The 247,500-nt window shown below is 37.4% G+C and overlaps 47 protein-coding genes, 4 long non-coding RNA genes and 1 other non-coding gene across 79 annotated transcripts in view; 20 read left to right on the top strand and 32 right to left on the bottom strand.

The window, feature by feature from the left end:
- The window catches only part of LOC131026537 (metalloendoproteinase 3-MMP-like), a 1,154-nt gene extending 599 nt beyond the window's left edge, over nucleotides 1-555 (bottom strand). Inside the window, exon 1 of the mRNA XM_057956424.1 lies at nucleotides 1-555. This exon is cut by the window's left edge and continues 599 nt beyond it. Coding sequence (XP_057812407.1) covers nucleotides 1-515 — 515 coding nt within the window. The 5' untranslated portion in view covers nucleotides 516-555.
- A 7,100-nt stretch (nucleotides 556-7,655) lies between these two features.
- LOC131024715 (uncharacterized) lies at nucleotides 7,656-9,935 on the bottom strand. Its single transcript, XM_057954254.1, has 3 exons — nucleotides 9,756-9,935; nucleotides 8,831-9,464; nucleotides 7,656-8,479 (listed from the first exon to the last, which is right to left on the bottom strand). Exons 1-3 carry the CDS (start codon nucleotides 9,933-9,935, stop codon nucleotides 7,656-7,658), a joined length of 1,638 nt encoding a protein of 545 aa, XP_057810237.1.
- A 3,261-nt stretch (nucleotides 9,936-13,196) lies between these two features.
- LOC131026536 (metalloendoproteinase 3-MMP-like) lies at nucleotides 13,197-14,315 on the bottom strand. The gene has a single exon (XM_057956423.1). The coding sequence runs from the start codon at nucleotides 14,258-14,260 to the stop codon at nucleotides 13,337-13,339; it is 924 nt and encodes a 307-aa protein (XP_057812406.1). The 5' UTR covers nucleotides 14,261-14,315; the 3' UTR covers nucleotides 13,197-13,336.
- A 2,482-nt stretch (nucleotides 14,316-16,797) lies between these two features.
- LOC131026535 (metalloendoproteinase 5-MMP-like) lies at nucleotides 16,798-17,945 on the bottom strand. 2 transcript variants are annotated; one of them, XM_057956422.1, is made up of 2 exons: nucleotides 17,493-17,945; nucleotides 16,798-17,420 (listed from the first exon to the last, which is right to left on the bottom strand). In XM_057956422.1, exons 1-2 carry the CDS (start codon nucleotides 17,879-17,881, stop codon nucleotides 16,937-16,939), a joined length of 873 nt encoding a protein of 290 aa, XP_057812405.1. In that variant the 5' UTR covers nucleotides 17,882-17,945; the 3' UTR covers nucleotides 16,798-16,936. The 2 variants fall into 2 exon arrangements, with proteins under 2 accessions (XP_057812405.1, XP_057812404.1); XM_057956421.1 differs by having other exon boundaries at nucleotides 16,798-17,943.
- A 1,140-nt stretch (nucleotides 17,946-19,085) lies between these two features.
- On the top strand, nucleotides 19,086-21,494 carry LOC131026534 (putative late blight resistance protein homolog R1B-23). Of its 2 annotated transcripts, none has more exons than XM_057956418.1 (2): nucleotides 19,086-19,263; nucleotides 19,518-21,494. In XM_057956418.1, the coding sequence occupies exon 2, from the start codon at nucleotides 19,561-19,563 to the stop codon at nucleotides 21,382-21,384; it is 1,824 nt and encodes a 607-aa protein (XP_057812401.1). In that variant the 5' UTR covers nucleotides 19,086-19,263; nucleotides 19,518-19,560; the 3' UTR covers nucleotides 21,385-21,494. The 2 variants fall into 2 exon arrangements, with proteins under 2 accessions (XP_057812401.1, XP_057812403.1); XM_057956420.1 differs by having other exon boundaries at nucleotides 19,105-19,241.
- An 839-nt stretch (nucleotides 21,495-22,333) lies between these two features.
- LOC131024712 (putative late blight resistance protein homolog R1B-16) lies at nucleotides 22,334-24,970 on the bottom strand. The gene has a single exon (XM_057954252.1). It carries the CDS (start codon nucleotides 24,968-24,970, stop codon nucleotides 22,334-22,336), a length of 2,637 nt encoding a protein of 878 aa, XP_057810235.1.
- A 1,146-nt stretch (nucleotides 24,971-26,116) lies between these two features.
- Nucleotides 26,117-27,331, top strand: LOC131024711 (uncharacterized). Its single transcript, XM_057954251.1, has 2 exons — nucleotides 26,117-27,029; nucleotides 27,207-27,331. Exons 1-2 carry the CDS (start codon nucleotides 26,117-26,119, stop codon nucleotides 27,329-27,331), a joined length of 1,038 nt encoding a protein of 345 aa, XP_057810234.1.
- A 1,178-nt stretch (nucleotides 27,332-28,509) lies between these two features.
- LOC131026533 (metalloendoproteinase 3-MMP-like) lies at nucleotides 28,510-29,657 on the bottom strand. Its single transcript, XM_057956417.1, has one exon. The coding sequence runs from the start codon at nucleotides 29,611-29,613 to the stop codon at nucleotides 28,681-28,683; it is 933 nt and encodes a 310-aa protein (XP_057812400.1). The 5' UTR covers nucleotides 29,614-29,657; the 3' UTR covers nucleotides 28,510-28,680.
- Nucleotides 29,658-30,684: 1,027 nt separating this feature from the next.
- Nucleotides 30,685-34,193, top strand: LOC131026532 (putative late blight resistance protein homolog R1C-3). 3 transcript variants are annotated; one of them, XM_057956414.1, is made up of 3 exons: nucleotides 30,685-30,816; nucleotides 31,289-33,956; nucleotides 34,049-34,193. In XM_057956414.1, exon 2 carries the CDS (start codon nucleotides 31,332-31,334, stop codon nucleotides 33,027-33,029), a length of 1,698 nt encoding a protein of 565 aa, XP_057812397.1. In that variant the 5' UTR covers nucleotides 30,685-30,816; nucleotides 31,289-31,331; the 3' UTR covers nucleotides 33,030-33,956; nucleotides 34,049-34,193. The 3 variants fall into 3 exon arrangements, with proteins under 3 accessions (XP_057812397.1, XP_057812399.1, XP_057812398.1); XM_057956416.1 differs by having other exon boundaries at nucleotides 30,691-30,793; XM_057956415.1 differs by lacking the exon at nucleotides 30,685-30,816 and having other exon boundaries at nucleotides 31,120-33,956.
- Nucleotides 34,194-35,087: 894 nt separating this feature from the next.
- Nucleotides 35,088-42,353, top strand: LOC131026530 (uncharacterized). Of its 2 annotated transcripts, none has more exons than XM_057956412.1 (8): nucleotides 35,088-35,396; nucleotides 35,840-37,102; nucleotides 37,901-39,146; nucleotides 39,716-39,995; nucleotides 40,541-40,648; nucleotides 40,726-41,004; nucleotides 41,135-41,278; nucleotides 41,688-42,353. In XM_057956412.1, exons 2-8 carry the CDS (start codon nucleotides 35,893-35,895, stop codon nucleotides 41,874-41,876), a joined length of 3,456 nt encoding a protein of 1,151 aa, XP_057812395.1. In that variant the 5' UTR covers nucleotides 35,088-35,396; nucleotides 35,840-35,892; the 3' UTR covers nucleotides 41,877-42,353. The 2 variants fall into 2 exon arrangements, with proteins under 2 accessions (XP_057812395.1, XP_057812394.1); XM_057956411.1 differs by having other exon boundaries at nucleotides 37,811-39,146.
- A 135-nt stretch (nucleotides 42,354-42,488) lies between these two features.
- On the bottom strand, nucleotides 42,489-44,693 carry LOC131026531 (transcription factor MYB54-like). The gene is made up of 3 exons (XM_057956413.1): nucleotides 44,137-44,693; nucleotides 43,298-43,615; nucleotides 42,489-42,857 (listed from the first exon to the last, which is right to left on the bottom strand). Exons 1-3 carry the CDS (start codon nucleotides 44,255-44,257, stop codon nucleotides 42,634-42,636), a joined length of 663 nt encoding a protein of 220 aa, XP_057812396.1. The 5' UTR covers nucleotides 44,258-44,693; the 3' UTR covers nucleotides 42,489-42,633.
- A 1,703-nt stretch (nucleotides 44,694-46,396) lies between these two features.
- On the bottom strand, nucleotides 46,397-50,193 carry LOC131026529 (glutamate decarboxylase-like). The gene is made up of 5 exons (XM_057956409.1): nucleotides 49,879-50,193; nucleotides 49,000-49,200; nucleotides 47,920-48,388; nucleotides 47,785-47,837; nucleotides 46,397-46,989 (listed from the first exon to the last, which is right to left on the bottom strand). Exons 1-5 carry the CDS (start codon nucleotides 50,167-50,169, stop codon nucleotides 46,552-46,554), a joined length of 1,452 nt encoding a protein of 483 aa, XP_057812392.1. The 5' UTR covers nucleotides 50,170-50,193; the 3' UTR covers nucleotides 46,397-46,551.
- Nucleotides 50,194-51,710: 1,517 nt separating this feature from the next.
- On the top strand, nucleotides 51,711-58,728 carry LOC131026528 (probable cyclic nucleotide-gated ion channel 20, chloroplastic). Of its 2 annotated transcripts, none has more exons than XM_057956407.1 (14): nucleotides 51,711-51,955; nucleotides 52,167-52,265; nucleotides 53,129-53,627; nucleotides 54,109-54,300; nucleotides 54,592-54,690; nucleotides 55,139-55,276; nucleotides 55,448-55,696; nucleotides 55,785-56,054; nucleotides 56,198-56,343; nucleotides 56,497-56,574; nucleotides 57,102-57,231; nucleotides 57,315-57,561; nucleotides 57,633-57,795; nucleotides 58,220-58,728. In XM_057956407.1, the coding sequence occupies exons 3-14, from the start codon at nucleotides 53,142-53,144 to the stop codon at nucleotides 58,329-58,331; spliced, it is 2,310 nt and encodes a 769-aa protein (XP_057812390.1). In that variant the 5' UTR covers nucleotides 51,711-51,955; nucleotides 52,167-52,265; nucleotides 53,129-53,141; the 3' UTR covers nucleotides 58,332-58,728. The 2 variants fall into 2 exon arrangements, with proteins under 2 accessions (XP_057812390.1, XP_057812391.1); XM_057956408.1 differs by having other exon boundaries at nucleotides 51,772-51,975.
- Nucleotides 58,729-65,378: 6,650 nt separating this feature from the next.
- Nucleotides 65,379-69,383, top strand: LOC131026526 (homeobox-leucine zipper protein HDG11-like). 2 transcript variants are annotated; one of them, XM_057956405.1, is made up of 11 exons: nucleotides 65,379-65,606; nucleotides 65,800-65,952; nucleotides 66,039-66,156; nucleotides 66,237-66,425; nucleotides 66,522-66,986; nucleotides 67,069-67,170; nucleotides 67,269-67,481; nucleotides 67,569-67,749; nucleotides 67,831-68,099; nucleotides 68,187-68,276; nucleotides 68,367-69,383. In XM_057956405.1, exons 1-11 carry the CDS (start codon nucleotides 65,539-65,541, stop codon nucleotides 68,742-68,744), a joined length of 2,226 nt encoding a protein of 741 aa, XP_057812388.1. In that variant the 5' UTR covers nucleotides 65,379-65,538; the 3' UTR covers nucleotides 68,745-69,383. The 2 variants fall into 2 exon arrangements, with proteins under 2 accessions (XP_057812388.1, XP_057812389.1); XM_057956406.1 differs by having other exon boundaries at nucleotides 65,450-65,606; nucleotides 65,784-65,952.
- A 3,181-nt stretch (nucleotides 69,384-72,564) lies between these two features.
- On the bottom strand, nucleotides 72,565-75,776 carry LOC131026525 (organelle RRM domain-containing protein 6, chloroplastic). 2 transcript variants are annotated; one of them, XR_009102332.1, is made up of 5 exons: nucleotides 75,451-75,767; nucleotides 74,548-74,616; nucleotides 74,333-74,439; nucleotides 73,515-73,826; nucleotides 72,565-72,667 (listed from the first exon to the last, which is right to left on the bottom strand). XR_009102332.1 is itself a non-coding variant. In XM_057956404.1 (4 exons), exons 1-4 carry the CDS (start codon nucleotides 75,710-75,712, stop codon nucleotides 73,731-73,733), a joined length of 534 nt encoding a protein of 177 aa, XP_057812387.1. In that variant the 5' UTR covers nucleotides 75,713-75,776; the 3' UTR covers nucleotides 73,357-73,730. The 2 variants fall into 2 exon arrangements, 1 of the variants encoding a protein (XP_057812387.1); XM_057956404.1 differs by lacking the exon at nucleotides 72,565-72,667 and having other exon boundaries at nucleotides 73,357-73,826; nucleotides 75,451-75,776.
- A 1,369-nt stretch (nucleotides 75,777-77,145) lies between these two features.
- Nucleotides 77,146-81,019, bottom strand: LOC131026523 (sucrose synthase 7-like). Of its 2 annotated transcripts, XM_057956403.1 has the most exons (13): nucleotides 80,883-81,019; nucleotides 80,670-80,802; nucleotides 80,422-80,576; nucleotides 80,159-80,351; nucleotides 79,958-80,076; nucleotides 79,648-79,864; nucleotides 79,303-79,572; nucleotides 79,101-79,217; nucleotides 78,850-79,016; nucleotides 78,549-78,773; nucleotides 77,911-78,477; nucleotides 77,684-77,822; nucleotides 77,146-77,547 (listed from the first exon to the last, which is right to left on the bottom strand). In XM_057956403.1, exons 1-13 carry the CDS (start codon nucleotides 80,960-80,962, stop codon nucleotides 77,284-77,286), a joined length of 2,646 nt encoding a protein of 881 aa, XP_057812386.1. In that variant the 5' UTR covers nucleotides 80,963-81,019; the 3' UTR covers nucleotides 77,146-77,283. The 2 variants fall into 2 exon arrangements, with proteins under 2 accessions (XP_057812386.1, XP_057812385.1); XM_057956402.1 differs by having other exon boundaries at nucleotides 79,303-79,864.
- LOC131026524 (uncharacterized) lies at nucleotides 78,669-81,450 on the top strand. Its single transcript, XR_009102331.1, has 4 exons — nucleotides 78,669-78,809; nucleotides 78,896-79,772; nucleotides 79,935-80,413; nucleotides 80,486-81,450. It is a non-coding gene; the product is annotated as an uncharacterized LOC131026524 (long non-coding RNA).
- Nucleotides 81,451-82,578: 1,128 nt separating this feature from the next.
- On the top strand, nucleotides 82,579-84,483 carry LOC131026521 (succinate dehydrogenase subunit 4, mitochondrial). The gene is made up of 3 exons (XM_057956401.1): nucleotides 82,579-82,713; nucleotides 82,804-83,063; nucleotides 84,015-84,483. Exons 2-3 carry the CDS (start codon nucleotides 82,812-82,814, stop codon nucleotides 84,186-84,188), a joined length of 426 nt encoding a protein of 141 aa, XP_057812384.1. The 5' UTR covers nucleotides 82,579-82,713; nucleotides 82,804-82,811; the 3' UTR covers nucleotides 84,189-84,483.
- Nucleotides 84,484-84,650: 167 nt separating this feature from the next.
- On the bottom strand, nucleotides 84,651-87,729 carry LOC131026518 (TITAN-like protein). 2 transcript variants are annotated; one of them, XM_057956394.1, is made up of 7 exons: nucleotides 87,211-87,729; nucleotides 86,994-87,120; nucleotides 85,943-86,234; nucleotides 85,788-85,864; nucleotides 85,611-85,653; nucleotides 85,101-85,519; nucleotides 84,651-84,891 (listed from the first exon to the last, which is right to left on the bottom strand). In XM_057956394.1, exons 1-7 carry the CDS (start codon nucleotides 87,492-87,494, stop codon nucleotides 84,853-84,855), a joined length of 1,281 nt encoding a protein of 426 aa, XP_057812377.1. In that variant the 5' UTR covers nucleotides 87,495-87,729; the 3' UTR covers nucleotides 84,651-84,852. The 2 variants fall into 2 exon arrangements, with proteins under 2 accessions (XP_057812377.1, XP_057812378.1); XM_057956395.1 differs by having other exon boundaries at nucleotides 86,994-87,117.
- An 805-nt stretch (nucleotides 87,730-88,534) lies between these two features.
- On the top strand, nucleotides 88,535-91,304 carry LOC131026520 (ALA-interacting subunit 1-like). The gene is made up of 8 exons (XM_057956399.1): nucleotides 88,535-88,806; nucleotides 88,918-88,976; nucleotides 89,120-89,194; nucleotides 89,480-89,590; nucleotides 89,690-89,760; nucleotides 89,845-90,145; nucleotides 90,446-90,735; nucleotides 90,979-91,304. Exons 1-8 carry the CDS (start codon nucleotides 88,749-88,751, stop codon nucleotides 91,025-91,027), a joined length of 1,014 nt encoding a protein of 337 aa, XP_057812382.1. The 5' UTR covers nucleotides 88,535-88,748; the 3' UTR covers nucleotides 91,028-91,304.
- A 78-nt stretch (nucleotides 91,305-91,382) lies between these two features.
- Nucleotides 91,383-94,945, bottom strand: LOC131026519 (kinase-interacting family protein-like). Of its 3 annotated transcripts, none has more exons than XM_057956397.1 (3): nucleotides 94,582-94,945; nucleotides 93,622-93,763; nucleotides 91,383-92,544 (listed from the first exon to the last, which is right to left on the bottom strand). In XM_057956397.1, exons 2-3 carry the CDS (start codon nucleotides 93,737-93,739, stop codon nucleotides 91,541-91,543), a joined length of 1,122 nt encoding a protein of 373 aa, XP_057812380.1. In that variant the 5' UTR covers nucleotides 93,740-93,763; nucleotides 94,582-94,945; the 3' UTR covers nucleotides 91,383-91,540. The 3 variants fall into 3 exon arrangements, with proteins under 3 accessions (XP_057812380.1, XP_057812379.1, XP_057812381.1); XM_057956396.1 differs by having other exon boundaries at nucleotides 93,622-93,784; nucleotides 94,753-94,926; XM_057956398.1 differs by lacking the exon at nucleotides 94,582-94,945 and adding an exon at nucleotides 94,400-94,504.
- On the top strand, nucleotides 92,495-93,420 carry LOC131026522 (uncharacterized). Its single transcript, XR_009102330.1, has 2 exons — nucleotides 92,495-92,629; nucleotides 92,748-93,420. It is a non-coding gene; the product is annotated as an uncharacterized LOC131026522 (long non-coding RNA).
- A 775-nt stretch (nucleotides 94,946-95,720) lies between the features above and the next one.
- Nucleotides 95,721-99,235, bottom strand: LOC131026517 (dehydrogenase/reductase SDR family member FEY-like). The gene is made up of 8 exons (XM_057956393.1): nucleotides 98,799-99,235; nucleotides 98,276-98,396; nucleotides 97,882-97,999; nucleotides 97,536-97,672; nucleotides 96,916-97,017; nucleotides 96,488-96,580; nucleotides 96,264-96,336; nucleotides 95,721-96,158 (listed from the first exon to the last, which is right to left on the bottom strand). Exons 1-8 carry the CDS (start codon nucleotides 99,110-99,112, stop codon nucleotides 95,899-95,901), a joined length of 1,218 nt encoding a protein of 405 aa, XP_057812376.1. The 5' UTR covers nucleotides 99,113-99,235; the 3' UTR covers nucleotides 95,721-95,898.
- Nucleotides 99,236-100,438: 1,203 nt separating this feature from the next.
- LOC131024710 (uncharacterized) lies at nucleotides 100,439-101,284 on the bottom strand. The gene has a single exon (XM_057954250.1). The coding sequence runs from the start codon at nucleotides 101,282-101,284 to the stop codon at nucleotides 100,439-100,441; it is 846 nt and encodes a 281-aa protein (XP_057810233.1).
- Nucleotides 101,285-105,663: 4,379 nt separating this feature from the next.
- LOC131026516 (uncharacterized) lies at nucleotides 105,664-106,359 on the bottom strand. The gene is made up of 2 exons (XR_009102329.1): nucleotides 106,021-106,359; nucleotides 105,664-105,804 (listed from the first exon to the last, which is right to left on the bottom strand). It is a non-coding gene; the product is annotated as an uncharacterized LOC131026516 (long non-coding RNA).
- Nucleotides 106,360-106,433: 74 nt separating this feature from the next.
- Nucleotides 106,434-109,800, bottom strand: LOC131026515 (putative late blight resistance protein homolog R1A-10). 2 transcript variants are annotated; one of them, XM_057956391.1, is made up of 4 exons: nucleotides 109,636-109,800; nucleotides 108,265-109,539; nucleotides 106,783-106,947; nucleotides 106,434-106,654 (listed from the first exon to the last, which is right to left on the bottom strand). In XM_057956391.1, the coding sequence occupies exons 2-3, from the start codon at nucleotides 109,447-109,449 to the stop codon at nucleotides 106,813-106,815; spliced, it is 1,320 nt and encodes a 439-aa protein (XP_057812374.1). In that variant the 5' UTR covers nucleotides 109,450-109,539; nucleotides 109,636-109,800; the 3' UTR covers nucleotides 106,434-106,654; nucleotides 106,783-106,812. The 2 variants fall into 2 exon arrangements, with proteins under 2 accessions (XP_057812374.1, XP_057812373.1); XM_057956390.1 differs by lacking the exons at nucleotides 108,265-109,539; nucleotides 109,636-109,800 and having other exon boundaries at nucleotides 106,783-108,258.
- Nucleotides 109,801-110,814: 1,014 nt separating this feature from the next.
- Nucleotides 110,815-114,207, bottom strand: LOC131026514 (disease resistance protein RPP8-like). The gene is made up of 2 exons (XM_057956389.1): nucleotides 111,298-114,207; nucleotides 110,815-111,089 (listed from the first exon to the last, which is right to left on the bottom strand). The coding sequence occupies exon 1, from the start codon at nucleotides 114,079-114,081 to the stop codon at nucleotides 111,328-111,330; it is 2,754 nt and encodes a 917-aa protein (XP_057812372.1). The 5' UTR covers nucleotides 114,082-114,207; the 3' UTR covers nucleotides 110,815-111,089; nucleotides 111,298-111,327.
- A 648-nt stretch (nucleotides 114,208-114,855) lies between these two features.
- On the bottom strand, nucleotides 114,856-118,100 carry LOC131026513 (putative late blight resistance protein homolog R1A-4). Its single transcript, XM_057956388.1, has 2 exons — nucleotides 115,277-118,100; nucleotides 114,856-115,137 (listed from the first exon to the last, which is right to left on the bottom strand). The coding sequence occupies exon 1, from the start codon at nucleotides 117,911-117,913 to the stop codon at nucleotides 115,307-115,309; it is 2,607 nt and encodes an 868-aa protein (XP_057812371.1). The 5' UTR covers nucleotides 117,914-118,100; the 3' UTR covers nucleotides 114,856-115,137; nucleotides 115,277-115,306.
- An 8,336-nt stretch (nucleotides 118,101-126,436) lies between these two features.
- Nucleotides 126,437-129,901, bottom strand: LOC131026510 (putative late blight resistance protein homolog R1C-3). 3 transcript variants are annotated; one of them, XR_009102325.1, is made up of 3 exons: nucleotides 129,631-129,901; nucleotides 126,733-129,531; nucleotides 126,437-126,592 (listed from the first exon to the last, which is right to left on the bottom strand). XR_009102325.1 is itself a non-coding variant. In XM_057956386.1 (2 exons), the coding sequence occupies exon 2, from the start codon at nucleotides 129,454-129,456 to the stop codon at nucleotides 127,246-127,248; it is 2,211 nt and encodes a 736-aa protein (XP_057812369.1). In that variant the 5' UTR covers nucleotides 129,457-129,549; nucleotides 129,631-129,899; the 3' UTR covers nucleotides 126,437-127,245. The 3 variants fall into 3 exon arrangements, 1 of the variants encoding a protein (XP_057812369.1); XR_009102324.1 differs by having other exon boundaries at nucleotides 126,733-129,549; nucleotides 129,631-129,899; XM_057956386.1 differs by having other exon boundaries at nucleotides 126,437-129,549; nucleotides 129,631-129,899.
- Nucleotides 129,902-130,964: 1,063 nt separating this feature from the next.
- Nucleotides 130,965-142,505, bottom strand: LOC131026509 (putative late blight resistance protein homolog R1B-23). Of its 2 annotated transcripts, none has more exons than XM_057956384.1 (3): nucleotides 142,195-142,505; nucleotides 139,278-142,033; nucleotides 130,965-131,184 (listed from the first exon to the last, which is right to left on the bottom strand). In XM_057956384.1, exon 2 carries the CDS (start codon nucleotides 142,020-142,022, stop codon nucleotides 139,308-139,310), a length of 2,715 nt encoding a protein of 904 aa, XP_057812367.1. In that variant the 5' UTR covers nucleotides 142,023-142,033; nucleotides 142,195-142,505; the 3' UTR covers nucleotides 130,965-131,184; nucleotides 139,278-139,307. The 2 variants fall into 2 exon arrangements, with proteins under 2 accessions (XP_057812367.1, XP_057812368.1); XM_057956385.1 differs by lacking the exons at nucleotides 139,278-142,033; nucleotides 142,195-142,505 and adding exons at nucleotides 131,324-132,849; nucleotides 132,894-134,398.
- Nucleotides 142,506-150,361: 7,856 nt separating this feature from the next.
- On the bottom strand, nucleotides 150,362-154,034 carry LOC131026511 (putative late blight resistance protein homolog R1C-3). Of its 4 annotated transcripts, none has more exons than XR_009102327.1 (3): nucleotides 153,662-154,034; nucleotides 150,808-153,569; nucleotides 150,362-150,671 (listed from the first exon to the last, which is right to left on the bottom strand). XR_009102327.1 is itself a non-coding variant. In XM_057956387.1 (2 exons), exon 2 carries the CDS (start codon nucleotides 153,441-153,443, stop codon nucleotides 151,704-151,706), a length of 1,740 nt encoding a protein of 579 aa, XP_057812370.1. In that variant the 5' UTR covers nucleotides 153,444-153,529; nucleotides 153,662-153,909; the 3' UTR covers nucleotides 150,362-151,703. The 4 variants fall into 4 exon arrangements, 1 of the variants encoding a protein (XP_057812370.1); XR_009102328.1 differs by having other exon boundaries at nucleotides 150,808-153,529; nucleotides 153,662-153,935; XR_009102326.1 differs by having other exon boundaries at nucleotides 150,808-153,909.
- Nucleotides 154,035-158,474: 4,440 nt separating this feature from the next.
- Nucleotides 158,475-161,668, bottom strand: LOC131026508 (putative late blight resistance protein homolog R1A-10). The gene is made up of 2 exons (XM_057956383.1): nucleotides 158,799-161,668; nucleotides 158,475-158,689 (listed from the first exon to the last, which is right to left on the bottom strand). Exon 1 carries the CDS (start codon nucleotides 161,664-161,666, stop codon nucleotides 158,829-158,831), a length of 2,838 nt encoding a protein of 945 aa, XP_057812366.1. The 5' UTR covers nucleotides 161,667-161,668; the 3' UTR covers nucleotides 158,475-158,689; nucleotides 158,799-158,828.
- Nucleotides 161,669-162,695: 1,027 nt separating this feature from the next.
- On the bottom strand, nucleotides 162,696-163,338 carry LOC131026507 (sufE-like protein 1, chloroplastic/mitochondrial). Its single transcript, XM_057956381.1, has one exon. The coding sequence runs from the start codon at nucleotides 163,244-163,246 to the stop codon at nucleotides 162,929-162,931; it is 318 nt and encodes a 105-aa protein (XP_057812364.1). The 5' UTR covers nucleotides 163,247-163,338; the 3' UTR covers nucleotides 162,696-162,928.
- A 1,039-nt stretch (nucleotides 163,339-164,377) lies between these two features.
- LOC131026505 (E3 ubiquitin-protein ligase RING1) lies at nucleotides 164,378-167,520 on the top strand. The gene is made up of 2 exons (XM_057956379.1): nucleotides 164,378-165,651; nucleotides 167,207-167,520. Exon 1 carries the CDS (start codon nucleotides 164,544-164,546, stop codon nucleotides 165,648-165,650), a length of 1,107 nt encoding a protein of 368 aa, XP_057812362.1. The 5' UTR covers nucleotides 164,378-164,543; the 3' UTR covers nucleotide 165,651; nucleotides 167,207-167,520.
- Nucleotides 167,521-167,773: 253 nt separating this feature from the next.
- Nucleotides 167,774-172,407, bottom strand: LOC131026504 (dolichyl-diphosphooligosaccharide--protein glycosyltransferase subunit STT3B). The gene is made up of 7 exons (XM_057956378.1): nucleotides 171,723-172,407; nucleotides 170,645-171,158; nucleotides 169,904-170,440; nucleotides 169,142-169,596; nucleotides 168,780-168,902; nucleotides 168,300-168,359; nucleotides 167,774-168,173 (listed from the first exon to the last, which is right to left on the bottom strand). Exons 1-7 carry the CDS (start codon nucleotides 172,097-172,099, stop codon nucleotides 168,044-168,046), a joined length of 2,196 nt encoding a protein of 731 aa, XP_057812361.1. The 5' UTR covers nucleotides 172,100-172,407; the 3' UTR covers nucleotides 167,774-168,043.
- Nucleotides 172,408-172,638: 231 nt separating this feature from the next.
- LOC131026506 (18S rRNA (guanine-N(7))-methyltransferase RID2) lies at nucleotides 172,639-176,125 on the bottom strand. Its single transcript, XM_057956380.1, has 9 exons — nucleotides 175,777-176,125; nucleotides 175,589-175,664; nucleotides 175,194-175,277; nucleotides 175,040-175,095; nucleotides 174,401-174,457; nucleotides 173,785-173,834; nucleotides 173,494-173,646; nucleotides 173,101-173,239; nucleotides 172,639-173,024 (listed from the first exon to the last, which is right to left on the bottom strand). The coding sequence occupies exons 1-9, from the start codon at nucleotides 175,873-175,875 to the stop codon at nucleotides 172,860-172,862; spliced, it is 879 nt and encodes a 292-aa protein (XP_057812363.1). The 5' UTR covers nucleotides 175,876-176,125; the 3' UTR covers nucleotides 172,639-172,859.
- Nucleotides 176,126-176,551: 426 nt separating this feature from the next.
- Nucleotides 176,552-178,663, top strand: LOC131026503 (light-harvesting complex-like protein 3 isotype 1, chloroplastic). Its single transcript, XM_057956377.1, has 3 exons — nucleotides 176,552-177,057; nucleotides 178,061-178,198; nucleotides 178,282-178,663. Exons 1-3 carry the CDS (start codon nucleotides 176,718-176,720, stop codon nucleotides 178,521-178,523), a joined length of 720 nt encoding a protein of 239 aa, XP_057812360.1. The 5' UTR covers nucleotides 176,552-176,717; the 3' UTR covers nucleotides 178,524-178,663.
- A 975-nt stretch (nucleotides 178,664-179,638) lies between these two features.
- LOC131026502 (protein sym-1-like) lies at nucleotides 179,639-183,058 on the top strand. The gene is made up of 8 exons (XM_057956375.1): nucleotides 179,639-180,058; nucleotides 180,428-180,515; nucleotides 181,008-181,102; nucleotides 181,744-181,816; nucleotides 181,909-182,001; nucleotides 182,076-182,162; nucleotides 182,358-182,438; nucleotides 182,499-183,058. Exons 1-7 carry the CDS (start codon nucleotides 179,724-179,726, stop codon nucleotides 182,436-182,438), a joined length of 852 nt encoding a protein of 283 aa, XP_057812358.1. The 5' UTR covers nucleotides 179,639-179,723; the 3' UTR covers nucleotides 182,499-183,058.
- A 1,328-nt stretch (nucleotides 183,059-184,386) lies between these two features.
- Nucleotides 184,387-187,256, top strand: LOC131026500 (GEM-like protein 6). Its single transcript, XM_057956374.1, has 4 exons — nucleotides 184,387-184,679; nucleotides 184,758-184,838; nucleotides 184,927-185,225; nucleotides 186,931-187,256. The coding sequence occupies exons 1-4, from the start codon at nucleotides 184,535-184,537 to the stop codon at nucleotides 187,105-187,107; spliced, it is 702 nt and encodes a 233-aa protein (XP_057812357.1). The 5' UTR covers nucleotides 184,387-184,534; the 3' UTR covers nucleotides 187,108-187,256.
- On the bottom strand, nucleotides 185,495-186,486 carry LOC131026501 (uncharacterized). Its single transcript, XR_009102323.1, has 2 exons — nucleotides 186,085-186,486; nucleotides 185,495-185,782 (listed from the first exon to the last, which is right to left on the bottom strand). It is a non-coding gene; the product is annotated as an uncharacterized LOC131026501 (long non-coding RNA).
- A 557-nt stretch (nucleotides 187,257-187,813) lies between the features above and the next one.
- Nucleotides 187,814-194,184, top strand: LOC131026496 (uncharacterized). 6 transcript variants are annotated; one of them, XM_057956366.1, is made up of 13 exons: nucleotides 187,814-187,942; nucleotides 188,056-188,223; nucleotides 188,331-188,441; nucleotides 189,353-189,517; nucleotides 189,831-189,989; nucleotides 190,253-190,330; nucleotides 190,496-190,800; nucleotides 190,881-190,991; nucleotides 191,085-191,569; nucleotides 192,353-192,518; nucleotides 193,116-193,355; nucleotides 193,446-193,580; nucleotides 193,896-194,184. In XM_057956366.1, the coding sequence occupies exons 3-13, from the start codon at nucleotides 188,342-188,344 to the stop codon at nucleotides 194,025-194,027; spliced, it is 2,076 nt and encodes a 691-aa protein (XP_057812349.1). In that variant the 5' UTR covers nucleotides 187,814-187,942; nucleotides 188,056-188,223; nucleotides 188,331-188,341; the 3' UTR covers nucleotides 194,028-194,184. The 6 variants fall into 6 exon arrangements, with proteins under 6 accessions (XP_057812349.1, XP_057812347.1, XP_057812351.1 ...); XM_057956364.1 differs by having other exon boundaries at nucleotides 189,831-190,049; XM_057956368.1 differs by lacking the exon at nucleotides 189,831-189,989.
- A 522-nt stretch (nucleotides 194,185-194,706) lies between these two features.
- LOC131026497 (uncharacterized) lies at nucleotides 194,707-198,511 on the top strand. 4 transcript variants are annotated; one of them, XM_057956369.1, is made up of 13 exons: nucleotides 194,707-194,966; nucleotides 195,578-195,860; nucleotides 195,934-196,008; nucleotides 196,087-196,145; nucleotides 196,230-196,365; nucleotides 196,613-196,709; nucleotides 196,785-196,851; nucleotides 197,170-197,268; nucleotides 197,374-197,463; nucleotides 197,572-197,726; nucleotides 197,797-197,898; nucleotides 197,968-198,099; nucleotides 198,175-198,511. In XM_057956369.1, the coding sequence occupies exons 2-12, from the start codon at nucleotides 195,608-195,610 to the stop codon at nucleotides 198,095-198,097; spliced, it is 1,263 nt and encodes a 420-aa protein (XP_057812352.1). In that variant the 5' UTR covers nucleotides 194,707-194,966; nucleotides 195,578-195,607; the 3' UTR covers nucleotides 198,098-198,099; nucleotides 198,175-198,511. The 4 variants fall into 4 exon arrangements, with proteins under 4 accessions (XP_057812352.1, XP_057812354.1, XP_057812353.1 ...); XM_057956371.1 differs by having other exon boundaries at nucleotides 194,812-194,966; nucleotides 195,586-195,860; XM_057956370.1 differs by lacking the exon at nucleotides 194,707-194,966 and adding an exon at nucleotides 194,989-195,143.
- On the bottom strand, nucleotides 198,245-200,360 carry LOC131026498 (uncharacterized). The gene is made up of 4 exons (XM_057956373.1): nucleotides 200,074-200,360; nucleotides 199,475-199,607; nucleotides 199,275-199,389; nucleotides 198,245-198,416 (listed from the first exon to the last, which is right to left on the bottom strand). The coding sequence occupies exons 1-4, from the start codon at nucleotides 200,217-200,219 to the stop codon at nucleotides 198,361-198,363; spliced, it is 450 nt and encodes a 149-aa protein (XP_057812356.1). The 5' UTR covers nucleotides 200,220-200,360; the 3' UTR covers nucleotides 198,245-198,360.
- Nucleotides 200,361-200,784: 424 nt separating this feature from the next.
- Nucleotides 200,785-205,009, bottom strand: LOC131026495 (uncharacterized). Its single transcript, XM_057956361.1, has 3 exons — nucleotides 204,899-205,009; nucleotides 203,445-203,800; nucleotides 200,785-203,180 (listed from the first exon to the last, which is right to left on the bottom strand). The coding sequence occupies exons 2-3, from the start codon at nucleotides 203,789-203,791 to the stop codon at nucleotides 200,936-200,938; spliced, it is 2,592 nt and encodes an 863-aa protein (XP_057812344.1). The 5' UTR covers nucleotides 203,792-203,800; nucleotides 204,899-205,009; the 3' UTR covers nucleotides 200,785-200,935.
- A 456-nt stretch (nucleotides 205,010-205,465) lies between these two features.
- Nucleotides 205,466-209,675, bottom strand: LOC131026492 (phytochrome-associated serine/threonine-protein phosphatase). The gene is made up of 10 exons (XM_057956359.1): nucleotides 209,261-209,675; nucleotides 208,694-208,840; nucleotides 208,488-208,555; nucleotides 208,284-208,341; nucleotides 206,903-207,013; nucleotides 206,624-206,674; nucleotides 206,126-206,269; nucleotides 205,938-206,033; nucleotides 205,789-205,860; nucleotides 205,466-205,711 (listed from the first exon to the last, which is right to left on the bottom strand). Exons 1-10 carry the CDS (start codon nucleotides 209,339-209,341, stop codon nucleotides 205,628-205,630), a joined length of 912 nt encoding a protein of 303 aa, XP_057812342.1. The 5' UTR covers nucleotides 209,342-209,675; the 3' UTR covers nucleotides 205,466-205,627.
- A 197-nt stretch (nucleotides 209,676-209,872) lies between these two features.
- Nucleotides 209,873-219,354, top strand: LOC131026491 (protein CASP). Its single transcript, XM_057956358.1, has 19 exons — nucleotides 209,873-210,229; nucleotides 210,786-210,896; nucleotides 211,056-211,234; nucleotides 211,653-211,802; nucleotides 212,563-212,651; nucleotides 212,816-212,925; nucleotides 213,071-213,165; nucleotides 214,158-214,213; nucleotides 214,670-214,835; nucleotides 215,526-215,618; nucleotides 216,094-216,222; nucleotides 216,701-216,820; nucleotides 217,052-217,132; nucleotides 217,520-217,627; nucleotides 217,738-217,881; nucleotides 217,965-218,066; nucleotides 218,528-218,607; nucleotides 218,843-218,935; nucleotides 219,028-219,354. Exons 1-19 carry the CDS (start codon nucleotides 210,127-210,129, stop codon nucleotides 219,086-219,088), a joined length of 2,070 nt encoding a protein of 689 aa, XP_057812341.1. The 5' UTR covers nucleotides 209,873-210,126; the 3' UTR covers nucleotides 219,089-219,354.
- Nucleotides 219,355-219,397: 43 nt separating this feature from the next.
- LOC131026494 (uncharacterized) lies at nucleotides 219,398-222,829 on the bottom strand. Its single transcript, XM_057956360.1, has 5 exons — nucleotides 222,383-222,829; nucleotides 221,729-221,925; nucleotides 220,786-220,884; nucleotides 220,512-220,563; nucleotides 219,398-219,978 (listed from the first exon to the last, which is right to left on the bottom strand). The coding sequence occupies exons 1-5, from the start codon at nucleotides 222,720-222,722 to the stop codon at nucleotides 219,839-219,841; spliced, it is 828 nt and encodes a 275-aa protein (XP_057812343.1). The 5' UTR covers nucleotides 222,723-222,829; the 3' UTR covers nucleotides 219,398-219,838.
- Nucleotides 222,830-226,030: 3,201 nt separating this feature from the next.
- LOC131026490 (uncharacterized) lies at nucleotides 226,031-228,092 on the bottom strand. The gene is made up of 5 exons (XM_057956357.1): nucleotides 227,588-228,092; nucleotides 227,313-227,503; nucleotides 227,082-227,171; nucleotides 226,938-226,989; nucleotides 226,031-226,395 (listed from the first exon to the last, which is right to left on the bottom strand). The coding sequence occupies exons 1-5, from the start codon at nucleotides 227,898-227,900 to the stop codon at nucleotides 226,265-226,267; spliced, it is 777 nt and encodes a 258-aa protein (XP_057812340.1). The 5' UTR covers nucleotides 227,901-228,092; the 3' UTR covers nucleotides 226,031-226,264.
- Nucleotides 228,093-228,673: 581 nt separating this feature from the next.
- Nucleotides 228,674-238,129, bottom strand: LOC131026489 (ATP-dependent DNA helicase Q-like 4A). Its single transcript, XM_057956356.1, has 26 exons — nucleotides 237,965-238,129; nucleotides 237,690-237,757; nucleotides 237,446-237,604; nucleotides 237,101-237,155; nucleotides 236,287-236,715; nucleotides 235,868-236,032; nucleotides 235,664-235,794; nucleotides 234,982-235,351; nucleotides 234,771-234,902; nucleotides 234,448-234,534; nucleotides 234,204-234,331; nucleotides 233,613-233,733; nucleotides 233,103-233,254; nucleotides 232,904-233,039; nucleotides 232,217-232,340; nucleotides 232,072-232,142; nucleotides 231,887-231,955; nucleotides 231,605-231,733; nucleotides 231,368-231,526; nucleotides 231,085-231,165; nucleotides 230,845-231,006; nucleotides 230,591-230,646; nucleotides 229,801-229,933; nucleotides 229,628-229,722; nucleotides 229,451-229,528; nucleotides 228,674-229,203 (listed from the first exon to the last, which is right to left on the bottom strand). The coding sequence occupies exons 2-26, from the start codon at nucleotides 237,707-237,709 to the stop codon at nucleotides 228,819-228,821; spliced, it is 3,627 nt and encodes a 1,208-aa protein (XP_057812339.1). The 5' UTR covers nucleotides 237,710-237,757; nucleotides 237,965-238,129; the 3' UTR covers nucleotides 228,674-228,818.
- Nucleotides 238,130-238,482: 353 nt separating this feature from the next.
- On the top strand, nucleotides 238,483-244,079 carry LOC131025448 (thiamine biosynthetic bifunctional enzyme TH1, chloroplastic). Its single transcript, XM_057955237.1, has 9 exons — nucleotides 238,483-238,984; nucleotides 239,643-239,717; nucleotides 239,808-239,883; nucleotides 239,987-240,062; nucleotides 240,745-240,879; nucleotides 241,375-241,439; nucleotides 241,529-241,656; nucleotides 242,524-242,780; nucleotides 243,411-244,079. The coding sequence occupies exons 1-9, from the start codon at nucleotides 238,676-238,678 to the stop codon at nucleotides 243,934-243,936; spliced, it is 1,647 nt and encodes a 548-aa protein (XP_057811220.1). The 5' UTR covers nucleotides 238,483-238,675; the 3' UTR covers nucleotides 243,937-244,079.
- Nucleotides 244,080-244,195: 116 nt separating this feature from the next.
- TRNAR-UCG (transfer RNA arginine (anticodon UCG)) lies at nucleotides 244,196-244,269 on the top strand. Its single transcript has one exon. It is a non-coding gene; the product is annotated as a tRNA-Arg (tRNA).
- Nucleotides 244,270-244,389: 120 nt separating this feature from the next.
- LOC131026481 (cleavage and polyadenylation specificity factor subunit 3-I) lies at nucleotides 244,390-247,421 on the top strand (the record flags this gene model as incomplete). Its single annotated transcript, XM_057956352.1, is given in 6 exon segments — nucleotides 244,390-244,596; nucleotides 244,687-244,870; nucleotides 244,979-245,076; nucleotides 245,603-245,648; nucleotides 245,734-245,884; nucleotides 247,286-247,421. Coding segments are annotated over 5 exon segments (517 nt in total), but the record flags the coding sequence as incomplete, so codon positions are not given.
- Nucleotides 247,422-247,500: the final 79 nt, after the last annotated feature.

The following is a 247,500-nucleotide window of genomic DNA, read 5'->3' as shown; positions in this document are numbered from 1 at the left end:
GGCAAGAACCTGTAGGTCAAATGGGATTTGGAAGGCGGCCATTTAGGCTCTCCTTCAAAGAAACTGTAGTGGGACACGGCGTGGATGCCGCTCGAGCCAGACTCGTGGTTTCTGTTTCGAGGTTGCATGTAGTTAGTGCCGTTGACGATATCAGGCACCCCGCATCGTGGGGTTGTCATTCTTGATATCGTCTCGTCGTCCATGACCCCTGAGGGTTTGATGTGGTAGTTTTCTTGATAGGTTTTGATGGATGATTCGAGGACATCATCGAAATCATCATTAGTGGCTTGTGTTTTGTTTGAATATCTGAGATAACCGAATTTCTCGAGGTAGACTTTGAGCTCATGGATCTCTTTAGTATTGTTGCCCTTGTGACAACCTTTTAATTTCTTGATGAAATCAAAAGGTGAGGATTTTTTGCCACTTGGGGTGTTCCTCTTGGCATGGCCACTAGGAGCAAGTAGTATGAAAATGAGGAAGATGAAGGAGATGAGCTGAAAAATCTTAAAAGCCATGAATGACTACTTGAAAAACTCTTTAAGAATATTTAATTTGTTATGTGGTGCATGCATGTTAATGCTATATATTACAGGTATTGGTGGACGTCGTATCCCACCAAAATAATTCCTGCAGAATTATCAAAATATATTAGTATCGTGATAAGCAGGGTCGATCCCACAGAGAGCAGATAAAATCATTCAATTCCCTAAATCTAGAAAATCGGTGATGCCACCACGCCTTAATTTTAAGAGGAATTAATTAACTAAAAACGCAGAATTAAATCAAATAAATAAGCTTGAAGTAAATCAATTAAAGAGGTAATTCGGCTCAAATAAATCCACTCTAATTCAACTCTGATCCTCGACGCAATAATTAATCAATCCCTATCAACCAACCAGTTATAGGATACCGTGAAACGCAACGGACGTACCCCAATCCCTACTTACTGTGTCGATAAACAGCTGGAGACGCCAGACCTGCTTATTCCCCTTATTAAAATATAACCTAGCTGGAGACGCCAGACCTAGATTTAATATTCTAATAGCATTAAGATGAAGGAACCCAATTTATACCAATTATTCTAGATACGCTAGTAATAATTAATATACCAATTAATTCCCCCTACGAACACGGTAGTTGTATCACTAATTAGTCCAATTCCAACAATTACGGATTGGCAGGAACTAATTGACTGTAATCCAATTAAACCTAAGTTGGCCAGACTTAAATAAAATCAGAATTATCTTGGAACCTAGGAATTAATCGGAATCAATAGGAATCAATTTTAAACCAATTAGGTCTCACAGATAATTAAATTAGAGTTTCATTATTATCGCCGAATTAAAAGATTAGCTACTCATGCTTAAATTAAAAACAATCAAATAAATAAAAATAAAATATAATAAAATATGCGAATAAAGCTAAGAAAAGAAATTGCACGAATTGAAATAACCCTTGAATCAACCCAAAAACTCGTTGCCTTCGATCCAATTCCAGTCCAGCCGCAAGCAATAATTAAAGGAACAAGACTAAAGCTAAAGAAAACTTATGGAATCAAAATACTAAAACGTAAAGAGAAATTGCATGAAATTCAATTGCATGGAATGAAAAAAAGTCAAACTCTAAAACTAATCAAAAGTTGCGGCTGTAGGAATCATAAAAAAAACAAAACCTAAAACTATCTCTAATAAACTAGCGGCTGAATGTAAAAAATGTATCAAAGCATTAAAACCTAACTAATATCCCCCGCATGCATGCGGCTGCTTCTAATATATTAAGAATTCTCTTCCTAATCAAACTCAAAGTGGCCGAATACCCTAATGCTTATGGGTTTCGGCCCTTCCCAAAAAGCTAAAGCCCAAAAGTTTAATTAAAAGAGTATTTGACTTAATTAAATTACAAGATAAATGTTTCCAAAGCCCAAATCTCTAAATCTTCAATTTCCACGCCAATTTTCCTCAAAAGCTTTCTTTTCTCTAATTCCTTCCATCTTCAAGCTCCATCTCCAATTCCTCGAATTCCTGCGCCAAAGCATTGCAAAACATGTAATATCACATGAAACCACGGCAAAACGCACACTAAACTAGGTAGCTAAAATACACACATCAAATCCCCTCACACTTAGATCATACTTGTCCTCAAGTATGAAATAAGAGAAGAATTAATGGTGAAATTCAGCCCCTAGAAGCAACTCCTTTCCTTGACACGAAGACTCTAGAAACGAAAGAACGGAAAACAGACACAACGACACACGCAAAGAAAGGGAAAGTAAAAAGAAACGAGACAAAACACGACAAACCAAACAACTAAACACACTAGCCAAGCAATATCAAAGCAATAGAAATCGCAACAAACTGTCAGACCGTATCGTGCAATTCAAAATCACTTCTCAACTCTTGAATTAAGAACATGAATTTCCACAATGTGTTGTCATTATCAATCAAGTCCAAATCGGGCAACAGTGATAGTAACTCTCATAGCTCACTCACTCCATAAATGAGGTACTTCACACACAAAAAACATTCCCAATCAGTCATGATATTGAGTGGTCACAACATAGCTCAAAAAGGTCTTTCTCATTTGGTTATAATGGGGCTTAAGGACTTTTCATAAATGTGGCAAGATCCTAGGGGTCCTAAGCTCAACAATTTATATCACATCACGCATGCTCTAATCAAATCACAACCAAGAATTCTAAGCATATGAGATCCAACGGCAAACTCCACATCTGGCAGGCAACAATCTCAAAGCATAATCAAATCACAACCAAGAATTCTAAGCATATGAGATCCAACGGCAAACTCCACATCTGGCAGGCAACAATCTCAAAGCACATTGCATGCGTATTAATTCACAACTGGTGCAACTCTCTTCTCTTTTTCTGATTTTTCCTTCTTTTTTTTTTTTTTTTTTTTTTTTTTTGCTGAAAATGCGTATTCGTGCACCACTTCCTTAAAACATTACAATCATGCAAAGATTCTTCAAAAGTTTCAACCAATCTGCCTATCTACCCCATTTGTTTGGCCAAACAGACCATCCATCGTATAGTTCAGAATCCTATTCAGTTCAGGATCCGTTTGGGCAAACAAACATCTTTATGCCAACTCCATTAAACGTTTCTAGGATGTGACTCAAGTTCAAGCATGCATAATAGGGCCAAAGAGAAAGTTAAAAACGGCCTTGGCTAATTATATAGTGACTAGAATGAACAAGAATGGTCAAGGCTCAAAAGTGGCTAACTAGGGTTAATGTAGGGTAGGAAATCAAGAGCAAGCCAAGTGGTTACCCTAGTGCCTCTTATCATTCGCCATAAATGACACACACAATATCACAACGTCATGGGCATCAAGATCTCTCAAAACAAAATTTAGTAGAAAGTGTTCTACTCTATTCAGCTCAAATTCTCACTTATGTGTGGTTTGTGTTCACTTATTGCCCTTCAATTCGTCATTCCCAATATCTTTTAACAACAACACACTATTTTGATTACAAATTCTCAATTTTCAAGTTTCAAACTTCAATTTTATCACACTCAATCAATCGTGACAGCATGCTTGACAACTAACTTCTCAATGTCTTGGCTAGAAAACTTACAAAACTCAACATAAACTGACTTGACAAGCAAAGACTCAACAATGCCCCCTCACACTTAAATTTTGCTTGCCCTCAAGCAAAACAAAATAAAGCATAAGTAAAGGGCAACGAAAAACACAGAACAACACTCAAAACATAAAAACTAACACAATAACAAACAAAACGAAAAGGAAAAAGGAAGGGAATCACCGTGTGCGCTGCCGCCGCAGCTCCTGTCTGATGGTAGTGCTCAGATTGGCTATGCTCTCCTGCAAAGCTGCGACGTGCCCGTCCATCCTCGCCAACTGCTGAAATAGAAGAAAGCTTTCAACACTTAGCCAAATTTTTACCACTCAACCTCAAAAATTCGAGCCTCTCTCATTCTTTTTTTTTTTTTTTTTTTTTATAAAAGAAAATTGAAATAAAACGAAGCTTTAAAACTAATTAAGGAAGACTAAGAACTGAAAATAAAACTAAACTAAAACGAGAATTAAAGAAAGGAAAGAACAAAACGGAAAATTAAAAGGGAAAGAAAGTCGGGTTGCCTCCCGATAAGCGCCATCTTTTAACGTCGTCGGCTCGACTTCCAACTTTGCTCACGAAACCTTCAGAGGTAGGAGTGAAATTTCTTCCACGTCTGCCACGGGTGATGTATCATAATACGGCTTCAATCGATGTCCATTAACGGTAAACGTCTTCGCCGTATCCAAACTGCGAATCTCAAATGCTCCGTTTGGGCAAACAGACTGTATAACGAAGGGGCCAATCCACTTCGTCTTCAATTTCCCGGGCATCAATCGCAGCTTTGATTGGAACAACAGCACTCTTTGGCCGACTTCAAATGTCTTTCCTCGCAGATTCTTGTCGTGCCACATCTTGGTGCGATCCTTGTACCACGCCGCTGCGTCATAAGCTTCAAGACGAAGCTCTTCCAACTCTTGAAGTTGAAATCTCCTCTCCTCCTCACACTTGGGCGATTGCATGTTCACCTTCTTGATTGCCCAATATGCTCTATGCTCCAATCCAACAGGTAGGTGACACATCTTCCCAAAAATCAAGCGATACGGTGACATGCCAATAGGAGTTTTGTAGGCCGTTCGATAAGCCCACAATGCATCGTCTAGCCTTGAACTCCAATCCTTCCTTGATGGATTCACCGTCTTCTCTAAGATTTGCTTTATCTCCCGATTAGAAACTTCGGCTTGCCCGTTTGTTTGAGGATGGTAGGGAGTAGCCAATCTATGTTGAACTCCATACTTCCGCATCAAAGCTTCAATCGTGCGGTTGCAAAAATGAGTCCCTTGATCGCTTATCACTGCTCGCGGCACTCCATACCTTGTGAAAATATGAGACTTCAAGAACGCAGCGACCACTTTGGAGTCATTCGTTCTGGTGGCTTTCGCTTCTACCCATTTCGAGACATAGTCGACGGCGAGCAATATGTAGAGATTCCCGAATGAACTCGGAAACGGCCCCATAAAATCCATCCCCCACACATCGAATACCTCACAAAAAATCAGCGGAACTTGAGGCATCTCATCTCGTTTGGAAATACTCCCGGTCAGTTGACATCTCCCACAGCTTTTGCAAAACAAGTAAGCACTTCTATTCAATGTGGGCCAGAAGAATCCTGAATCGAGCACCTTCCGAGCTGTCCTCTTGGGGCCAAAGTGTCCTCCACAAGCGAGAGAATGGCAGTGCAAGAGAATTTCCTGTTGTTCCGCCTCGGGAATGCATCGGCGTATAACTTGATCTGCTCCAACCTTCCACAAGTAAGGCTCATCCCAGAAATAATACTTACACTCACTCCTTAGTTTCATCCGCTGCGCCTTTGTGAACAGAGGTGGAAATATTCCAGATGTCAAGTAATTGACGATGTCGGCAAACCAAGGTTCGGGATCACCCTTGACAACGGCTGAATGTGCTGCTGGCTCGGACAGAGGGCTCTGTTTGGGCAAACAGACAGCCGAATAGGTCTGGATAGCATAAAGATGCTCTTCTGGGAAAGCTTCGTTGATAGGGCTCTCATCTTCCTCTTGCTGGACTAAACGACTTAAATGGTCAGCCACATGATTCTCCGCTCCCTTCTTATCCCGAATCTCCCAATCAAACTCCTGCAACAAAAGAATCCATCTAATCAAACGTGGTTTAGACTCCTTCTTTGATAGTAGAAACTTCAATGCGGCATGGTCCGTGTAGACAATTATTTTCGCCCCCAAAAGATATGAACGGAATTTTTCAAAGGCAAAAATAATCGCCAACATCTCCTTTTCTGTTGTTGCATAGTTGCATTGGGCGGGATTCAACGTCTTTGAAGCATAATAAATTACGTGGCTCTCTTTCTCCATCTTTTGTCCAAGCACCGCACCCACAGCATGGTCACTAGCGTCGCACATGAGCTCAAAAGGAAGGTTCCAGTCAGGTGGTTGCATAATCGGAGCCGTGGTCAACTTGGTTTTCAACAAGTCAAACGCCTGCTTGCAGTCGTCTGTTAGGGCAAACGGAACATCATTCTGCAGCAGATGTGTCAATGGTTGCGCGATCTTTGCGAAATCCTTGATGAATCTCCTGTAGAATCCAGCGTGACCAAGAAAACCTCGAATCTCCTTCACATTTGTAGGGTATGGCAGCTTCGCTATCAAATCCACCTTTGCCTTGTCCACTTGAATCCCCTTTTCTGAAACAACATGGCCCAAAACAATGCCCTCCTTGACCATAAAATGACACTTTTCGAAATTCAAGATCAGATTCTTCTCTACACAACGTGTCAAAACCTTCTCCAAGTTGTCAAGGCAGCCCTCAAACGATGCTCCATAAACTGTAAAATCGTCCATAAAGATCTCGATGCTCTTCTCGATCAAATCAGAAAAAATGCTCATCATACATCTTTGGAAAGTGCCAGGTGCATTGCACAATCCAAACGGCATCCTCTTGCAAGCATATGTTCCAAACGGGCAGGTGAAGGTAGTCTTCTCTTGATCTTCTTGGTTGACATGAATTTGAAAATAGCCACTATATCCATCCAAGAAGCAAAAGAATGATTGTCCAGCCAGGCGCTCCAACATCTGATCAATGAATGGTAGAGGAAAATGGTCCTTGCGAGTGGCTGCATTTAACTTCCGGTAATCGATGCACATCCGCCATCCAGTCACAAGACGCATCGGCACCAACTCATTCTTCTCGTTCTCAACCACTTGCAACCCCGACTTCTTTGGAACCATATGAATCGGGCTCACCCACTTGCTGTCAGAGATAGGATAGATGATTCCCAAAGTGAGAAGCTTTAGAATCTCCTTAAGCACGATCTCCCTCATGTTCGGATTCAACTTCCTCTGCGGATCTCTAACAGGCTTAGCATCCGGCTCCATCAAGATGTAGTGTTGGCACACGTCAGGACTTATACCAGTGATGTCCGCTAGTGTCCACCCAATCGCCTTCTTGTGCCTCTTAAGCACTGTGATCAACTGTTGCTCCTGGCTTGCGGTCAGATCGCTGCTAATGATGACTGGAAGAGTATCGGCATCCCCCAAGTAGACATACTTCAAATTCTGAGGTAGAGGCTTGAGCTCCAGTTCAGGTGGCTTCTCATCGGATCTTAGTGGTCTGTCGTATGGTGTCTGTTTGGGCAAACAGACCTGGCTTCCCGAACTGACCACCTCCGGTTGTGCATAAAGAGACATAATGGCCTCCTTGACCTCTGCATCGTTCATCCCTTGAGCATCAAAATCTGTCCAGCTCTTGATCATGGTGAGCTCCAACTTATCCTGCATGAATTCGGTCTCAAGAAATTCTTGGACGAGAGGGTCAATCACATCAATAGAATAAGCATTTTCAGCATCATTAGGAGTTTTCATGGCATCATCCATACTAAAGGTGTATTTCTCCCCATGATAATCCAAACAAATCGTGCCATTACTAACATCTATGATCGACTTTGCAGTTCTTAGGAACGGACGACCTAAAAGGACTCCCGTTGAACCCTTAGATTGCACTCCACTCATCCTCACCACATAGAAATCGGCAGGATAAACAAAATTATTCACACTCACCAAAACATTCTCAAGCAAACCCTCGGGATAAACTCAAGATCTATCGGCTAACTGAATGACTACTCTAGTATCTACCAATTCTACACCCGACAATCTATTATAAACAGTGAGAGGCATAACATTGATAGACGCTCCTAAGTCACACATAGCATGCTCGATCCTAGTATCACCAATGTAAATGGGAAGAGAAAACATACCAGGATCTTTGCATTTGGCGGGCAACTCCTTCTTGAGTGCAGCTGAAACGTTCTCGCCCATCACAATCTTTCCAGTTGCCTTGGACTTTCCAGCTATGAAGTCCTTCACAAATTTCCCAAAAGGAGGAATTTTCAGTGCTTGCAAGAATGGAAGATTCACTTCAAGTTTGCCGAAGATCTTCACAAAATCGATGAGCTCCTCTTCCGGCTTCTTCCTCGCCAACCTTCCTGGAAAGGGGACTGATATTGCAGCCTTGGGATCATGTAAGCTCAACGGTTTAGAGACCTCGGTCTGCTCCTCTTCGTTGGATTCAAGTGCTGCTCCTTTCCCTTTCTGCTCAGCTGTCGGCCCCTTGCTCTGTTTGGCCAAACGGGGCTGTTCTGCCTGCTGAATGATCGAATCCTTTACGCCAACAGAACGCTCGAATTCCTCCACACGAAATTCGACTCCAGAATCTTCCTGCGGTCCATCTTGAGAGTTCTGGGTTGTCGGTCCGTCCAACTCTGTACCGCTCCTCAAGGTGATCTTGTTGACATTCTCCTTGGGATTCACATGAACTTGAGATGGCAAAGCTCCATTATTTCCCTTAAGCTGATTCATGGATGTGGCGAGCTGAGACATCTGACGAGATAGTCCCTCAATTTGCACCTTCTGCTCGGCTTGAGATTGTTGAAGTTGTTGCACATTATTTTGCAGAAATTGCTGGTTGCCAATCAAATCCGCCATCATCTCCTCAAGTGACTTGCCTTGCTTCTCGGGAGGATGTTGCTGAGCTTGTGGAGCTTGATACCCCGTCCTTTGATGTGGAGGACGGTAGTTTTGCTGCTGTGGCTGCTGCATCGTTGGTGGTTGCTTCGGCTCGGGATCTCTCCATCGGAAATTGGGATGGTTTCTCCATGGAGCATTGTGATTGTTCGCGTACTGGTCCCGTTTGGGCAAATGGGGCAGTGGCGCGTCACAGCTGTAAAAATTATGGGAAGAATTGGCATGGGCTTGATACTCTTCCTCACCCCCTGTGCACTGCAAGCTCGTATGGCCAAAGTTTCCACACGCTCCACATGGTTTTTCTGTCGGTTGTCCAGCGCTCGCCACTTTCTCCACCACAGTGCTTAGCATTCTCTCCATCCTTCCCAATCTCTCTTCTAACTTGTCATCCAAATTTGAGGAGCTTGCTTGCGCAGCTTTCTTGAGCATTTGAATGCGTGGCTCATCATATTCCCTCGTAGCTTCCACCAAGTGTTGAATTAATTTTTTGGCTTCACTCACCGTGTTTTGGGAAAACCCTCTTCCACTTGATGAATTCACAAGGTTTTTAGTATCCACGGTCATCCCCTGATAGAAGTACTGCAGCAAATCCCCATCCGAAAACTTATGGTTGGGGCAACTGTCCACCAATCTCCTGAATCGAGTCCAGTATATGCTCAATGACTCGTCGTACTCCTGCTTCACTCCACTAATTTCTTTCTTCAGCGCATTCGTCTTGGTGGGCGGAAAAAAATGTTCCAAGAATAGCTTTTTCATCTCTGCCCACGTAGTGATAGAATTGGGAGGAAGACTCGCGAACCAAGAGTTCGCCTCTGCTGTCATGGTGAAGGGGAATGCCGCCAATCTAAAGTGCTCCTCCGTAATCCCCGTGGGGCGTTTCTGGACTTTGCAAATCTTGATGAATTCGCTCAAAAAATTGTACGGATCTTCTCCCTTCTTGCCATAGTATTTCGGGAGAACATTAAGCAGTCCAAGCTTGATCTCAATACCGGTAGCAGCTGTCGGCATCTGAATGGGGGTGGGTGGGTCATCGGCCTCGTGGCTGGAGAGATCGCACAGTCTCGGATCGTCAGCCATGTCACTCTCAGTACTTGCAACCGAAATTGAGTCGGTTTCTTCTTCAAAGTCTGATTCTGTCTCTGAGTCGTGGTCTGTTTGGGCAAACGGAACCTCTTCAGCAGCGACAGAACCGGGTTTCTCCTCGACAAACTGCTCCGGTCGAACGGGAAAGTCAGCCTGCGAATCCAGCAGATCCAGTAGCTTCCTCGCCCTTGCCTCCTTCCTTAGCTTCTTCGCGGTCTTCTCAATTTCACTATCGAAGAGGAGGTTTGGCTTGGACGATCTGCTCATAAACAAAGAAAATAAAAAACAGAAAAATAGACAAAGGAAAAAGAATTAATTAACACCGCTCCCCGGCAACGGCGCCAATTTGGTGGACGTCGTATCCCACCAAAATAATTCCTGCAGAATTATCAAAATATATTAGTATCGTGATAAGCAGGGTCGATCCCACAGAGAGCAGATAAAATCATTCAATTCCCTAAATCTAGAAAATCGGTGATGCCACCACGCCTTAATTTTAAGAGGAATTAATTAACTAAAAACGCAGAATTAAATCAAATAAATAAGCTTGAAGTAAATCAATTAAAGAGGTAATTCGGCTCAAATAAATCCACTCTAATTCAACTCTGATCCTCGACGCAATAATTAATCAATCCCTATCAACCAACCAGTTATAGGATACCGTGAAACGCAACGGACGTACCCCAATCCCTACTTACTGTGTCGATAAACAGCTGGAGACGCCAGACCTGCTTATTCCCCTTATTAAAATATAACCTAGCTGGAGACGCCAGACCTAGATTTAATATTCTAATAGCATTAAGATGAAGGAACCCAATTTATACCAATTATTCTAGATACGCTAGTAATAATTAATATACCAATTAATTCCCCCTACGAACACGGTAGTTGTATCACTAATTAGTCCAATTCCAACAATTACGGATTGGCAGGAACTAATTGACTGTAATCCAATTAAACCTAAGTTGGCCAGACTTAAATAAAATCAGAATTATCTTGGAACCTAGGAATTAATCGGAATCAATAGGAATCAATTTTAAACCAATTAGGTCTCACAGATAATTAAATTAGAGTTTCATTATTATCGCCGAATTAAAAGATTAGCTACTCATGCTTAAATTAAAAACAATCAAATAAATAAAAATAAAATATAATAAAATATGCGAATAAAGCTAAGAAAAGAAATTGCACGAATTGAAATAACCCTTGAATCAACCCAAAAACTCGTTGCCTTCGATCCAATTCCAGTCCAGCCGCAAGCAATAATTAAAGGAACAAGACTAAAGCTAAAGAAAACTTATGGAATCAAAATACTAAAACGTAAAGAGAAATTGCATGAAATTCAATTGCATGGAATGAAAAAAAGTCAAACTCTAAAACTAATCAAAAGTTGCGGCTGTAGGAATCATAAAAAAAACAAAACCTAAAACTATCTCTAATAAACTAGCGGCTGAATGTAAAAAATGTATCAAAGCATTAAAACCTAACTAATATCCCCCGCATGCATGCGGCTGCTTCTAATATATTAAGAATTCTCTTCCTAATCAAACTCAAAGTGGCCGAATACCCTAATGCTTATGGGTTTCGGCCCTTCCCAAAAAGCTAAAGCCCAAAAGTTTAATTAAAAGAGTATTTGACTTAATTAAATTACAAGATAAATGTTTCCAAAGCCCAAATCTCTAAATCTTCAATTTCCACGCCAATTTTCCTCAAAAGCTTTCTTTTCTCTAATTCCTTCCATCTTCAAGCTCCATCTCCAATTCCTCGAATTCCTGCGCCAAAGCATTGCAAAACATGTAATATCACATGAAACCACGGCAAAACGCACACTAAACTAGGTAGCTAAAATACACACATCAGGTATTTATAGACTTTATGTTTGGCAGAAAAAAAAAAGAAAAAAAAAAGAATTTTGTGGGTTCCTTTTTCGTTTACTTGAATGACTTTGACTTTGACTTGGAATTGGTTGTCGAAAATATTAAACGTAAAGACCAGCTAGGTCATCTACCACAAATTAATTATTCCCATATCGTACGTAAAGACCATTAATTTTGCAGATGGAATCTTCTGTCCCAGAATATTGTGTGTACCACGTGTACCACTCTTTATTTCTTTGTTTTATAAATTATTTTTTATAAAAATAAAAATTATTATTATATTATAAACTCTAATTAGTATTTATCATTGAAAAATTAAAATTTTAAAAATTATATACCCTAACTTTGAATTAATGAACCCAAATAATCTATTATTAATTCAAATAAATATAAAAAAATAATTATAAACTCTAAATGGATGAGTGAACCCTTGTTAATTATCTTTATGTTATATAAAAGCATAATAAATTAAAATTGAATAAAAAATAATTTAAAAATATAAAGAAATAAATAGTGGTACACGTGGTACACACAATATTCTGGGACAGAGGATCTCATCTGTTAATTTTGTGGGTCCTTTTTCCTTTACTTGAATGACTTTGGCTTGGATTTTTTTTTCCCATGTGAAAAATAACTATTATAGGTTTGAAATTGGGAATTGTGAAAAATAACTAACTTCAAATAATTAATGAATTGATTATTGATTATAATTAAGTAAAGCAAAATAAAGGATGATTGTTTTAAAATGATGATGTCGTGATGGGTTTACAAATTAACAACACTGATTTTTATTAAAAATAATTGTAACGGTATATTATCATTAATTAACTAATAAATTTCTTTAATTAGATTACATCGATCGGACTAAATTTGTTTCTGCTTGGTAATTATACCATTACAATTGTTGTAGTTGCATCGCATCGACAAACAAAAGCAAACGAAGACTATTTCTGATGAAGATCAGCCACAATATTTGATGAAGTCTTTATATATTGAAAATTATTACACCAAGGGTCTTTCAGAATTAAAAGTTTTAATTTTATTTTGCCTAATTCAACTACCAAGTCGTTGGAATATTCCAAATTCCAATAAAGTTAATTTTATTGAGTGTGGAACATAGATCAAGAAACGTGTTTATGTTTAATTTGTCTTTTTACCTTAGACTTCCTATGATGTAGGAAGAAATTATAGAAACTCAAACATTAGAAATTGCACATGATTAATTATCCAAAAATAAAATGAGTAGTTTGTTTTGAGTGATAAGACATGATTAAAAAAATAATTAAACTTAATCAAGTGTTTCATTCGTATGATTCGACGTGTGATGGATAACTCTGCTTGCAATCATCCAATTAAGTGATTATTAATTTATCACCGCAAAGTTGAATGAATTATTTAATTACCCAACAATTCAATCCATTTTATATATCACATCCACCAAACTAAATGCTCATTGGGCTAATCCAATTTCGAGTCAACTTTATATCTTTCGATCTATTTTTCAATTCGAGTCGCAGTATCAAGATCATCTTCTAACAAAAACTGATTACATTATTGGACATGTATATATTATATGAATACATTACACATGAATAACAAGAAAAATTATTTAATTAACTCGTTCAATGAGAAGCTAGGCGCATGCAAAAACTTAGAAGAAAACAAAAAGACTTTATTTCATATTCCATATAATTAACCTTACAACTCACGACATGCAACATAAAAGCCAACGACGAACCTTAGATACTATTACAAAAATCCCAACATAACATGCAAATAAACACACACATTTTAGATATTGTATAAATCCCTTATTCCTTGAATATCATCTGCATTCAAATTTTTAATCCCTCCGGCTCCGATCCTTGCATACATGATTGCCGCCTCATCCATGCTATGTCCGAGCCCTAAAAGGTGCCCGATTTCGTGAAGCGCGACGGTTTCCAAGTCGAAAGCACCGTCAACCGCCCCAATCGACCACGTCTCGTCGGCGTCGTAATGGAACCTTCCATCAGGTGGTGCAAATGCATGAGCTATGGTATCGCCGACGGCGCCATCAAAAGGGGCTCCATCGCCATGGTCCCCGCGGTAGAACCCTACAACCAAATCCGCGTTGGTTTGGGCACGTGCGAAGGTGAAGTGTGTGGAGGATTGCCACTTCTGAAAGGCACGTGCCACGGGGGCCACGGCGTTGGCGGGAACATTGGGCAAGAACCTGTAGGTCAGATGGGTTTTGGACCATTTAGGCTCTCCATCAAAGAAACTGTAGTGGGCCACCACGTGGATGCCACTCGAGCCAGACTTGTGGTTTCTGTTTCGAGGTTGCATGTAGTTAGTGCCGTTGATGATGTCAGGCACCCCGCATCGTGGGGTTGTCATTTTTGATATCGTCTCATCGTCCACGATCCCTGAGGGTTTGATGTGGTAGTTTTCTTGGTAGGTTTTGATGGCTGATTCAAGGATATCATCGAAATCATCATCAGTGGCTTGTGTTTTGTTTGGATATCTGAGATAACCGAATTTCTCGAGGTAGGCTTTGAGCTCATGGATCCCTTTAGTAGTGTTTCCCTTGTGACAACCTTTTAATTTCTTGATGAAATCAAAAGCTGAGGTTTTTTTGCCACTTGGGATGCTCCTCTTGGCATGGCCACTAGGAGCAAGTAGTATGAAAATGAGGAAGAGAAAGGAGATGAGAGGAAAAATCTTAAAAGCCATGAATAAGTACTTGAAAAAATCTTTAAGAATATTTAATTTGTTTTGTGATGCATGTTAATGCAATATATTGCAGGTATTTATAGAGTTTATGTGTGGCAGGAACAAAGAAAAGTAAGAAGAATTTTGTGGGTTCCTTTTGTCTTTAGTCGAATGACTTAATTAATAGTCTTTAATTGACTTGGAATTGAGTGTGGAAAATATTAAACAATTAATACATATATTAAAGACCAGCTAGCTAGGTCATCTACCACAAATAATCGTTCTAAACAATTATATATTATAGGTTTCAAAATGAGAATTGTGAAAAATAATAATCATCAAATCATTAATGAATTAAATATAATATACCATTAAGCAAAATAAAGGTTGATTGTTTAAAAATGATGACGTCGTGTTGGGTTACAAACAACACTGATTTTTATTAAAAGTTTTAATTTTACTTACAAATTAATAACTTGCCTAATTCAACTACCAAGTCGTTGGAGGATACAGCGTTAAATATTCCAAATTCCAATTAAAATTAATTTTGTTGAGCGTGGAAAATGGATCAAGAAACGTATGTATGTTTGCCTTTTTAATTTCCTTAGACTTCCTAGACGACACTGGGAAAATATACATTCGAAGAAATTTGATGGAAAATGATGTAGGAATGTTCTATTTAATAGTTTATTTTAATTACTTATTATTTAAATTAGTATATGTCTTTCATTTATTTATTTCCCTTGCTTCAGTTTACAGACTTGATTTATTTAGTTAAGAAACAATCACCTATCCACCGTTGGCAAGTATAATGTGTTTACCACTGATGTGACAATTTTAATTAGAGTAAAATAATTTTAATTAGAGTAAGATATATTAATTATCTTACCTAATTAAAATTGTCACATAAGTGGTGAGCACGTTATACTTGCCCATGGTGGGTATTTAATAAGAAATTTTCTTTATGTATATTTTGCAGTTGAATTTAGATAAATAATATGTACGTATATTTCCCTTTTCATGTGTTCTTCAAATTTCATTATCACCTATATTTTTAATTTTTTGTCGTAAAGCTAAAATTAAATTTTCTATCTATTTATTAAATTTTATTTTTTGTCGTAAAGCTAAAATTAAAATTAAATCATATGTTACTACAGATTTTTCTGTCGTTAGAATTTTAATTAATTTAAAACATTTAATTAAAATTGTACGACGGAATATTCTGTCGTTAAAAATTAGAGATGGAAATTCTGTCTCAAAATCCGTCTCAAATTCTCAAGCATGACAATATGAAAATTCTGTAGTAAAATCCGTCGTAAAGCACGACCCATTTATAATTCCGTCTCTAAATCTGTCGCTAATACGCTACGTATTAATGTTCATGTTAGAGAGAACGCGAAACTCCTGCAATTCTTACGATCACGAAACACATTTTTTTGTAGTGTGTAAAAAATGGATCAAGAAACGTGTGTATGTTTGTCTTTATTCCTTAGATTTCATATAATGACATTGTCTTTATTCCTTAGATTTCATATAATGACACTGGAAAAATATAGAAGTCATCTGCTGCTGATTTCGAAGAAATTTGATGGAGAATGATGTAGGAATATTTTATTTAATAGTTTATTTTAATTGCTTATTATTTAAATTATTATGTCTTTTATTTATTTATGTCTCTTGTTTTAGTTGACGAACTTGACCTATTTAGTTATATATAAGAGATTATTTTATGTATATTTTGCAGTTGAATTTTTTGATAATAAAATAGCTAAGATATGTTACTCTTCTCACGTGTCCTTCAAATTTCATTATTATTTGTATTTTTTTGGATATTTTGTGAATTTTAATCAACACAATCCAACCCAACGCAAACGTTACAATCCTTGAATAAGGGATTAATGTTTTCACACAAATCTAGCTCACAACAATTTTGATTGCAAACATAATTCAACACTCGGGTTTCGTAATCCTAGCTCAACAAAATCTGAGATAGAAAAAAAGAGAGGGAGAAGGTGCATATAAGTCCTCCTAGGTGTAGCCCTTATAGCGTATACCTCATCATTCTCACTGTGCGTGCAACTAAATCCCCCAACTCACAGTGAGGATTTTTTAGGACATTAACTTATATTGATTTGGAAATTAGGACAAAAACTTTCGGATTTGTAAAAATACGACACTAATTTTTTTTCAGAGTGAAATAGGACATTAATTAATAAGCGTCGTAAAAATAGAACATTTCTCGGCCGATAATTGGCTAAGAATTGGCCCGGAAATGTCCTGCGGGTGCAACATTTATTAATTAGTATCCTATTTTACTCTAAAAAAATTAGTGTCCTATTTTTACAAGTCCGAAAATTTTTGTCCTAATTTTCAAATCAACCTAAGTTACTGTCCTAAAAAACCTTCGAACTCGTACATTTTTCAACAGGAAAGCCGAAGTAAAATTTTTGGAGTTAAGCTTAATTAATTTCATAGTTCTTATATATGAATACATTACACATGAATAACAAGAAAAATTATTTAATTAACTCGTTCAATGAGAAGGCGCATGCAGAAAGTTAAAGAAAACAAAAAGACTTTATTTCATATTTCATAGAATTAACCTAACAACTTACGACAACATGCATAAAAGCCAACGACGAACCTTAGATACTATTACAAAAATCCCAACATAACATGCAAATAAACACACACATTTTAGATATTGTATAAATCCCTTATTCCTTGAATATCATCTGCATTCAAATTTTTAATCCCTCCGGCTCCGATCATTGCATACATGATTGCCGCCTCATCCATGCTATGTCCGAGCCCTAAAAGGTGCCCGATTTCGTGAAGCGCGACGGTTTCCAAGTCGAAAGCACCGGCAACCGCCCCAATCGACCACGTCTCGTCCGCGTCGTAATGGAACCTTCCATCAGGTGGTGCAAATGCATGAGCTATGGAATCGCCGAGGGGGCCATCAAAAGGGGCTCCATCGCCGTGGTCCCCGCGGTAGAACCCTATAACCAAATCCGCGTTGGTTTGGGCACGTGCGAAGGTGAAGTGTGTGGAGGATTGCCACTTCTGAAAGGCACGTGCCACGGGGGCCACGGCGTTGGCGGGAAAGTTGGGCAAGAACCCGTAGGTCAGATGGGTTTTGGAAGGCGGCCATTTAGGCTCTCCATCAAAGAAACTGTAGTTGGACACCACGTGGACGCCGCTCGAGCCAGACGACTTGTGGTTTCTGTGTCGAGGATGCATGTAGTTAGTGCCGTTGATGATGTCAGGCACCCCGCATCGTGGGGTTGTCATTTTTGATATCGTCTCATCGTCCACGATCCCTGAGGGTTTGATGTGGTAGTTTTCTTGGTAGGTTTTGACGGCTGATTCGAGGATATCATCGAAATCATCATCAGTGGCTTGTGTTTTGTTTGGATATCTGAGATAACCGAATTTCTCGAGGTAGGCTTTGAGCTCATGGATCCCTTTAGTAGTGTTTCCCTTGTGACAACCTTTTAATTTCTTGATGAAATATTCAAAAGCTGAGGCAAAAAAGGTTTTTTTGCCACTTGGGATGCTCCTCTTGGCATGGCCACTAGGAGCAAGTAGTATGAAAATGAGGAAGAGAAAGGAGATGAGAGGAAAAATCTTAAAAGCCATGAATGAATACTTGAAAAACTCTTAAGAATATTTAATTTGTTTTGTGATGCATGTTAATGCAATATATTGCAGGTATTTATAGAGTTTATGTGTGGCAGGAACAAAGAAAAGTAAGAAGAATTTTGTGGGTTCCTTTTGTCTCTTTAGTCGAATGGCTTTAGTCTTTAATTGACTTGGAATTGAGTGTGAAAAATATTAATTAAACAATTAATACATATATTAAATACCACAAATAATCGTTCTAAACAATTATATATTATAGGTTTCAAAATGAGAATTGTGAAAAATAATCACCAAATCATTAATGAATTAAATATAACATACCATTAAGCAAAATAAAGGTTGATTGTTTTAAAATGATGACGTCGTGTTGGGTTTACAAACACTGATTTTTATTAAAAGTTTAAATTTTACTTACAAATTAATAACTTGCCTAATTCAACTACCAAGTCGTTGGAGGATACAGCGTTAAATATTCCAAATTCCAATTAAAATTAATTTTATTGAGCGTGGAAAATGGATCAAGAAACGTATGTATGTTTGCCTTTTTAATTTCCTTAGACTTCCTACACGACACTGGAAAAATGTACATTCGAAGAAATTTGATGGAAAATGATGTAGGAATGTTCTATTTAAGTAGTTTATTTTAATTACTTATTATTTAAATTATTATATGTCTTTCATTTATTTATTTCCCTTGCTTCAGTTTACGGACTTGGTCTATTTAGTTAAGAAACGATCACCTACCCACCGTGGGCAAATATAATGTGTTTATCACTAATGTGACAATTTTAATTAGAGTAAAATAATTTTAATTAGAGTATATATTAATTCTCTTTCCTAATTAATTAGACAATCAATTATTAATCAAATTCAGAACCGATCACCTACCCACCGTGGGCAAGCATAATGTGCCCACCATTGATGTGACAATTTTAATTAGGAAAGATAACTAATAAATCTTACTCTAATTAAAATTATCTTACTATAATTACAATTGCCACATCATGGTGGGCACGTTATGCATGCCCACGGTGGGTAGGTGATCGGTTCTGTAATCAAATTATAAGCTTAAATTTTGCTCTTTTGAGTAGTAAATTATAGATTAGGCAGCTTAGTTCTTTAACCCAAGTTCTTCTAAGTAGAATATTTAGTTGGAAGCCCAATAATTAAGTATAATAAGCCCAACTCAGTTAAAAGTAATGAGGCCCAACCCACTTAGTTCTTTCTCTCTAGTTTTCACCCGCAGCCGCAGCGCCGCATATTCCCTTCTTCATTCATCTTATTCCGACAACCTCGTCACCACCGAACAAAACCCAGCTGCTGCCGCGCCGACTCGCTCCAATCTCCTCTCATAGAGGTACAGTTGAGATCTAAATTTGGTAATTAAAATTCCTGCTGCTTCTCCGTTTCTTTATTAGGCGATTTCTGGCACCGAATTTTTTTCATTTTAATCTTCATATTGCAGCTGATTTTTTTAGTTCATTTTAAGATTCATATTGCAGCTGATTTTAGTTCAATTTAGAGTTCATTTTAAGCTTCATATTGCAGCTGATTTTAGTTCATTTTAAGATTCATATTGGAGGAAAATTGCAGAGCTAATTTGTGGAAACAATTTCATTTTCAACAATTGCAGCCCATAATCGTATTCTCAGATAATCGACCTTGAGAATTTCGCTATGGCGGCTTATGGTGCAGCGACTTCTCTGAAGATTACGATTCAGCGTATTCTGCAATCGTCTCGCATTTCCCTTGTTTCCCCCTCTCTGCAAATCTTACTAACCGCCTACGAAGAGATGGATCAATTGCAGAAAGTTCTGCTAAAATTGGATGACACAAGCTGCAGCAAGATCAGGACGAAGGTGAATGCTGCGGATGAACGAATCAAAGAGGCAGTTTGGGAATTTGAAGATTTACTCGAATCCCACGTCTTACATCACATTCTTCCACAACTCGAAAGTGAGAGAGATCACTTGTCTTTCTCTGTAGATCTGCAGAGTCTGCAACACCGTGTTGATTCTTTCATTGAGAAGATGAAGATGATGGAGGAGGAGTACACTAATGAAATGGATAATCTGCCTGAAGAAGAAGGCGAGCCTGTTTTCTCAAGAATTGATTTTGGTGGAATCAAGTCAAAGATGGTTGGATTATCTGATGAATTTGAAAAGGCGAGAGATTTTCTTCTTGAAGAAAATAACAATAACAACTATTCAATTATTGGGATGGCTGGCATTGGAAAGACAACTCTTGCTAAGCATATTTTTGAAGATCCATCAATTCGGAGCCATTTTAAGTTTCGAGCATGGGTCAAAGTGGGCAGAAAATGCGAATATGATGAACTATTGCGATGCATTCTAGCTCAAGTGGATCCCAATGCTTACCAAATGCTTACCCAAGGAGATGATGATGAGGAATTAGTTGGACTCTTGAAAGAAAGATTGAAAGATAAGAAATGTCTCATCGTGTTGGATGATGTTTGGGAGATACAAGTAACAAATCGCTTAACAAGTTGCTTGCAAGAAAAGAATATTGCTGGAAGGATTCGATTCTTACTCACAAGTAGACAAGAAATAGTATATGAGAGGGATGGGTACGAAAGAGTTCGCTTGTTGAACGAGGAAGAAAGTAAGGAATTACTTGGTGAGAAGGTGTTTGGTGAAGAGGGTTTCCCTCCTCAACTTGAGGAGCTGGGAGAGAAGATTGCGAAGAAATGTGAAGGTCTTCCTCTTATGATAGTCACGATTGCAGAGCTCCTATCAAAAGCCGACAAGACCCAAGAATCCTGGACTGAGGCACTCAAACAACAGAGTTCGGTTTTCATGGATGCATATAATCAAATATCAGAGGTACTCTTCCCAAGCTATGACTATTTACCCCAACATTTAAAAATGTTCTTCCTCTACATGGGAGCTTTCCCTCCATATATTGATATACGTCCAATCCTGATCAATAATTTGTTGAGTGCTGAGGGGTTTCTTGAACCGATTGAAGAAGAAAGTTTTGAAGATTTTTCCGAGACATGCTCGGAAAATCTTTCTTTGTGGTATCATCTTGTTCTTGACGGATCAGATTCTTGGTTATCAGCTAAAAGGTATCGTGTGCATTCCTGCTGGCAGCATTTGTGTAAGGTAGAAGCGAGTAAGATCAAGTTTCAGCATGTGTTACAAAGTTGTGATGAAGTTACAGAAGACCAACGTCGGTTGTGTGCCCATTGCCACACTTTGTTTGCCTTCAAAGAAGTGTATGATTCAATAAAAAGTGATTGTGCATCCACTGCCCGTGCTCTCCTTTGTTTTGGTCCTTATCACCAATATCCAATCCCAATACATGTCATGGGTTTCAAGTTGCTAAGAGTATTAGATGTTGGTAAAGTCCGATTTTACCATATCCCAACTGAGATTTCGAAACTAGTTTATCTACAATACCTTGCCCTAACTTGCACCGGGGATCTCCTTCCTTCCATATCCAACCTTTGTTTTGATATATGTGTAATCAGTTTATGATTTTTTTTTAATAGCTTAAAATTTTCAGATTCTGGCAATGTACTAATTAATTTATGACTTCATATTTCAAATTTACGAGATCCCTTAGTGGAAGTGAATCTTGTTAAAGATGTCGTTGGTTTAGCTATGAAGTAAATCTGACTAAGAGCTCTTGTTGTCAAAGAAGAAAAGAATTGATTAATTGTCATTAATAAAATATTTGAAGCATTTATCAACCAACATACTCCTATGATTAACATAGACCAATTGGGCTTCTTCATAAAATTTGGCCCAATACAAAAGTAAGGCCCAGCTCCATCATTTATTTTTTCTTTTCCTTGATTAGGAAATTATATTGGCCTGCTTGTGTGTATCCTGTTCATTTTTCATATCTCTAAGAGTATTCAAAAAAAAAAAGCATCTACAATGAGTGGTGCGTTGGCCGCATCAAGGCGGCGCGCTGGCGCACCCCCCTGTGGCGTGAACGGCCGTGTCGGGTGCGAAGGCGTGAATAGTGAGGCGCGTGCACTGAATAGAATTACCCACATACACTTCACCTTCTGCCCCATAAGGCCAAGCACTTTAACCATTAGTAAGGCCGTGCACCCATTAGAGATCACAATAAGAGCTTTAATTTGATATATTTAATGTAAATATTTGATTTAAAATGTAAAAATTATATTTATTTAAAGATTAAAATTAAAAAAATTATCCCTCCTCTCTTGTGCCTTTTTAATTCTTTTTTTCATTTTCATAATATTAATTTTTATTATTGTGATGTTTTTTCAATATGCAACTCAAATATATTCAATTAAAATTAATTATTTTATTATATTTATAAATATAATAATTGAGTTGGTATCAATTTTATACAAATGTAAAAAAATTAAAATATTTTATGTGCATTGAACGGGATAAAAATGCTAATTTAATATAGTCTTCAATTTGAGCTTTCTACAATTTTGATACCTCAATGATGGGTAATTCTATTTGGAAGAGTGAAACAAGAGGTGCAGGCTGTGTGCATGGCCATCTCTCTTTTATGTACCTTAGTAGTAGTATTCTCATTAACTTTCAACACAAAGCTCTCCAGCAGTCCTTCTTCGTCATCATTGAGGTAAACGAGAACTTGAAGGGCTCCTTCCCCGTAATAGTCCTCGTGTTCCTCTGATATTCTTTTTGCAGAAACCACTGCAGAATCGGTGCAACCGCTCACAGCAATTTCTCTAAGTGTGGGTATTTCTGCGAAATCTAAAGGGATTTCCTGCAAGTTATATAGTCCATCAAGATGAAGGCGCTCAAGGCATGGAAAGTGGGAGCTTTCAATTTTCCAGATTTCTAGATTATCACAATACTTAAGAGACAAGAATTTGAGGCTGCGAAATTGGCCTTCAGTTGTTTCCCACTTCCCTTCGTTGAATCTGATCCCCAACCCGAGTGTGAGCTTCTGAAGATGGGGCAACACACCTACCTTATCCAATATGTCTTCCCAACAATAACTCAATGAGTCGGTGCGAAGAACCAATCTCTTGAGCGAATGGGGAAAGTTGATTGCACTTCTTGGAGAAATGATGCATTCCAAGGACTCAAGTTTAGTTAGACAATCGAGATTGCTCATCTCATCATCATCATCATGCTCTCCTGTATTACAAAAAACCAATTTTTTTATATTGGGAATTTTTTTGACCACTTGTTTGCTCCACTTGAAATCGAATACTGTCCCCAGCCTTTGCAGATTTCCCAAAACAATGTCATCTTGGTCGTTAGGAGGATCTGGGAGACGAAGGCCGTTGTTGAAATTAACATGCCTGATGTGAGGCATGTACCAAAAATCAGTTGGCGCAGTAACTTCTCTGATGTTGTGAACAATTAGTGTTTGTAGATTCCAAAATCGCCATATGGAACGAGGAATATTCCCCTCTCTTAGTCTACTTGGAGGACCTACTACAAGGAACCGTGAGTTAACTAATTGATCCATGTGTCCAAATAAATCTCTCTGGAGCACATAGTGGAATCTAGTTGATTTCACTATCCTTAACAAGCTCATATTGAGAGGTGATGGTTTTCTTCGAACATTCCACGTCAAAGAACGACCTTGTGACATTGGCGACAAGGCGCTTATGCCTACAATACCCGATGTCGAATTATAAAACCTTTCTTTTTCAGCTTCTCTCAAGCACAAGTCTCTCAACAAGTCATGAATTTTGCAACACTTCTTTCCTCTAGTTACAGTACTCCTTAAAACAAGATTTCTACTAATAAGGTCTTTTAAATACTCTTTTGCTATCTCTTCCAAGCTTTTCTCACTTACTGCTTTCACAAATCCTTCCGCAATCCAATATCTAGTGAGCTCATCTGACGTACTAATCTCCTTATCTTCGGGAAAAACTCCCATATAGAGAAAACACGGTTTCAAATGTATTGGCAATTGCTTGTAACTCATGTATAGTATTTTCAAGCAACGTTCATCATCCTCTAAATTAACACTTGCATTCAAGTTTTCCCCTATCTCTTCCCAACACTCTCTTTCATGTTTGGACTTGGCCAAAAGACCTCCAATCACAACAATTGACAATGGAAGTCCTTTGCAGCTTTTTCCAATCTCTTTTCCAATTTCCTCCAATTCAAGAGGCCAACCTTCTTTCCCAAACACAGTTTTGGAGAGAAGCACCCAACTATCAGCCTCATCCAAAAGTTTCATCCCAATGATATCAGAGTTAGGTAATGTAGAAGCCAAATCTGATAGCCTAGTTGTTACCACTATTCTGCTACCATTTTTTTCATTTGGAAAATAATTTCTAACTCTATCCCATGCATCAATGCTCCACATATCATCCATTATAATTAGGTATCTTCTATGATAAAGATGTTGATACAATTTTTCTCCTAATTCACACTCACTCAAATTGTCATCAACTCCTATATTTAGCTGACGAAGAACAGCTGCAAAAATTTCTCTAATGGTATATTCTTGAGAGATGGTAGCCCAAGCACGAATATGAAAATGCTTCTTGAGAAATGGTAGCTCAAATTCCTCATAAATATTTCTAGCAAGAGTGGTCTTACCCGAGCCGCCCATCCCTACAATGGGAATGATTTGTAGATCATGGCAATGAGAAGTGAGCTTATCCATCATTTGACGCTTGAGATCATCAGCACCCACCATGCTACTCTGCTGCGGAATCGAAGAAGATCTCGAGGAATCAGGAGGCAGCTGATGTTGATGTTGGACTCCAACTCTCCCTTGAATTTGCTTGGCCTCCTCTTCGACAGAAGCCATGCCTTTTATCACCTTCTCCAGAGCTTCATAAAGGCCATCATAACTCATCATATTTTCTCCATTATTTGTGAACTGATCCAAAATATGAGATTCGATGGCGTATTCGGCTGCATAAGCTGCATCTGCAATGATAGACTCCAATGGATCCGCTTCTTTGGAGTAGGCACGATGGGGGTTATAGCCTTGGAGAAATTCAAGCAGGAAATGAATCTTTTGAGTGAGAGACTCAACTTGTTTAATGTGGAGAGAAATAGGAGGGCGAGGATGATGGTGAAGGTTGTTTATGATATGCATAGCAGAAACAAGAGCTGCATAAGCTGCTGCCATGGGTTGTATTATTGCTTCGGAGTTGCAGAGGAAAGCAGAATATGAGAGGAAGAAGAGACTGTGATTCTTTATTCTCAAAAAAATAGGGGGTTTGATTTCACAAAGCCATGAATGACTACTTGAAAAACTCTTTAAGAATATTTAATTTGTTTTGTGGTGCATGCATGTTAATGCTATATATTACAGGTATTTATAGACTTTATATTTGGCAAAAAAAAAAAATTGTGGGTTCCTTTTTCCTTTACTTGAATGACTTTGACTTGGAATTGGTTGTCTAAAATATTAAACGTAAAGACCAGCTAGGTCATCTACCACAAATTAATTATTCCCATATCGTAAAGGCCATTAATTTTGTGGGTTCCTTTTTCCTTTACTTGAATGACTTTGACTTGGATTTTTTTTTTCCCATGTATTATAGGTTTGAAATTGGGAATTGTGAAAAATAACTAACTTCAAATAATTAATGAATTGATTATTGATTATAAGTAAAGGAAAATAAAGGATGATTGTTTTAAAAATGATGATGTCGTGATGGCTTTACAAATTAACAACACTGATTTTTATTAAAAATAATTGTAACAGTATTTACCATTAATTAACTAATAAATTTCTCTAATTAGATTACATCGATCGGACTTAAATTTGGTAATTAAACCATTACAATTGTTGTAGTTAGAGCATCAGCATCGCTGGGTGCGATGGCCGGATCGAACCCGGCCTATCGCACCCAGCGCCGTTGCCGCACCCGGGAGCGAAGGGAGGGGGGCGTTCGAATGCACTCGACAATAGTGGGAGCGAAGGAGGGGCGTGTTTTACACGCGCCCCATTTCCGAAATAAAAAATAAATAAAAAATTTAAACTTTGAAGCCAACGGTCTTCTCGGCCATATTTTTGTTTTTTTTTTTTTTTTTTTTCCCTTTTTCACCTATATATATTCTCTTCCCCAATCACAAACACTACATCAACTACTCATTTTCTCTTCAATTCTTAAAAAAAATGTCTTCATCCACCAATTCTTCCAACAATAATTCTTCCTCAAATTCTTCATCCGACGAAGAAGTTCATGTTGATCCCGCATAACTTCCTCCTCTTCCCGATCCTACTCAAGCCCCCGATTTATTTTTTATGAGATGTGCTGTGAATTTTATGACAGTGGCAAGTTCATATCGTTTCGATCCACCTCCACCACGCCCGAGGAAGAAGCGGGCAGTGGTTCGTCGTGACCGTGAAGGTGGAGCCGAGCGCCTCCATCGCGATTATTTCGCCGTCGAGCCTGTTTATGGGCCACAATTCTTTCGCCGTCGATTTCACATGAGCCGGGAGTTGTTTCTACGCATTGTCAATACGCTAGAAGTCGATCCTTACTTCCAACAACGTCCGGATGCTGTTGGCCGCTTAAGCTTCTCCCCGATTCAGAAGTGCACTGCCGCTGTTCGACAATTGGCATATGGAACTTCTGCTGATTGTTGTGACGAATATCTCTATATAGGAGAGTTGACGGTGTTGGAATGCTTGAAGAAATTCTGCAAGGCCGTCGTTCGTATCTTTGGCGGCACGTATTTGGGGCGGCCAACAACTGCCGATGTGCAACGCATCACTGCAATGCACGAAGCCCGTCATGGGTTCCCGGGAATGTTGGGGAGCCTAGACTGCATGCATTGGGGATGGAAGAATTGCCCTGTGGCTTGGCACGGCGCCTACACTCGAGGGGATCAAGGCGAGCCAACAATTATATTAGAGGCCGTTGCTTCACAAGATTTGTGGATCTGGCATGCATTCTTTGGAGTTGCTGGGTCCAACAACGACATCAACGTGCTTCACCAGTCCACGCTATTCAACGATGTTTTAGCGGGGCATGAAGTGGTTGTGCACTTCCTCGCCAACAATTCTCACCACACTCGAGGATACTACTTAACAGACGGCATCTATCCGGACTGGCCGGTGTACGTGAAGAGCTTCCAGTTTCCGAACGATGAGAAGAAGCGGAGGTTCAAGGTGATGCAAGAAGCTGCAAGGAAGGATGTGGAACGAGCTTTCGGTGTTCTTCAGGCTCGGTGGGGTATAATTAAAGGACCGTCGCATTTGTGGAAGGCGGAGCAAATGAGTTCGATCATGTTTGCATGCATCATATTGCACAACATGATCATTGAGGAAGAAGGCGGAAATGCAAGTAATTTTGACGGTGACGACGGCGAGGGACCAAGTTCTACTCCTCAAACATAATTCAATTCCGGAGCACCACCGGAGTTCGCCGCCTATTTGGCACGGAATGCAAGCTTGAAGGATGCACGATTGCATGCTCGCCTCCGCGACGATTTGGTTGAGCATATATGGGCACGCTTTGGTCCGGTTGACCCGTAGTTCGACGGCTTTAAATTTTTCGAAAATTGGATGTTTTAAATATTTGTTGTTTTTTTATTTTTATTTGTAATGTTTGGATTTTTAGTTGAATGAATTTTATGTTGTTAAAATTGAAGTTGTTTAATTTAAATTGAAAAAAGAATAAAAGTAAAGAGAAAATGAAATTAAAATCTATTGCACCCGGGCGGGTGCAATTCCATTGTTGGAGTGGGTGCAATAGAAATGGGACCATGTCTATTGCACCCACTCCGGGTGCAAGCATTATGGATGCTCTTATATCGCATCGAGAAACAAAAGCAAACGAAGACTATTTCTGATGAAGATCAGCCACAATTGATGAAGTCTTTATATATTGAAAATTATTACACCAAGGGTCTTTCAGAATTAAAAGTTTTAATTTTATTTTGCCTAATTCAACTACCAAGTCGTTGGAATATTCCAAATTCCAATTAAGTTAATTTTATTGAGTGTGGAAAATGGACTTCCTACGGTCATCACACTGGAAAAATATAAGTCACTCGTCGAAGAAATTTGATGGAGAATGATGTAGGAAGAAATTTATATATAGAAACTCAAACATTTACAAATTAAGAAAGTCACTGTTTATATGTCCCCCAAAGAAACTATTAATTATAGAAATTGAACATGATTAATTATCCAAAAAATAAATGCAGACGTCTGTTTTGAGTAATAAGACATGATTGAAAAAATAATTCAACTTAATCAAGTGTTTGGTTTGTATGATTCGACGCGTGGCTTGCACTCTAATCATTCAATTAAGTGACTATTTATCACCGCAAAGTTGAGTGAATTATTTAATTGCCCTACAATTCTAGCTACCAATGTTATCAATCTTATATATCACATCCACCAAACCAAATGCTCGATTAGGCTAATCCATTCCATTTCGAGTCAACTTTTGTTCTATCTATTTTTCAATTCGGGTCGCAGTAAGAACTATATATCAAGATCTTCTAATAAAAACTGATTACATTATTGGACATATATATATATATAGTACATTTTTAATTAACAGGAAATTAAACCGAAGTAAAAAATTTGGAGTTAAGTTTAATTTCATAGTTCTTATATATACATAAATTACATTACACATGAACAACAATGTGATGGGCTGGTCAATTAATTAAAGGCTTTATTTCATGCAAAAATTATACGTATTTAAAGAAAACAAAAAGACTTCATTTCATCTTGTGGACTTCAATGTCCAAATAAATCCATACACCTTACAAATTACGACAAAACATAAAAACCAACGACGAACCTTAGATAGTCGAAATTATTTTCACATGCAAATAAACACACACCTTTAAATCTAATTAATATTAATTTTAGAGATTGTATAAATCTCTTATTCCTGCAATATCATCTTCATGCAAATTTTTAGTCTGTCCGGCTGAGATCTCAGAATACATGATTGCCGCCTCAACCGAGCTATGTCGGAGCCCTAAAAGGTGCCCGATTTCGTGAAGCGCGACGGTTTCATAATCGAAAGCATCCGCGACCGACCCAATGGACCATTGCTCGTCGGCGTCATAATGGAACCTTCCATTAGTTGGTGCGAATGCGTGAGCTAGGGTTCCGCCGGGGCCATCAAAAGGGTCTATATCACCATGGTCCCCGCGGTAGAACCCTATAACCAAATCCGAATTTTGGTCGGTTTGGGCACGTGCGAAGGTGAAGTGTGTGGAGGATTGCCACTTCTGAAAGGCACGTGCCACGGGGTCCATGGCGACGGCGGGAACATTGGGCAAGAACCTGTAGGTCAAATGGGTTTTGGAAGGCGGCCATTTAGGCTCTCCTTCAAAGAAACTGTAGTGGGACACCACGTGGACGCCGCTCGAGCCAGACTTATGGTTTCTGTTTCGAGGTTGCATGTAGTTAGTGCCGTTGACGATGTCAGGCACCCCGCATCGTGGGGTCGTCATTTTTGATATCGTCTCATCGTCCATGACCCCTGAGGGTTTGATGTGGTAGTTTTCTTGGTAGGTTTTGATGGCTGATTCGAGGATATCATCGAAATCATCATCAGTGGCTTGTGTTTTGTTTGGATATCTGAGATAACCGAATTTCTCGAGGTAGGCTTTGAGCTCATGGATCCCTTTAGTAGTGTTTCCCTTGTGACAACCTTTTAATTTCTTGATGAAATCAAAAGCTGAGGTTTTTTTGCCACTTGGGATGCTCCTCTTGGCATGGCCACTAGGAGCAAGTAGTATGAAAATGAGGAAGAGAAAGGAGATGAGAGGAAAAATCTTAAAAGCCATGAATGAATACTTGAAAAACTCTTAAGAATATTTAATTTGTTTTGTGATGCATGTTAATGCAATATATTGCAGGTATTTATAGAGTTTATGTGTGGCAGGAACTAAGAAAAGTAAGAAGAATTTTGTGGGTTCCTTTTGTCTCTTTAGTCGAATGGCTTTAGTCTTTAATTGACTTGGAATTGAGTGTGAAAAATATTAATTAAACAATTAATACATATATTAAATACCACAAATAATCGTTCTAAACAATTATATATTATAGGTTTCAAAATGAGAATTGTGAAAAATAATAATCATCAAATCATTAATGAATTAAATATAATATACCATTAAGCAAAATAAAGGTTGATTGTTTAAAAATGATGACGTCGTGTTGGGTTACAAACAACACTGATTTTTATTAAAAGTTTTAATTTTACTTACAAATTAATAACTTGCCTAATTCAACTACCAAGTCGTTGGAGGATAGAGCGTTAAATATTCCAAATTCCAATTAAAATTAATTTTATTGAGCGTGGAAAATGGATCAAGAAACGTATGTATGTTTGCCTTTTTAATTTCCTTTCCTAGACGACACTGGAAAAATGTACATTCGAAGAAATTTGAAGGAAAATGATGTAGGAATGTTCTATTTAATAGTTTATTTTAATTACTTATTATTTAAATTATTATATGTCTTTCATTTATTTATTTCCCTTGCTTCAGTTTACGGACTTGGTCTAATTAGTTAAGAAACGATCACCTACCCACCGTGGGCAAGTATAATGTGTTTATCACTGATGTGACAATTTTAATTAGAGTAAAATAATTTTAATTCGAGTATATATTAATTATCTTTCCTAATTAATTAGACAATCAATTATTAATCAAACTATAAGCTTAAATTTTGCTCTTTTAATGTAGTATAGAATAGATTATGAGTAGTAAATTATAGATTAGGTAGCTTAGTTCTTTAACCCAAGTTCTTCTAAGTAGCATATTTAGTTGGAAGCCCAATAATTAAGTATATTAAGCCCAACTCAATTAAAAATAATGAGGCCCAACCCACTTATTCTTCTCTAGTTTTCACCCGCAGCGCCGCCTATTCCCTTTCTTCATTCATCTTATTCCGACAACCTCGTCACCACCGAACAAAACCAAGCTGCTGCCGCGCAGACTCGCTCCAATCTCCTCTCATAGAGTTACAGTTGAGATCTAAATTTGGTAATTAAAATTCCAGCTCCTTCTCCGTTTCTTTATTAGGCGATTTCTGACACCGAATTTTTTTCATTTTAATCTTCATATTGCAGCTGATTTTTTAGTTCATTTTAGGCTTCAGATTGCAGCTGATTTTAGTTATTTTCTGAGTTCATTTAAGGCTTCATATTGCAGCTTATTTTAGTTATTGTCAGAGTTCATTTAAAGCTTCAGATTGCAGCTGATTGTAGTTCATTTTAATCTTCATATTGCAGCTGGTTTTTTAGTTCATTTTAAGCTTCATATTGCAGCTGATTTTAGTTATTTCAGAGTTTATTTTAAGCTTCATATTGCAGCTTATTTTAGTTATTGTCAGAGTTCATTTGAAGCTTCATATTGCAGCTGATTTTAGTTCATTTTTTAGTTCACTTTAAGCTTCATATTGGAGGAAAACTGCAGAGCTAATTTATGCAAACAATTTCATTTTCAAAAATTGCAGCCCACAATCGTATTCTCAGCTACTCTGGCTTGAAAATTTCGCTATGGCGGCTTATGGTGCGGCGGCTTCTCTCAGGAATACGATTGAGCGTATTCTACAATCGTCTCGCATTTCTCTCGTTTCCCACTCTCCACAAATCTTACAACCTGCCTACGATGAGATGGATCGATTGCAGAAAGTTCTGCTAAAATTGGATGACACCAGCTGCAGCAAGATCAGGACGAAGGTGAATGCTGTGGATGAACGAATCAAAGAGGCAGTTTGGGAATTTGAAGATTTACTCGAATCCCATGTCTTACATCAGATTCTTCCACAACTCGAAAGCTCGATAGGCCCCTTGTCATTCTTTATAGATCTGCAGAGTCTGCAACACCATGTTGATTGCTTCGCCATGACGGTGAAGATGATGAAGGTGGAGTACACTAAAGAAATGAAGAATATGGCTGAAGAAGAAGGCCTGCCTATTTCCTCAAGAATTGATTTTGGTGGAATCAAGTCAAAGATGGTTGGATTTTCTCGCTATTTTGAAAAGGCCAGAGATTATCTTCTTCAAGAAAATAACTACGAACCCTATTCGATTATTGGCATGGCTGGCGTTGGAAAGACAACTCTTGCTAAACATATTTTTGAAGATCCATCAATTCGGAGCCATTTTGAGCTTCGAGCATGGGTCAAAGTGGGCAGAAAATGCGAATCTGATGAACTATTGCGATGCATTCTAGCTCAAGTGGATCCCAATGCTTACCAAATGCTTACCCAAGGAGATGATGAGGAATTAGTTGGACTCTTGACAGACAGATTAAAGGATAAGAAATGCCTCATCGTGTTGGATGATGTTTGGGAGATACAAGTAACAAATCGCTTGACAAGTTGCTTGCAAGAAAAGAATATTGTTGGAACTATTCGATTCTTACTTACAAGTAGACAACACATAGTATACACGGAGGATGCGTACGAAAGAGTACGCTTGTTGAATGAGGAAGAAAGTAAGGAGCTACTTGGTGAGAAGGTATTTGGTGAAGAGGGTTTCCCTTCTCAACTTGAGAAACTGGGAGAGAAGATTGCCAAGAAATGTGAAGGCCTTCCCCTTATGATAGTCACGGTTGCAGAGCTCCTATCAAAAGCCGACAAGACCCCAGAATACTGGACAGTGGTAGCCTACAAACAACACAACTCACTTTTCGAGGATGCATATAATCAAATATCAGAGGTACTTTTCCCAAGCTATGACTACTTACCCCAACATTTAAAAATGTTTTTCCTATATATGGGAGCTTTCCCTCCATATGTTGGTATCATTCGAATCCTGATCAATAGTCTGTTGAGTGCTGAGGGGTTTCTTGAACCAACTGGAGAAGACAGTTTTGTGGCTTTTTCCAGTACATACTTGGAAAATCTTTGTATGTGGTACCATCTTGTTCTCAACACACCAGATTCTTGGTTATCAGCTAACAGGCATCGCGTGCATTCTTGCTGGCAGCACTTATGTAAGGAAGAAGCTAGTAGGATCAAATTTTTGCATGTCTTACAAAGTTGTGATGATGTTATAAAAGACCAGCGTCGGTTGTGTGCCCATTGGAACAGTTTATTATGCTTCAACCAAGTGTGTGATTCAATAAAAAGTGATTGTGCATCCACTGTCCGTTCTCTCCTTCTTTATGGCCCTTATCATCCATATCCAATCCCAATACATGCCATGGGTTTCAAGTTGCTCAGGGTACTGTATGCTAGAAATGTCTGATTATATCATTTCCCAATTGAAATTTTGGAACTTGTTTGTCTACAGTACCTTCACCTAACTTGCAATAGGGACCTCCCTCCTTCCATATCCAACCTTTTTTACCTTCAAGTCTTAGTTAAGGGTAGACATATGAACATTAGAAAGCGTGGAGTTCAGTCATATATGCCTGTGCAAATTTGGGACATGCGAGAACTACAACATTTAGAGCTACCGGGTAGCGACCTAGCAACCCCTAATTCTGATGCTACCTTGAACAAACTCACTAGACTTGTTGCTGTGAGTGTAAATAGCTGTACAAGAGAAGTTCTCAAAAGAATTCCTAATTTGACGCATTTAGGAATTGATGTGGAGTTGAAGCCTTATGATGATGATGAAAGCAACCCATTGAGTTGCTTAAGTTATGTATCACAACTCCAGAATTTGGTCTCACTTAGATACAGCATCACGAATCCCGAGATAAAGTATGAGTGTAATACTATTCCTCTTTCAATGTTTCCATCAAGTCTCAAAGAGTTATATTTGGGTGGGTTGGGGTATCCTTGGAAGTACATGAATGACATTGGTTCGTTGCTGCCAAATCTCGAGCTTCTCGAATTAGAATGCTATGCCTTCCGAGGCCCAGAGTGGGAAATAAAATCAGGGAGTTTTTTGAAACTTCTTAAACTTCAAATTGAGGACACTGATTTGGTGCAATGGAAACCCCAACGTGGAAGCCTCCCGATGCTTTGCACACTAAGCATGAAGCATTGCTACAAATTACAACAACTCGATTTACCGTATGATCATTCTTGGATCATAGAAATTGAATTAGTCGAGTGTAATCCCTCGGTTGTCGCTTGTGCCAATCAATTAAAAGACAAGTTTTCCTTTAAACTCATCGTCGATTCTTCTTTTTGAGCTTAAGTCACTCGGCAACTTGCCTTCCAGGTTAGTCTTCCTATTTAAACTTGACGTGTTTTTGTTATATTTGAATATTAAAATATCTTTTTCTTTAATAGTCACATTTTATCAATTTTCAGGCAAATGGGAGAGCCAAATGGGCCAGACGCCGTGTTATCCCATAATTTTAATTGTTGTATTACTACATTGCCTTATGAATTTAAAGATTGTTGAATTGACTATTTGGATGAGCTTATTTTCAATACTTTTGTCATCTTGATCTTATTTTTGACTTCTTTATGTTGTTTTTATTTCTTTGAGGTCTAGTTTACATTTTCTTTCAAATTTAAGGAAGAAAAGAATTGATTAATTGTAATTAATTAATAAAATATGTGAAGCATTTACCAACTAACATACTACATAGACCAACTGGGCTTCTTCGTAAAATTACAGCCCAATACAAAAATAAGGCCCAGCTCCATTATTTATCTTTTTTATTATTATTATTATTATTATTATTATTATTATTATTATTATTATTATTATTATTATTATTATTATTATTATTATTATTATTATTACGAAATTATTGGATTGCTTGTGTGTAATTTGACTATTTTCCCAGTCCATTTATCATATGTCTAATTCAACAAATTTATGATGCATTTTTATTTAGTTATGACAAGAGGAAAAATAACGAGATGATATTGATATTTACTATGCTCCTTTACTACACAAATACATATTGGGGTATTGTCGTATTGAATGATGAGGAGAGCTAGTATTTCCTAATTTTTGGTAATATTTCCTGATGGATTTTGCATTGAAGAAGATTATTTTTTTAAATTGTGATGTAATTATAAAAATATTAATAATTTTAAATTTTAATTTTCCAAAATAAAACCTATCCATATGAGCCACCTAAAAGTAGTAGATGAATATTTATTATGATCATAAATAAATAAACCATGAGCCCACACAATAAATCGAATGCCAAAATAACTAGCTAAAACCATAAATATCCATCCTTATTATATAAAAAAAAGTCATTATTTGAACTTTTTTATTATTTCTCACAATTGCCCTTCATATTCGAATATTCTCCTCCACTCTCAGTCCACAACACCACGAGGGCAAATTAGTAAATTAGCTACAATCCAAAGCCCTCGACCATGTGGATATACAGATAATCCTTACACAAAAAATTATAGAATTAATCAAACATTTGCCATTAATATTTGTTGTCTGTTTGCTCATTTTCTGTATCTAATCACAAGCCTACATACCTGAAATATGCATACAAAATACATACATTATTATCATACTATCATATATGAAGATTGATTTTCCGGCGGAAAGAGGCACAATGCCAGAAATCTAGCAACAATGTTCTATAATTGTTGCAAAAACCAGAAGTGAAAGTGTTTAATGTTCATTTGCATTCGAGAGCGCCGTGTTTGGCTCCTCAATCACCATTTTCTTCGATCTGTAAGCTTCCTTTTCCCACTCATTTTAGCTCCATTTGATGATTCTGGTTTTTCCTGTTGTGTTGAATGGGTTTCGCTGTCGCAATGATTTGGGGCGTATTGTTTAATTCCTTGAATAAGTATTCTTGCGTTTTTAGGGTTTCGGTTAAAGCGCAGATCTTTGATAAATTTCGTGGGGGGTTTTGTATGTGAAGAGAGAAATTGTTTTCTTTTATGATGTGAACGTGTGTATTGTTTCATGGAGGGATTCTTGTAAATGCCATTTGTAGCTCCGCATTCAATGATGAATTAATTTTTTCACCCCTTTTTTTGTTGTATTCGGTTTTGGGGCTTTTGAGATGCAAGGAATGAATAAATATTTGTCTTGTATTTACAAAAGTGGTGCGTGATAGCTGAAATGTGATGTAAAAACTAATTGTTTCTTCGGTTTCGGTTGTTTGTTAGGTTTACTCGTGTTACTTTTAGTACATGGTTGCTTAGCGGCAGATTGTATGTAAATGGCTGATTCGACTCCCGTAGACGATATTCTGGAGTTCCTGAGGAGGAACAACTTTACAAATGCAGAGGCTGCTTTGAAATGTGAATTGGGTAGCAGGCCCGACTTGAATGGGGTAATGGACAAGCTTAAGCTTGATAGTAAGGAGTCGAGTGGTAGTAGGCTGAGGGAAGAAGTTAATGGAGCGAAATTATTGGGAGAAGATCAACAAATGAGGGATAGCGGGCGAGCTCTTAGTGAGTCAAGTAGTGCTGAGGCTTCTAAGGAGCTTATTGTCAAAGAGGTAGAGTGTGAAGCTGGGAGATATGAGTCGGAGCGGAAGTGGAAAAGCTGTGGCACTATTGGGGAGCAGAGCATGGTCAATGCGAGTGTGGGAACAAGTGATAAAAGCTTCACCGTCTCTAAGACTTCAGATACTGTTCTTGATTTGTATCCATGGAAATACAGTACGAGCAATGGGCCTGTGACTTCTAATGAGCATGATGACGGCAGTGCTGGTCCCAACGACTTTTTGGGTTTTGAGGTTTCTAGAAAGGCGTTGTTTTCAGCTGAGGACCTTGATCATGGTAAGGATTCTTCAAAATATGGGGAAGATGTTAGTTTTCCTTGTGAAAGGAGAATGTCTTGGCCAGTTGGTACTAGCAAGGCTGGTGATGAACCAAAGAATGAGAAGAACGAGCTTAAGGAAGTCGGTCCACGGAGAAAGATAAGTGGTGCGTCTTCTAAAGATGAGCTTGCTGATTCCATAAGTAATGCATCTGTACGCCCGTCTTTAGATCTCTGGAAAGACTGCTCACTAAAAAATGTTTTTCCCCCCTTCTCGGGGGAAGACACTTCGACCAGTCATGGGAGTGCTTCTTCCAATACTAATAAAACACAGGGCAAAAAGAAAAGAGATCCCTATGATATTAGGGTAAGTGTAAAAGAGCAAGTGGATGAGGTGGGAAGAGCTCTATACTTGCAGAAGGCTCATGGAGTTGAGCCAAAGGTTTTTGGTGATTTAGATTTTCCTCTTGCAACGGAGAATCAAAAGGAAGAGTTACCAAGGTTGCCACCTGTTAGGCTTAAGTCTGAAGACAAGTCTTTCAATACTCACTGGGAGGAAAAGTATGAACGCGACGGACTTGGTCCAAAGGTTTTGGATACTGACGATACATATCTCATTGGGGCATTTTTGGATGTACCTATTGGTCGAGATATTAATAATTCAGGTCTTCTCCTCTGAACTTAATTGTTGACTTGCAACACCCCCCCCCCCCCCCCACCACACACACACATCTACGAATTTATACATTAGTGACGAGGCTGCAAATGATATTTTGTATTTCTGGTAGTATCTGTATTTACCTTTCTAATGTATTATAAAATGTAACAGAATCTAGGCATTCAGAAAATTATATGCATGTGGTTCATGAGTATATTGAAGAACTATTAAACCCTCATTTCATTAAGTTGGTAACATTTACCAAATGGACCACTCATATACTCACAGATAACATGGAAACCCACCAACTTTGCCTAAAACTTGCAGTATGTGAAATACTAAAGATTCTGATACTATTGAAGCAATATGTTCCTATCAAAGCTCACTCCATTGCATTCATAAAATACGTTTCTTCTTTTTTCTGTATTAACCTTGTCATATTTGTTGCTGAAGGAATAATAGGCCAAAAAAAGCAAGTGTCCTTTTCTGGTTATATTTTACATTAGTCTGGGAGATCAATTGAGAGCAAATCGTTGAATGCTATAAGCCTCATTACCTACTTACTTTCCTTCTCACTTGTTTTTGGCTCTTTTCAAGTTTGCACTGAACTCACATAAAACAACTGATGAGTGGTTTATGGCTTTGATTTTTTGTTTTTATACCTGGGCTCTCACATTTTCAATGAATTATTAACTTTTATGGTAATGATACATAGGAAAAAGGTCGACAGGAGGCAGTTGGCTCTCTGTGAGTCAGGGTATTGCTGAGGGTACCACTGATCTTGTTTCTGGTTTTGCAACTATAGGTGATGGATTGAGTGAATCCATTGACTACCCTAATGAGTACTGGGATTCTGATGAATATGAAGATGATGATGATGTTGGTTATATGAGACAACCTATCGAAGATGAAACCTGGTTTCTGGCGCATGAAGTCGACTACCCTAGTGACAATGAGAAGGGGACTGGGCATGGGAGCATCCAAGACCCACTAGAAACGGAACAGAACAAAGATGATGAAGATGAACAGTCGTTTGCCGATGAGGATTCTTACCTTTCCAGGGAACAATATTTCCAGTCAAAAAACGTTGATTCAGTTGTATCTTCAGAGAACCCTGTAGGCGTATCTGGCTCAAAAGTTTACAGGAGAAATCAAAATAAGGTGACCAGCCAATATGATGGACAGTTGATGGATGAAGAGGAGCTGAATTTGATGCGTGCAGAGCCTGTCTGGAAGGGCTTGGTCTCTCAGCCCAATGACCTCTTAGGGAACGGGAAGGTGATGAGGGACCGTGGGAGACTGCTTCCTGATGATATCTGCATGGATGATGATCCACATGGTTCAGTTAGATCTATTGGTGTTGGAATCAACAGTGATGCTGCTGATATAGGCAGTGAGGTAAGAGAAAGTTTAATTGGAGGTAGTAGTGAAGGGGACTTAGAGTATGACGAAGCTAGTGCTAGTGGTGCAGGATACCCACAGCATGAGTTAGATAGTAATACTTGTGAGGGATCCAAGTACAACAAAAATAGAATAAGGAGACATAATTCTGATAATTATACGTTGAATCACGATAGAGGTGCATATACACAGGCCAAGAATTACAAGGATGGGGGTTTCTTATTTCCTCCTCCTAGAGATAGGCAGTTGGCCCAAACAAGCCCAAACAAGTCTTTGTGGTCAAACAAGGCCAACACCATCGTCAGTGATGGAGCCAGTGATTTGGTATTGGCTAATGATGACATGATTGCATCATGGAGGCGCAAAAGCAACGACTCATCACCGGTGGGTAGTTCAAGGGACGAAAAATATGCCAATGCTGGGGAATCGGCAAATTCCAGTCCATCGTCTTTTTCAAATTATGGCTATATCGAGAGGGAATGTGCAAAGAAAGAAGCGGATCTAAAAGCAGCAGGTGAAAGAGCAGAAGATCCCGGGGCATCAATAGAAGACGAAGAAGCTGCTGCTGTACAAGAGCAAGTGAAACAGATCAAAGCCCAAGAGGATGAATTTGAAACCTTCAACTTGAAGATTGTCCACAGGAAAAACAGGTATGCACTTCTTCAATATGTGATATCATAATATTATGTAGATAAGTTTTAACCTGAATTTGATTGCTAGATTTTATCATAAAGCTTTTATCTGAAGATAATACTCGTAGCACAAACCTTAAGTTAACACTATTCCCTTGGCTAGCTTAATTCTGGTCTCAGTTTAACTAGTTTGGTTTGAAATGGAGACTGTCTTTATGATGCTAAGATTAGTGGATGAAGCTACAATATCTTACATACACAGTATCTGTATCACAATACGTGTACCTTTTCCAATAAAGGTAGCTTTTGTTCACTTTCATTGTAAATTCTTTGTACCTTTTTGTCATTTATTATCTGAAACAAATTTCTGAGTCATCAATTAGCTTGTACAATTTGATTAGACCAAAAATTGGGCAGAAAAAGTGTTCTATTGGGAGTCCAGTATGTTGGTTGTATGGGGACAAAGAAAATCGGTGTTCCATTTTTTCACATTTCTAAATGAAGATACACCACGTGCTAACCTTTTAGCTTTGCTACATCCAACTTCTGGATGTGTTTCCTTAATCTTGCAAATGTTTATCGTTCAGGACTGGTTTTGAAGAGGACAAAAATTTCCATGTCGTTCTGAATTCAGTCATTGCTGGTCGCTATCATGTCACCGAGTATCTTGGATCAGCTGCATTCAGCAAAGCTGTTCAGGCCCATGATCTGCACTCTGGCATGGATGTTTGTGTGAAGATAATAAAGAACAATAAAGATTTTTTCGATCAGAGCCTTGATGAAATAAAGCTGCTCAAGTATGTGAACAAACATGATCCTGGCGACAAGTACCATCTTCTCCGGTTGTACGATTATTTCTATTATCGGGTAAGTGGGCATTTCGTCAGTCACTTTAGCCAGTATGAAATATCCTTTCACCTTGATTGACTAAGAAATGTGCCTTTCACTGCATATTTACTAAAAGCCAATGGGATGAAAAGTCTGCTAGATTCCGCCCTCATTTAGTTTACTTTCTGTCCTTGGAAATTGTGACAAATTGACCATTCTCTTTAACAGTAGGCTTCTGATGTGAATTTCCAGATTACACCATGTTGATAAGGGGAAATTTAGCTCGTGAAACAAAATTTAATTTTCTGAAATTCAGCTCATGTTTATCTAACAAAATGAGTTTGCATGGTAGATACGATCCTTCCAAATTAGCACCAACCCGACAGTGGTTATATTCACCTCCTGAAGACATGCATCTTTGCATGTCGAAACAAACCTCTGATTCATAGATGTCCAGCTCCGATACCCTACATTCACATTCTATGGTTCTTATTTTGCAAGGCTTTATATCTGTACATTTGAAATCAGTGCATTTGATGTTTGGGTGACATTCTGCTTAAATTAGCCTGTTTTCTCATTTGCAGGAGCATTTGTTGATTGTTTGTGAATTGCTCAAAGCAAACTTGTACGAGTTCCATAAATATAATAGAGAATCTGGTGGAGAAGTCTACTTTACGATGCCAAGACTTCAGGTTCATGTTGCAAATGTCTTTAATGCCGATACATTATCACAACATCGACTTCTGACCTTACTCTTTTGATTTGCCAGTCTATCACTATTCAGGTCCTGGAAGCACTTCAATTTTTACACAGTCTCGGCCTCATACATTGTGACCTCAAGCCCGAGAATATATTGGTGAAAAGTTACAGTAGGTGTGAGGTGAAGGTCATTGATCTAGGAAGTAGTTGCTTTGAAACGGATCATCTCTGTTCTTATGTTCAATCTAGGTCATACCGTGCACCTGAGGTTATTTTGGGACTTCCATATGACAAAAAGATCGATATATGGTCACTTGGTTGCATCTTGGCTGAACTTTGCACGGGCAATGTAAGTTTCTTCTAGTACATAGTTCTCTGAGTTCATCGATAGATCCCAGCATTCTTTTCCCCTACTATTTTATATCCTTTTTAGTTTCTGTCTATTCCTTGTTGCACTTTTGAAGCTCGTATGAATACAGGTGCTCTTTCAAAATGATTCTCCTGCCACTTTACTTGCTCGAGTAATTGGAATCATAGGCCCAATTGAGCAAGGGATGCTTGCTAAAGGACGAGATTCGTACAAATATTTCACCAAAAATCACATGCTTTATGAAAGAAATCAGGTATAAGTTTCATATCTACGCAATCTGCATACCATTATTATCACCCCAGAATGAATATTAAGTAACATTACAAGTTTTTGACATATAGAACATTTATTTGTCTTACCACTTGCTGAATTCCGACATTCTTTCTTTGGTTCTAATGTTGTTACATGCTCTGCATCTCTTTCCTCATTCTATATATAGTCGGGGTGGGTGGGTGGGTGGGTTTAATTAGTCTAGCTTCTGCTTTCTCAATCAATATGCCTTGAGATGATTCTTGATTTGCACGATGGAAATACACGAGTCTGCTCTCTTCACTCGGATAGGCGGCTGAAATCGTCTTCTTTTCCAACGATTTACACTTTAAACATCAGTGTCTCGGTCCTCTTCCACCCATCTTACGTATAGTCTCTCTTATCTTGCTCAGGAGACGAACAGGCTCGAATATCTGATACCCAAGAAGTCATCTTTGAGACATCGCTTACCAATGGGGGACCAAGGCTTCATCGACTTTGTTTCTCATCTGCTAGAAGCCAACCCAACGAAGCGGCCTTCTGCAGCTGAGGCCTTAAAAGATCCATGGTTACAATATCCATATGAACCGATATCATCGTGAAGAATACACTACTTGATAAACCATTGATTCTGAAGGTTTCTGGTGGCACATGCACGAGCTCGACCATGGAATCACTAGAACAGTGCCAACCAGACTCTTGACTCGCCCTCCGACTAGATTGTGATTCCCACGTCGCTGCCTAACTGGAAGGACAAACGGATCTTCCCGTACCTATGGTGAAGCTGTATTTAGGTCCACAGCGACTTTGCGTTTATGCATCAGTAGGGTTTTCTTTATTTTTCGCGTTTTCGTTAAGCTAGTGGGGGTGGAGAGGAAGTTTTTTCAGTCTTGTACATGATGTGTGTGATAATTTTTTTTCTAGGTTGTCTGAGTTCTAACAGCTTGTGAAAATGGCTGCTTATTCCAATTTTGATTGTCTTGTATAAGTTGTATTTTTCAAAAACCAAATCTGATGATAGAACGATCGATGTTTTAGTGAATTTGTTCGATCTGATTAATGTATCTTTACTATGAAAATCTGGTGCAAGAGGCTTAATCTTTTCTCTTTTTGCCCTACTTAAATGTTCATCTTGATTTTCTTCATTAGTTTAAAGTGCATTTAGTTTCACGGCGAATGCAATGGCTCTATACGTTTAGTGCAATGTTCTCGCGTTCCAACGAAAAAAATAGAGATTCTGATCATTTGAACCTCCTATTATATATATATATACACACACACACATTAACACAACTAAGTCTACAACAAACTTATAATATCATTTAATTTTCCTTTTCTTCATTGATCAAAAGGAATTAATTAAGTAGGGTTATTTCCCAACGATAAGAAATCTATAAAGGGTAGAGATGATGGAGAATTGTTGTTTGTTTGATTAATAGAATGATAAACAGATTGTTGATCCACTTCTTCTTCTTCATTATCTCTTCTCCTAATTGCATCATCATCTATCACTTCACTACTTCTGTTTGAATCTGTATTCACTTGGAGAAAATCGTAGAATTCCACTGATTTCCCACTTCTCTCTGCATTAATAAATTAATTAATTAATCATCAGTTTTTTGAAATTTCATAAAATAGCCAAAACCTCTAATGATGAATAAAATACTTAATTAGACAGAGCTAGAAAATTTAATACTATATATCAATATTTCTTAAGGAGAGTGAAAATTAAGAATAAGGTAAAAAATTCAAGACTACATAATTTAATTTAATTAACTTGTACGAAACAATAGTATCAAGAACCTAACAATTAAATTATGATTTTTTACCAACTTTATTTCTTGGTAAAAAAAAATACACGAACTTCTAATTTTTTGAAATTTGCCCCGAATTAAAATTTGGGGAACATAAGACTCTACGTGCATGGCAGCTGAAAATTTGGGGAAAAAAATAATTAGATTTACTTTGTGTTATAGCTATAGTCAAATAAACCCATTAAATAATGATAAATTAATTAAATTACCTTGATGATGAAGCAGTTTATGATGAGATTGATGAAGCTCCATTACAAGAGGGCTAAACCTCGGATTATTTCCTAGGAAAACACTTTGATTTTTGGCGTAGAATTTTGATTTCTCTCTGCATTTTCTGGCCATGATAACGTGCCAGTGGTTCTTCACGGCGTTATCAGTCCGCCCGGGGAAGTGTCGGGCGATTATCGCCCACCGGTTCCCGTGAATCCGGTGGCAGCCGAGGAGGCGCTCCTCCTCCTCCTCCGTGAACGGCCGCCGGTTTATTCTTGGATCCAGCTGATTGAACCATCTCAGCCTGCAACTTTTTCCTGCATGAAAAAAAATATAAAAAAATTGTTTAGTACTGTTTTCTTAATTTTTTTGGTAATTTATTTGTGAATTTGTGTTTTGATTAATTAGTTTTTATTTACATGGATCCTAGTGAATATATAGCATATATGCATGCATGCATGGTAAATTGAACAATATAATATAAGTGACTCGAAATAAATAATAATGACTCGAAACTCAGGTTATGTCTTAAAATAAGTGAGACCCTTCAACTTTATACATGTAAATAACACTTTTTTAATATACGTGCGTGCGTGTTCAACACACTTGAGTCATACTAATTAGTGGGACGGAGGGAGTATCGATCATTCTATCTATGAGAAAATATTAGAATGGAATTATATAATTTAAGGGAGAAAACTTTGGGAAATGTGTTAATGCCATGAATTATAGCTAATGCCATGAAAAGTAAAGGATGCATGAGAAAAAATTGTACCATTTTTGTAGCTATATATAACAAATTAACATATATATGTATACGAGAGAGAGAGAGGTGGACCTGATCTAGGTGCAGGAAGATGTTGAGCAATAGCATTCCAGTTATGAGGTCCATATCTTTCAACTAATTCTCTTAGCTTCTCATCTTCTGCAGGCCTCCAATGCCCTCTACTACACATCATCTCTCTCTCTCTCCCTCTCTCTCTATATATATATGTGTGTGTGTGTGTGAGCTAATTAAGCTTCAGCTCAACAAACCCTAATGATCACTGTGATGATCTGAAATCATATCGATCACCACACTTCTCGATCGAAAGGGTTATATAATTTCTCCAAAAACCTTCAAGAATATTGCAGATTCATTGATGATCGAAGTGAGAGGCGCTATATATATATATATGTGTGTGTGTGCATGCATGTGTATATCTAAAGAAAGAGAGTGAGAGAAGTTGGGAAGAAGATGAGGTATGAGAGAGTAATATTGAAGAAGTTGAAATAATTAATTAGATAAACAAGAGTTTTGTTTTCCGTTAGGAAGTGGGAGGATTTGGACAGACCAGCACCACCCATTGATGCAACATCTAGGCTAACAAACTACTTACTAATCTCTTAATTTACACACACACAACCTATATATACCTATCTACTGTACATGTGTATTTGTGTGCATGTGTACAAACATATATCTAGGTTGAGTTATTATACAAATCAATTTATTACTCTCACCGTCCCAATAAAAAATATGGGCACACAAATTAAGAAAATGTAGATAAAGTCGATGAGGAGAAAGATAGAGAGAATAATGTAAAAGTAAGAGAAATTTAAGATATATAGATAGCATAGATAAAGTATATTGTTTTCTTTTTTGGGTCAGAACATTATAAATGCATGAGACGCCGAAAAAGAAAATTGGAATATTATTATTGGGATGGAGGGAGTATATAATTAATAGTACATATTTGAAAAATTCATTAATGTGAAAACATGACATGCAATTCTAAAAAATGAAGTTTTACCATCAATAAAATTCAAACTCTCGACCACAAATTCATTCGGCAAAATAAAGAATTGACCGTAAATCTTCACAATTTAAGGGTTGATTTTTTTATTTTTTTTTACTTGGCTAAGGATTGAAAATTATTTCTAGAGAGAGAGAGTACATGGGTAGTTCTGCTATAATTAAACTTTCAATTTTCACAAGATTCTAACCTAATTTACCCACCTCGATCGAAGTGGTACTTGTCTCCACTACATGGTACTACTATACGATCGATTCAATATAATTAATTCAACATATATACTACTTAATTAGTTGTCCAATTAATCATCATCACATGCTTACTCTTTGCCTTCATATTTCTAACCTAAATGGGAACTAACTAGTAAACCCCCATTTAGATCAACTGCAAGTGTAATTTATATTTAATCAATTATTAATTAATTTTTCGGTCAATTTCATTCTCATGAAGCTGAGGACATCACATCCACGTACAAATGATTAATTCTTAGAAATCACATATACAATTAATAAAAACCTATATATACAAATCAATCATGCACCTTGAGATCTATTTAAAAAATTAAAAATTAAAAAGGTATTAATATATCGTTAATTTTATTAGGGATGAATATATCTATCAATTGAGTGATTGAGTGTCAAATATATTAATTTCCCCTCAAAAACAAAAGCGGTAAACATATTTTACTAGAAGTATATATAGTCAAAGGAAGAAACTAAGAGTCATGATAATTAATGAGAAAATATTCTTAAATGTTTACTTATATAGTTATATTCCATACCTACATATATTGTTATAACTATGTGGAGAGGGAAACTAAACATATTATATTTCTCACCTTCCAAAATCTACCTAAGACTTGTTTTTGACTGTTGGCCTAACCATTTCCTTTTTTTTCTTAATTTTTAAATTTGTATTTTTTTCTTCTTCTTCTTAATTTGAATCCAAAATTAGATTAGGATAATTTAATTCGAGATTGATAACGAAAGATCCATATATACATATATTAATATATTTCATATCTAAATATTTAAAAACTTAATATCACGTACAATTAATTAATTAAGCATATGTTACATTATATTATAATGTTTTCCACATAATAAATATAATTAAAATGATAAACTTAACACGAATGTGCATAGCGATCGAGCTGTGGACATATATATAGAAATAGAATCCTCATAGTTCTCACAATTAGATAATTTTTATTTGAACCTCGAAATGAATTAAACAACGACGAATCTCATTTTCAACCCTTCGACCGTAAAGATCTACAGTGAGATTCGAATTCTACGAGCAGCGAAAATTCCATTTTCTTTAGTGCAGTCAATTTCACAACAAACGCAGTAATTTTATACGTTCAGTGCAATGCACGCATGCATCCAACACAACAACATTCAACCTTAACATAAGCAAATTTAATTATCACTCAGAATCTTTGCTGTGAAATATTTCTAGCACACTCCGCTGCTCTTCTTGTCCGAAATCCTCCTCCAGTAGCTGCACACACCTCTCTCAACCTCGACGACGCTCCTCTTCCCGTCTCTCACAGCTGCACGAGGCGGCAGCGCATCAAATTCCTCGACAACTCTCTCCATGTCGGAGACGAGCCTCTCGGCCAGCGTGTGGCTGAAGTCTTCCCGGACCACAATGCGGAGCACTGCAACGTGCTCCGCATTGGGAGGCATGGTGTACGCCGGGACAATCCATCCGAACCTCCTCAGAGATTCGGATATCTGGAAAACCGTGTAGCCGGTGCTGTCCTTGAGCGAGAACGCCACCACGGGCACCCCGACGTCTTTGGAGACGACGTCGAAGCGCCCCGTCTTCGCGATCCCTTCTTTCAGGAGCTTTGCATTTTGCATGCAGTTCTCCATTATGTTTTTGTAGCCCTAATTAACCACAAAAAAAAAAGTTGGATGTTCTTAAATTATAGCTCGAACTTTAACCTTATAGTACTCCCTTCGTCCCATGTAACAAGACCAAGTTTCCTCTTTGGTCTGTCCCACGAAGCAAGATCAGTTTCTAAAAATAGCAAAAAAAATTACTCTTTATTCACTTTTTCACTTTTTCACCTACCACACTTAACACACAAAATAACAATTTCTTAATTCCCGTGCCGAAAAGAACTAGGTCTTGCTTCATGGGACGGAGGGAGTAATTTTGTATGCCGAATTTAAAGAATTTACAAATATATAGCATGTACTTATCTACGTTGTTGACTTAATAGCATGTGTCGAATTATCACAATTTTTTTAATCCATATCAGCTTTAGTTGCCAAATTTTTTGACACAGGCTATTAAGTGAACAACCTAGCTAGATAAATACTGAATATATATATTTGTAATTTTTTTAAATTCCGGTCAAAGAGTTACTACAAGATCAAAGTTCTAACTATAATTTAAGAATATTAATTTTAAAAAATATAAATATGTGCCAAGGTTTAGGCCATAAGTTAATGAGAATCATATAAGATGCATGTTTGAGTGATTGAATATATATATAGATGGTCAAACAAATTCAAAATTAATCAATCCATCAAAGTAATTAAACGATAGATTAACTTGAGTTATGTTTATCTATATATCTATCTATTATATATATCACTCGAAGTAAACACCTGTAAATGAGTTCAAGTTATAACAGAGTAGAGAAAATATGTAATGATTCTTATAAGGAAAACTACCTCAAAGCCAAGTCTTATGAATTGATAGTATTGGGCAATGATCTGGCTAGAACCTGCAGAAAATTCGATAGTAAACGAGTCAAGCTGCAGTAATAATAGGACTTAACACAAGGAGAGTTGATCATGAAAGGTGACCTTTGGAGAAGTTCAAGGTGAAAGTAGGTTGATCGGATCCGAGGTAGTTAATGTGGAAGACAAGGTCGTCGGGCAGGTCGTCGTGGCTCCTCCAGACGACCCACCCGACACCTGCATAGACAAGGCCGTATTTGTGGCCACTCACATTGATGCTCTTCACCAGTGGTAGGCGGAAGTCCCATTCGAGCTCCGGGTGGAGGAATGGGGCAACGAAGCCTCCACTGGCGGCATCAACATGGATCGGGGTGTCCCACCCCGTCTCCATGTTCTTCCTCGTGAGGAGGTCGTTTAGGAGTTTGACATCATCGAATTCTCCGGTGAGAGTGGATCCGAGAATGGCTGCGACGCAGATGGTGTTCTCGTCTACGAGCTCCACGGCCTCGGCCGGATCCATGATGTAATAACCTTCTCTAAGCTTCACCTCCTTCAATTCTACCTCAAAATACCTTGCAAACTTTTCCCAGCAAACCTAAGACCAAATACAACAACAACAAAATGTAGCTAGTCATAGGCAAAACATTGGATTGTTTAATTTGTTTCTTACTAATAAATGCACTTCCCTCACTATCCTAGCTATATATATATGTACTTTTTTTTTCGATTGTAAATTTATCATAAGAAAATGAGAGATCAGAAAGATGGAAATTTTTTATCAAATTTTAACGATCCCCGCCTTCTTATCCCCAAATTAAAAAAAAAACACCATAATGCTTGGGGGGATTATCCACCCTACAACAAACACGTGAAAATTAAGGGTGGAAAAAAGATGAAAATATATGTTTTCTCATCGAAGAGAACGCACCCAAAGAATGTATTGAAAAAATGTAGGATCATCCAAGCCAATATTGTAGCTTACTATATATCTATCTATACCTATTATAAAGGAGCCTTATATATCTATCCCTATTTTTTAATTTATTTTAAGAACAATAGTGTCATACAAGAATCTCTAGCTATGCTCTAACATCACAGAATCTTTATTAATGCAGCAGCAAGATATTGAAATTCTCTTAAAGATCAACACACATTAATTATGATGCAAGTATTAATAGATCATATATATATGAAAACAATATTAACCTGCACATTAGCTCCGGTGACAATGTTGGGATTATGATAGGGTTTGGAGTTTGCTTTCCTCTTTGCTTGCCACTTTCTCTTGAAAGCAAGACCAGCAAGCATTATAGCTTCTGATGATCCCACTGTGCTTACTCCAATGGCTGCTTCTTCGTCGCCGACGGGGGCGTGGAACAGACGTGCTATCATATTCACACATCGATTCTGCATTTTTCAAAATTTGTAGCTCAACAAATTATGCATTATATTCATGATCATACACACCCCAATTCTTCCAAACATAGCCTATCTCTCTCTTTCTTAGTATCTAGAAAGAGATGTTAGATTAGGAAGGCGTTTGACTGAGCTTATAAGCTCCTTAATTAAAATAACTATGAGGCCCCAAAAGAATAAGTTCATCAATAACATAGGTCTCCAACTTCCACGTTTTCCAAAAAATGCTCCACTTCAATTATTAATTTCTCCAAAAACCCTCAAATAATTTTCAAATTTTGATTTATGTCCTCGCTTTACAGAATCTGACGACAGAATAATTAGTGATCAACTCAGACTCACTATTCTCTATCTAAATTATCAACTTTTTTTAAAAAGAATGTTTAGAACTTCGGAATATTCCAATGTCCTTGATTATTTCTATCATTTAATCTAGTTTTGCTTAAAATTCTTATCGCATTAAAATAGTGAGATTAAAGAAATCTTACTCTTAAAAGATAAAATACCAATCATGCATTTTATCAATATGCAGAGTAAACGCACCCTAAAAATGCTAATTATTCCATCGTCGGATTCTATAAAAACACTGAAAGTTGGAGAAACAAATTATGATCGATCCTAATAAAATTGAGAAAAGTAGAGGAAGAATATATGTATATATATATATGCCTGGAGCTCGGTGGTGACAGGATACTCATCCATGTCGACATAGTTCTTGTTAAGGGAGGCCATGATGAGCTGGTCGCACTCGGGCTCCATCCACGTCGTCACGAACGACGCCAGGTTGAGGCGCGGGTTGCCGTCGAGCATCAGCTCATCCTTCACTATCTGATGCGCCGCCTCCTTCGCCATCGCCCCCCTCGGGATCTTGAACCGAGGGAGGGACGCGCAGGCGTATCGAGAGGCGAAGGTGCACCGGAGATTCTCGCCGGAGTCGGCGGCGGCGCTGCTCAACACCATGATCGATGGATGAATGTAAGTTAGCAGTTCAAGGAGCTATCTATCGAGTAGTAATTAATGAGTGAGGAATTAATGCGTTATTATATTATATAGATATAGATATAGATAAAAAAAAAATAGATATTAGTGTGTGTAAGAAGTTGTTGGGATTCCAAAGTTGTGAGAGAATGCCATGTAGCAATTGCATGCACCTCTGAAACGTGCCGGATAAACTCGCCACTATCATTATTAATATTATTTAATTTGGTGACGGATCTAGAATTTTAAATGTGGAGAAGCAATGTTAAAAGTAGTTTATTTTGTAAAATTGTTTGAATAGGTTGTGTACTATATTGGGTCTAGTTTAAACTAAGAAACTATAGTAATACCTTAAAATGGAATGATATAGTTCGATTATCTAGTGTCTCATAATTTTATGTGTGTCACTGTGTCACATGCTTATATCTAAGGATGCGATGAAATTGATAACAAAAAGAGTATTTTGTTTCCTAACTCAAGAATCCAAGACTCAAGCTAAGAGCTTGAGAAGCTATCGCCATTTTTCTCCATTTTTTCGAATAGATACTCGTCTTTTTTAATTTGGGTTGAGATAAGGAAAAGCCCAAATTAAGCCCAACAAAAAGTAAGGGCTAAGGGAAGGGCCCTCTCTCGGTCCACTAGTGCAATTTTCATTTTATTTTAATATCTTTGTATAATTATCAATTTTCGAGAAATTAATATTATCGTGACTATGATGAAGTGACAAATTAAATATCATTATAACTAGTCGAAGTAGACATCCAAATACATTATTTAGTACATCGACCGCTCACATTAACGTTAACATTAAGATAATTAATAATTATGTGAAAAATTAAAACAATTGAAAATTCGTATATTCAAAGCGCAATTTACCCCAATTATGGCTCAGCAACCGCTCCTCCCTAAGAAAGATAATTTCAGATGGATTTCCTCCGCGCTGGCGTTCTTAGACTGAACGTGAATGTTTCTCTCCATGATGAAGTGGTTGTTGTTAGTGTTGGCTTTCGAGTTAGGGGTCGGGTGGTGGCAATGGCTACTCGCCGTGTTGGGAGAACTGAGACCACCCTTATGGGAGAACTACACGCCATGCTATTTGGAATTGGGTATTGCATGGAGCACGATCTTGGTCCGATTGAAGTACATTATGATTCTGTCCTAGCAGCGTATGTGGTTTAAGAGGAGCATAAAGGAATGAACTTGCTACGTGACGAGATCTTCGAGGTTTTTCTGCACGTTAAAGAATACACAATCTTAAATTTTATCATATATGTAAAGAGACTAATTGAGCTACTCATTATTCGAAGAAGTTCACTACTTAATCGAATGGTATAATGATTTGGATGACAGATTTCTTCGATCTAACTCACAAATATTGTTTACCCTGATTTAATATACAACAATCTATTTTCCCTCCCAAAAACAATCTCATTTACTTTCTTGAAAAATGAAAATAGCATAATTCTCATTTACAATAATTACAACAATAAATAAGTAAAATCACATCTCAACTCAAGTGGGATATGAGAGAGAGAAGACGACAAGAGAAGCAACATGGTAGACTACGCCAATCAGCGGCACTTCGTTAGCAGTCGGCACTGCGCTACGAATTTCTCAAAGGAGGCTGCCGCCAATCTTCCGCATCGCAACAACCAAAAATGGGCTTCCATTTTGGCCTCCATCGCCACCGCCAACACAAACACACACACGCACGGCTGTGTGCGTTTCTTGCTCTGTCCCTACGAGTACGACTTGGCCAACTTGGTTGGTACGTCTCTTGCTTTACGGGTCAGCGCCTCAAGTCTTTCTTTACCCAATTCATATTTTTTTTATCTACACACTGAAATTCTTGACCACCATTGCAAAATCAACGCCTTTCACTCTCTGCTCTCACGGTCTCACCTCTTCAAGTCTTGGCTTTTCCACTGCTCTGCATTTAAAAAAAAAAAAATTATTTTCCACCTTGATTTTCTTGACAGTCGTTGCTTTTCTGGGAGTGCTTAAAGATTGGTTTTTTATTTATATGGTGAGCTGAATTTTGAGTTTTGATTGCATCGTTGGTCAACTTACTGCAGCAGGTAATTGATTTTTTTTCCCCTTTGCCTTTTCTGGGTTCGTTTTTGTTGTGATGAATGTGCAGTGGGCTGGTCTTTTTTAGTGGGAATTAGACGTTTCTTTTTTTTTTTTTTTTTGGTTGCATGATTTTTTTTCTTGAATCTACTTGTGAATTTGGTCAACATAGCCTATGTTATGTGAAAAGGCAAGTGATGTTTGCATTTTGTTTAATTGTGTGTATGGTTCATGCTGCTACTGTGAGTTACAGTTGCTTGTTTCATGCTTTTCTTTTCTTTTTCTTTTTTTAATCTTTTTTTTTTGGTGGTTAGAGTAAATTGTGAAATAATGGATGTTGGAATATAATAGAAAGCAGAAATTGTAAAAGGCCACTTGCAGAATTTCATGTAAAATTTCGAATTTGAGATTTTTAGAAGACAAGTTTTCTATGATTCGGTTTGATGATAGGGTGCTTTTGCACAAAAAACCGATAATTTGATGATTTTATAAGAAAGAAAAAGATATTTTTTTTGCTTGGTTGGGGGGGGGGGGGGCTTAAGCACCCCCTCTTACTGTGTTCACCATTGGCTTTAACATGGAAGCTGCCTGCAATTGATTATGGAATAGGAATAAGTGGAGGAAGAGAGAAATGGTATGATAAGAATTTATAAAAAATTTAAAGGGGGGATCAGTGTACATATGTGTTGCTGGTTTATAGATGAGTTCATGTGAAGAGGGTGATTATTGTAACTCCAGGAATCGAAATGTTGAATTGTGACTTAACATCCTTAGCTCTCAAGAATTCATGTTTTTATTGTGATGTTTGATGGCAGCTCTTCCCATAGTTATTTCTATCTTTTAACCAACGAAAAACTAATTGGTTTTTTAGGTATATTTGAGAAATGAGTGCTTCTGAAAGAGATGAGATACCTATGCTACCAATTGCAAGCTTAAAGTCGGATGCTGGGGATGACTCCGGAAGTAGAGGCTTGTCAACCAGAACGAGGAGTGCATCGATGTCCATCCCTTCAAACTCCATGGATTCTACAGAATACGAGCCAAGTCTTGTGGGTTTCACCGGTCCTTTGAGAAATGCAAGACGAGGTCCTGACACGCAGATGAGCGGCCCTTTATATGCAAACCGCAACCAGGAGTTTGTCTTTCAGCCTCCTAAAGGTGCGCTACGCCAAAAAGCAACCGAGCCCAAAGTAGATCGGACTGAAAAAATTGGTTGGCCAGCAGAGGATTATATGGGTAAAAACGAGCATCTTTTGAGGTCAGGGCAGCTGGGGATGTGCAACGATCCATACTGCACGACCTGCCCGATGTATTACAATGTTAAGGGGCGACCCAAGCCTTCAAGAACAACGGAGATATTTGATGCAAAGGTACTAAAAGTTATGACACGAGATCCAGGAGCGTTACGATGTGAAAAAACTTTTTTTGTATTTCTAGGGGTGGAGCTGTGTTTGAATCTAAGATCTTTTTTTGTTGAAATTACAGATGCTTTTTTCATGAGGTTGGTAGGTTGGAAATGGTTTTACAATGACAAAACAGACGTCTACATCTTTTTCGTTTAGTAGCACTGGAATCTCGGCCTCATGCATTTCGTCTGTCAACCATTACATGTTGTTGGATAAGTCTGAATCATGCAATTCCCAGTCAACTAAGGCTGTTCGATTGTGTTCCTTAGGATAGATAGCCCGTTACTATATATTCATCATTTTAATACTTGGTAATTGCATGAATCATTTTCTTCTCAGTTCTCTTGATAACCAAACTTCTGAGTTGTGCACACTATCGAGCTGTGCTAATGTTCAACGAGTCTCATTTATTAGTTTTGGTGTTAATATGATAAATTTGTCACAGTTCCACAATATGTTACATGGAGATGGAAAAGGTTGGGCTAAGAGAATGTGGTCCTTTCTGTTTCCGTATATTCCCGGAGTCATGAACCCCCACACGCTATTTGTTCAGCGGTGGAACCAGTTCTTCGTCATTGCTTGCTCATTTGCAGTTTTTTTGGACCCAATGTTCTTCTTCCTGTTAACCGTGCAGAAGGTAAGCTTTTTAAAGCAAGTTGCTCTTGTTTTTGTTACTCCATTCTCATCTTCTCATCATTAAATTCATTGGGATGCTATTAAATAAACAGTTTCTACCATAAGTACATAAGAATTCTCATATGTACTACTTCAAAGTGTGGTAAACACAACTTTCCCTCTCCAAACCTTTTATATTCTTGTAAATTTCATTGCGTTGGTCTTCATTTCCAAAATTGTCGTAACCTTGTATGTATATAATTTCAGAAAGCGACAAACTCGTATAAATCTGAACATCACTATTTTTACCCAGGAGAGCAAGTGCATAATACTAAATGGGCCGATGACAACAGCATTGGTCGTCTTGAGGAGCATGACTGACTTCATTTACTTGCTCCATATCCTCCTTCAGGTACATGCTTTCCCTTACCACTCCATCGAATCCTTTGGTCGCTCCTTTGTTTCCCTAGCCTGTATGGTTGGGTACTCAATCATTTTTGACAGTAATAACATTACCTTATTCTCTTAGTTCTCTTGCAGTACTCAGATAATACACGTGAAGGAAGATAATATTATGATAACTTTCAATTTGCCTATCCCAATCTGGAAACGGGATATGTTAACTAAACTTTCGAACAATTACAGTAGTGGTTAGTGAAAATGGGTGTTTCAGTCCTACCTTAAGCAAGTTGTCCAAATTTTTCTCTCTTTTTTTCTTGGAGAAACTTCGAAATCCAAATACTTACAGACCAAAAAAACTATCTTTGGGGGAAAGACAAAGTAGTAATGAATAATGATGCTTCTTTTCTTCTTTTTTTAAACATCTTTTACAAGTGAAGATGCCTCATTGTTTTTTGCAGTTCAGGCTAGCTTATGTTGCTCCTGAGTCCAGAAGTGCTGGATCTGGTGATTTAGTCGATGACCCTAAAAAGATTGCCCGTAATTATCTCCGTGGATACTTTGTTGTCGATTTCTTCGTTGTACTGCCTCTGCCACAGGTAACTAGTCTGTCCTGTTTCTGCCGGTCTGCTGCTTGAGTATATGACTATATTCTAATCTCTGCAAAAGAATATATGTATATAATATATTCTCGTGTTTATAGCAATATCTTGGACCAGCATGATATTGATAACGATTTGTTTTTTTTGGGGTCTTTTTTTGGTCTGTAGATTATCATATTATTGCTCGTACCTGGCTCAATTGGATCATCTGGCGCTAATTATGCAAAAAATCTTCTTCGAGCAGCAATCCTCATACAGTATATTCCGAGGCTGTGGAGATTCTTACCTTTGGTTGCCGGTCCATCTCCAACGGGCTTCATCTTTGAATCACCCTGGGCAAATTTTGTCATCAATCTTCTTACCTTTGTTTTGGCAAGCCATGTAGTCGGCTCGTGCTGGTATCTCTTTGGCCTACAGGTTCGACTGCTATGTTACGAGCATCATTCTTTGCCTTCTTTCAAGTTTCAAGCGTTGCCTGACTTTCTCTAGATGTACTTCAATGTAGAGGGTTAATCAATGTTTCCGAGACGCTTGTGGTAACAGCAACATGACAAAATCGGACTGTATGATGTTCATCGACTGCGGACACGGAAATGTTGCCGAGCGGTTCAAGAATTATAATGATTCATGGACGATTTGGAAGAACAATGAGAATGCAACTGCATGTTTCGGGAAAGATGGTTTTGACTACGGGATTTATGAGAATGCTGTCAATCTAACCACTTACAGAAGCTTAGTTAAAAGATACGTGTACTCGTTGTTTTGGGGGTTCCAGGTATCTTTACGCAACGCCATCATGTTATTTCTATGTAGATTCCCTGCTTTCCTCACTTTTTGAGAAACGAACACGAGCCCTTAACCTAATCCGAGGATGATTTTTCGACTGACACATATCCATTCTTGTGAATCTTTACGAAGCAAATTAGTACCCTGGCGGGGAACCAAGTTCCGAGCTACTTCGAGTGGGAAGTTGTCTTCACCATGTCGATCATAGGGATCGGTCTCCTGCTTTTCGCTTGGCTTATTGGAAATATGCAGAATTTTCTGCAGGCTCTTGGACGCAGGTACAACACGAACCTCGAGACACGAAACTTGAATTTTGTATCTTCAATCAATCTAGCTTCAAGTATAGTTGATGAATTCTCCTATCAGCTACTTTTCCCATTTGCTTTCAGTTTAGTGAAAAAATTTCGTTTTTTTTTTTCTTTTTCCGTCAGGAGGTTAGAAATGTCTCTCAGGCGCCGTGATGTCGAGCAGTGGATGAGTCATCGTCGATTTCCTGAAAAACTACGGAGGTTCCGTATTATTTTGCTGAAGGATGATTATGGCTCTTATTCCATTTATCTATAAAGGATTCTTTCTTTTCAAACCTCTCTCAAACTGCCTAATTTTATACTGATTGTGCCTATATTCACGAACTTTCACCCAATACTAATTTTGCACATGAACTAAAGATTCTGTCTTCAAGTACACGAACGTTTAGTTCTGAATTTTCACATGGTTATCAATTTCTGACGAATTAATGCTGTTGTGGCTAGTTGAAGTGGCGTAGACGTGTAGTACATCAGCCGTTTTTAAGCCATGTGGGCATTTTAGGCGTGCCTCAGCATTAACTTGGAGGGAATTGTCAGCCGAGTGAAAATTCAGAACAATTGAAAGTTTGTGTAATTGGAGGCAGAAATTTTAGTTCACGTGCAAAACCAGAATTTGGTGAAAGTTCGTTTATTTAGGCGCAATTACGCCTTTTATATAATATAAGAGCTCATAGCAGTGAGAAAATTGTAGCCTTGCCTCATGCTGTATTGGATGCATGTCAATGCAGCCTAGTTCGAGATTCGGAGCGCTTCACTTGGGCTGCAACGAGGGGCGTAAACGAAGAAACGCTGATGGAAAACTTGCCGGAAGATCTTCAACAAGATATAAGGCGCCATCTCTTCAAGTTTGCCAATAACGTAAGTTTCATTACATAGCGTATTTGTTTAAGATCATATTTAGTCAAACATCGTTTAATTTTGTGTATCTGCCGTTGTTGCAGGTCCGAATCTTCCAACTACTGGACGAACCTATCATAGATGCCATACGCGAGAAGCTGAAGACGAAAACATATATCAAAGGCAGTAACATCATGGTTCGTGGTGGCCTCATTAACAAAATGGTTTTCATAATTCGGGGAAAGATGGTGAGCGAGGGAGAAGACGGGATTCAATCTTCCTTGTCCAAAGGGGATGTCTGCGGAGAAGAACTTCTTACCTGGTGCCTCGAGCATTCTTCGATTATTAAAGGTATAATCGTGCAATTGCTGCCTCCCTTCTAGCTGTTGCTCACGAAATCGAGTTTCTCTCTGATTTTTCAGATGGGAAACGAGGTAGGATCCCGGGACATAGATTGTTGAGCAACAGGAAGGTAACGTGCTTGACAAACGTCGAAGCCTTCGTTCTGCGCGGTGCTGATCTTGAAGAAGTGACGAGCCACTTCGCGAGATTCTTGAGAAGTCCACGCGTCGAGGGTGCCATTAGGTAATCTACTACACTCATCGAATTCATTCGATAAATATCTGAAAGTTGCATAGTTTGCAAGTTGTTCTCCCTGGTTGATGCGTGTTATTAACTCGCGTCATAACTAGGCTTACCAACGAGCCAAACAATAGCTGGCTCAGGCTCGAGCTCAGCTCGTCTAACTTTTATTTAGGATGGAGCTTGATTCGAGCTTTTTTTAGTTTAAATCTAGCTCACGTTGGATCAAGCTAACGTCGAGCTCGGCTCATTAATCAAACAATCAAATTGCATCTTTTTCAAATCAAGATCTATATATTTTCATCTTTTTTCGAGTGCAGTTAATTTCATGGATAATGCAATGACTTTATACGTTCAGTGCAGTGATCTCGTGCTCATTTATAGTCGTAGATGTATTTGTTTCAACTCAATACACCTTGCGCTGCAGGTACGAGTCGCCCTACTGGCGCGGGCTTGCAGCCCGACGAATCCAAGTGGCGTGGAGGTACCGAAAGAAGCGAATAAATCGCGCAGACTCCTCAAGCCCACCGCATAACTAGGCACCACATCCACGTTATCAACGCTCCGCCCCTCTCCTCTCCTCTACGCATCACGGCTGCGCTGCTGCACGAGCCGCTGCTCGGTCGACATCGCGTGTACAGATGATGATCCACACACAATGGAGGTGTGTTGGTGGAGCAGATGGTGAAGTAATATTGCTGGTAGAATATTAGTTTTGAGTTTTATTGTTTGCATTTAGTAGGCAGAGAAATGTTTGCCATTATTTTGAGTAGTGAATAAATGTGTGATCTGTTTTGGAGCCAAAAGGTGTTGGACCAAAGTTAGAGATTGCATTATTGTAATTAAAGATGTGTTACAGAATAGGTGAGAATTGTATTACTTGGACAGCTTGTCCTCAAATTTAAGGTTGCATGCTCTCTTTCATCACCTGTCAAATTATTATTTTTTTTTCCCTCAATTATTCACTTCATTTTATTTTATTTTATTTTCTAATAAAAACCCGCAACAACGGGATAAACACACTTGAGATTCAGTGTACCAAATTAACTTGGGTTTTCTTTCAAATAGAATCTTCGATTATAATTTTGTATGCTTTAGTTCAATTTTATTATTATTATTAATTAGGATTTATTTCATTTAATTAGAGCATACAATTATTTTTTATCATTTAATTTTACTTTTATTATTTAGTATCATTATTAGGGTTGATAATTAAAGTAAGGGTATGTAAATGTTTAGAATACAAATTAAGTATAGTTCATAATATTAAAGTACACTCTCTCCGTCCCACACTAATAGGTCTCATTTCCTTATTTGAACGTCCTGTTTTAATAGGTCACTTTTTAAAATAAAAAGTCAATACATAATAAATATATATCTTCATAACTTATTATTTATATCTTATGCATTGTGACTCACACATAATCATCTCTCTTTTCATTTTTCTCTCTTACTCTCTCACGTATTTTATTATAAATTATTTGTTTCATAACATCTGTGCTCAGCTCTTGTGGCCTATTAGTATGGGACGGAAGGAATAATATTTTATTTTTATAAAAAATATTATTAAAATAATAGATATAATAACAAACATAGTAATACATACACATAAAATTGTGGGATACTACAGGTTCAACAATGTTTGGTTTCTTGGATTATCTCGGATATTAATTAATTATTCGAATAATCCCACATCCTATTATAATGCTGCATTTGACTTCGTGTTTTAGTATAATAATAAAATGGTCTAGTTAATACATGATAAATTGATAATATTATCGATATCATATATTACAATAGTTATGATATTAATTTTAAAATATGAGAGAGATCTAAAGAAAGTGAAACAACAATATAAAATCGAAGAATTAGATTGTTCCACGGGTGCATTCACGCATGTTTATGGCCTATGAAATAATTAGTAGTTATGACTAAATCTATAGGAAGATTAATAGGTTGTTAAACAATGTAAATTTAATTTGATAATGATTGTATGTATTTGAAGCTTGAGATCATTATGAAGGCATATATTTTTCTATGTGCTTTTAATTACATTTATAAACAATTAATCTTTTTCTAACTATTAATATCCAATTATTCAAATGGATACTATCACTAAATTTATGATCCCCATTGATATCTAACACAATTTATTACAAATATTCTTACATATATCGATCATAGGAAGATTAATAATTACAAATTTATTACAAATTTATGAAATAATTAGTTGTTATGACTAAATCTATAGGAAGATTAATAGGTTGTTAAAAAATGTAAATTTAATTTGATAATGATTGTATGTATTTGAAGCTTGAGATCATTATGAAGGCATATATTTTTCTATGTGCTTTTAATTACATTTATAAACAATTATAGTTAATATTTTTCTAACTATTAATATCCAATTATTCAAATGGATATAGGCACTACTATCACTAAATTTATGATCCCCATTGATATCTAACACAATTTATTACAAATATTCTTACATATATCGATCATAAGATCATAAATCACAGAATACTTCAATAAATTACTCAACCCTATTTATAAATCTATATGCATTAGGTTTATGTATAGTTATTATTAGGGGCCAAATAACGAAAAAGATGGAGAGAAATGAGCAGAAAAAAATTAATCCTATAGGTAGGGCCGGGGATGTACCATCTTAGACTTTTATTTAATTCAATTTGAAATATTTGTACTATACGCAATGTATTTTAATTGGAAGAGACATATATAATTAATGGGATAATTGCGTTTAAATACATGAACTTTCATCGAATTATAGTTTTGTACATAAATGAAAATTTGTGTTTCCAAATATATATATGAATCTTCAAATATATTGTTTTGATCTTTCACACTATTGTAAAGTTTCGACGAATTATTATCGTGGATAGATGAAGTGGTAAATTAATGTTATCGTGACATGTTGAAATGGCGTAAGCACTCAACTACATTGTTTAATATATCGACCATTTAAGTAATGTAAATATTTTAGTTGTCCACCTCAACATTAATTTGGAGATGATTGATAATAATATGAACACATACTTTTGTGCAACTTGTTGCACCTAATATCATTCAGAAATCAGTTGCACGGGAGAGTGCCTCTAATATGAAAAATCAGAATGATCGAAAATTCGTGTATTTAGAAACATAAATTTTAATTAATATACAAACCAAAAGTTGGTTATATATATTTTTATCAACAAACCTTTAAATTCCTACAAATAAGTAGCTTAAAGGCTCTAGATCACAAAAATCTATGTAGTAATTAATTTAATCTTTGAACACAGTCGCGATTAATTAGAAAAATTATACGTTACTCCTACTATTGTTATTTTTTATGTTACTATTAATTTTTATTTTTTGAATGAGTTTTTTATATGATGGAGGCTCCACTGTGGTGACATTTATGACAGTATTACACTTATTATCACGATAAATGTAACGCGTAATTGGAAATAAATAATTTAATGTGTTACAACAATATATCGCTCGGAATTATCTCAACTTTATGTCATATTAATTATTGTAATAAATTCTGCAAGTTCTTACAACATACAAGTGAAATCACATACTCCATCATATATAGTATTTAATTAACATTTTAGTATTATATAATGCCTAAAAAACCAACACTTTAGTATATTAATTATTTTAAAAAAATCAAATTTGATTCATGAAAAAACATTTAATATAAGTTCGTGGCAAGATCTTTAATATGATATAAAAATTATTAAAAATAAATTAAAAATGAATAGGTTATGATCATTTTAAATTTTAAAATGTTTTATTTTTTCTATCTTCAATTAAATTTTACAAGTTTTTTTATTTATATTTGTCTATAAAAATATTTTTATTAATTATTATTCCGCATAATATTCTATAATAATAATGGGTAATGCTAATTTTTATTATCAAATAATTTAAAATTATTTAATAACAATAATCATCATTGCACTTTATACAAAGTTGAAAATTTACGTTTTCAAACCGAGATTTTATAAAGAAATTAATGTTAATTATTTTATTTTAAAAACATATTTTGTACTCCATTTGTTTATATTTTGATTTTTCTTAATATTTATATATATTTCTGTATTTAAATATATCGTTTAATTATGATATATATACGTTCACCATGCATCGCACAGAGCGTACTAGTATTGTTTGAAGATGCACAAGGGGCAAATGGGGTATATTAGTAATTTCACATGTCGTGGCCGCAAAAATTACTCCGGCAGGTGGCGCGCCACCAGCAATTAAGTTGTTTCCGGCGGGTTTTACCATCCCTAAATTTAAAGCTTTAAAACTGTATGCAAAACATGGCCATCAATTATTAATTTGTATCCACCAATAACTACTACCATTTCTCCATTTTAATAGTATATCTCTATTTATTTTCATTTCCAATTACTAATATTCTCTAACAGGAAATAAATGAGTTAGCTCAAAAGAGGTATAGAATTTTTCATGTAGCTGTGATTATTAACCAAAAAAGGAAGCAATAGTGTTTTTTGTTTAATTTTTCAAGAGTTTGTTGAATGTTTCTTTTAATGTTTTGGAGCGATGTAAAATTTTTCAATTTATTAACTAGTAATTAAATGGCTCGGAAAAACAAGCAAAATTGAGTTAATAAAAGTACGTAGATCCAAATCAAAACCTGATATGAATGAGTATTTTTTTTTCAATAAATGGATAAATTTGAACCGGATCAAATTAAATAGGGCCATTTTAGAAATATTAATAAAATGAAAATGTGTGATCATAAATTTAAGTTTCAATTTTTTTTTCTCTTTCTAAAAGAATTACTAATTTTTTATGTTTCCAAAATTCTTTCAAATCCCAATTAATGTGCAAGTGACGATCAATTAATATAGTCTCGTTTGTCACTAGCTAGTAATAATGGTATATAAAATACTTACGACACTAATATATATTTGGTATAAAACATATATTCTATCATTCATAATTATAATATGATCAATAATATATAATTTTAATATTTCATACCAAATAATGATCAATTATAAATATTTTAATACATTCTATCAAACATTATATCAATATATTATATAATAAAATAAACATCTCATATATATTATATAGAGTAAAATTTTGAAGTAGCCAAAATGAAGCATAAAACACAATTTATGGCCACACATTGAAAAAACACAAATTTTGGCCATTTTTATTGATTTGGACGTTTTTGCCCTTAATGAGGCGGACTGGGTAGGATCAGGCACGCGGGTCGCGTGCCGGGTCGGGTTAGGCACTTATGGCACTATTAGTGCCATAAGTGCCATAAGTGCCAAGATGGCACTATTAGTGCCATCTTGGCACTTATGGCACTAATAGTGCCATAAGTGTCATCGGAAATCCAAAATAAAACCAAGTAAAATAGTCATTTTGGCACTTATGGCACTAATAGTGCCATAAGTGCCAACGAAAATTCAAAATAAAACTAAGTAAAATGGTCATTTGGGCACTTATGGCACTAATAGTGCCATACGTGCAGCACAAATACAGAAACAACAACATCATTTAAACCCTAAATGGAACATCTAAACCCTAAATGGAACATCTAAACCCTAGGGGAAAGTGTGCACTTATGGCACTTATGGCACTAATAGTGCCATACGTGCAGCACAGATCAGATCAGCACAGATCAGATCAGATCTGATCTGATCTGCCGCCGCCGCCGCCTCATCATCCGCCACCTGACCAATCCCTCCTCCACGCGTTTCAGAGGATCGGATCTCCTCCACCGCCGCCGCCTCATCCTCTACTCCGACGAATTCTGCCGCTGACTTCTGCTCGGCGCCGCTGCGATCAGATCAGCTCCGCCGCTGCGATCAGATCAGCTGCGATCAGATCTGCTCCGGTGACTTCTGCTCGGCGCCGCTGCCGCGTAGCCGCTGGAGAAAGAGAGAGGGAGATGAGAAGGAGAGAGGAGATAGCGCAGCCGCTGGAGAGAGAGAGAGGGAGATGAGAAAGAGAGAGGAAAGAGAGAGAAGGGTAGAATAGTCATGACATACAAAAAATGGCTAAAATTTATGTTTTTTCAAATGGTGGACAAAATTTGATGTTGTATGTTGAATAGGGCCATTTGGCCCTATTGTTTCTATTATATATTGCGTGGAAAACGAGCCCATATATTATATATTATATGATCAAAATTGTTGTTAATAAGACTAAGTAAAATTCACAAAAACTTTGAAATTATTTGATGCCACTTTAGATGGATGTATCTAAATTAATTACATCCACACGAAAAAACCATTAGTCCATTAAGCTACGTACGACCTTTCATCACACTCCCTCTAATCTAATCTAACCCTAATTTCTGTAGAAAACTAGACTTTACAACAAGTCAAAACCCTCTATCTCTCTCTCTCTCTCACACACACACACACACAGTTCACAAGCTCATAAATCCGTCGACTACAGTAACCATACACACATATATATATATATATATATATATATATATATATATATACACACACTTATATACGTAGATGCATTATGCATATATGGAAAAGAGAGAGTTCATATGGAAATTAACCCTTAATTATTGTGGGAACAAACAACTATTTTGAGTTATTTGATCGCTAAAATTTACGATGCATGCATTTTCTTGATGGACGAATGTAACACAGGGTTCGAATTTTGCGAAAAGTAAAAAAATTATTTTTTCGAATGAACTTAATTTTATGTCGAATACAGTATATTTTTATACATTTAATAATATTATTCTCGCATTTTCACAAAAAAATATACTCCCTCCGTCCACGAAAGAACTTCCTATTTTTCTATTTCGGGACGTCCACGAAAGAACTTCCTACTTTTTCCTATTTTGGGACAATACCCCACCACTTAAAAAATACTCCCCTTTTAAGACAATTCCCACCACTCAAATAATATTAATTAAAACAACACAATAAATTATTAATACTTTTTCACAATTCCCAATACACTTTACAACTTTTTCTCCACTCTCAATACACTATACAACATTTTATTAAAACCCGTGCCACTCCCTCCTAGGAAGTTCTTTCATGGACGGAGGGAGTATATAATTCTCACAATGACCAGCAAGTTAATAAACACGCGCGCACACACGCACAATATAATGATATGTACGTAGATGCTTACATATATATGTGGTTGAGTTGAAAAAAAAATACTTTTTATCGTAAAAACTGTGAAAGTTGTACTGGGCGTGTGTGTGTGTGTGTATGATGAACCTTATTTAAAGTGAGAATGTGAGAACTATTTTAATCATTCGATCATCAAAATTTACGGTAAAATGCATGATCTTGATGAAAGAATGAAACACTTGAATTCGAATCTCAGGAGGAGTTAAAAAAAATCATATTTTTATGTTAAACACATATAAACCATATACATACATACATAGAGATATAGAGAGGGGGGGGGGGGGGGGGTAGGGGTGTAGTAGTTGGAAGAAATATTAGTGCAGCAGTAAGTAGTGTGTGTACTTAGGTAAGTGTAAAGTGTAAAGTTTGTAATGGTTTTTGCCTCTCTTATTTTTCCCTCTTAATTGCTCCACACCTTCCTCTCCCACCCTCCCAATATCTCTCTTCACTCTCATTTCCTTCTCTCCACCAACATCAACAACCTCTCTCTCTCATCTCATATATATATATACTCACACACACACACACTCATACAGATGTGGTGTATCTGTACAGTGGCAAAAAGGAAAGCATGGTTGACCAACGCTTCTCATACTTGACATGCTCCAATTCCACTCCCCAAATTCCATCTCATTTCCCGTATTTAAATCCTCCATTTCCCCACTATTTCTTTTCCGTTGTGATTAATTTTCAGTTTCTCATCTTCATTATCGTAATCGCAGTTATTACAGTTGTTGTATTATGGGAATAGCTCCTAATCTGCCACGCTTTCTTCCATACAACACTATTTATATAAGTTCTCCTCATAATTCACAGACCCTTCTTTTGCTAGTGACGCCGCCGGCAAACCACCACCACCACCCATGGAGTTCAGCGGCGGCGGCGGCGGCTCCAGCGGCGGCGACGACCACGACCACCCCGACTCCCACCGCGGCAAGAAGCGCTACCACCGCCACACGGCCCACCAAATCCAGAGACTTGAATCGTAAACTCGGATTAAACTCCATGCACATTAATTAGATGATGAAATTCTTCCAAGAAACGATTTTTATCTTCTTCTTTTTTGTGTAGGATGTTCAAAGAGTGTCCTCATCCAGATGAGAAGACGAGGAATCAGTTGAGCAGGGAGTTGAATTTGCATCCTCGGCAGATCAAATTCTGGTTCCAAAACAGAAGAACTCAGATGAAGGTTTGATTTTTTTTGTTTTTCTCTTACATGAATTCTGGGATTGATTCTGATCTTGATTGATGTGAAAAAAAATTGTTTAGGCACAACACGAGAGAGCGGATAACTCTGCGTTGAGAGCAGAAAACGATAAGATTAGATGTGAAAACATAGCAATCAGAGAGGCCCTCAAGAATGTGATCTGCCCTAGCTGTGGGAGCTCCCCTGCTTCCGAGGATCCGTATTTCGACGAGCAGAAACTGCGAATCGAAAACGCACATTTGAAAGAGGAGGTCTCTTGAATTCTTGAATGCTCAAATCTATGTATCTATCTATAGATATGTGTGTGTGTGTGTGTGTGAATTTTGAATTTTGAACTGATTTTGCAGTTAGACAGAGTTTCTAGTGTTGCTGCAAAGTACATAGGCAGGCCTATTTCGCAGCTGCCACCGGTGCAACCGATTCATATCTCTTCACTAGATTTATCCATGGCTAGTTTTGGGGGTCATGGGAATATTGCAGGCCCTTCTCTTGATCTTGATCTTGATCTTCTCCGTGGGAGTTCGTCGTCTCTGCCCTTCCCACAGCTGACCATTTCTGACATGGATAAGTCCCTGATGGCTGACATTGCAGCCAATGCCATGGATGAGCTGATTAGGCTCTTGCAGAGCAACGAGCCGTTGTGGATCAAGGGTGGTGATGGGAGGGAGACTCTCAACCTCGAGAGCTACGAGAAGGTCTTCCAGAGCCCTTACAGCCACATGAAGAATCCCAATATTCGGATTGAGGCCTCGAGGGATTCTGGTGTCGTGATCATGAACAGTTTGGCATTAGTCGACATGTTTATGGACGCGGTTAGTTTTGATTTCCTGTAAATGGTTTTGTTTTCACACTGTGTTTAGATTTAGTAGTAATGATATTTGCTAAAAATGGCAGAAAAAATGGGTGGAATTGTTTCCTACAATTGTGTCAAGAGCTAAAACTATTGAGGTGATATCATCTGGAATGCTTGGGAGTCAGAGTGGCACATTGCAACTGGTAATTAAGGACTTTTTATTTTTGTTTTTTGTTTTTTTTACTATTTTTAGGCCTTATGCATTCTTGATATAGCTGACTGCATGAGTAATATATGACAGATGTATGAAGAAGTGCAAGTTCTTTCAGCCTTGGTTCCAACAAGGCAGCTGTACTTGCTCAGATTCTGTCAGCAGATTGAGCAAGGCTCCTGGGCAGTAGTCGATGTATCCTATGACGTTCCTCATCAAGACGGCCAGTTCTCGTCCCCCTGCAAAGCGCAGAGGCTCCCCTCTGGTTGCTTGATCCAAGAGATGCCTAATGGCTACTCCGAGGTGTGTGTGTGTGTGTGTGTGTGTAATCCCTACATATATATCATTTCATGAAATTAGGGTGTAATTTACTAGCATTGATTAAAATAGGTAACTTGGGTTGAGCATTGGGAGGTGGAAGAGAAGGCACCAATTCACAGGCTTTACAGAGACCTAATCCACAGTGGATTAGCCTTTGGTGCAGAGAGATGGCTGTCGACTCTTCAAAGGGCGTGCGAGAGATTCGCTTGCTTGATGGTGTCTGGGAACTCGGCTCGTGATCTTGGAGGAGGTAAGCCACCCACACAGTCACACTCTAGTATTGAGCCCTAAAATTTTGGGTGTTCTGATCATATTTTTGCTTGTGTGACAGTGATACCGTCGCCCGAGGGGAAAAGAAGCATGATGAAGCTTGCACAAAGAATGGTTAATAACTTTTGTGCAAGCATCAACCCTGCCAATGGCCAGCAATGGACCACACTTTCTGGCCTCAACGAGTTTGAGGTCCGAGCAACGCTGCACAAGAGCTCCGATCCTGGCCAGCCGAGTGGTGTTGTGCTCAGTGCAGCCGCCACCATCTGGCTTCCCCTGCCTCCTACTAGTGTCTTCAACTTCTTCAGGGATGAGAGAACTAGGCCTCAGGTTTTGAAAATTCAAAATTTCTAGTAATATTTAATGTTTCTTGTGAGTTTGATTTGAATGTGAATGAATCTTGCAAAATCTTTGTAGTGGGATGTGCTTTCAAATCAGAATCCAGTTCAAGAAGTTGCCCACATTGTGAATGGCTCTCATCCAGGAAACTGCATATCTGTGCTAAGGGTAAGAAAATCGAGTGATTTCTAAGCCCGTTGCCACGCTCTCGTGCTCCTCGTTCCATCTAATTATGTACGATCTTGTCCCGTGCAACAGGCTTTCAACACGAGCCAGAACAACATGCTGATCCTCCAAGAGAGCTGCGTGGATTCATCGGGCTCACTCGTGGTGTACTGCCCGGTGGATCTACCGGCCATCAACATGGCCATGAGCGGGGAGGACCCGTCCTACTTCCCCTTGCTGCCATCCGGGTTCACTATCTCCCCGGATGGCAGGGCCCAGGACGGGGGCGGTGGCGCGTCCACCAGCATTGGTGGCTCGTCCGGGTCGCTCATCACGGTCGTGTTTCAAATCCTAGTCAGCAACTTGCCCTCGGCACGCCTCAGCCCGGAGTCGGTCACCACAGTCAACAACCTCATTGGCAACACCATCCACCAAATCAAGGCTGCCTTGAATTGCTCCACTACTTGCTGATTGGTGCCACGTCATAGCCCCTGCCCCCGCCACGCTGGCAGCAATGTGCCCACGTCAGCATTGGCGGGGTGGGGGCTGGCATTGAATGGGGGGAGGGGGGGGCTATCTATCTGTGGTTAGTTGGGGGGTGTTAATGCACTGAACATGGCCCGTTGCTGCAATGTACGCTCCCCGTTGCTGTTGTTGCTGTTGTTGTTGTTTGCTGCTGTCGAGCGTCTCCCAACAGGGGGCTCGGCTACACGTCCCCCCTTCTCGTGGGGCGCTGTCTCGTATTCAACCATGATTAGTTTGGTCGGAAAGGGGTAGTCAAGAACGCACCATCGCGCGTTTTTCTTGCTGAGCTGGCTGAAAAAGGCGACCGCGAGGGTGCCCTCGCGGTCGCCTTTTTTAGGCAAAGACAGAGCAAGAAACACTGTATGGTTCGGGTATTGACTTTCTGTTGATTTGATGAACTGAATTTCGTTATATGGGAATTGTTGTCTAAGGATGGATGGATTGAATTTGTTTGTTTGTCTGAATTTTGCATTCATTCATGATTCATCCATCTCTTTGATGCTAGTTAATGTTGTTTCAATACATCATGTGTGGTCCAATGTGGAAATAAATACTTCATCAGAGCTTAGCCTTTAATTCAAAGTCATGGCAGTGGTGGTGGGGGGGGGGGGGCATGCAATAAAATTTGACAGAGTGGACATGCAGAATTACCTTTTTACCCCTAGGGTTCAAGATAGATTTTGGAGGGGAAGGAGAAAAGAATTTCATCTTGGGCTTTGGTAGGGGGCCAGGAGATGTGTATTTTGAAGTTGATTTTGCGCATTTATGTCTTTTTCGTTATCTCTATCTCCATGTGCGCTGCCGCGGATTGACCATTTTACCCCTATTCAAGACGTGCGAATAGCAAGGGTATTTTGGTAATTATACGAATAGAGAGATGGTGCATGCTAATATCCAATCTCTCACTATGTCCAAAATGTTGTTGTTCATGCATTAGTGAGATTGGTTTTAAATGTTGAATCATAACATGTTTTGAATGATATTGGTAAGACGTTTTAGTAAATTGTCGGTTACAACGAAACATAACTTAATCATTAAGATGTTTTTATCTCTAATCAATAAATCGGAGTTCGAGTCATTACATAGAAAAAATGAGAAACCACTATTGATGTTGTCGAAAAAATATTGCCCCATCTCTCCATATGTGAAAAAGAAGCACTCAAATTTGAGAAATAAGGGTAACTAGTAGTCTAGTACTATATATTTGTCTTGTTGTTTTCAATATTTTTGCAATAGCGTAATCATGGTTAGAATTTGGTAAATTTATATATAATGTGTGAATGTTTTTACAGTAATGTCACAACGTTCAATATTTGACAAATTTATACATAATATTTCAACATTTTTGCAATATTCTATCAAATAATTAATAAAGTAAACACTACAATAATCTCAGCCTCCGACCATGAATTAATTGATTAAATTATCAAAATTTTATTCTCCTTCCATAATTTATTTTTGTAGCAAATGATTTAGTATATATAACCAGTCGTAATATTGATACTTTACACATAAAAGACATTTCAATCAAACATATAAAGTCTTATCTCATACTGCGTATCAAACGAAACATGTATAAACTGTAGTACTGAGTTTTGTTGTACGCTTTAAAATAAGGTTTAGTAGTATTATTTTTGTTATCCCTTAATTACACGACAAGAATTGGTACCCCTTTTTTTTCTTTTAAACTGTAGAAATATTATTAAGACGAACAGTGACATCTAAGGATCGAAGATGTCCTTCTTTTAGGCTAGGGTTTTTTTTTTTTTACTTGAGGCTAGGGAATTAAATTAAGTGTGGAATTAGAGGTAGTCCTTTTCAATTAAGCCAAATTAAATGTGCAGTGTAACGACATTAAATTGAATTAAAGCTGTTATAGGATTTTTCTTCTTTTGTGGAAAGCATTTTCATGGTGAAATTCACACCAAAAGGAGTGTTACCAAATGAGTACACTATTTGGAGAAAATTAACATACCATTTTATACTTAATTGCCACTTGCAATCTCTCTTTGGTTTTTTCCTTATGAAGAAAATTTATCGAAATTATTGATCTCATTTTTTTTCTTTATAATCAATCAATGCATAATTATATGGCATAATGATTATATGTAAAGTAGATACACATATTTTTGCCATCTTAACTTTTAAAGATTTGATAATTTGATTTGTGCTGCAAATCATGCAATTTATAATCAACACTAATGAACTCGAAAATTATCATTATGCAAACGGTTTGTATATATATAAATATGAAAGGGTACGAATGAGAATGCTCAATTACTGTGAGATGTGAAAAAATATTTTCAGTCATTCGATCATTAATATCTACGGTGAATATATCTTAAATGATAGATGAATATAACATCAATTTCACGACAAATACATCCATTTTATACGTTCAATGTAATATTCTCACGTTTTTACAAAAAAAAAAAAAAAAACATATATTTTTCACTATATTCATGTCACATGTAATTAATTAGTCAAGGGGCGTGGACCAAAAGAGTAATTAAGGATGAGGCACATTCCCTTTATATTATGTGCAGCTTCGAATTAATTGCAAGTTAGTTAATTGCTTTTAGGTGTTCTGACAAAATTAAATATTATTGAAACATCCTTAACCTAAGTCTGAGCCTAGGGTAGGGGTCCATGCAATTTTGCAGATATCATTTTCTTATGTTCAACAATTCTCCCTCTCTCACTATCTTTAATTTTAAATGTACCAGCTGCACCTCTTAGTACAAATTAATATTCTCAGATAAAAAAAAAAAAAAAACACCAAGATTTTTGATGTATACAATAATTTGATACATTTCTTTTTCATTTCACTACAAATTCACACCATCTAAATTTCACAACTAAAATAAAAGCAAATTAAAGACATCAATGGAACGACCCCGTTTTGTGGGAACTTCTTGTAGATTCGAGAACTCGCAAAGGGCATTGATGGTCCACAATTTTGAGGGCTAAGTTTCAATTTGAATAAATTCAAGAAAAAGTAAATACGTCATTATCTAATTAATTAAACACATCCAACTAAAATCAAGTCTATCTATAACTTAAAGTAGGGATAGTAATTATGCAGACAACGTACATTGCACAAGTTGTGAAACTCATGCAATCACATAGACAACTAGTCGCATAGAGATGAATATAAGTATAGGAATATATTGATACATTAATTACACCAGATATTATCGTGAGAATTATATTTTTTTTATGAGACCGTTGCATTTAACGTATAAAGTCATTGCATTCGTCATGACATTAACTGCACTCGTAAAAAAAAAAGGATCGTTGCCCCTCATGCGATTTGAACCAATTTCTGCATCTATTCATCAAAGCGATGCTTTCGCCTTACGTTCTCAATTTAAATAAGGGTTCTGATCTGGACCTCATTTGTAATATATATATGCTATAAGCATACATATACTAATTAATATATGTCGATTGATGAATATGAGATTGGAGCTGGTAAATGTGAATAAATCATATAAATAAATATACACTGATCATTTAATAACATATGCCAAAGTCAATAAATGAGTGAATTTAAAGCTTGTTAGTAGTTGCACATGTACAAAGATTGATCTTGATGTTGCATGCACATGAACTTTTAGATTGTATAGATGTGTTTTTGCCCACTAATTTGGAGTTAGGTAGGGCGTTCTATTTATGAGATTTTGCTCATTTAATAATCGTGTCTCACTATGTGTTCTAATATATACATAAATAAATAAATAATTGTAATTCTACAAACGGTCACTTATGTAATGATGAGCCATTATTATTATAATTATTACCCCACCCGATAATAAGCGGAGCTCTCATTTAACCGATCACGTACCTATAATTCATTTTTTTTTCATCTATGAATACATATTAGTAAAAAATTTCAAATTGCATGTGACATGACCACTCAACATTTTGTTTCTTCTACCAAACAAAATGTTAAAACTTCGTAGTTTTGATAATATAAGAATAGGGAGTGAGACCTCAAGAGTGAACTATATTCGAATTTCTTGGGTTGTAATTTATGGATTAAATTAGGGGTGAGCGAAACAATCAAAATCGAATAATTGAACCGATTCAAATCGAAATATTAAAATATGACTCGATTTGATTTGCTTTAATTTTTCAAAAGAATTTAGTTTTGTAAAAACCGAAAAAAAATCAAAAATTGAATTACATTTATATAATAGTACAATATATATATATATACACACACACACACACATATATATATAATTTATATAAATAAATATTGTACATATTGATATATAATTTCGATATTAAATATAATCTAATTTAATTTTTTTTCTTAATTTTCAATTATCTTCGATTTTTTGGTTTTTTTTTTCAATTTTTTCAGGTTTTTTTTTCTTCAGATTATTTTGTTTTTACGGTTTGGTTTGATTTTAATTCTAAAATTTTTGGTTAATTTTGATTTGATTTATTGGTTTAATTCGGTTCAGTTTGATTTTTTTTTAAATCAAATATAAAATTGATTTGGTTTGATTTTAGCAAAAAATCGAACCGAAAACCGAATGCACGCCCCTAGAGTTAATGATCTCGAATGTCATTTCATTATTATATAATAACATGTACAATTTTTAAATTATTTTGTATTTCAAGAGTGTGATACCTATTGTGGCCCAATACACTCATACTAGCCTATACTATACTAGTTTTGAATACATTGGTTAGTTAAGTAACATTTGAATACAATCCAATAATGAAATTAAAGAAGGTTGTGAAGAACATGAAGAAGGCAGAGATATAACATGGAACCTCATCATTGTAGGGCTCGATCACAAGCAGCACAGTAGCAGGGTTCCGATTAGGTTACCGTATGTGGAGAGTGCCGTATTCTGCTGAGGCGCTACGACATTCTGATTAGAGCCGCGGCCCCAGCACCGGGGATCAGATAATTCACCTCTGCCTGGGGTTCTGCTGCTTCGTCGTCTCTTGCCCAAGCTCAGCCCTAGACTTTGCAGTCTCAACAAAGATCACACGCCCATCCAAAAACTGCAACCGGGTTCAAAATTAGAGAGAGTCGAGTGGTGGCTTCGTGTTTACTAGCTACATTTCAACTCAAACTGCATTACTTTTGAGAGGCCAAAGATTTCAAATCATTAAACTACATAAAATCTCTCTATTAGCTTAAGCTTTTAGGTGAGATGGCCATTCAACAAGAGAGTTCCCTACATTAGGAAAATATTAATCACAATCAATCTTATCCAAAGGAATGGAATATGTACAATCTTTCTAGTTAGAAGATCTCATTCCTATGATCATGCATTTGTTCCAAACTTTCTAATTAGCCCATCTCTTTCATTTTATCATGCTATTCTGAAATTTTCAATAATATTCACCATCCACTTATTGTCATGAAGAATTTAATCGTATGCTCTACTGCAGGAAGACGGTCTGCAGCTCAAGAAAGCACGGCTCGTTTGTATCTAAATCTAATGTTTTCAGGCACTATGAAGAAGAGGAGTTGATGATTAATAAGATTGAGAAGTGATATTGACCTTCCCATGCATTCCTTCAATAGCTTTCTTGGATTCCTCCTCCGTCTTGTATTTTATGAATGCAAAGCCCCGAGGCCGATTGGCTATCCTATCCATCACCAACTTCACTACAATAACCAACACACATCCTCCTTTATCAGAATTGACAAAACAAACATCATTGATTTTGATAAAGAATCCAAACACTAAATGAAGTTTAAGAGCAGTCTTCTCACCTTCAACGAGCTCGCCAAAGTTTTTGAACGCGTTTCTTAGACCCTCCTCTGTTGTCCGGAATGAGAGACCTATAGAGCAAGGCAAACAATCAAACATCTGAGATGGTCATATTTAGACCTGGACTCACACTCAACATTGTGTGTGTTTCTTCTAAATTTATCAAAATATGCTCTTTCAAGAACACTCTTTTAAGTGTAGTTTATAACAATCTCATGCTTACAAGATCTCTCTCTCTCTCTCTCTCTCTCATTATCAACAATATGGAGAGCTGATTTTCTAAAAGAGGTTTTATGGTCTAGCAATATTGAGCAGGTACTAATTACACAATTAAACAGAATATACAGAAGAAAGGAGAAAAAAGAAATGGTGATTTCGCCTAAATACACAAATTTTCGTTCAATTCTGATTTTACACATGAACTAAAAATTCTGCCTTCAAATATACGAACTTTCAATTGTTTTATTTTTTCACACAATTGTCGATTTTCGAAGAATTAATGCTACCATGGCTAGCTGAAGTAGCAAAGTAATGACATTGTGACTAGCTGAAGTGGCGGAGACATCCAATTACCTCGTTTAGTACATTGATCGTTTAAGTTATATAGATATTTCAAGCATCCACCTCAGCATTAATTCGAAGGCAATTGACAACCATATTAAAAATCAGAACAATAAAAAGTTCGAGTATTTGGAAACAAAATTATTAGTTCTTGCCGTGAAAGTTCGTGTATTCAACCGCAAATATCTCAAAAAAGAAATTGGATTCTAATTGATAATATAGATACTCAAATCATTACTAACTGTAAGATTGAAGCACTCAAATTCTAAATTATCCAAGAAATCAGCTGCACAGATAATGAAATTGCAACAAAAACTAGAGCAAGAGAGTGAGTAACATCTCACCACTGACGAATAGCCTTGTAGATGGATTCAATCTAGTTCTTGGTGTAGACGAAGAAGATGAAGAAGAATCAAGGCATGAAGCTACGCTGAAATTAAATTTTGGGGGAAAGTTGTTGTGGATGGATAACAGAGAGGGGAGTGGGGGATGAAACCGTCTTTTCGATTCAAACACTACCGTTGTAACTGAAGCTACCGGCGGATTCGTCGGTGGTGTGAGAAACCGGCGCGGCGGAATGCGGTGGTTGAGGGCGGGAGCTGCCATCTTCTCCAGCTAATCTTCTCTTTGTGCGACTGTAAAATTGAGTCAATTTTTTTTGAAGTAGTTTAATTTAGAGCTCCTTCAAGTTTGAGTAAATATCAATTTGGCCCTGTGAGGGGTGAAACTGCAAATACTTTTCCTGAACATATTCACCAAATTTGCCATATTTTAAAGATATTGTAATTATAAATTGGATTAATCTATAAACATAAAACTAAATTAATTGTTCCAAAATTTGACGTCAAAACTTGGTTCATATTATTCTCAACAATGATTATTTTTTTATTAATTACATTAGTATATTACTAACTTCAGGGAGAGGTTCAAATAAGTACCACTAATAGAATAAGAACGGAGAACCATTTTAAGTCATTCGATCATCAAGATCTACTGTGGATGCATCATCTTGGTGGATGGATGCAGGTGCTGGGTTCGAATCCTGAAGGGAGTATTTTATTCGGATGCATTAAATTTAATAGCGAATGCATTAATTTGTATAACAGATGGAGTAATTTTATTGGTTCTTATGTTCTCACGATAATTGTGGTTCTCACTATAACCGCACCCTACTAACTTCATGTATATGTAATTAATTCGTTTTTTATTTGAAAATAATAATTAAAAAAAATCAATTTAAATATAAAACTAAATACAGTTACTTCCCTCCATTTTATAAAAGTAATTGCTTTAGGAGATTCACTGCTAGCGGAGAACTGGGTCTGATCGTCTTGTTTGGTCTTCTCGCTGTGATGTCCCTTGCTTTTGTTCTTCCCTTCATCTGTGATGGTTGGATCTTTTGCTCCTGGGTTTGGTTGGTGCTTGTTTTGAGGTTGTGCCCCTCTGGAGTTCAACCTGTACTGAAGTTTGTTTGGTGGCCAGTTTGTCTTGTTTGGTTGGGTCTTCCCTCGATGGGCTGGGGCTCGTTTTGTGGTGTTGTCCCCTATTTTTCCTTTTCTGTGTTTGTTTGCTCTTTTTTGCTGTTTCGGTTTCCTCTTCCGTCGGTTGTTGGTTTTTGGCAGATCTGCGCTATTTCCCGTTTGCGCTGATGCGGCGTCTCCAGTGGTTCCGGAGGTGACCAGAGCAGGGAAGATTCATGATGCGTTCGGTGGGCATCCTGTGCTGCCCGCTCGGCTTGGTCCGGCCACTGCAGATTTCTCTGGATGGCCAGTGCTGCCCCCTCGGGTTTTGTTGTTGACTCTTTTGTGCTTGAGCTGTGTTTCTTCCGGCTTAGGGGGACGACTCGCCGATGGGTTTTGGTTTGGCCGTAATCTGTGGCGGCGAATTTCCCGTCACCCTGAACTGCGGTTTTGTTTTTTGGTTTTTCGTTAGGTCGTGTTGCGCCTTACATTGGTCCCTTGCTGTACTGCTTTTCGTTACACCGGTTTTGTAACAACTTTTCTTTCTTTCTTTTCAATAAAATTTTTATTTCAGCAGCCCTCCATTTTATTCAACGAACAAAATCACATAAGCATTACAAATTGATTTCGTCGACATGAAGTGGAAGAAGAAAGAAGAGAGAGAAGCTGAGATCCATTATTTATCCCTCGATTTGGATGGTTAGCAGCTGAGCTCAATCATTTGAACATCCAATACATCTTGAGCAAAGCATACATAACAATGGCGGAAGAGATGCACAGGCAAAACCAGTGGCAAGCGCACGGCGATGCTCTCGATTTTTCCAACTTCTCGATCGCCGTCGAATTCTCGCCTTCATCCGACGACGTCGCTGGAGCTGAAGCTCGCGGCTCCAGTTCTTGTTTCGGTGCCGCCGGTTTCGGCGATTGAGTCTTCGATGATGCCGCCGGTTTGATTTCTTCGCTGATCGGCAAATTTTTTGCCTAGGATTATGGAATTAACGAACTATATTTAAAATCACACTAATATTTGTAGCCATGCAATGAAAACACATTTATATTTCTTTTTATATAAAAGATTAATAGTAAAGAATATTTGGTTTGAATTTGGTAAACTCACCAATTTCCTGAATTGGAGATTATAAAAAATGTCAATGTATCTTTGCTTCGCCTGTTTTTGGTCTTTGATGAGCTGTTTCCAGAATCCATAGGCTGATCCCATGTTGAGAACTTTGTTTGCGTAGATCTTCCATGTATAGCTGCGTAGCAAAAAAAGAGAGGATTTTTTTAGACATATGCTCACAAAGTGTTTGTCAAATGTGCGAGTGAGAGGTCTGCTTGGATTACCATTCATATATTCGTTTGAGGCCACCTTGAGACATTCTGTTCCAGTATCTGCTATCCGTTTTGCATTTCTCGAAGAAATCAGCTATCTTGTTGCTTGATTCGTCGCCGTTGTTGGGATCAATGTGGAAGCCTGAGACCCCATCAACTATGATCTCTGCTGGCCCTCCTTGATTGGTTGCAAATGTGGGCAGTCCACAGTTCATGGCTTCGATCACTGTGAGGCCGAATGCTTCGTACAATGCAGGCTGCACGAAAGCCCCCTTCGTGTCTGCAATGCAACGGTATAGCTCACCATTGCGGTATCTGTCAGTTTGAGCTGCTATCCATCTCAGCTGCCCCTTGAGTTGGTATTTCTCAATGAGGGTATGCATCTTCTTGATTTCCGCCGTTTCTTCCCTGTCCTTGGACTTGGATGGATCGAAGAATCCTCCTACAATGACAAGGTTTACTAAGCTCCGGAGCCTCTTGTTCTTGCCATACCACTCAGTTAGCCCTGCAATGTTCTTGACAATGTCTAGCCTTGCCATTGAGAAGATGATTGGTTTCTTTCTGTCTGTGATATATCCTCTGTTCAATAATTACAAAGGTTTTTCAGTTGGATATGTGTTTATTTCTGTTAATCAAGTTTATGGACTTACATGTGCTCGTCGTTTTCCACCTTGCTGTAGATCAGTTCCTCAAGGGCAGGTTGGAATTTGGTGAATCGCTTCTGTTTATCCGTGGCCGGGAAGTAGACGGATTGATCAGCTCCGGGGGAGGCAATGTTGAACTTGGGATCATATACATCAATGCCTGAAACTGCCCTATAAAGCCCTGGCATCGTGAACGAGACATGGCTTTCGTATTGCCCTGCCCGGTTCTTGCTGAAAGGTTGGAAGATCAGTACTTTCTACTTGCTGGTAATCTAGGATTCTGAAAACTTTTAAGCTTTATGATTACCTTCCTGCAATTTCTTGATATGTGCTTGTGATTATGAAATCTGCAGCATTCATTGCTATGAGATCAGCACTGAATTGGCAGGAGAAGTGATATTTTGAGTCCAAGTCCCTCCAGTTCACATCTGAATCTTCATATTTAGTCTTCTCTAAAGCATGAGCAATCGTTCCCTAGGATCGAGGACACGTTCGTATATAGATGTTATTTTCTCATAAAAACAACACATTGCAATAGAAGTTGGTTCAAATGCTTACCTGAGTCACTCCAAGCTTGCTAGCAACTAAAGAAGCAACTAAGTTTCCATCTGTGTAGTTTCCAATTATGAGGTCAGGCTTTCCTTCCATTAGCTCAACAATCTTTGCTGATGCATCCTAGTGGAGTGAAAAAGCACACAAATTTGATTAGGTCATAGTAAGAAACTCGTTTCTGTGTAGCTCGTGTAGAGAGCGTGCTTGCCTGAGCATATCTCTCCAAGTAAGGATAGATGTCGAATCTAGAGACCCACGGTCCAAGAACTCCTTTCTCGGTGATGAATGGAACCCTGAGGATGTGGGAGTGCGTTGTGCCCTCGACAAGCTCCATTTCTTGATTGCATTTGTTTCCTTTGGCATCCGGGATTAGACGAGTCACCACTAGAATCTGGGGCTTCACATTCAAACCTTGCTGCTTTATTCTCAACAACATTTCTTCTTCCATAGCTCTCACTTGATCAAGGATGTAAACCACCTGTTCAACATATTTCTTGGTCAAAACATGGCTCACCCTGAAAAGTACTGATAAAAAAACAAACGACACGTTCACCTGGCCGCCAGTGTCGGGTAAGCCTAAGACATCTGCTTGTCCAAAGTAGCCATGAACGGAGAAGACAACGACATTGTATATGACCGGAAGCCTACTGAAAAATGCTTCCATGTTTGCAGGATCAGGTGCTTGCATTATCTCAGAAAGTATCCTCATCGTTTCCCGAGTTCTTTCTGCGTTATCTCCCCACCCTTTCTCAAATCCCCATTCTTTAAGCCTGTAGAATGTGTAAGTTAAAGAACAAAGTTAAATTTCAATTTATTTACTTTTTTCCCTTCTCATTACAGGATAAAGAAGATGAGGTCATTACTTCTGCTCAAAATTCTGGTATGGAGTTTCCTTTGGCATAGCAGAGACGAAAACTTCTGCGATTACCAATGCTTCTTGAAGCTTCATAACAGTATCAATATTCTCATTGATCATAAGTTTCTGCAAAAGGGATTTCCAAAAAAGTTATGGATCTAATAAGCAACTTTTCAATCTGCAGGTGGTGACCTTCAAACTCCCCTACCTCTCCGTTTCGTTCAAGAGTTAACAGGTAATCAACCAAAGGCTTCGCGCTCTCAGGCTTCCCACCAAGCACCGAGGTCATGAATTTAGAGACGTACCCGAGCCCATTCCCAATCGAAGACGACAGAGTCAGTTTTGGAGTGCCAATATCAAACACTCCAAAATCTATCTCTAGAGAATTTTCATCACTTGCCCTGCATAAAAAAAAAGAACATTATTTGTCCAAAATCTGAGAAAAATCCTCTACAAATATCAGGTACTCACCACTTCTCATCATAGATCATTTCTTTGAACTTCAAATAATCTGTTGATGTGATTATTTCCACAGAAAGGCTGTCACCTTCCACCTTCACATAGTCCCAAATACCAGGATTATGCCTTACTGCAAACGCAACGTATGGTGGCACGACTGCTGCTTCCTGCATATCATTATCGAAGGCTGAATACCAAGTAGTTGCTAGCAGAGTTCGTTATGCTAAAGCTCGAGTATATGTGGGCCCGGGGGGCCCTACCTGCGTCGAGTTCAAGATATCACCAAGTGTACCCTCCATGACCTGGGATCTTTCAACCTTATCCTCAATGGTCTGCTCAATCTCCTCCTGCAAATGCTGGAGCTTCATCAGCCTTCTTCCCTTTTCGGTAAACCTTCAAATATTTTCAAAGAAAGCCATGTGAGAAAACAAGGTCACAAATCCTAGCAACACAAGAAGACAACCAACCAGTACCTAGTAAAACATCTCTTCATATGGTACCGGCTCTGCCTCAACGCCTCGGGCATAGTATCCACCACAGCAGCTGAAGCCATCGCACTCGATCAAAGGCTGGAAAGCTGTCTTTGCAAGAAGGGGATTTTGTGGGGCTGTCTGTTTTTTGGACAAAGATTGTGGGATTGTTTATATAGGAGAAGAAAATGGCATGTGTTTGGAGATGCATGTGGGAATAATTTACAAGGCTGCTGCATAGCTAATGGAAGCAAGAGAAAAGAACATTCTTTGAGCTGATTGTGGGGAAGACAAACTTGTCTTCAAGAAAAGAATTCACTTTTTCAAACAGGTGAATTTTTTTTTTTTCACAGGAGCTTGCCTTTTTTAATTGTTCTACCAATTTAAAAAGTGGAGGGAAAGTATTTTTCTTTTAGTGTGATGGAAACATATTCTTTTCTTTAAGAAGTTCACAGCTCACTTGCTCAAAACATGTAAGGCTAAGTAGTGATTTGGTGGAGTGGCCACCTCATGATTGAAACGTTTATGAGTTTGAATCATATATAAAAATTCGGAAAAAATCAATTTTTTTTATATTTTAAATGCGATTTGTTTTATTAAAAGAGATAGAATCATGTTTATATTCCTTTAGAGACACTTACGTGATACAAGTTACAAACCCACTTATTTATTGCTAATAGAGCAATTTTTACTTGATCAATTATTCTCAAATGTACTCCTCCGTCCCATGAAGCATGACACACTTCTTTTTGGCACGGGAATTAAGAAATTAATATTTTGTGTGTTAAGTGTGGTAGGTGAAAAAGTGAAAATGTGAATAAAGGCTAAATTTTTTGTTATTTTTAGAAACGTGTCATTCTTCGTGGGATAGACCAAAAAGGAAATTGTATCATGCTTCGTGGGACGGAGAGAGTAATATCTAATATGTATAGATCTGTATGATATTATAGTAGAAAAACAATCATGTGTGAGTTAGTGAGAGCTTTTCAACTATACTTTTAATTTTTAAATTGTTATCGGACAATAAAAAATTGATTTTTAGCCAACAAAATGAATCTATGTAGAATTTTAAAACTTATAAAGTTCATATATATTTTTTAATAGAACATACTCCCTCCGTCCCATAATAAGTGGCCACATTTCCTTTTTCGTCTGTCCCACTATAAGTGGCTGCTTTCTAAAAATGGTAAAAGTTTACTTTAATTAAGTCAACAATTACTCACTAATTTGGTCAACAATTGTAGGCCACTTTCTAAAAATGCCAAAATTACTTTAATTAAGTCAACAAATACTCACTAATTTGGTCAACAATTGTAGGCCACCCTCTATTAAAACATATAACACTCAATTTCTTAATCTCCGTGCCGAAAAGAATGTGACCACTTATTATGGGACGGAGGGAGTATTTACTAGATTAAGGGGGGTGTATTCGTTCCGGATTTTTATAGATTTTAAAAGTCCGTGGATTTTAAAAGTCTATAGAATTCTGACAGATTCTTAATGATTTGGAATGAATTCTTGATGAGATTTTTAATGAATTGGCGAGAATTTGACGTGATATTTTCGGATTTGAATTCCACAAATGCAGCGAGCGCTGGGCACCCACGGGCGATAGAAACTATTGGGCTGGGCTTTGTGAACTTAAAGAAGAGATATTGGGCTGATAAAATAACCTCCCAGCTCGGCCCACATATTATTTGATTATTATTGTTTTTATCAAACACATATTTTTTTATTAGGAATTTTTTTTTGTAATTAATATGGAGTAATTATCTGGCTTCATTGAAGAACGAACCCTAATCAGGTGGATCTACTCCGATTTAAGATTTTTGAGGTAAATTCCCTCATCGAGTGAAGTTCCTTAATTGAGTATTTGTGTTGTTTGCGCGCATCTTTTAATTTCTGTTTTTTGTTTCAATTGAAGCGACGAAGATGGCAACTTCTAGAAGCGCATCAGCGGCGGTTCGGCTGAGCAGATCGGCTGCATCAGCTTTCCGGGCGTCCGGCGCCGGCCACACTCCATCCGCCGCCCGCCAATTGATCCGCTCCGATCTCGCCGCTCCTATCGCGCGACCCCGTGCCCTAATGTCCCCCGGTGGCAGCAACATCTCTTCTTCAACTCTCTTCTCTGCGTCGTGCCTCAACCGCGTAGCATCCCGCCCCTACTCTAACTCTTCTTCGCAGGTGCGCCGATTTTTACTCGTTATGGATTTCATTTTCCTCTGACTTAGGAATGTATTGTCGATTTAGTCGGAGTTTCAAAATGCTTTTCGCGATTATAATGCTCAGCTGCGAATTGTGCTATAAAAAGTAGAGAGAGAGAGATCTGGTTGAGTGATGGTGAGTTTGCTGGAAATGGCGTTGACATGTATTCTTTTTGCGGTTCTGTTGCAAGTGTTTGAGCACTTTGCTTCGGTTAAAAATCGAGCTGACATTGTGATCTTCTATGTAAAGTTATCTGCTTTCTTACTAAGATGGTGTTTTGCTAAGCTTCTTTTAGATGTTTGAAGAGCTTATGAGTCGTCAAAATGTTTGGAAAATTGAGCTTTTAAGCTAGAGATAGAGAGTGCTAGTGAGGAGAGCAAATTGGATTGAGATTAAATGGTAATGATATACTCCTATAATGGAAACAACAAACCATAGTAGCTTTACTTTTGTAAATGATTGTTGATTATAAGATTATGAAAAAATTAAGTTGGGTTTGAGGAACTTATGTTTTGGGGAGTTTATAAGTTGTTGGAGCTTATTTTTACAGCTTATAAGCTATTTAGAAGCTTATTTTTGCCAAACACCCTCCAAAGATTATTGGATTTGAATTTGCTCGAGCTTGTGTTGAATGGTCGTCGGATTAGTAGCTCGAGTTTACTGAGGTGGCACGGGTAGAATTATATCCATTGAGCGTGATTCTGTCATTGTCACATCAACGCCCCATAATAATATCGTGAATTGGAGTGAAAAGGATCCTGCCTGAGAATAGTTATCCACGCTATAGAACATGTGAAAAGAGTGGAATAATAGTGAAAATACATGTTTTCCACCATAAGCATGCATGGCGCGTTCAGTTTTCTGTGGATTTTTAAGACTATATATCGTTCATCTTAACTGTTCTAATAGGAATTATCAACTTTTTTCCAGATCCCAGGAACCAGAGCTATCCGGTCCGTACTCTGGCATATAAATGGAGGGATGGAAGAGGTTCTGGCAGATTACGTTCACCATGAAATGACTCGAACTTGGATCTCAATCTGTTTGAGACTGTTCGTTATAATCATGACCAAGGATGTTGTCGTGGCTGTCGCAGATCTCTAAAGATCAAGATGGCTACATATGTGCTCATTTGGAACTTAACTCTGAGGCTGCAAGGAATGAATAAACCGAACCGATCCTCGCAGATGATTGATCTTGTTTCAAAATGTATGAATTCTGCTTTAGATTGTTACTGAGATGCAGATTAGCTTCTGCTAGGAAATAAAATTGATCTTGCAACGCATGTATGAAGTTATAGTGTGTTTTGCTGCTTTTGGCTTACAATGTCTTGCAATTCTGTGAGTTGGTTGAAAATGTTACTTAAGCAGTGTTGGATTGATTTTTGTCTACTTTACAATCATTGGGCTTTTAAGGTTGATGTGTATAATTCATTTAATCATTCCATTGTAGTTTGTTTCTTAGATTGGTAAAATCAAATTTTGTCAACATTGAAAACAGACAGCAAACAATCCAAAGTTGCTTAATCATGCCATGATGCATCTTCAGTGAAACACACCACAGTGATTGGTAAAATCAAATTTTCGAACTCATTTCATTGGCTATCATAGGGCTAACAAAACACCAAACAATGCTTGATTGAGTAATGGCATTCAACATCAGCTGTTATGCCATTAAACTTTTGATTTCTCATCTGCCTATTAATACTATACAGACAAAATTTAACTAGAGCCGGGGATCGAGAAGCAGGTCGTCGTGGCAGTGTGCTTCACTGTGAGACATGCTTGTCATTTGCTGCATCCTTCCGCTGCAGTTTAAAGAATGGGTCAGTAGGCTGAAGGAGCTAACAGATGATAGCATTACATAAGAGTCGCGCACAATTTCATAATGTAGTTAGGCACGTTAATGAGAGAACGAGAGAAAGCACGTAGAAATAGAACATGATCTCATAAGGGATGTAAATACTAAGAAAATTTGGCAAGAAAAATAAGCAGAAAGATCCACTTCATAGTTTACCATTCGTTTGCTGATGTAAGGCTGTACTAGCACTGGTGCCTCCGATTGATCATCAGCCTCCGGGGCTGCTTTATTCTCCGTTTGGAATTCTTTTCTAGAATCTTTTCTTGTGCCAGACTGCCACACTCTACCAAAATTGGGGAGCCAATTAGCATCAAAGTTGCTATTAACATGTTCCCCTCTCCTCTCCATCTCCAACTCAAGTTTCCTTCTCTCTGCCCACGCAGCTCCAACACGTTTTGGGTTCAGCTTCGACTTCCCTGCTCTGGAAGAAACAGGGTCCCTTGATTCTGGTTTCCATGCAGGATTGAGTTTATCTCCTTTTGTTGCATCAAGCCACGGTGGAGGTGCTCCAGTGTGGACATTTCCTTCCAAAGCCACTTTAGATGTAGAAGAAACTTGCGTCAAATGCACCAAGCCTATACAAGAAAAGAATGAAAAAGGTTCATACATGAAAGACATATAATCCCAGTAGCCCTAGCAAAACAACGTGGTGTGGTACCATGTTACCTGGTGATATCTCTCCATTACCTACTCCTACTCCTGAATATACCTGCTTGAGAAACACTTACGGTAACAAATGAAAATTCTGTGCTAATTCAAAGGAAAACTGAAGGGTAACAACCAGGAATCTGTCGAACGAAAGGAACAAAGGTATGTCTTAGGTTATGCTAATAGTAAACTTACAGATCCATTGCTGGAATAATCATAAGATGAGCCTTCCCTAGTAAGAGAATTGGAGAAGTGCTGATTATCAACATAACCTAGTAAACAAAAAGAAAATATCAGAAACACTATCACCAACTCTACAGTAAACTTTTGATAAATTCATGCGTGAGTACCTGTTGAATTCTTCAAGTATTGGGCATCTTTGTCTCCAGATATATTATATAATGAAGGGCCAGTATTTGAGACAGAAGAAGATAACACCGAACTGGACAATGGAGTTCTCTCATCCGTATAGCTATGTAAAGGTACAACATAATTTGGAATGCAAGAATTAAGAGCATCGAAGTTATTGTTGCATGAACTATTAACAAATTCAGCATTATGTTTATTGTGGATATCATTCAATGTTCCGACCGATTGTGTTTTAGCAGCTTCCATCTTCAATGTCTTGCACTTCTTCTCCCACTACAATCAAAAACCATAAAAACAAACGCTTATACATCACAGTCACAACAAGTCATCTAAAGTGACAACAAAAGTAAAATTTAGCTGAATAACAGCCAAAATATATTAATGGAGATAGCCAAATAACTAAAAACAAACTCTAAACAATATCAAAAGCAAACCAATAGTAATAGACCCTTGAGCTACAACATCCAAGAGAATAATACTAGCACATAAAAAAGTCATAATTACAACCTGATAGTCCCACAAATTCAAACTGCATTCTTAGATAGAGTGAACTAATAAAATATCCATTTTGCTGTTGTAAAAATATAAAAAAACAGGCATTAAGGTTAAAAAAAATATTAAAAAAAATGCCTTCTTTGTCGTGAATTGACTCTATTTTACCTACAATTCACAACCACTAAGCTTCTTAGTCATGAATTGACCTCATTTTGCCTGCAATTCACACCATTGAAGCTTTTTAGCAATGAATTGACCCTATTTTTGCCTATAATTCACAACCACGAAGCTTTTTAGACGTGAATTAAGAGAAAAACAATACTTTAAGCCAAAAATGGCTATTTGTGGATATTTTTATCTTTACAATAGAAAAATGCATATTTTGATATATTAACTCTTCTTAGATATCATAGGATGCATCATGCTCTGAAACCATAGTGTTAAACATCATGCATTCTTCAAGTAAATCAGACTTTGTAACTAGCCATAGCATAGCAGAAAGCCTAAGCCATAATCTTCAAAAATAATCAAAAGTACCTTGGCGTAATCAGCCTCAGAAATGCGAAACAAATCAACACGGTCCATTCCACCTCCATATTTCCACATAAACCCCTTCACTCTCTTCCAGTGTTCCTCACCAGCCAAATGCTCGACCGCATTGCTACTGATAACCTCAAACACATTACAGAACCAAAACAATTAACATCTAGAAAATCAAAGCAACGAATTGATGCAAAATTCTCGAGTTACCGACCAAGCGAATTGGCTATCGAGCTCAACAATGTCGCAATTGCAGAACACGCACCAGAGGCGATTCTGGTGCGCGAGCTCCGGAAGGATCGGCATCGGAGTTTTGAGGAAGAATTTGACGTCGGAGAGCTTCGATTGGAAGCGCGCGAGGAGGCTGGAGAGTGAATTTTTGTGGCTTGGCAAATAATTGTGGCGGCGGCCGTGGTTGTGGTTCAATTTACAGACCTCGCAGAACTCGAATTCATGCGGTTCGTTTCTGCTCTTCTTCTTCTTGTTGCTGTGATTCATCTCAGCTAGGGCTCGTGATTGTGAAACTTTGAAGCGAATTGATGTTTACACCTTTTCCGAAAGAGTATCCCGGTAAAACCGCGCGCACCACCACGGGCCGTCGTCGGCGCCGGAGCTCCGCCGTGGAAGGATTTAAGCGTTTTTGGGATTTTGCTTCTAAATTTAAATTTTACGCCTCGAGTTAAGCTATTTATTCTGCATTGGGAATTTGGTTTTTTTCTTTTCGAAGTTGTATATATATTGGTAAAAGATTAGGCTAAATATCATTTTACAACTCAATTTTATAAAAAAAAAATTAAAAAAATCACTAACATTTAATTGAAGAATAATAATATGTAAATTGTTAAACCTTGACCAATTTCTAACTTTACACACCACCTTAAAATTTTGTCTAGTAATTACTAAATATTTAAACTCGTCTGATTTGTTAATGAGTTGGATTTTGATTAAATTTAAAGAGTTAAATGATGATGTGATCATTTGAAATTTTGCACTCATATGTAAATCGATTTCAATTAATTATGTATAATTATAATTGAACACAATGATGTTTAGGTAAGTATATTGAACCAGAATCTAAGCCTCGTTAGCAAAATCATATGAAATTAAAATTTCAATAATTGTTAAACTGTTTTTTAAGTTAATATGCAAAACAAGAACATGATCAAATTTACTATATATCTAAATTGTTTTTCACTATAAATGCTTATGTTAGGAGTTTTTTTTTTTTTTTTTAAAGAATGTTTTTATAATTTAGCCCTTCTAATTTCAAACTTATGCATAACAGCAAATATTTGTATAATGTAAAAATGGTTCTAATTTATTGTCTCGTCGTACTTGCATTTTATTTTATTTTATTTTATTTGTTCGATGGTACCTATGGAAATGTAAGTTAAAGCATTGTTGTTAAATGGATGTGTTTGATAATAATAATAATAATAATAATAATAATAATAATAATAATAATAATAATAATAATAATAATAATAATAATAATAATAATATGGATTATGACTCCGCTAAGCGCCTCATTCGCCAATAATCTCGATTTAAATTTAATTTGCAATCTCCCTAAACACAAAGAAAGAAAAAGAATAGGGAGATTCCAAGCACATCATTACACGACTTGATTTCCTTCCTTTCAAAGAAAAGCACAAAATTTAAGGATTTCAGATTATGTTTCTTGTCTGAAAGGGACATCCTTCGGCCTAAAATAATTTTCATTTTTTTTTTAAATTTTTATTCTTTTTTCAAATGAGTTCCGATGATGTATCCTCTCTACCTTCCAAAAAGGTTTCCAGGAAGCCCATATGTAAAATTTCCTAATTTTCCCTGCATTTTTTATTGAATTTATTTGTGGCATGCATGTTAAATTTCTTGATATCTTTCAATTTTGATTTGTTATTTTTTTGTTTTTTTGAAGATTCAAGATTTACTCAGCAAGAACTCCCCGCCTGCAAACCGATTCTTACTCCTGCATTGGTATGTTTTCTCAATCTTGATCACATGAAACACACACACACCCACGTTGGTGCGTGGAAATCAATGCAATAAATTGTCTATATGATCATAGCTGTTGATTTTTATATATATTTTTTGTTTCTTTTGCATAATTTCTTGTTTAGGTCATTGGAATTCTCATCTGCCTCGCCATAATCTTCATTCCAATCGGTCTGCTCGCTCTTTCCGCATCAGAGAATGTAATGATCTTCTCCCTCTCTCTTTAGGGGAGGTGGGCTTCAGCCCCCCCAAACATTTTTTAAAAATCCTTCTTTTAAAATCGTTAAATTATTGATTTTTTTTTCTGCATTGTCTTAGTTTGCTGGTTTTCATCTTCTTTTGCATATATACATCTCCCTTTCAGACAGCTAGAGATGATTCAATACTATTGCTGTGAGAAATGATAGCTAGTTGTTGTATAAAATGTGGATCAAATGATGAACTGCACAATTTATATATATGTATGTATATATATATGTGTGTAGGTGGTTGAAGTGGTGGACCGTTATGACGACGCGTGCATTCCATCGACGAACCAGAAGGTTGGCTTCATCAAAGATCCTGCAACAAACAAGACCTGCATCAGGAGCTTAACTGTAATTAGCCTAATCTCATTTTGTCACCATTGATGATGATTTGATCAATCTTGAATCTCTTGTTTCATGGCCTAGCTATTATTTTTCTCATCCCTATAGGTTCCGAAGAAGATGAGGAAGCCAATCTATGTGTATTACCAGCTTGATAACTTCTATCAAAACCATAGGAGGTTAGTGAAATTATCCCGTTTCTACTAGATCAATGTGGATGGAGATGGAACAGAACAAAAAGGCTAATGTGTTGCTCGGTGCAGATATGTGAAAAGTAGAAGTGATCGTCAGCTGTGGAGCCCGAAATCCGAGTCTAGCACCAATTTGTGTGATCCAGAGGGGCAGACGGGTGATGGTAAGCCCATCGTCCCGTGTGGGCTCATTGCTTGGAGTTTGTTCAACGACACCTACGCGTTGTCCAAGAATGACGCAGCTCTACAGATTAACAAGAAGGACATCGCTTGGAGAAGCGATAGAACTCATAAATTCGGACCCAATGTCTACCCCAAGAACTTCCAAAATGGCCCCTTGATTGGGGGTGGAAAACTTGATGAGAATATACCTGTTAGTATACATGCCTAATTATTAGTATTATTTTGCTCATTTTCTTGTAAATATTGATTTTGTTTGTGATATCTTATGTTGTCTGAATATTAAGCAAATGGGATCATAACTATTTGCCTCTTCTTGCAAGAATCATCAATTTGCCTATACATCTTCCAAAACAGCACCTAACTAAATCTTTTTGTTCTTATTTTTCTTGAACAAATGGGATCACATTGTGTTCTTTTTTTGCTGCCATATGTTTGTGCAATAACTAATGATGAATCTTTCTTGGTTATATATGTGTGTGTGTGAAAACAGCTGAGCCAGCAAGAGGATCTGATGGTATGGATGAGGACTGCAGCGCTGCCCACGTTCAGGAAACTATACGGGAAGATCGAGACGGACCTCGAGGCAAACGAGAGGATCACAGTGACAATACAGAACAACTACAATACATACTCCTTCAATGGCAAGAAGAAGCTGGTGATCTCAACCGCGACGTGGATTGGTGGCAAGAACGACTTCATCGGCAGAATGTACATGGCCATCGGAGGCACCAGCCTTGTTCTTGCTGTCATTTTCTCACTTCTCTATGTTTTCAAGCCAAGGTATCTAACTCTTTATGTTATGCTAAACAACTTATAAGCCGTAAAAATGAGTTTCAAGAGCTTATAAGCTACTAAAAATATAAGTTCTTCAACCCCAATATATTTTTATAATCTTATACGCAACAATCATTATACAAACACGTTAGCAACTTATAATCTCTCTAAAATAAGCTTACTCAAACACCTCCTTAATCTCAACGAACGAGGTTCTTATTGTTGTTGTTGTTGTTAATCTTTGTGCAGGCCTTTGGGAGATCCCTCCTATCTATCATGGAACAAGAATCCACAATGAAGTTACTATGATTCTCTCTCTTGTTTAGAGAGAGGAGGGGTAAAGCAGTTCTTGTAACATTTTTTCTTCATGGGATTGCTGTATTTTTTTTTTCTTTATTTTTTACAGACTTATATCAGCACCAAGGAATTCATGACTAGCTGAGAAATTTCTCTTCGAGAATTTCTGTTACTGAGAATTTTGCTTCTTCAATTGATCATATTTATGCTTCATTGTATTTAGCAAGTGGGATTTATTGTAATGAGCTGTTTTGAATGAAAGTGATTTATTGATTTCATCTACTAATGTCTTTATAAATCCCTTCTTATATCAAGACTAATTTTTGGAAACACAGATTCTCAAATTCTAGATAATATAACTAAAGAAGTGGCTTCATTTCTTGCATATATGTATTAATATCATATTAATTAGAGCAGAAATGCTAATACTACATACATATATTATATATATGACATTAATTAGCAAGTGCTATACTATTGTTTGGATAGGATTGTTGCTCTTTTGATGCCTCAGTTAGTAGGTAGCAGCATCAAAATGAGAGCCACATTGGAACAAATCCAACTTCTTCACCTTATCCCACAGCTTAGAACCCTTTCTGCTGTCTAGATCACCACCTGCATTCTGATCTACTTTCTTGATGTTGAAGCTAAAGCATTTACTGAGTTTGATAGCACCAACGCCGCCGCCGCCACCGCCTACTCGGAAGCAGTCTTCCAAGTTCACCTCCTCTCCGCCTTTACTACTCTTGCTCGTCCCTTTAGAGACGAGGACGCCCTTCTCCTCTTGCTTCACGAGTTGCTCGTAATACTCCTTGTTCCTCTTCTCGAGCCCGTGGATCTGCCCCTGGAGATCCTCAATCTTCCGGCTCAGCAAGCACACCCGGTGATCCTCCCTCGTCTTCAGCATGCACCTGGCTAGCTCGGCCGCCTTCCTCTTCAAGAACATCGACTCGGAGGCCAGCCCCTTGTTCTCATCCGCCAACGCAGACACTCTGTAGCCCAGCGTTGCGTTGTCATTCAGCAGGATCAGCCTCTCCGACTCCAGCACATCCAGCAGGTTCTTCTGCAGCTCCATCTTCCTCGATGACTCGCTCCACCTCTTCTCCACCGCAGCTAGCTCGTTCTCAACGATGTCATACTCCACCGTCTTCATCACCAAGTCTGCAACGAGCATGTCAGCATCAACGGGCGCCACGGCTGGAGGCTGGAAAGACAGCGAGCTCTCAGCATCAGAGTCAATCACTTCTCCGCTGTCCCCTTCATCCACGTCCTCACATTTCACACGTGGATTAGGGGAAGTGCACCGGCTCTGAGGCTTCTGCTGCTGCTGCTGCTGGCTCTTGGCGAGTACCTGGCAGTAACGGTCTGCCAACGAGAGGTACCCGTTGTACAAGTCATCGAGCAACGCCAGAAGCTGGGGCCGCTCGTGGTAGTAAGAGTTAGCCCTCTCAGAGAAGCTATCAGGACTCTTTCCTTTAGGTGTTTTCCTTGTCAGCATCTTCATCCTCTCATCCAAATCTGCTCAAAATCCGGAATTCGATTAGCATTCAATGCAAGATGTTGGCCTTTTTTGGAAGGAAGCAATTCAAGGCTGGTCCCAAAGGTGAGGAGGAAACTACATCATTTCAAATTCAAGAAGTCTTGGCATAAATCTTCTGTGGGCCTATAGTTGTTGTGATGTGGTATTTAAATTTCCTAACCATGTGTTTAAATCTTTGCAGGTCCATTTAAAGCAAATATGTAGTCCTATGCTCAAATATGCAGTGTGTAACAAGGCATTTCTTGATGGAGACAATGTATGCTCCAGCTTGAAATATTAATGGATGAAAAGGAATGATGAGCAACCTTAATATTAAAGGATGAAAAGGAATGATGAGCAACCTTGCCGGATTCTGAGGTGAAACGACGTTGTTTTATTGGGTGATGTTGAAAAAATGGTTCCACCTAAGAATCCGACAAGGTGACTCATCATTTTGTCGCGGGATTAACCCAATAGAGGGATTAGAGGAAAGATAAATGCCCTTGTGAAGAAGTTATACACATGTCCAAATGAGAGGCAAAACCAAATCAGAATCAAATCACATTCCATCTGCAACAAGGCAGCAATAAAAGCTACTTGGCCAAAAGGGTTCAAATTTTGAAAAGAGGGTAACTTGGAACATTGCAGCAGATGAGGAAAAGATGGTAAAGTTTGTATCTTTGTGAATAGAAACTTTGTGGTTCTAATAATCTAATGTATTTTTGTATGGGTTGAAAGTGACATGTCAAGATTGTATTTTTTTTCTTATTCAATGACAAAGAGGGTACATAAGCAGAAAAAGCAAATGCCTAGAAGCCATCATGGCCCCACCTTCATGTAATTGAAAATTGAAAATTCAAAAATCTCATCTTTTTTTACACTAGCTTACAATCAAGAATATTTCTCATTTCCCTTTCATTCAAGAATCTTATATGATGCTTTTCAGTTTCCACACTGTTTTCAAATTTGAATGTACAGTTAAAAAAAGTGTCTTTGGAAGTATTTCAAATCTTACTCACAAAATAAAAATAAATAAATAAATAAATAAATAAAAGTGGTGGCATGGTTTTGTTTACCAGCAATGGCGCAGAGAAGCCAAGATGGTTTGTTGAAGCCTCTTCTCCGGCGTGACTGGTGATTCGACGGCGCGGCGGCGGCGTCTCCGGCGGCGGATTTCTCAGCCTTGGCCACCATTTTTGCAGCAGACAAGCAAGGTCCCTACAGCATTGAAAAATTGAGCTATGAGAAATTAATTCTCCACATATATGTATGCAGAAATCCATGTTATAAATAATGATCCCAAAAATACAGTAACATTGATTGTCGCATTATAAATATGCCCATAAGGCAGAAGACATGTGACCCCACAAGAGATGAAATTAGGATTTTAAAAACAAGCAAAATTACAATTTTATACAAGGCAAGGCAGATAATGTCATAATTTATACATATCTTATTATGTTATAAAAATATAAACACGCAGCAGTGTGTGTGACTGAGAAATCAGCAGAAATATTTAATACAGAGCGTAGCTAACAACATTGAATGATATTAACCAAAAATCAAACACAGTAAACCACTTTTTCAACCTCCATTTCTGGGCTTCTTTGTGATTTTAGTCGGAAAAGAAATCTAGAGATATACATGTCTCTCTCTCTCTCTCTCTAAATGACTGAAAAACTGAAAATTTAATGGGTAAAGACTGAAGCTTTACATGATTTTTCTTGAGAAAAATGAGGAAGAAAACACACACACACACACTAACACAGAGAAGAGAGATTGTTTAATGCGATCACGGAAAGAAAAATAAAATAAAAAAGGAAATGATGAAGACTACATATATCCAAAACGTACCTTAAGAAATTTTTGGGTAAAGACTGAAGCTTTGCATGATTTTTCTTGAGAAAAATGAGGAAGAAAACACACACACACACACTAACACAGAGGAGAGAGATTGCTTAATGCGATCATGGAAAGAAAAAGAAATAAAAAAATAAAAAAGGAAATGGTAAAGACTACATATATCCAAAGCATACCTTAAGAAATTTTTGGGAGATGAAAGCCTCTTTTCCAGCTGCAAAAACAACACACAGAGGCACACACAGTGTGAGTGAAGCAGGACTTTGGAGTAGAGAGAGAGAGAGAGTGAGAAGGTGAGAGGGGAGCTTTTATGAGAGAGAGAGAGGGGAGGAGAAGAAGAAGAAAACCCGCTAAGAATGATTTGAGTGTTGGCCAATGGGAGTTGGACACGTGGCGAAATGGCAGTACTAGCATTTAATGCATCAGACCTAAAGCCTAACGTTCGCTGCGAATTGGAGAAATGGAAGCTAGCTATGAAAAAGTAGGACAACCTTTCTTCCTCTGCTCTGATTATATACTATTCATCACATCATCTCTCTCTCTCTCTATATATATATATATATATAAAGAAAAATAATGCAGTTTTGCTGTTACAGTATTCAAACTCCAAGTGCATTGGCATGACATCCAATTAGTGCACATTTCCACTTGTCTAAACAATTTAATGTTCATCCCAACATAATTAAATGTCCAAACCATCATTTTCACCTTCTTCAACTGAGATACTACTTGCCTAGATTATTTGGCAACATCAATTATGTGTGATAGCCTCTATAAAGCAAGATAGATAAATAATCAAGTTTTATCTAAGCGTCTGATAGCAATATTGATTAATAAGAAGTCCCGCATTAAGCAAGAGACTCGCTCTTATATCACTGTTCCACTGAAAAATTTAATATCTCCTCCATCCTGATATTATTTATCTAGGTTTTATTTATCTAAATTTTATTTATCACCCTTTATCTTAATTTATATATCAAACACACGTGTTGGGATGCATAATGCATTATCTCACTTTCAATTTTTTCATTTTTTTCCCCACAATTTCAGTTTTCTACGGTTGATATTTTAAGGTGTATGATTATTTTTTATCAATTAATTCCACTTTTTTTAGTTATTTCAGTTATAGATCTCTGTTTATTGAGAATGAGACATTCAATTTATTTAAAAAGCTCCTAAAAAGTTCATTCAAACTCAAATATTTTAAATAATTTAAGCTTGAGCTCGATTTGACAATAAACAATAAACAACTCAAGCTTGAACTAGACAAAATCCAACTCGCCTCAGCTCAGTTGAAAAAAACAAAATCTGCAAATTCTACAAGAAGTAATTCAACACTCTGCTAAATTGTTAACTTACACATACATCCAAGATTGAAGCCCAGAAGATACAGCAAAAAGATAAATCCCTTCTTTTAATTCAGCATCAGTTAACGTGTGAAAAATATTAAGGCAAAAGTTGAATCTTGATCATTAAAAATGATGATTACTTCTCTACTCAGAGGGCCAGTATCTGCATTTAACTTCTTCTCCTTCTATAAGCCTCTCCACTGCATCTGATGGTAGCCCAATCAGCTCCAGTGTCTTCTCCCACACTCTAGATGCTGTTTCGACGTTGTGTGCCTCCTCCGACGGGTTTGCAGGCCGGCAGTCGTGGTTGATGAAGGCGCACACGGGCCAATCTTCTGATTTCAGCGACTCGGTATAGTCCACAAGTTGGGGATCGGTGGCTGCAAAAAGAGTGCTTCTAGAGCCTGTAATAATCCATACAAACTACCTTAGCTTAGCTGCCTTCGACTAAAATGCTTCGTGTAGCAGATCAATGAAGACATCTGCAATTAAACTGTCGGAACGTTTACCTTCTTCAGGGCTGAAGATGAAATATGGAATTAATTGGTAACCGGCTTGAACAATCTTCGGAAGATCCCTAGCCTGCGTTCATAGTCTAAAGATATGATTGTGAACTACTATGATACGTTAAAAGAAAGTAACCAACCAGTTATATGTTTGAAACATGATAGATTGAGTTTTAAGTTGACAAGATCCTCAGTAGCCCGGTTTGTGTAGAATGTAACAAACTTACGACATTTGTGTGGACTATTCCTGGCGAAACACATGCTATATTAATGCCTGCTTCACTTGGCAGTCTCTTGTTAAGGACACTGCTGAACATGATCTGCATTAACAAATCTAGAGGGTGTTGGTGAAGAAGCGAAACAGAAAATCGTGGAGCAATGCAAGTGTTAAAGGAAAGATGTTACTGAGTCACTGACTAAAACACTGAACTTGCAACCAAAAAAGCAGCCACGAGAAAGAGTTGCCTCCCCTATTAGGAGCATTGATCTAAAAAGACTTGCACGATGAGGTCCATGATCCAGGACCACCACTGAAATCAACTTACCAGCTGCAGAGTTGCTTAAAGGTGCGACCCAAGAGAAAAGAAGAAAAAACAATTACACTTGAAAGTTCAGTAGATAACTGCTAAAATCTAAAGCAAGCATTTGAAAGTACCTGTGCTAGCTTACTGCTCGAATACCCAACCATACTTGTAAATTTTCTTTTACCAGATGTAACATTCATGTCTTCTGGATCAACAAATCCTAAGTTATGCATCTGCACAAATACAAGATGAAATTATGATGAGTTAATTATCATGTCGTCTTTACTACAGTTCTCATCAGTTAATTCTAAATATAATACTAAACGAAAAACTAAAAGTTCTCATTAGTTACTTCCAATACAGATTTTCCTGTCCAGTGCTTTGCTTATGTAGCAAGCAGAAACAGCAAATCTGTGAAGGCTTCTTTTTGCAGGAAATGAGGATACTTTCCCTTATAGTAGTCCGTCCTCACTATTAAATAAAGTTCCAAAACAGGGTACACAAGATGCATTCTTTCTATGTTAGGTTCAGGTGTTGTTTAGCTTCGTATAAAATATTGAGGAATTTCTAAATGAATTAATGATGGAGGTCTTAAAAGTGCTAAATTTTTATCAAAGCAGAATTACCCGTGTTCTACCGGGGGAAGGGGTATCATAACAACAATACAAAGAATACATACTTTTGACATTTTTTTCTTGGAACAGTTATATATGCTGAAATGTATAATGTAAAGAATCCTCATGAAACTTACAACAGAATTCACATTGACAATGCGGCTGGGCGAGCTTCTAATAAGAGAGGGCAAAAGCAAAACTGATAGCAGTGCTGGGGCTAGATGGTTCACTTGCATATGTTCTTCATAGCCGTCCCTTGAAAATTTTTGTGGTTCTGAATTGAGCAATAATGGAGTGAGTTCAACTAAGGTTCAACATGTTACCTTATACTAAGAGAGCCAACTAATAGCAGTCGCTCAATACATAGGTAAACCAAAAATGGCTTCATTACAGTCAAACTACATAATCAAAAGATAGTGTGCCTCTGTGTGTGTGTGTTTGTGTCTGTTTCCATACATGGGAGTAGACCCTTCATATACAAACCTCCAATGGAAAATATCCCAGCATTGTTGATGAGAGCATGTAGAGGTCCTGAACGTGCATTCCAAGCTTCAGCAAATCTCGCAACAGACTCTAGAGAGAGAAGATCGAGTTCCATAACCTTAAAATGCATAGCAGTTAAAAATTTCGTCTACTCACTGATACTAAAAATAAGAGCACCAGAGCCAACACAAACTTGACACATCCTTATTCCGGAAACAGATAAAATAGAAAGGCGGAAACAGAAAGAATTTGCATATCTCCATACGCATCCAATGTTAATTAGATTCCACAAGCAAGACTTCACACCATAAAAATGGAAATCCCGGTATTTCCTAATAAGTTTTCGGATTCACCATGACTTTAATTTCCACCATGAATTCAACTCATTAAGTACCTCGATATTAAGAGGAAGACCCTTCCCGGACCAATTCTCCTGCCACCTCTTTATCAATTCATTAGCAGCCTTTGTATTTCTTACTGCCATCACAACATGCCCCCCTGCTTCCGCCAATTGCCTGTGCAATAACGAAACAACGAAAAACCATCAAATCTCATTCATACAAAACCAACTCCCAAAATGCTTGCTGATCAATCTCAACTACAACAATAGTAAATCAATCACTAAAACAGCAAATGCCAGAAGAAATCACAACTGCAACAATAGTAAATCAATCACTAATCAGAAGAATCCTCAACCAACAACCACATTCCTGCGAGATTTCCAACTCCATCACACACATTCAACTTCATTTCCCCAAAATCACTTCCGATTCCAATCATAAGGTGGCAAAAGAAGCATACGTACTCAACATTCCACCCACACGAACCCTAATCCACTCAATAACATCCGGAAAAAAAAGGATTTTAACCACTAAAATCGTAGATAGAAACAACAATAGCAACAACTGAAGAAAAACCTGGCGATTTCCTTGCCGATGCCGGAGGTGGAGCCGGTGACGATGAAAGTGAGATCATTAATCGGCGGCAGGGGCATTGGATTCGGAACGTTGCTGGCGACGATTCTCTGAAACAGCATCTCGTAGGCGAGGTAGAACCACCCCATCAGCCACTCAATCCACCCCAATCCCTCCTTCTTCACCTTCTGCGCCGCTGGTTTTCCGTTCTCAGCTCCCTTCTCCGATGGAGATGAAAGCGACGCCATTTTCACACACTCACTCGAGCTCTGCGCTATGCAATTGAAGTTTGTATGTATATAGTTTGGAGATTCCATAGAAACAGCTCAAAGAGTACTGTATCTGTGAGTGTGTTTGGGCCGTCCGATTAGTTTTCATGATGAAATCGTGACCGTTGATTTGTTTAGGCTGATAGATTCGGTTGATTTTTGTTGTATTACCTTTTCGAGAGAATCGTGTTCCTCATTCATTCCTTTATCATGATAAGAAACGATTTCAAATTTGAAAAAATAATTATTAAATACTCGACTTTTGTTTAATTTTCAAAATTTATTATTGTGATAATTTTTAATGTAAAATTGATGATCTTCATATTCCAAAACTCTCAATTGGTAACTAATCTATTTTCGGAAATTAAATAGAAAAAAATTATGAATTCTTTCTTTGATTTTATTTAAAATTTGGCTTCCACAAATCCAACTCATGGAAAATTCATTTACACCGATTTTTAGGTAGGGCTCAAGAGGGTGATTTTTATTTTTAGGTTCCTATATTATTTAATTAAACTCATAAAAATTAATTCTTTTATCATAAAGTGTTCATAAATTAGGTTATTTACAAATTTATTTTTTTCCTTTCTTTCTATCTGAGAAACGGGCCATCGCGGAGTGGGTTGGGCAACAAAATATCTTGGCCCAACAATTCCAACATAAATTATTTACAAAATTATTTTTTTTTCCTTAAAAAAATACGAACAAAACAAAAGCAAGTGTCTAAGTCCAAAAATTATTGAATTTGGACCTTAAATTTTCACCTCAAAATGCACTATATCTTCAACAGTGAAAATAGTGTTTGATAACACTAATTTAGTACGGACCTGTCCCACAAAATAGATTGACTCAATTTAGCAAATTCAATAATTAAATAAAATTTCAAAAAAAAAGGTTGGGAAAAATCATTTCACGTGTTTGGTAGGACACATATATATAGGCTTGGCGTGACATAGTTATTAGTATGTCTACAACTTAATTATGTTGAACTTATCCTTATAATTAGTACCTCGAGTCACAAAAATCTCACATGAAATCTCATGGCCCATTTATTAATTATCATGTCTCAAATAAAAATTCGATATTGAAAATGGGTTTTAAATAATAATGTCAATTAATTAAACTAACTAATTATATTCATACCAAAGAATCAATTCCCTTGTGTTGGAATGTCACTATCTCAAGATGCCACCATCTTCTATATATCTTATTTTAAAGAAAGAGAGAGAGCAACTACATACCTAATGAAAAGATTAAACATTGCAACCTATAAAATTCAAAAAAAAAGACCATGTTCATCAACGTTAAGATTCACAATATTTCAAAACACAATCCTAATAAAAGCAAAATAAACCCACAAACGCCACATATTAATTAGAGTCCTCGCTTGATCATATCTAAAAACCTTTGATCCGACTCTTGTCTTTGCAGCCTCATGTCCCGATTGAACTTGTTGATGAAGGCTTCAACTTGCCGGTTGAACTCGTCGACGTCGAGCGACGGGTCCCGCCTGAGGCCGCCTAGCCGCCTTATCGACGCCCCGTCGTTGAACGTCTCGAGCTTCCGGAGCTCCTTCCGATGCTGGTGCTCTTCTACCCTACTTCTCGGTGGCACGGACTCGCTCTTGGTCAACTTCTTTGACCGGCCCTCGACTATCGTCTGCCACGTGGAGTCCATCGTGTCATCCCCCTCAGCTTCTCTCTCGTGATCACCCCTAGAGAGAGATGGTTCTGAGTTCGAGTCCACCGTGTCACGTTTCTCAATATCTCTCTCATGATCATAATCAGAGATATGATCAGAGAGAGACTCTGGTGCCTCGATCTCGACGACATCATCAACGACATCATCATTAACGTCACTAGTAGCTAGTGGTGCACAATCATCACCAATAACACTACCATGGTACAAAGTTTGCTCATCACTGCATAATGTCGTTGCCTCCGGCGGCGGCGGAGGGTCGTCGTCGTGGCGGTGGGAGCTCGAGGTGGCGGCGATGAGCAGCACCACGGAGTTGATGATGATGCAGATGTAGAGAGGGGAAGACAAGAAACACCTAAATGAATTCCAAAACGCTACGAGATTGGGGAAAAAAATCTCACACAAAAAGGGCACAAATGCCTCTTTCACCATCACCGCAGTGGAAAGCAAACCTGCTGAAAAAAATAGCAGCTTCAACGCCTTCACTGCCATGCTTATGTTGGAATCTGACAAATAAGCCATGTAATAAAACTGCGATGATAGACGGAGACAAACTTGTTTAGCTACCTACGAGGAAAACTCTGAGCATCTGCAATGGAGTTTTAAAGAGATGGGGGGGAGGGGGGGGGGGGGGGGCTTGACTACTATGTTGCAACTCAAAAATTATGCACACAAGTAATAAGCCAAAACCATCATAAATTTTTGGCATTTAAATAGATATAGAGAGAGAGAGAGAGGAGAGAAGAAGGGATTTGAATAATCACGAGATTATTATTATAACTAATTATATTTATTCCATGATTGATTTAAAGTCTTAACCATCTCCTATGTCTTGTCCTTTTTAAACTTTGTTTGATGCATAAGATGTGGTTTTGAATAAGTATTCGAAATCAAGGACAAGTTCAACTAATTTGTACATATCAAATCGTGTGATTAAAAGTTTCAAATCGATATGTAATTTCTTATATATGATGTGAGAGATATGATATGGTTTTCGGTACAAACGTGTTGACACAATAGTAAAATATAAAAGACAAACAATCTTATTGTTATTGATTATACTCAATACCTCTTGTAATTTCAAAGAGAAACACTCTTTAATTTGTTTGGAAGAAAATATATAATTTTATTTTTGAAAAATTAGAAATATATAATTTTATCAGTTACTTGTGTATATCGAGGGAATGAGATTCAATGTACCACACTTTATGTCCCACTTTGTGTCCCACTTTGTGTCACACTTTCAATTTTATTTATTTTCTTATATATTTTTTCTTCAATTTTAACTTTATATGCTTTAGCCCGTATATGGAGGAGGCATGCAAAATTAGAAAAAGAATAAGAAAAATAGGGTATGGATAAATGTTCAAATTTGAGAGAGCACAAAATAGAGGAGGGTTATAGGCTGTCTGCAGATAAAGAAGAAGGAAAAAAATATATTTATCACTAAGTGTTGTTGACAACTTGTCAAAAGGGTCCATCAAACTTTAGCAAGACTAATTATTGGGAACACCTACTATATAAAAATGTGTTTAAAAAATTATTATCTACATATATATAATGCATAATGACAACAATTTGGGGGTGTGTGCACAATAATGAGGAGTGTGTTTCCTTTCCTGTTCATTATAAATATTTCACTGCTTCAATATTGATTTGTTAATTTTTTGTTTTCTACATTAAGTTTAATTTATTAGTATAAATTTCGCTTTAAGTATATACAGATATTAATTAGACGTGTGATTCGCACTTTTAGATATATTCAAATGAAAAAAAGAATCTACATAAATTGCTCTACGCTCTACCAACTACGACAATTTGGAATAAATTATTGTTTTTATTTAATTTAAAAGAAAAGGAGGGAATAAATATGAAGAGTAAAGAATAAGGTTATTAATATAAATTGAACAAAAATCGAGATACATAAAATTGAGCGCTACTTGCACTTAAAATGGATTATGGTAAGTGCTAACTTCAATGATAACATAATTATTATTATTAATTATAAAAATGAATAATTAATAATAATTTTATAATTATATTATACTCTCTCCGTCCCACTGAAAGTGAATTGTATTTTATTTTGAGCTGTCCCACAATAAGTGACTTATTTCCATAAATGAAAGAATTTAAGCCTTAAAAAGGTGTAGGCCCTACCATTTTTAACTAATTTACACATTCTCCTTAGTTTTCGTGTCGAAAAATTTTGAGTCTTATAAATTTATGATGAGACGAATGGAGTAATAGTAATAGTAATCCTAATAATATAAAAATTAGGTATGAAATAGTGTTTCTATTATGTGATGCATTCCAAATAGTGTATGAAGAAATTTATATATATATATATATATATATATATATATATATATATACACTAATTAACACGCATAGTGGAGTGTGGCTGGTAGCGGTGGCGGGCCACCACCGAGCGGCCGCGCGCGGCCGTGGCCTTTGAATTGTTTTTACGTGTTGAATTAAGGAAAAGCAATGTTGAAATGAAAGAGATTTTAATTTATAGGGTAGGGGTAGGGTTTAGGGTAGAGTGGCTTAATGTTTTTCCTATGCATGGGTCCATTACCAATTAATTGCCTCATACTATTTGAATAGGAGAATAAATACAAATTTTACCCAATTTTGATTTTGTATGCTAACTAAAAATCATACCTTCAAATACATGAACTTTCAATTGTTTTGATTTTTCGTAGTATTATCAATTTTCGGTGAGAAGCGACATGCATATACACCCAACTATGATTGTCCTCTAGTACATTGGCAGTTTAGACATTTCAGATGCCTCGTTATTAATTTGTGGGCAATTGACAACCGTGTAAAAAAAATCAGATGAATTAAAAGTTCGTGTTTTCAAAAGCGCATAACTTTTAGTTCATACGCAAATCCAGAATTTGATTAAAGTTCGCGTACTTAAGCGCAGCTGCTCCATAATATTACAGTTATTAATTACTCCATAACTTAAATATAAGTGCAATGTAGTGATGTATGCTAAAAAGATTAGCATTAATTAAAATCTAACTTAACTATATGATGACCGCTAATCGTTTTCATGTCACAATAAATTGTAATGTATTTTATAGTGATAACCTATAAACGAGTCAAGTCACAACAGCACAAGCTTTGCAACTTAGAAAATGCATCATGATATTTAAATCGACTAAACTAATTAAAGGGAACAATATATTATCCAATCTAGAATGATCGGGTATTCCCTTGGAATCCATAACTTTTTTCACATTTTTTTGTTTTCCTAATTTCATTTCATATATGAATTCATGTCATATAGTTTAATATGATGTAAATGAGTTCATCAAGTTACCCTCGAAAAATTTGGATTTCAATTCGAAAATAGTTCATTTAAAAATTAAAAATGTGATATGCCAACTATTTTGAGCTAGAAAAACTCAAATGTGCCCAATATAACTAATTTATTCAGCTCGTTAGCTTGCGCACTTGCTTGTAAGCTTACTAGAGAGAGTTCGAGCTCGATCATGAGCTCAATTTGTTTATCATATTCTACATCTATAACCTAATAAGTCTATTTCCATCTTATTACACCGTAGTAAACTCGGGTTGGTGAACATATTATTACGAGTCAAACTTGTTCTAACCGATTGACACATGAATTGAGCTCAAACCTAAGTAAACATCGATCGAACTAACTAAATTCAGACTTACTAGCTATCGTTTAACTTAACTCAACTCGTTTACAACCCTAGTCGTTTTCGATTGCATGTCTTCTCCTCCAATTTTGACTGCAATATGCAGACCCCTTTCCCTTTAATTAGACTTTTGAAATTGCAAGGTAGGTTCTCAACCACCTCAAGAAATAAGAATACAACTATTCCATAGTAATAAAATATATGTCAATAATTGGTAATGCTCTTTATACTTTATGCACTCCAAAACCAAAATAATAATGGAAGGAGACAAAGGGAAAAGGGCCGCTCATGTCTTGTTGTTAAAGATTATATTAATCATCATTATGTCCTTTTCTAACGATATGTATGTCTATATTATATACACATGCTTCACAAATTTAATTCAATGGGGAATTTACAAGTGTATGTGAAACCAAATTTGGTGGGGAAAAGATAAGGGTAGGCCCAAAATATCATTTCAAAAATTTGAATGGACCTCCTAAAATTATTGAAAGGGAGAAATTTATTAAAGCGAGATTGATTCTTAAATATCTCCACAATTTAGTGAATTACAGTATATGCAAGTGTGCAATTTTAGCCGATGAGGTCTTGCTCTAGTGGCAAAGTTGAGACACGCAAAGACTCTCATTTATGAGAGGTCTTGGGTTGCGGATTGCATAATTGATTGTATTCAGATACTTCTACGTGCGGTGATGTTTTTCCACTGTTGAGTGGTGTTGAGGTTCCGCCTGCGTGCAGATTGCATAATTGATTGTATTAAGATATCTTTAGTAACTTCAAAAAACAAAGTGCAAGTTTACAAATAGTCCATTAAATCTCTAATTAACATTGTTTATTAAAAGAAACAAATGAATAAGTAAATATATCACTCCATCGTTTTTTAGAATGAAAATTTATTTTTAGAAGAAAATGACGGATGTTAAATTTCAATCTATATTTAGAAAATTCATTTAAGGAATTTTTTCATGATAACAAAAATATTTCTCTTTAAATTTCTTTTTTTTTCCTCTTATTTTCTACATTCCTTTCCTTTCTCATCCTTCATTTCCACTTCAAAAAGAGAGTGAAATTTTATCCATACGGCCCGTTTCTCTGTCTTTTGAGTCTAACCAACTAATTCCATGTTGATTTTGAAATTTGAAGCCATAAATTAATTACTATTATACTGCCAGAATTTGAGATTTTTAAGCTATGTAAAAAACACATCAACTAATTACACACAACATCAAAACAAAGTGAAATCATGTATCACACAAATCCAACTTACAAGAATTTTGGTTACAAACTACATACACAATTCAGCACTCAATTTTCATAATCCTCAACAAAATCCAAAGCAAGTTACAATCCTTAAGCTCTGTCATTTGCCTGAAAGTTGATGGATGAACAACCTCAAACACTATAACTATAGCATTTCAAAATTAAAATATAACATAAACACATCAAAATTTAAATTAATCATGCCTATTATGACATGAATTGATTTGGTTAGTCTGTGAAAAAAGAGAGTGAGCAGAGAAGAAACATTATGACATGATATATATATATATATATATATATATATTGCGAAGTAGTAAGACTAACCTTAGGGAAGTTGCACAGCCACTTGAGCTCAAAAAGAAGAATCGACGATGAGTTCAAAGGAAAACTAGCCTTTTAATTGATTGGTACAAACGTCAGCTAAAGGATTGCAGTCGACTAATTCAATGGTCTTGATCCAAGACAGATCATCTGACAAATTGAGTTGTTGCAATTTGTAGCAGTGCTTCATGATAAGTATACGAAGCCTCGGGAGGCTTCCATGTTGAGGCCTCCATTGCATCAAATCGGTGTCCTCAATTTCAAGTTTAATAAGTTACAAAAAACTCCCATGTTTTATTTCCCATTCTGAGCCTCGAAATGCATAGCATTTTAATTGGAGAAATTAATTAATTATATTGCCAGAATTTGAAAATGTTAAGCTATTGAAAACACACATCAACTTATAACACACAATATCAAAACAAAGTGAAATCATGCATAACAAGTAATGCTTTCACACAAATCCAACTTACAACAATTTCTATTACAAACAACATACATAAGTCACAACTCATGTTTCATAACACTCGAAAAAATCCAAAGCAAGTTACAATCCTTAAATTCAGACGACAATGTCGTAACACAATCTAAATTATGGGATAACGCGGCGTCTGAGCCCTTTAGCTCTCTCATTTGCCTGAAAATTGACAGAACTGTGATTATAACGAAGATATGACATGAATTGATTTGGTTTGTATGTGACAAAAGAGAAGTAGGGAAGAAACATTAAAGACTTGATATGTATTGCAAAGTAGTAAGACTAACCTGTCACGCGAGTTGCAAAGTCCCTTGAGCTCAGAAAGATGAACGAGTGGTAAGTTTAAAGGAAAACTTATGCTTTAATTGATTGGCACAAGCCACACCTAAAGGATTGCACTCCACTAATTCAATGGTCTTGATACAAGACTGATCATCCGGTAAATCGAGTTGCTGCAATTTATAGCAGTGCTTCATGATTAGTTTAAGAAGCCTCGGAAGGCTTCCACGTTGAGGTCTCCATTGCACCAAATCGGTGTCCCTAATTTCAAGTTTAGTAAGTTTCAAAAAACTCCCCAGTTTTATTTCCCATTCTGGGCCTCGAAATGCATAGCACTTTAATTGGAGAATCGAGAGATTTGGAAGCAGCGAACCAATGTCATTCATGTACTTCCAAGGACATCCCACCCCCCTCAAATATAACTCTGTGAGACTTGATGGGAACATTGAAAGAGGAAGAATAGTACGATACTTACGAAACTTACGCTTTATCTTGGGATTCTGGATTTGATATCGAAGTACATCCAAATTCTGGAGTTTGGATATATAACTCAAGGAACTCAATGGGTTGGTTTCATCATCATCATAAGGCTTCAACTCCACAACAATACCTAATTCCTTTAAATTAGGAATTCTTTTGAGAACTTCCATTGTACAACTGTTTGCACTTACACCAATAAGTGCGTCAAGTTTATTTAAGGTAGCCTCATCAGTATTAGGGGTTGGTAGGTCCCTTCCCTGAATCACAAGACACTGTAGTTCTTGCATGTTCCAAATTTGCACAGGCAAATATGACTGAAATCCACGCTTTTTAATGGTCATATATCTTGTAATATGCAAGAATTGAAGGTGAAAAAGGTTGGATATGGAAGCAGGGAGGTCACCATTGCAAGATAAGCCAAGCCACTGTAGACAAACTAGTTTTGAAATTTCAATTGGGAAATGGTAAAATCGAACATCTCTAGCAAATAGTACTCTGAGCAACTTGAAATCCATGGCATGTATTGGGAGTGGATATGGGTGATAAGGACCAAAACAAAGGAGAGAACGGGCAGTGGATGCACAATCACTTTTTATCGAATCACACACTTGGTTGATGCAGAATAAACTGTTCCAATGGGCACACAAGCGGCGCTGGTCTTTTATAACATCATCACAACTTTGTAAGACATGCATAAACTTGATCCTACTAGCTTCTTTCTTACAAAAGTGCTGCCAGCAAGAATGCACGCGATACGTTCCCGCCCAATACCAATATTCATCCTCATGTGATGTGTCGAGAACAAGATGATGATACAAAGAAAGATTGTCCAAGCATGATATGAATAAAGGTTCGAAACTTCCTTCTGCAATCGCTTGAAGAAACCCCTCAGCACTCAACATATCCTTGAGCGCGTCTATATTCCAATTTTCATATGGAGGGAAAGCTCCCATATAGAGAAAAAACATTTTTAAATGTTGGGGTAAGTAGTCATAGCTTGGAAAAAGTACCTCGGATATTTGATTATATGCATCCACGAAGACTGAACTATGTTGTTTGACGAGTACCTCAGTCCAGTATTCTGGGGTCTTGTCGGCTTTTGATAGAAGCTCGGCAACCGTGACTATCATAAGAGGAAGACCGTCACATTTCTTGGCAATCTTCTCTCCCAACTCCTCAAGTTGAGGAGGGAAACCCTCTTCACCAAATACCATCTCACCAAGTAATTGCTTACTTTCTCTCACATTCAACAAGCGCATTCTTTCAACAAGCGCATTCTTTGTGAGTATAATTTGTTTTCTACTTGTAAGTAAGAATCGAATCCTTCCAACAATATTCTCTTCTTCCAAGCAATTTCTCAAGTGATTTGCTGCTTGTATCTCCCAAACATCATCCAACACGATGAGACATTTCTTACCCTTCAAACTTTCTTTCAAGATTCCAACTAACTCTGCCTCATCATCATCATCTTGGGTAAGGTGATGGTAAGTGTTGGGATCCACTTGAGCTAGAACGCATCGTAACAATTCATTGGATTCGCATTTTCTGCCCACTTCGACCCATGCTCGAAACTCAAAATGGCTTCGAATTGATGAATCTTGAAAAATATGCACAGCAAGAGATGTCTTTCCAACGCCCGCCATCCCAATAATGGAATAGGTTTCATAGTTATTTTCTTCAAGAAGACACTTTCTCACTTTTTCAAAATGATGATATGTTCCAACCCTAAGCAGATTTGAATTGACCACTCCAACAATATCAATTCTTGAGGAAATAGGCTCCCCTTCTTCTTCAGCCATATTTTTTATTTCAATGATGTACTCTTTCTCCATCATCTTCATCTTCTCGACGAAGCAATCAACATGGTGTTGCAGACTCTGCAGATCTACCGAGAATGACAAGTTGTCTCTCTCGCTTTCGAGTTGTGGAAGAATCTGATGTAAGACATGGGATTCGAGTAAATCTTCAAATTCCCAAACTGCCTCTTTGATTCGTTCATCCACACCATTCACCTCCGTCCTGATCTTGCTGCAGCTGGTGATGTCAATTAACAGCAAAGCAGTCCTCAAGCGATCCATCTCGTGGTAGGCAGGTTGTAGGATTTGTGGAGAGTGGGAAACCAGAGAAATGCCAGACGATTGTAGAATACGCTCAATCGTATTCTTGAGAGACATCGCTGCACCAAAAGCCGCCATACTCAAATTATCAGCTGAGAATACGATTGATTGTTGCAATGAAATTTGCTTAGCTCTGCAATTTTCCTCCAAAACGAAGCTTAAAAGCAACTGCAGCACGACAATCCCACACAATTAGATCAGAATAAAATCCGGTGATAGAAATCAACTGCACGAGATGAAAGAGATGATAGCTCTCAGCTGTACCTCTGATAGAGTAGAGACGGCGGCGCCAGCAGCTGGGTTTGTACGGTCGTCGCCGGAATAAGATGGATGAAGGAAGTAACTGGCGGCGCTGCGGATTAGGGCTGCTGTTACAGATTAGATTTGTCACTTAATAACTAAATAATACTACTAATTAAGAACAAAAACAAAATTACACAACAAGAGCTCTTAATCACAGCCCTCTCTGCAGATTTACTTAATTAGGTTGGGCTTATAATTAACTAAATGATTTTATTGTCTATTTTCTTCTTTTTTGGGCTTGGAATTTTGAGTTCGGCCCATGTTTTCCTTTTTCTTTATAATTCTTTTTGGGCTTTTGTTATTTGGATCCTTTCTCGGCCCTTTTAGTTTATTAGGTGTTTTTGACAGGAGCTCCTATTGTGTTTGCATGTTCTTTTAAGGGCTTTAGGTTTTTTTTTTCCTGTTTAATACTCTCTCCGTCCCTGAAATAACTTCATATTTTGTCTTTTTGGGACGTCCCCAAATAACTTACTCTTTCTTTCTTTCCATTTTTGGACAACTACTCCACTACTAATAATATTTATTTATGCCTACTTTTCATTTTTCACCACTCCCAATACTAATTATAACACATTTTCACAACTTCCAATAATAATTATAACTTTCTCCACTATCAATACACTTTACAACTTTTTTTTTTAAAATTCATGTTGTCCCCAAAGAGAAAGCTATTTCACGGACGGAGGGAGTAAAATATTACTATTTCAATTAATATTTAATTTAATTTATTAATATCCTTTTTTAAGGGATTTAACTAAACCGGTACACTTACTTTTAATAAGTAACAGAATACAAATTTGATCGTGAGTTCAATTAGACATTAGAGGTGATGATCTGATCTTCATGTAGCATTCAAAGCATCTTACTATGAGACATCTTTTATGAAAAATAAAAAAATAAATAAAGCCAACTACTCAACCAGCTCTCTGCATTTTGACACTCCATAAAGAAAATGAGACAAAAAAGGAAAACATGGCATCACAGCCACAGGTAAATAAAGCTTGATATATATGAGATGGAAGTATCATATATTCATTCATTCAGATTAATTGCAGCAAATGCATCTTATAGGTTACTAACTATGAGACATATCTTTAATGAAAAATCAATAAATAAAGCTTGATACATATGAGATGGAAGTATCATATATTCATGCAGATTAATTGCAGCAAACGCATCTCTTCAACAATCTGTAATCAACATGCACTAAACACAGATAGAGAGCAGTAAAGAATAATTCTTGCTTGCACACTAAACTGAACTAACACACAGACAATTTTAGTTAAAAACACAATTCAGCACTGAGGTTTCATAATCCTTAACAAAATCCAAAATAAGGTCACAATGTAGTGATATTACAACAATTGAAATTATGGGATAACGCGGCGTCTGACACCTTCGGCTCTCTCACTTGCCTGAAAATTGATAGACGGACAACCTCAAACACTGTGACTATAACAAAAGATGTATGTTTTTTCAAAATTTATAGTATAGCATAAACACAAAATTTAAATTAATCAAGCCTATTATGACATGAATAGATTTGGTTTGTCCGTGAAAAAAGAGAAGAAGCAGGGAAGAAACATTAAGGCATGATATATATTGCAAAGTAATAAGACTAACCTGTCAGGCAAGTTGCAGAGTCACTTGAGCTCAAAAAGAAGAATCGACAATAAGTTTAAAGGAAAACTTATCCTTTAGTTGATCGGCACAAGCGACAGCTGAAGGATTGCAGTCGACTAATTCAATGGTCGTTATACAAGAGTGGTCATCCGGCAAATCGAGTTGTTGCAATTTGTAGCAATGCATCATGACTAGTGTACGAAGCCTTGAGAGGCTTCCACGTTGAGGTCTCCATTTCACCAAATCGGTGTCCTCAATTCGAAGATCAACAAGTTTCAAAAAACTCCCTGGTTTTATTTCCCACTCTGGGCCTCGAAAGGCGTAGCATTCTAATGAGAGAACCTTGAGATTTGGCAGCAGGAAACCAATGATATTTATGTACTTCCAAGGATACCCCAACCCACTCAAATTTAACTCTACGAGACTTGATGGTAACATTGAAAGAGAAAAAATTGTATGAAACTCACACGTTATCTCGGGATTCTTGATGCTATATGAAAATATTAGCAAATTCTGGAGTTGTGATATATAATTCAAGGAACTCAATGGGTTGGTTTCATCATCATCGTAAGGATTTAAAATCACATCAATTCCTATTTCACATAAATTAGGAATCCTTCTAAGAACTTCCATGGTACAACTATTTGCACTCACACCAAGAAGTGTTTTGAGTTTGTTCAAGGTAGCATCAGAATTAGGGGTTGGTAGATCCCTTCCCCTTATGTCAAGATACTCTAGTTCTTGCATGTCCCAAATTTGCACAGGCATATATGACTGAACTCCACGCTTTTTAATGAATTCATGTTTGTTAACAATAAAGAATTGAAGTTGAAAAAGGTTGGATATGGAAGGAGGGAGGTCCCCATTGCAAGTTAGGGAAAGGCACTGCAGAAAAACTAGTTTGAAAATTTCAATTGGGATATGGTAAAATCGGACTACAACAGCAGAAAGTACCCTAAGCAACTTTAACCCCATGGCATGTATTGGGACTGGGTAAGGGTGATAAGGACCAAAACAAAGGAGAGAACGAACAGTGGATGCACAATCACTTTTTATAGAATCGTACACTTGTTTGAAGCTGAATAAACTGGTCGAATGCACACACAACCGACGCTGGTCTTTTATAACATCATCACAACTTTGTAAGACATGCAAAAACTTGATTCTACTAGCTTCTTCCTTACACACGTGTTGCCAGCAAGAATGCACGCGATATGATCTCTTCCAAAACCAATATTCATCCCCAGTTATGTTGAGAACAAGATGATACACCAAAGAAAGCTTTTCCAAGCATGTCACCCAAAAAACATAAAAAATTTCTTCTCCAATCGGTTGAAAAAACCCGTCAGCACGCAACACAAAGTCGAGGATGAGTAGATTGATTCTCGTATATGGAGGGAAAGCTCCCATATAGAGAAACAACATTTTTAAATATTGGGGTAAATATTCATAGCTTGGGAAAAGTACCTCCGATATTTGATTATATGCATCCACGAAGACTGAACTACGTTGCTTGATGAGTACCTCAGTCCAGTGTTCTGGGGTCTTGTCGGCTTTTGATAGGAGCTCTGCAACCGTGACTATCATAAGAGGAAGACCTTCACATTTCTTTGCAATCTTCTCTCCAAGTTTCTCAAGTTGAGGAGGGAAACCCTCTTCACCAAAAACCTTCTCACCAAGTAGTTCCTTACTTTGGTCTCTATTCAACAAACCTACTCTTTGGAACCCATCCTCTGCTATGCCTGGTATATCTTGTCTACTTGTAATTAAGAATCGAATCCTTCCAACAATATTCATTTTTGTCAAGTGATTTGCTGCTTGTATCTCCCAAATATCATCCAACACGATGAGACATTTCTTATCCTTCAATGTTTCTTCCAATAGTCCAACTAATACCTCCTCCTCAACTCCTTGGGTAAACATTTTGTACGTGTTGGGATCCACTTGAGCTAGAACGCATCGTAATAGTTCATTGGATTCACATTTTCTGCCCACTCTGACCCATGCTCGAAACTCAAAATGGCTTCGAATTGATGGATCTTCAAAAATATGCTTAGCAAGAGTTGTCTTTCCAACACCCGCCATCCCAATGATCAAGTAGGTTTCATGATCATTTTCCTGAAGAAGATAATCTTTGGCCTTTTCAAACTGATGAGATAATCCAACCATCTTTGACTTGATCGTTCCACCAGAATCAATTCTTGAGGAAATAGGCCCGCCTTCTTCTTCAGCCATATTCTCCATTTCATCAGTATACTCCTCCTCCATCATCTTCATCTTCTCAACGAAGCAATCAACACTGTGTTGCAGCCACTGCAGATCTACAGAGAAAGACAAGTGATCTCTCTCGCTTTCGAGCTGTGGAAGAATCTGAGGTAAGATATGGGATTCAAGTAAATCTTCGAATTCCCAAACTACCTCTTTGATTCGTTCATCCACAGCATTCACCTTCGTCCTGATCTTGCTGCAGCTGGTGTCGTCCAATTTGAGTAGAACTTTCTGCAATCGATCCATCTCATCGTAGGCAGGTTGTAAGATTTGTGGAGAGTGGGAAACGAGGGAAATGCGAGACGAGTGTAGAATACGGTGAATCGTAGTCTTGAGAGAATTGGCTGCACCATAAGCCGCCATCACTTGATTGAAATATGAGTTATCAACGGCAAAATAGATGGGCAGAGTTTTTGGTGTGAAGCGGGAGGAAATGGCAACGGCAGTAGGTGGTGGGAGGAAGGATAAGGATTTTGAAGGTGCAATTGTTAGAAAATGAGAGTGGTTACTACACATGCATTCATTGATGAAACCACCATCAACGCCATATACTCCGCTGCTATATTATTTTTAAATTCTACTGATCCAGTAGTCACATGCCTCCACATTGAGGCCATGTGCACATCATTGATTACAGATATTTGTGGATAATCAAGTTTTCGAGATTAATCGAAAAGATTAGATTTTTAAAAATATTGAATGTGAATAAACTTTAATATATGAAAAAGTAATTGCCAAAAAATAATTACATTTTTTGTGAAATATGAATCTGTCACTACTATATCACTTTAGTTTGCAAATAATTTTTAACAGTCCAAAAAAATTAATATCTCGAACACATAGCCATTTTAATATAGGAAGATGCTAATGGCAACTCGTGGCATTGAATCTTTGAATCCAAATTCACTAAATTTCAATGTTCAACACCTGCTATAATACATCATATATAATCATCTTAAATGAAACAGAGGTAAAACGACTCCAGCTGTTTAATTTCTATAAATCCAGCTACTCAACAAGAAATCTTCACGTGTTTATCGTGTGTCTATCTACACAACAACCTCAACCATATTCATAAACAAACTAGGCATTTATGCTAATCTGAATTGTCAATCTCTGAGAAATTGAGACATAAATAAGTTAATTCAACTGCTCTGCTCTGATTCTAACACCTTGTTGATCCTCATATGAAAATTTATCTATACAGCCAGTTTCTCTGTCTTTTAATTTGAGTCTAACGAACTAATTCCAAATTAATTTTGAAATATGAAGCCAGAAATTAAATGTTATATACTGTCAGAATCTCAGATTAATTTTAATCTATTAAAGAAAACACACCAACTGATTACACATAATACCAAAACAAAGTGAAAATCATGCATGACAAGTAATGCTTTCACACAAATCCAACTTACAACAATTTCGGTTCAAACTACATACACAATTCACCACTCAGGTTTCATAGTCCTCAACAAAATCCAAAGCAAGTTACAATCCTTAAATTAAGACAAGTACAATCAAATTAAATTATGAGATAACGCGGCGCTTGACCACTTCAGCGCTCTCATTTGCCTGAAAATTGATAGAGCAATGACTATAACGAAGATATATATTTGTGACATGAATTGATTTGGTTTGTCTGTGAAAAAAGAGAAGAAGACGCAGGGAAGAAACATTAAGACGTGATATATATCAAAGTAGTGAGACTAACCTGTCGGGCAAGTTGCAGAGTCACTTGAGCTCAAAAAGAAGAACGAGTGGTAAGTTTGATGGAGACCTTGCCTTTTAATTGATTGGTACAAACGACAGCTAAAGGATTGCACTCCTCTAATTCAATGGTCTTCATCGAAGACTGATCATCCGACAAATTGAGTTGTTGCAATTTGTAGCAGTGATTCATCCTTAGTATACGGAGGCTCGGGAGGCTTCCACGTTGAGGTCTCCATTGCACCAAATCGGTGTCCTCAATTTGAAGTTCAATAAGATTCAAGAAACTCCCCGTTTTTATTTCCCACTCTGGGCCTAGAAAGGCATAGCATCTTAATATGAGAAGCTCGAGTTTTGGAAGCACAGAACCAATGTCATTTAAAGACGCCCAAGGATATCCAACGCCACTCAATTCTAATTTAGAGAGACTTGATGGGAACATTGAAAGATGAATAATAGTAGGAAGCTCACGCTTTATATCGGGATTCGTGATTCTATATATAAGTGCTTCCAAATTCTGGAGTTTTGATATATAACTCAAAGAACTCAATGGGTTGGTTTCATCATCATCATCATAAGGCTTCAACTCCACATCAATTGATAATCTCTTTAAATTAGGAATTCTTTTGAGAACTTCCCTTGTACAACTGTTTGCACTCACACCAAAAAGTGTGTGGAGTTGATTCAAGGTAGCATCACAGTTAGGGGTTGGTAGGTCCCTTCCCCATATCTCAAGAAACTCTAGTTCTTGCATGTCCCAAATTTGTACAGGCACAAAAGAATGAACTCCACACTTTTTAATGATCATATGTCTATTAATAATCAAGAATTGAAGGTGAAGAAGGTTGGATATGGAAGGAGGGAGCTCGCCGTTGTAAGTTATGGCAAGAAGTCGTAGACAAACTAGTTTGAAAATTTCAGTTGAGATATGGTAAAATCGGACATTAAGAGCATCTAGTACCCTGAGCAACTTGAAACCCATGGCATGTATTGAGATTGGATATGGGTGATAAGGACCAATACAAAGGAGAGAACGGACAATGGATGCACAATCACTTTTTATCGAATCACACACTTCTTTGAAGCATAATAAACTGTTCCAATGGACACACAAGCGGCGCTGGTCTTTTATAACATCATCACAACTTTGTAAGACATGCAGAAACTTGATCCTACTAGCTTCTTTCCTACACACGTGCTGCCAACAAGAATGCACATGATACTTTCTATCCCGAAACGAAAGTTCATCCTCCTGTGATGTGTCGAGAACAAGATGATACCCCATCAAAAGCGTGTTCAACCATGTCGGCCAAAAATATTCAAAACTTTCTTCTCCACTCGGTTGAAGAAACACATCAGCCCTCAACATAGCGTTGAGCGCGATTAGCTGGATATCGAAATATGGACGGAATGATCCCATGTAGAGGAAAATCATTTTTAAATATTGGGGTAAGTAATCATAGCTTGGGAAAAGTACCTCTGATATTTGATTATATGCATCCACAAAGACTGAACTATGTTGTTTGATGAGTACCTCAGTCCAGCATTCTGGGGTCTTGTCAGCTTCTGATAGGAGCTCTGCAACTGTGACTATCATAAGAGGAAGGCCTTCACATTTCTTGGCAATCTTCTCTCCCAGTTTCTCAAGTTGAAAAGGAAAACCCTCTTCACCAAACACTTTCTCACCAAGTAATTCCTTACTTTCTTCTTCATTCAACAAGCGCACTCTTTCACACCCACCTGTCTTGAATTCAAAATTTCTTCTACTTGTAAGTAAGTATTGGATCCTTCCAGTAATATTCTTCTCTGGTAAGCAATTAGTCAAGCGATTTGTTGCTTGTTCCTCCCAAATATCATCCAACACGATGAGACATTTCTTATTTTTCAATCTTTCATTCAGAATTCGGACTAATTCTGCCTCATCATCATCTCCTTGGGCAAGCATTTGGTAAGCGTTGGGATCCGCTTGAGCTAGAACGCAACGTAATAGTTCATTGGGTTCGCATTTTCTGCCCACTTTGACCCATGCTTGAAACTCGAAATGGCTCCGAATTGATGGATCTTCAAAAATATGTTTAGCAAGAGTTGTCTTTCCAATGCCCGCCATCCCAATAATCGAATAGTGTTTATTTTCAAGAAGATAATCTCTGGCTTTTTGAAATTCATGAGATAATCCAACCATCTTTGACTCGATTCCACCAAAATCAATTCTTGAGGAAATAGGCTCGCCTTCTTCTTCAGCCATATTCTCCATTTCAATGATGAACTCCATCTCCATCATCTTCACCATCTCGATGAAGCAATCAACACGGTGTTGTAGACTCTGCAGCTCTACAGGGAATGACAAGCTGCCTCTCTCGCTATCGAGTTGTGGAAGAATCTGATGTAAGACATGAGATTCGAGTAAATCTTCAAACTCCCAAACTGCCTCTTTGATTCGTTCATCCACAGCATTCACCTTCGTCCTGATCTTGCTGCAGCTGGTGTTGTCCAATCTTAGCAGAACTATCTGCAAGTGATCCATCTGGTCGTAGGCAGGTTGCAAGATTTGTGGAGAGTGGGAATCGAGAGAAATGTGAGATGATTGTGGAATACGCTGAATGGTATTCTTGAGAGAAGCTGCCGCACCATAAGCCGCCATATCCAAATAATCTGCTGCTCGTTGAAATAAAATTACTTCCGGAAACTTAGCTCAGAAATTTTCCTCCAAAACTCTGTGGTAGAAATCGCCTAAGAAAGAAACGGAGAAGAAGAAGAAGAAGAATTATACTAATAAGCAAATGGAGATGAAACAAATTAATGATACATCTTTAGCTCTCTGCTGCTATACCTGATCTCGTGGCGCAAGTCAACGGCGGCGGCAGCTGGTTTTGATACAATTTCAGAAGCATTCAAGAATTTGAGTAAATGATTTGAAGAGATGTGTATAATGCAAATGGTAAAATGGATGTATTGATGATTTTGAAGGCAAATTAAGGTGTGGAAGAATAGTTAAGGATCGAGAAACAAATTAAGCAATGGAAGATTAATTATGAAGATTGAGCAGTTGATCAAGCCGAGCACGTTGAAAATTATAACAGCTGCAAGCAATCTAACTCATAAATAATGACAACTTGACATTTTTACATAATTTAAAATTTTAAAATAAATAAATATATTGTGGCTAGTAGTGTACATTAAATAAAAATACTGATAAATTGCAAACATTAATTTTCTACATTGTTAGATGTGAAACTCTGTTTAATTTATTTGAATTATCGAGTTTGACATGAATTTTTTACGTAGATTAGCTTATCTTTTGAAAAGTTTGATCATTTATACTTATAAATTATATGTCAACAAAATTGGATTTTGGGTGGTTGTATATATAGTCCCATTTAAACTAATAATAATAATAAATAATAATAAAAAAAAATAGATAAATTTAACCTTATAACTCCCTAGTGTGTTGTATGTTGTTTCAAGGATTTTAGGTTTTATTTGTCCTGTTTAATAAAATATTTGTATTTCGATTAATATTTAATTTATCAATATCCCTTTTTAAGGAATTTATTTATATTTTGATTCTATTTAATATTTATATTTATTTATTTAAAGAAATAAAGCATGATATAGGTAAATATATCAAGCTTGACATATATATGAGATGGAAGTGGGATACATTTCATTCAGATTAATTGCAGCAAACGCATCTCTTTTCCACAATCTGTTATTAACATGCACTAAACACAGATAGAGAGCAGTAAAGAAGAATTCTTGCTTGCAAACTAAATTCATGCACAAAGCAAAAATCATGCATAACACACAAAATTTGCAGTCCTTAAATAAGAGACTAATGTTTTCACACAACTTCAACTTACAACAATTTTAGTTACAAACACCACTCAGCACTGAGGTTTCATAATCCTCAACAAAATCCAAAACAAGTCACAATCCTTAAATTCATACAACAATGTGGTAATACAACAATTGGAATTCAAATCATGGGATGACGCGGCGTGATCCTTTCGCCTCTCTCTCATTTGCCTGAAAATTTAATGTAATAGATCTAGATGATATCACTATTTTTGTGATTTTTAAAGTGAAATTGTATTATAAAAATGTAATATATATAATCTTGGAGATTAGAAAGAAGAGCTGTTGTGACAGAATAGGATTATAGAACACAAACAAGAATAAAACGTAAAGAAGACACAAATTTACGTGGTTCACCAAAATGGCTACGTCCACGGGCAGAAAAGAGAACGGATATATATATGTGGGGATATACAGATACTGATTTATGGAGAAGAAACAGATTTACAGATAAGCTATGAAGCAATGTCTTGCTTAAGCTTGTGTTGGGATTGTTCTGGTGGTTTTTATTTCCCTCGGCACTAATGCCTTATATAGGCAGAAAAACTAATTAAACAAATCCACAATTGCATGCCACCAACCATTTCAACAATTTCATGCCACCGAAAGCAATTGTGGATCACCAACCATTTTCTTTTTCCACAAAGGCTGCCAAGGAATAAATCAAGACAAATCAACAAATCTCCACCTTGACTTGAAGTTTCCTTGCAGCTGCATCATTACATTGCCAGATTAACAAATTCCCCCCTTTTCTGCCTCAGAATTGCCCTCCTTGGGCAACTAACATCTAGTGATGTTTAGCAAGTCCAAACAATGTCGAAACTTGCTATGTGGGACCGGCTTGGTGAACATGTCAGCAGGATTATCAGCGGTACCTACTTTCATCACCTTAATTCTCTGCTCATTTCTCAGAAAATGAAACCTCACATCAATATGCTTGGTTCTCTCATGATGGACTTGATCCTTGGTCAAACATATTGCACTCTGACTGTCACAAAACACAGTAACGTGATCATGATGTAGACCAAGGTCACCCATAAGTCCTTTCAACCAGATTCCCTCTTTAGTAGCTTCTGTCAACGCCATGTACTCTGCTTCAGTTGTAGAGAGAGTAACTGTAGCCTGCAAAGTTGCCTTCCAACTAATAACAGAACCACCAAGAGTGAAAACATAACCAGTCATAGATCTCCGACTATCAACATCTCCAGCATAGTCAGAATCAGAATAACCAGTTACATAACAGTTAGCATCACCTCCATAAGTGAGACCAACGTCAGACGTACCTTTGAGATACCGGAAAATCCTCTTCACAGCTTGCCAGTGTTCCTTTCCAGGTTTTCCCATGAACCTGCTGACAACACTAACAGCATGTGCAAGATCTGGTCTAGTGCAGACCATAGCGTACATCAGACTCCCTACTGCATTAGCATATGGAACTCGGGACATGTACTCCTGCTCAGCTTCAGATTTCGGTGCATGATTAGCGGATAAATGAATATTTGCAGCACTTGGAGTATCAATGGGCTTTGCGGTAGACATGCCAAATCTTGACAAGATCTTCTGAATGTAGCTCTTCTGTGACAAGAAAAGCTTATTCTTTTCCCTTTCCCTTTGTATCTCCATGCCCAGAATTTTCTTGGCAGCACCCAAATCCTTCATATCGAACTCAGCACTGAGTAGATCTTTCAACTTCTGAATATCAGATTTGGACTTCGCAGCTATAAGCATATCGTCCACATACAGGACGAGGTAGATCATGGAACCGTCATCAGCTTTGTTGTTATACACACAACAGTCATATGGACTCCTGTTGTATCCCAACTGGATCATGTAGCTATCAAACCTCTTATACCATTGCCTTGGAGATTGTTTTAGCCCATATAAGGACTTCTTCAACTTGCAAACAAAATCTTCCTTCCCCGGAACATGAAACCCCTCTGGCTGAGTCATGTAGATATCATCTTCGAGTATTCCATGTAGGAAAGCTGTCTTCACGTCCAGTTGCTCAAGTTCAAGATCCTGATGTGCTACTATTTCTAGTAACACTTTGATGGAAGTGTGTCTGACTACTGGTGAGAATATCTCATTATAGTCAACCCCCTCCTTTTGTGTGAACCCTCTTGCAACTAGCCGAGCTTTGTATCTCACACCCTCACCAGGTGTAGTCTCGTCCTTCCTCTTGAATATCCATTTGCAAGTAACTATTTTCCTCCCCTTAGGCCGTTTGACCAGCTCCCAAGTCAGATTCTTGGCAAGTGATTCCATTTCTTCTTTCATTGCAGCAAGCCATTGAGCCGACTCGCTGTCTGAAACAGCTTCTTTGTATGTCGATGGTTCACCTGCGTCTGGATTTTCCTCTTCAACCTCGTCAGCGACTTGTAATGCATAAGCCACCATATCCTCAAAACCGTACCTCTCAGGAGGTTTCACGCCTGTTCTCCTAGCTCTATCAAGAGCTATGCTTGTCTGGCGAGCTTCTGGATGAACATCTGAATTTGAGGTTTCAGATATTTCAGACGTAGTATGTTGATCTTCTCCACCTTGTAGTTGTGATTTACTCTTATCGAGAAAATCTTGCAGCTCCACCTGTTTATCAACACTACTACAATTTTCTACACCAATGGATTTTACAGTGGGGTTAAGCATAGAATTCTCAACAAAGACCACGTTCCTGCTTAAAATAACTCTATTTTCTACAGGTGACCAGATTCTATATCCCTTAACTCCATCCCCGAAACCAACAAATATACCCTTCTTAGCTCTTGGCTCTAATTTACCCTCACTAACATGATAGTAAACATTACAACCAAAAACTTTTAACAGCGAATAATCTGCAGGTTTATTAGACCATACCTCATAAGGTGTCTTGCAATCAATGCCAGTGTGAGGACCACGATTGATCAGATAGCATGCCGTGTTTACGGCTTCTGCCCAGAATCTTCTAGGCAAACCAGCATTCGAGAGCATGCATCTCGCTCTCTCCAGCAATGTCTGATTCATGCGTTCTGCCACACCATTCTGCTGCGGTGTATGTCGAATAGTGTGGTGTCGAGCAATCCCTGCATCTTTGCAGAACTCATTGTATTCAGACGAACAGAATTCCATACCATTATCAGTTCGCAACCGCTTTATCTTCTTCCCAGTCTGATTTTCCACCAACGCCTTCCACTGCTTGAACCTCTTGAAGGCTTCACTTTTGTGTTTCATGATAATTACCCAAGTCATTCTTGAGTAGTCATCAATCATAGACATAAAATATCTGTGGCCTCCAATAGACTCTACACGTGACGGACCCCAACAATCCAAATGAATGTAGTCGAGAGTCCCCTTGGTTTGATGAACGGCCTTCTTTGGAAACTTGCTGCGATGAAGCTTTCCAAACACACAATGTTCGCAGAATTCAAGATTCTGCACTTTGTGCCCAGAAAGAAGATCCCGTTTGGACAAAATTTGCATCCCTCTTTCTCCCATATGACCGAGCCTCATATGCCACAGCCTGGTCATGTCCTTGGTCTGAACTTCGGATGATGCAACATCAGCAGAACCTGTCACAGTGGAACCTTGTAGATAATACAAGGTACCACGTTTCAAGCCTTTCAGAACCACCTTTGAACCTTTACAAACATGCAAAACTCCACCTCGACCTTCGAAACTGAAACCCTTTTCGGCAAGGAGACTTAATGATATCAGTTTCTTCGTCATCTGTGGAACATGCCTGACTTCCTTCAAGGTGCAGAATTCCCCATCATTTGTCCGTATCCTGACTGAGCCCATTCCAACCACCTTGCAGACAGCACTGTTGGCCATGGAAACATTGCCTCCATCTATTTGCTCATAGGTCGAGAAGAGCTCCCTCGTAGGACAAATATGGTATGATGCCCCAGTATCAAGAACCCACACATCATTACGATGTGAGTGTTCTGCTGCAACTAAGGCCAGATCTTCTTCAGAATTTGTGTCATTTTCTGCTACAGCTGCAGAACCGCCGGCACCGTCTTGTTTCGTCTGCTTCCTCTTCTTAGGACAAGTATTTTTCCAGTGCCCTGGTTCTTTACAGTAGTTGCATAAGTCTTCAGGTTTAGGACCTTTTGAACCTTTATGGTTCGGCATCCCAGATTTCTTCCCAAATTTCTTCTGTCCTTTACCCTTGACAAACAGTCCGGATGCCTGGTTTTCTGTGATCGAGCCAGTTGCCTGGTGACGGTCCTCTCTGCTGTGGAGTGCAGATCGAACATCTTCCAGAGACAGACTATCTTTCCCAGTAATAAAAGATTCAACAAAATTCTCATACGACTCGGGTAAAGATACTAACAGTATTAAAGCAGCGTCCTCATCTTCTACTTTAACATCAATATTACGCAAATCTAGCAAAATTTTGTTTAATTTGTCTAGATGATCCCGAAGGGGTGTACCTTCCTGCATGCGTAATCGGAACAGGCGTTGCTTCAGGAGCAACTTGTTGGTTAGAGATTTCGTCATGTAGAGACTCTCTAACTTCATCCAGAGACCAGCGGCAGTTTCTTCATCAGCAACCTCGATGATAACATCGTCAGACAGACATAGCATGATCGTCGAGTGGGCCTTTTCTTCTCGGGTGTTCCACTCTTCTTTGTCATCAGAATTTGATTTATCTGATTTTGATTTTTCTGATAGAGGCGCCCACAATCCCTGTTGCTTTAGCAGAGATCGCATCTTGATCTGCCATAAGCCAAAACTATTTCTCCCGTCGAATTTGTCAACTTTTACGTTGAAAGCAGACATTCTTGATTTGCTCAAAAAAAAAAATCCTAACAGAGCGGAAATGAACCTTGGTTCAAAAAACAAGGCTCCGATAAATTTTCACTATTCACGTGAATAGTAACAGCGAAAAATATCAGAAAAATATCTGCCACCAACGTGGCTCTGATACCAGTTTGTTGTGACAGAATAGGATTATAGAACACAAACAAGAATAAAACGTAAAGAAGACACAAATTTACGTGGTTCACCAAAATGGCTACGTCCACGGGCAGAAAAGAGAACGGATATATATATGTGGGGATATACAGATACTGATTTATGGAGAAGAAACAGATTTACAGATAAGCTATGAAGCAATGTCTTGCTTAAGCTTGTGTTGGGATTGTTCTGGTGGTTTTTATTTCCCTCGGCACTAATGCCTTATATAGGCAGAAAAACTAATTAAACAAATCCACAATTGCATGCCACCAACCATTTCAACAATTTCATGCCACCGAAAGCAATTGTGGATCACCAACCATTTCCTTTTTCCACAAAGGCTGCCAAGGAATAAATCAAGACAAATCAACAAGAGCAGTGGTTGAAGATAGAAATAGAGAGAAGGAGGCGAGATTGAGAGAAAGATAATTCCATAATACTTAGGGTTACTACCATGCAGCTTACAATATAAATACCAAAGGTGGTGGGGACCAATGATAGGACTACTTAATTGAAATAACATACGCAAAGGCATAAAACAAATAAACACAGCAGAACACGTGTCAGACATCCCCGCATCCCATGTCCGTGACAGCTTCAGAGCAGAGCTGCGCTGGGCAGCGCATAGGGGCAGAGCAGAGCTGCGCTTTCGGTTATAGCTAAATTCTCACCTTCCCCAACCATGTTCGTGACAATACCCCCGGATTTTCAGATCCTTGTCCGCAAGGGTCAGTAATAGCAAACTTTTTGCGAAGGATTTTTACATCCACCCATTCTGACGAATCCACACCTGTTGCAGTCCACTGCAACAGGTGTGGTGTCGTTCATCCAAAGCATTCGCCTTCGTCCTGATCTTGCTGCAGCTGGTGTCGTCTAATTTTAGCAGAACACTCTGCAATCGATCCATCTCTTCGTAGGCAGGTAGTAAGATTTGTGGAGTGGGAAATGAGAGAAATGCGAGACGATTGTAGAATACGGTGAATCGTATTCTTGAGAGAAGTCGCTGCAGCATAAGCCGCCATGACTTGATTGAAATATGATTGTGGTGGTGGTGGTGGAAGGTGTGAAGCCGGAGGAGTACTTGGCGACGGCGGAAATACTACGCTGCTATGCTTTGAAATTGAGGCCATATACACATCATTGATTAAAGATGATCAATAGTCATATGTGGATAATCATGATTTGGAGATTAATCGAAAAGATTGAATAAGTAATTAGTGTGGTTTGAGGGGAACGATATTTAATAAATGATTTAACATGATTAAATTTTTATAAATATTGAATATGAATACGATTTAAAATATAAAAAGTAATATTAGAAAAAAAAAATAGTAGTAATGTTTTTGGACGGACGACGATAGTAACAAAATACTACTAATATTTTCGCAATAGATTGGTAGGTGAGAATCTTGGTTTGTCACCATGATCATATTTCTGTGCTGCTGAAATGCTTCTTGCAATAGATTGGTAGCTGAGAAATTAATTCACAACTAATATATAAATATGTAATCGCAATTGGTAACCAACAAATCAAGAGAGCCAATTTTATGAATTCATCTAAGACAGCTACAAGAATTTTGCTCATAGACAACAGAGACAATAAACTCAACTGCTCTGCTCTGATTCTAACACCTTGTTTGATCCTCATATGAAAATTTAATGAACTAATTCCAAGTTAATTTTGAAATATGAACCCAGAAATTAATTAGTACTAGCATTTGCACTCGTGTAACGCACGAAAAATATTTATATATTTTATTATATATAAAATTGATATTAATTTGATTATTATATAAAAATTCTAAATATAATTAAAAATACTATAATTTAAGATAAATATATTTTAGTTTAATATAAAAATAATAAAGAATAATTCATATTAATAAAAATTGATATTGTAAAAAAAGAAAACAATATAAGTTAAAAGATAATTGAAAAAAAATATATATTTATTCAAAAAAGGAGGAGACAGGAGAGAGAATTTTCTTAAGTTTTAATTTTTAAATAAATATAATTTTTATATTTTAAATTCAATATTTACATGACATATATCAAATTAAAGCACTTGGCATGATCTTTAATTTGATATGCATATCAAATATTTTATAATTAGTCGAACTTCATAATTTTAAAAAAGAAATAAAATAGAAAAATAAGAAGTTAAAGAAAAAGGGAAAAAAAAATGTATAGCTTATAAATAAACCTTCAATTTTGTTCTAACTACAAAATTGTCACTCAATTTTGAAATTGATTTGAAATCAATTTGAAATCAGTTTGAAATTGATAACTCTCTTTTTAATAGATATTGACCGAAATCTGAAAATGTTAAGCTATTAAAAAACACATATATCAACTTATTACACACAAGATCAAAACAAAGTGAAATCATGCATAACAAGTAATGCTTTCACACAAATCCAACTTACAACAATTTCAGCATTCAAGTTTCATAATCCTCAACAAAATCCAAATCAAGTTACAATCCTTAAATTCACACGAGTCTGACCCCTTCAGCTCTCCCATTTGCCTGAAAATTTATAGAAATGTGACTATAACGAAGATATATATTTTTGACATGAACTGATTTGAGTTGTCTGTGAAAAAAGAGAAGGAGCAGGGAAGAAACATTAAGACGTGCTATATATTGCAAAGTAGTATAAGACTAACCTGTCGGGCAAGTTGCTGAGTCACTTGAGCTCAAAAAGAAGAACGAGTGATAAGTTTGATGTAAAACGAGCCTTTTAATTGATTGGTACAAAAGACAACTAAAGGATTGCACTCCTCTAATTCAATGGACGTCATCGAAGACTGATCATTCGACAAATCGAGTTGTTGCAATTTGTAGCAGTGCTCCATCCTTAGTGCACGAAGCCTCGGGAGGCTTCCACGTTGAGGTCTCCATTGCACCAAATCGGTGTCTACAATTCGAAGTTCAATAAGATTCAAGAAACTCCCCGGTTTTATTTCCCACTCTGGGCCTCGAAAGGCATAGCACTGTAATGTGAGAAGCTCGAGTTTTGGCAGCAGCAAACCAATGTCATTTAGAGACTCCCAAGGATATCCCAACCCACTCAAAGATAACACTATGAGACTTGATGGGAACATTGAAAGATGAAGAATAGTAGGAAACTCACTCTTTATCTCCGGATTCGTGATATCATATGCAAGTGCTTCCAAATTCTAGAGTTTTGATATATAACTTAAAGAACTCAATGGGTTGGTTTCTTCATCATCATCATAAGGCTTCAACTCCACTTCAATCCCTAATGACTTTAAATTAGGAATTCTTTTGAGAACTTCCCTTGTACAACTGTTTGCACTCACACCAAAAAGTGTGGTGAGTTTGTTCAATGTAGCATCATTAGAATTAGGGGTTGGTAGGTCCCTTCCTAGTAGATTTAAATGTTGTAGTTCTTGCATGTTCCAAATTTGCACAGGCACAAAAGACTGAACTCCACGTTTTTTAATGTTCATATGTCTACCAATAATCAAAAATTGAAGGTGAAAAAGGTTGGATATGGAAGCAGGGAGGTCACCGTTGTAAGTTATGGCAAGATATCGTAGACAAACTAGTTTGAAAATTTCAGTTGGGATATGGTAAAATCGGACATTAATAGCATGTAGTACCTTGAGCAACTTGAAACCCATGGCATGTATTGGCAGTGGATATGGGTGATAAGGACCATAGCAAAGGAGAGAACGGACAATGGATGCACAATCACTTTTTATCGAATCACACACTTGTTTGAAGCAGAATAAACTGTTCCAATGGGCACACAAGCGGCGTTGGTCTTTTATAACATCGTCACAACTTTGTAAGACATGCAGAAACTTGACCCTACTAGCTTCTTCCCTACACACGTGCTGCCAGCAAGAATGCACACGATACTTAAGCTTGCTCCAATAGTAATCATCATGTGATGTGTCGAGAACAAGATGATACCACATATAAAGCTTGCTCAAGCATGTCTGCCAAAAATATTCAAAACTTTCTTCTCCACTAGGTTGAAGAAACATATCAGCACTCAACGTAGCGTTGAGCGTGGTTAGATCAATATCCATATATGGACAGTAAGCTCCCATGTAGAGAAATAACATTTTTAAATATTGGGGTAAGTAATCATAGCTTGGGTAAAGTACCTCTGATATTTGATTATATGCATCTAGGAAGACTGGACTATGTTGTTTGACGAGTACCTCAGTCCAGTATTCTGGGGTCTTGTCGGCTTTTGATAGGAGCTCTGCAACCGTGATTATCATAAGAGGAAGACCTTCACATTTCTTGGCAATCTTCTCTCCGAGTTTCTCAAGTTGAGGAGGGAAACCCTCTTCACCAAAAACCTTCTCACCAAGTAGTTCCTTACTTTCTTCTTCATTCAACAAGCGTACTCTTTCGTACCCATGCTGCGAGAATTTTATATTATCTCTACTTGTAAGTAAGAATCGAATCCTTCTACCAATTTTCTTTTCTCGTAAGCAACTTGTCAAGCAATGAGTTGCTTTCCAAACATCATCCAACACGATGAGACATTTCTTATGCTTCAATGTTTCTTTCAATCGTCCAACTAATTCCTCCTCATCATCATCTCCTTGAATAAGCATTTGGTAAGCGTTGGGATCCACTTGAGCTAGAACACATCGTAATAGTTCATTGGATTCACATTTTCTGCCCACTCTGACCCATGCTCGAAACTCAAAATGGCTCCGAATTGATGGATCTTCAAAAATATGCTTAGCAAGAGTTGTCTTCCCAACGCCCGCCATCCCAATAATCGAATAGTTTTTATCTTCAAGAAGATCATCTCTGGCTTTTCGAAATTCATGAGATAATCCAACCATCTTTGAGTTGATTCCACCAAAATCGATTCTTGAGGAAATAGGCTCACCTTCTTCTTCAGGCATATTCTCCATTTCATAAGTGTATTCCTCCTCCATCTTCTTCATCTTCTCGACGAAGCAATCAACATGGAGTTGCAGACTCTGCAGCTCTACAGAGAATGACAAGTTGTCTCTCTCGCTGTCGAGTTGTGGAAGAATCTGAGGTAAGACATGGGATTCGAGTAAATCTTCAAATTCCCAAATTGCTTCTTTTATAAGTTCATCCGCAGCATTCACCTTCGTCCTGATCTTGCTGCAGCTGGTGTCGTCCAATTTGAGCAGAACATTCTGCAAGCGATCCACCTCGTCGTAGGCAGGTAGTAAGATCTGTGGAGAGGGGGAAATGCAAAACAATTGTAGAATACAGTGAATCGTATTCTTGAGAAAAGTCACTGCACCATAATCAGCTGAGGGTAGTATTTGTGGAGAGTGGGAAACGAGAGAAATGCGAGACGATTGTAGAATACGCTCAATCGTATTCTTCAGAGAATCCGCCGCACCATAAGCCGCCATGTCCAAATAAATAATCTGCTGATCGTTGAAATAAAATTGCTTCCACAAACTTAGCTCAGAAATTTTCTTCCAAAACTGTGTGGTAGAAATCGCCTAAGAAAGAAACGTAGAAGAATTATAATAAGCAAACTGAGATGAAACAAATTAATGATAGATGATAGCTCTGTGCTGTACCTCTCGTGGAGGAGTTGGCACAAGTCAACGGCGGCGGCGGCGGCGGCAGCTGGTTTTGATACAATCTCAGAAACATTCAAGAATTTTAGTAAATGATTTTGATACGATGGTAAAATGGATGTATTGATGATTTTGAAGGCAAATTAAGGTGTGGAAGAATAATTATAGGGAAGATTAATTATGAAGATTGAGCAGTTGATCAAGCGCGTTGAAAATTATAACAGCTGCAAGCAATCTAACTCATAAATAATGACAATTTGACATTTTTACATAATTTAAAATTTTGAAATAAATAAATATATTGTGTCTAGTAGTGTACATTAAATAAAAATACTGATAAATTTCAAACATTAATTTTCTACATTGTTAGAGGTGTAACTCTGTTTAATTTATTTGGATTATCGAGTTTGACATGAATTTTTACTTAGATTAGCTTATCTTTTGAAAAGTTTGATCATTTATATTTACATGCAATTCATCCAATTTTTTACTTATAAATTATATGTCAAACAAAATTGGATTTTGGGTGGTTGTATATATAGTCCCTAATAATAATAATAATAATAATAATAATTTTAACCTTATAACTCCCTATTGAAAAATTATACTATTATAAACAAATTCTGCTTATACTAAATTATCCATGATGCTAACAAATTTAGGAATTTGAAAGTTCCTTGTGTTTTGGATTGCTGGAGTTTGCATCGAGGTGATTAGGCACTTTCGTTCGTTTTGGGCTTACGATTTTGAGTTCGGCCCATGTTTTCCTATTTCTTTAGAATTCTGTTTGGGCTTTGGATCCTTTATCGGCCCTTTTAGTTTATTAGGTGGTGTTTTTTTTTTTTTTTTGAGGCGGTGTTGCATGTTGTTTCAAGGGCTTTATGTTTTATTTTTCGATTAATATTTAATTTAAGTAATTAATATCCTTTTTTAAGGGATTTAACTAAACCGGTAAACTTAATTTTAATAAGTAACAGAATATAAATTTTAGCGTGAGTTCGATTAGACATGAGAGGTGATGTAGGATCAATCTCAATATATCATTTGCAAAAGAGATGGTAAACAAACACAATAAACAAGCAATCAATCTCAGAGAAATTGAAACAGAAATAAGTTAATCGTGGATTTAATTCAATCTGCTCTGGTCTGATTCTAACACCTTGTTTGATCCTCACATGAAAATCTATCTGTAAAGCCGGTTTCTCTGTCTTTGAGTCTAACCAACTAATTCCAAGTTCATTTTGAAATATGAAGCCAGAAATTAACTATTATACTGCCAGAATCTGAGATTTTTAAGCTATTAAACAAACAAATCAACTGATTACACACAAATGTCAAAACAAAGTGAAAATCATGCATCACAACTAATGCTTTCACACAAATCCAACTTACAACAATTTCGGTAACAAACTGCATACACAATTCAGCATTCAGGTTTCATAATCCCCAACAAAATCCAAATCAAGTTACAAATCCTTAAATTCAGACGACAAGGTGATACAATCTACATTATGGGATAACGCAACGTCTGACCCCTTCAGCTCTCCCATTTGCCTGAAAAGTGACAGAACTATGACTATAACAGAAGATATATATTTATGACATGAATTGATTTGGTTTGTATGTGAAAAAAGAGAAGAAGTAGGGAAGAAACATTAAGACGTGATATATATTGCAAAGTAGTGAGACTAACCTGTCAGACAAGTTGCTAATTCACTTGAGCTCAAAAGAAGATTCGACGATAAGTTTGAAGGAAAACTTATCTTTCAACTGATTGGCACAAGCCACAGCTAAAGGATTGCAATCCACTAATTTAATGGTCGTGATCGAAGACTGATCATCCGACAAATCGAGTTGTTGCAATTTGTAGCAGTGCTTCATCCTTAGTATACGAAGCCTCGGGAGACTTCCACGTTGAGCTCTCCATTGCACCAAATCGGTGTCTTCAATTCGAAGATCAATAAGATTCAAGAAACTCCCCGGTTTTATTTCCCACTCTGGGCCTCGAAAGGCATAGCATTCTAATCGGAGAAACTCGAGATTTGGAAGCAGCGAACCAATGTCATTTAGAGACCCCCAAGGATATCCAACGCCAATCAATTCTAAACAACCGAGACTTGATGGGAACATTGAAGGATGAAAAATAGTAGGAAACTCACGCCTTATCTCGGGATTCCTGATTCTATAGCAAAGTGTTCCCAAATTCCGGAGTTCTGATATATAACTCAAAGAACTCAATGGGTTGACTTCATCATCATCATCATAAGGCTTCAACTCCACTACAATTTCTAGTTCCTTTAAATTAGGAATTCTTTTGAGAACTTCCCTTGTACAACTGTTTGCACTCACACCATAAAGTCTGATGAGTTTATTCAAGGTAGCATCATCAGTACTTGGGGTTGGTAGGTCCTTTCCCGGGATCTCAATATGCTCTAATTCTTGCATGTCCCAAATTTGCACAGGCATATATGACTGAACTCCAAGCTTTTTAATGATCATATGTCTGTAAATAATCAGGAATTGAAGTTGAAAAAGGTTGGATATGGAAGCAGGGAGGTCACCGTTGTAAGTTATGGCAAGAAGTCGTAGACAAACTAGTTTGAAAATTTCAGTTGAGATATGGTAAAATCGGACTTGACCAACATGTAGTACCCTGAGCAACTTGAAACCCATGGCTTGTATTGGAATTGGATATGGGTGACCAAAACAAAGGAGAGAACGGACAGTCGATGCACAATCATTTTTTATCGAATCAGACACTTGTTTGAAGCATAATAAACTGTTCCAATGGGAACACAAACGGCGCTGGTCTTTTATAACATCATCACAACTTTGTATGACATGTAGAAACTTGATCCTACTAGCTTCTACCCTACACATGTGCTGCCAACAAGAATGCACACGATACTTTCTATACCAAAACCAAGGTTCATCCTCCCGTGATTTGTCGAGAACAACATGATACCACATCGAAAGCTTTCCCAAGCATGTCTTCTTAAAAAGATAAAAACTTTCTTCTCCACTCTGATAAAGAAACACATCAGCACTCAAAGTATAGAAGAGCAACTTTACCGTGATATCCCAATATGGAGGGAAAGCTCCCATGTAGAGAAGAAACATTTTTAAATATTGGGGAAAGTAATTATAGCTTGGGAAAAGTACCTCTGATATTTGATTATACGCATTCACAAAGACTGAACTATGTTTTTTGATGATTACCTCAGTCCAATATTCTGGACTGAACTATGTTTTTTGATGATTACCTCAGTCCAATATTCTGGGGTCTTGTCAGCTTCTGATAAGAGCTTTGCAACCGTGACTATCATAAGAGGAAGCCCTTCACATTTCAACGCAATCTTCTCTCCAAGTTTCTCAAGTTGAAATGGAAAACCCTCTTCACCAAACACTATTTCACCAAGTAATTCCTTACTTTCTTCTTGATTCAACAAGCGTAATCTTTCAAATTCACACCCACCCTCCGTGCATACTATTGCTTGTCTGCTTGTAAGTAAGAATTGAATCCTTCCATCAATATTCTCATGTCGCAAGAAATTTCTAAAGATATTTACTGCTTGCATCTCCCAAACATCATCGAACACGATGAGACATTTCTCATCCTTCAATTTTTCTTTCAATAGGTCAACTAAATTCTCCCCATTTTCAAGCAGTTCGTCAACGTTAAACACTTGAGCTAGAACGCATGCTAATAGGTCATAAGATTCACATTTTCTGCCCACTTTCACCCATGCTCGAAACTCAAAATGGCTCCGAATTGATGGATCTTCAAAAATATGCTTAGCAAGAGTTGTCTTTCCAACGCCCGCCATCCCAATAATCGAATAGCTTTTATCTTCAAGAAGATTATCTCTAGCTTTTTGAAATTCATGAGATAATCCAACCATCTTTGACTCGATTCCACCAAAATCAATTCTTGAGGAAATAGGCTCGCCTTCTTCTTCAGCCATATTCTCCATTTCAATGATATACTCTTCCTCCATCATCTTCACCATCTCGACGAAGCAATCAACATGGTGTTGCAGACTCTGCAGATCTACAGAGAATGACAAGTTGTGTCTCTCGCTTTCGAGGTGTGGAAGAATCTGATGTAAGACATGGGATTCAAGTAAATCTTCAAATTCCCAAACTGCCTCTTTGATGAGTTCATCCACAGCATTCACCTTCGTCCTGATCTTGCTGCAGCTGGTGTTGTCCAATCTTAGCAGAACTATCTGCAAGTGATCCATCTGGTCGTAGGCAGGTTGCAAGATTTGTGTAGAGTGGTAATCGAGAGAAATGCGACATGATTGTGGAATATGCTGAATGGTATTCTTGAGAGAAGCCGCCGCACCATAAGCCGCCATATCCAAATAATCTGCTGCTCGTTGAAATAAAATTACTTCCTCAAACTTAGCTCAGAAATTTTCCTCCAAAACTGTGTGGTAGAAATCGCCTAAGAAAGAAACGGAGAAGAAGAAGAAGAAGAATTATACTAATAAGCAAATGGAGATGAAACAAATTAATGATACATCTTTAGCTCTCTGCTGCTATACCTGATCTCGTGGCGCAAGTCAACGGCGGCGGCAGCTGGTTTTGATACAATTTCAGAAGCATTCAAGAATTTGAGTAAATGATTTGAAGAGATGTGTATAATGAAAATGGTAAAATGGATGTATTGATGATTTTGAAGGCAAATTAACGTGTGGAAGAATAATTATAGGAGCGACAAACAAAGCAACGAAAGATTAATTATGAAGATTGAGCAGTTGATCAAGCCGAGCACGTTGAAAATTATAACAGCTGCAAGCAATCTAACTCATAAATAATGACAATTTGACATTTTTACATAATTTAAAATTTTAAAATAAATAAATATATTGTGGCTAGTAGTGTACATTAAATAAAAATACTGATAAATTGCAAACATTAATTTTCTACATTGTTAGATGTGTAACTCTGTTTAATTTATTTGAATTATCGAGTTTGACATGAATTTTTTACGTAGATTAGCTTATCTTTTGAAAAGTTTGATCATTTATAGTTACATGCAATTCATCCAATTTTTTACTTATAAATTATATGTCAACAAAATTGGATTTTGGGTGGTTGTATATAGTCCCATTTAAGCTAATAATAATAAATAATAATAATAAAAAATAGATAAATTTAACCTTATAACTCCCTATTGAAAAATTCTACTATTATAAACAAATTCTGCTTATACTAAATTATCAATGACGCAAACAAAGTTCCTTGTGTTTTGGATTGCTGGAGTTCGCATCTTTCTTTGTTTTTGGGCTTAAGATTTAGAGTTCGGCCCATACTTTTCTTTTTTCTTTAGAATTCTTTTTGGGCTTTTGGTCCTTCAACCTTTTGTTGTTTGGGCCCTTCCTTGGCCCTAGTGTGTTGTCTGTTGTTTCAAGGATTTTAGGTTTTATTTGTCCTGTTTAATAAAATATTAGTATTTCGATTAATATTTAATTTATCAATATCCCTTTTTAAGGAATTTATTTATATTTTGATTCTATTTAATATTTATATTTATTTATTTAAAGAAATAAAGCTTGATATAGGTAAATATATCAAGCTTGACATATATATGAGATGGAAGTGTCATACAATTCATTCAGATTAATTGCAGCAAACGCATCTCTTTTCCACAATCTGTTATTAACATGCAATAAACACAGATAGAGAGCAGTAAAGAAGAATTCTTGCTTGCAAACTAAATTCATGCACAAAGCAAAAATCATGCATAACACACAAAATTTGCAGTCCTTAGATAAGAGACTAATGTTTTCACACAACTTCAACTTACAACAATTTTAGTTACAAACACAACTCAGCACTGAGGTTTCATAATGGACCAAAAAGAAGAATGGACCAAAAGAAGAATGGACCATAAGTTTGATGGAAAACTCGCCTTTTAATTGATTGGTACAAAGGACAGCTAAAGGATTGCACTCCTCTAATTCAATGGACCTGATCGAAGACTGATCATCCGACAAATCGAGTTGTTGCAATTTGTAGCAGTGCTTCATCCTTAGTCTACGAAGCCTCGGGAGGCTTCCACGTTGAGGTCTCCATTGCACCAAATCGGTGTCTTCAATTCGAAGTTCAATAAGTTCCAAGAAGCTCCCCGATTTTATTTCCCACTCTGGGCCTCGAAAGGCATAGCAACTTAATTCGAGACGCTCGAGTTTTGGCAGCAGCGAACCGATGTCATTTAAAGACCCCCAAGGATATCCAACGCCGCTCAATTCTAAACTAGAAAGACTTGATGGGAACATTGAAAGATGAATAATAGTAGGAAATTCACGCTTTATCTCGGGATTTGTGATTCTATATATAAGTGTTTGCAAATTCTGGTGTTCTAATATATAACTCAAAGAACTCAATGGGTTGGTTTCATCAACATCATAAGGCTTCAACTCCACTTCAATCAATAATTCCTTTAAATTAGGAATTCTTTTGAGAACATCCCTTGTACAACTGTTCGCACTCACACCAGCAAGTAAGGTGACTTTGTTCAAGGTAGCATCATCAGTATTTGGGGTTGATAGGTCCCTTCCCCATATCTCAAGATGCTCTAATTCTTCAAGATCCCAAATTTGCACAGGCACGAAAGACTGAACTCCACGCTTTTTAATGATCATATGTCTATGAATAAGCAAGAATTGAAGCCGAAAAAGGTTGGATATGGAAGCAGGGAGGTCACCGTTGTAAGTTATGGCAAGAAATTGTAGACAAACTAGTTTGAAAATTTCAGTTGAGATATGGTAAAATCGAACACGATCAGCATGCAGTACCCTGAGCAACTTGAATCCGATGGCATGTATTGGGATTGGATATGGGTGATAAGGACCATAACAAAGGAGAGAACGGACAGTTGATGCACAATCAATTTTTATCGAATCACACACTTGTTTGATGCATAATAAACTGTTCCAATGGGCACACAAGCGGCGCTGGTCTTCTATAACATCATCACAACTTCGTAAGACATGCAGAAACTTGATCCTACTAGCTTCTACCCTACACACGTGCTGCCAACAAGAATGCACTCGATACTTGCAATCCCAAAACGAATATACATCCTCCTGTGATGTGTCGAGAACAACATGATACAGCATCGAAAGCTTTTCCAAGCATGACTTCAAAAGTAGATAAAAACTTTCTTCTCCACTCAGTTGAAGAAACATATCAGCACTCAAAGTATCATTGAGCGTGTTTAGATGGATATCCAAATATGGACAGAATGATCCCACGTAGAGAAAAAACATTTTTAAATATTGGGGTAAGTAGTCATAGCTTGGAAAAAGTACCTCTGATATTTGATTATATGCATCCACAAAAACTGAACTATGTTGTTTGAGTACCTCAGTCCAGTATGCTGGGGTCTTGTCCGCTTCTGATAGGAGCTCTGCAACTGTGACAATCATAAGAGGAAGACCTTCACATTTCTTGGCAATCTTCTCTCCAAGTTTCTCAAGTTGAAAAGGAAAACCCTCTTCACCAAACACTTTCTCACCAAGTAATTTCTTACTTTCTTCTTCATTCAACAAGCGCACACTTTCACACCCACCCGTCTTGGATCCTATATTTCTTCTACTTGTAAGTAAGACTCGAATCTTTCCACCAATATTCTCTTCTCGCAACCAATTTCTCAAGCGATTTGCTGATTGTGTCTCCCAAACATCATCCAACACGATGAGACATTTCTTATCCTTCAATTTTTCTTTCAATAGTTCAACTAATTTCTCCTCATCATCATCTCCCTGGGTAAGCAGTTCGTAAGCATTGGGATCCACTTGAGCTAGAACGCATCGTAATAGTTCATTAGATTCATATTTTCTGCCCACTTTGACCCATGCTCGAAACTCAAAATGGCTCCGAATTGATGGATCTTCAAAAATATGCTTAGCAAGAGTTGTCTTTCCAACGCCCGCCATCCCAACAATCGAATAGGGTTCATTGTTATTTTCTTCAAGAAGATAATCTCTGGCTTTTTGAAATTCATGAGATAATCCAACCATCTTTGACTTGATTCCACCAGAATCAACTCTTGAGGAAATAGACTCGGCCTCTTCTTCAGGCATATTGTCCATTTCATAAGTGTATTCCTCCTCCATCATCTTTATCTTCTCGACGAAGCAATCAACATGGTGTTGCAGACTCTGCAGCTCTACAGGGAATGACAAGCTGTCGAGTTGTGGAAGAATCTGATGTAAGACATGGGATTCGAGTAAATCTTCAAAATCCCAAACTGCCTCTTTGATTCGTTCATCCACAGCATTCACCTTCGTCCTGATCTTGCTGCAGCTGGTGTCGTCCAATTTTAGCAGAACATTCTGCAAGTGATCCATCTCGTCATAGGCAGGTTGCAAGATTAGTGGAGAGTGGGAATCGAGAGAAATGCGAGACGATTGTAGAATACGCTAGAATCGTATTCCTGAGAGAAGTCGCTGCACCATAAGCAGCCATAGTGAAATTTTCAAGGCAGAATAGCTGAGAATAGATTTATCATTTTAAGAACTAAAGTGTAATTAAGATGAAAATAAAATTATTTATACAAAAAAAGATGGAAATAAAATGGTTTAAAAAGGTAAGTGAGAGAAATAAGTGGGTTGGGCCGTTCATTATTTTTAATTGAGTTGGGCTTAATTAACTAAGTGATTGGGTTTGCCAACTAAATATACATGGTTCTTATAATAATCAAGAAATTGGGCTACAGGTCTAAGCTGCCTAATTAACTAAATTAAATAAGCAATTAAGCTACTTGTTTAATATATTTGTTTGTCTAATTAATTCATTAATTAAAATAAAGGTTGCTTTTGTTTTATAATTGATGATTTCGTATATATGTTGGGTTTACAACCAACGCACATGTAATTGAAATATTGTTAAACTTTTTATAATTAAAATATCGATTAGATGTTGTTTCGGCTTGATTATAACTTAGTATCTTAAATTTATTAAATATCAATATCAATAATATCCTCTGGTTAACTTTCCACTCGTCACAACTAAATAAAAGTTCATCATAAATTTATTATATGCAAAATCGACTGGAAAATTAGTCAAAATACATACAAGCAGATCAACAATTTTCTAATAAAAAGAATAAAAATAAAAATAAAAAGAAGCACTCTGCAAAACAAGAATCTTGATTTGTCACCATGATCATAATTCTGTGCTGCTGGAATGCTTCTCGCAATATGAAGCCAGAAATTAATTAGTATATTGCCAGAATCTGAAAATGTTAAGCTATTAAAAAAACACATCAACTGATTACACACAAGATCAAAATAAAGTGAAATCATGCATAACAAGTAATGCTTTCACACAAATCCAACTTTACAACAATTTCGATTAGAAACTACATGCATAATTCAGCATTCAGGTTTCATAATCCTCGACGAAATCCAAATCAAGTTACAATCCTTAAATTAAGACGACAACGTGATACAATCTACATTATGGGATAACGCTGCGTCTGACCCCTTCAGCTCTCCCATTTGCCTGAAAAGTGACAGAACTGTGACTATAACAGAAGATATATATTTATGACATGAATTGATTTGGTTTGTCTGTGAAAAAAGAGAAGAAACATTAAGACGTGATATATATTGCAAAGTAGTGAGACTAACCTGTCGGGCAAGTTGCAAAGTCACTTGAGCTCAAAAAGAAGAACGGACCTTAACTTTGAAGGAAAACTCTCCTTTTAAATGATTGGTACAAACGACAGCTAAAGGATTGCACTCCACTAATTCAATGGACCTGATCGAAGACTGATCATCCGACAAATCGAGTTGTTGCAATTTGTAGCAGTGCTTCATCCTTAGTATACGAAGCCTCGGGAGGCTTCCATGTTGAGGTCTCCATTGCACCAAATCGGTGTCTTCAATTCGAAGATCAATAAGATTCAAGAAACTCCCCGATTTTATTTCCCACTCTGGGCCCCGAAAGGCATAGCATTTTAATGTGAGAAGCTCGAGTTTTGGCAGCAACGAACCAATGTCATTTAGAGACTCCCAAGGATATCCCAACCCTTCCAAAGTTAACATTATGAGACTTGATGGGAACATTGAAAGATGAAGAATGGTAGGAAACTGACGCTTTATCTCCGGATTCCTGATTTCATACATAAGCGCTTTCAAATTCTGGAGTTTTGATATATAACTCAAGGAACTCAATGGGCTGGTTTCTTCATCATCATCATAAGGCTTCAACACAACTTCAATCATTAAATCCCTTAAATTAGGAATTCTTTTGAGAACTTCCATTGTACAACTGTTTGCACTCACACCAATAAGTGTGGTGAGTTTATTCAAGGCAGCATCATTAGTATTAGGGGTGGGCAGGTCCCTTCCCAATATCTCAAGATACCGTAGTTCTTGCATGTCCCAAATTTGCAAAGGCATATATGACTGAACCCCACGCTTGTTAATGATCATATATCTATAAATAATCAAGAATTGAAGTTGAAAAAGGTTGGATACGGAAGCAGGGAGGTCACCGTTGTAAGTTATGGCAAGATATCGTAGACAAACTAGTTTGAAAATTTCAGTTGAGATATGGTAAAACCGGACACGAACAACATGTAGTACCCTGAGCAACTTCAAACCCATGGCATGCATTGGCAGTGGGTATGGGTGATAAGGACCATAACAAAGGAGAGAACGCACAGTGGATGCACAATCACTTTTTATCGAATCACACACTTGTTTGAAGCAGAATAAACTGTTCCAATGGGCACACAAGCGGCGCTGGTCTTTTATAACATCATCACAACTTTGTAAGACATGCAGAAACTTGATTCTACTAGCTTCTACCCTACACACATGTTGCCAACAAGAATGCACACGATACTTTCTATCCCCAAATAAATATTCATCCTCGTGTGATGTGTCAAGAACAAGATTATGCCACCTCGAAAGCTTGTCCAAGCATGTCGGCCAAAAAAGTTCAAAACTTCCTTCTCCACTTGGTTGAAGAAACACTTCAGCACTCAACGTAGTGTTGAGCATGGGTAGCCAGAGATCCAAATATGGAGGGAAAGCCCCAATGTAGAGAAAAAACATTTTTAAATATTGAGGTAAGTAATCATAGCTTGGTAAAAGTACCTCTGATATTTGATTATATGCATCCACAAAGACTGAACTACGTTGTTTGATGAGTACCTCAGTCCAGTATTCTGGGGTCTTGTCAGCTTTTGATAGGAGCTCTGCAACCGTGACTATTATAAGAGGAAGACCTTCACATTTCCACGCAATCTTCTCTCCCAGTTCCTCAAGTTGAAGAGGGAAACCCTCTTCACCAAACACCTTCTCACCGAGTAATTCCTTACTTTCTTCATTATTCAACAAGCGCACTCTTTGGAACCCACCCTCCTCGAATGCCATTTGTATCCTACTTGTAAGTAAGAATTGAACACTTCCACCAATATTCTTTTCTCCTAAGCAACTTGTCAAGCGATTTGATGCTTGTCCCTCCCAAACATCATCCAACACGATGAGACATTTCTTATGCTTCAATTTTTCTTTCAATAGTCCATCTAATTCCTCCTCCTCATCATCTCCTTGGGTGAGCATTTGGTAAGCGTTGGGATCCAATTGAGCTAGAATGCATCGTAATAGTTCATTGGGTTCGCATTTTCTGCCCACTCTGACCCATGCTCGAAACTCAAAATGGCTCCGAATTGATGGATCTTCAAAAATATGCTTAGCAAGAGTTGTCTTTCCGACGCCCGCCATCCCAATAATCGAATAGTGTTTATCTTCAAGAAGATTATCTCTTACTTTTTGAAATTCATCAGATAATCCAACCATCTTTGATTTGATCATTCCACCAAAATCGATTCTTGAGGAAATAGGGTCGCCTTCTTCTTCAGGCATATTCTCCATTTCATAAGTGTATTCCTCCTCCATCATCTTTATCTTCTCGACGAAGCAATCAACATGGTGTTCCAGACTCTGCAGCTCAACAGGGAATGACAAGCTGTCTCTCTCGCTTTCGAGTTGTGGAAGACTCTGATGGAAGACATGGGATTCAAGTAAATCTTCAAATTCCCAAACTACCTCTTTGATTCGTTCATCCAAAGCATTCACCTTGGTCCTGATCTTGCTGCAGCTGGTCTTGTCCAATTCTAGCAGAACTCTCTGCAATCGACCCATCTCGTCGTAGGCAGGTAGTAAAATTTGTGGAGAGGGGGAAACGAGAGAACTGCTAAACAATTGTAGAATACGCTGAAGCTCATTCCTGAGAGAAGTGGCTGCACCATAATCAGCTGAGAATATGATTTGTGGAGAGGGGGAAAGGAGAGAAATGCGAGACGATTGTAGAATATGCTGAATCGTATTCTTCAGAGAAGCCGCTGCACCATATGCAGCCATATTGAAATAATCTGCTGAGAATACGATCGTTGAATTAAAATTGCTTCCACAAACTTAGCTCAGAAATTCAATTTCCTCCAAAACTGTGTGGTAGAAATCGCCTAAGAAAGAATTATAATAAGCAAATTGAGATGAAACAAATTAATGACAGATCTTTAGCTCTGTGCTATACCTGATCTCGTGGAGGAGTCGGCGGCGGCAGCTGGTTTTGATACAATTTCAGAAACATCCACATTCAAGAATGAATATTTTGAAAAGATGTGTATAATGCAAATGGTAAAATGGATGTATTGATGATTTTGAAGGCAAATTAACGTGTGGAAGAATAATTATAGAGCGAGAAACAAATTAAGCAACGGAAGATTAATGTTTTCAACCAGTTGATCAAGCGCGTTGAAAATATGATTGTGGTGTTGGCGGTGGTTGAAGGATTTTGAAGATGCAATTGTTACTCTGCACAAAGTCAGCTCTACACATGTATTCATTGATGATACTACCACCATCAACGCCATATATTCAGCTGCTATATCTATATGGGGAGAGTTCAATGGAGACCACTCTCCTATATAGAGAATGAAGACCAAATCTTGTGCGTTGATTCTAAAATATCCAACGGTCTTGATTTGGCTGATTTTTTTTATAATTTTCGTTTATTTTATTGCTAGAAGGTTAAGTTGGTCATTTTAATTTCTCTCTCTATCCATACGTTTTTAAATGTTCATCTCTCTCTCTATCTAACCAAATACGTCTGATTCATTTCTCTCTCTCTCTATCTCTCTCTCTCTCTCATATACTTGACAATGGAGGTCTCTTTTCCGGCGAAGCCGCGCCAGACCAGCAGCGCCGCTCCCCCATGTCTGTCCGTCTCTCCTCAAAATCATCGTCCCTTCCTTCCTTGGTAATGGCCGCCGTCGCAGGTGGAGCCACGAACACCGCCGCTCGCCCTCAACTCTAGATCCCTAAATCTGCACTATTTTCTTTCGATCTCCGGCGACCACCGGGTGCCATGGCCACCGCCCTCGCTCTCCTCTCTTGACCGATCAATATCAGCCGCCGCCACCCGAAACCCTAAGTCGTAAATCTTGACACCCCCTTCGATCTCTCTTCAATCCCCAGGCGGAGGGATTCTCGAGGCTGTGCTGCCCCGGCGTCGTCAGGGTGAAGCCGATGAAGACGGCGATGGTGAACGCTCGTGGTGGCGGCCGTCGCGCCGTGCCGCCGCCGGATCTGCAGATCTGCATATCGTCAAGGAAGTGTTCGTAGAAAATAATCAATGAACATATTGATGTTCGTCAATATGATCGTAGAAACACCGATGAACATATTGATGTTCGTTGTATATGTTCGTAGAAAAATCAATGAACATACTGATATTCGTAAATATGTTCGTAGAAAAACCAATGAACATACTGATGTTCGTCAAAATGTTCGTAGGAAAACAATGAACATACTAATGTTCACCTATTATGTTCATTGACCGATTAGGTCCCAAAATTGGAAAAGATGAATTTTCGGGATTTGTTCAACCAGATGCCATAATTCGTGGATTTGAGTGGACGTTTTTGCCCTTTTTGGATTAAATAAATGCAATTAACCATTATTTAATTACATGAAAAATCAAATCAGGAAATAATCTGGATCATTGATTGGATTGAGATGAATGGCCTTGATTTGGTCTTCATTCTCTATATAAGAAGTGGTCTCCATAGAATGCGACCCTCTATCTATATATATATATTAAAGCAAGGTTTTTGGTTGCAAAAATTTCCCTCCAAAATTATCATTGATTTATTCAATGGATATTAGATTTAAGTTTTTAACTATTACTTAATGACTAATGATTGCTACCCATCAAATACTTCATTATTTTTAAATTCTACAGATCCAGACAGATGCGTCGACATTGAGGCCATGTGCACATCATTGATTACACATAGTCAATGATCATATATTTGTGGATAACCAAGTTTTCGATATTAATCGAAAAGATTAGATTTTTAAAAATATTGAATGTGAATAAAGTTTAAAATATAAAAAAGTAGTTTCCAAAAAAAAATTACATTTTTTGTGAAATATGAATCTGACACTACTATGTCATTTTAGTTTGCAAATAAACTCATTAGAAGGAAATAATGAAAGTTTAAATTTCAATATACTTAAAAAAATTCATTTCAAGAGTAAGCTAGTATGGGTGAATTAATCAAGCTTGAGCTGAATAATATTCAGTGAATATTACTTCGCTCATCTCTCAGTTGCATCTCTAAATCGGATTAATAATTTCAATATTACCTGAAACACTATTTAATTATATTTTTAACAGCCAAAAAAAATTATGATCTCGAACACATGTAATTCGAGACATTTCTTTCAATCTTAATTATTAAACACCGAAATTGATTCAATTTTACAAGTAATTTTAGTGTCAGATTAATTGCATGCAGTAAACATCTCTTCCACAATATGTAATAAAATGATAAACAGAGTTGCTGCAGTAACAATCACACACACGCACAAAGCGTGAAGACACATCAGCAAAATAAAAAGGAAGGAAAAAGAAAATAGCAGCAAACTAAAGTGCATGCATATATACCAGCATGTACAATTATTTCTTTTTATTCTCAATAAAATGCAACAATCTTAAAACAGATTCACAATAGAGCAATGGCCAGTTGGCCACTAGCTATTGTTAACACATGGTATTTATCATAATGCAGAGAAAAGAGAAGATTGATAATTGTTGTTGTATTGCTTGTTGTATTTTTTTTCTACTGATACACTTCTCCCATTTATAGTGTTTGATGGGAGATGATATTTAATATTGCTGATACAAAGTCATATAAGGATCCCTTGATTAAGGGATCCTTGTTTTCCTGCTGCTTTAAGGGATCCTTGTTTTCCTGCTGCTTTTACGGACTTTGGTGTCTTATTCTCAACACTCCCCCTCAAGTTGAGTGACAGGATTTCCGATGCTCAACTTGGAAAGAACTTCTGAAAAACTTTTGAAGTCCACAGCCTTGGTTAAGATATCAGCGAGCTGATCTTCGGATCTCACAAACGGGAGCTCCACAATCTTTTCTTCAATCTTCTCCTTGATAAAGTGCCTATCCACTTCGACATGTTTAGTTCTATCATGTTGAACTGGGTTCTCGGATATGCTGATGGCAGCCTTGTTGTCGCAGTACAATTTGCACGTCTTTGTTGGGTGAAGGCCTAATTCCATCAACAATCTTCTTAGCCAAAGGACTTCAGTTAACCCACTCTTGATCCCTCTGAATTCTGATTCTGCACTTGAGAGAGCAACCACCTTTTGTTTCTTGCTTCTCCATGAGACAAGATTTCCTCCCACAGATGCAAAGTATCCAGCTGTTGACTTTCTGTCATTCGGGTTTCCTGCCCAGTCAGCATCAGTGTAAGCTTGTATCTCAAGGTGTCCAGCCTTTTTGAACAGCACTCCATAGTCAAAAGTCTTCTTCAAATATCTCACAATTCTGAGCGCAGCTTCCATGTGGTCAGCCTGTGGTTGGTGCATGAATTGACTAACAACACCAACAGCATAAGCAATGTCAGGTCGAGTATGGGAAAGGTAGATTAGTTTCCCTACCAGACGCTGATATTGTCCTCGATCGGCTAACTGAGCTCCTTCCACAATTTGTAGCCCATGATTTACGATAATAGGAGTTTCTGCTGGCTTGCAATCTAGCATCCCAGTTTCTGCAAGAAGGTCAAGAGTATACTTCTTCTGATTGATAAAAATCCCTTTTCTCGATCTGAGTACTTCGATCCCGAGGAAGTACTTTAGTCTCCCAAGGTCCTTCATTTCGAACTCCTTGAAAAGATTTGCTTTCAACTTCTGGATTTCTTCTAAGTCATCCCCTGTTATGATCATGTCATCAACGTAAATGACTAAGCAAGAAATAAGATCACCTCGTTTCTTCAAGAATAAGGTGTGGTCTGAATTGCTTTGCTGGTACCCGAATTTCTTCATAGCTGCTGTGAATCTCCCAAACCAGGCTCTGGGAGACTGTTTGAGTCCATATAAGGTTTTCTTCAACTTGCAGACTTCACCCTCTCCAAAATCTCCTGAAAAACCTTGAGGCACCTCCATGTAGACTTCTCTCTCTTCTTCAAGCTCTCCATGAAGAAAAGCATTTGTAACATCGAACTGATGAAGATCCCAGTCCTTATTAGCAGCAATTGAGAGGAGCACTCTGACAGTGTTCATCTTTGCAACAGGTGAGAAGGTCTCCTCGTAGTCGATCCCATACATCTGTGTGTATCCTTTTGCGACCAATCGAGCTTTGTAACGCTCAATAGATCCATCCGGTCTCCTTTTGATTGTGAAGACCCATTTGCATCCTACAGTTTTCTTCCCCTTTGGTAGTCTATATTTCTCCCATGTATGGTTTCGATTCAGTGCACTTATTTCTTTCTTCATGGCATCTCTCCAATGTGGAATCTTTATGGCCTGTTCCGCATTCTTTGGGATCTCTTCGTCATACAAAGCTACTTCGTAGGCAGCGGCAGTTTTGGAAAGGTTCCCTTTGGCGATACCCCCAATAGAATACCGAGTGTTCTTCCCAAACTTTTCTGGTGAAAAACGTTTAGGAGGAATCCCTCGAGTACTTCTAGGGGGTAACACATATTTCTCCTTTTCTGCACTGATGGTATGTTCCTCTTGTACTTCCTGTTCTTCTTCTTCAACCATTTGAGAAAATGGATCAGTAGAACCCGAAATCATAGTAATAGGTTCAGAATTTCTCACCTCAGATATCAGTGGCAAAGAAGATATTTGGGGCGGCGGTGGATTGGATTGATCAGATGTGGATGAAGTAAGCTCGGTGGCTAGGTTAACTTTTTCTGTTGGATCTGCTTCCGGGACTGGCATTGGTAACCATCTTAACAAGTCTATCCTACTCTCATTCTCACTTTCACTCTCCCCCTGACTGTTATGGTGGTTACTGTAATAATACTCAGTTTCGAGAAAGTTACAGTTCATGGTGGTCACAATTTGACAGTTTTTGGGGTTGTAACATCTATACCCTTTTTGATTGACCCCATAGCCCACAAACACACACTTAATGGCACAAGGAGAGAGTTTTGTCCGTTCATGCTTGGGAACATGAACGAATACGGAACAACCAAAGATTCGTGGTTGTAGTGTAAGGGCAGCGGGTATATTAGCTAAGGTGGACAATTTCTGTAAAGGAGTTTTCATCTGAAGAGTTCTGGTTGGGAGACGGTTTATAAGATAAACAGAAGTTGCAACAGCCTCAGGCCAGAAGGATATGGGGACATGAGACTCGATCATCATAGCACGAGTCATTTCGAGTAAAATACGATTTTTTCTTTCGGCAACACCATTTTGTTCCGGGGTGTGGGGGCAGGTTGTTTGATGAATCATTCCTTTTTGTTGAAAAAATTCTTTCATAGAATTGTTAACAAATTCGCCCCCATTGTCAGTCCTAAGCGTTTGGATATTTTTCTGAAATTGAGTTTGGATCATAGTATAAAAATGAGTAAATTTTTCAAAAACCTGAGACTTATGTTTAAGAAAATAAACCCAAGTCATCCGAGTGCAATCATCAATAAAAAGCAGAAAATATCTCAAACCCTGACCCCCCATAACAGGTGATGGTCCCCAAATATCAGAATGTACGAGTGAAAAAATAGAATTCACTTGAGTGTTATTAGGTTTAAAGGATTGTCTGTGGCTTTTAGCCAGAACACAGACTTCACAAGATAAAATTTCATTTTTCACTAATTTAGGAAATAAAAGCTTAAGATAACCCGTGGAAGGATGCCCTAAACGACGATGCCAAAGCCAGGCTTCCCGGTCTGCAGTTCCGTGAGCCAGCATCACCGTGCCGTGTTGAGCTATGTCATCCACATAGTACAATCCATCTCGCTCAGTGCCACGCCCAAGTATCTTCCCTGTCCGGATATCCTGGAGAAAACAAAAGTGGGGATGCATAAGCATGGTACAATTGAGTTCTTTTGTAACATGGCTGACCGACATTAATTTGTGAGAGAGAGACGGGACATATAGACAATTTGAAAGTCGTAAAGTCGGAGAGATTTGTATAGTTCCAGTCCCCTCAACCGGTGTCAAATTCCCATTGGCAGTTTGGACATGTGTTCTAGATGACTTAGATGACTCGAGAAAGTCAGTTTTGTCAAAAGTCATTGTATCCGTGGCCCCACAATCAAATATCCACCCTCTATCTCTTTCAATTTTATTTTTCAATGTTTGACACGCAATAGAATAATTTCTAAAGTGTTTAGGGTCATTTTCACAATTTTCAGAAAATTGTGGGGAGTTTTTCGAATTTTCGAAAATTGGTGGGGAGTTTTGAATGGAATGGGGTTCTTTCTGTAATAAACTAGAACTTGAGGGATTTAAAATAGGATTATCAAAGTTAGAGGGATTTAGTGGAAATATTCCACCAAACCCTATACCTTCTCCCCAAATTTCCGCCGCTCCCTCCCATTTCTCCATTCTCCCCTTCTCTTCGCCGTTCATCGGAGGAACCGTGGTTCCGGCTCCCTCCCATTTCTCGGTTCTCCCCTTCTCTTCTCCCTTGACGCCGCTCACCGCCACTGCCCCAATTCCGGCCGCCACCTCCACGCCGACTGCCGCCTTTCCTTTGGCTTGAGGAGCTTTGTGGTTGTCCTCCCACCACTCGGGATAGCCCACAAGTTTGAAGCACATTTCTTTGGTATGTTTGTTCATACCACAATGGGTGCAAAAAAGTCGTGTTTTGTCAATCTTTTTCCGATAAGACGGGTTGCCGGAGTGGTTCGGCGGTCCTCTGGTGGCTGGTGGTTCGAGCTTTGGTGCAGGGAGTCGAGAGGCAGCCAGGCCGGTTCCAATTCCCGATGATGAAGAGTTACCGGTGTCGATGGAGTTAGTTGCCGGTTGTAGAATATATAGCCGGGCGGCTTCCCTTCGTACCCTTGAAAACGCCGACTCGGCTGAGGGAACAGGGGATTCTTTGAGGATATCTCTTCTAATTGCATCATATTTGGTATCCAATCCGGAGAGGAACTGGTACAATCGGCGATTGGCGATTAGTTCCCTATATTTGTTGATTCCTTTCTCGCAGCAGCCGAGAGGATTCGGTTCCCTCCGATCGATGGTGAGCCAAATTCTTTGAAGCTCATTCCAGTAATCCTCCAAAGTAAGTTGTCCCTGGTTTACTTTGTTGGCTTTTACTTCTAAGTCGTAGAGCTGAAACGGATCGGCTCCACTCCCGTAAGTTACCGCTAGGCTGTCCCATACAGCCTTCGCTGTTTGGTGTTGTGCGAAATTGGTAACCAATTTTCCTTCCATGTTTTGTATAAGCCATGAGAAAACTGACAAATCTGATTCTTCCCACTTGTAGTAGTCAGAATCGGATTCCTTTGGTGGTGGTGGTTTCCAAGTGATATGGCTGGATTTTCCCTTGCTCCCGATGGCTACTTTCATAAGGCGAGACCATAAGGGATAATTGTTCCCATCTAGTTTGAATCCCAGAATGACGTTGTCTGAATTCCGAACTAGATTTGCAATTTGAAGAGTTAACTCTTCTGAAGGATTTTTGGTTTCTGTAATTTGGGTTTCACCTGACATTTTGTTTGATTTTTTTCTGTTTCAGGAAAAGGAAAAAAAGATAGGATATGGCTACTGTTTTGGTGAAAAAAAGGTTAGAGCAAGGGTTGGAACAATGATGATATATTTCTGAGTTCCTAAGATCGAAATCTGCTCTGATACCATGTTAACACATGGTATTTGTCATAATGCAGAGAAAAGAGAAGATTGATAATTGTTGTTGTATTGCTTGTTGTATTTTTTTTCTACTGATACACTTCTCCCATTTATAGTGTTTGATGGGAGATGATATTTAATATTGCTGATACAAAGTCATATAAGGATCCCTTGATTAAGGGATCCTTGTTTTCCTGCTGCTTTAAGGGATCCTTGTTTTCCTGCTGCTTTTACGGACTTTGGTGTCTTATTCTCAACAGCTATAAACTGATACATCACTAAATCGCAACTCGTGGCATTGAATCTTTGAATCCAAATGATAAACAGATATCATAAACTGATACATTCACTAAATTTCAATGTTCAACACCTGCTATAATACATCATATATATCATCTTAAATGAAACGAAGGAGTAAAACGACTCAAGCAGTTTAATTTCTATAAATCCAGCAATTCAACAAGAAATCTTCACGTGTTTATCGTGTGTCTATCTACACAACAACCTCAATCATATTCATAGGCAAACGGGGAGGAAAAATCGCAATAAACAAGCTAGACATTTCTGCTAATCTGAATTATCAATCTCTGAGAAATTGAGTCATAAATAAGTTACATCTTATATACTGTCAGAATCTGAGATTAATTTTAATCTATTAAAGAAAACACACCAACTGATTACACACAATACCAAAACAAAGTGAAAATCATGCATGACAAGTAATGCTTTCGCACAAATCCAACTTACAACAATTTCGGTTACAAACTACATACACAATTAACCACTCAGGTTTCATAGTCCTCAACAAAATCCAAAGCAAGTTACAATCCTTAAATTAAGACAAGTACAATCTAATTAAATTATGAGATAACGCGGCGCTTCACCACTTCAGCGCTCTCATTTGCCTGAAAATTGATAGAACAATGACTATAACGAAGTTATATATTTGTGACATGAATTGATTTGGTTTGTCTGTGAAAAAAGAGAAGCAGCAGGGAAGAAACATTAAGATGTGATATATATCAAAGTAGTGAGACTAACCTGTCGGGCAAGTTGCAGAGTCACTTGAGCTCAAAAAAAAGAACGAGTGGTAAGTTTGATGGAGACCTTGCCTTTTAATTGATCGGTACAAACGACAGCTAAAGGATTGCACTCCTCTAATTCAATGGTCGTGATCGAAGACTGATCATCCGACAAATAGAGTTGTTGCAATTTGTAGCAGTGATTCATCCTTAGTATACGGAGGCTCGGGAGGCTTCCACGTTGAGGTCTCCATTGCACCAAATCGGTGTCTTCAATTCGAAGTTCAATAAGATTCAAGAAACTCCCCGTTTTTATTTCCCACTCTGGGCCTAGAAAGGCATAGCATCTTAATATGAGAAGCTCGAGTTTTGGAAGCAGAGAACCAATGTCATTTAGAGACCCCCAAGGATATCCAACGCCACTCAATTCTAATTTAATGAGACTTGATGGGAACATTGAAAGATGAATAATAGTAGGAAGCTCACGCTTTATCTCGGGATTCGTGATTCTATATATAAGTGTGACCAAATTCTCGAGTTTTGATATATAACTCAAAGAACTCAATGGGTTGGTTTCATCATCATCATAAGGCTTCAACTCCACATCAATTGATAAACTCTTTAAATTAGGAATTCTTTTGAGAACTTCCCTTGTACAACTGTTTGCACTCACACCAAAAAGTGTGTGGAGTTTATTCAAGGTAGCATCACAGTTAGGGGTTGGTAGGTCCCTTCCCCATATCTCAAGAAACTCTAGTTCTTGCATGTCCCAAATTTGTACAGGCACAAAAGAATGAACTCCACACTTTTTAATGATCTCATGTCTACTAATAATCAAGAATTGAAGGTGAAGAAGGTTGGATATGGAAGCAGGGAGGTCACCATTGTAAGTTATGGCAAGAAATCGTAGACAAACTAGTTTGAAAATTCCAGTTGAGATATGGTAAAATCGGACATCATCAGCATATAATACCCTGAGCAACTTGAAACCCATGGCATGTATTGGGATTGGATATGGGTGATAAGGACCATAAAAAAGGAGAGAACGGACGGTGGATGCACAATCACTTTTATCGAATCACATACTTGTTTGAAGCATAATAAACTGTTCCAATGGGTACACAACCGACGCTGGTCTTTTATAACATCATCACAACTTTGTAAGACATGCAGAAACTTGATCCTACTAGCTTCTACCCTACACACGTGCTGCCAACAAGAATGCACGCGATACTTTCTATGCCAAAACCAATATTCATCCTCTTGTGATGTGTCGAGAACAAGATGATAACAGAGCGAAAGTTTGTACAAGCATGTCTTCCAAAAACTATCAAAACTTTCTTCTCCACTCGGTTGAAGAAACACATCAGCACTCATCATAGTGTTGAGCGAGTTTATGTTGATATCCAAATATGGACGGAAAGCTCCCATGTAGAGGAAACACATTTTTAAATATTGGGGTAAGTAGTCATAGCTTGGGAAAAGTACCTCTGATATTTGATTATATGCAACCACGAAGACTGAACTACGTTGTTTGACGAGTACCTCGGTCCAGTATTCCGGGGTCTTGTCGGCTTTTGATAGGAGCTCTGCAACCGTGACAATCATAAGAGGAAGACCTTCACATTTCTTGGCAATCTTCTCTCCCAGTTCCTCAAGTTGAGGAGGGAAACCCTCTTCACCAAACACCTTCTCACCTAGTAATTCCTTACTTTCTTTCTCATTCAACAAGCGCACTCTTCCGTACCCATGCTGTGTGACTATTATATCTTTTCTACTTGTAAGTAAGACTCGAATATTTCCATCAATATTCTTTTCTAGTAACAAATTTGTGATCAAGTGATCTGTTGCTTGTCCCTCCCAAACATCATCCAACACGATGAGACATTTCTTATGCTTTAATTTTTCTTTCAATAGTCCATCTAATACCTCATCATCATCATCTCCTTGGGTAAGTGTTTGGTAAGCGTTGGGATCCACTTGAGCTAGAACACATCGTAATAGTTCATTAGATTCACATTTTCTGCCCACTTTCACCCATGCTCGAAACTCAAAATGGCTCCGAATTGATGGATCTTCAAAAATATGTTTAGCAAGAGTTGTCTTTCCAACGCCCGCCATCCCAATAATCGAATAGTGTTTATCTTCAAGAAGATCATCTCTGGCTTTTTGAAATTCATCAGATAATCCAAACATCTTTGACTTGATTCCACCAAAATCACTTCTTGAGGAAATAGGCTCGCCTTCTTCTTCAGCCATATTCTCCATTTCATAAGTGTATTCCTCCTCCATCGTCTTCACCATCTCGACGAAGCAATCAACATGGTGTTGCAGACTCTGCAGCTCTACAGAGAATGACAAGTTGTCTCTCTCGCTTTCGAGTTGTGGAAGAATCTGATGTAAGACATGGGATTCGAGTAAATCTTCAAACTCCCAAACTGCCTCTTTGATTCGTTCATCCACAGCGTTCACCTTCGTCCTGATCTTGCTGCAGTCGGTATCATCCAATTTTAGCAGAACTTTCTGCAATCGATCCATCTCGTCGTAGGCAGGCTGCAACATTTGCGGAGAGTGGGAAACGAGAGAAATGCGAGACGATTGTAGAAGACGCTGAATCGTATTCTTGAGAGAAGCCGCCGCACCATAAGCCGCCATACCCAAATTATAAGCTGAGAATGCGATTGTTGAAATGAAATTTGCTTAGCTCTGCAAATTTCCTCCAAAATGAAGCTTAATATCAACTGCAATTAGCCCAGAACAAAATCGTGTTGTAGAAATTTCCTAAGAAAGAAACGGAGAAGAAGAAGGAATTATAATAAGCAAATGGAGATGAAACAAATTAATGATAGATCTTTAGCTCTCTGCTGCTGTACCTGATCTCGCGGAGGAGTTGGCGCAAGTCGGCGGCGGCGGCAGCTGGTTTAGTGGTTTTGATACAATTTTAGAAACATTCAATACCACATGCACCCTTCCTCTCTATGCACGAAGACGGCAATGTTGATTGAAGGGCAAGAATTTTAGTAAATGATTCGAAGATCTCTTGATGATTTTTTAGGCAAACGTGTGGAAGAAAGAACAGTGGCGCTGAGGATAAGCTGAACCTTATCCGAAAATTCACAACCTTTCACTTATATTAGTAGGATTTTTCTTTTTCTTTTTCTTTTTCTTTTTTTCTTTTATTTATTTATTTATTTATTATAGTGCAGGTAAACACGCACCTTGAATAATGACGGATGAGCTTGACTCAATAGAACAAGTCGAGCCTCGAGTCAATAAGGTCTGCATCGGTTGACTCAAGGCATTAATTAACTCGAGTCAAGACATCGAGTAAGTCGATGTGTGTGTTCTTATTTTGCATCAATTACAACGTCTTCATTTTCTCTTAGTCAATCTTTTCAATATACTACTAAAATGACGGCTACTTTAGAAAATAGAAGTCATTCTTTTTCTCTTTGTTTCTTTTAATTATTGATAAAATAATTTTAAGATCGTATAATTTATGAATTTATGAATTTAAATTTGAAATATTTAACTTCAATGATTAATTATTCTATTTGACCCAATTCCTTGGTGGCCCAAACACACATACTGGCAGGCCCATCCACGTTATAACAATAGCATAGATGTTACGAACAATTATAGGTTTCATTTAATAATATACTCCCTCCGTCCACCAATTCAAGGCCTACTTGCCTTTTTGGGACGTCCACAAAAACAAGGCCTACCTATTTTTGGTAAGTTTTTATTCATTATTTAATCAAAAAAGTCAAAGATTCTTTACAAAAAAGTGGAACCATTTCTCCACTCAACTAATAAAAATACATTTTTTCTTAAAAAGTGGACCTTTTCTCCACTCAACTAATAAAAATACACTTTTTCTTAAAACCCGTGTTTTTTTCCCTAGGCCTTTAATTGGTGGACGGAGAGAGTAAAAAATAGAAAATAAACATTATGAGGTGATCATGTTTTTGTTTCTAACACAATTTCAATGTTCTTCACTTGTCTATTGAATAGAATAAACCAAATCCATAATTGATTCAACATCTGCTATTACACATAATATCATCTAAAATGAAACAAAAAAGGAGTAAAACTCCACCAATTTAATTTCTACATATCAATCTCAATCATATGCAAAAGGGAGGGGGGGAAACACAATAAACAAGCCAGACATTTCTGCTAATCTGAATTATCAATCTCTAAGAAATTGAAACAGAAATAAGTTACATATACAAACTACATACACAATTCAGCATTCAAGTTTCAATATAGATGGACAACCTAAACACTGTGACTATAACATAAGATATATATTTCAATTATTAAATAAAATAAAAACACATCAAAATTTAAAATGAAGCCTATTGTGACATGAATTGACTTGGTTTGTCTGTGGAAAAAGAGAAGAAGCCTATTGTGACATCAAAATTTAAGACTTGATAAATATTGGTAGTAAGATTAAGAAGTCCGACAAGTTGCAGAGTCACTTGAGCTCAAAAAGAAGAATGGATGATAAGTTTAAAGAAAAACTTAACCTTTAATTGTTTGGCGCAAGCCACAGCTAAAGGATTACACTCCACTAATTCAATGGTCTTGATGAAAGAGTGATCATCCGGCAAATCGAGTTGTTGCAATTTGTAGCAGTGCATCATGATCAGTGTACGGAGCCTCGGGAGGCTTCCACGTTGAGGTCTCCATTGCACCAAATCAGTGTCTTCAATTCGAAGTTCAACAAGTTTCAAAAAACTCCCCTGTGTTATTTCCCATTCTGGGCCTCGAAATGCATAACATCGTAAACTGAGAATCTCAAGATTTGGCAGCAGCGAACCAATGTCATTCATATACTTCCAAGGATACCCCATCCCACTCAAAACTAACATTGAGAGACTTGGTGGGAACATTGAAAGAGGAACAATAGTAAGAAACTCACGATTTATCTCGGGATTCGTGATTCTATATGTAAGTATTTGCAAATTCTGGAGCTGTGATATATAACTCAAGGAGCTCAATGGGTTGGTTTCATCATCATCATAAGGATTCAAATCCACAACAATTTCTAATTCCTTTAAATTAGGAATTCTTTTGAGAGCTTCCCTTGTACAACTGTTTGCACTCACACCTAGAAGTGTGATGAGTTTGTTCAAGGTAGCATCAGAATTAGGGGTTGGTAGGTCGCTTCCCATGATTTCAATATGCTCTAATTCTAGCATATCCCAAATTTGCATAGGCATATATGACTGAACTCCACGCTTTTTAATGGTCATATGTTTAAAAATAATCAAGAATTGAAGGTGAAAAAGGTTGGATATGGAAGGTGGGAGGTCCCCGTTGCAAGTTAGGGCAAGGTACCGCAGACAAACAAGTTTCAAAATTTCAATTGGGATATGGTAAAATCGGACTTGAAAAGCATCAAGTACCTTGAGCAACTTGAAACCCATGGCATGTATTGGGACTGGATATTGGTGATAAGGACCGAAACAAAGGAGAGAACGAACAGTGGATGCACAATCACTTCTTATCGAATCACACACTTGTTTGAAGCAAAATAAACTATTCCAATGGGCACACAAGCGGCGCTGGTTTTTTATAACATCGTCACAACTTTGTAAGACATGCAAAAACTTGATCCTACTAGCTTCTTCCTCACACACGTGCTGCCAACAAGAATGCACGCGATAGCTTCTATCCCAAAACCAATATTCATCCTCCTGTGATGTGTCGAGAACAAGATGATACCAAGAAGAAAGATTTTCCAAACAGGTCCTGAATAAACTTTCTTCTCCAATCGGTTCAAGAAACCCATCAGCGCTCAACATAATGTTGAGTGTGGATATATTGAAATCATTATATGGAGGGAAAGCTCCAATATAGAGAAAAAATATTTTTAAATATTGGGGTAGGTAGTCATAGCTTGGGAAAAATACATCAGATATTTGATTAAATGCATTCAAGAAGACTGAACTACGTTGTTTAACGAGTACCTCAGTCCAGTATTCTGGGGTCTTGTCGGCTTCTGATAGGAGCTTTGCAACCGTGACTATCATAAGAGGAAGACCTTCACATTTCTTGGCAATCTTCTCTCCCAGTTCCTCAAGTTGTGGAGGGAAACCCTCTTCGCCAAACACTTTCTCACCAAGTAATTCCTTACTTTCTTCTTCATTCAAGAAGCGCACTCTTTCGAACCCACTCGTCGGGTCTCCTATACTTTGTCTACTTGTAAGTAAGAATCGAATCCTTCCAACAATATTCTTATCTTGGAAGCAATTTGTCAAGCCATATGCTACTTCTGCGTCCCAAACATCATCCAACACAATGAGACATTTCTTATCCTTCAAACTTTCTTTCAAGATTCTAACTAATTCTGCCTCATCATCATCTCCTTGAGTAAGGTTTTGGTAAGCATTGGAATCCACTTGAGCTAGAACGCATCGTAATAGTTCGTTGGATTCACATTTTCTACCCACTCTGACCCATGCTCGAAACTCGAAATGGCTCTGAATTGATGGATCCTCAAAAATATGCCTAGCAAGAGTTGTCTTTCCCACGCCCGCCATCCCCATAATCGAATAATTTTTATCTTCAAGAAGATCATCTCTGGCTTTTTGAAATTCATCAGATAATCCAACCATCTTTGGCTTGATTCCACCAAAATCGATTCTTGAGGAAATAGGCTCGCCTTCTTCTTCAGCCATATTCTCCATTTCAATGATGTACTCTTCCTCCATCATCTTCACCATCTCGACGAAGCAATCAACGCGGTGTTGCAGACTCTGCAGATCTACAGAGAATGACAAGTTGTGTCTCTTGCTTTCGAGCTGTGGAAGAATCTGATGTAAGACATGGGATTCGAGTAAATCTTCGAATTCCCAAACTGCGTCTTTGATTCGTTCATCCGCAGCATTCACCTTCGTCCTGATCTTGCTGCAGCTGGTGTCGTCTAATTTTAGCAGAACACTCTGCAATCGATCCATCTCTTCGTAGGCAGGTAGTAAGATTTGTGGAGAGTGGGAAATGAGAGAAATGCGAGACGATTGTAGAATTCGCAGAATCGTATTCTTGAGAGAAGTGGCTGCAGCATAAGCCGCCATGACTTGATTGAAATATGATTGTGGTGGTGGTGGAAGGTGTGAAGGGGGAGGAGTTGGCGACGGCGGTAGGTGGTGGAAGGTGTGAAGGGCGAGGAGTTGGCGACGGCGGTAGGTGGTGGTGATGGAAGGATAAGGATTTTGAAGGTGGAATTGTGAAAATGAGAGCCTCTCCACAAAGTCAGCTCTTCACAACACGGAAATACTATTTGAAATTGAGGCCATATACACACCATTGATTAAAGATAATCAAGATTTGGATTATTAGACTATTCCATGCCCCCAATGTCAAAGTAAGCCAAACATTATCTCAAGTGCAACAATTTCAAAAAGATATTATTGATATTAAATATCAATATCAATAATATCCACTCGTTAATTAACTTTCCTCTTGTCACAACTAAAAATAGAAGTTCATCATAAATTTATTAAATTAGAGATATGCAAAATCGACTGGAAAATCCGTGGAAAAATAGCCAAACACACACAAGCAGACCAACAATTTTCTAATCAAGAAAAAAGAAGAATAAAAAGGAGCACTCTGCAAACAAGAATCTTGCTTTGTCACCATGATCATATTTCTGTGCTGCTAGAATGCTTCTTGCAATAACAAGTAATGCTTTCACACAAATCATATCCAACTTACAACAATTTCGATTACAAACTTCATACATAATTCAACATTCATGTTTCATAATCCTCAACAAAATCCAAAGCAAATCACAATCCTTAAATTCATACAATTATGTGGTAATATAACAATTGAAATTATGGGATAACACAATGTCTGAACCCTTATTCAGCTCTCTCATTTACCTGAAAATTGATAGATGGACAACCTCAAACACTGACTATAACAGATGGAAAACAGAAGCAGGGAAGAAACATTAAGACATGATATATATTGCAAAGTAGTAAGACTAACCCGTCACGCAAGTTGCAAAGTCACTTGAGCTCAAAAAGAAGATTTGACGATAAGTTCAAAGGCAAACTTGTCTTTTAATTGATTAGCACAAGCGACGGCTAAAGGATTGCACTCGACTAATTCAATAGTCGTGATCCAAGAGTGATCATAGGGCCAATCGAGTTGTTGTAATTTGTAGCAATGATTCATGCTTAGGTTGTTAAGCTCTGGGAAGCTTCCACGTTGAGGTCTCCATTGCACCAAATCAGTGTCTTCAATGTAAAGATCTGTAAGTTTCAAGAAACACCCTGATTCTATTTCCCACTCAGGGCCTCGAAAGGCATAGCATCCTAATATGAGAGCCCTGAGATTTGGCAGCAACGAACCAATGTCATTCATGTACTTCCAAGGATACCCACCAAAACCATTCAAATGTAACATTCTGAGACTTGATGGAAACATTGAAAGAGGAATAGTATTAAAGTCATACTTTATCTCGGGATTCCAGATCCTATAGTTTAATGCGACCAAATACTGGAGTTGTGATATATAACTTAAGCAACTTAATGGGTTGTTTTCATCATCATCATCATTATCATCATAAGGCTTCAAATCCACATCAATTCCTAAATTCGTTAAATTAGGAATTCTTTCGAGAACTTCCCTTGTACAACTGTTTGCACTCACACCAAAAAGTTTGATGAGTTTGTTCAAGGTAGCATCAGAGTTAGGGGTTGGTAGGTCCCTTCCCAAGATCTCAAGATATTGTAGTTCTTGCATATCCCAAATTTGCACGGGCATATATGACTGGACTCCACGCTTTTTAATGTTCATATGTCTACCAATAATCAAGAATTGAAGGTGAAAAAGGTTGGATATTGAGGCGGGGAGCTCCCCATTGCAAGTTATGGCAAGGTATTGGAGACAAACTAGTTTCAAAATTTCAATTGAGATATGGTAAAATCGGACCTCAAGAGCATATAGTACCCTGAGCAACTTGAAACCCATGGCATGTATTGGCACTGGATATGGGTGATAAGGACCATAACAAAGGAGAGAACGGACATTGGATGCACAATCACTTTTTATCGAATCACAAACTTGTTTGAAGCAGAATAAACTGCTCCAATGGGCACACAAGCGGCGCTGGTCTTCTATAACATCATCACAACTTTGTAAGACATGCAGAAACTTGATCCTACTAGCTTCTTCCTTACACAAGTGCTGCCAGCAAGAATGCACGCGATACTTTTTAACTGATAACAAAATATCTGATGAGTAGAGAATAAGATGATGCCACATAGAAAGATTTTCCAACCATGTCTCGGAAAAATCTTCAAAACTTTCTTCTCCAATCGGTTCAAGAAACTCCTCAGCACTCAACAGATTATTGATCATGATTGGACGAATATCAACATATGGACGGAAAGCTCCCATATAGAGAAAAAACATTTTTAACTGTTGAGGTAAGTAATCATAACTTGGGAAAAGTACCTCTGATATTTGATTATATGCTTCCACGAAGACTGAACTACGTCGTTTGAGTACCTCAGTCCAGTATTCTGGGGTCTTGTCGGCTTCCGATAGGAGCTCTGCAACCGTGACTATCATAAGAGGAAGACCTTCACATTTCTTGGCAATCTTTTCTCCCAATTCCTTAAGTCGAAGAGGAACACCCTCTTCACCAAACACTTTTTCACCAAGTAGTTTCTTACTTTCTTCCTCATTCAATAAGCGTACTCTTCCATATCCATCCTCCGTGTATACAATTTCTTGTCGACTTGTAAGTAAGAATCGAATCCTTCCACCAATATTATTTTCTTGCAAGCAACTTGTCAAGCGATTTGTTACTTCTATCTCCCAAACATCATCCAACACGACGAGACATTTCTTATCCTTCAATCTCTCTTTCAAAATTCCAACTAATTTCTCATCATCATCTCCTTGGTTAAGCATTTCGTACGCGTTGGGATCCGCTTGAGCTAGAATGCATCTCAATAGCTCATCAGATTCGCACTTCCTGCCCACTCTGACCCATGCTTGAAACTCAAAATGGCTCTGAATTGATGGATCTCCGAAAATATGCATAGCAAGAGTTGTCTTTCCAACGCCCGCCATCCCAATAAGCGAATAGCAATTCTCGCTATTTTCATCAAGAAGATAATCTCTCGCTTTCTCAAATTCATCAGATAATCCAACCATCTTTGACTTGATTACACCAAAATCAATTCTTGAGGAAATAGGCTCGCCTTCTTCTTCAGCCATATTCTCCATTTCAATGAGGTACTCCACCGTTATCATCCTCACTGTCAAGACGAAGCAATAAACATGGTGTAGCAGACTCTGCAGATCTACAGAGAAAGACAAGCGATCTCTCTCGCTTTCGAGGTGTGGAAGAATCTGATGTAAGACATGGGATTCGAGTAAATCTTCAAACTCCCAAACTGCCTCTTTGATTCGTTCATCCACATCATTCACCTTCGTCCTGATCTTGCTGCAGCTGGTGTCGTCCAATTTGAGCAGAACTTTCTGCAATCGATCCATCTCTTCGTAGGCAGGTAGTAAGATATGCAGAGAGGGGGAAACAAGGAAAAGGCGAGAGGATTGTAGAATACGGTGAATCGTAATCTTGAGAGAAGTTGCTGCACCATAAGCTGCCATGACTTGGTTGAAATATGATTGTGGTGGTGGTGGTGGTGGTGGAAGGTCTGAAACGGCGGTAGGTGGTGGAAGGATAAGGATTTGGAAGGTGCAATTGATAAAATGAGAGTGGTTGAGCCTCTGCACAAAGTCAGCTCTACACATGTATTGGTTAATGATACCACCATAAACACCATTATTATTTTTAAATCGTATTGATCCACACAGTTTCGTTGAAATTGAGGCCATATACACATCATTGACTAAAGATAATCATGATCATATGTGGATAATCAAGATTTGGAGATTAATCGAAATGTTTGGATTTAGTAGTAGGGAGTTTTCCATCTAATTACTGTCTCCGTCTACGAAAATTATAGCGTGGTTTGAAAGTTCTAATAAATGATTGAAAGATGAATATAAAATGAGGGAAAAGACCCATCAAAATTGATTAGAGACAAAATTAATGTGTTAAATTGTTCGACTTCTTATAAATGTTTAAGCGTAAATAAGGGAAATTTTTTAAATCCTAATTGGAATACTACAATTTTATGAACAGATGAAAGTAATAATAAGACTGTGATTTTTTGTAGAGGGAAGCATGGAGTGTAATTTAATTAAATCCTAATTGGAATATTAGACTATTCCATTCCCCTAATAGTAATGGCAAAGGAAGCCAAAAGTTGTCACAAATGCAACAATTTCAAAAAGATACACAATGAGAAATGAGCAATAGCTTGATTACTCACTCACTTATTAGCTATGATACATATAATAGTGGGATGCAATGACACATATAAAATTATGGGACACTGAATTTCATCCGCAAGTCTCGATAACGTAGTAAGTTCCATCCTCAATTGCAAATGAATCATGAATCGAGAAAGAAGGATGAAAGCCGATCACACAGTAATCGAACAAATGATAACCATTTTAATATAGGAAGATGCTAATCGCAACGAATGGCGTTGCATCTTTGAATCCAAATGATAAACAGAGCTCATAAACGGATACACTTACTAAATTTCAATGTTCTTCAGTTGTGTATTGAATAGAGGAAGATGCTAGTCGCAACTCGTGGCATTGAATCTTTGAATCCGAATACTCTTCAAATGGCCCAAAACTATAGGATTGAAGTGGAACGGAGGGAGTAATAAACAGAGTTCATAAACTAATACATTCACTAAATTTCAATGTTGTTTAGTTGTTTATTGAATTTAATGAACCAAATCCAGAAACCATTCAACATCTACTACATCTAAAAAATGAAACAAGAAAAGAGTAAAACTCCAACAATTTAATTTCTATAAATCCAGCTACTCAAACACACAAATTCATCTAAAAGCAGAGATTTTGAGGGCTGATACATCAATTGAATCATTAGGCATTTCTACACAACAATCGCAATCGTATGCAAAAGGGGAGGAAAAATTGCAATAAACAACCCAAACATTTCTGCTAATCTGAATTATCAATCTCTGAGATGTAGAAATAGAATTTGAAACAGATTATTACGCTTCATCGTCGACGCCGGCTTCTTTAGGGGTCTTGGCGGTGATGGAAAGCGCGTGCAAACCGGATTGGAGCTCGTCGGAGAGGAGTTCGTAGACCATACGGTGTCGTTTGACTAGGTTTTGGCCCTGGAATTGGGCGGAGACGATTCGCACATTAAAATGAGTCTCCTGCGCGCCGCCTCCCATTTCTCTGACGGCGGCGTGGCCGGCGTGCTGGTGGGAGACGTCCTCCACCTCCAAAACGGCGGCTTGCAGCGCCGTTTCGAGCTTCGTCTTGATCCGACTCGCCCTCGATATCGCCACTCGCGACGCCATTTCACTGTCTAAGGCACTTGTGATTTACTTCACGCTATTATATTTAGGGGTAATTGTGCTTTAAATAAATATTTTTTTTTCTTCTAAATTTTAATTTAATTTTATATATAAACTAGGTATTATCACCAAATACACTAAGCTTCGATTGTTTCAATTTTTCAACTATGATTGTCAGTTTCTTTCAAAATAAAGTTTGATGTGAACCTGTGAAATGTCTATATAATTAAATAGTCTATGTGTTAAAGATGATATTGATTTGTTATTTTAGATGGCACAATGACTTTAATTCACTGAAAATTGACAATAGTAAAATAAATAGATTAATTGAATCGGAGTATTAATTCAGTAAAAATTAATTTTTTTTATTCATTATTTTGTTTTATTAGATTTGGTCTAAACATTCATTTATTCCGAATTAATACCCATAACTACATACGGCTTAAGCCGAACAAAATGATTAAGGCAACCTAATCCTTTCTAAACATTTTGTAGCTTAGTCAACAAATTGTTTAGAAATCATAATTATTATTTTATTTATGATAGTATTTTCATTTTTTGCATACTATATACATTCGTTCACTAATAGTACATGTTTACCTGTATTTATTTATTTTTTAAAAGAAAGAAATGTACTATTTTTTTAGAGTAAATAATTGTATTGTCAAATCTTGGGTAAGTGGCATATATACGTCTCCCCTCTTCTACTCGAAGCAATCAACTCACCAACACTCTATGCATTGTATTATACATTATTGAAATTAAGATCGCATAATTATATTTTTTCAGTTGGGCCAGCAGGATTAAACATATTTGTTGGGGTTAATTACTTATAAAATATTTATCTTTTATCAAATTCTTATTTTACGCATCAATTTTAACATTTCTCGTGATAATTATTTGAATTATTGACCAAATAATTGACGTGCATGGTATAATTGTTGTTGCATAATAATCAATTGACAATAGCAATGTTATTTCTTATGAAATGGAGTCAATTATTTGGTTAGTCATGTCAGCACTAAATCTAACTAAAATTTAAATTAATAATAATATTAGATTAAAATATGTAGGAAAATTTTGACTTTTAAGAACCGTGATAGGATTATAGCAACGTTTTAGAAATGATAATTTGGGGCATAAATAGTTTAAAACACGACTTTATTTGGCAGTTTAATTAAAATTTAGCAAAGCGGAGAATCATTTCATTTCCCCATCGCCTATTATCCACACGTTTTCTCAAACCGTATTTCTTTGCACATTTCTCTACTGAATATTCTCTCTCTCTCTCTCTAAGATCATGTCTACGGCGGGAAATTTGGGCGGCGGGCATGGCGGCGGCGCAGCCGCACACCAGTACTTCTGCTACCAATGCGACCGCCACGTCACCATCACTCCTCCATCCTCCCCCACCGATGAACTCGCTTGCCCCATTTGTCACGGCAGTTTTCTAGAAGAATCCGACACCGCCCCTCCCTCAAACCCTACCCTAGAATCCGATCCCTTCTTCAACGCCGCCTTCCCCGGCTTCGGAGGCCTCCCCCTCATCTTCTCGTCTTCCTCCGCCGCTCCAACCTCCTTCACGATCTCCTCCGGCGGCGCCGGCGGCGCCGCGGGCGGTGGACTTGATGATCTCTCCTCGCTCTTCGGCACGCGATCCCCTAACGATTTCAACCCCTTCGCTTTCCTCAATAATTACGTCAATAATCTGCAGGCGAGGGGGGCGAATATCCAGCTTGTTTTTGAGTCCCCCGGCGGCGGCGGAATTGGCGGCGGGGGGGGCAATTTGGGGGATTACTTCATCGGCCCCGGTTTGGAGCAATTGATTCAGCAGCTTTCCGAGAATGATCCGAATCGTTATGGAACGCCGCCTGCTTCGAAGAATGCGGTGGAGGGTTTGCCCGATATAAATATCACGGAGGAGATGTTATCGTCGGATTCGTCGCAATGTGCAGTGTGTAAAGATAGCTTTGAGTTGAATGAGGAGGCGAAGCAGATGCCTTGCAAGCATATTTACCATAGAGATTGTATACTGCCTTGGCTTGAGTTGCATAATTCTTGCCCTGTTTGTAGATATGAGCTGCCCACTGATGATCAGGATTACGAGAATCGGAAGAAGGATAATAGTGATGGGAATAACAATAGCAGTAGTTTGGGATTGGGGGCAGCTGGTGGAAGCCAAGAGAATAGGGATGATAGTAACAATCAACAGACTCCGAGAACTTTGGAAAGGAGGTTTAGGATATCGTTGCCCTCGCTTTTCAGAGGCTTTAGCACATCAGCGGAGACGAGCAGTAGTGGGGGTGATGGAGGAGGGAATAACAGCGCCAACAACAATGCCACTGGATCATCCAATAGGGGCTCAGGAGCAGGAGCGGATCAGGCTAGAGAGGAGGACCTCGACTGAAGTATGATTCGTGCTACTTTGTTATCTTCCTTTTGTTGTGTTGATTGATTTACATTTACTACCTTTATTATGCTTTCCTGTTTCAATGTAGTAGTGAAGGAGGCATTTTTTTAAAATATGAACAATGTAGTTGATTAAAAGAGTATGAAGTTGAAATGGTTATCTTCAATTCTGATGTACATGTCGAATATTATGTTGTGGCTGCCATGTATTTCTTAACTTGGTCATTCCAACTTGCTAAACTATGATTTCATAATGATTGCATACTTTCTTTACTTTTTTGCTTGACCTTATTATGTTTCCGGTTTGGTCTGTCAAGAGCTGATGTGATAAATTACTTTTTAAGACCAAAGAAAGGAAGAAAAGCTACTGTCTTGTATTTTTCACATACATTTGAATCCATCATAGCCTTTCAGCACGGCTAATTTAGTGAAAAACCACCTCTTTGTATTTTCGTCCACAAGTTTTGCAATTATTGATATAAATCTGGAGGTTATAGTGGAGATCCTTTTGGTATGTTGAAGATTCCTGTTGACAAGCTTAACCTTAGCAAATATCTTTATTTGGTGTGCTGCAAATATTACTTAAACCTTTTGAAATTTTGTATTGGAAGAACACATTACTCATGTTCTTGTGAATGCTTGCATATTATGTATGTGTGTATGCTAGCACTTCCTTCTTTTGGTATCCACACACATATGTGCCTGTATCATCTGGCAAAAAGTCAATGAATCGAACGTTAATGAATAATGAGATAGCAATAGTTCTGAACCTGGGTGCTCAAGTATGGGTACTTCTGTCAGTACTCTCTAAGGCATATGCCAATCAAAGTCGCAGCTTTGAGCACTATTTTTCCACTCATGCCATCACTTTAGTAGACAATTAACCACTCTCAGGGAATGTAATAACAACATTCAGTTATATCCCACCAACATGTGTACGTATATCTTCTTTAAAAAAATTATTTTTCAGTATTGGCTTTAACAGTCTTTAACAGTTAAACTTTAGATTCCTCATGCTATCACTCGCACCTCTTGAGTACAGTGCCATGGTCTAATTCTCACCCTCACTTCATCTAATGCTGCTCATTCTGTCTCAATCTACAGTCTCCACCACTCATTTACTTGAGACTTATGTTACAATGGGTGTAACTGGTGTGCTGAATATTAATTCGGGATATATGATGTTTGAATCTTGGTGAATTGCATGTGGAGTTTTGTGTGTGTGTGTGTGTGTGGGGTGGGGTGGGGTGGGGGGAATGTAGGACTTATGGCTTTTCTGTATTGCGACGATTTCTCTCTAGTTAACACATGATGTGAGAATTTGGATTCTGATGCATTGGGTGTTGGTCTATATATTTATTCCAATTTCGCTGCTTTCCGATAAATTTAAGAACTCAGTTTTCAGCTGTAGTTCTCTCTGGTTTGTTTCTTTGATGCAAATTTCCTTTCATCATGGTATTTATGTTTATATAACAGGTTTACCAAAGGATGTTTATGATTGGGATTTTGTAATGCTTTAAGTTGACTGGATTTCATTATTCTCTTATATTTCAGGGATGCAACTGAGATATGAAGCAAGTTGAGCAGAAACGATCTTTGTATACACAGAAATGCACTGATGAAGCTTTCTTACTGGTTCTCATCAATAAAACTAGGCACAGCTACCTTTTTCCTTCTCTCTACCCCTCTTTTTTTTGTAATTTTTATTATTTACAGTCCTAAATCCATGGTTGTGTGTGAAGTGCGTTGAGCCATTCTATTTTCTCATTGGGTGCATTTTAATGGATAGACTATCTGCAGAAATTTTACTGTAAAAAAATTCCTCCATTGTGTAGCAGATTCCAAATATACACGAATCCTTCTCTCTCTCTCTCTGATTTGAAAGCATGTAAAGTATTTGATGTGATGATTCAATCTGTAGTTGGAAGTTGTGATTTTGCTTCAAAGTGGCATTTTATTTTGCTTCTCTCAATCGAATTAGGCTGCTTCTATTTATAGGGGATGTTTATTTAAGTAATAGGATAAGATTGATTTACAAAGAATTGAGTATTTTAACCCAAATTAATCAATCAGTCAAAATAAATTATAGATGAACTTGAATTATTTTTGTACATGGCAAGATTTCTGCAAAGTATAACAACTATTATAACTTCCACCTTAATATTTTTCTCCTAAATATTTTACCTCAACAAAAGTAGGTCGTAAAGACAAAGGAACTAGTTAATAGGTAGCTTCCGTTTATAGTAAGTGTAAGTAAATATAACATCTAAGAAAAAAATTCTGGATCATTAAACATTACAAAAAGAGAAGAAAAAATCCAATCCAAAATGGTCCTATGCATAAGCTCATCACTGCGCTAACATTTGTAGTCCCGCGAGAGAAGAGAAGTGATCACCACCTATTGTTGGGCGGTTTCACCTTGTATATTCTAACTATCCAGTTCGACGTTGTGAACGCCTCTTCCAAGTGTTCGAGCTTTATGTCTTTGTTCCCAATTTCAACACCACGTGCCCTGTCGTACCTGTCACCAACGATACCATTGCAGCTGTCAGTGCATAGCTACGATGATCGAATGATCACACTTTCGCAATTCCTTGACTCACACACCAAGGGCAAATACAAATATGAATACAAATACTTGACTCACCCGGGAGGCTTCCCATATTCTGTTGTCAGCTCACCAAATCGATAATAACAAAGCTTGTACCTAAGCAACAAGGCGAGACAATTAATAAATAATGTCGTGGCTGAGACATGAGAAGCGAAGAACAGTTCTACAGTTCCGAGTAGGTAGATATATTATTTACCGCGGTATAGAAAATCAATAAAGCTCGAAACTTAAGCCAAAGGATGCATGTCCATGATAACAAGCAGGCTCATTTATAGGATTGAAATATTAGGATCCAGATCACAAATCATAGAGAGTAATTACCATCATGAGATGTAGAATATGAAACGAACCACTAATACTCCACTGAATGATCCTATACTTGTATTTCAGTCGATTTCCTATCATGATTTTAATACATATAGCAACACCAAGACAATCACAAGCAAGACAGACAATGTCACTGGCAGAAAATATGGTAACACTTCATTATACACTTAGACGGGAAAAACAACTTACATTAGACAGTTCAACATCTTCGGAGCTGCACCTTTGTCAACACGATACTCTCCGTTAACAAGGTAATCGGGCTCCTTAATTACAGGAAACACTCCACCACCAATTCTCACCATCCACAAAAACCTGAGATAAATAAGGTTATATAAGTTTGACAGAAAATCTGAAACTATCAGAAGTAGCAATCACCAAAAGAAAATGGACTTGAAAGCAAATTCTACACATCTCCTATCATACTTGAAGAAATTAGACTGAAGAATTGTCCAATGAAGGACAGAAATGAAAACATGTTTGTAAGCATTAGAAAAAAAAACTAGAGGACTTTGAAGATGCAAATCTTTAGTTCTAGATAATAGAGTTCTTACTTGTTAATATCATCGGAAGAATAACCAGTAACACCTCCGAAAACAACTAAGACATAATCAACATCAAGTGATCTCATAATTTCGTATGCTTCATCTTCATAAGATGACATAGCACGTCCAACAGTAGCAATGTGTGTGTTATTCCAAGTATTGTTATCAACAATCACAGTTCTGTTTCCCATGGCTGTGATCTGGTAACCATAATCCCACCAAGACATAACCTTGGCATCTGGAGGAGTATTCTGTCGAAGCCAAAAGTATGCTTCACGGTAGTCATCAAATATCACCCTATTACCATGGGCACCTCTGGCGGCCAATACAATTGATGGAGAAGAGTATGCCTCTGATGTAACCCACGTACAATGGATAACATATCTGCTTAGCAAGTACAATGCTCCAACAAGCAACACAGTAGCACCATTTCTTCCGAAAGGCATAGATTGATCTAGGGAACCCTGTTTGAAAAAAGAAAAAGACAAGATAAGCATAGCTGTAAACTTTTAACCATCTCAAGGATTTATTATTTGCTCCCGTTTAATCCAGAAAATGGGTAGGCTGACTTCAAAAGTGAAAAACCAACCAAACATTATTCAATACAACAACACATTCACCAATAAAAAAATACTAATTATTAGGTGAATATTTGGAGGACTTCACAGTGAACAGCTACAACAATCATAAGTACTCTACACAATGGAACACAGATAGCAAATTCAAAATGTACTGAAACATGATACTTGAAAGCAAGTATCAGATACCCACCTTAGATGAAGCTTTAGGGTTATTGGTTCCCTTACTAGAGCCCGCAGGAGCAGGCTTGCTCTTTGCCCTCACCAGCTGAGTTAAATTTTTTACAGTAGCTGAGACCGCAATAGCACTAATAAGGCATACTGCAGGTGTTGCTACAAGTATCAACCGCACCATGACTCCAGCAAAGTACATACTAGTTAGTCCGTACATCACTATGAATATCGTGGCATCTGACAAACGTTTGAAGCAGAAATACAGACCAGCTGGGAAGAGAAACAACAATATATGAAAATCAAACATGAATGAGGACCAGGCTGTTGGCTGATGCTCAGAGACAGACGCAATTATTGGAATGTGATCCTTTGCATAAGTTGGATCTAGGAGAGAATAAAATCGACCAGTCCATGGAGATATATATCCAGAAGCAGTGCCAACTCCTAGAGCTACTGCACCCAAACCTACTGTACTAGTCACTGTGAACCTCAGGAATGTGTGGAATTTCTTTGGGTCATCTAGCAGGTATTTGATCCAATCCAGGAAATTAAACACCTGCACAAGTTAGCTGGAAGTTAGTGTAGCATTAATGATAACCACATAAACCTTGAAATGACTGCTCTGCAATACTGATGAAAAGGAAGAAATCACAACAGAACATGTTACAATTTCCACCAGCTTAAACATGCTTTCACACATATGTAGGGATCAGCCAATCTCCAATTTGCATAGTTGCTATTAAAAGCTAAAAAGACATGCCTGAATCAAGAAAAATACGCCCATTGCTGCCATGTGTTCTCCAGACTGAACATGCTGAAAGCCCACAAAACGAATCTGCATAGCTAGTAACATTCCCAGCACGTACATGCAATTATAAGCTACATATAGTCTCATTGAGTATCTTCCGGTAATCAATAGAACCAACACGTAAAGTGGGATCAGATTAATAATGAACACATAACCACCCCACGCTGAAACCATGTAGAAGTACCCAAAAGCTGAGGCCAGGGCCCAAGCAAGTGAGCCTGTATTCACTGCCTTCACAAACAGATAGAAAGTAAGCAGCAAGGCGAATATAGCAACACCCTCGTTGTCATACGATCCTGCCACCGACCTCGAGATGTAACCAGGGCAAATGGCAATTAACACAGCTGCTACAAGTCCTGCTCCAGAATCCCATAATTCTTTCCCAAAGAAGTAAGCTACAATAGTGGTGTTGGCAGCGAAAAACGGTGCAGTGAGCACACAAACTTCACGAATGTGAACAGCAAACCTGCAAGTGATGGAGAAAATCTTCAGATCTCCACATCAATAGGTGCTGGACAGTATGAACTTCTGAATAAAGCCTTCACGCAGTGGCAGATCAATAAGCCTAGATGTTCCTATTAAGTATGAGCAATAGTACCTTCCCACAAACCATAAAGTACAAAACCTCAATAATACATTCCGAATTGGAAGAACAAAAGTTAGCATTAACTCAAGGTAAACACGTAGCATTTCCTTCACCACAAAAATTTATAAGCAAACATTCTTACCTTTCCTAAAAAGTCTTGATTCTGAAACTCAATACATAAAGTCAAGACAAAATGTGGACTTGTTCGGAACAAGGGAAGAATTTTGTTAAGAAAAGGAGACTCGTCCACATCAATAAGAAATGGAGCACATTTTGCACAAAGTTAAAAAAGAAAAACCTTTAACAGATTCCCAACATCCCCTCATCAAGTGGTCAGCAGCTAACAAACCACAACCACATCTCTACAAACCGAACATCATGCAAAAAAGAGACAATGCAACAATGCTTGTGACCTTCCTAGAACAATTAGCCAAGAAAAGTTACCGGAAAAACCGAAGGGTCCAGTAAATGAAGGCAGCGGTGACCATGAGTCCGGGATAGAGAGTCCCGCCCACAATCCTCCCCAGCGGATACCAGCTCTCGTAGTCGAACCAGTTCCAGAACTCATAGAAGCCGTTCCGAGTCAGGAACTGAGTGACTCGGTAATTGAAATAGGGGTCAAACTCGTGGATCATGCTCTCGTAGCGCAGGATGCTGAAGAGGCGAGTGATGAACGCCAACACGTAGACCAAGAAGAGCACCGAGACGCGGATCAGGAGCTCCTGCTGCTTCGTCTTGAGCTTGAGGGATTTCAGCAGCGAGCTCACCCCCGGCGATGCCAGCAGATCCGCAGCGGATTTCTCCATTTTCGCTGCGACCATTGAAGGAATTTGGTGGATCGGATCAAAATTGGGGATTTAACAGTGGGAGATTTGGGGTTTTGGGGAGAATTGATTTAGTTGAGGAGATCCATGTTGATTTTGAGGAAATGAGATTCAGTTATTAAACCCTACTCCATTTTCAAGCTCTTTAGACATTTGGGCAAGGACTTGTTTGTCCAACCATATTACTTTCCAATCTTTAAAAAAAAAAAAAATGATTATCATTAGTAACAAATTTTGTCTCTATTATTTGGAAATAGTTGGAGACTTGGAGTATATTTTGTCTGTTCTGTAGAAAAAAGAAGAAATATTCATTCTTGCTTTGATATTTTTCACATTTATTAAAAAGATCCATTTTTTGGATAACTCACTAGTCACAAGTAGTACAAAAAAGATCCATTTTTTGGATAACCCATGGTGCACAGTCTCTAATTATCTTGTTTTACTTCCTAAATTGACTACATGGATATATCTAATTTATTAAAACAAAAATTAAGCTACTGAAAAAAATATTGGTAACATTATAAATGAAAGTTGGCTTAAAAGAAAATGGCATCACCAACTTTTGCATTCACTCACAAATAACTTTAACTTAAATCATCCTTGAAATAATCCAAACAAAATTTGAAATCAATACCAACAACTAATTTGCCTCTGCTAACCAAAATCTTTGTGCCTCAGACAACAACAGTCATCCTTCTCTCTCTCTTTTTCTTTTTCTTTTTTTTTTTTTTTTTTTTTCAGAAATCGATAAATTTTATCAAAATCGAGTTTTTCTTTTACGAGCAGTGTACTTCGAATCAGCTGGAACCACATTTCCCTTCCTGCGCAGTTTCTCCTTCTTTTGCATAATCCACTCTTTTCCCTTTACCTTCTTGTTTAGTTTATGCTTCTTCCTCGGCCTGTGCCTGTCCGATACAGAAACCTGCAGTGCAAGAAACAACTAGGTGAGACGCTACGTTATGCAAGCTGAAACAAGTTTGCTCGCTAGAAGCACTTACCGACTGATTTTCTTCATCTCCACTGCTATCTTCATCATCAGAACAACTCTCTCCGTCTTCACCTTTTGCCTGTGGAGTGGCACTGCTCAGCGATGCTGGACCACAGGTGAGCACGAGGAATTCTTTCCTTGTCTTGGTGCTGTAACAGTGACAAGTCGATTTGAATCAGAAACATTCAGCAAGAGTTGGTACATGGTTTAGGGAAATTCACAGGAACAAATCTAGGAAGAAGACTGAATTGCAAAAGGTTTGATATATCTATTATTTAGAGGAAAACAATTCTGCTCTAAAGCAACATTTAGGAAATTTATTTCATTTGAGGAAAAAAAAGTATGAATATGATCATTAATTCAACAAAGAAAAGAAAAGGCAGTTCGACTATCTTTCACATACCTATGTGGGAAATCAACAACTACACCCCCAGAGAACCCAGCTCGCATAGCAGATCCCAGGATCAGCTCCCGTTGTGCCAAATTTTCAGGGTATACTTGTAAGACTGCCCTAGCTCCCCGTGCCAAACATCGGTATAATGACCCAAAGAAGGCCCTAAAATGATACAATTATATATCAGTGATACTACTACAATAAAGGAGATAATAAGCAAATCGTTTTTTCACAGAGGAATGCATGACTTAGTCATGACAGTCGTGGAAATTAAGAACCAGGAGGTAAGAAATCACATACTTCAGTCTCAGACGCGGTTCATGAGAAGATCTGTCAGCATTGCATAACCACTATTTGACAAAACAAAAGGTAAAATCAAGTTAGCAGTTAACAGTTACAAAAGCAAATATGCAATTCATCTAGGCCAACTACTGAATTATTATAATTAAATGGATATACAGCTAATAAATTGTCAAATAAAATTTATGATGCTCAATTTGCTTCCTTGATTTGCATTTGATTAAAGATACAGAAAATCGACTAAAACAATTAAATACAGAAAATACTCAGCAACTTCCGGGCACCAACAACAGGTTTACATAATCCAGAAACTGACTGTACATGCATGTAACTTGCAAGGTATATGCAATTATAGTATTGGCACCACCCTCCACAAGGACTTGCACATTTCATGGTTCTTGAAATTGGATATGTTTGCAAGTGCATGATAATAGTAACTAAGCTAGCAAGCTGTTATTAATATGAAAAGACATCCTCGACTAGCCTTATTCCTCTCATACACTAAATGGTCACTATTTTTTATTTTATTTTTGTTTAACCACTAAATGGTCACTATTGATTGCATATATTACCTTCATGAAGAGTAGAAAGATATGAAAAGGAGTAAAAAATGAACCTGAACAGCTGAGATACTTATTGCACCATCAATAACTCCAGGGCGAACCGCTAAGCCCTACATAGTTCATCATAAAGTTGTTATTACCCACTAATACCCCTTAAAAAGTGAAATGTTATAAACAGGATGACGCACATCAAAGTTTAGATTCTAGAAAGATTGTGTAAATGACCAATTTGCCAGTTTAAATAGCCAAAATCATGTTATCAGACACACATGCAAACACTGAAACACATGTGTGTAGGCAGGTGGGATTGAACGCGTGGTGTGTGTGTGTGTGTGTGAGAGAGAGAGAGAGAGAGAGGGAACTGTCCAATGCTGCTAGGTTGTTTCATCACCCACCATGTATAAGCATGACATTCAAACTTATATAAACAAACCCGTCCAAAGATTCTAGCTTAAGTGTATAGTAGTTGATCTTCTTGGTAATGTTGCCATACAGGACTATAGAAATTCCAACAACCATTCCCTCAGAGGCAACAATATAAAAGCGGAATCTTGTTTAATAAGAGCAATACATGAACCTGTAAAAATATGAAGGGCAATACATGCGGTTTTGGCAGAGAAATACAAATTATCGCAATAGCCAGACTTCATCCTAGAAGTGTACGCATAAACAATTTGGGAATCTTGACTTACCTGACCCATGTCACCAAGTATAAGGTCACCCTCAGCTTCACGCTCCAATGCAACATCTGGATTTGTAAGAACAAATTAGTTAATAAGCACGGAGCTAAGATTAACGAGCAGAACTTTAGCATCAACTAAAATATAAGGGTTACTTGTAGCATACTTAGCATTGACCCGGATATATCTAGACCAATCCAGTGGTGGCCGTTCTCAGTCAATGTCTCCCCGCTAAGTCCCGATCCACAACCTGAACAAACCGAATATTGATATTCTTAGCAAAGTCATAGAGATAGCAGGAAGAGACACATAAATGTCGCACAATGAATCACAACCAAGTCTAGTGGCTAGGTATATACATCTGAAAAACTCTGTATCAGTCAAAGGAGACAGCTTTGTTGAGTTGTAGTTCTATAACTCATAAATAAATATATAAACTTTCGTTCCCAAACACCTTTTGTGATTTAAAACGATGTAAACAAAATCTCAGCAGATACAGTAATTGATAATGCACAAATAAACGCAAGGAGGAAAGGTCACGTGAAGAATTAAATAAATTACCAATATCAAGCAGCAGTCTTGGAACATCATCATCAGGCAGAGCAAGAAGCTCCAAAGCTCTCTCAGAAAGTTTCGCCTTTCCACATATAACAAAGCAGCAACACAATCAATTGACGGGAACTCTGCATTCTGCTCCCTCTAATGCGAGAAAAGAACAAAAAGAATAAATAAAATATTTAAATTCAAACCTGAATATCGATGATGCGAGAAGATGATGTGTATTTACGAGCTTCGTCGTCGTTATAGAATATCTCCGGCGGCGCTTGCAGCTCCGGTCGCGACGCCATCTTTTCCTCCCAAAAACTACTCCTAACTGTAACTGACGCTTATGAAATCAGCGCAATTTTTTGTGGGAGATAAACCCTAGCCCCCATTATAATAGGAGTATAATTTATATATTTATTTATTTATTTTGCAAAGAGGAGTATAATTTATATTGGTTCCTCGAATTTTAACCTCTTTTTTTCCTTACCTAAATCTTTGTATTTAAAAGATAATTTATTCTAATTCATGATATATTAAGAAGATTTAAATACAATCGCAATAGAATAACTAAGAATTATAGTGGTTAAAAAGGTCTCAAATTCGAAGGTTTAAACCACATACATGTTTAATTCATCATTACATGATTAATTGAATTTGAAATTTCAAGTTTTAAGCCATCATTCTTAGATAAAACATAATTAATTGATAATATTGAAAAGATACTTGTATGTATCGATAAAAAAAAATAGCTCCAAGCCTACAACACACAATTGACATGGCAATCAAATTACATAACTAAAAGATATGGAGTAAGAAAGTGTTTCATTTCAATGATAATAATTGATAAAAATAATTTAATTTAATTATATATCTAAGTTGCACGATTTAAAATTTTGAAAATTATTACATTATTCTAAAATTAAATTAATAATTTAATGATTTTCAAGTATTCATGAGGTGGGTGGGTAATTACCGGTTATAACGAGACAAGTCCAAAGGCTCCAATAAATAAAGCCACAAAAAGCTCCACTTTTTCTACGGCCCAAATTCGCCTAACAAAATCATCACTCCAAAACTCTCCCATTTTCGCTTTCGCTTTCTCTCTCTCTCTCAGCTCACTCCAGTGAATCCCAATTTCTCAGAAATGTCGATGGCCATTTTCTCCCCAAAGCTTCCATCTTTGGCGCCGCAGTCTCACGCCAAAACCCATTTAGGTTTGAGGCCTAATTACCTCCCTCTCAGGCCCATCCAGAAGCTTCACGCCGATAGCGCCTCTGGTGTGGCCGTCACTGCGCCGGCGGAGACTGCTGTCGCTTCTGCTGAGGAGTCTCTTGGCTCCAATGGCTCCGCGATGGCGGCGGCGGCGGTTACGGCGGTGGAGGCTGTGGACGGTTTTCAGGATGCTAGGTGGGTTGGGGGAACTTGGGACTTGAAGCAGTTTGAGAAAGATGGCAAGACTGATTGGGATGCTGTCATTGATGCTGGTCTCTCTCTCTCTCTCTCTCTTAATTATGTTTGCTCATGCTATATTATTATTATTAGTTGGGTTAATTGAGTGAAATACTATTAGTGAATTTCGTTTTTTGCTATATTTTGTGAAGTTGGTTTGAAACTAAGCCCCTTGTGGTTGTCAGAAATGATCAATGTGGTGAAATTGAGTAAATGTCCAACACAAGATTCAATTTTTCAGAAATGGGTAGTTAAATCTTAGCTTAATCATAGTTGCATAGTTTGTGTCCCTCAACTTACAATTCCACTTCAAAAACTCTCACCTTTTGGAAAAAGATTGATTTATGTCCCGCCTTACAAAATTCGAGTCATGATTAGGTTGTCGATTTTGTAAGGCGGGATAAATATCAAACTTTTTCTATAAAAAAAGTCTCGGATTTTGAAAAAAGATTGATTTATGTTCCGCCTTACAGAATCCGACTCATCATTAGCTCGTTGATTTGATTCTGTACGGAGGGACAAAAATCAAACTTTTTACATAAAAACGTCTCGGATTTTGAAAAAAGATTGATTTATGTCCCGTCTTACAGAATCTGACTCATCATCTGGTTGTTGGATTCTGTAAGCCGGGACAAAAATAAAATCTTTTCCAAACTTGAGGATTGTTAAAGTGGATATTTATTGATGCAAACTGTTAAAAATTAAAGGGTTAAGTATCAAATTGCCCCCTATCGATGGCGTCCTTATGACTTTTAGCCCCCTAAAGTCAGGGGGGAGAGCTGCCCACTACCTTAACGTGACTTTTTGGCGCCAATTTCCTCCCCAGCCTTTCGACGGGGGCAACTCCCCCCCCTGACTTTAGGGGGCTAAACGCAACGGGGACCCCTATCGATAGGGGGGATATTGGTGCCAAAAAGCCACGTTGAGGTAGTGGGCAGCTCTCCCCCCTGACTTTAGGGGGCTAAAAGCCATAGGGATGCCATCGATAGGGAGCAATTTGATACTTAACCCAAAATTAAACTCTGTTTTGTTTTGCAGAAGTGAAGAGGAGGAAGTGGATGCAAGACAGCCCTCAGTCATCAAGCAACGATGAACCCGTTGTCTTCGACACTTCCATCATTCCTTGGTGGGCATGGATGAAGAGGTTTCATCTTCCCGAAGCCGAGCTGCTGAATGGTTGTTTTGAACATTCCTTTACACATTCATCCAATTTATAAGAAAATCGCCTTAGGTTGTAAAACTCGGTGGCTTTTATGCAGGCCGTGCTGCCATGGTCGGATTCTTCATGGCCTACTTCGTGGACAGCCTCACGGGGGTCGGTCTAGTCGATCAAATGGGCAACTTCTTCTGCAAAACTCTGCTGTTTGTAGCTGTGGCGGGGGTGCTTCTTATAAGGAAGAATGAGGATTTCGAAACGATCAAGAAATTGGTGGACGAGACGACGTTCTACGACAAGCAGTGGCAAGCTGCCTGGCAAGATGAGACATCAGAGAATAAGTAGTAGGGAGAGACGTAATGTAATTTCTTCACCTAACAATGCTGCTCAGTCTTCTTCTTTTTTTGCTTCATGTCTTGTATCACAAAATGTGTTTTATGTTATCCACTTCTTTGGCCATTGATATGTTGTTTTGATTGCTCAAAGGCTCACTCCAAGAATCTCTAAGTTGTTTGAGAATTTTGTGTTTTGATTTGCTCAAAGAGCTCACTCCAAGAATCTCTAACTTGTTTGAGAATTTTGTATAATTCTTCATATAAGATGTTGATGTTTTATTATGGGTTAATTCCACCAAAAAAAAGCCTCGTTTATTATGGCACGTGTTCTAATAAATTGGTTGAGTGTCGTGACTTCAACAAGAAATTTATTTTTATTGTAGTTTTAAATTGATTAATTTGGTTGAATGATGAAATCCAATATTAATAAATAAAGGGTAATATTAAAGAATAATTAAGCGGGTTATGTGGTTGGAATAAAGGTTTTGTTCTTAATATAGTTTTAAATTGATTAATTTGATTGGCAATATTAAGAGTTATATAATCAGTAAAGTATATTAAAAATGAACATGTGGAGTATTCCTATGGGTGCAAAATAGCAAAATGAGTATATTTTTTATGGACGAAAGGAATATCAATTTTGTACCTAATTTTTTAAAATATTTTCAACTTCTATTATTCAATTAAATTTTCGTCACTCGAGTGGTGATATGACATGCCGAAGAAATACTAGTAAAGTCACTTAAGTTTGAATTTTTCTTTTGAAATAAAATTTACACATAAGTTTTCAGTTTTAAATATATTATAAATTAGATTAAACTTATAAACTCTATAAAATAATACATCAAATTAAAATGTTACTATGAGAATAAGTTATGTTTTGCTTATGCTTTCGAAAAGGAAGAGCTATAGTTATAGTTAATTAAATTTAGCATGAATGAAAGCTCTATGTGATTTTAATCAACTTTATTTTGTTGGTCAAAAAATTCAGAATTTTTAATTTTTTTGAAATTCAACCAATCTAGAATTTATAATCTAGCTGAATTTTAAAAATAGTATAAAAAAAGTTCATGTAATTAACCCATTTATTTATTATTTATATACTCCATATATTAATATCATATCGCCAAACAAGACAAGACACTCCGGCCTTCAAAAGGCCAAATTTTGATTAGCAAAGCATTAAACAATTGAAAAGGGTGGAGACAAAATGATGTTGGCGAGGAATTCCCTCACCGGAAAATGCCACCTTCTGTTGCGATGGGCAGGTCGTTGTCGCACAACTACGGCGCAGTTGAGTTGGCGCAGCAAAATTCCAGTTGAGGGCAACCCAACTCACCTTCGTAGGAGCTTCGCAAGCAGCTATGGTAGACTATTTGGTCGTCAGGATTTGGGGTTTAAGCATTCGGGTCTTCTCTCTTTTCGGGTTTCTAGCGGCGGCGGCTCCGGTGGCAGAACTGGTGGAGGGTTTGGTGGCTCCGGCAATGGAGGTTCTGGTGGTGGAGGTGGCGGCGCTGGTGGAAGTAATTGGTCGTTTCTTTCATGGTAAAGATTCTTCTTCTTGTAAATTAGGTGTTTTTCTATACTTTGAGTTTGAGAAGAAGATAATTTCTTTTATGATTTGATTTGGTGATGAGGGTTATTGTACAATAACATACAAGCTTTGTTTTAGCATTTGGAGGAAAACATGCATGAAAATAGGAGGTTGAATCTTGCAAATATGATTGGCAAGCTGCAGATAAAATTAATACATGTATGTAGTTGGGGCCCTTCTGATTGAAATTTATGTAAATATGTTGCAAGATGAATGTTTTACTGAGAAGCTTTGCTCCTCTGATTTATCTCATTGTTAATTGAAGATTGATTATTTTATTTTATTTTTTTGCATTCATCTTGGCTTGCATTTCTCTCCAGGTATATGTCTCTTCTAGCTAAGTATCCAGTGCCGACAAAAGCCGTCACATCGGCATTCTTGACTTTGGTTGGTGACTTAACCTGTCAGGTAAACCAGTCTATAGCCTTGACAACTGAGGGAAGCTAGCTTTCTTGCTAGAGTTAGGATGATAATATGCTTTAACATGGTAAAAAGGAGTATTTTTTTATCATATAAAAAGGATAATACACAAGTTATCTGGAGGTAAAAGGAAGCTGATAGGAGTTGTTTTAGGAGGGATATGTATAAAATAACCTCTCGGGGTCTAAGGGGTTTAAAGTTGTGTAGTGAATCTTCTTGCACTCTATACTTATGCAGTTAACTCGTCTGCGTGTATATACTTTGGTTGGTCTAGCAATAACCATTGATTTTCTTGATATTGTGCATACTCTTAGCCCGGGATGGGATCTCAACATGCCATCTCTTGTTCATAGATTTTATGTGTTTGTTGCGTGTTCTTAGTTCTCAAGTAAAAAGACCATTCTCACGTGATTCTGATAGACCTCGATGTTAGGAAAAGAGGCTTCTTAATTGCTTAATGCTGTGTGTGATGCACCTCAGCTCATGATTGATCAAGCACCATCTCTAGACTTGAAGAGGACGTCTATCTTCACGTTGCTGGGGCTGGTTTTGGTTGGTCCGACGTTACATTTCTGGTAATTTCCTGAAATTCAGTTTATCATGGCCTAATCAATGTTGGATGTATGCCAAAGCTTAATTCTCTGATGACTTTGCATCTGATCATCGTTTGAGATTTAATACGAATTCTCATGTATCATGTTTACACAATTACATCTACCACTATGCAATGACAACCTTAAAGATGCTTGTTTCAGCATGCTTTCTACTACATTAATGGAATTGCATTCTTACTCGTAGAGAGTAAGGCTGTGACTTATGAGGATTCTTACCATTAAGAGAGTGTTTGGCTATAATGATTGTTGGCTATAGTATTATTAAAAAAATAAGTTGGCTATAGGATTATTAAAATAAGCTGTTGAAGCTTATTTTACACCTTATAAGTTGTGTAGGAGCTTATAAGCTCAACCAAACACCCCCTAAGTAACAACTTCACATGCATCTATGGAATTGATTCTTACAACCTCTCAATTCTTTTTGTTGGAGCTCAATTTTCCTCTAATGTTCACTTTCTTCGGTTTTAAATGGGCGAATATCCCAAGGCCCGTGATATGTATCCACCTCAAGCGATGCGCTCTAATTCACCCATATCTTTCTAGTTAGTAACTCAAGTCCTTAGTATTTTGAATACAAATTTCTTTTGTTGTCACATATTTAGGTACTTGTCTCTGAGTAAACTGATAACAACCCCCGGTGCTTATGGTGTTTTGTCGCGGCTTGTCCTTGACCAGGTAATGTCTCGTCCCCGCTCCTTGGTTAGAAATGCCATATCGCCTCATAATCTCATACTAGTGCGGATCTTGCACCTTGTCGTGCAATGCAGTTCCTTTTTGCTCCCGTTTTCATCGGAATATTCCTGTCTACGCTGGTCACACTCGAGGGGAGGCCATCGGATGTGATCCCAAAGCTACAGCAGGTATTCATTGTTAAACATTCGCTCGTGTTGTTGAAAGGGCCCGGTGGCGCATGCTTTAAACTTGTGTTTCGCAGGAGTGGTTTTCGTCAGTTGTTGCGAATTGGCAGCTGTGGATTCCTTTCCAGTTCCTCAACTTCCGTTTCGTGCCGCAGCAATTCCAGGTAGAGTTAATATATCAAAATATTCATTTTGCTATTGTAAAGATAAAAAAAATTAGCCTTATTTCACTACTAAGAAGCTTTTCAATTGATTGTAGGCAAAATAGGGTCAATTCACGACTAAAAAACTTAACCAAAAACATGTATCATGAATTCATGATGTTTAGTTTCCTTAATTTTTCCTTGTCATTTTTGCAGGTCCTTGCTGCCAACTTCATTGCCTTGGTATGGAATGTGATTCTCTCATATAAAGCTCACAAACAAGTTGTTGCCAAATAGGTAAAACGTAGATAATGAAGCGCAACTCAGTTAGTAATATACTTTTCCTCTAATCATTAGGTTGAGGGTTCGAGTCATCACAGGCGTAAATGGGACACAATTATGTATCTTTTTTTTTTAAAGCCAAAAAAAGAAGATAAAATGTACTCCCTCCGTCCCAATATTGTTGGCCACATTTCCTTTTTAGTTTGTCCCATTATTGTTGGCTACTTTCCTAAAATGGAAATATTTATCACATTCAATCTCTTACTTTATCACATTATCTCTCCTACTTTATCACTTTATTACATTCTCTCTCCTACTTTATCACATTCTCTCTCCTACTTTATCATTTTATTACCTTTTCTCTCATACTTTATCACCTTCTCTCTCCTACTTTATTACTTTTATACTATATTACCTACACACTTAAAATACTAATCTACAACTCCTTAATTCCCGTGCCGAAACCAAATGTGGCCAACAATATTGGGACGGAGGGAGTATTCCTTTAATATATCATATGTGTGACTTTGAAGGAAAGGTTGTTTTATATTTATTGCATCAACATATCTTGTGTTTTGTACAAGTATGGTGGTGCAACTAACATGAAGTTGAATTCATTTTGTGTTTTAGGGTTGTTTGGCTGAGTTTATAAGTTCTTCGAAAAAACAATTTCCTCTATCCTAATTTATTTATTCATAATTATATTAAGCAAAAATTATTTTATAAAATAATCCTATGAGGATTTTTTTATCTCCAACATATACACTTTAAATTTCAATTTTTTTTTTCAATTTTCTCTCGTTAATTATAATTTTTCCTTTAACTCATAAGTTCAATTATTCAAACACTTTGATAATTTATAAATTTTTGTATATATTTAAAATTTATTAAAATATTTTATTAATTATTGGAGCTTATAAGTTTTGTAAACAACTCTTTATGTTTACTCTTTATCCTTATTTTAAAGTTGCATGTATATCGGAAATGTGCGTTGAGACAAAGATAACCCTCCCCACTAAAGATGAGGACAAAGTTTGTTCACTGCTCAAAATCATTGTATTAACAAATGAAATAGTGGTTGTCAACTTCTCTATTTAAATATTAGTAGTTGTAGATTATGTCATTTTGAAATAAAGAGTCGGTTGTTAAAGTAAAAAATTAAAGGAAAATTGTGTGAAAGCGTGAAGAAATTTGGTGTCACATTGAATCCCATTTATTTCTTCTCTTGGTGGGGGCCCTTAATTCTTGTACGCGCAAACATCTTTTTTGACTATACACAAACACTTTATTTTTTTTCCCGAAGTAGCATAAATGCAATTGTAAATTATCAAACCAAGTAATTCTATGCTATAATTTTGAGTTGGGCTCGATAAACATATCAAGCAAAGTTGAACACAATTTAATTTGTGTTTCAAAATTCGGTTCAAATTGACTTATATTTGACTTAAATCCACACTTTCAAAATTCGATTCAAAATCTGAACATTGTATTTGACTTAAATCCCACACTTTGAAATCGAATTTTGACACAAAAGTGTGGATTTTAAATCTGGATTTCAAAATTCAATTTCAAAGTGTGGAAGTGCTATAAAAAGTAATTCTTGGTTGATTTTGTGTGAAACTGAAATTGGTGTAGTTAAAAGGGGGTAATTGTAGTTAACTATCCGAATTTTCACTCAACTCCGCCTTCGAATGCACAAATATTTAATACGTTTTGAATTTTTTACACGCTTGTACATTGATCGATGAAGACATGCATACGTTTTGAATTTTTTACACGCTTGTACATTGATCGATGAAGACATGCAGATATTTCAGACGTTCATCTCAACGTTAAAAAATTAAAATAATTAAAAATTTGTGTATTTAAGCAACTATAACAATAATGAAAGAAAATTGTTGAGCTTAACTAACTAACTATATATATTAACTAGTGTGTGGGGGTCCCACCATGCATGACAGATTGACAGCACAATGCAAATGCAATTGAAATTCAATTATAGTGTATTTAATTATGGGCAAGACTTTTTGGTTGGAGAAGTCTTCTCTCTTCTTTGCTCTGAATTCATTTCATTTGATTAGTTGAGCTACCTCAAGAGCTAGATTTGTGGGATGGAGAAATTCATCAAGGATGAAGATCATCATTTTCCGACACCAGAAACAAGCTCAGACAACACTGCATCTTCCTTGTCTGAACCTCTCAGCCCCTTCTCCTCCCAATCCGATCATCACTCTCCTGCCTTCTTCACTACTACTCGTATGTAATTTATCTACACCTCTCTCTCTCTCTCTCTCTTGCTGAAATGTTATAAATTTGTTGAAAATATATATGTAGCAAATGAGGAGATGAAGAAGCAGAAGAAGAAGAAACTGGAAAGGAAGAGCGCAAGTTTTGCTTACAGAATTGGGGAACATGGTATGAGTTTGATTAAGAGCGTGTTTGGCTAACTTTATAAAAAAAAAATCTGAAAATGGTGATTGATTGATATTAATAATGCATGCAGTGAGGCTAGGGCACAAATTGTCTGAAATGGTGAAGGGGAAGCTGAGCGTTGGCGCGAAAATCATGAGGAAAGGGGGAAGAGGGAATTTGTTCAGAGACATATTTGGAGTGAGTGAATGCGAAGGAGAGAAACTGCTCAAGGCTTCGCAATGCTATCTGTCAACCACGCACGGCCCCATCGCCGGAATCCTCTTCGTCTCCACGAAGAAGATCGCCTTCTGCAGTGAGAGATCCATTGCTACCACTCTCCAATCTTCTTCTTCTGCTTCTCCTTCTTCTGTCGTTAAGGCTCCTTACAAGGTAGCTACTTCTTCTTCTTTGCCAAAATAGTTGTATTTTTTTTCATGAATAAACAAATAATTTTGAAATCACGCGACGATGCATTCGAACCTATATATTAATTACCTCATTTATTAATCGCATTACTACTAGACGAAAATGATTTTTTTTTTGTGAAAATAAATGTGAAAGCTTCTACCTAAGAAGCATGGGGACGGATACGTAATACGGATACGATACGGTACGGGGACGTAAATACGTCATTTTTCCAAAAATCAAGATACGATACGTCAAAAATACGTTTTAGTTTTTTTATTTAAAATATATTTTATATATATTATAAATTCATAATTCACCAAGAATATAAGTAAAACACTACTAATTCATCATAACAAAGTTCCAAATAGCAAATAATGAAATAAAACAGTCTTCTTAACAGATAATACTTCATGAAACACAATAAAATGTTAGTAGCCCAGATCACTCATCATCGTCTTTCTCCTCCTCCTCCTCTTCCTCTTCCCTCAAATAAGATGTGGTAGAAGAAGATGTAGAACTAGAATTTGTAGTATTCATGGCTGCCAATTCAAATAAAAAACATAAATCAAACTTCAATTCAAATAAATCAGCTGCCCAATTCAATAAACCCACTGCCCAATTCAACAAAATACTAAGAAATACCCACTGCCCAACTCAATAAACCAACTGCCCAAACTTCAATTCAAATAAACCCACTGCCAATTTGAAATACCCACTGCCCAATTCGAAATTAAACTTCAATCCAACAAAACCCAAAGCCAAATTCAGCCAATCTTCATACATACCCACTGCCCAAGCCAAATAAAAGAGAGGAGAGTGCGAATTAGGGTCAGAGCAATACCTTTACAGCGGCGGGGCGCAGGGCGGCGCGACGGCGACGACGGGCTGGCGCAGGGAGGCGCGACGGCGAGCGGCGGGGTGGCGCAGGGTGGGTCAGAGAGGAGAGTGCGAATTAGGGTCAGAGAGGAGAGTGCGAACGTAAATGGTGAGTGGGGGAGGCGCGAATTAGGGTTTTACAAATTAGAAGTTTTAAATTTTTGACTAAAACGTATTTTTTGCTTCAAATACGTATTTGACCGTCTGGTCAACGTATTTTCGACGTATTTTTTATTTAAAAATTAATTAAAAAAATGGGAGTTAAAAATACGTCCTCGGGGACGTATTTTACGCGTATTTTTCACGTATCATCCCCGGGACGTCCCCGGGACGCGTACGTCCAGCAAACTGCCGTCCCCATGCTTCATAGGCTTCTACCGATGCAGGTGGGCTACTATTGATTTTTTTATTTTTTTATTACTAGAATTAATTAATAATTAGAGTGAAATTTATATTGTAAAATGTTTTTTTAGTTGATTTTTTTTTTTCAGTGTAAGGTTGGATGTTGATTCAAGGTTATATTTAAACTAAAATTATCATTTTCTATCTTGGATTGTTTTGATTTTGTAGCTCTCTTATTGATTTTTTGTTTAATTAGTATTGACAAGTTATATTATTGCATTTTTCTAAGTTATAAAATATTTATGGTCTTGTGTGATTGGCAATAAATTTATTATATATATAGGATTTTTTACAATATAAAAAGTAGAATATAAATAATATGAAATGTTCGTTTTTTTTTTTTTTAACATTGTGATATAATTAAATGGTATTATAAATATATTTTTATGTTTAATTTGTGGTTTTGTAGGTATGCATCCCGGTGAACAAGATAAAAGGAGCAAATCAAAGTGAGAATGTCAATAATCCAGCGCAAAAATACATTCAAATCGTGACGCACGATAATTACGAGTTTTGGTTTATGGGATTCCTTAGATACGAGAAAGCTTGGATTAATCTTCAAAAATCAATTTCATTTTCCACCTAGCTACATCATTACACCACAAATTTTTGTATTAGCTACTTAGATTTATGTAATTCTATTTCACTTCTGTATAGTTGGCTACACTACTTTGTGTAATCTTGTTTACATAATTTCATCAAGGAAAAAAGAAAATGTTAAATATTTCGAGCTAATGCATTATTACTCTTATTTTTCTACGAGATGTTAAGCACCCAAATTGAAATATGGTGATAGTGAGACATGAATATTTGCATTTTTCATTATTCAGTGTTAATGTATAGAAATCTTACAAAAGAAATATAACTAATTTCGCTTAATTAATTTAGATGTAGAAATTCTATATTAAAAATTTAAAATTAGTATTTCCTTAGTATTTAATTAATTTACTTAATTAATAAAATATAATTAATAATTAAGTTAATCATTAATAATAATAATAATAATAATAATAATAATAATAATAATAATAATAATAATAATAATAATAATAATAATAATAATAATAATAATAATAATAATAATAATAATAATAATGATGTTTGGGCTAAATTTTTTTGAGCAATTGGATTAGCTTTTAAATATATGGATATAGTCATATAGATATAGATCGATGGGCCGTGCAAGCCCACTCACTATACTGTAGATATCAAAGCCCAATTATAGTGGACTGAGGCGAGGCCCAATGTATATATATTTTTTTGAAATTGTAAAGCAAATAGAAACGTATCTGATTTATTATTCTTCCTTAAAATTACAATTACAATTGCAATTGCAATTCTCAAAAAAGTAGAAACAAAAAGGGTGAAGAAGCTCGAGAGTGAACCGGAAAGCTTCATTCACCGCCGGCGGATTCGTACCGGTTATTTGCCCTTTCTCACCAATTGCAATCTCAGATTTACTTTTTTTCAATCATTGTTTCTTTGCGTGATTTCAATTTATGGCTGATGAAATTTTACCCTTTTCCCCGTGCAGCGGTGTTGCAACGAATGGTTGTGGCAGCATATTAGCACAAGTTCTTCTTTTGGAGGAAGCAACATGGCATTCAGCTCTCAAAGCTTTCTTGCTCAACTAGTTAAATGTTTTTAACTGATGCCGCACAGAATTGAACACTCTCACTTTGCAATTACTGCATAGAAATCTGTATGTGCAGCTTAGAATCTAAGAATATATATTTTTTCATGTTGTATAGTTCTGAATGAATCCCTTGTTACTGGATTAATGATTTGTTACGCTATGCTACATGGCAGGATTTGCAAACATGCCTCGTAAAGTGAATTACGGAGTTGATTATGATGATGGTGATGATTATGAAGGCTATGAAGATGACTATGATTATGATGAAGAAGTGGAAGAAAATGGTGAACCTTTTTTTACTTCTTCTATGTATAGAGAGAGAAACGTGTGAAGCTAAAGAGAGCCTGTTTCTCCTCAACTGATTTCCAGAAACAAAATGTGGTTGCTTTGTATCATGAATCTTACCTTTAGTTGTACACTGTTATAGTAAAGTGCAAGGTCTGGTGGAATTCAATAATTAAGTAAGCAGAGGTCATAGATTGCAGGATAGAAGCCACATGCATACCTATTCACTATATAGAATGAGATTATCTTATGCTGTACCCTGCGTATTCTTGCTGAACACCTTCCCTGCCATGCGTGGCTGGAAGGCGGTGTTCAGTCGGCGTGCTGTTTCAGTGGTGGTGTGACAGCTTGCCTGCTGTGGGTGGTGGGTTTTTCGGTTGAGCGGCGGTTTTGTTTGCTGGACTTTTTGCTTGTTTTCGCTTGGAGCACTTGTTTTTGCTTGGATCTTTGGTCGAGCACTTGATGTGCATATTTCTCTTTGTTTTGGATCTCTTGCAGTTGCTCTGTATATAACTTGGGGATTTAGTAAATTTTATTTTTCCTTCAAGTGCATATTGTGGTCCTTGTACAGTGCATGACGTGTTCAAAAAGTCGACCTGTTATAATAGAAAATGCGATTTTTCTTTAAAGTTTTCACCCGTTGAAAGGAAATCAAAGATGTATTGTACCATTAGGAGTTGGTTACTCTAGATTTTTCCAGGAAAGGTTGTACTGTGTGATCCAAAAAATGCTGCTTTTGCACCTAGTGTTAGAAGAATGATTTTCTTGTTCTTTGAAGCCATCAAATTTTGTAGTTCATTTGAATTCTAATGATGATATTCAGGAACTTCGAACTTGATATTAGGGTTTATTTATTTCTTTTCTTTTACCGATTATACAAACATCATCCTCTTTATTTGTTTCATGATAGGTCTTACAGCTAAAACGATGCCTACAAAAGAAGTTAGCGAGACTAAGGTCTGGCGATGCCCAATATGTACCTATGATAATGAAGATAGTATGTCTGCATGTGATATATGTGGGGTTTTACGTAACCCTTTGGTCAAGAGCAATATCAAAACCGATAATGTTGCAGGTATAACTGTATGTAACATGTATTCTCTGTTTATATTTTCATTTTTGTAATTCTTTTAAATAGTAATTGCGTGTTTCTTAGTTGAGTCACATGCAGTAAGAGAAACAGGGCTGCCTTCTGGACTTCTTATCCTTTCATCTTGCCACTTAACTGAGTCTAAGTTATCATTGAAATCTGTTTAGAGAAATTACCTATTCCACCTAATCTATCTTCTTTCTAATTTTATCATAGATCGTGCATCTAGTCTCTTTTCACCGTAGGTTTCATATTTATTTTCGTCAAATCCTTCATAGAGTAGATACTTTCCATGCAGTGGGCGGCATGTGCAAAGATTCTGGAGTATCTGTGATGGCCAAGTCTCTTTTTGCATCATTGCCGCAACATATGGTCAAAGCATCCGTCTTTGAAGTGCAGAATGATGTTTCTTCCACGGATAACCACCCTAACTTCCACAAATTCAGAAATATACGAGGCACTTTTCCAGAATTCAGTAGTGCTTTTAGTTATCAAAATCATAAAAGAGTTAATATAGGTCGGAACATTTTCTGAGTCAGTTATCATCACTAAATGATCATGGATTTGTGAAAATTCTTCCACATACCATTAGATGATTATCTATATTGCAAAGATGAGGACTCATAATCTTTTCATTCTGCTTCTTGCTCTCTTTCTTTTCTTTTCTTTTCTTTTCTGCTTCATCTGTTCTCGGTTCCCTAATATTTCACTTGTTGGCAGTCCCTTTCAAGTTTGATGTTCCTTCTCCAGATGATTTGGTGTCAAGTGGACTGCAATCACTGAAAATGAAATCCAAAGGTATATCTCTTAGTAGTTAGGCTCTATAGTTGATTGATGCTCTTTTTCGTAAATACACTGCCAGATTGTTTTATTTTTATTTTTTTGGACTAGCTTAGAGGTGTTTTATAGCTTCATAATATGCCTGTCTCATACACACACCAAAATTCAATAAGTCTTCCTCAGGTAGTCAGAAGGACACAAATATTCCAGTTGAACTGGACTTGGCTGCTAAGGATCAAGAGTCCACTTCAGCATCAGTAACAAGAGAGAGAGGTAATGGAGTTGATGAGAAAGATTATGGTCCAACCCGTGGGAGAAAACCAGGGATGTCTCATAGCAATGTGAATACGGAAGCTATGTCTTCCAAAACTGGAAAAGCAGAAATGACCATTGAGAGAAATACAGCATCAGTTTCTGAGTTTATTCCTGAGACATGGATGATCCCGGAAACAGTTGATGGTGAATTGAGCCAGCTAAATCTTGCAATTGTAAGTTTCTGATATTCTGTCCGAAGGCATACCAAAACGATTTATTCACACCCAAAACTTACAATTTCTTGCGTACTCAGGTTGGCCATGTTGATTCCGGGAAGTCGACACTTTCAGGAAGGTTGCTTCATCTATCGGGACGAATATCGCAGAAAGAGATGCACAAATATGAAAAAGAAGCTAAACAACAGGTAATAGCATTACCAACTTTATATTTTTCCCATGGCTCTAAATCCAATCGATGGATGTGTAATTATTTTATATGCCTATTGTTGTTTGACCAGGGAAAAGGATCTTTTGCTTATGCATGGGCATTAGATGAAAGTGCTGAAGAAAGGGAAAGGGGTATAACAATGACGGTGGGTGTTGCTTTCTTCACTTCCAAAAAATATCACATCGTGCTGCTTGACTCCCCTGGACATAGAGATTTTGTTCCAAACATGATCTCGGGAGCAACACAAGCAGATGCTGCAATTTTAGTGGTTGATGCTTCTTTGGGTTCATTTGAAGCCGGCATAGATGCTACCGGGGGGCAAACGAGGGAACATGCACAGCTGATTAGGAGCTTCGGAGTAGATCAGATTATTGTTCTTGTCAACAAAATGGATGTGGTCGGATACTCTAAGGAAAGATTTGATTTTGTGAAGCAGAAACTAGGGACATTTCTCCGTACTTGTGGTTTTAAAGAATCTTCTATTTCATGGGTTCCAGCAAGTGTCATGGAAAATCAGAACTTAGTTGCAAAATCTTCTGATGCACGGTTGTCCTGGTTAGTAGCTGCATTTACTGCTTGCTTTCTCTTTGTCTTTTCCCCAAGATTTCTTTCGCATACTATGTATGCCTCTGAATCATGCTTTCACCTTTGCATTTAACATAAGAGGAACCAAAAAAGATGCCCTCTACTGGTTCTTGCTATAACTGTATTTTTTACTCAATTCTTTTCGGATTTGACCTCCATACATATAAACTGAAGAAATAATACGTTGAACATCTTTAATTTGTATAACTTTTATTATAATTGTTGTATCGACAATATGCATAATCTCTGAGCGTTGGTCGAGCCCAGAATAATTTATCCATATCTGTATCCACTACGGGGGCCTTCGGTCACTTGAGATTAAATAGGCACGAGATTACCCGATATTGAATCAGCCCAAGATTAATTTTGTTATAGGTACTGTCCTGAGACTAAGTATTAGGTCAAGTCCACCCAACCAAACAACATATCATGAGATTAAATCCTGTCTAATCCACCAAAACGAACACCCCCTATGTGCATAACCTCTGAGCGTTGGTTGAGCCCAGAATTTACAGAGCTTGAGAGCATGGAGATGTTGCCTTTTCTGCTGTTAGTGGGAAAATAGTTTTTATTTATTTGGTGGGTGTTGTTGCAAGATGTTTTGATTGCTATACAATTCTGCAGCATGCAATATCATCCTAGAAGTGTAGATTGAATATATGTGCAGACAGGTGACTATTACAATATTTGACATTCTTGTGACTATATTCCTATTTAGAGCTGTAACATCCTTCCTCTTATTTTGCTATGCAGGTATAGAGGACCTTTTTTGATGGATGCGATTGATTCTCTCCAACTTCCTGCAAGAGATTACTCCAAACCACTACGACTTCCTATTTGTGATGTTAAGTCACAATCCCAAAGTCAGGTGTCTGCATGTGGGAAACTGGAAAGTGGAGCTATTAGACCAGGACTTAAGGTAGAGAGTTTTGTTATGCTTTATATGTTGGTGAAACAAAATCTTTGGTTTGGGGTGAAAGTCGGATACATTCTGAATTATGACATCTCAAGTAACTTTATACTTCTCAATCAAGTGACTTTTTGCAGTGTATTTCGGAGTGTTGTTGTAATTTGGTGATTACCTGTCTCAGTTAGACTAGAATGGGAAAGGTTTCATTGTAACTGCACTTTTAACTCCGTGTCATGATTGGTAATATCTTAAAGATTGTTCATATTTGAATTAAGGCAATAAGAAACTTCAAATGCAGTAGTTTAAGATTTGGGACTCTAGGATTTTGATCTGTATGTCTGTTTTTTAGATATAAGGTAAAGATTCGTCTATCTTGCTCTTGGATATTTTATTGAGGTGCTTATATGTTATCAGGACCATGTTTCCACTCTGAGCTGGCTTTACCTCTGACCATTATACTTGATCTGTAGATTGGTATTTTTCATAGACAATAGAAGTGGGTAATTGTGTTCAAATCCACGAACTTTCACCAAATTCTGATTTTGCACATGAACTAAAAATTCTGCCTCCAAATTTGCCATTTCTGATAATATGTTTTGCCTACAGGTATTGGTTATGCCTTCAAAACAAATAGCAACAGCCCGCTCGTTGGAACGTGACTCTCAGCCTTGTAGTATTGCAAGAGCCGGAGACAACGTTACAGTGAATTTGCAAGGTATCGAGGGCAATCATGTAACAGCTGGGAGTGTGATATGTCACCCTGACTACCCGGTTCAAGTTGCCAGCCAGTTGGAAATGAAAATTCTTGTCCTTGAGATTTCAACTCCGATTGTAATTGGTTCTCAGGTTAACATCAACAAACACTAAAAGATATAATTCTGCAGTATACATTGTTTTAAAGGATTTGGCGTTCACAACCTCCATGATGTTTTTCAGTTGGAGTTTCACATACACCACGCAAAAGAGGCTGCCAAAATCGTGAAGATATTGTCTCTGCTTGATCCAAAGACAGGGAAAGTTATGAAGAAGTCCCCAAGATGCTTGCTGTCCAAGCAGCATGCCATGGTTGAGGTTGGTGCAAACTTTCTGATGAAGAATGATATTACGAGTGTTTTCGTTATTAGTTTATTTCAATTACTTGTTATTTTAATTATTAGGTCTTTTGCTTCAGTTTACTGGCTCGGCATATTTAGTTACATTTTGCAGTTGGATTTTGGATATTGAAAACTAGGTTTATTTCCCTTCTCTAGTGTTCTTCTGGTATTCTTCTTGAATCAACAGAATTTCATTCTTATCTGCATCCTTTTCCGGCATTTTGTGATACATTGCTGCATCCCTTTCTTTCTGCAACTTGAGACGGGTGTGTTTTGATGGTCGTCGTGGCAGGTGGCTTTGCAAGGTCCGGTATGCGTGGAGGAGTACAGCAGCTGCAGAGCTCTGGGGAGAGTGTTCCTTAGAGCATCAGGAAGGACTATTGGTCTTGGTGTTGTCACACAAATCATTAAGAGGGAAAAGTAGTTTATATATATTTTGTAACGAGTTAGATAAATCCAAAATCAGTTGTCACAACTAGCTCACAGCTTTTAAGCATTTTGGTGAGGAATTTTTGCATTTTATAATTCATTTCCCAAGTTGTTCTTTCTTCTGAAATGAAAAGCGTTTTTGTTTTCTTAAATAGTGTAACAACAAAACTCTAGCTCAATTGTTATAATGCTAAAGTGTTGCGCATACCATCTTCTGAGGGTGTTATTTACTCAAAAAAGTAACAAAGCTGACCAAGATTAATGGGATGGGGAAGTATTTATATTGCTACAAGATAAAATAGTCATTGAGATTACAAAAAAATAGAAAACTAGCCATTTTTATAATTTTACCTATATAATGCACAACTACGAACTATCTAATTAGTCATGAATTGATTACACTTTATCTATGATTTACGACTAAAACTTCTTAGTTGTAACTAACCTTATTTTTACTACAGTTCACAATTGTAAAGGGATATTTTGATATATTAACACTCTAAATTATGGTGGAATATAGATTCACTGACGAAATAGGAATCCAAACTCTCTCCATTATTGGTATCTTGCTGATTCTGTCCATGGGCAAATTCCTCCTTCTATGTACAATTCAAGATCAAATCTTTCCTTTTTGGGATTTATTTAAGCCTAAGTAGCTCCTCATTTCATGTACAAATTCAAGATCAAAACTTTCCTTTTTGGGACTTATAATATTCAGCGCAAAACCATAACAATATACTAGTTTGAAGCTTGAACGTAATATCGATATAAGCAGTTCCAAAAACAAAACAAAACAAAACAAAACAAAAGCTCTTTCTCATTCCATTTTGTCTTTTCTTAAATATCTGAGCTAGCCAGTGGCTTTCTCTTCCTATCTATGATTGAAATTATGCTGTGCTCAATGATGAATGTTTCAGCTCTATTCTACTTTCAGGTAACATCATATTTTCGTCTTCCGCTTTTAATTATTTTCGATTTTTCATCTTTCACAATGTTAGCTTGTATCATAAAGCTTCTCTCATGAAGAAAATTGCAAAAAATAGTAAGAATCGTGTTGCTTAAGAGCTAATGTTTGTAAGCAAAAGACTAACGCGTTGAAGATAATCAAAAAGTAAGCACGAGAGTTCATGCTTTTCCTGTCAGCACTTTTTTCCAGCTTTGTAATTTAGGTCTCAATTATTTGTGTCAAAGATTCAAATTTCATAGCGATGTAGTTGACTAAGCTATTTGTGTGTGTATTGTATGATCATTAATCACGTTTATCTCTCTTCAATTAATTTTACCGTTTGACATTATCTGGCTACGCACACGTGAATTTCCAACTGCTTTGCTTTGCTTTGATTTGTTGTATTCATTTATTGAGTTAGGCTCTCTTTATTGACCTCTGCTTGCGTTTTGATGTTTCCCCTGTGACTGTTTCTGAGCCATACATGGTGTGTTTGTTGTATGTATGCAATAAACTTTAGGGGAATCTGCTCAACTATTCATTCTCACTATTATAAATCATGCTCTTGTGAATATAATTTCTTGCGGTCACCATCCCAGCTTTGCAGTTACACTCTGTAGATTTAGGAAATGGGATGCTTTGTATCGACTCCGAAAGACACGGGCGAGAACAGGAGGCGGCCAGCAAACATCGGGGAGGTTTCTGTGTTCGTCCCAGGCCTACGGATCCCTAAACCGGTCAATTTCGCTCAGTCACTGGGAAATAATGTAACTAAGAGTTCAGTGGAACGCCTTTCGGCTCTTAGAAACAGAATAGTGGTTATGGCAGGGCATGATGCTCCGACTATTACACGAACCAGAAGAAGAACGGCCAGCCAGCACGGTTGGTCTTGTTCTGAGTTTTCGTCGTATTTAACTTCTTGTTTAGTATTCTCTCAAGTTAATGTTGCTTGCAGGGAGATCCATTTTACGCGATCTTCTTAAGGCGCTTGAAGAATATCTGCCGGTCCTTTTGGGGTTGGTTAAAGATGGTAAATCACATGCATCTATTGTGGATCCTCCTCCTGTCACACTTGTATTTCTTAGCCTAGTTTGTTGGAACTGTGCAGGCAGTCCATTGCAACACAAAGTGCAATTTTCTTGGGTTAATCAAGAGGATGAAGTGGAGGTCCATTTGCACCTTCAAACCATAACTTTTCTTTGAATTCTAAAGATTGATTTCATCTCATTATCATTACATATATATCTCCAGGAAACCACAATGTATAGTGCTTGGTATGAAGTATTATCTGTTCTGCACTTTATGGCCACACTATTGTTATCACAAGCAAATTTGTTGCTTCTTCCAAGAACTTCCACTGATGGATTTCAGCCAAAGGTATCAGAAGGTTAGTGTATGAGTGAAAATCTTGCTATTGTTATTGCTGCATCTTAGATGAAGTGATACTAGGCACTGTAATTGCAAGGGATTTGGAATGGCTTTCTAAACTGGACTGCAATGGAATTTGACTGCAATAGAAAGGAAGCTAAATTCTCAATTTATAACATTTTTCCCTATCTAGTATACATATGCATAAGTTTTGCAGTTGTATAACTTCCACTGATGGAGTGATAGTTTTGGCCATTTTCCGACAGAGAACAGGCGATCTGCTGTTGATATATTCTTAAAGGCAGCCGGGTATCTTGATTGCGCTGTTCGGCATGTTCTTCCACATTTGCCCATTGAACTGAGGTATCTTGTTGTTAGCTATTAAAATCATCTGTGTTACCCGTGGAGTCACACTCTCGTACTTATTTATGTGCCAAGGAGAAATCTTCCTGTGGACCTCGCTGAAGGAGTTCTACGAGCACTTTGCCTCCAAGCACTTGGCCAGGTATTGCCTCATACCCAACTCTCCACCATTATGAAATGCTATATTTATACTATACATCTTACATTAGCATCTGCCTTGCATTTGTGGTTAGTAAATGTTTGTTTTAGTGGATTGACAATCACTAGAGCAGCAGATTTAGATTATGCAAACATCTTAGAATGTCTTTGTATAAATATCTTGTGAGTTGCTTGTATGTATTATCCTAAAACATGATCAATAACAAATACATATATATCTCAGTGAGAACCTATATTAAGGATCTAGGTTGTACTAGTTTGGGTTTGCAATTTACATATATTTGTGCTTATTATTTAACAGGGTGTTGACATTCAGCTTGGGCTTGCAATTGAGAATAGCAAGGCCACATTGGCTGTCAAAAGGAGACTGGCATGTGAGATGGTCAAGTACTGGCAGCAGGTATCTTATATGTATATTTATGTATCACCAAATTAATAATTACCATTTTCTATGAAATGAAAATGAAACCTCACCTCTCAGAAATTGTGTTATTAATGTGTATAGGCCCAAGATAACATCATGAACCTTCCACTAGCAAATGGTTGGGGAGAAAAGCATAGGCTATTTGTCAAGTGGAAATACATTGAAGCTAAGGTTTTTGTGTTTTAAACTAGGAGTTCATGTTCAACTAGCTTTGTGCTTTGATTGATATAAGCAAAAATGTGTTAGTTATTTACAAAGTTATGATCTGGATCAATGTAGGCTGCTGCTTACTACTACCATGGTTTAATACTTGATGAGGGAAACACTGAGAAGTCTCATGGAATGGCTGTTGCTGCTCTGCAAGCAGCAGATGAGTATCTCAAAGAGAGCAAGAAAACTGCTGAAGCTTTTAATTTATCTGTTCCTGTCTCTAGGTAGTTTGCAGCCTCTTATTCTTACATGTATTCATAGATAATATTTCTACTAAATATCTCTCTCTAACAGGAACCCTCCACTTTGGGGAACCATCAAGTTTCTGTCTGAAAAGATTCCCAAGGATACTTCAAGCAAGGTGCGAATCAACAGGGATCTCTTTTCTCATGAAAAGTAAGTCCAACTCCTCATAAAATATCAATCACAATCACAGCAGATTGATTGATTCTGGGGGTTTTGTAGAATCATGGAGACAGCGCCAACGTTGCCGGACTTCGCGTTGGCCCTCAAGCCGAACGAATATCAGCTTCCTCTCGTCGATGCCTCTTGGGAGGAAGAACCACTTAACAAGTCTAACAAGCATAAAGGGTAGAGGTACATATCATATAACGCGCTACATTGCTTAAATGTTATTTTTCTCAAAACTCAATTCCACCTTTTCTATTCCAGGGTTCCAGGGTAGAGGTACATATCATATAAGCATGCATGGGTGAAAACCGGCTCATCCACGACAGTGGAATGAAAAATTACAAATTCTTTCCCTTTGATAATTAAATGTCTATTACATGAGACTAGTTAAGTTTTGTCAGTTACATTGTCAAATAACAAAAAAACAGGGATAATGATGTCACTTCATCAATCTTCTCCACCATTTTCTGTGCCTTCTGATCTCCTCTTTGCTTCCTCTTGTTCTGCACAGCACACAATCAATAGGAGTGCATTCTATTTAGTTGCAAATGTATCATAACAAAAAGGATGAATAAGAAGAGATTGGAAAGTTTTATCACATTTTAGTTGTTCCCATCTTTTTTTATCGCTTATTCTCTATGGTGGAAAAATATAAAATATTATCAAATCAATATTCCATGATAATATTATCATGAATTGGAATGAAAATGAGGGAAGAGGGACTGCTTGGAAATAAAAACTCCATCATGCCCCAGGAAAATGAGTGGAAGAGGGGTGAAAATATTTGTTTTCCACCCTTTTTCATCAAAGAAAATGCACCTAATGAGCAGAAACATGCAATCCACAAGTGACACGACGATTGTAGCTTGTGTCATCAGATATACTAAAGGAAAGTGGCTGAGTTGCCAAAGACACATAACAAATACTCAACAATAATCAGTATTTTGGCAAAGCTAGTTTTCATTGCAAATTCTAACTTTTTTTAACATTATATATACTGATTCTGCAAAACCTTCTTATTGTGTGAGATAAACCAAAAGAAATTTGAATAGTCCCATCCGTTAACAATTTTAATGTCTATAATAAAATTCCCTACAGGCTTTTCTAGAGAAGCAAAACATAATATTTTTCCTGATCTACTTATCCTAGAGTCCAAGAGCTAGATGGAGCTTTAATTTCAAGTAGTTAACCGAGAAGCTAGTTGAAAAGTAAAAAACAAGTTATGAAAAAACAATGAAATCCAAACGCACTCTGGTTGTGAGACATGAAAATGTCAATACTTAATAAGATCAAGAGACACCAATTTAAAACCACCAGTAAATTGGACAACTAAGGCAAACTGTCAAGGAAAGATTGCATACCCATGAGTATTAACATAGCCTTCTGAGTGCGTCTTTCGAGCTTGTCAAGCCGCTTCTGCACATCCCTTCGCAAATCCCAATTCGGTTTCTTTGGAGCTATGTTGAGAAAAGGATCCTAAATTTTTTTATTCGAAACATGATGGTTAATATCAAACGAGGGTACATTTGAGAGGACATGTGACAGAACTCTATGGAAGTACCTCTTTATTCTCCTCTGGTGGAGGAGCTGCCAGTACAGGGTCTTCGAATTTGGGCAATACGGGCGGGGCAAGTTTACCCTCTTGCAGTTGCTTGTCGTGAGGAAGGTAATTCCGAAATTTCATATTAACATTGCTGGGAGAGACAGAGATAATCAGTCAGCTACATAGTCACCAAGGATCAGCCACAACATGCCCAAACAAATTTAAGCAATTACCACAGAATTGCAATCAATTGTTTCCAAGGAAAAGCAAGTGAGCTCATCCGTACAAAATAAACTAAGAGAGTGTTTAATTTTGAGGATTAGCCTAAATAGATAAAAATAGTAGACATGCTAATTTAATGTTCACCAAAACGGATTAGAACTTTGAGATATCCCAAAACCGTTAATAATTTCGATTATTTGAGCTGATTTTAGCTGATTCATGTCCCATTAATTCGAAAATTCCTAAAAATGAGGATAAATTTACTCAATCATGTATCTTATCATTAGTGAAAATGAAAAAAAATACACGGGCATTGCGCTATTGCTCCTTCAAGGGAAGTGCAAAACCCAAATCATAAACGTGAGCAGCAGAATCAATGTTAGAACGAATCTTACACATTTTCTTCCCCCTCGGGTTGATTGTCAGCAGCAGCATCGTCGTCGGGAGTGTTGAGGAGTTCCTGAGCAGCTCTAAGGGCTTTCAGCCTCTCTCTCCGAGTCGCCGCTGCTGCATCGAGCGACGCCTCTTCTCCACCGCTCATTTTCACCGATCAAGATCAACTAGCATGCAATTCGAAGGGAAATTCTCTCCGCTCTCACTCAAGCTTGAATCGATTATCAAAATTCAATGCCTAAACCCTACTCCCTACTTTTTCCCTTCTTTAATTGGAAAACATATTATTTCCCCCTATTTTAGTTGTATATATATAGACATGCTCGTGGGCCGAACAGATAAATCCCGAGCCCACATGCTCTTCGGGCTTTCAAATTAGACATATTTTTTAGGTCCAAATTAGACAATATTGAAATAAATACATTCGTGACTGCAAGATCATAAGTTCAAATTTCACCAATTTAAAGAAAAATGTTTTTTTTAGTATGTCAAACTTTACAATAGTTGTGAATAGAATTACATCTATGCTCATTATGATAAAGTGTAAGACTTTGATTGGTTTAATAGTTTAAAAAACTAGAGGCATAAGGAGAAGACCCTCCACAAGATTTGGAGGTTTATTCCATTCATACAAAGACTATCTAGCAAGATTGTGAGGTACAAGATTGCATGATATGACAGACAACTTTGTATGATAGAGTAACATCTCCATCTCAGATTAAACCAATATATATTATTGCTTATACCAAATAAATAAGATACCAATTGCCATAGAAGGTGGCTCAAAGTTTCTTCTCAAAAGTAAGCTGTATGGGATATATAGGATATACAAGCTGTACAACATTTACACATGAAGAATAGTTTCTATGAATTGGCCTTACATGAAGCCTTGTTGTGTCCAGGCTCTTTACATTTGGAACAAGTCACTGTTCTCCTATCCGGATCATCCATTTTACTCTGCTCCTTCTTTAATTGATTCGGGGAGCGGGGGACCGGAGGAAGCACCGTTTCATCGCCATCTTCTTTTGTCGTAGGCGAACCGATCCCAGGGATAGGATTTATGGACTTTGAATATGTTGAGCGGTAACTCTCCGCGGTGAAGTATTTTGAACAGAAGTCGTAGACGGACTTCCCCGAGCAGCTGAAAGCAGCAACAGCATGCCGGCAGGGTAAGCCGCTGGCTTTCCATTCTAGGCAAGTGCAGTCCCATCTTTGAATATCGACAACGTGTGTAGAATCATCATGAACCTCGAATAGAACATCTGAGGAGATGAATACTCTTAGACCATGAGCTTCAAGAGTCGCTTCTTGTATCCTTTCTTCTTTTGATGGAGTCAGTCTTGTGGCCCATGTGCTCGACCCCGTCTGTCGACTGTCTATTACTTGGCTTATCATGTATATGAGTGCTTCTATCTTCTGCATTATAGTTGATTCTCTGATTTCTTCCATCAGCTTGCCGTAGGGTTCTGCTACATTCTGTACAATATAGTTATATCGCTCACCTCTAAAACTCAAACATGTCCAATGTTCTTGTTCAATCTGCATTACCCAATCATAAGCAACTGAAGAGATCTGCCTGATTTCTTCTGTGATTCTTTTGAAACCACCAAGTCGAACAGCATGTGCAGCAGCCAGAAGTTTTCCGGGTAAAACACCCCTTCCTTCTCCGTGGAACGGACCCTTCAAGTTTCGCTTGAAACTTTCCAAAAGGTGATGAATGGAATAACCATGGTAAGCATTCTCAAATACCTCATGCACAGACTTTTGTAGCCCCTTCTCCCTATCTGAGACAAAAGTCAAGGGTGAAGAAGTTGATATGGCAGATTTTAGTTGCTCCAAAAACCAATGCCAGTTGTCATCATTTTCACTATCAACTATGCTAAATGCAACTGGAAAGAATCCATCATCTGCATCCACTGCAGTGGCTGTTAACAAACTCTCTTGGTATCTTGATTTTAGAGAAGTAGCGTTGAGGAAAAGAATGGGACGGCAAACATTCTGGAAGCTTTCTACACAGGAAAGGAAGGAGACAAAAAGGCATCGGAGTCTTTTCTCTTCATTTGTCTCCAGCTTGACAAAACTACCAGCATTTGTCTCCACCAACTTTTTGCAGAACCAAGGCAAGCGATTATATGATTCTTTATATGAACCCTGAAGTTGCTCCCGAGCACCCTCTATCCCACGCCTTACTTGTGTATACTTCAACTGAATCCCGAAGTCCCGAGAAATGCTTCTAGCTATTTCTCGGGGCTTGTGATGTGGGGAATCTCGCAATTTGTCCTTTATAACACTGACCAACAGCTTCTTTGCTGGATGGGCATTCTTCCAAGATTCCCCCCCACAAGTATGTGAGTTATTGAACTTTTTAATCCTAAATGACTGAGAGGCAGGAACCCAAGATGCATGGATACTCCACGAGCAGCCTTCCTCAACACATATGCCACTTGCACGATTTGAGTCATTTTTCTTCAATTTGTAGACAAAGCGGTGAGCTATAGCATACTTTTGCAGGGCCTCTCTAAACTCTTTCACACTTATAAAGTCCTGTCCTACACCGGTGATGCAATCTTTCCATGAAGCAACTAATTTTTCTGGCAGACCATCATCAGGTAAAGCAACTGTGGATGAGTTTTCGAGATGATTTGTCACTGCAGCAATATCTTCGGAGTGTTCCAAGTCATCAATGAGAGCTAAACTATCTTCTCCTTGGTTATTTTTTTTTCGCTTTCTCCTGTTCACATCATTATCACTTACAGCAACAATAGTTGGACCATGAGCACCAATCATCCAGGAGGCAGTACGCCTCCTCTTTTTGACAGTATCTGCTGGACTACCACTCATGTCTAAACCTACTGGACTCTGACGAATATCAGAATTGACACCTAACTGTGGCTGGTAGTCACAATCATGGTCTGCACAATGTCCAGAAGACACAGGTGAAGCCGTATATGTTTGACCCGGACTTGAGCTTTCTGCATTCTTATCAGCAGCTGCTGCATCAAGTGAAGTTTTAGCATGGCAAGCCATAAGGTTACTGACATTGGGAGAAGCAGGAGCTAAGGGTGTGGGAATATGGTTTACTGTCTCAGCGAGTTTCACACCACTGTCCCTGCAGTTATCATTCATGTTGTACTGTAAGCTTATTCAAGAGTACTTTTACCAGCCAGGCAAAGATTACAAATTGCTAAATTGTACATAGCTGCCAAAGATTTCAAACATTAGAAAATGAAGGATGCGTAGAAATACACATGCATAATATTACAGATATCAACTTCATAGGATATTGCGGTTCAAGACAAGTAAGGCTAAAACAGACTACTTGCAATTCTAGAAAAGAAGTAGAAGCTAAACAAGAATTACCATGCTTGTTTACCTGCTTGTGTGCATTTTACACGCATCATGGTCAAATCCTTCATTTCCATTAACAAAGATATCAGCAGTTACTGAATTCCCATGATAATCAATCATCCTCTTCAGGTCTTTGTCATTTCTTAATGTAATGAGATTTCTCCTATTTCCAGGGAGGAAGTACTTGATAGAAATGGTATTCTGATCCAAATTACACATTTCAGCTAACTTTAGTTTTAGGTCATCGAACAGGGTTTCATGATTGATATTTACAGCATTCGCCTCTGACCCTTCATATGACAAGGTGCCATCATCCTTGGTTATAAATTCACCCCCAGACTGGCAAATTAGTATAAGCTTCCCCTTTGCCATGGCATGTATCTTCTGGAGATCAAGAAATGCATTAGACAAAGAAGGAACATTGTGTGTGCATATGTTCTGTCTTCTGTAGCAGTGCCTCACTTAGATTCTATTTCATCCCTTCCCCAGGAAATAAAAAAACAGCAAATGGAGTCATATATTCACTATTTCTTTTAAGATCATATATTCATTTACTATATTCCCTAACAGTTTCACTTTACTATGCACTCAACAAACTCAACAACCAAATGTTCGTAATGCAATTGAGCATATACTCAGCAGTCAAGCTGTGGAAGATTACATGCCTTCTAAGTTCTAATTACCACAAAACAGGCAGTAAGTTGGTGTAACAGATGTTGAAATAACTCACTTCTTTTATCCAGATATGCCACCATGAGGAAGCTAGGGAATATAATACACGTTATTTTGTGTTCCTATACATACATTATGCAAACAAGTCATTTTTCATGTTATGGAAACAGGACAGTAACTACTAACTACCATCTTACAGCTTATGATAGATATCTTACAAATGCCAAGAAAGGCCAACAAATTTCTATGGGAATACAAAATTTACTCTCTCGAGGTGCCTGATGATCATCTAATTCACGAGTTAAGCATAAAAAATGGACAGAGAACCACTATGTCATCTAAATTTCTGTTGCATGATTTATTTCACAAGGGAGCAAACTATATTTATCATAATCATCAAATCCCATATTAGCTGCTTGCGGGGCCAGCAAGATCAGTACTTGTTCTCCAAAATGCGTAATCTACACACATACAAATAAGGATATTCCAAGTAAAAGTAAAAACAACTCAGAAATTTAAAGAGCAATGCGGTGGCACCGAATCATAAATTGAATTCAATATACACGATAGGCATTATCTCAACAATCCAGCAGGATACTGAAAATCCAGAATTAAACTATCTACGAGTCAAACCAAAACACGATGATCAAAACGACCAGACTAACTGCAGGAAAATCGCGGGAACACACGAAAAACCAATGCAGAGAATAATTGGCGATCTCTACCAATCAATCAGTTGATTACACAGCAAGCAAAAGCACCCTAACAAGTGAATTATAAAACAATTGATGTGGAGCTGAAATTAACCTGTGGAGGAGCAAATAGTGATCGAGAAAGGTTGGAGTAGGGGCGGGCGATGAAGGAAAACCCTAGAAATGGGGGCCGATTTCTAATTTGAGAGAATTTGGAGATGGGGCCTGCTGCGAAATAAAAATAGCCATAGTTGGAGGGCTAAACCATAATTATGCTACTATGTTGGGGTATCTTTCTGATTATCAGAAATAACACTTCCAATTTAAGATTTTTTATATATTTTTTTTTTTCCGCATTAACACCAAATTCATAGTATATTTATATTTTTACACTTTTTGTTTTCATCCAAACACTTCGAGTGGAGTAGCTTTCATCAAATACAAATAAATCACTCTTACCTCCCCGTCCACAAAAAGTATCATGTATAAATTATACGTGAAAATACTATACTTTTCGTAAATGAAGAGAGTACATATTTTAAAATAGATGATATTTAATTATAAATTGGTTTTAGTAGAAGTTCTGAACAAGTTGAAACTAGTGAGTAGTGACCTTAAAAGGGAGCATCAAAACATCCCTTCCCAACTAAAGAAAAGGAGCATCGAAACGATGAGGCAAGAGTTACTAATCGTACATAGCCTATTATTTAGGAAGAAAATGTTATTAAATAATCCAAACAATGAAAACGACTTAATCAATCAATGCTATCTGGGATACACATGAACAATTACATAGGGCAATCCTAGCAAGTTTGAATGGTGGATATGTCCCTTGAAAACAAACTCAAAGGAAATAAGGTACTCCAGTTCTGGGCCCTCGCATTTGGTTGTTCTCCTCCGTCTCCGTGAAGAACTTCACTTCTCTTTCCTAATCAAACACGAACGACCATCAAGTTAGAGAGAGAGAGAGAGAGAGAGAGAGGTAGAGAAGAGGTTCACTACTACCATATTCTCATTGAAGCTCAAAATGGACGCGACGTTGCCACAGCGGTAACAATAATTTGGTGCAGACCAGACCTGCACAGCACACAGCACACAGCACATAAGTAAAAGAAGCCAACAGTGGGAAGCAGTATGACAGATTAGCAACTCACTGTCACAAGTCCCTTGTCCTGAAACATGTATTTTAGGCCTTCTTGGACAAGTTGATGGGCACGGCAAACTAGATCGAGTTTGTTAATATGATTGAACTGCCAAGAGTAATAACTACATTAACGAGATTCATATATAAGGCAGTCTTAGTAATTCCAGACTGTGCTGTTAGCACATCTAGTCGACTCACCTCAGACGTAACCCTGGAACCAAATAGCCAACCTGCCCCTCGGGGACTAACTGCCCATGTCTCAATATCTTCAGGATCACTCCACATTAAATCACAGAAGGGCCCTTCATGGGGGATTTCACAGTTCCGTTCAATTACACGGATCTGGCACGAACAAAGCAGAATCACATAACTAATTACGCTGAGTAACAGCGAAAGCATATTCAGATGCCAAATATCACTTCATCCGAATAAAAGTTGATCAAAATAGACAAGAAAGTTCCATAGAAACAAACAAATATAAGGTAATTCCACTCCAACTATATGCAGCCATCTCTCTGAGCAGAACAAACATGAAAACTTTAATAATGCATGTCAACATTAAATGCAATAATCTTTTACAGAATTATCCAGTACTATCTCACTAGATATCATAGCATCAAACTACTTTGGCTCGATCTTCCTTGCGATGAAATATGCACTCACTATAAATAATTCAGAAAATGATCATGGTCCAACCTGGTCAATAGTTCTAACATCTGGGGATAGGCCACCATGCACACAAAGTACCTGAAATGCAAGAAACGTAAATGCCTTATTACCAAAAGAGTACTCAACTAAAACCAACAAAATCACAAAAATGGGATTTTCTGAATATAATAAGTTTTTTATCAGGGGAAGATCTGAAGTTTAAAATGGCATTAAAAAAAAAATACAATTCAATGCATGAAACGGGAGAAGTATCATAATTTACAATTTTCCTAGGGGTGGGAGGAGGATGAGAGATATAATCCATACCGTCCCATCTATTATTGCAGATAAAGTAAGATAATCAAAAACATCCGTGCAATATCGCCAAGCATTAGCATTCCCATATTTCCTCTGGCATTCATCATAAAATCCATAAACCTGACAATAATAGGAAACGTAGAAACTCATGAACGCTTGGCAATTTGCAATAATGAGGTAGACCTTGTTGAATATCATAGTTTGGCTTTAGCAAGGGAACAATATGAGAAAAGGCACCGAGTTGCATATAATTCATATCCACAGAAAACTAGATATTGTACAATTCAAAGATGATTAAGAAAATTATATTAATTAAATAAATCAGGATGAAAGGATAATAACACAAGCATGACGAAAGGATCTGAGATCTGTGGTCAATGCAATATTCCAGAGTTTTATAAGCATTTTTCCTTTAAGGATACCAGCCAAACATTCCAATAATGCAATACTAAACATCAACAGGTATCAATTATCAAGAATTATTTTCCCTGTAATCCAAAATGTTGCAAGAGAGAACATGCATTATCTTTATGCAAAGTATAATACAAAATAAGATATGTTCTTTTTCCCCGCATTGATTGGAAACTGAATATTAAAAAATTTATGAGTGCAATGGCTACTCTAAAAAATTTGGTTGGACCATTTTGCTAAGGAAGCTTGTTGTGCCGTCATATCGCTATTGGGCCATACCCTTGTGGGTCAAGGCCACTACTAAGTTGTTTATAATCCACAATTAACTCCTTTCAATGACATAAACAACAACACTCTCCAAGAGCTATAAAGTATAACCAAGGTCCAAGAGCACCATATACACTATATAATAAAACAAAATAACCTTCAATGATTCAATACAAGAGTAATATATAGTACTTGCTCTAATTTTTTGTATAGACATTTCAACCGACAACTTGTTAAAGCACCCACACAAAACCTCCAAGATGACTAAATATCGAAAGTTTACATCTAAACCCAAAAACTACTTTCCAAGATTATTTCTAACACTCGATCACAAAACAGATGATCAAACGTAGAAACTTATCTCATTTTTCCAACTTGACCATTCAAACCAAATTTAAGTACAAATAAGACCCGATCATTACCTAGAAATCCAAACTTAGATGAGTAGTGATATTTATATTGCTCCCATCTGCTATCTACAGGACGTCCCAAGATCAGACTTAACACTCTAAAAGCATAATTAATTATCCACATATATCTATTTCGAAGGGAGTAATAACTTGATAATGATTCATACATGCCTTGTTCCATCTTCAGCATACTTGTATACATGGATGCACCATCAAATTGTCAAAAGTTATGTTGGTTTGGTTAAGTAAATTTTCTGGCGAAGGAAAGACACAGTCGCTCAATGAGTTTAGAGTATATATACCTGTGTTAGTTGCCTACTTTCGTGATTTCCGCGGAGGAGAGTAATATTAGCAGGATATCTAGTAGTGAATACAAAATAAATAAATAAATAAATCACCATTCACCAATACGAGTATGCATTGAGAAAAATGTGACAAACAGACTTGCAAGTACATTAAAAAATGTGTAACACAGAACTGATTCCAAATTTCAATATTCTACATACCTTGCTTTGAGAAGCAAAAGAATGGTGAAAACTTCTAGACTATTATAGCCACGATCGACAAAATCTCCCTGCCAAAGAAATAAGCAAATTCATACACACTACAAATTGGCAACAATAGACATGTATACCAAAGCAATACACACCTCCATAAACAAAACAAAACACAATATAAATTGACAACTATAGGCATGGACTAGGAAATCTACCATAAATATGTAATTTGTCTCCGGTACGTGACCTCCGGTCTGGAAAAGTTTCATTAAATCATGAAACTGCCCATGAATATCCCCACATACTGTGACTGGACTATTGACAGGCTGAACGTTTGATTCCTCGATCAGTATCTCCTTTACCTAAGATTTCAAATGTAAGAAAAGAAAGGATCCATCAGATATTCCAAGAAAAATATAGAATCAAACACTTAGACCTGTTATATAGCAATCATGACTGAGCAAGAAAGAAAAGACCCAGCCACAGAGGCTGCTACGATGCACGAGCGGTTCGACCACAAAGATACAGAACTCCAACGCGAAACTGTAACTATCATGCTGAATATTGAACCAAGGCCCCCATTCCCCACCCAAAAAAGTTAAAATCCCAATGCAAAGCCCTAAGTACTAGATCCTAAATAAAGGCTAACGATGCAAGCGAATCTTCTCCCAATTGCTCACCCTCTCGATCAAGGAATCCTTCTATTTATTAAATAACTAGCTTGAAAAGAGAATATTATTTACATACAATAAAAGGAAGAGAGGAAAAGACGAAGTAGATACGTATTCGCAGAGGAGCTGAAGCTCATCTTCGGACAAGTGCTGGCTGTCTTTCACCTTTGCTATCCATTGGTCCAAATCCATTCCTCAAATTTTCGTTTTCCCAATTTAAACTGCAACAAATTCTCCGACGAATTCTGATCAGTCAGCAGCAGCAGGTTTATATGTGACGCTAGATGAATCTGCCTAGCGGCGGCGTTAGCCGATCGGAGACCGTGGCAGGACCGGCGGAGGCGGGCGGAGAGAGTGGGAACTACTCGTAGTTTACACCAGATTCACTCGCAGCCCTTCTGCCGCAATAACATTTCAAATTCATTCCCCAAATGTTTACTTATTTTCGAAAATGTCCCTCAACTTTTTGACTATATCAAATGTTTCCGCCTACCAATAAAAGCAGTTGAGTTTCTTCCTTTGAGTTGAGCCGTCTAAACGATAAACCGTAAACGAGTATATTAGTTATCTCGATAATCTAATCAAAACGAATTGAGTTTGATTACTAATTGATTTTTTTTAGAGGTCCTAAAATGAATGGGCCTAGATATTTATTGTGGATGTTATTATATTCTACTCCTCCAGCCCAATATCACTTATTTCCCCACCCGGCCCAACACTTTCCAGTCCAAACTTCCTTCACTGATGAACTGATCCACCAACCAACTTCTCTTTCCCTCTCCCTCTTAACAGAGCTGAGTTTTCCAATCGAACAATCTTAGATCTAAATCGTTGCTTTCGTATACATGAAGCACCGATTTGTTTGATCGTGTAAAGCGTATAAACCATTTAAACTTTACCGTATCGTAATTATTGTTAATTTTCAGCATAAGGGTGAAATTTTTTGAGGTTTTGGGTGCGGGACACTGAGATCAGTAATGGAAGGTCTGAAAGGTGGTGGAGGAGGAGGATCAGAGAGAGAAAAGCCCAATGCATCATCGACCTCTGCCCCCGTATCTGCCGTTGCTACTTTCTGGAAAGGTGATCTTCGCATAAATTTTTATTGTGACCTAAATTTGTTTCATAATTATCTTCGTGAGTGTTTACTAGGATAGTTCTCCCTTTCGTAGCTGTAGCTAGTGTAAATTTACCGGAAAGCAAAAACCGGAAAATGTACCAATTTCGTAACTGCAAATGCAGTTCCTATTGTGATACCCCAATTACGGAAGACACTCCTTAAGTTAAATTTAAGGGTTGGACATTATTATCTCTAAAACTTTGAACCCTGAGAAGAATCTTCAAGCTGATCCAGCTGAGAAGTTCTAGTAATGAAGATAAAAGTACTCAATCATGTATCCCATCCTATCCTATCAATCATGAAAAGTAAGCACCCCCTTAATGGTATTGAGGTCCTATATGTTGTTGGTCTCCCGTGTGTTATTGCAGCATCAGCCGTATGCTGATAAGAGTGCTTCCAGAACTGGCCTCTGAAATGATTATGGGAATAAATATCTACATTTATTTATTGTGGGCACTTTTGATAAGATATTTGGTGTGTGATTATTAAAATTTCAACATGCCCTTTTGATCCTTCCAGATTTTGATTTAGAGAAAGAAAGGACCATCCTGGATGAACAGGGACTTAAAATTGCAGAGAATCAGGAAAACAGCCAGAAGAACCGCAGGAAGCTTGCAGAGAGCACTAGAGGTATTCTCACCCACTTTTATCATGTTTTTCTTTGTGTCATGCTGCCTCCATGTTTCACCTAGATTGATGCTGTGCTTTTAGTGATCATCTTTCTTGATATAGATCATGGATACATTTTACAGTACTACTCGTCATCATTTGAAAATTAACTTGTAACAGACTTCAAGAAGGCGTCAAATGAAGAGAAGTTGACATTGTTCAACTCTTTACTTAAGGGTTATCAAGAAGAGGTCGATAAACTTACCAAGAGAGCAAAATTCGGGGAAAATGCTTTTCTTAACATTTACCAGAAACTTTATGAAGCACCGGATCCTTACCCAGTTCTAAATTCAATTGCAGTAAGTACCTATGAACTTTTCTTTAGATTTACTCGTAATTTGTGGAATTCAATAACACTAACGCTTTATCCTAATCCAAACACGGGTAAACTTTCTTTGCATCATGAAGTAATAAAAACTATGCGCCAAGTAATAACACATGATGTTGGTCTTTGAAATTTTGAAACATGGTGACACATTGGAAACATTTCCTTAGGTTTTTTTAATGGGATCAATTATTCAGTTTGAATCCATATTTCTTTGGGTACTTACATGAATTCTCTATATTTTAAGTTTGGGTAGATCAGGCAGTCCATGACTATTCAACGCCACCGCCCACTTCTCTGTGTGTTGTTACTAGCAAAACCCTCATGAGTTTTTAATTGATCTTCTATATTTTCCTTTTGCCTGTTTGGCACCTTCTTTTCTCTGTATACAGGAGAAGGATGCCAAATTGTTTGAACTGGAGTCTGAAAACAGAAAGATGAAGGTTGAGCTTGAAGAATTCCGCACTGAATCAACTCACCTGAAAAATCAACAAGCAACAATAAGAAGACTTGAAGAGCGCACCCGTCAGTTGGAACAACAGGTCACTATATATTTCTGTGTTCAGCATTTTGTAAGGTCTTGCTGTTAGCAGTGGTACTTGCACAAAATTATATCATGCTGCAGAAGTTGGGTCGCTTTGGACATGTAGAAGTTACCAACTTACCCACCGTGTTGATCCTGAATTACACGTTTCATTCTTCAAGGAGTTGAGAAGTTCAAAAGCTAGTATAACAAAGAAATGATTTTATGAATCATAGATCATAATTGGATTTTGCTTTTAAGGTTGACATAGAATGGCTTAGGGGCAGGAAAACGAGGCACATTCATCTTATGTGAAGATATTTAAATATTCATTCAAGAGAGCATTTTGTGAGGGGTTTCCTTGTTAGACCAAAGAACAGTTGCTGCTGAAAACTCCAACTCCCTTGATCATCCATGTAGATGGAGGAATTCTCATCGGCGTATGGCCCAGTGCCTTTGTTGGTGGATTATTTGTGAGCCTATTTTGTAAGCCTCATGTGGCTAAGATGAGTGTATTTTGTGTGTCAACATGTTTGTTCTTTTGATGTTTGGTATTTTGTTTTGCATATCTTCTATATGTATAGCTATATTTGCAATTATAAGACCATCTCTAACATATTAGGCCATTTTCCCAATAATTCGTGGTTTTAAATTTAATGGCATCTGTCAATATTGTCAGTTAGTCTATAAAAGCTAGCAGTTGTATAGTTTTTTTTAAGTGAGTAGCATAAACTTTTTTTGATTTTCCGCACTCATGCTCATATCTCTTGATCTTGAAGATGGAGGAAAAAGTGAAAGAAATTGTTGAGATTAAGCAACGGAATTTGGCTGAAGAGAATCAAAAAACTATGGAAGTTCTGAAAGAAAGGTACTATATTTTTCTATGATCCATTGGTATCTAGCTGCCATGTCTTAGTATATAAAGGTCTGAACATAGTCATTACTTTCATTACAAAAGAGGTGGTAGAGGAGATACCATGTTATATCGGGCATATTCTCATAGTTTGAATGCCATTTATTGTAATAATCCAGGGAACGAATGCTACAAGACCAATTGCGCCAAGCTCAAGAAAGTGTTTCCACAATGCGGAAACTTCATGAATTTGCTCAGAGTCAGCTGTTTGAGCTTCGTGCCCAATCAGGTGAGAATGCTTATAGATTTTCTGTCTTCTTTTCTTCAACATTACATCCACATAAAAATAAGCTGATGATGATATATTTGTTATGTTACCTAAACCAATATACCAATTTGTACTTTGCATAACTCTATTATTTACTTAAACACAGATGAGGATAGAGCTACAAAACAATCAGAAGTTAACCTTTTGATGGATGAAGTTGAAGAAGCTCAGACTCGTCTTTTAAGCCTTGAGAGAGAAAAGGTGAGCTTGCATTCTGTGAGATGCTTTCTCTTTTCTATGTTTGTTGAACCATTTGTCCTCTATCTTGTAACTTCAGAGATGATCTTTGCTAGTTTATCCTCATTATAGTGAAATTTTCTGGAAATTTATTGACTTTTTACTTGCTCTTTCTACGATTTTCATGAGCACTATCAATTTTTGACTTGCTTCCGATGCTGGTGGATAGGTGGCTTATAACCATTACTGCATTTTGATACTGAAAACCATGTAGCTTAATTAATAGCCAAGTTAGTCAGTGATTTTCTGTTCAAGAAAGGGATTGTGGAAAATATTGGTATGTTCTCGAAGGGTTAACATATTTTCCATGTATTGTAACAGAAAGAGATTATTCATCAAATCACAAAACTAGCTGATTGGGAAGAAAGATAAGCTTAGCCTAACCATTGATATAACTAGGAAGTGGTGATTTATATAACCCGCCAGTGCTCATATCTTCCGAACAGGAAAAGTTGTGAAGTTTTACCTTACATATTAGGTGTTAGTGGAAGGAAGCTGATATAGTGAAAATGATTGAAAACAGAATGATCATCTGAACAGAAAGAAAACTCCTCTTGCGAGGCCCTACAGTGTGTTGCTGTCCAGAAGGACCAGAGCAATAAAAATTCACGATGCTGTAACCCTAACTTACTGTCTTCTATTTAAGGACTCAATGGGCTCAAAGCCCAGGCAGGGAGCATCCCACACACAACACTGTTACATAAGATCAGAGGGAATACATATCATCAGAGTTCCATTGTTAAAAAAATGGTGGTGATTATTGGTTTTGCATAGTTCTGGGTATTATTTGTGTATGGCCAGAAAAGATCATGAGAATTCAATTGAGATATTTAAAACTTTCCTAACTTTTGCCTGTGAACTATGAAGATATCTTGTACTGGAGTGGGCTGCTTTGATCTTTCTAACTTTCAAATCTGGACAATGCTAATTGATAGCTTCTCTTGCATTGTCACCAGGGGCTTCTGCGGTCTCAGTTACAATCAGCTAATGAAGAGAGTGGACATAAGAGAAGGTTTGTTTTAATTTTTGTTTATTCATTATTTTTACTGCGGGAGCCTTTAGCTGAAAATATTTTTTAGTTTTTCGGTTTCTCTTAGGGCAAGGGCATGCTTGTTTTTGGAACTGATGCATGAGGGAATTAGGTCGTCTGAGATAGTCATTTTTCATCTCCCCTCCAGATCAAACTACATAGTTAGATGGGTCAATTCTTTTATTGTTTTAACTTTTAAGTGTAGAAGTTGGTAACCCTATTCGTACCAACCTATGCCTGAAAAAAATGATCCAAGTGAGATAGTCCATATCAATATGAACAAAGGGGAGCTTAAATGCTGGCTTAATTTCGTTTCTTCTCACTTTCTGCTTCATTAGTTGTCGTCTAATTTTCCTTTTTGTCCAGGACTTGGAGATGCCTTTGTAGGGTTATATATTATCGTATTTGCTTTTGATTACTCCGATGATTGTGTTACAGTGATAGTTCAGATGCAAACACCGTACTTGAGAATTCTCTTAGTGCAAAGGAAAAGATAATCTCTGAACTGAATACAGAACTGCACAATATTGAGACAACACTATCAAATGAGCGGGAATATAATTTGAATGAGCTGAAGAAGTGGAAGGCTTTGCTCAATGAAAAGGTGACTACAAAATCGTTTTACTTTTATGAAGTGCTTTTTATTACAGTCTGGGAGCTATATCTGACTGGGTACATAGAGACGGAAGAAAGTAACGGCTAAAAGTTTCAAAGAAGACTGGATAGATATTGAATCCCACTTAGCCTGGACAAGCAGAACATAATCTTGTATCTGACTATTAACTTAGCAGGTCATCCGTGGCCTGGCGGGCGATGTACTCCTGGTGTCTTTATCATTCTTTAACCACTCGAACAAAAAAGAAAAAGAAAAGAAAAAAAGAATTATACGATCAATTCCTATTCTGTTCTTAGTTCTTTTCTCCATCATATTCTAACTCCTATATTCCATCAATTTTCTTCTCCTAGAAGCTAAATGTTCACTTGAAGACCCATTGTGCTGTGGTTGCTCATGCTGTCATGCATACTAGAAATTTGGTTGAATCATATCTAAGCTGGGTCAGATAAATTTTGTCATGCAGTGTCTTATGTGGTTACTAGTTAGGGTTTCAGATACTAACTTATGACCAGTATTAAAATTCAATTAATTGCCACCGATCTTATTTAATAGTAGAGGAGATCATGTTTTTAATCCCACTATCTACAACCTTGCTTGAGTCCAATTATATTCAGTTATTTTGCTTAGACATATCTCTAATTCATATTCACCAATCTCTTACTTGTAAAACATGTACAGGAACTTGAGCTTGAGAGGTTGAAAAAGGAGATTCAGACGCGACCAACTGAAAAACTAGTTGAGGATTTGCGCAAGAAAGTCAAAATTTTGCAGGTGATGTGGACATGACAACTCTGAAGGATTCTAACATGTAACATGTAACTATTAACATGAAGAACAAATTATAAAAATCTAAAAAACTTGACTTTATATTGGAACCATGATAGCATAGGAACCCTTATTTGTCTAGGTTATACCAAGTATCCGATTTTTGGCCTCTCCAAATGTAGCATGTGAATATTTTTTTAAAAACTTCTCTACCTATTCTGTTTTCATTATAGATCATTACACCTTTTAGTAGATCACTCTTTGAAAAAATTTACCTTATTATGATTTTTTGGCTAAGGCCAAGTGAACAATAACTTTTGGTATTGTCTAAACCTTTTATCGAAATCAAATGGGTAGTCCTAATTATGGCTTAGTTTAATAAATTTTTATACCTACATATTCATATAGAAAACTGTTTTGAAAGTAGCGCCAAGTTTACTCAATTGGATTTGGAGTTGACTGAGCATAGTTATATTCTTAGGCTGTTGGCTATAATTCAATTGAAGCTGAGGATTGGGAAACAGCTACTAGCGGGGAAGAGATGAGCAAATTGGAGTCATTACTTCTGGATAAGAATCGGAAAATGGAGCATGAACTGACTCAATATAAGGTACACCTTGAGGACATACTACTTGTTAATGACTGTTATTATGGCTCCGAGTCTCCGACGTACTAACTATGAGATTAAGTTTCCATGAGAAACATTTAATATGAAAACTGAGGCTGTTAGATAATTTTCATGAGGAAGTTGCAATGGCAATGCTATAACAAGTCTGGATGGTGCTGTTCAATCAGGAGCCAGCAGTTGGTGCATTTATATTGGCTAAAATACAGAAACCCCTTCTCAGCTAGTTACAAGCCCAAATGAATCGGTCAAACCAGTTTGGTTTTTTCTTTCTCTGGGATATTTATCTTTTTTCTCCAACATTTGAAACTTAATGAATCAATATAATCTATTGTTATTGAGACTAATAAGAATAAATAATTAATTTTCACTACACCAAATGGATTACTGGGGGAATGGCTGACCAATAGAATTTACAATTTCATCGTTCAGTACCCTGGCTAAATTGTCTCTATACTCTTAGGTCAAAATTGCTGAAAAGTCATCTCTCCTGGAAGCAGCTGAGATTAAGATTAAAGACCTAACAACACAAGTTGATGAACAACAAAGGCTTATCCAAAAACTTGAAGATGATATACTAAAGGTCAGTTATTTTTCCCAGTTCTTTTCTTGGACTTTGCTCTGCTGGTATTTATAACCATATGTTTGCTGTTTTCCCCATTGAAGTATGACTACATCACATGTCTCCTCTGGTGTTGCTTATCTAGGGCAATGAGATTTTCTCGCCAGTTTCTTAACAATTTAGATGTACCACAGTGATGGCATTAATAGGTCATCACCACCAAGTATTTTGATTAACCAACTTCAACTGCAGGGTTACAGTTCCAATGATAAAAAAAGCAGTTTCTTCAATGACTGGGACCTGTCAGAATCTGGAGGAACGAATCAAGTCGAGGTGAGTTGTGATATTCTAGTTCCTTGTGCATATGCTTCGAATGAGTGATATTTCAAGGCATCAAATATATCCACTACTTTGTGTGCCACTCATCAGAACTTTTTCAGGATGGAAGCTAATTTTGTTTCTAATTGTGTCTGAAGGAAATTGCTTGTTGAATTCTAAATAATAATGAGCACTAAGGGTTTTTATAATAGCTTCAATGTTCTTTCTTAGCTGCTAGAGCTCCATTTAGTAAAGATATATGTGTATCTTGTTTGAAAGGACACATGATCTTGGTTTAGAAGCATGCAAAATCTTTGGATTGCTGTCATATCAAATGGCTTATGTACTATATTTGTGTACCTTTTTATTTCAACTTTTTCTGCTAAATGCTTCATGGGACAGAATGCAGAACAAAGGCGTGCTCCCGCTGATTTAGACCAAAGCTCTATGCTTAAGGTGATATGCAACCAGCGTGATCGGTTTCGGGCTCGATTGCGGGAGACTGAAGAGGTCTACACTTCTCTGACCTTTTTTATTTGTACAGGGGCTGGAACATGATTCCGGTACTCTTTCAGTTTTTTTGACTGCTGTTCAAATTGTTAACTTAACTTGGTCCCCAGGAAATAAGAATATTGAATGAGAAGATAGGAACCCTTACAACCGAGCTCGAGAAAACAAAGGCAGATAATGTCAAACTCTATGGGAAAATACGTTATGTTCAGGATTATAATTCTGAGAAAGTTGTATCTAGAGGATCAAAGAAGGTGCCTACATATAGATGCTACATTATATTTCAACTTTCAAGCCAGTTATACATATCTTAAATTGTCTGTGTACTTATTTTCAGTATGCTGAAGATCTAGAGAGTGGTTTCAGTTCTGATGTTGAATCAAAGTACAAGAAAATATATGAGGACGATATTAATCCATTTGCAGCATTTTCAAAAAAGGTGGGTCGTCTTTTTTCTCTAATTGACATTTTTCTTTGCTGTGTATTTCTTCTACACTTCTGGATTGTTTCCTATTCTTTTCAATGATTATCTCCTATATATTAATGGTCTTTTACATGTTTTTGCAAGTTTATCACAGATTATCAAAATTGAATACTATTTTTCCAGACCTTCGCATCTTATGATTTAAGTATGACTTATAATGCACTCTGTAATTCCTGCTTGTTGTTGCTGTTTGTCAGGATGAGCTCATATATCCTTTGAAACTAATTTGTAGATATCATAACATTCCAGTTTGTTTATTGCTGCCAAAGACTTAGAATTGCTTTGTTTTCTTTTGTGTTGGCATAACAAAATCAAAGCTCTAGCTATATTAGTTACAGTATGTGTTACTGCACCCTTTTTTAATGTAGATCCTACCTGATTTTCTTTTTATACGTTTCATGATAATGGAAAAACAGGAAAGAGATCAAAGGTACAAGGAACTAGGATTGAGGGACAAAATAACCCTTAGCAGTGGACGGTTTCTTCTTGGGAACAAGTATGCTTCCTTATCTTTTGGTTATATTTAATGTAACTCTGGTTACCCAAATTCTGTTTCTCATGTCCATTCTTGTGTTGCCTTACTCAATTTATAGAGATCACTGCACATTATTTGCATCATTATTCCAATAGAATCCTCATGCCCCCTTTGTCTGAGGTCATGACGTCATGTGCATCGCATCATTACTGTGACTTGAATATCGCCTTATCCCAACTGACGTGAGATCTTGCAGGTACGCAAGAACCTTTGCTTTTTTCTATACTATAGGATTGCACGTATTGGTGTTCACCTGCCTCTACAGGATGTCTGCCTTGAGCTACCTCAGGTGATATAAATTTAGTCCTTTTTCAGATTCAAAACTTCAAGTTTCTTTGATTTCGAGAGATGATATTAATTTCTCTTCAATGTTCACTGCAGCCACGGACCTGAAGAAACCTTTACTGCCGAAAACGTCGTCAATCTTCCACATCCTCAATGACCTTGCATATTTGTTGCCTTATGTTTTATCCTTCTCTTTTTATATCCTCAAAATCCTTTTGTATACGTAGAGGTAGAATGGTGCATGGAGATAGGTTGAGTTGAATGTCTCAAGTCATGTATAAGTATAATGGTCTTGTACACATATGGAGTAAAAGATTCAGAAATTTGCATGTGAATAGTGTTTGCTCTAAAAACCTCAGGGTTGAGCTTATATGAACTCCCTTGAATAAATTTAATCAATATAAGAAGGTGAATTACCTATTATCTCCTATTTTCATATTTTATTTTGCACTACAACACAACCAGATGCCAATATATAAAATTGAAGTAACTAATAATAATAAAGTAATAATTTACAAAATATCATAAGTAGATCTTTTAAAAGTGACCCGACTTAATAAACCGGCCCTATATACAAATCCCAAGCTAAACATAACCCATATACAAATCTTATTAAACTTGCAATGTTAAACCCATGAACATAAATGTGGGCAAGCATTTGCAAGTTTTTTAAATACAACTTCGACAAGCAGATCGATACACAAATTTGAACAAAACGATCTGAACTCACATACAAGTTGCGGTTTAGATGGAGACCTAATTTTCTAACTTTATGTACAAGTGATAGAAACACAACAGTACAACCCCATGAAACATGCAACCCGAGTGCGAGCGAGCACATCATGGACCACGCCACAAACACTCATGCCGAAATGTGAAGACAAGCTCAAAAAGTAGAAAAGACCGCTCAATCATGCCCTTCCGGCATGTCAACCAACTCTCTAATGTTCCTTTCGCGCTTCCACCGGAGGTACAGACCAACCAGATACAAGGTGAATGAGAGAGCAAATGCGGAGTAGTCAAACAAATCTATAATGTTAGCACGACCTGCACAAGATAGATATAACGTGAATCTTAAAAGAGAACAAGAAAGCATTAAGCAAGTACAAATGACAACTTTGTGCACCCACAGACACTCACAATATCTATACTATCATGATCAGTTCACAGTAAATTTCTTTCAGCATACTTATTATTCACTGTTAGGATATGAACCGATCAATGTATCATGCACCCCAGCTCATGGAGACTGAATAGTCCAATTAATCTTACACATTTTAATACCAGTAACGGAAAACTACAAAAAACTACCATTCAGAATTCACAGTTGACAGATAACCCTTTTGTTTGTCTATATTTTCATATTGAAACTATGAGGGGTATTTATAAGAGAAACACAGACCTCAAAAAGTGAACTTTTGTAAATAACCCTGATTTTTATTTTAGCTTTGATTTTTGTAAAATGGTTCCTATTTTATAGTCTAACTTTGATTTTTATTTTAGCCTTCCCCTATATATGTATATATATATATATATATAGAGAGAGAGAGAGAGGGAGAGAGAGAGAGAGATTGTAATACCTATTCGCAGAAAATCAAAGGGAACAAATGAGTAGATGATTCCAAGGAGCATCTGCAAACCATAAACCATAAATTAGCAAACTAAATAATGCAGTTTTAGCTCATCCCACCCCCCAAAATGCAATCCAGATATACAATCCTATTTATTGTTGATAGTTTCCCTCTTCATTTTCCTTTTAGCTCACCCCACCCCCAAAGTGCAATCCAGACATACAATCCTATTTATTGTTGATAGTTTCCCTCTTCTTTTCAGCAACAGTTACGAGAACTTAACTGCAATAATCCGCATTTCATGAAGATAAACACCAGGTCTGTCAGGATTCAACATCTCTCGGAACATTCTCTTTATGTACAATGGAATAGCAAGAAATTTCTGCCAAACGGAGACAAAAGAAAGGGAAAAGAAAAGATATCGACATGAATTAAAATGGTACAAAATATTGTGGAAATAAAAATAATATACACTAGAGCAGCAAGTTGGTGTATTCCAAATTACAATCTAAGATGTAGTCCATGTGAACTCTCTTTCTAAAGAAAAGCGGAAAAAATATAAAGATCAGTAAAGGGGATCTTTTAAAGGTTGGGGGGGGGGGGGGAAGTTCTGCTAGTCATATTCAACTCACTTATGGTGCAGCAAAGCCACTTAAATTGCAAACACCATTAACCCCTCTGACACAATTTTTGGATTAAGGCTTGTCATACATTTTCACATTTTGGGTAAAGTTGAGCAATCACCAAAGCAATGATGAAGAGGTGGTTGATGGCAGAAAGTTATGCTAGTAGTAAGGATATTTTGTCTTCCGTTTGTTATTTTATCAAAATTAATTTTTTCTAACTTGTGTATATTTACTTGCCTAAGTGGTTGCCAATTACATTTATCAGCTCACTTTGTCAAAAGGACCTTTCTTATTCTTGAACTATTTATGCAGAACTTGATATAATTTGAACTATAAAAACCAAATGAGAAGAAAGTAAGCACATAAGTTATCAAGGCATTATTATTTGTTTAACGAAGAATGAAATGACTTTACTTTTAAGGGAATGGATAATGTTTAAGCCATAGAGTACACTCAACACTTACACCCAATTTGCGCTTCACCATGAGCACAAGTTCAACCATTCACTGATCGCTTGTGCAGAATGCATGTGAACTTAAAGTCATTACCACTAATTAGCATAACATATCCGGAGCATATAGACAAATGCATAAGGCCTACCAGCATAAATCCAGAAACTCCTCCCACAAACAAGCGGTTATAGTCGCCAACATTTTGTAAGACTTTACTTATCTCCGATTGACGTCTGTGATACAATGATGCTTCTGGTATCAATTTTGTTATGCGCTGTGAGCACATAGGACACTTGCATGGCTGCAATGCAGCACTAAAGTTCCAGTACTGCAGAATGCAACTTCCTGTACACAGAGATCATTTATATTTGAACTCACATAAAGAATTAACTAAAAGAGCACAACAAGATTTCTCTCTTCAGATCATAAGCAATAGGAGCTTATGAGCTCTTGAGAAGTGTTTGACAAAATAAGCCCTTATAAACAGCTTATAAGGTGTTAAAATAAGCTCCAATACCTTATAAACTCCCCCAAAAAATAATTTTTTCAACACCAACTTATTTTTTCGTAATCATATAAGGAACAATCATTTTACAAAAATAACTCTACTATGATTTGTTATTTTCATCATATACCCTTCTAAGTTCATATATCTTCATTTGCTCAAAAATGTTCCTTAATTCTTTTGGCCAATTCCAGAAAAATACTTATCTAGCTAAAATCTCGATATCATAGTCAAGACCATAAACAACAAAATGTTCTGTTGATAACAAAGCCAAATTAAAGGGGGAAAAAATCTCACCGCAGTACCAGTGGCCACAAGGAGAGCGGCAGGGAACAACGAAATTGCCGAAGCAAATGGGGCAGACGTCATCAGAGGGAGGCTTCTCCATTGTTGCCAGCTTCCTCTCTCGCTCATCCGATGTAGACGCCTCATTACTCTCATCATCGCCAGCTCCCGAAATTGTTTCTCTCTCGCCGGAGGAAGACGCCGCCGTGACCGGAGATTCTCCGCCGATATCATCGTAGATAGGTTCCGGGTTCGGATTCATATTCGGATTCGGTTCTCGGGTACCGGAAAGGAGAGAGCTCAAGATTTTCAATTTATCATTTGGGAATTTATTTTGATATGATATGATCATGAATTGAACGTGATCAATTCATTGGGCGTGACGAACCCGAAGCTTCCTTTGGAGAAAATCGCCTAATTTTGGACGCATTTAATCTTATGTAGGCAGCCACCCAAGTTTTATTGCGAAGCCGCTAGAGGTTTTATCATTGTTTATGTCATAGAAAGATAATATAAAAAATTGTCACGTAATTCGATATACATATACATATGATTAATTCGATATATAAATTAAATATTTCGAAATTTTAATTCAATTCGAATTAAAAGAATAGTGCTCCCCCATTCACGATATGATACATATAAATTAAATATTTCGAAATTTAAATTCACTTCGAATTAAAAGAATAGTGCTCCCCTGTAACACCCCAATTTTTCATAAGATAATATTAGATTATTCTCTAGGATATTTTGTGAGATTTGAAAAATCTAGGATTTATTTAAGCCTAGAATAAATTAGATTTTAAAATAAATGTGTTGTTACTCATTTCTCATTATATTTAAAATTCGCATTTACATTTCTTTAAGCATTTTCACAGCATTAGCTCAACTGCATTATATTGTCATATTATTTATTTATTTATTTTTTCTAAATTTAAACATATATTTTACCTGAAGGATTTTATTTAGAATTTGTGAAATAAATATACTTATATATAATAGATATATAATAATAATGTATTCTTTTAAAATAGTTTATAAATATATAATATATAGCTTATAGATATATATATATATATATATATATCTTAAGCTAATTCTATATATATATATACGTATATATATATAGCTATACTATAGCTGTATTAAATAGCTTTTAGTCAATAAATATTTACATTATATATATGGTACCATATAACTTTGTAATTAAGTTAAATGATTAGCTATCATATATATATATATATATAAACGAAAGGTGTATATATATTGAACAAATAAATTAACTTTATATATATAAGAGCTAAACGTAAGAATTTTTAAATAAATACGTAGCATGCATGCATGCATGCATGGCTTGACTACTAATAAATCTCTACGTGTCTAGCCTATAATTATCCAACTTATGTATAATATTAAGAAGTTGTACGTGTAAGAATTTTACAAGTAAGTAGGCATACCTAGAATTCTATAAAGTAAGCAATAAATATGACTAATCATAGCTATATTTTAGCTATATATAAGGCACCGTGCAGTTCGAATTTAATAAACACACAAACACTAAATTAAGAGATCAGGAAAGCATTAGAATTAAGGTGAGTTCTATTTTCCAAAATATATAAGTTATTAAGATCTGATGTTGTTATATAAAATGTGGTATGTCCATAAAATATTTTAACGTTCTCCTACTGTTTAATGCTCTTATGTTAACAATTGTGGCTTTTAATGGGTCTAACACACGTATTAAAAGTTGTGCGCATTGTCTTAAGGTAGTGGATTGATCCCCACGAGCCTTATAGACGAAAGGAGGATTTTGGGTTCGCCCTTAATCCGGCTGGATGGTGTAGCTGACGTGGGTTCGTCCCGGGGTCCCATCTAGTTAATGATGAATGAATGAATGATTACTTCCCAGGGGTCGCCCAGGGACTACGAATGAAATGATAAAGGTAACAGTGGTGCTACGGTATGGCGCGCGCGATGAATGAAAATGTTTTGTGATTATAGAAGTTAAATATTTTATTTTAAAACCTTCTATAATTCACGTACATGCATGGACTATCATATGAAAATGATCATTTCAAAAATGCATGACCCACTGGGTACACTAGTACTCAGCCCAAAATTCTTTTAATCTTTTCAGGTCAGTAAGTTGGTGGAGATGGAAGCAGCTGTGGAGGGCTGGCTGCAATATTTTGAAATAACTATTATAATAAAAAGTCTATTATACATTTTGAGTATGTAAAAATTATAATCAAAGATTATATATATAGAATGTTTGGTATTATTATTTATTTGCACGCAAATTATTATTTACCGCTCGATGGAGAGTGCATGTAGTCGGCCCCTCTTGGACGCTTGACCAAAGCCCTCATGATCATGTTGTGCTATGCCAATTTCATGAGTGAGCTGGTCGGTCAACTCCTTTTGGCGAGCTAGATTCGGTTACCCCATCATTTACCGCTTTATTAAAATTGTAATTAAATGTCTGATTGTTTAGCCGCACGTATTTGTAGACTGGTTCTAAACCACCAGCGTGCTGAGCCAAACTTTCCGACTTTAATATTTAAAATATTGCTACTTAAATAAGTTATTATTATTATTATTATTATTATTATTATTATTATTATTATTATTATTATTACCCCCTTCTTTCCCGCTTCTTAAATCCAACCCCTAGTTACGTTTCGGCATTCGTGCCTTCCTTCGGGAATTGGGGCATGACATCCCCCATTCACGATAATTATATTTATAATCTTAATACTACTTTTACTTCTGTCCATTTTTATATAAAAACAATTATTGTAAATTACCCTTTATGTTTTGAACCTAATTCGCACTCAATATATATTAACAAAAAAAAACCCCCCACTAATTTTAATAAATTCTTTTCTCCATTTTATACATTCTCTCAATCATTTATTGATTAGCCCAAGAAAATAATAGTGATTTAAGACAATATCCTTCTAAATTGGAATAGTGTTATTAAAACAATAGTTGATTGTAGGCCGGCCCTAGTAGCTCCTAGCCTCCTACCAAGTTCTTTGTCCTATTTAATTTTCGATAATTGAAGTAAATAATCATTTTAGTTGAGTGAATAAACTAATTCTAGACAATTTCTCCATAAAATAAACTATCCTACTCCTAATACTCCCTCCGTCCCCAAAATAAGTTCCTCTTTGGGGACGGCACGAGTTTTAAGAAAAAATGGTAAAGTGTATTGATAGTGGAGAAAAATATGTTATAATTAGTATTGGGAGTGGTGAAAAGGTGAAAAAGTGTTATAATTAGTATTGGGAGTGGTGAAATAGTGAAAAGTAAGAATAAATAAAGTATTATTAGTGGTGGGGTAGTTGCCAAAAATGGAAAGAAAGAAAGAGGAACTTATTTGGGGGACGTCCCAAAAAAGAAAAAGAGGAACTTATTTCAGGGACGGAGGGAGTATAATTGTAATAATACTAAATCAAAATAAAATTCAAATAATACATAAATGAAAAAATTGAAAAAAAAAAATACTCCATCAAATAAGGATTAGACGTAGAAGGAGCACTCCTTAAAACCAATAAATTGTACTAGTATAAGAAGTTGCGAATATATTGGCCTATATATATATTAAGACATTTTGAAACAACGTAATGTACGAAAGAGCAAAAGAAAACTTGCAAGTATTGCAACCAAGTTTCCACTATATACATGAAATTAACACTTTTTACATTCAATTCTAACTTACATATAACATATAAGTACTCCAAATGTTATTTTATACACCCATTGCAACGCATTACCAATGGTGTTGAACGTGCTATTCATCGCATGTCCACAAGCACGAGCAAGCTAGCTAAACTCTACAATCAGATACATATATCCCTCCATAAATAGCTCAAAAACGACGTTCGTGACTCAACTGTCTCCGACCACGAAGAGCCTGGCACGGCGTTTAAGCATCCATCTACACACCACACCAATGAGAAAAAGAGCAGCAACGAGCATGCTAGCAATCAGGTCGAATGTCCTTTGGATTCCCAACCCTCCTGTGCACAAAAAATACACTAGTCTATTATAAACGGAGTTTCAAGCGATCTCATGTTTCCTAACCATTTGATTTTTTTCACGAAAGATAGTCATTCTCATTTGATCATTCTTTTTGGATTCCCAATCCTCTTGAGCACACAAAAAATACACTAGTCTATTATACACGGAGTCTCAATGCACATAATGGTGCGATCTCATGTTTTCTATAGAGAAAAACATGGAAAAATATTATCACATCAATATCCCATGCAAGAAGGCGTGTGTTATCTTGATGGAAAACAAATATTTTCCACCTTTTCTATAACATGTTTTGTAAAGTAAGTAGCCATGCATAAGCCAACTAAGCAAGAGATGTTGCATTATGACTAGTTTTGTAAAGGTGATAATACCCAAGTCAAAACAGTACTTTGCTGAACTCTAAATGGTTATTTTAGCATGTAACTATTCAAAAACAGAGTCCTAAATGGTAATTCCAATTCTAATTTACTAGAGGAAGCAAATATATTCGACGAGTAGATGAAATTCAAGACGATAAACATACCCGTTGGTAGAAACTCAAACTCGAGGCGTTCATAGAGTAATCCCAGAAACAGCTGCAAGTGATTACACAAAACAAACATCAATGCCGAAAACAGAGAGAAGTAGAAATCGAAATGCAGCTAGCAGAGCTCGACGATCTACATACCCCGATGATGCGCATCACGTAGTAGATGCATCTCAAATAATCAAGATCTACTAGAACCCTAAATACCCGCCCCATAAGCAATGGTAATATCTGCCAAGTATATATGATTCATAAATGTCAATATAAACAGCAGAACAAAATTACACAATCTAGGGATACAAAATTAGGCAAACATTCAAAGCTAGAGAATGAGGAATTCATTAGCAAAAGGAAGAGATTGATGATTCTTACATGGAGCGCGCCAAAGAGTCCAGAGATGTAAAGGCCGTTGTAGTGCTGCACTTCCTTTCGAACCTCGCCGCCGTAATCGGCTTGCTCAGATGTAATTTGCAGCTCCAGATTCACGATCCGGCAACAGCACAAGGGGCATTTGCAGGGCTGAATCGAGTATCTATACATCCACAATTGCAGGATGCACGCAGCTAAACAAACGCAAAGGTAAGTACCAATTATTTTGCTAGATATATTTAAATTTGAACTAATAATTTGAAAATAATTTTAATTACCGCAAAACAAGTGACCACAATTTGATCTGCATGGAAATGTGAAGGCGTCCAAGCAGATGGGGCAGACATCATCACCGGCGCCAAAATCTCCATCTTCAATTCCAATTCCAATTCCGTTTTCGTCTTCTTTTTTTCTCAAATCTACATAACCATCTCGATATTCTCCAACTCCAACAGCTCCAGCTTCTTTTTCCATTTGAAATCTGCTCGCAACAACAATGGCGTTGCTTTCCGCTTCGATTCCGGGAAGATGATTCTCTGCTAACTCCATTCTTAATTTCATCTTCTTCTTTTTTTTAGTTAAACAAAACATGCATATTATGAGAGGGTTGAAATCCCTCAATTTTGGCGATCTGCAAGAATTTTTGCCATGTAAAATGTGGGAAATTTGTGCTTTTTCGTCGGTTAGGGATAGAAGGCGGCGATTCACCGCATAATTGCTTCCACTAATGGAGCAACGGTGACGACACGTTGCATGCTGTCCAATGCTGGTCCCACTCTATTTTACAATTTCTTCTCTTCTCGACTTATGGTCTTTGGATAAAAACGATCTCTCTCTCTCTCTCCACTTAATCGCATACTATTCCATTTTTTTCATTTGTTTTAAAGAAACAAATAATTTTTTTGAAATTAATTATTAGAACTCATTAATTCAATTAAGATTTATAATTCCAACATATATTAAACATAAATTAATTCAATTAAATTTGATAATATGCGTGTCATATTTGGAGTTTAAAATTTATTTATTTGTATTTACTAAAATAAATAATTGAGTCGGGCCTAATCTGGGCTTCAAATGGTCATGATGTCAGCCTGAGTTGAGCCCAGAGTGCTGGCTTAATTGGGCCCGCTAGGCCCATCTACTAGTGCAAATCAATCTTGGACTGGCCCACAGAATCTTAGGCGGGCCGAGTTAGGTTAGCCCAGCTGAAATGACATCTCTAGCCTTCAAGGTATATCTGTCAAAAAATTTGTAACAATATAATTTCCTTTTACAATCATCATTTAATTGGAGTATTAATATGAAAATGCAAAAATTAAATAAGTTAATAGATTAAAATAGTCATTTTCATGTTGCAAAAATTAAAAGAACGAAAAATAAGTCACTTTTGGCTTAATGTCGCGAAAATAAGCGTGAAGCATTTTCTACATACAAAGTCGCACGGTAGTTTCTACGACACTGATAGAAACCTATACAATAGAGATATGTGAAACTTAAAATACAACATCAACCATAAACTTGGCTTCCATTGGCTGACCATGATGGAGGCAGAACTCTTTGTTGGACTTCACTAACATCGACATCAAATAGTTCGTCGTCGAAGTCGACGCCTTCGAGCTCAAACGGGTCGTCGGGGATCTCGTATACATGATGTGAAGCCTTCTTCGAGCTCTTATCCTGTTTCTTCACCAGCCTTTTCTTGGTCCGTGCAGTGCTGTGAGTGAAGGAGTCGTCATCGTTGCAGTTCCCACCGGGGATGCTGGCAGCATCTCTTCGCCTTTTTGAGTCAAGACTGTCGTTGCTGCTGCTGCTGCTGCGGTCTTTGTTATGGCCTTTGATGGTTGCTTCAATGGTTTCCAGCAACCTGTCGCCGTATTTGCTTATCTTTACCCTGAAATGATAAAAATGTGAGGGGGTTAGCACTTAGCACGTCGGCTGGATGCTTACACTGAAGCGCAGCTTAGTTGGTAAGACGTAGGGGTGAGCATACGTTTGGTAAGCAAAGTCCCAAATCGAACTAACCAAGGTTTGCCCACCCCTACTAAGAGGTTTGAGTCACCACGGATGGGAAAGGAGGGAACCATTATTGATCCTTCTTAAATAAGAGAGGGAAAAAAACTTCAGCGCTGGTAACTTACTTGCCAATACCGTTGATCTCTAAAAGTTCCTCTTTACTTCTAGGTATTTTCTCACTGATCTGATGCAATGTAGCATTTCTAACAAGGAGAAGCAGGCAAGTATAATGTAAGTGACGCCTGATTATTATGTCTCAAGGAATAATGTAAATTGGATTATTCATTCAAAGATGGCCATACGTGAAAATGTGATGTGTAAACAGCCCTTCTCCACCTTCCCTCATAAGGGAGTTTCTAAGCTTTCGCAACGAAGTATACAGATTGGCTGAGAGGACCTGTGTGGTTCACAGACATTGGATAAGTAACTGTGCATAGACTCGAATATTTCATAAACCACCCACTAAATAATCTACCGTATCCACTGCGGGCTGAGGTTGGGCGGGGTTATCCATCAGTGGAGAGCTTTGCTTTCCTGAAGTCAGTGAGCCCTTTGCCGGAGTGGCTTCTGATCTACCTGACTTGGAAGCTTTAGCAGAAGAAGGGAATCTGAAGATAATTCCACAAAAAGATGGCGTTAGTAGAAGATTATCTCCTGAATAGTTCCCACACAGAATGAGGATAATTTTTTTTTCAGAAGATCAAAAGGTACTGGTTAGAAGCACATTTTAGGTGAACTCTGTAATAAGGCAGGTGAACATGAAAAGACGCAATTTTAATTTCAAATGCAACTCCACAGAAATGCAAATTGCTGATGGCAAAGTTATCTGAAAGTCGATTTATGGAATGATATAGTCAATAAGTAAATATCACCCGATTTCAATCATTGTATGCTATCAATCATGTGAACAAGTTCAAAACTTGTTGAAGAAACTAAAAGGATGGAGCGACCCCATAAGCAGCATAGTACTTAGAGCGCATATTCAGTGCAAAATTCGATAAAAGAATAAAATATTGCTAGCAATGGAGGACTGTGGCAGATTCTAGCTTTCAGACCTGAAGCAAATGAGTAAATAGTTTACTAGACCAATAGAACTATACGCACAATATTCAAAGTATTAAACATTTGTATATCAGATCCCCATTGAATCAATGGGACCATAATTATTTGCTGATATGGACAGATACTAGATTTTTTCAAAAAAGTATGAGACCATGATACTTGATTTTGAAAAGACATTACACCAAAAGGAAAGCAAACATAACCTTAGTTTAATTGTCTGGCCTCCAACAAAGATATTGTGGGCCTTGGAATCATTCACCTGAGATAAAGAAAGTCATGCACAAAGTTCATTCTAAAATAAGCAAATCAAACGGATAAAGATGACAGATGGAGAAGAAAGAAAAGCGAAAAAGAGAAGGGAAGGCAGAGAGAGTGAGAAGGCAGAGCGAAGAGAAGTAAGTTTTTTTGTTTGTGTAATAAACCTAATGTTCTCCGAAAAGCAACAAGACAGACTTACCTTTACCACGGAGGACACTGATCCATATAAATCGCTCTTTTTCACTTCCTCAAAAAGTATATCTTCAATGACCAAATGACGCAACACACGGGATGCTTCACCTTTAGCCATATGTTTTCCAGCTCCATGCAGGCTCAATGTTTCATGTCCGTGTTTCTTGACCTGATTTTGTGTCAAAACAGTGAGATAAGTGCCTAAATAGAGGGAAAGATAAAAATACACTTCTGCATCAGGGCATACATATTGGCTCAAGGAACCTCTGTAGACTTCCAACAGATGGGCTGTTGAAAACTGCTGTCCTGTCATCTTTACCAATTCAACCTGCGAAGCATATTGCATAACATTTGAAAGTGTAAACTGACTAGGTTAAATTACATATTACATGATGTTCAAAATTGCAAATCCACTTTTTCCTAATAGAAGATTTAAAACAATTTCACGAACTGAATACTACAGACACGACTTATACTCTATGTGAAAAGATAAAATAACAAAACAAACAGTTAAATATGGAAATCCTAACCAGCTGCTTAGCTATCTCAGTGACATCTTTCTCAACATAGGTTTGGTTCTTGGAGCAATTGTCGCATGTTTTCCGGCAGTTAAGAGAATCAAATTTTTCTCCAAAATGAATAAGTTGTAGCAGACGTCGACAGTCAACATCATTCTCAGAGTAGCTAACCTGAAAACAGTTCCAGTAATAAAAGATATTAAATATATACTGATTCTAGCTAGCGTATTGCAAAATACTTTTCATTACCATTCTTAGAAGATTCTCAGTGTTCGTCTCCAATAACCTCGCAGAGGATGTCATGTTGCTACGACTACGTCCAGATGCAAAGGGAGTTTGCTCAAACGCTCCTTGACTAATCATATGCTTCACCCGGATCTGCGGAAAAACAGATTAGTAAATGCACATTCAATTTCACATAAAGTAAACATATAAAGGTGTTCAAGAATTGCAGATAGCACTCCTAAACAAAGAAGCCCCCAACAAGAAAATTAGGAAGACAATTACAATCAGAGGATGATGAGTACTTACATAATCACTATAATTGTAGTATAACACGCAAGATGCAGGTTGGCCATCCCTACCAGCACGACCACACTCCTACTTGCAATACATTAATATTAACCAGATAAGGAAGATATGATGATGATTGTACTGCAGATATTAAAGAACTTTTAGAAGGTAAATGGAGGAAAGAGAATGCCCTTAGATATTACCTGATGGTAGCCTTCAATAGATTTTGGAAGAGAATGGTGTATGACAAACCTAACATCGGGCTTATTGATACCTAAAAGAATTTGTGTCAGCAGATGTAGCGCACATTTAAGCTTCAAAGGGAGTAAATTCAGTAGGAATTCTTACCCATGCCAAAGGCCACTGTTGCACATATAATGTTGATCTCATCCTTGCTCCACTGTCTTTGAATCATTGTACGTTGCGTAGACTCCATGCTCCCATGGTAAAATTCTGCCTTGTGCCCAGATTCCTGAAAAATGTATAAGCCGCCTACATAAAATTGCAAGAAAATCTGACATTTTAACAGCTCATACATGACATCTACATCTTCCTCTCCATGCCATAGCTGCAATCATTTTCTTTCTTTATTTATTTTCTTTGAAGAGAAAAACTATAAAAGGCTATTTAAGTACAAGAATACAAGATCATGCTCATAGTTCCCAACTCAAATGGTCGCGCTTCAAACAGAGAAAAGACGATATGGAATGTTATGAATATATTATTACAAGTTTATAACTGCCTCTGCCTGTATCAACCAAATTATGGAATTGAGCCAAAGTACCATAAATAGAGGCCTGATTAAGCTAAAACATGCAGAACATCATTCAATTATTAGAAGAAACTTTTTTTTTTTTTTTTTTAATGTCGAGTTTAAGATTTTTAATCTCATGCTGAATGTGTTTCTGAGCAACAACACATTTTTAGCAAAATTTAGAATAACTACACACCAAGATTGGGGGAAACCTAACATATTCGTTACACCATCTTCACAAATGATCAAGTGAACAGAATTATCAAAGTCAACATACTAACCTTTAGCTTTTCAGCTACTTTTTCGCAATCCATTCTAGAAAGACAATAAATGATCCCACACTCATCGAAATGATTGTCTTTGATAAATTTGTCAATATCTTCTATACACTTTTTTGTCTTAGGAATGACCGAATATCTGAAATATTTTGAAACATCAGAATTACGAGCTTGAGCAATATAAATTGAAGTAAGCACTTACCGCAGGTTTGGACGATTAAAACTTTGCCGGAAAACGATGCAATTCACTAGACCAAGAGCTTGTACAACATCTTCCTTTACACTGCTAGTAGCAGTAGCAGTTAAGGCCAGTACCGGTACAGTTGGGAACATCTGCTTCAAAATACCAAGACTCTGCATAGATATCAAAACCAAGCTGGATAAAACCCATTGTTTCCAAGAACGTTTTCTTGTAAAAAATAGAAGTCATTGCTTCTCAAGTTATTGCAACATGTCATATGAAAATAAAAGCTTCACAATGTTTTTGTTTATCCTACGAAAACATGTAGTGAGAAAAAGAAACTTTAGTATTTTTTTGGTCACATTCTACAAGAAAACATATAGACTAATGAATCAGCAGATAAAGGTTATTCTAATGTTTTTCGTTATTATAAGTAACAAGCAATTCATCTACTTTATGCTCGAAATATGCAGTCTATTCCACCACTTACACAAGACAGATGTTTAATTTGAATAGCTTCAAACGTAAAACCTGGTAATCGGGTCTAAAATCATGTCCCCATTGGCTAACACAATGAGCTTCATCAATCACAATCCTAGCAAGATACTCACGAGCATGCAGGTTCTCCAAATGCCGCAGAAGGACATCACTTCTACAAGCATGAAACAACAAAAAATAGTCGTTTATCTTTTAGAACCCATTAACAAAATATCAAACTGATTATCTTGAAATGAAATGAACCCTAAAACTGCACATGATTTTTTATCTTTTCAAACATTTCTAGCTTACCTACTTAGCAATTCAGACCAACACACTGGACTGAACAACACATTGCTCATTACGGCTCAAATTAAATGTTTCTAAGAAAAGGCTTTAATTTTCTAAAAAAGCAAACAATCTTTAAGTAAAGTCAGCATTTGAGAGGAACTAATCCAGTAAAAGTGGCACTTTTGTTAAGTTTGCAGTTCTCAAAATATTTTTATAGCAAAGCAGCAGTTAGAGACTTAGAGGTATAAGCATGATGACTTATTGACCAAACAACCTCTGCCCAAGAAATAAAGAACAAATCCAGGCGTACATTATAAAGACGGGGTTTTAGAATTAGAACTATGACATACTCACTTGGCGACTTTCTCAGGGGTGACATACAGCAGTTTGTATTTGCAGTATTCTGAATTAAGCTCCCTGAAAATCTCCTGCTGCTCAGTCCAGTCCATGTTGGCACTGAGATAAGCAGCACCAATGTTTGCCTGGTTGTAATTTGATAAAAATAAATACAATAGGGTGAAATGTATCTTACGATAGAATTGTTTAAATAAATGAAAGAAAAAAACTATCATTTAGCTGGTCCAATATACAAGATTACCTGCAAAAGATGCATGATTTGGTCTTGGATAAGAGAAACAAGAGGTGAAATGACTAAAGTTATGCCAGGACATATATGTGCAGGGAGCTACAAAAAAGCAGGATTGACATCACGTTAGAGGCAAGCTAAAGAGATCTCACAAAGTGATAAGTAATTGAAGATCCACTGTACACCACCAGTTAAAGAAAAATTCAGTGTCCGTGTGTCAATAAGTTTGCAAGAATAAAGGAAAAAATGACTTCACATCAGCTCAAGAATCTCATAATTCAAAGAAATTGTAGGCTGGACAAAAACAAAAAGGCAATTATAAGAAATTATTTAACCTGATAAGTCAGACTTTTCCCCCCTCCAGTTGGCATTAGAACAAACACATCATGTCCACTCATTGTAGCATTGATCACCTCTCTTTGGTTTGGTCGAAAGGAATGATTACCAAATGTCCGTTTATTTTCAGCCTGATAATCAACAGATGAACCACAGGTTAGAAATCCAATAATTGGAACTTGAAGTCAAAGATGAAGTCCAATATAAAACCTCTAGTTTTTTCATCCAAGGAAATTCCCGACTGCTCCATTTTTGATCAGTTGAACCATCTATGTAATTGACTTCTATATGCTTGGGCACATAAGGTGTTCTCTCAAATGGAGTTGAAACCCCTATACCATTTGTTGTATGGCATGATGATGAACCCCATCTATCAGACCCGTATAGTGTATTGCTTGCTTGGAACTGGGAATCAAGCCTTGTGGGACCAATTTTGAATGGCACTGTGCCAGGGGTCTCATAATGAAAATCCATAGGTGTTGCTGTAGATGCTGAAAAATGTGATGTTCTTCTTTCCTCATTGACTGACATATTAGGAATATGCTTCTCAAGCTGCTTAATTCGTTCCTTCAGCTGCTGCCTAACAATAACAACATCACAACAATTAGATCATTTGAAAACATTTTGAAAGTCAGATAAATACAACTCCTTAAAAACATTACTTGGACAAAGGCAAATAGGCAAAGTAGATAATGAAATCATTCTGGAAATTCTAGGTTTTAAATAGACTGTTGTACGCCGTACAGAACATCCATGTTGATACTTCTGGAAATGGTAGCTTTGCATCAGCTGTCTTTCAAATCTATTTATGAAATATTCTGACTACAAAGATTGCTTTCAGAAAACAATTTAATCATGAAAATGTAGGCAACAGCAAGAAAGATACACAAACCTTTCCTGACGAAGGGCGTCTACTTTCTCAGAAGTCATCTCATCAGCATTGTCTAATAGATCATTTGATATCGCTATCAGGGTATCCTTCAACGTTTTAAGGTGGTCTGAAGCTTCAGAGCACAAACCTAGCTGCTCCATTAGGAAGTCCAGTATCAGAATTTGACAGTATATCTGGATTGTTGATAGGTAAAAAAAAGAATACCTTACAACCGTGACTGCATATTAAGCACAGTTCTGGAGGCAAATTTATTCCATCACCACGAAAATTGTCTTTAACTGGATGTGGAGTAATTGGTGGAAGTTTAGAGAGTGATGGTTGAGGTGTAGACTGATAATGATCTGAAACTAATTGGTCCACATCAATATTCTGAAAAGAGAAATTTTGTCAATTCGTGTATGTACTAATAACTTGAGGACAGAAAATAAAGGGCAGCAGGGATGAAGAAAATTAAGAAAATGGTATTGGTTAGTGCTCAATGAATTAATAATTGGCCAATAAAATCTGTTTAAATTTGTAAACATTATGCTGTTTGTCTTTTGAGCAAATTTAATTTAATATAACCATAATGGGACGACCAATATTTGCTCCAGTCTCATACTGTAAGCCACTGGATGAATTACCTCCAAAATGTCATCATCATCCATGTCAACAGAAAAGGAGGACGTGGGGCCACCATTCCTTGCACTTGTATGCATTGCAGATTTACTGACAGTGTGATGGACAGTTTCTTTATGCAATGTATCGCTGATTACTGAGTGTGAGCCATTCTGTCCAACTGAAACCTGTCTAGCTTCCTTAAAAGTGTGGGTTGAGAAACAACTGTTCAGGCTTTTACTGGGCCCACCAGCTTGTACATCACCTTTACTAAAGCTTTGATCATTTTGATCTCGTCCTGCAGCCGTGCTCTTCAAATCAGATTGGAAGTGCTGAGTTGTATGTCTTGAACCTCCAGACATGGATGCATTGACATTTTTTGCTAAAGGAATGCTTTTCCCAGGTTTACTATAACTTCTAGACGATAATTGAAGGCTGGAAAGCAGCTGCCAAGCCTGCTGAGATTTACACCCCAATTATCATTTGATATATACTTGAGCAGTTGAGCTTAAAGTAAGGACAGATATTCTATCATAAACACTTGGCACATGTCTAGATGCTTAACTTACAATGGGTTATCACATCAATTTACTTTGAATTACAAGGTAAAAGTTTTTCATACCGGTAAAACACAGAGAGATTATTGGTTGATTAAATATCTACGTAGACTGACTGACTATTCCTTGAAGCGAACAGAAATTTGAAGCCATCAGCATAAACCACCCATAGTTTTATATCACATTAAGGATGGAAGTGATATCTGGAAATGGTACCAGAATCATACCATATTAAGTAACATTCGAAAGAAAATAGCATACAGACATCCAATTGATACTTCACCTTTTCAAGTTGCTGACTCTGCATCCTGACATCGTGAACTTGACAAAGCACAGGCCTAGAATAAGGAAACAACAAAGAAAAAAGATAAAGAGGCAATGCCAGAGATTTATAATGAACTAGATTAACGTGATCCCAATCAATATTAATATGTCCAACTTCTTATCTAATCAGATAGTTATCAAAGAATAGTTTGGGAAGCATGGGCGAGCTACTTCATTGAACATAAGATTTGATACAATAGTACACTTTCTACATTATGAAAGAAGGTAAAGGTGCAAACTGATTGGAAAACGACAGAAGCTGATATACTTTTTCAGCAGAAAAACAACTCGATGAAGTATATACCTTGCACCCATTGCTTCAACAACTTGAGGTTTCTGACTTGACAATGAGAACAGGAATTTCGAGCTCAAGAACTTATCTTGGCACGAGAAGTTATTATGTGCTTTGGCATGCTCTGACCAATTGAATTTACAATTCGTGCCTCCATCTGAGCTGCTTCCGCTGCATCATGAAGTAAACTTTAGACCAAAAAAACACACGCAAACACAAAACACGAACTGAAAAGACATATGCCCATTGTACTTGCCTCGTATGCTTTTGCTTCATCACTACTAAATATTGTTCCTCCTCGTCTGGAAAACCCAGATTGTCATCCTAAATATTTAAGCAAAATTAAGAGGAAAAATTCAGTGAGAATCCAAACGCGCATTTCTCATTTCGTAATTATGAATATCGGCATAAAATTGGATTTGCAGAAGAAATAAAATTCATATGACACTTCAAAATCCACGCAAATGCCCCCTCAAAAAAAATCCACACAAATGCGCTCAAATTTTTGAAAATGATGGGAAACAAACCAACCGTTGAGAATACGGAGCTAATCAGGGCGCCACCAACTGCCTAGAAAATAGTAAGTTCAGTTCCAAATATTAGCCGGAAGTGCGAGCCGCGAGGGAGTGTGTGTGTGTGTGTGTGAGGGGGAGAGAGAGAGAGACGGAGGAGGGATTGGATTGGCGGGACATCAAATATTGCAAAAATTTAGAATTTGAGTTGTTGCCGTTGGGGTGCAAATAATTTAGTAATTTTAGGTTAATTTCAGCAAAATCGGCCAATTTACCCAGAAAACCCGGTCTGGTTCGATATTATCAGACCGGCCGGTTCGATCGGACCAGTCAACCCGCGATCGGTTCGGTTCAGCTGGACCGGCCACCGGCCGGTCTGGTTCAAGTAGACCGAGTTCATCCGGTTTGGTCCGACCGCGGTCCGGTTCAATCAAACCGGGTTTTTTCCGGTTCGACCAGCCGGTTCGACCCGGTTTTGGCCTGTCCGACCCGGTTTCGTCAGATCAGCAGCCCGATTCAAGTCAAGTAGGCCGTTCGTTTAAAATCTTTGCCACCATCAAAACACACATAGTGGAAAAAGCTTCACGCACTACACAGTATATGCTTTCCCGCAAACGTCCATCCAAACCCTTCGCCACCCCCAAATGATTTGGCCAAATCCACCAAAATATAATTGAAAGTCCAAATTTGAATCATTTGATACACGTGTCGCAGCATACGGCGTTCATCGATGATGATAGATATTCACCTGCACGCCAATTCCCAACTCCATCTTCTCAACTTCACTCATTCTCATCACCGTAATTTCCCGCATTTTGTCTCTAGAAGGTTCCGTACAACTGGGGTTCCTCATCTGCGAGCTATGCAGCAACAACAAGAGCCGGCCAATGTACGAGTCCCGCACGTGCTCACCGTCGCTGGCTCCGATTCCGGCGCCGGCGCTGGAATCCAAGCTGACTTGAAGGCTTGCGCTGCCCGCGGTGTTTACTGCTCCACCGTTATCACCGCTGTCACGGCTCAGAACACTGCCGGAGTTCAGGTCTCTTGTTTCATCGCATCGAGGATCTATACATGGAGTAACATATTGCATTCGTACATTTGGTTTTGTGTTATTCTTTCAAATTATTCATGGATTTGTGAATTAGCATGGAATGTTTTAGCCGGAGATATGAGCTTTGATGACTAGAGGTATAGAATAGACCTTGGTCTAGTATGGAGGGTTTAACAGATTTATATAGTTGATTTATATAGTTTAGAAACATTTTCCTTATGCCGTAGATGAAATTCATCATGAGAAATTAATGAGACTAGGTATGTGAATGAGTCAATGTTTTAAATACATGAACATTCAATTGTTTTGATTTTCAGACGGTTGTCAATTTTCGGCAAATTAATTCATCGTGGCTTGTTGAAGTGGCAAATTAATTTTACCATGACAACTTCACAACTACGTCGTTTAGTATATCGGCCGTTTAAGTCATGTAGACATATCAAACGCCCACCTCAGCATAAATTTAGGGGCAATTGACAGCTGTGTGAAAAACTAGAACACTTGAAAGACCGTACGTTTGGAGGCAAAATTTTCCGTTCATGTGCAAAACCAAAATTGGGTTAAACTTTGTGTATTTAAGCGTAATTACCCCGGTTTTATATGTTAGTTTAGCATTATCAAGTGAATTTATGATTTGATGTTACAGGGAGTGAATGTTATACCCGAGGATTTCGTTGGAAAACAGCTGAGGTCGGTGCTATCGGATATGCATCCTGATGTTGTAAGTCCTTTGTAATGAAGGTGGTTCAAAAATGAACTTTATTGTTAAGGGTGACTGGGTGCGTGATGTTGTGCTTGGTGGAATTGACAGGTTAAAACTGGTATGCTTCCTTCACCTGGCATAGTGAAGGTCTTGTGTCAAAGCCTCAAGGAATTCCAAGTTAGAGGTATGCTGAACAACAATATTTATTAGCTGCATCAGTCACTTTTCTAAGCAGATGATTCTAAATTAGCTGGTTCTTTGTTGACAATATGACTTTTATAAGGAAGCTCTGGTGGTTGATCCTGTCATGGTATCTACAAGTGGGGATGTACTAGCTGGTCCTTCTGTTCTGGACACCTTGAGGTATGCTACATAACTGATGAGTGTTCCTTCCGTTCCTGACTGTTATAATTGTTATGCCTCTATACTCATTTGAAACACAAAAAACTACAGAATATTGGATAGAAGCCTAGAAGCAGTCGAAACAACAAACAAAATAGTGGCTTATCTATAACATGCCTTGTCATGCTCACCTGATTTGAACAGCACTTACTAGTTTAGAAAGGAATTCAGGTTTTCATTAACCTTGTTTTATTAGTTTCGACTATTATTATCAACCGGCATTACCTGAAGCTTAAATGCATTGTTAGTTTCAACATGAATTTTCTGGTGCTGGCGAGGAGCCACTATCATTTACGAAATGAGTTAAGTGACAAACATTTTAAATGAATAATTTTCAACTTTTCATAATTAGGTTGATGGACTGAACCACAGTATAAGGTGAGCAACCATAATTTTAAACCTAAATCTCCTTTGGATCATATTTATACTATGATTGCAGCCAAAATACTTCTCATTCTTTCAATCTTCTGAGAATCTATGTGGAGTTTTAGGCTTTTAGCTTTTGTTTTTAGTAATGCAGCAGGTTTCCTTATAAAAACGAAATAAATCATTATTACAGGTGCTGGTGAAAACTCTATTTGATGAATCATCTTTCTGTATGCTATACTTTTTCCATACTTAGATATGGTTTATCCTTTTGTAGGGAGGAGCTTCTTCCACTGGCTGATATAGTAACTCCTAATTTAAGAGAGGCATCTGCTTTACTTGGTGGAGTCGCACTTGAAACAGTTGCTGACATGCATTTTGCAGCAAAAAAGATTTATGATCTTGGCTGTCGGTCTGCTCTTAAAACTCTGTGTTCTGATATTAGAAAATGAAATTGTTAATCAGATGAGGAAAATGATATGCCCCTTTTCATAATGTATCTTAAGTATGTCTGGGAATTTCTCCATAAGGGCATTTTACTAGATACATTAGCCATTTCTCTGTTTTTCGACTTGCATTGACTTGAAATGAGAACGCTGACATTAGTAGAATTGGAATTGTATTTAATCCTCAATAGAAGCAAATACCACCTGATAATCTATTCCTGATTTGGAATACCCTCTTGCCTCTTATCTTATTTTGTATTGCTCCAAATTATCAGCTGTATTCATGTGCACTCATTTCTTCTAAAATAACACCCTTCAAATTATGAAGTGCTTCTAATTATAGTTCTGTTGTTAGAGTTGATGGTGCCTTTCAAAATGTCTGTTAATGCTTTTCTTATTGTTGTTTTCTAAGAATACAAAGGATTGACGAAATGAGTTACAATGATTCAATTTGTTTTCAGAAATGTTCTTGTGAAAGGAGGCGACCTTCCTAATTGCTCTGATGCAGTTGATGTTCTATTCGATGGTATGCTTCATGTATCTTCCACCACTGTGAGCCAGTGCCATCTACTTACCATATTGAGATTCATGGAATCATATGATTTGACCTTCTAGGTAAGCAGTTATTTGAATTTCGAGCAGCCCGGATAAGAACTTCTAATACTCATGGAACTGGCTGTACTTTGGCATCAGCTATAGCAGCGGAGCTTGCCAGAGGTTCTCCACTGTTCTCTGCTATTAAGGTGAGCATCTATCTTTATTTTATTGACAAAGCATCTGATGATAGATCTGAGTTTCAAAACATTTGCATGTTCTTGCCCCAATTCACTGTTATGGATGGGTTTACAAGCGTTTTTGTTCTTTCAAGTAGCTTTTTTATGTATTTAGTTACTTGAGATCCGAAGGGCTCATTGTGCTTGGGCAGAAGAGCACTTCTGATCGTTCGTGAAAGGAGCCCATAGACCAACTGACAGTTAACAATTAATTACTAAAGAATAACTAAATAAATAAACAAAAACCCTAATCATATCCGTAAATGCTCACTTGGGCATAGGGTTTTGTTTGGTTGCTTATGTCTGGCATGCTCGGATACGATTGAGCACCGAAGCATGTTTCTGGCTCTCCTTTTGCTGGAAACTTATACTCTGCCACTTCCTTCTCTATGTATGTATGGGACCTGTAGCAAATCTTGCTGACATCCTTTTAGTCAGAAAGCAGCATATGCTTGTGCATGGTGGAATGCCAAGAACTATCATGAACATCTTCAGTAGCCTGATGCTGCAGATTTCATCATTTACATATATTATTTGTTATTGGCTAATGCTTGATATTAGTCTCGATATTTAACAAACTGCTGGTTAAACACCTTTATATAAGCCCATTCCAAGTGTAACAATGCGCAGAGATTGTGTTGCAGTACTGTCATTATCTCCTTTTTCTTATAAGAGCACAAATATATTGAAGAAGATCTAGAAGTGAAATCTCTGGTAGGCTATGATATTACTGAGGCTGGTTAGATCTATGCCTTTGTTTCTGTCTGAGTTTGGATCCTGCATCCCTCAATTTGTCAAGTGCATACAATTTCTTACTTGGTGTATTCTTCATTTCAGATAGCTAAGCTTTATGTTGAATCTGCCCTGGATTATAGTAAGGATATTCTTATTGGAGAAGGACATCAAGGTCCCTTCGACCATTTACTGAAGCTCAAGAATAATACCCTGAACCAATGCGTGCCTCGACCGTTTGACCCAAGCAGTCTTCTCTTGTATGCTGTCACAGACTCCAGGATGAACAAAAAGTGGGGTCGATCCATAAGTGATGCTGTCCAAGCTGCCATAGAAGGAGGTGCTACTATAGTTCAGCTGAGGTTTGATTTAAAAGCTCCTGCACTCCTCCTTTTGACTCTAGTTTATAATTTTGATTTGCAAGTAGATGTTTGGAATATAGTGCATGATGTGCATCACATTCATTTACCTAGGGAAGAATCTTTTATTTTCTATTTTCCTTTTCTATTTATATTAGTTTGTTATGAACAGTGACTGGTGGTAAGGTTTAAGTTGATAGATGACATGCAGCTATTAAAACTACTGTTGGTAAGGCTCAACACAAGTATATGTAAGCTCATGATTCAAAAATACTTCAAGATGTACAGAAACAATGTGATTGATGAGTTATTCTAATCAATATATACATACACACCCTCAGGTATAATTTTTGTAAAGAGACAGGAAAGAGAATACATAATGTGTATTTGTTTATAGGAGAGAATACATAAAATGATCATATATTTTAACCTTTAGGTAACTTGTTTCCATCATCTCTTTGAGCATAGCTTTGTGAAAGATGCATATGGGCATTATATTTTGTTTTAGGAACTTCATATACTGATACTTCACATAATGTTTGGCGTTTTTGGTAATCAGAGGCCAACAAGAAATGTCTGCTGAATTGAGTTTTCCCTGTTATTTATAACGCCCATGAAACCTGCCTATTGTAGGGAAAAGGATGCCGGCACTGGGGATTTTCTGGAAGCAGCCAGAGCATGTGTCGAGATATGCCACTCCCATGGCGTACCTTTGCTGATCAACGACAGAATTGATATTGCCCTCGCTTGTGATGCTGATGGAGTTCATATTGGTCAGTCTGACATGCCTGCTCGTGTTGCGAGGATGCTCCTTGGGCCCGACAAGATTATTGGTGTATCTTGCAAGACGCCAGCTCAAGCTGAGAAAGCATGGGTTGATGGGGCTGATTACATTGGTTGTGGCGGCGTATATCCAACAAATACGAAACAGAACAACATCACGGTGGGCTTGGATGGGCTGAAAACGGTATGTTTGTCATCCAAGTTGCCGGTGGTGGGGATTGGCGGAATCGGCATTTCAAATGTGAAATCAGTGATGGGCTTAGGTGTCCCAAATCTTAAAGGAGTCGCAGTTGTATCAGCTCTTTTCGACAGGGAATCTGTTACATCTGAGACGCAAGGTTTGCTAAGTGTGATAATGGATTCAAGAAGGCAATGAAATGATCTGATTGAAGTCATTGTTATAGACGGATGCTGCATATTGCTGTTTAGGACTCTTCAATGTAATGCTATTCTCTATGCACTATAACATTTATCCATCTTAAACAAATCCTTTATCAATAATGGTACTTGGTTTCCTCATTTGATTATTTAATGGTTGAGGGAGAAGCATCTTATCAAATTGAGCTGATATTTATTGAACTATTCAAATGTAAATAAATGTTAGTATATGTAAAAAATCACAAGCAAACATCTCCGACCGCATAGCGCAGTGGATTAGCGCGTCTGACTTCGGATCAGAAGGTCGTGGGTTCGACTCCCACTGTGGTCGAATCGGTTTTTTACAATTACTATTTTTCCATGGGCTATTACAAATCAATTTAAAATTATACTATTAAAAATAAGTAAAATTCTTATATTTCACACTCACAATAATCACTGATTTTATTTCCCATTTTGAAATGGGTTAATATTTTTGGGGAGGAATGGACTAGCGACTAATTTTTAGGTAATCGAAATCAAATATACTGTGTGACTGTTTCTTTTACTGACTGTCGGCTACAGCAGAATCAGTAGTAAACTGTTTTGGAGGAAAGCAAGACAACGACGAAGCGTGCGACGACTGAGCCGCCCTACCGCCGCTTCCGTAACCGTATCGGTAATATGCTGAATTCCTTCTATTTTTGCAGCAATGGCAATGCCTTCGTGCAAAGTTAGGGTTTTGAAGTTTAAAGAGTTTTTCCTGTAGCTTGAGCGGAGCTGTTGGTGTATTAATGGCTTCAGCTTCAGCTGCAACAGCAGCTTCTTCTTTGAAGAGAACTAATTCATCGACTTCGAGCGAAGGGGATGAGCTCATCATTACGCCCCTCGGCGCCGGCAACGAAGTTGGCCGCTCCTGCGTTTACATGTCCTTCAAGGGGAAAACTGTTATGGTTCGTACCACGCGCAATCCCGTGTGTGTGTGTCACCATGTCACTATGACACTGCGTGTATGTGTGTGTTATCTGGAACTTATTCTATTGGTTTTCCCTTTGGATTAGTTCGACTGCGGCATTCATCCAGCTTTCTCAGGAATGGCTGCATTGCCCTACTTCGACGAGATTGATCCTTCTGCCATCGATCTTCTTCTCGTTACTCAGTATGTTTCTTTTCTCACTTTTTTCGTATTGTTGTAAGCTAATCTAATTACAAATTGTATTATTTAGTTAGTTTCTCGCATACACTAGGGTAGTGTTTACTTTTCATTATTGATAAGATGCATGATTAAATTTTTTTATCCTCATTAGTAGGATTTCTCCAGTTCTACTCTTTCAATGGAATACGAATAAAGCAAAGTTAGCTCAAATGATAGAAATTATCAAGGGATATCCCAAAGTTTCAATCTATCTTAGCAAACAATGGATTAGCCTATTCTATTTTTATCTGTCTAGGCTATTTGTCAAAGTAACTAACTCTGTGAATTGTTTTTATTCTCATTTTGTTGCTTCTTTACTAGGGGATACTGAATTTATTAATAAGACTTTGTACTTCTTATTCAGTCCCTTCTTTTACTTCACTTGTTAGCAATCTCAACTGGAGTCATGCACTTGGGCCATATGATATTCTTTGATTTGGTTTTGTTTGCCCTTTATGTACTGCATCATTCTTATGCTTTATGTGTGCAGCTTTCACTTGGACCATGCTGCTTCACTTCCATATTTTCTGGAAAAGGTTGGTTGGTCTTAACTAGAGCTTGTAGTAAAGTATTGTTTGCCCGATCTTCACTGATGGCTCATCCCTCATTGTTGTGCCTCAGACAACGTTTAAAGGACGGGTTTTTTATGACTCATGCTACTAAGGCCATTTACAAGTTGCTGCTATCAGATTATGTTAAAGTTAGCAAGGTCTCAGTTGAGGATATGCTATATGATGAACAAGACATTCTTCGCTCCATGGATAAAATTGAGGTCTGTCTACATGGCTGTTCTCATCATTTCTTCATTTCCTCATTCCCTTAAGCTTAGATTGGGAACTAACTATGGTCCAACTTTTGGATCAACACTGTTTGAAATCCATCTCTTCTTAACTTCCCCCCCAAAAAATTGTCCTCAAATTTGTGATGATAAAAAAAAACTTTAGTGATGTCCTTTCTTAAGAAGACAATTTCCCTTGAAACCTGAGCCTGAGGCATGTATCTATATCAGTTAATGTTTCTATTTCCTAGCAAGTAACGGAAAAATTCTTTACATTTGGTTGAGTAAAATGATTTTGGCATTTGGCAGCACACATACTTGATGTGATGCCCATTGTTTCTGTGTTAAGTGCAATAGTGTGACCCTCTGTAACCAGTTTGTTGTATAATAAGTATTGTTGCCTTAAGAATGAGCTTTTTCGTAGGATCCTGCTGTTTACAGTGGATGTGTTCATTGTAATTATCTCTCTCCCCTTTGTTGATTCTCTCTTCATAGTCTTGTCATAATACCATGCTAATAACATATCTGTTAATAAATCCTTTTGGACAAGCCCTCAAGGTCTGAAGTGTGTATTTGTATGGCATCAACTGAACATGGATTCTCATGAAGATGAGGTTAAATAGGGTTCAGTTATATATTCCTGGCGCAAGTTATATGTATTCCGATATTGTCCTAAATTTTTTAATTGAAGTTGGCTGCCACCAGCTTCATCTATTCTTGCTTAAAATGACAATGTTTCTGTAGTTGCTTCTTTTAAATTGCAACTTGGAGTCTAACAGTCTAAAGTTTCGCCTTCATTGACAACCTTTTACCTTATCAACCGTTCATTTCATTGGTTCTATTAAGTGAATATATTTTACGAAAAAGAATTGCCCCTGTATTCTTCAAGAAATTAACGACCAGAGAAGTCGGAATTTTGTATTCTTTGATGTGCTTGAAACATCTTTGAGGGATGAAATTGTATGATCTGCTTGGATACTACCTTATGCTGCAATTTTCTAATAAAAACCAGCTGGTATTTGGTTCTTCAAATTTCCCTTCCATCCTCTCAAGCCTGTCATAATATAGAAGGCACTTGGAATTCCATAATATGCGACTTTACTGCTTGGCTTACCTGCCCCTAATTGAATTTTTCAGGGAGCTTTGCTTCTAGTTCAATTATTATAGCCCTTCATCCGACTTAGAGGTACTTGGTGATACTCCACTTGAAGGATCATGGACATTTTATTTGTTTGTTTTGACTCGAGATGTGTCAGCTGTAACAAAATTATATTGGAAGATATCAATCAGGCAATGTGGCTCAGTGGTTTAACTAGTCAGCCTGTTATGAAGTTAATAAATTATACTGCACCAGTGAATTCCGCATCAGTGCATAATGTTATCTTTATTCTCCAGGTTATTGACTTCCATCAGACTCTGGAGGTTAACGGGATCCGTTTCTGGTGTTATACTGCTGGTCATGTGCTTGGTGCTGCCATGTTTATGGTTGACATAGCTGGTGTTCGTGTCCTCTACACTGGAGATTATTCGCAAGAGACCGACATCTTCGTGCTGCTGAGCTGCCCCAGTTCTCCCCGGATGTTTGCATCATTGAATCAACTTATGGTGTT

This window comes from Salvia miltiorrhiza, chromosome 5, assembly GCF_028751815.1.
Source record: "Salvia miltiorrhiza cultivar Shanhuang (shh) chromosome 5, IMPLAD_Smil_shh, whole genome shotgun sequence".
In the NCBI taxonomy this organism is placed as follows: domain Eukaryota; kingdom Viridiplantae; phylum Streptophyta; class Magnoliopsida; order Lamiales; family Lamiaceae; genus Salvia; species Salvia miltiorrhiza.
Note: the sequence above shows the minus strand (reverse complement) of the source record. Positions and strands in the feature narration are given on the sequence as shown.

Bases quoted from the DNA above. Each gene is read 5' to 3' on its own strand.
- LOC131026496 (XM_057956362.1), top strand. From the start codon at position 188,342: ATGCCTCGTAAAGTGAATTACGGAGTTGATTATGATGATGGTGATGAT. The intron at 189,518-189,830 runs GTATAACTGTAT...CTTTCCATGCAG, and splicing joins CAAAACCGATAATGTTGCAG to TGGGCGGCATGTGCAAAGAT. The intron at 191,570-192,352 runs GTTAGTAGCTGC...TTTGCTATGCAG, and splicing joins TCTGATGCACGGTTGTCCTG to GTATAGAGGACCTTTTTTGA.
- LOC131025448 (XM_057955237.1), top strand. From the start codon at position 238,676: ATGATGATAGATATTCACCTGCACGCCAATTCCCAACTCCATCTTCTC. The intron at 238,985-239,642 runs GTCTCTTGTTTC...TTGATGTTACAG, and splicing joins AGAACACTGCCGGAGTTCAG to GGAGTGAATGTTATACCCGA. The intron at 240,880-241,374 runs GTCTGCTCTTAA...ATTTGTTTTCAG, and splicing joins ATTTATGATCTTGGCTGTCG to AAATGTTCTTGTGAAAGGAG.
- LOC131026495 (XM_057956361.1), bottom strand. From the start codon at position 203,791: ATGGCAAAGGGGAAGCTTATACTAATTTGCCAGTCTGGGGGTGAATTT. The intron at 203,181-203,444 runs GTAAACAAGCAT...TGATAACTGCAG, and splicing joins TGTAAAATGCACACAAGCAG to GGACAGTGGTGTGAAACTCG.
- LOC131026509 (XM_057956384.1), bottom strand. From the start codon at position 142,022: ATGGCTGCATATGGTGCAGCGGCTTCTCTGAAGAATACGATTCAGCAT.
- LOC131026526 (XM_057956405.1), top strand. From the start codon at position 65,539: ATGGTTGACCAACGCTTCTCATACTTGACATGCTCCAATTCCACTCCC. The intron at 67,482-67,568 runs GTGTGTGTGTGT...TGATTAAAATAG, and splicing joins TGCCTAATGGCTACTCCGAG to GTAACTTGGGTTGAGCATTG. The intron at 67,750-67,830 runs GTAAGCCACCCA...CTTGTGTGACAG, and splicing joins GGCTCGTGATCTTGGAGGAG to TGATACCGTCGCCCGAGGGG.
- LOC131024715 (XM_057954254.1), bottom strand. From the start codon at position 9,935: ATGAGCAGATCGTCCAAGCCAAACCTCCTCTTCGATAGTGAAATTGAG. The intron at 9,465-9,755 runs GTTCCGTTTGCC...TGCAAAGTCCAG, and splicing joins GTTCTGTCGCTGCTGAAGAG to AAACGCCCCACGGGGATTAC. The intron at 8,480-8,830 runs GTGAGGAAGAGT...AACAATCTCAAG, and splicing joins GAGCTTGCAGTGCACAGGGG to CCGAGCAGAAGGTGCAAATT.
- LOC131026500 (XM_057956374.1), top strand. From the start codon at position 184,535: ATGGAGAAATTCATCAAGGATGAAGATCATCATTTTCCGACACCAGAA. The intron at 184,680-184,757 runs GTATGTAATTTA...ATATATATGTAG, and splicing joins TGCCTTCTTCACTACTACTC to CAAATGAGGAGATGAAGAAG. The intron at 185,226-186,930 runs GTAGCTACTTCT...GTGGTTTTGTAG, and splicing joins TCGTTAAGGCTCCTTACAAG to GTATGCATCCCGGTGAACAA.
- LOC131026514 (XM_057956389.1), bottom strand. From the start codon at position 114,081: ATGTGTAGTAACCACTCTCATTTTCTAACAATTGCACCTTCAAAATCC.
- LOC131024710 (XM_057954250.1), bottom strand. From the start codon at position 101,284: ATGGCTTATTTGTCAGATTCCAACATAAGCATGGCAGTGAAGGCGTTG.
- LOC131026517 (XM_057956393.1), bottom strand. From the start codon at position 99,112: ATGGAATCTCCAAACTATATACATACAAACTTCAATTGCATAGCGCAG. The intron at 98,000-98,275 runs GTACTTAATGAG...ATGCATTTTAAG, and splicing joins GTCTTCCTCTTAATATCGAG to GTTATGGAACTCGATCTTCT. The intron at 97,018-97,535 runs GTAAGTTTCATG...GTATTTGTGCAG, and splicing joins TTGTCAATGTGAATTCTGTT to ATGCATAACTTAGGATTTGT.
- LOC131026515 (XM_057956390.1), bottom strand. From the start codon at position 108,222: ATGTTTTTTCTCTATATGGGAGCTTTCCCTCCATATGAAAATTGGAAT.
- LOC131026510 (XM_057956386.1), bottom strand. From the start codon at position 129,456: ATGGCGGCTTATGGTGCGGCGGATTCTCTGAAGAATACGATTGAGCGT.
- LOC131026532 (XM_057956414.1), top strand. From the start codon at position 31,332: ATGGCGGCTTATGGTGCGGCGGCTTCTCTCAGGAATACGATTGAGCGT.
- LOC131026508 (XM_057956383.1), bottom strand. From the start codon at position 161,666: ATGGCCTCAATTTCAACGAAACTGTGTGGATCAATACGATTTAAAAAT.
- LOC131026506 (XM_057956380.1), bottom strand. From the start codon at position 175,875: ATGGCGTCGCGACCGGAGCTGCAAGCGCCGCCGGAGATATTCTATAAC. The intron at 175,665-175,776 runs GTTTGAATTTAA...ATATGTGGAAAG, and splicing joins CTCGCATCATCGATATTCAG to GCGAAACTTTCTGAGAGAGC. The intron at 175,278-175,588 runs GTAATTTATTTA...CGGTTTGTTCAG, and splicing joins AAGACTGCTGCTTGATATTG to GTTGTGGATCGGGACTTAGC.
- LOC131026504 (XM_057956378.1), bottom strand. From the start codon at position 172,099: ATGGTCGCAGCGAAAATGGAGAAATCCGCTGCGGATCTGCTGGCATCG. The intron at 169,597-169,903 runs GTGGGTATCTGA...TTTTTCAAACAG, and splicing joins ACCCTAAAGCTTCATCTAAG to GGTTCCCTAGATCAATCTAT. The intron at 168,903-169,141 runs GTAAGAACTCTA...TATTTATCTCAG, and splicing joins TCTTCCGATGATATTAACAA to GTTTTTGTGGATGGTGAGAA.
- LOC131026518 (XM_057956394.1), bottom strand. From the start codon at position 87,494: ATGAATCACAGCAACAAGAAGAAGAAGAGCAGAAACGAACCGCATGAA. The intron at 85,865-85,942 runs GTACTCACGCAT...TTTGTTTACTAG, and splicing joins ATACTTGAAGAATTCAACAG to GTTATGTTGATAATCAGCAC. The intron at 85,520-85,610 runs GTAACATGGTAC...TTTCTTGTATAG, and splicing joins TAATGGAGAGATATCACCAG to GCTTGGTGCATTTGACGCAA.
- LOC131026519 (XM_057956397.1), bottom strand. From the start codon at position 93,739: ATGGTGGCCAAGGCTGAGAAATCCGCCGCCGGAGACGCCGCCGCCGCG. The intron at 92,545-93,621 runs GTAAACAAAACC...GATTTTGAGCAG, and splicing joins GCTTCTCTGCGCCATTGCTG to ATTTGGATGAGAGGATGAAG.
- LOC131026498 (XM_057956373.1), bottom strand. From the start codon at position 200,219: ATGAGCGGTGGAGAAGAGGCGTCGCTCGATGCAGCAGCGGCGACTCGG. The intron at 199,608-200,073 runs GTAAGATTCGTT...TGTCTCTCCCAG, and splicing joins CCCGAGGGGGAAGAAAATGT to CAATGTTAATATGAAATTTC. The intron at 198,417-199,274 runs GTATGCAATCTT...TGTGCTGTGCAG, and splicing joins GGCTATGTTAATACTCATGG to AACAAGAGGAAGCAAAGAGG.
- LOC131026528 (XM_057956407.1), top strand. From the start codon at position 53,142: ATGAGTGCTTCTGAAAGAGATGAGATACCTATGCTACCAATTGCAAGC. The intron at 57,232-57,314 runs GTAAGTTTCATT...CCGTTGTTGCAG, and splicing joins TCTTCAAGTTTGCCAATAAC to GTCCGAATCTTCCAACTACT. The intron at 57,562-57,632 runs GTATAATCGTGC...CTGATTTTTCAG, and splicing joins GCATTCTTCGATTATTAAAG to ATGGGAAACGAGGTAGGATC.
- LOC131026491 (XM_057956358.1), top strand. From the start codon at position 210,127: ATGGAAGGTCTGAAAGGTGGTGGAGGAGGAGGATCAGAGAGAGAAAAG. The intron at 211,803-212,562 runs GTCACTATATAT...TTGATCTTGAAG, and splicing joins CCCGTCAGTTGGAACAACAG to ATGGAGGAAAAAGTGAAAGA. The intron at 216,821-217,051 runs GTCAGTTATTTT...CTTCAACTGCAG, and splicing joins TTGAAGATGATATACTAAAG to GGTTACAGTTCCAATGATAA.
- LOC131026503 (XM_057956377.1), top strand. From the start codon at position 176,718: ATGTCGATGGCCATTTTCTCCCCAAAGCTTCCATCTTTGGCGCCGCAG. The intron at 177,058-178,060 runs GTCTCTCTCTCT...TTTGTTTTGCAG, and splicing joins GGATGCTGTCATTGATGCTG to AAGTGAAGAGGAGGAAGTGG. The intron at 178,199-178,281 runs GTTGTTTTGAAC...GCTTTTATGCAG, and splicing joins CGAAGCCGAGCTGCTGAATG to GCCGTGCTGCCATGGTCGGA.
- LOC131026531 (XM_057956413.1), bottom strand. From the start codon at position 44,257: ATGATGTGTAGTAGAGGGCATTGGAGGCCTGCAGAAGATGAGAAGCTA. The intron at 43,616-44,136 runs GTCCACCTCTCT...TTTTTCATGCAG, and splicing joins TCTTCCTGCACCTAGATCAG to GAAAAAGTTGCAGGCTGAGA. The intron at 42,858-43,297 runs GTAATTTAATTA...TTATTAATGCAG, and splicing joins TAAACTGCTTCATCATCAAG to AGAGAAGTGGGAAATCAGTG.
- LOC131026497 (XM_057956369.1), top strand. From the start codon at position 195,608: ATGGGATGCTTTGTATCGACTCCGAAAGACACGGGCGAGAACAGGAGG. The intron at 196,710-196,784 runs GTATCTTGTTGT...TTATGTGCCAAG, and splicing joins CATTTGCCCATTGAACTGAG to GAGAAATCTTCCTGTGGACC. The intron at 196,852-197,169 runs GTATTGCCTCAT...ATTATTTAACAG, and splicing joins GCCTCCAAGCACTTGGCCAG to GGTGTTGACATTCAGCTTGG.
- LOC131026529 (XM_057956409.1), bottom strand. From the start codon at position 50,169: ATGGTGTTGAGCAGCGCCGCCGCCGACTCCGGCGAGAATCTCCGGTGC. The intron at 49,201-49,878 runs GCATATATATAT...TGAAAAATGCAG, and splicing joins CTGTCACCACCGAGCTCCAG to AATCGATGTGTGAATATGAT. The intron at 48,389-48,999 runs GTTAATATTGTT...ATTTGGTCTTAG, and splicing joins TCACCGGAGCTAATGTGCAG to GTTTGCTGGGAAAAGTTTGC.
- LOC131026492 (XM_057956359.1), bottom strand. From the start codon at position 209,341: ATGGATTTGGACCAATGGATAGCAAAGGTGAAAGACAGCCAGCACTTG. The intron at 208,841-209,260 runs GTATCTACTTCG...TTGAAATCTTAG, and splicing joins TTCAGCTCCTCTGCGAATAC to GTAAAGGAGATACTGATCGA. The intron at 207,014-208,283 runs GTATATATACTC...TATTATTGTCAG, and splicing joins AAAGTAGGCAACTAACACAG to GTTTATGGATTTTATGATGA.
- LOC131026525 (XM_057956404.1), bottom strand. From the start codon at position 75,712: ATGGCAGCTCCCGCCCTCAACCACCGCATTCCGCCGCGCCGGTTTCTC. The intron at 74,617-75,450 runs GTGAGATGTTAC...CTTGCTCTATAG, and splicing joins TACAAGGCTATTCGTCAGTG to GTCTCTCATTCCGGACAACA. The intron at 73,827-74,332 runs GTCAATATCACT...ACCCGGTTGCAG, and splicing joins TTGAAGGAATGCATGGGAAG to TTTTTGGATGGGCGTGTGAT.
- LOC131026533 (XM_057956417.1), bottom strand. From the start codon at position 29,613: ATGGCTTTTAAGATTTTTCCTCTCATCTCCTTTCTCTTCCTCATTTTC.
- LOC131026513 (XM_057956388.1), bottom strand. From the start codon at position 117,913: ATGGCGGCTTATGGTGCGGCAGCTTCTCTCAAGAATACCATTCAGCGT.
- LOC131026505 (XM_057956379.1), top strand. From the start codon at position 164,544: ATGTCTACGGCGGGAAATTTGGGCGGCGGGCATGGCGGCGGCGCAGCC.
- LOC131026507 (XM_057956381.1), bottom strand. From the start codon at position 163,246: ATGGCGTCGCGAGTGGCGATATCGAGGGCGAGTCGGATCAAGACGAAG.
- LOC131026520 (XM_057956399.1), top strand. From the start codon at position 88,749: ATGAGTTCCGATGATGTATCCTCTCTACCTTCCAAAAAGGTTTCCAGG. The intron at 88,807-88,917 runs GTAAAATTTCCT...GTTTTTTTGAAG, and splicing joins GGTTTCCAGGAAGCCCATAT to ATTCAAGATTTACTCAGCAA. The intron at 89,591-89,689 runs GTAATTAGCCTA...TCATCCCTATAG, and splicing joins CCTGCATCAGGAGCTTAACT to GTTCCGAAGAAGATGAGGAA.
- LOC131026530 (XM_057956411.1), top strand. From the start codon at position 35,893: ATGGCTGATTCGACTCCCGTAGACGATATTCTGGAGTTCCTGAGGAGG. The intron at 40,649-40,725 runs GTTCATGTTGCA...TTGATTTGCCAG, and splicing joins TTACGATGCCAAGACTTCAG to TCTATCACTATTCAGGTCCT. The intron at 41,005-41,134 runs GTAAGTTTCTTC...GTATGAATACAG, and splicing joins CTGAACTTTGCACGGGCAAT to GTGCTCTTTCAAAATGATTC.
- LOC131026536 (XM_057956423.1), bottom strand. From the start codon at position 14,260: ATGGCTTTTAAGATTTTTCCTCTCATCTCCTTTCTCTTCCTCATTTTC.
- LOC131026489 (XM_057956356.1), bottom strand. From the start codon at position 237,709: ATGAAGCAAAAGCATACGAG. The intron at 235,795-235,867 runs GTATTCTTTTTT...CTAATGGAGCAG, and splicing joins TATGCAGTCACGGTTGTAAG to CTAGGTTTGTGCTCTGAAGC. The intron at 229,723-229,800 runs GTAGATTATTTA...TGAACCACACAG, and splicing joins CTCAGCCCGCAGTGGATACG to GTCCTCTCAGCCAATCTGTA.
- LOC131026502 (XM_057956375.1), top strand. From the start codon at position 179,724: ATGATGTTGGCGAGGAATTCCCTCACCGGAAAATGCCACCTTCTGTTG. The intron at 181,103-181,743 runs GTAATTTCCTGA...TCACATATTTAG, and splicing joins GGTCCGACGTTACATTTCTG to GTACTTGTCTCTGAGTAAAC. The intron at 182,163-182,357 runs GTAGAGTTAATA...TCATTTTTGCAG, and splicing joins TCGTGCCGCAGCAATTCCAG to GTCCTTGCTGCCAACTTCAT.
- LOC131026490 (XM_057956357.1), bottom strand. From the start codon at position 227,900: ATGTTTTGTTTAACTAAAAAAAAGAAGAAGATGAAATTAAGAATGGAG. The intron at 227,172-227,312 runs GTAAGAATCATC...TATACTTGGCAG, and splicing joins GACTCTTTGGCGCGCTCCAT to ATATTACCATTGCTTATGGG. The intron at 226,990-227,081 runs GTATGTAGATCG...AATCACTTGCAG, and splicing joins ACGTGATGCGCATCATCGGG to CTGTTTCTGGGATTACTCTA.
- LOC131026535 (XM_057956421.1), bottom strand. From the start codon at position 17,881: ATGGCTTTTAAGATTTTTCCTCTCATCTCCTTTCTCTTCCTCATTTTC.
- LOC131026521 (XM_057956401.1), top strand. From the start codon at position 82,812: ATGGCAACTTCTAGAAGCGCATCAGCGGCGGTTCGGCTGAGCAGATCG. The intron at 83,064-84,014 runs GTGCGCCGATTT...ACTTTTTTCCAG, and splicing joins ACTCTAACTCTTCTTCGCAG to ATCCCAGGAACCAGAGCTAT.
- LOC131026534 (XM_057956418.1), top strand. From the start codon at position 19,561: ATGGCGGCTTATGGTGCAGCGACTTCTCTGAAGATTACGATTCAGCGT.
- LOC131026523 (XM_057956402.1), bottom strand. From the start codon at position 80,962: ATGGCTTCAGCTGCTGTGGTGGATACTATGCCCGAGGCGTTGAGGCAG. The intron at 80,577-80,669 runs GTAGGGCCCCCC...AATGATATGCAG, and splicing joins ATATCTTGAACTCGACGCAG to GAAGCAGCAGTCGTGCCACC. The intron at 79,017-79,100 runs GTAAGCATTTGA...CCTCGATCCTAG, and splicing joins GCAAGCTTGGAGTGACTCAG to GGAACGATTGCTCATGCTTT.
- LOC131026511 (XM_057956387.1), bottom strand. From the start codon at position 153,443: ATGGCGGCTTATGGTGCGGCGGCTTCTCTCAAGAATACGATTCAGCGT.
- LOC131024712 (XM_057954252.1), bottom strand. From the start codon at position 24,970: ATGGCAGCAGCTTATGCAGCTCTTGTTTCTGCTATGCATATCATAAAC.
- LOC131026494 (XM_057956360.1), bottom strand. From the start codon at position 222,722: ATGATCATATCATATCAAAATAAATTCCCAAATGATAAATTGAAAATC. The intron at 220,885-221,728 runs GTAGGCCTTATG...TCCGTTTGGCAG, and splicing joins GAGTTTCTGGATTTATGCTG to AAATTTCTTGCTATTCCATT. The intron at 219,979-220,511 runs GTATTACAATCT...TATCTTGTGCAG, and splicing joins CTTTGATTTTCTGCGAATAG to GTCGTGCTAACATTATAGAT.
- LOC131024711 (XM_057954251.1), top strand. From the start codon at position 26,117: ATGACAGTGGCAAGTTCATATCGTTTCGATCCACCTCCACCACGCCCG. The intron at 27,030-27,206 runs GTATAATTAAAG...TCAATTCCGGAG, and splicing joins TGTTCTTCAGGCTCGGTGGG to CACCACCGGAGTTCGCCGCC.